At 41.7% G+C, this 207,398-nt stretch overlaps 7 protein-coding genes and 1 long non-coding RNA gene across 17 annotated transcripts; 4 read left to right on the top strand and 4 right to left on the bottom strand.

The window, feature by feature from the left end:
* Positions 1-558: 558 nt before the first annotated feature.
* LOC117962795 (C-type lectin domain family 4 member E-like) lies at positions 559-25,971 on the top strand. Of its 5 annotated transcripts, XM_034042021.3 has the most exons (6): positions 559-664; positions 21,698-21,799; positions 22,174-22,305; positions 23,850-24,001; positions 24,669-24,772; positions 25,107-25,971. In XM_034042021.3, the coding sequence occupies exons 1-6, from the start codon at positions 562-564 to the stop codon at positions 25,282-25,284; spliced, it is 771 nt and encodes a 256-aa protein (XP_033897912.2). In that variant the 5' UTR covers positions 559-561; the 3' UTR covers positions 25,285-25,971. The 5 variants fall into 5 exon arrangements, 1 of the variants encoding a protein (XP_033897912.2); XR_004660823.2 differs by lacking the exons at positions 559-664; positions 23,850-24,001; positions 24,669-24,772; positions 25,107-25,971 and adding exons at positions 13,265-20,224; positions 20,722-20,792; XR_009307946.1 differs by lacking the exons at positions 559-664; positions 23,850-24,001; positions 24,669-24,772; positions 25,107-25,971 and adding an exon at positions 13,265-20,224 and having other exon boundaries at positions 20,722-21,799.
* Positions 25,972-26,873: 902 nt separating this feature from the next.
* On the top strand, positions 26,874-37,942 carry LOC117425225 (C-type lectin domain family 4 member E-like). Of its 3 annotated transcripts, XM_058994021.1 has the most exons (9): positions 26,874-27,001; positions 28,027-28,128; positions 31,377-31,445; positions 31,527-31,589; positions 32,428-32,490; positions 35,178-35,261; positions 35,801-35,946; positions 36,174-36,322; positions 36,924-37,942. In XM_058994021.1, the coding sequence occupies exons 1-9, from the start codon at positions 26,899-26,901 to the stop codon at positions 37,111-37,113; spliced, it is 969 nt and encodes a 322-aa protein (XP_058850004.1). In that variant the 5' UTR covers positions 26,874-26,898; the 3' UTR covers positions 37,114-37,942. The 3 variants fall into 3 exon arrangements, with proteins under 3 accessions (XP_058850004.1, XP_058850006.1, XP_058850007.1); XM_058994023.1 differs by lacking the exon at positions 31,377-31,445; XM_058994024.1 differs by lacking the exons at positions 31,527-31,589; positions 32,428-32,490.
* Positions 37,943-47,529: 9,587 nt separating this feature from the next.
* LOC117425234 (C-type lectin domain family 4 member E-like) lies at positions 47,530-57,794 on the top strand. Its single transcript, XM_034042037.3, has 6 exons — positions 47,530-47,772; positions 51,208-51,318; positions 51,908-52,102; positions 52,606-52,757; positions 54,157-54,281; positions 54,448-57,794. The coding sequence occupies exons 1-6, from the start codon at positions 47,658-47,660 to the stop codon at positions 54,611-54,613; spliced, it is 864 nt and encodes a 287-aa protein (XP_033897928.1). The 5' UTR covers positions 47,530-47,657; the 3' UTR covers positions 54,614-57,794.
* Positions 57,795-70,648: 12,854 nt separating this feature from the next.
* On the bottom strand, positions 70,649-97,493 carry LOC131698938 (C-type lectin domain family 4 member D-like). 2 transcript variants are annotated; one of them, XM_058994019.1, is made up of 8 exons: positions 97,299-97,493; positions 95,798-95,900; positions 92,627-92,725; positions 91,005-91,124; positions 76,050-76,328; positions 72,215-72,366; positions 71,895-72,007; positions 70,649-71,807 (listed from the first exon to the last, which is right to left on the bottom strand). In XM_058994019.1, the coding sequence occupies exons 2-8, from the start codon at positions 95,886-95,888 to the stop codon at positions 71,636-71,638; spliced, it is 1,026 nt and encodes a 341-aa protein (XP_058850002.1). In that variant the 5' UTR covers positions 95,889-95,900; positions 97,299-97,493; the 3' UTR covers positions 70,649-71,635. The 2 variants fall into 2 exon arrangements, with proteins under 2 accessions (XP_058850002.1, XP_058850003.1); XM_058994020.1 differs by lacking the exon at positions 92,627-92,725.
* Positions 97,494-104,933: 7,440 nt separating this feature from the next.
* On the top strand, positions 104,934-112,241 carry LOC117425254 (C-type lectin domain family 4 member E-like). Its single transcript, XM_034042076.3, has 6 exons — positions 104,934-105,158; positions 108,280-108,390; positions 109,053-109,247; positions 109,721-109,872; positions 111,253-111,377; positions 111,543-112,241. Exons 1-6 carry the CDS (start codon positions 105,044-105,046, stop codon positions 111,706-111,708), a joined length of 864 nt encoding a protein of 287 aa, XP_033897967.2. The 5' UTR covers positions 104,934-105,043; the 3' UTR covers positions 111,709-112,241.
* LOC131698937 (uncharacterized) lies at positions 105,833-108,283 on the bottom strand. Its single transcript, XR_009307944.1, has 2 exons — positions 107,952-108,283; positions 105,833-105,986 (listed from the first exon to the last, which is right to left on the bottom strand). It is a non-coding gene; the product is annotated as an uncharacterized LOC131698937 (long non-coding RNA).
* An 8,725-nt stretch (positions 112,242-120,966) lies between the features above and the next one.
* LOC117425217 (CD209 antigen-like protein C) lies at positions 120,967-158,206 on the bottom strand. 3 transcript variants are annotated; one of them, XM_058994017.1, is made up of 7 exons: positions 158,077-158,206; positions 140,133-140,231; positions 138,077-138,196; positions 125,299-125,583; positions 121,666-121,817; positions 121,346-121,458; positions 120,967-121,227 (listed from the first exon to the last, which is right to left on the bottom strand). In XM_058994017.1, the coding sequence occupies exons 1-7, from the start codon at positions 158,165-158,167 to the stop codon at positions 121,056-121,058; spliced, it is 1,032 nt and encodes a 343-aa protein (XP_058850000.1). In that variant the 5' UTR covers positions 158,168-158,206; the 3' UTR covers positions 120,967-121,055. The 3 variants fall into 3 exon arrangements, with proteins under 3 accessions (XP_058850000.1, XP_058849999.1, XP_058850001.1); XM_058994016.1 differs by lacking the exon at positions 158,077-158,206 and adding an exon at positions 144,896-145,796; XM_058994018.1 differs by lacking the exons at positions 140,133-140,231; positions 158,077-158,206 and adding an exon at positions 144,896-145,797.
* An 8,271-nt stretch (positions 158,207-166,477) lies between these two features.
* On the bottom strand, positions 166,478-176,736 carry LOC117963656 (DBH-like monooxygenase protein 2 homolog). The gene is made up of 14 exons (XM_034904568.2): positions 176,645-176,736; positions 175,522-175,859; positions 175,143-175,289; positions 174,276-174,434; positions 173,212-173,295; positions 172,149-172,319; positions 171,124-171,226; positions 170,459-170,625; positions 169,136-169,227; positions 168,809-168,905; positions 168,390-168,449; positions 168,127-168,257; positions 167,616-167,724; positions 166,478-167,117 (listed from the first exon to the last, which is right to left on the bottom strand). The coding sequence occupies exons 2-14, from the start codon at positions 175,801-175,803 to the stop codon at positions 166,944-166,946; spliced, it is 1,776 nt and encodes a 591-aa protein (XP_034760459.2). The 5' UTR covers positions 175,804-175,859; positions 176,645-176,736; the 3' UTR covers positions 166,478-166,943.
* Between the last annotated feature and the right edge of the window lie 30,662 nt (positions 176,737-207,398).

The raw sequence follows: 207,398 nt of genomic DNA, 5'->3' as shown, positions 1-207,398 counted from the left end.
ACGGAAAAAAGGGGGAGTTGACTATCTGTGTATAGATCTTTGCTGAGACTGGCCATCTGTTGGGCGACTTTGTGACATATTCCCACTTTGAAAATTCCTCCTACAAATTTCACCAACATGCAGCCACTCCTTCCCTTCTATCAGCGATGCAAGGTGCAGGACGCATGCACTGTTAAATACTCATCGATTGTTCCCCCAATCAACAGCCTGTCCTGTGACCTATGTGATGTATTGTTGACAACGAGCTCACGTTCTAATTTTGTGAGTGTACTCATGACTTTGTGATTTGTACCTGTAGGTTTTCTTGAGTCATACTCGTATTTTTGATTTGTACTCATTTTCTGATTTGACTTGTTATTTTTTTGAGTTGTACTGGTATTTTTGATTTGTACTTGTAATTACAAGTACAAATTCTTTTTACAAATACGAATATTTTTGACAGTGATCTCCCTCCATAGTGAAACACCACTTCCTCTAGCCTCTGTCCAGCCCTGCAGAGTCTGCACTGTTAATATAGCAGCTAGAACTTCCTCTCTAGCTCACTTCTCTACAGCACTAGCAATGGAGATGGACGGCATTTACAATGGGCTGCAGAAGCCCTCGGAGGATGTCTACTCCACAGTAAACCAGCCCCAAAGCAGGAGAGCAAGAGCAGAACAGGGAGGTAAGTACCTAGGGGTCACATTTAAACATCTCCCCTTTCACTTAACTACTGCTAAAAGTCTAGACATTCACTGAAAGGGTGTTTTTTTTTGTAAACAAGTAACAGAAGTTAATGAGAACTGATGCTCAATCAAATTGATTCACATACTGATTTAAAAAAAAAAATGTCTTCACATTTGCTTTGTTTATTCCATTACTTATCTCAGCAATTTTATCTGGAGGGGAAAAAATATAGCATTTTAAAGTAGGAGGGATACATTATATAATGTACATTTGTATAATATTTTAATTCTTATGTATTTAAAACATGACCAACCAGGGTAAACTATGGTAAATGCATAGTATAAACATGGAAAAACTGCAAATGCACCATGGGAAACTTTTTTATAAGGGAATATCCTATTATGTGTGTTCGCCATCAATCTCTATTGTTTCTGTTTAGATCATTTAGAATATTAATGACTAAAGTTCTCTGTGAGGAACAGAAAAAAAAATCATTCTTTGCCTAGAACCCAAAATATTTTAAACAGGTAAACTAAATATATATATATATATATATATATATATATATATATATATATATATATATATAAAATGAAGTACAGTGTGCCTTTTTGAGTGTGAGGGAAAAAAATGAAGTTGTGTTTAAGGAAGTTAAATGTACCACAACACATGTGCAATTCTGTGGTGTTCCAGTTACAGGACAGAAGAAACTCTGAGAAAATGGAACTACTGCCACTGAAACCTCAACCCTGTGTTGTATACTTCTAAATTAAAACAGTAACCCTGATCAACATTGGCCAATGATTACATGTTTTGAAAAAGAGAAACACTAAAATGATTAGCATGAAAAGAATTCAAGCACACCTTACTATGAACTTAAACTTCTGAGTAGCAGAAATGAGCTCAGTACATTGAGACAGTTTGGACCCTTATACCTGGGCTTAGTGAGACTATCACCACATGGATCTTTTAGGCTGATCACAGACCCCATGTGAACAAGCCTAGGGGCAGCTGTAAAGGCGGTGAAGGGGGGTGGAGGGATGTGGATGCTAGCACAAGCACTGTTGGCTGACTAGAACACTGTGCAGTGATACGGCTCTGGGGCTGTCCCTGTGTGCCTGTGCATGTTGTGTGTGAATCAACGCTGTGCTGTTCTCTCTCTCTCGCGGATTGTGGGATTGTGGGCGGAGCTTGTGAGGAGTCGTAGGGTAGGAGTGGAAGTCGTGTGTTTGTATTTTGTGAGTGTGTCAGTGTTGGAATTTTGCCGGGTGAGCCCCCAGTGATGACTGCCCATTTCAGGCAGCTGCAGGGGCTGACTGACACTAAGTGGAGGGCTCATCTCTCTGTTGAGGGAGACATAAGGCCTGTCTGGAGAATGTTGTATAAATTACCACAGTCTAAGTGAGGTGGGGATCTCAGTGGAGACTTCTTCACTGTATAGTGAGTACAGGAAGGTTTCTTCACAGAGTTGACCCCAGTATTAGTAGCGAGTGCTGTTTCTGTGGGCAGGAGGAGACAATCTTTCACGCCTACAGTGATTGTGGAAGGTTGGAGCCACTATTCCATCTGCTGCAGGATCTCTTGCAGTCTCCAGAGGTGGGATTGAGCAAAGAGTTGTTTATTTTCGGCATCCCCTACAGTGTCAGAACAAGAGACAGGAGCCTTTTAGAAAGTTATTGTTGGACAGGCCAAACTGGCCATTTTGAAAACAAGGAAAAATCACTTGTTGGGGACGGGGCTGACTGACCTGGTGAGGTTGTTTTGGGTGCTGCTGGTCAGTATTTATTTTAAGATGGTCAGGAATCCGGTAGGTTTCCAAGAGCAGTGGTGTGTGGGAAACTCTGTGTGCTCAGTGACTCCAGGGGGGGGAGCTCAACATTTTATTTTATGGGATCCAGTGTGTGTTAACTAAAAAAAAAAAAAAGGAATAGTTTTTTTTTTATTGGTCTGTAACAGGTGGTTACACCGCTTCAAGGGGTAAAATTATTCAAATGGTGCTATGACCCAAAACCAACTACGCCACATTGTGTTTAAAGAGGGCAAGGTCCTCTGATGTACCTTTAACCCTTTGCGGTCCTATGTCCGACATTGCAATTATTCCTATCAGGTCCACTGTCGGACCCTGACCCTGTCCGACATCATTTTAGAAACGCAAAAAACGGGTTTCTAATTGTTTTCTCTCCGGAAAAAGCCGAAAAACCATTCAATGGCCGAGTGGAAGCGACAGGAGCCGAGACAAGTCAAAAAACAAAAAAAAAACAAAAAAAAAAAAAATCTGTATCTCATGATTAGTCATACATGGCCCTGGTATCCGATAACGGGGCGGTAATAAGTAAACAAGCTGGCTGACTGTGAGTCAGCGCACAGAGAACACAGACATTTGCAGAGCTTTTTTGAGATGTTATAGTAATAAAATAATGACTTGGATTGCATTATTGAGGAGTTTGGTGATAAAACGAGTGATCAGGAGATGATTGATCGGTATGTACGACTATTATTATTATTATTATTTATTTCTTACATAGGTGAAAGGTATAGCGAACGAAAGGGTGGGGCGGGGCTGGAGATGCCTAGTGAGTGCTTTGTTGATATGCAGGGCCTTTTTAACCCGTTTGACTGTGAAAAAAAATACTTTTAAACAGCGCGTCTAAAATTAACTGCGCTGGTGAAAATAAATTGGACGTGACACGCCTGACGCACATTTAATAAATGGACTGCGAAGGGTTAAATTTACCTTGGAGTTCCCACTACGAAGGATCTTTAATTGGGTAAGCAACAGTGTATAGTCACCATGCAAGGAGGTGGAGACAAAATGGAATTGTCAAAACAATGTATTTATTTTAAAAGAAACAATTAAATACTGCAATATAATTGTGCAAAATTCAGCAATAGCTAACAAATAGTTACTAAAGTTAAAATGAATGTACAGGTTTCAGACAACAATACTATCAAACACTCAAGAGGTAGCCAGTTAACAGAAAGTTCTTATTGGATTTCAAAATGTTCCATATAAAATTAATCTGTATCAGTATTGTATTACACTCAACTAAACAATTGAGAATTCTGAATACAACTAACAGAAATAAATCCACACAAACCATTAATAAATTTAAAAGTTTGAGAAAAAGGAAAACTGCTGTGCACCAAAATGATCACTAAGAAAAAAGAAAAAAGAGAAAAGGATATTTCAGGTACTTAAAAAGGTAGAATAATTGATTACAAATCAATTATCAGGATGTTTCGGACTACAAATCCTTCATCGGCTGAATACAAAAAAACAATTGATAATTAATCAATTATTCTACCTTTTTAAGTACCTGAAATATACTCTTCTCTTTTTTCTTATATATATATAGTTTAAAAATAGCATTTATCTTCAAAAACGTATCTTTACAATTGAATAGCTTTCATATTGCACAATATATATATATATATATATATATATATATATAACAGTTTAAAATACACAAAACAGTTGGCACGTAGTATCTATACCAAGAGGGGTGGTAGTTTTAAAACCATCCACCCTACAAACCAAAACAATTTCCAGCCAAACCATGCAATACAATGCAATGCAAAACGGACAGTTACTGATAAGCATTCCGCAGAGCGAAGAGTGAGCAATACCCTAAAAAAAAGAATACACAAACATGAAATACTCATCTCCCAAGACAGGGCTTACCACTACCGGTAACCAAACAGCAAAGTTAAATGCAGTGGGTCAAAGTTGATAGGCTGAGCTTCAATAGCTTCTTACAGTTGAACCAATAGCAGAGCAGTATTAGTAGTTGCCAAGGCAACAAGTATGCAGGTCAATCAAGCAGAGACACCCAAGCTGCAAGCAGATTGCAAGGCTGGACCAGCGAAAGAACAACATCGCAGAAATACATGATATCAGAGCCTAAATGACAAGAGGAAACACAAAACAAAAACACACAAACCCACCTGGCAAACTGGCTCTTTAGATTACACATTTAAAAACTGTGATTTGAATGCAAGTAAAAATACATAGCCCTACCTAAACACCCGCTACAGATCTTCTTAGTGTAATTTATTTTTATAGTTAAAATGGTGTGTTAGAAGGATCTTTAAGTGTTTTATTGTTTTGCTTTGTGGATTATTAGATTCATTTTTAATGATTCAAAGAAAGGATCTCAAAAGTCAAAGTCTCTCTCTCTCTCTCTTTCTCTCTCTCTCTCTCTCTCTCTCTCTCTCTCACTCAATTCAATTTTTTTTTTCAATTCAAAGTGCTTCATTGGCATGACTTATTTTCCACAGTGTTGCCAAAGCAATTACATACATATTACGAACAGATGCATATATAGAAGATAAATAATAATAATACAGAAATTAAGATAAATATTGAAATAATAATATTGAAACTATTAAATTGTGCCCTGCCACTGCGTGTACCTCAGGTTGTGGCAGGTGGCTACATATTTGGCAGCCAGTGGAGCTGTGTGTCCCTCTCCTAGGAGGACAGCAAGTTTCTCTGCGTCTGCCAGTTGTCTGAAAACAGGATATTTTTGTTGTATTTTATTGAAGAATGACTCTCTGATTTGGCTGTATTTTATACAGTGTAGGAGAAAGTGCATCTCAGTTTCCACCTCTCCTGTCTCGCAGTGACCACAGAGCCAATCTTCTTTGGGCAGCCAGGTCTGTCTGTCTCTATGGCCAGGCTGTGGTCACTGAGACTGTACTTGGTCAGGATCTGTCTCTGCTTCGTATCTCTGACAGTGGAGAGATACTCTGCTAGGCTGTAGTTTCTTTTTTGGGCCCGATAGCAATCAAGTTTATTTTGGGATTTTATTTGTGTCCCAGTGTTCCAGATAGGAATTTTTGGTTTGTTTTATTATTTGGTTTACTCTGATTGGGGCTGGTAAGCAGTGCTGACCTGAAGCTGGTTGGAATTAGTATTAAAGAGTGTCTTCAAAGCCAGCTGGCATAGGGGGTTCTTTTCAGGGCTGAGCTCTTGGGTCTGGAGGGCCTTGTACTGGAGTGAGTCAGGTTCACTTTTTTCAAGGTGCAATCAGAATTTGAGTGCTCTTTTCTTTATATTAATAAGAGCTGGATATTGGCCTAATTCTACCCTGCATGCGTGGTTTGGTGTATTTCTTTGCACCTGCAGTGTATTCTTGTATAGTTCAGCATGCAGGGTTTCGATTGGGTGTTTGTCCCATTTAGTGTAGTCTTGTTGACTGAGGACCCCATACCTCACTACCATACAGCGCAATGGGCTGGATAACACTGTCAATTAATTTTAGCCAGATTTTGACAGGTATATTGATTTTATAGAATCTTCTTTTGATGGCATAAAAAGCTCTTCTGGCTTTTTCTTTTAGTGCATTCACTGCCAGGTTAAAACTGCCTGACGCACTGATGGTCAGACCCAGGTAAGTGTAGCTGGTGGTGTGCTCTAGGGTGGTGTTGCCGAGTGTAAAGTGATATCTGTTTCCCTGAGATCTGGCCTTTTTTTGGAAAATCATTATATTGGTCTTTTTGAGGTTTACTGCCAGGGCCCAGGAATGACAGTACTGCTCCAGCAATGACAGGCTCTGCTGCAGCCCCTGTTCTGTGGGTGACAGCAGGAGCAGGTCATCTGCGTAGAGCAGGAACGTGACTTCAGTGTCATGTAATGTGAGGCCAGGGGCTGCAGACCGTTCCAACATCGTTGCTAACTCATTGATATAAATATTGAATAGTGTTGGACTCAGACTGCAGCCCTGCCTCACCCCCCGCCCCTGAGTGAAGAAATCTGTCCTTTTGTTGCCAATTTTCACTGCACATTTGTTTTCTGTGTACATTGACTTTATTATATCATAGACTTTACCCCCTATACCACTTTGAAGAATTCTATAATTCTATGAATCAAAGGCTTTTTTAAAGCCAATGAAGCAGGTGAAAATTTTGCCCTTACTTTTTTGGTGTACATGTTTATCTATTAGGGTGTGCAAGGTGTAGATATGGTCGGTTGTGCGATGGTTTGGTAGGAATCCAATCTGACTCTTACTCAGGACATTGTGTTCGGTAAGGAAGGCCAGTATCCGGGTGTTAATGATACTGCAGAATACCTTCCCCAGATTACTGCTCACACAGATGCCCCGGTAGTTGTTGGGGTCGAATTTGTCTCCACTCTTGTGAATTGGGGATATAAGCCCTTGGTTCCAGATGTCAGGGAAGTAACCAGTACTTAGTACTATGTTGAACAATTTAAGCATTGCTTCCTGTAATTTAGGGCTGCTGTGTTTTAGCATCTCAGTACAGATGCTGTCAGGGCCGCAGGCTTTTCCAGGTTTAAGTGCCTGGAGCTTCTTTGTTAATTCTTGTGGGGTGATTGGAGCATCAATTGGATTTTGGTTATCTTTAATTGATTTTTCTAGTAAATTAAGTTTTTCTCTAATTTCATTTTGTGTATCTGTTAGATTTTTTTGAGGGATATCTTTATGAAGGTTTTCAAAATAATTTTTCCAGGTTGTTCCATTTTGTATTGTCATTTCTTGTTTTTTTTGTCGAGTTTAAATTGTTCCACATTTCCCAGAACTGTTTTTTGTCGACAGCTTGTTCTATGTCAGTGAGGGTTTTGTTGATGTGTTTTTGTTTTTTCTGTGTCAGGGTGTGTTTGTATTATTTGAGGGTCTCACAGTACCTCCGGCGTAAATCTGGGTTTTGTGGTTGATGGTGTTTTTGATTGGATCATTTTCTTAGGTTTGTTCGAATAGATTTACACTCATCATCAAACCAGCTTTGTTTGTGTTTTTGTTTCTGCTGTATTTTCTTTTTGTTCTTTTTAAGATTTGCCATTGTGGCTGCATTTTCAAATATCTTATTGATGTCTTTTAACTGCCAGATTTAGTCCTGACACATTTGGTTGGTACTGTGTGTTGAGGAAAGTGTTCATGAGGTTAGTTATTTTAGTAGAACTGATGGCCTTGTTAAATTCCTCTGCACTATTTGAAGCCCATCTGTATGTTTGATTCACATTGTACAGCTTGGGCTGTGTGTGTATGTGTTGCTGGGCTGACCTCTTCTTTTCAGGAACACAGTGATTTGATTGTGGTCCGATAGAGGGGTTTGTTGCCTGACAGTGGATGCATTAAGAGAGGAGGGGTCCATGTCAGTGATGCAATAGTCGACTACGCTTGTCCCAAGAGCTGAGCAAAACGTGAACCTCCCTAGAGTCCCCTCTGATCCTGCCATTAACGATGTACAGACCCAGGGCTTGACAGAGATGCACTAATTCTCTCCCGTTCTTGTTCACGGCACGGTCAGGGTTGTTTCTCTGGATTGTGGTGGGTGTGAGGTACAGAGGGCTCTGTCCAAATACATGGCTGTTTCCCTGGGTGTTTATACAGTCAGGCTCTGAGCCTGTCCTGGCGTTGAAATCCCCACAGAGCAGCACATTCCCCTGGGCCTGGAAATGGCTGATCTCTGTGTGGAGGATGTTAAAATAGTCTTCATTATAATAGGGGGATTCAGAAGGAGGCGTGTATGCTGCACACAGGTAAATATCATTTTCACACTGCGCTAGTCCCTTGTTAATTTTGAGCCATGTGTGTGTTTGGCCCTGTTTGACTGGGCTGATGTAGTTGGCGAGCTCCCCTCTGTACCACACTATAATCCCCCCTGAGTCCCTGCTGCACCGGACAGTACTCCGTTTGATAGAGGGCACTATTACCTCCCTGTAGCCTGAGGGGCAGTGAGTGATCACGTCTGTGCGGCACTACGTCTAACAAAATGATAACGTCTAAGTTATCTACATTTGTTAAAAACTCAGGGTCTGTGCTCTTCAGCCCGAAAGCCGAGGAATACTAACCCTGTATATTTCAACAACTGACTGAAAAAGACCTCATGTTTATTTTCATTTATATATATATAAATTTTTTGTTTGTTTTATACTTATTAATTATAGTGAAATACAATGCAAACAGCAACACAAAAATAGATTTTGGTACTTAACTATATATATATAATATACAGTATATACACATATCAGGGTTCCCGCGGATCCTTAAAAAGTCTTAAATTAGTTTTTCAATTTTTAAGGCCTTGAAAGGTCTTAAATATGACCGATTTTCAGTTGAAGGTCTTAAAAAGGTCTTAAATTATTTTTTCTATAAAACTAAAAAACACGATACCAGAGATCAAGTTCTGAAAACTGCCATGCTTATCCGAGTATTAAATAAGAAAACGCCCTACACCCTAAACAATGATCGCTAGCAAACGTGATTATAAGTAAATGAAAACATACAACAAATAAACTCGAAAATATCAGCACGAACAATGCACAGCAAATGTTCAAGATTTAGATTTTGACTATAAACCGACTACACTTTTCATCACTGACTTTTATTAATTTACCGAACCAAAGAAGTATTATCAGTGCACACTCGTCACACAAAGGATTCAGTCAAATGAAGTGAAATGTAGTAAGCACATACACCAATGCAGATCATCAGAAAGTCTATGTACTACTAGAACTGGTCTAAAACTTTAGGCATTTGAATTTTTATTTGAAACGGTATTGTAAAGATGTTGCCGTCTCCTCGAGTTGATACTACTACTAGCGAGCTCAATTAGTGGGGGTTTTGGTTTTATGTATTAAAAAATGAATACAATATTATTCCCATTTTTAAGAAAAAAATGCCGCTTAACCTTTTTTCTTCCTCTTACACTTCAAAAAAAAAAACCTGCCGTTTTCACATCATTAACGTTCTTTCAATGGGTGGGCACTGCTTTTCAAAACACACTCGATTGGCTATTGCTAGGTAGCACTTTGTTTCTCTTAACCAATAGGAATCCCTGCCGTCCAAACTGATACACGTAGCCCGGTGATTGACACCTCCGAGGCAGAGCAGCCAGTAGCCAATAGGACGAGCTAGCAGGAATGGCGACGAAGAGAAATGTTGTGCCCCGCAAGGTGTGGAGCCTCGAACTTGAGGAAAGGATGGTGGAGATGTGGCAGGAACACCCGTGTGTCTTTGACATAAGTGACATTTCCTATCATGATCGCTCATTGAAGGAGCAAAGATGGAAGGGAATTCCTTTGGAACTTCAGGTACCTAAGTAAATAATTGTTATAACTTGTTAACGCCGAAGCAGATACTGTGTGTGGTAGTGTGTGCTCTCATTAGAATCAATTTCTACAGTCACTCGTATTCGATATCCCTTTCAAACCCCTTATATTGCTAATTTAATCAAATACGGGGAGGGATGCGCGTCTGTGTGTGTGTGAGAAATAGAGAATGTAGATTACGTTGTTTCATATTTCAACCTATAACAAACTTGTAGTAGCTATTAAAGTTGTATTCTAGTCTGTTCAAAAGCGCAGCACTTACTCGTAGTACAAAATATTTATGAAAGTCTTCAAATTATTCATCTGACGACCGACCGCTTGACGGCCAATCTTTTAATCTAATAAATATTTTGTACTAGGAGCGAGTGTTGCGCTTTTTGAACAGATTCGATTTTATTATTTTGGATGCACCTCGACTCGAGTTGGTTCAGAGCACAGACGTCAATGAAATAAATATTGACATTGCTATAGCCCAACTGTTAGAAACTTTTTTTTTTTTTTTTTGTTATCGCAATGTTGAACATTTGTGCAGTATATGTCCCTGAAGTATAAGTTCTCATGCTGGAATTTGCAGAGTATGACATTAGCAATATCCACGGTCCTATTAAAACACATAGTGCTTAAATATTCACAATGCATTACTGTATGCTTTCAATTATATCGATACGAATAATGATACTGTAATATGTATTTATAATTATTTTTGGTCAGTGGTAAAGTCCAAACACAAGCAGAAAGCTGCCGAATCCTCGTCACACACAGTGGGATTGGGGCAAAAGACCTCACTTCCAGGCAGAAGTTGATTTGAAAGAATCTTGAATTCTTAAAGCCATTTCTTGTGCACCGTCATAATGAAACCAGTTTGGAAGCAAGTTAAATATATTTTTTAATGAGAATATTTTTCTAGTATTTAATGTTTTTTTTTCATATCAGAGAAAAATATTAATAGCAAAATCTACATAAGCCAATTGCGCGTCCAAATGGATCTTCTCTGCGTTTTCTTCTTTTACCTGTGCAAAACAATGACAACAGCGATCGCCTCCTCGCTTGAGTCCATGGTTCTCCCGAATGATGTCTGCGATTCTGCAATGAAAATAGGCGCAGTCCGCGACAAGATATCTTGTATAGTGTGTGTAGCTTGCAATCCCCCGATCTACAGTGAGAAGTCGTAGCTCAGTCGGTACGTGTGCGTGGCGCTGCGTCTCCCGATTGAAAACACGTAACCTTGTGTAAGTCTGCCAAGCAAAAAAATAAATAAAATGAATCACTACTAGTTGTAGCCTATGTGTTGCTGAATAAACACAACGGATTAGTTCCACAAATACCACTCGTTCGAGCCTCTCTTTGTTGTTGTAAAAAACAATGAGTGATTCCAAATGTATAGAAAAAAAACAATGCAATGGACTTTTTTTTTTTTTTTTTAAGATTAAATTCGATTGATACTGATGGCTAAACAATGCTAATGGTCCAAACTGTTATGTTATCTCCAGGATATTCTCTCTCTCTCTCTCTCGCTCTCGCTCTCTCTCTCTATATATAATATATTGTCAAACTATATTTAATTGAATGTTTATAACGTGTCAGAACGTAGGTCAAGTGAGAGTGCTGTTTTTTTCAGCTTTGACAGCTCTTAATGTCATTTAAGATTTCATATATAATTGAGTTGGAATGAACTGCTGCTCTATTGATTAAAGAAAGATTGAACAATAACTCTTGTCATCAACTGTTATCATTGCATTGGTACTGTATGTATTGTACTAGCATCAAAATGTTCGATTATTTTACAATTCATACAGCTTGAATAAATAATTGTTAGATGGTATTAGACTAGTCACAATTTTAGTATTTACATTTGGTATACTTGATGTGAAAATGGGTCTTAAATTTTAAAGTGTCGGCTCGTGGTAGCAGTGTGGAGAGCACCACTCTGGAGTCGGGGAACTCCAGCGAGTCTCTCTCTGCCACTTTCTTCATGGCTGTGCCGGTGTGCTGGCGCAGGGAGCCCAGGTCGTTGGTGCCGGTGTGGATGACGATGCAGTGTGCCAGGGGGGCGCTGTGTGTGAGGGGGGGCGCTGTGTGTGAGGGGGGAGGTAGGGGGTGTGATGGCTGTGCTGTGTGTGGTGGCGCGGGGGGGTGGCTGTGTGTCTGTGGAGCTGCTCCCTCAGCCCCTGCAGCTCCTTGGTGTGGGTCCTCTCTCTGCGCTTCATGTCCTCCATGACACTAGCCAGCAGGGCTCTCAGGCCTTCGTTCTCCAGCTGCAGGTTTTTCACCTCGGTAATCAGTTCGCCGACGGCCACCCTGCTCTCTCTCTTCACCTGGCTCACCTCGTCTCGCAGCTGCTGGGTGAGGCTGGCCTCAGACAAGCTAGCCAGGGTGAGCTCCCTGAACTCAGCGAACTCCAGCTCGAGCTGGGCCAGGCTCTCCCGCAAGTGCTGGGTGCAGCTGGGCAGCTGGCTGGCGTTGGTGTGTCAGCTGTGATTGGTGCTGTGTTTTCAGGGCCGGGGTCGTCAGGGTCGGTGGTTGCTGGGTGTATTTTTTCTCTCTCTACCTCTTCTTTCAGGGGTTGAAAGGCTGGCCTCATTTCCCTGGATCACCACAGTCCCATTGTGGTATATGTTTATAGTTAGGACTGTGCTGTCTGGGTCTGAGTCATCTCCCACGGTAATTTGTCTTCCGTGCCAGATTCCTCTTTTTTTAATGTTTCCGTGCTTGCTACATATAGCAGCGTGCCAGGTTTGGGGGTATTCAGTGTGGAAGATGAGGTTGTTTTTTATCCTCTTGCCTCCTGTGTTCGTGTAGTCGGAGTACAGGCATTCAGAGTTGTCTCTCTGCACACTCAGCTTGTGCTGCCTCCTGGTCTGTGCATTGCTCAGCTCTGCAGGGTACTGCACCTCCCTGCTGCCTGCACTCTGCTTGGTCTCCATGGTAACCACAACAAATTGCTACACTTAAAGATCCAATTTCAAACTCACTTCCAACTGCCACTGGTTTTTTGAAATTCTGAAAACTAATTCCGATATCAAAAGTCATGTAAACACATTTGTCGGAAAATGTATCGGAATATTCCTTAGGTCAGTTTTCGGAAAACAGCACCTAGAAATTTCCAATTCAGTTCCGAAAACGAACCAAATGTATATCATGTAAACACACTTTTCGGAAAACTTATTCCGATAGCGTACTACTGCACATGTGCAAACTCCGACCTTCATTCCTGCACGTGGTTTTAGAAAACAGAAAATAATAATAATATGTAGTCTGTCTGCATGCATCCATTTGCTCCGTTATTGAATCGTATTTTGTCATATACTTGTACCTGCTAGAACCAAAGTCATTGTATTTTATCTTGCTCTTAATTGTATTAATACTTGTACTGTGATTCTTGAAATTTATTTTTGTTTACGACTGTAAGTCACCCTGGATAAGGGCATCTGCTAATAAATAAATAAATAAATAAATACTACTACTACTACTACTACTACTACTACTACTACTACTACTACTACTAATAATAATAATAATAATAATAATAATAATAATAATAATAAAAGTTCGGGATCAAGTAATATTTGTCCGTATGTATTTTTTTAATAGCCCATACTGAAGCAGCACATGTTTTCCAGCTTTAAAATTACGTGATCATTTAAAATAATGTCTGCAAAAGAAACTGGTAATATAGAACATAATTGTAGCCCAGTGGTAAAATACTACTAACGTATATACAGAAATTCTGTATAGACTATATTTGGAAGGCTTTATGACCTGTTTTCAGCAGAGCAGACTCAGAGGGAGGAGAGGTGTTCTCATGGCCAATGTGGCGTTGTGTGTTAAACTGATCTCCCGAGAGCCAATGGAAATCGTCCCTGCAAGAGTGGGAGGGAGTCTCAGGGAAAAGTTTTGAAAAAAAAAGAGAATCGAGGGGAGTCTGAAAAAAATAACAACGGGAGCTAGAATAGAGCAGTACAGAGTAAGTGATTCAGCAGAGTAAAAGTGAGGATTTCTTAAGTCAGGAAATTCCTATAAACTTTAGTAGACAGTACTTCAGTTTAAACAAGTTTCAGAAGAGTATTCTGTTACTTCTGCTTTTATTTCTTTTGAGTTCACGTACCAAGCTCGTGTTTTATTTTAAGCAGCATAGGTCTGTCAGTTTACGTAGTCACTCAGTGCGAGTTATTTTCTTTAGGCATTGTTATATACAGTCTTGTTAAAACAACATACTGTATTGCAAAGTTTAAGTTTATGCACCATTAATACGTGCTTGAAATGAAAGTAAAGAGACAGTGACTAGCTCGTAAAATAAACGAAGCAATTGAGAGGCAGCTGGACAGTGTTTCAGAAGGAAGGACCACGTTTCCAGATAGAGAGAGCGAGGTAGACTGCGGCGACAGAGAGGTTTGCCGTGATCCAGAGACCGCAAGCAACCGAGAGCTACAACTGGGAGAAGCCTTTCAGAATTGTGAGTTTTTCCACAAAGTGTTTTGTTTTAAAATAGCAAGCATAACTGTGTATTTTCAGTAAAGCTTGCGAAGGGGCCATTTTGTTTTATTTCTAGGCCACAACGTACCCAAGCCACGATTCAGGCCTGCAACAGTGTTTGTTTGTTCGTCTGTCTACATGTGTGTTACACGTGGGGCTGGAGTGCACTCGACTAGCGTTTATTTTGAATAGAATATATTGGAAGAGTACATTTGAGTTAAATACCACTGAAGCATAGAGCTTTTAGTTACTGTTTAGTGACTTAAAAAGTTACATTTTGGGGAAAGTATTTTGTGGTTGGAATTTTTTATATGGTATGTACAATTTACTTACCTGCAGTTCATTATATTAGTTTAACTTGAATCCCCATTTATAAAGATTATTTTTATATAAAATTCAGTACTGTGTGTGAGTGTGATTTTATTAGTTGTATATTGCTCTTGCTTAATTTGCATTTGTTATATGATTGAATATAAGTTCCTGTGGACGCGTGCCAATAATAGGGAAACCACGTGACCATCAGGTGGAGGCATCGCTAAAGAAGAAAAGTAAGTGTGATAGTTTATGTCTGGTTACAGTGTGCAAAAACAAAAGGACCATTGGTTCTGGGATAATAGATAAGAATCCAGGGCCCTTACTGTTAGGTGCAAGACCTATTTGTGTAGGGGTAAGTGAGACAAGTGTTACATCTTTTTTGGAGGCTCCGCTGGGATCTACCCCCTGTACACCGTTACCGTATCGCGTACTGCACGTATTGTTTACAGTTTTCAAAATGTTTCTGAATCGCCCAGACCAAGGTGCGCTGATTGCATGGCGCCGCGGAGAAAGTGTAAATGTGAACAAGGCCATTCTGTTTACTGGAGTGCCAAAGGGCACTGAGGTTAGTCAGGTGGAGGAGGTACTGGGCACCATTCGGGTGTTAGGTCGCGTGAGAGTGCGTGGGCAAATGTTTAATACAGTACTAGATAGTTTCGTTGTACTATGCGAGTGCCGCGAGACAATTGATGTAGGACGGGTCCCCACTGAAGTGCTACCAGTGGAGGGCGCTGCCCCTTGGAGTATAATTGTGGCAGGTAGAGCTACCCCTGCTCCCATAGAAGTCGCAGAGGGGACTGTTACTGAGCCGCTTATGTCTGAAAGTGTAAATTTGACTCAGCAGGATGCCAAGGCTGCCAATACTACTGAAGCCATACTCCAGGCTTTGGAGAAGGTGCTGCTGAAAGGGACAAAGCCGGATAACGGAAATAATTATTACCGCAGATTGCGGGTATTTTCAGGAACTGTACCCACTCCGGCAGGAGAGGAAGATTTTGATGGCTGGAGGGATCAAACACTGATGATGATTCGAGAATGTGACTGCACTGACCGTGAGAAGCGGAAGCGGATTGCAGAGAGTGTGAAGGGCCCTGCCTTGGACATTCTCCAAGCAGTGCAGGAGGCTAATCCAAATGCTGGCCCCTTGGACTATGTCAACGCCCTTGAAACCACATTTGGATGTCCTGATTCAGGTGAAGACCTGTTTTTCAAGTTTCGTGCCACTCAGCAACAGCCCACTGAGAAACTGTCTGAATTCCTGAGACGCTTGGAGCCCATGCTGAAGCTGACAGTAAGGAAGGGAGGTATTGCACTTGACCAAATCATTTGTGGTGCAGCTCGGTCAGAACTCATGCTTCTGCGCCTGAGGCTGCGGGAGCGCAAGAACGACCCCCCCTCATTTCTGACGCTGCTGAAGGAAATTCGTGAGGAGGAGGAGCAGGAAGCTACTCGAGAGACATTGAACGCTCGCAGTAACCTTGCGTATACCTCTGCAAACCCCAATGCAAGTCACCCTGAAATGAAACAACTGCAAACCCAGATGAAGGAGTTACAGACCAACATGGCAACCTTGCTGAAGCAAAAGCAAGAACAACCTATTGCTCCTGCGAAGGATGGAGAGAAAACCCTCGCTAAGTGTCTGGCAACGCCTCCTGAAGCCAAGAGCGAGACTGAAGAGCTTAAACGGGTCATTCTCCAGCTACAGAAGCAGGTTAGCTAGTTGGCTGTGAAACCTGAGGTCCCTGTAAGAAAGGAACCATGTCAAAGGACTCCAGAGTCAGTTCGCAAGAGTTTTTCCCCTGAGAAGAAATACTCCACAGACCGGGACACCTTCTTTTGTTATCGGTGTGGAGAGGACGGGCACATTGCTACGCATTGTGAGGCCCCGGAAGATCTTAACAGAGTGAACCAGAAGCTACTTCGTTCGATGCGGAAGCGCAGGGGAGACAGTGGAGGCTCCCGAACACCACCTCCTACAAATGCTGAAGCGAAGATCTCTGTGAAGAAGGCCACCTCACAGTTGGACAACATGCCTGGCATGCTGAGAGGACCGATTGGGCCAACTTCAGTTGTCTCTGTAAAGATCGAAGGTCACCCCTGTCGAGCACTTCTAGACAGCGGCTCACAGGTGACTTGTGTTTCAGGGATGGTACCGGAAGTTTCTATCACACTTGCCTGTCCATCCTGTTGCTGGCCTAGCCTTATGGGGGCTTAGTGAGAGCAGCTACCCCTATGAGGGCTATGTTGTAGCTGAAATAGAGCTCCCCAAAGAAGTGGTTGGAATCAAAGAGCCCATTTCTGTGCTGGCGTTGATTTGTCCTGAACCGCGAAATCACGACCAGATTCCAGTGATTATAGGAACGAATGCCAACCTTTTCCAGCGACTTGCGAGTATGTGTGCCGAAGCTGTGGGCCCTGACTTCGTGAAAACGTTGCACATTCACCCCTTGTGCTCACAAGCTTACCAACGAAGAGAGAAGGTGGACCTCAAGCCTGAAGAACCCCTAGGACATGTACACCTGGGACGGCAGGGCATTCTGACTGTCGAACCTAAAAGTGTCTCTGACATAGAGTGTGAGATTAGTGGCTCTATCCCGTAGAATTCGACATTCTTGTGCTTGAAACAACCCCTGACTTGAGTGTACCTGGAGGACTGCTTGTGCCCAGTGTGGTTCTGCCAGCTAAAGCGATAAGAGCGAACAAAGTTGTGATTCAGTTGTGCAATGAATCATCACGCCCGGTAGTACTACCCAGCCGGACTGTACTAGCTCACATATATAAAGTTGACAGTGTGACGGGAGTACAGAAGCCAATGAGGTCTGCTAAAGCCTTGGACACAAAGTTATTTGATTTCGGTAAATCGCCAGTTCCCTGTTATTGGAAGAAGAGGCTTTGTGATAAGTTGGCTAAGAGGCTTAATGTTTTCTCCACTGAAGAATGGGATGTTGGACTCGCCAATGGAGTGGAACACCGCATTCGTCTGAGTGACCCCAGACCATTCAGAGAACGGTCATGGAGGATAGCTCCAGCTGACGTTGAAGATGTGCGTCGCCATCTACAGCAGTTGCTAGCTGCTGGCATTATTACGGAGTCCCGTAGCCCTTACGCTTCTCCAATAGTGGTGGCCAGGAAAAAGCATGGAATGGTAAGGATGTGTATTGATTACCACACTCTGAATCGCCGTACCATCCCAGATCAATACACTACCCCCAGAATTGATGACGCCCTAGACTGCTTGTCAGGTAGTAAGTGGTTCTCGGTCTTAGATCTACGCAGTGGGTACTATCAGATTGGCATGGCTAGTGAAGACAAAGAGAAAACAGCTTTCATCTGTCCGCTCGGATTTTATCAGTTCGAGCGCATGCCACAGGGAATCACTGGAGCGCCTGCGACTTTCCAGAGGCTTATGGAGAGTGTGGTGGGAGACATGAACCTGCTACAAGTGCTAGTGCACTTGGATGACCTCATAGTCTTCGGGAGAACTCTGGAGGAGCATGAGGTGAGACTACTGAAGGTGTTGGATCGTTTGGAAGTGCTGGTCGTCACAGATCACTACACCCGCTATGCTCAGGCTTTCCCTACGCGAGATCAAAAAGCTCTGACAGTAGCAAAGATTTTGTGGGAGAAATTCTTTGTGTACTATGGATTGCCCGCCCGAATCCATTCGGATCAAGGGCGTGACTTTGAGAGTCGGCTCATCAAGGAAATGTTGGGTTTGTTAGGGATGGATGGTATCATCCTGAAGGAGATCCGCAGCCGGAACGTTTCAATAAAACGTTGATGGACATGTTTGGGACCTTGGACGTATCCAAGAAGAACCGGTGGAGCCAGCACATCAGTCAACTGGTCCACGCGTACAATTGTATAAGGAGTGATGCCACTGGGTATTCACCTTATTTCCTAATGTTTGGGAGAGAGGCACGTTTGCCAGTGGATCTGTGTTTCGGCATTTCATCTGACGATGACACTCAAGAAGAGTACCAGCAATATGTATCGAGGATGAAGACCGAACTGAAAGAAGCATACAGGCTTGCAATGCAAAATGCACAGCAGAGCCATGAACGGAACAAAGAACGGTACGATAGGTTAGTCCGTGAACAGCACTTGGAAGTGGGAGACCGGGTCCTACTAAGGAATTTAGGGGTCCTGGGGAAGCATAAGCTGGCTGATAGATGGAAGTCTATTCCACATTTGATAGTTTCTCAGCTCCCAGACCTGTTTACCGAGTTAAACCCGAAAGAGGCAGTGGTCCTTGGAAGACACTCCATCGGAACCACTTATTGCCCATTGGACATTTGGTGAGGATGCCTGGACCCTCAAAGGTGGCTCAGAAACCCACCGTGACTAATAAAGGACTTAAAGGAGCCAGGGCCAGCCTTGATCGTGAGCCAGAAAGTTCACCAATGGAACCAGAGATTCCAAAGAAAGTTGCATCTTACTCATCTGATTCAGAAGACGAAGAGATGCTAAGATACTGGAATGACCCACCAGTGTGGCCGGGGCCTACACAAAGAGAGGACCCCAGACGATCATCATCACAACCGACAGTTGATGCACAGGAGGCTGATGAAGACTGTCTTGGAGAACCTGAAGATGACGAAAACCAGGATCCAGTAATGGAAATGCTCGAGACGGAGAAGGTTCATGAGGTTGACGGACCTGAGGATGAAGAAGTGGTAAAATCTGATGAGGAATGGGAAGGTAGAAGATGTCTCCGAAGAGCCATTAAGCCAGTTGTTCGGGAGTTCCTACGGAGGAACCGCTATTGATTGTGCATCGTGGTACAGGTGTGAATGATTAGGCGTATCCTGTGTTGCGTGACACCTCCCCAAAATCTCCCATTATAAAGAGAGAATGTGAGTATTGTGTGAATGTGGTTGTACTTAAAAGTTAGTCTGTTGGGGACAACCAGACATTTTAAGTGGGGGAGGATGTAGCCCAGTGGTAAAATACTACTAACGTATATACAGAAATTCTGTATAGACTATATCTGGATGGCTTTAGGACCTGTTTTCAGCAGAGCAGACTCAGAGGGAGGAGAGGTGTTCTCATGGCCAATGAGGCGTCGTGTGTTAAACTGATCTCCCGAGAGCCAAATCGTCCCTGCCAGAGTGGGAGGGAGTCTCAGGGAAAAGTTTTGAAAAAAAAAAGAGAATAGAGGGGAGTCTGAAAAAAATAACAACGGGAGCTAGAATAGAGCAGTACAGAGTAAGTGATTCAGCAGAGTAAAAGTGAGGATTTCTTAAGTCAGGAAATTCCTATAAACTTTAGTAGACAGTACTTCAGTTTAAACAAGTTTCAGAAGAGTATTCTGTTACTTCTGCTTTTATTTCTTTTGAGTTCACGTACCAAGCTCGTGTTTTATTTTAAGCAGCGTAGGTCTGTCAGTTTACATAGTCACTCAGTGCGAGTTATTTTCTTTAGGCATTGTTATATACAGTCTTGTTAAAACAACATACTGTATTGCAAAGTTTAAGTTTATGCACCGTTAATACGTGCTTGAAATGAAAGTAAAGAGACAGTGACTAGATTGTAAAATAAACGAAGCAATTGAGAGGCAGCTGGACAGTGTTTCAGAAGGAAGGACCACGTTTTCAGATAGAGAGAGCGAGGTAGACTGCGGCGACAGAGAGGTTTGCCGTGATCCAGAGACCGCAAGCAACCGAGAGCTACAACTGGGAGAAGCCTTTCAGAATTGTGAGTTTTTCCACAAAGTGTTTTGTTTTAAAATAGCAAGCATAACTGTGTATCTCCAATAAAGCTTGCGAAGGGGCCATTTTGTTTTATTTCTAGGCCACAACGTACCCAAGCCACGATTCAGGCCTGCAACAGTGTTTGTTTGTTCGTCTGTCTACATGTGTGTTACACGTGGGGCTGGAGTGCACTCGACTAGCGTTTATTTTGAATAGAATATATTGGAAGAGTACATTTGAGTTAAATACCACTGAAGCATAGAGCTTTTAGTTACTGTTTAGTGACTTAAAAAGTTACATTTTGGGGAAAGTATTTTGTGGTTGGAATTTTTTATATTGTATGTACAGTTTACTTACCTGCAGTTCATTATATTAGTTTAACTTGAATCCCCATTTATAAAGATTATTTTTATATAAAATTCAGTACTGTGTGTGAGTGTGATTTTATTAGTTGTATATTGCTCTTGCTTAATTTGCATTTGTTATATGGTTGAATATAAGATCCTGTGGACGCGTGCCAATAATAGGGAAACCACGTGACCATCAGGTGGAGGCATCGCCAAAGAAGAAAAGTAAGTGTGATAGTTTATGTCTGGTAACAGTGTGCAAAAACAAAAGGACCATTGGTTCTGGGATAATAGATAAGAATCCAGGGCCCTTACTGTTAGGTGCAAGGCCTATTTGTGTAAGGGTAAGTGAGACAAGTGTTACAGAATGAACCGTTGGAAAGGCTGATTGCACATTGTGGGGAATCTGAAAAGATGTATAGGATAGTAATCTTTGAATTTAAGACCTGAAACGTCGATAAAGCACTTGGATTGGTCTCCGTTCTATCGCAGAGAAAATGTCTGGTCTGTTCAAATCGTACTTAGGGTACTACAGTACTTTGCATGCAAAAATATCCTAAATAACATTAGTTTTCGGAAAACGCTTTGTCATGTAAACGTACCGAGTTAGAATCACTATACCTTTTAGAGTAACTACACTTGAACTTTTAGTTTATATTATTTGTTTGTATTTTTTTTAAATTTATATTATTATTATTATTATTATTATTTTATTTATTTTTAACTGTAGGCTTACCTTTTACCTCTATTTTCTTCTTTCTTTGATTTCTTTCTTTCTTCCTTCCTTTTTCTTTCCTAATTCTCTCCTCTCTCTCCTCTTCTTCCCTCCTCTGTCTCTCTGTGTTTCTGTTTATTTCCTTTGCTCTGTGGATCCTGGGTGGGTTTGATTATTTTTCTTCTGTTTTCATGTGCTTGTTATTTTTGTTTAAATTATTTATTTTCTATTTTAATTCAATATTTGTTTACATATCTTTGTGTTATTAATTTAGCATTCAATTTCACTAAGAAATAGTATAAATACAAATTCTTCAGGAGCACATCTTTTTGGTGACTGCTCACACGGAATCTCTCTCTCTCTCTCTCTCTCTCTCTCTCTCTCTCTCTCTCTCTCTCTCTCTCTCTCTCCTCAGACCCCACTGCTGGTAAAGCTCCTCCATACAGACGGGCTGCATTGGTCCTGGCAGGGCTGTGCGCTCTCTCAGTGGCTGCCAATATATTCCTCACAGTCTACAGTGAGTATTGCACACAACACACTGTCTACACATTAACGAGAATACAGCAGTGTGCACACAGCACCGTGTACATAAAGTGGGTTCATTAGTCATGACCTGTATGTCTGTTTTTCAAAGTCAGTTCCGATGAATTAAAGTTTGTTCCAGACCTTTGTTTTTTTTAACAGTTTAAAAACAGTTCTCAGCAAAACTTTATCAAACCCATCAAAAGAGCCCCTAAAACCAGTAAATATGAAGTCTGTATCTAAGAATGGTGGGGCAATAGTTTATTAAACAGATACTTAAGCATTAACTAAATACTGTGTCAATTATTGCTCAGTGTCACAGTAAGCTTGTGTGTGCAGCTGTCTGAACAAAAGCGCTCTCCGTTGCAGTTTCTAACTTGACCGTGGAGAGAAAACAAATCCAATATCGGCATTCAGAACTGGAGAAGAACTACAGCAACATCTCGGAGAAATACTCGGCACTGGACCAGTACTGTCCCATCACAGACACCTCTTCCAAGGGTGAGTGGGTCCTTATTTCAAGGAGTGGGATTGGTGGGCTGGTCCATTCATGTCTTTGTAAGTAATGGCCTTCTTCAAGTCTATAGCTCGAGATGCTTCAGTCCATAATGAATCGGTCATTTAGATCAAACCTGAACTGCTTATTTTTCTCATTAACATTGTTCGTTTTGACAATAGAACCACACATCAGTATGTAATTCAAGTTCTCTTAAGCACGCTCTCTCTCAAGCTGTTTGTTTCACGGGTTTGTAACACAGGAGTTAGGTAAGGCCTGGAGTAAAGACATGCTTTGAAAAGTAAAGCCTTTCTTGCTGTAAAGTTATTAATAATGTGCATGTATGTTTTCAGTGCTTTCTCTCTTGATGCTCTCTCTTGTTTTTTTTTACTCAGCCGATGCTGGATTACCAAACATAGGAAGCTATTCACAAAATGGACTGCTTTAGGGACCATTAAGGACTAGCACATTCTCTTTGGTTAAACCAGGCTTTAGAAAATTAGAAACTAACAAATAAACAGTTTTAAAGGGTTTCATGAACTGTAACTTTTATTTAAGCAAAACTTGCTTTAGAAACAGTCCTGAACAAATTATAATTAGGGCCCCAGGTGACAAAGCTTAAACTTGTGAGTTAAATGAAACTCAAATGTTATTTTTATGAATAACTGTGACAAAGATAACAATTCTTGGTGGTAAATCTCCCTCCCGGCCTGTGAGGGCGCTAAGTAACTGGAACAGAGTACCCTGGACTGTTTGGCCTGACACTTCATTTCTACGGTTAAAAGGAAGTCGGTCATTCAGAAAGGGGGCAGAGCTTCGGTGCGTTAACTCATCGACCCGGAAGGGAAATGATGTGGCAGCCACGGATTGGAGGAGCGGCTGCAATTGTTTACCAAGGGGTCATGTGTGACAGTATAAGTAGGGTATAAAGCGACGTAATCTGTTCCTTCATTTTGGTTAGAGAAAAGAACCTGGATGTTTTGTGTGGAGAAAATCGCAAGTGTTTTGTTTGTTTTTTTGTCGTCTAAACACGACCCAGGAGCTGTCGCTAAAGGCCAGCACAAACCTGGACAACACTTCACTTTGTTTGCACTAAAATACTGTATTTTCACTAGGAGCACTAGAGCACGCACTGTGGACTGGTGTTTGTGTTTGTGTTAGGTGTGGGTGAATTAAAACAGGACTGTTATTATTTCGGGGCCAAACCGCGGATTACCGATAAGCAATACATGCCGCTCTATTGCTTCTCATTGACATTGCTATTATTTACTGTTGTTAGCCATCAGGCATTTGGATTACAAAATACAAACCTTAAACAACATTGCACCTGATTTATAATTGTCTGTTTGTTTATTGATCACCTGCACACTGTTAACCACTTTGCCACAATAACTTTGTACTCTATTCATGAAACTGTTCTAGACTTCTGCCGGCTTCTGTTTTATTCTTTAAATAAAGCTTTGCAATAGAGCCCTTTCTTGTAGATGGGAGCGCTATAGACAACTGCTTCTATTAATTATTATCACTGTTTTTTTCTCTCATTGTGCAGAGCGGGTTTGTAAAGCCTGTCAGGTGAACTGGGTGCTGTTCAATGGAAAGTGCTACTACTACTCCACTGATAGAATGAACTGGACCTCCAGCCGTTATAACTGCACTTCACTGGGGGGGCACCTGGTGATTATAGAGAGCGAGGCAGAGCAGGTACGATGAATAACTTTACTGTTACTTTCCAACCTGACACGTTAAATCTAGGGGTCTTACATTGATTAATGATGAATTGCATAAAAGCACAATACACTTAACCCATCCTCCGCACCATTGATTAAAAAGAAAACCCTCCATTTTTAGTTCCCCCTCCCTCCCCTAAAACATTACAATTAAAGAGAGCCATTGTGAGCCCTCCCAACCCATAAAACACCAAAAAATAACTTCATATTTGAAAGGACTCACTTTGGCTAACTTCCAATTACATGCAAGCAAATATTTTCAAACTATTATTTTACTAAAATAATACTAAATATTTTCAATCGAAGTACAGTTGGAAAAGTAAGTAAATATATGTGTATTAAATATATGCTTATTAAACATTAGCTGGCATTATGAAACATTTGCAGTAAATAGCATTATATTAATACTTTGTATTGCTTGTAATTGTCTGTCAATACAATTTCACATCACTAGCAAACAGGTGTGATTAATCGGTCACACTGACTTTGTTGTTTTGCTTCCAGATGTATTTAGTTTCAGGTTTGATGAATGTGACATGGACACCTTATTGGCTCTACCCTGGAATGTAATTAGTTTTATTTTTAGTTTAAAAACTAATGTCAGGGATGAGTCCAGCTGACGGTGGTTGTGGTTTGTTTAGGAGTTCATACACAGAGGAATCGGAGATTTCTTTTGGATTGGACTCTCTGATGAGGTCACAGAGGGAGAGTTTCTCTGGGTGGACAACACACCTCCAAGCACAACGTGAGAACATGACACTCTATACTGTAGTGCTAATGAATAACACCCTGATGCACAATATACCCTGTAGTTATGTATTTTTTAATTTATTCATTTAAATGTTTCAATGTGAATTCCTGTGCCACCTCGTTCTGAACTGAAGGCTCCAGTCCCAGTGTTCAGAAAGTGAAAAGACTGGAACCCAGGCCTCCTCCAGAGGAAGGTGAAAGGCATGAATGAGAGGCTGCTGAACTAGCCCGCTGTCTGTACATTTGAAAGAGTCAGAGGCACTGGTCCCAGTTCACTTGCTGTATGGTTTATCATGGCAAGGTATTTATTAAATACTTGTCTATTTCAGGTACTGGAAAGTCAATGAACCAGACAACACACTGATTTTTGAAGGTAACCAGTATCCTAATGCAGACTGTGTTGTCATCGATTACAAAGCAGCTTCCCTGCAGAGCTGGAGTGATACATGGTGCTCTGTGTCAGTCAGAAGGGTTTGTGAAACTATCTCAGTGATCCCCGCTGGTTAAATATTCTCTACATCTGGATACCCTTGTGCTGCAGACAGGCTGCCACTGAAATACAAACAGACTCACACATTCACAGCCCTGCTTGTAGCAGCTCAGCATCGCTAGACCCCAAACAGGACTGAAAACACCCTGATTCTGAATATCAAACCTACAGTGCAGCCCCCGCCACAGCTATCAATACACAATCAGAGCTACAGGATCAGAGTCATGAAAGAGAAAGAAAGCAGATCACCACGACCTTCATCCACCAAATATACAGGGACTAATGGAACTGAGGCATATGAAGAGAAACAGCAACTCCACACACCCAGATTGTGATCATCTCAATAACTTGTGCTAAAGAATGTCCTGACCAAGTTTCATTACTGTTAGAGGAGTTGTTCCCACAATCCTGTTCACATACAGTTTAATTCCCTGGTGTGTGTTTACTACACTGTTCCATACACACACACTTGGGTGAAATCGGGTCTCATACTCTGAGCTACATTTTAATACAGAGCTAACCAATGCTTTCCAATCCCTCTTCTTACTTTGTATTAGCTTTATTAAAAAATTACAAACATATATGTGCATATTTTCTGGCTTTAATGCTTGAGACCAGAGTGATCTGGTATAAGCTCTCTCTCTTTGTAACTGCCATCAACATTGCTGTGTTTTATATAATAATAAAGTGTGGATCTCTTTAAAGGTTTCCTGCTTGTTTTATTGCAGTCCTTCCTCAATGTGTGAGTGTGTGGGTTGTTTCTCATACCGGGTTCAAGCACTGTACAAGCAGCAAGACCAGAATGTTATATCAATGGGACCCCTTTTGATGTTTGTTTATCCTGTGGTAGGATGACTCGGGGGTGACGTCAGACCAGGAAGAAACACAGGCACCAGTAGTATGGGTTGACGCACTACGCACATATTTATTAAATGAAATAAAATAAAATATTTAAACAGAAACAAAACACTTTCCACAAAACAAAACGGCATGGTGGTTAAAATAAACAGACAGCCAGCAAACACTGAAGCAAATGAGTATCGCGCTGGTGTAAAGCCAGCACAAGTAGCAATTGTTACTATATTTTTAGTTCTTAATTTTAAGGTTCAGCTCTGAATAACCCGAGCTGTGCCTGAGCTTGATTGCTTGTCAATCATTCAATCGGGCTCAGGCACATTCCACACTTGTTATTGTTAGCAGGGAAGATACTTATCTGCTTCCCTGCCAACCCAAAACCCACATTAACAATAATAATAATAAACAGAGTTTTAACACAAAATACATTTAAATAATAATAATACAAATAAACACAGGGGCGGATGTACCTCGTCACAATCCAAACTGTACTGTGTCCTGTTAGAATCGCAGGATAAGAGGATTTGGATCCCCTATTGAAAGTGAATGGCAGAGAGATTCCACTTGCAATACCTTTTAAACCCCTATCTGAGTCCTCTGTAGCTCACTCCTCATACAGCCCAATAGCTACAGAGATGGGCAGCAGTAACACTGCATCACACAGACTGAAGTGTGAATCCCCACTTCCTCTAGCCTCTGTCCAGCCCTGCAGAGTCTGCACTGTTAATATAACAGTCAGAACTTCCTCTCTACCTCACTTCTCTACAACACTAGCAATGGAGATGGACAGCATTTACACTGGGCTGCAGAATCCCTCGGAGGATCTCTACTCAACAGTAAACCAGCCCCAGGGCAAGAGATCAGGAGCAGAAAAGGGTGGTAAGTACCAAGTACCCTCTTCACTTAACTACTGCTAAAAGTTTCTGCATTCACGGAATGTTTTTTTTTCTTCAAGTAACAGAAGCTAATGAAAACTAAAGCTCAATCAATTTGATTCACATACTGAGAAAAAAAATATTGTTTCTCGTGCTTGTGTATTCCATTACTTTTTTCCACAACTTAATCTGGGGGATAAATATAGCTTTTTAAAAGTAGAAGGGATACTTTATATCATCTACATTTGTATAATGCTTTATTTCTTATCAGTTTAAAACATGAAAAACCAGGGTAAACTATGGTAAACGCATAGTATCAACATGGGAAAACTGCAAAATGACCCTGCAAGTACACTATGGTAAACTTTTATAAGGGAATATCCTATCATGTGTGTTCTCCATCATTCTCTAATGTATCTAGATTATTATTTAGATATTTTAGAACTAACTATTGTTCTATAATTCAGTTTGTATGAGTAGAACCTATAATATTTTGATTTTAGAGGCAAGAAACAAAATATTAACAAATAAATAAAAATAAATCCATGCCTTTGAGTGTGTGAAAAAAAATGAAGAAGTTGTGTTTAAGGAAGGTAAATGTACCACAGCACATGTGCAATTCTGTGGTGTTCCAATTTGTGCAATACAGGACAGAAGAAACACCCTGTGTTGCATACTTCTAAATTAAAACAGCAACCCTGATCAACACTGGCCAATGATTACGTGTTTTGAAAAAGAGAAAGATACACTTTAAAAACTTATTCTGAAATATGCTGTGCTCGTTCTCTCTTATTTTACTAAAAGATATAAAGGATCCGTAACACACATTTGTTTTAATAAATCTAACATTAATAATTAATAATGAGGTCTCTCTCTCTCTCTCTCTCTCTCTCTCTCTCTCTCTCTCTCTCTCTCTCTCTCTCTCTCTCTCTCTCTCTCTCTCTCTCTCTCTCTCTCTCTCTCTCTCTCTCTCTCTCTCTCTCTCTCTCTCTCTCTCTCTCTCTCTCTCTCTCTCTCTCTCTCTCTCAGACCCCACTGCTGGTAAAGCTCCTCCATACAGATGGGCTGCATTGGTCCTGGCAGGGCTGTGCGCTCTCTCAGTGGCTGCCATTATATTCCTCTCAGTCTACAGTGAGTATTGCACACAACACAACGTGTACACATTATTCATAATACAGCAGAGTGCAGAATTCAAAGGCAGGGAGTTGTTTTGACAGATTCAGTAACAGGGTTAAAAACGTTAGGTTACTTACTGTAACCCTGGTTCCCTGAAAGAGAAGACGACCACCAAAACGTTACTTATGGGGTATGCCTCCTATTGGTAGGTATTCACTGAGCTCTTTATATCAGAGCTGCTGATAGGCCCCTTTCCTGGGGTGACGTTCTCAAACCTGCCTACCAAGGGATTAAACAGTCATCCCACAAAAGCCATGTTCTCTTTTTGCATCTAACCCGTGAGGGTGACCGATGTGACCTAGTTGGTTGATGGTCACCTTCTCTTTCAGGGAACCAGGGTTACAGTAAGTAACCTAATGTTCCCTTTCAATTCAAAGATGACCACCAAAACATTACTTATGGAAAAGTATACCAGAGCCGTCGCGAGGGAGAAGGAACGGCAGCATACGAAGGATGCATCAGAACCGCATAACCCAAGGTTAGAGGTGCGAGCGTGAAACCTCAAGGACCCTCATGCTTAATGAAGGCAAGGAAGGATCTATCACGTTAAGGTGATAGAACCTGGAGAAAGTATGAGGCATTAACCAGTCGTCGAGGTAGTTCAATACTTTGATCCCCTGCCACCGCAAGGGGGCCAGGATAGAGTCCACGCACGTACGAGGAGCTAATGAGAGGCTGAACAGCAACACTGAAAACTTGTAAACGCTTCCCTGAAAGGTGAAGCGGAGGTACTTCCTGTGCTTGGGATGAATGGGAACGTGGTAGTACGCATCCCATAAGTCCACGGCTCGACGGACTGGAGAATGTGACGTTGAGTCAGCATTTGGAACCTTCAAAAACTCGTTGAGGAGTCTCAATTCTAGGATGGAGCGAAAGCCGCCATCCTTCTTGAGAACCTGAAATTATCTCTAGTAGAACCCCTCTCCATAGGAGGTGGGGTCTACAATACGAATGGCTCGCTTGCACAGTAAGGCAGCCAATTCCTTGTGGAGTACGGAGACCTGAAGAGGGTTGGTCATGGATGTATTCATGACCACTCGAAATGGAGCAGGTCCCAAGTGGAACTGTAGCACGTAACCGTTGTGCACAGTGACGAGCACCCAGATGTCCAAGGTGCAAGCGGGCCAGTATTGCAGCTGGTGTATGGAAAATGGATGGGTCAGGACGCAAGCCTTAAGGGCCCCTGCTGGGGCTGCTGAAGTTGGGGCGGAGCACTCGGAGGCGGCTGCCTAGGGCAGCGGCCCTGGAACTGCCTCCTATAGCGCGGCCGCGTGGACACACCACGCCCTGCTTTCCCTTTACCTTGTAGGAGAGCCTTCCTGGTAATAGTACGTTCCTGGGGAGATTGCCATCAGCTCCACCTACCCCGCACCGGAGCCACGGGGAGGGAGTAGTGCGGCCACTTGCCAAGACTCCTCCTCACGTTCCCGGTGGGAGCGCTGCAGGATCTCCACTACCGCCGGCGCAAAAGCATGCCCTGGGAATATCGGCGCATCTAATAGCGCTGCTTTATCAACATCAGGGACCGTCGATTGCGACAGCCACAGCTGTCTCTGAGCTACTACTAGGCTTGCCAGGCTCAACTCGGTAGCCACCGGCACTGGGAGTGGGGCTTCCCTCAGTATGCTGTCCATATAGGCGGTCAGTTACCCGCCGTGTTTGCAAGGTGGGTCACCTGCACCTCAGCTGCATACGCCCTTTTGAGGTGTGTCTCCATAACCCTGCACTGCGGGTTCAGGCACACAGGGTCCTTAGGTAATTCCCCCACCGGTGGTACCTTGACCAAGGCCGATATGGTGGAATCCACTGGGGGAAACCCTGCCAGGCCCAGCTTATCCACGTCTTCCAAGGAAGCAAGCTGTGAGGCTTGCTTCAACACGCTTGACGTCGAGACTGGATGATCCCAAGAGGAGCACACCTACTTCATAAAGTCCAGGAAAGCTGGGAAAGGGTGCGGGCAGGGAGCTACACCCTGTGTCCAGAACATGGACCGGACTCCTCTCCTTCCTCCATCTCAGTGGGGAAGGAGCCCTCACCCCAGATATAGCAGCCTCCTCTGCCATCAGTGATGGCGCTTCCTGCTCACTCTGGGAGAGACAGGGGCTGGTACTGGGGGGGCTGCGGCTGGAGCCATAGGTGCCATCCTGCTTCAACAAAAGCTCTAGGACCAGGGCCATCTGTACCTTGAGGTCCCCGTAGCCCTAGCCAGCCTATTGTGAAACACCGGGGCTGAAAAGCCGCGTAGACGTTGCAAAAAGCCTCGTCCCTGAGGGCCAAAGTGGCGTGCTGGACTCCCAGGAACCACGCACATTCCTTGTGTCTGCGCATGTATGTGTGTTCATAGTAAATCCTTGATCTTTGTAACACATCAATTAAATATTATTACTAAGAGAGCTAATCAACCCAGATAAACATTAAATTATCAATTGTTTAATTGTTCCTACAAAAGACTCAATGTCAAAACATCTGATATGGTCAGGGATTAAAGCAATGCAGCAGTGAAAGGGGGCATTTTTAATGGACACCAAAGGTAATGGAATGCAAATAAGAGAATCAAAGAATGCAGCTGTGTACCAGACATTGACAGTAGCTCAAAGTGTCGTCCGTAGCTTTAACCTCAAGTCACATGACCTCAATATGGCACCAACACATTAAGCATGCAGAGGTTATGTAACCCTGAAAATATTAAATAACTTTGAGATATGAGGCTTTGAAAAAAAATTACACAAAAAAGTTCATTTTTCTTGAACGACATCCATGATCAATCACGGGAATCACAGAATACATACTGTATGTGTGCCAAGTATGAAGTCAGTATCTCAAAGTGTTAGGGCTTTGTCATCCAGAAACCAAAGTCACATGATACGGTGGCCATCTTTCCAAGTACTGTTCAGAGACTGTTTTGAAGAATTAAATACAGTTTGGTATTCATTCATCCTAATTTGATACATTATTAATAAAGAAGCCACGCCAGTCCAGAACAGTTTCATGAATGTCAAGTTGTATTTCATAATAAAAGCTGTGTGTGCAGGGCAGTGGATCCCTCTCAAATCTGGATACTGTACTGTATTACACAACAGTCAAAACCAGCCTACTGTATCATAACTATTCATAGTGATTATGGATCTGTGTCACAGTAAGCTTGTGTATAGAGACAGTAGGGTTTGTGTGCAGCTGTTTGACAAAATCACTCTCCATTGCAGTTTCTAACTTCCAGACCCTCGAACTCCAATCCCAGTATTCAGAACTGGAAAGGAACTACACGGACACAGGTGAGTGCTGTTTCACATTCTAGTGTATAGAGACGGCAGGGTTTGTGTGCAACTCTTTGACAAAAGCACTCTGCATTGCAGTTTTACACATGCAGACTAAGTATTCAGAACTGGAAAGGAACTACACCAACATCTCTGCCACAGGTGAGTGCTGTTTCACATTCTATTCAATCTATTTTTTCAGCGTTACATCTAAAGTAATTGATTTCGTGTCAGCATTATATTTTGTATTATTTCTTTGGTTCAGAGCTACTGGATTATTATAGGACAGTAGCCACTGAACACAATGAAAAGCAGCCGGTACATACAGTACATGGTAATACTAATAAGGTGGTGATAACATACAAGAGGCTTTATAATATTGAGATCTTCTAATAGAAACATGAATTTTCTTAAGAAAAAAATCTACATGCCTACCAGAAACACACAATATGAAATATTACAACTTTGTAGGATTTCAGTTAAGGATGCTACTTATGTTTCTGCTCATGCCTTGCGAAACGATACTATATAATTACATTTGGTAAAGTGAATGCATCACAATGTTTGAAAAATGATAGTTCATTTTACAAAAAATAATGATCTTCCAGTGGGTAAGGATTCACAGACATGCTGGGTGTGTTGAGTAAGTGAGCCTCTCAGAGCAGCTCTGTGAAAGAACCCAGTTAACAGCATGTTGAGAGCCGCTCCCCCTGAGCAGCTCAGAGCTGCAGAGCGGATTTCAACAGTGATCACAGTGAGGGGAACAATTCTCACTCTGAGCCGCTCAGTCACTTCATGTATCTGTAACACTGGGTTTATTTATCAATTGCCTATATCCTGCTGTACAGCTGAAGTTAATGTGCTAATGTGTACAAACAATGAAAAAAGACTGGCCATTCTAAAGCAGTCTGTATCACACCTATTCATCTGTGTCACAGTAAGTGTATAGAGACGGCAGGGTTTGTGTGCAACTCTTTGACAAAAGCACTCTGCATTGCAGTTTTACACATGCAGACTAAGTATTCAGAACTGGAAAGGAACTACACCAACATCTCTGCCACAGGTCAGTGCTGTTTCACATTCTATTCAATCTATTTTTTCAGCGTTAGATCTAATGTAATTGTTTTCATGTTAGCATTATATTTTGTACTATTTTTTTGTACTAATGGATTATTATAGGACAGTAGCCACTGAACACAATGAAAAGCAGCCGGTACATACAGTACATGGTAATACTAATAAGGTGGTGATAACATACAACAGGCTTTATAATATTGAAATCTTCAAACAATAATCATGGCAAAAGCTGACCTATATTATAACTTTCAGGATTTGGGGTATGGAGTAAAAAATAAAGGTCTTGACAAATTGTATGACTGCAGACTGCAGACTTAAAGATACATTTGGGGTGCCAGGAAGGGAAATACCCTTACCAATAAGAATAATCAAAATAAACAAAATAGAGAAGAAACAATAAGAATATATAAAAGAGTGAAATAAGCACCATTACCAGACTACAGATACCAGTGATACAGGGGCCACCTCACCTGCACCCTGAAGCAGAGTTACTATCAAATAGAAAAAAATAAAATAAATAATATATATATATATATATATATATATATATATATATATATATATATAGAAAGCAATTAATTACATTAACTATTTTACAGGCTTTTGTAGTAACAAAGTGCTCAGTGGTGCGCGTCAGTTATTACAACTCAATCTTCTTAAAGGGACAGGTGCTGTGATAACTGTGGCTCGTCACAAAATTCAGCAGGGTCTTTTCAGAAGCACTTTCCTGACAGCATGGCAAATAATGATCTATGCAGATACAACAATAGAGAGATGATACAGAACAAGTATAACTGGATATTAAACCTGGAAGATATTTTGTTAGGAAATACAGACAATATAAAGTGTCTCTTTAATTGAGTTGTTTGAAGAATGTTTTAAGAATGGATTAAAGGTTTGTTCTAGACTGTTGATTGGTTTCTTTAACTGTCTAAAAACAGTTCTGAGAAAAACTATCAAATCAAAAGAGACCCGAAAACCAGCAAATATGAAGTTTGTATCTAAGAAGGGTGGGGCAAATGGTTTATTAAACAAATACTTAAGCATTAATTTCCAAAGGGGGTCCCAGCAAAACACGTTTGAGAAGCCCTGATCTAAAGGGCTTGTCATATCAGACTGAATGGGTTGTAAACATAAAGTTATGGGAATGTGAAAGATCTGTCTCATTCATTGATTCAGTGCATCACGTCCAGAGGTTTAAAACAATGTGACAGAGATAATGGTCATTTCTACTGGACACCAGCTGTAATGGAACTTTATTGAGAGAATCATAGAATACAGCCTCGCTGTTACACAACAATAAAGACCCAATGTCAAAACATCTGATATGGTCAGGGATTAAAGCAATGCAGCAGTGAAAGGGGGCATTTTTAATGGACACCAAAGGTAATGGAATACAAATAAGAGAATCAAAGAATGCAGCTGTGTACCAGACATTAAGACAGTAGCTCAAAGTGCAGTCTCTACGTAATTGTAACCTCAAGTCACATGACCTCAATATGGCACCAAGACATTAAGCATGCAGAGTTTATGCAACCCTGAAATATGAAATCACTATCTCAAATGTTTTTTTGAGATATGAGGCTTTGCAAAGGGTTAATTTTTCTTGTACGAAACTGTGGCAAGGTGCCAGCACCATTTATTATTTAAGTATTATTATTATTATTATTATTATTATTATTATTATTATTATTATTATTATATTAAATTGTATTTGTGTGCGGATGGACGAAAGCCATCCGACATTATTATTTATTATTTGAGACCAGCGAAAAGCTGGTCTTGTAAAATGTGGATGGGGTTGAATCCCCATCGTGGTAAAGCTTGTGGGAATGTGCCTGGAGCCTTAATAAGGTAATCATTTAATAGGTAATTAAGGCTCCAGCCACGAATATAAAAGACCCACTCCAAGCTCATTACTGGGAGAGAGCTTAGAGGGCATAGGAAAAAGACAGCAGTACTGAGAAAAGAGAGAGTGAATGCTACCCGATAGAAAGGTACTCATTTTGTTAACATCCTTATTGTCTGTGTTTGTTTTACTTTGGCCAGTGTGCCCTTTTGTTTATTATTGTGTTTTGTTTAAAACTGTTTACTTTGTAATTTAATTAAAGACGAGCACAGCCACGCGGTTTTGCCTCGTACCACTTTGGTTTTGGTTTAATTTTCTGGTCTGATGGCACCACCCACACACACCACTCAAGCCAACCTTTCACAGACACCGATGATTAGCCAAGGGAATCACAGAATACATACTGTATGTGTACCAAGTATGAAGTCAGTATCTCAAAGCGTTAGGTCTTTGTCATCCAGAAACCAAAGTCACATGACCCTGATATGGTGGACATCTCTCAAATACCATTCGGAGACTGTTTCTGTAGATTTAAATACAGTTTGGTATTCATTCATCCTAATTTAATACATTGTTAATAAAGAAGCCACGCCAGTCCAGAACAGTTTCATGAATGTCAAGTTGTATTTTATAATAAAAGCTGTGTGTACAGGGCACTGGATCCCTCTCAAATCTGGATACTGTACTGTATTACACAACAGTTAAAACCAGCCTACTGTATCATAGCTATTCATAGTGATTATGGATCTGTGTCACAGTAAGCTTGTGTATAGAGACAGTAGGGTTTGTGTGCAGCTGTTTGACAAAAGCACTCTCCATTGCAGTTTCTAACTTCCAGACCAAGAACCTCGAACTCCAATCCCAGTATTCAGAACTGGAAAGGAACTACACAGACATCGCTGCCACAAGTGAGTGCTGTTTCAGATTCTACTCAATCACTTACCTGTATTGTTACAGATTTCTGGAGAAATACCAGTTTCAGAAACAGCGCTGTCAAATACCAAACCCTTACTAATGATCATATCACAAAACTCTGTAATACATGACTGTGCTCAAGCAGCCCTCTGAACAATCCCCTTCAGATGAGGCCCTGTCACCTGCATGACACAAAGGAATCAGGAATTGCAATTAAAACCCTTAAGATAGACAAAATCGTTAATGAACGAGAAAGAGACACTTCCTTTAAAAAACAAAGCCCTGCAGAGTGGGGCAGCAGTGACAGTGGAAACAGTGAGATTTTCAGTTTGTTTGTTAAATTGACAGTATGTTTCATAAATAATGGCTTGTATTGTCTATTATTCAGCTGGTTAAAGAGAGCTGGGGGTTTTGAATGATCTATGATGTCATCCAGTACCCTTCGCTATCTTTTACATTGTGCCTTTCTTCACATCTACAGCTCTTTCTGTTTAACAGATCAGCACTGCTTCTGTCTCTTGTTCTGCCTCAGTTTTTAAAGCCTGTCCACAGAACTGGGAGCTGTTCAATGGCAAGTGTTACTACTTCTCCACTGATAGAATGAACTGGACCTCCAGCCGTGATAACTGCACATCACTGGGGGGGCACCTGGTGATTATAGAGAGCGATGGAGAGCAGGTAGGGCTATCTTCTTTACAATGTTAGATTTTCAATACACATTTCTGTTGCTCACTTCACTGATAGCTAACACTGGAGTAGCATGTAGGATAGTAATGTGCAGAATAGTTCTTTCACCCAGAAGCAAACATTGTTAAAATAAAACTGTGCTTTCAAACACTTGCCACTAGATGGCAGACTACAGGCTCAGACACAGCTCAACTGATAGAAGTTTGTTTACTGTTCAGAGATCCCTAACGGATAAGGCTTTGATCATCACACAAGAAGCTTACAGGTATGAAGAGAAATCCTACTGGATCGGCCTGACTGACGCTGTTACTGAAGGAACCTGGCTCTGGGTGGACGGCACTCCTCTCATTGGCAATGTCAAAGCAAAGTAAGAGCTTCAACCTCATTCTGAAATCACCGCTGAGGATTAATAGGATAAACCGTGTTCTATAGAAAGTGACAGTGAAGCTACTGGAGAGACAACACAGTGTGCTTCCTTTAATACAACAAAGTGCCCTCCTCAGTGTCCCCTAACATGAGAGCGCTAAGATGTACCATAGCAAGTGTAATACAGCACAGTGAAAGCATGGTAAAGCATAGGTAGGCATTGTAAAGACCACAGAGGTATGGTAAAGCATATTAAAAATCATGGCAAGCCTTGGTAAAGTATAGTTAATGCACAGCATAACCAGGGGAAAACTGCAAAATGACAGTGCAGGTTTACTGTGGGGAACTTTTAAAAAGCAAACAGCATTGATTAAGTGCTGCAGTGAAACTGGGTCCTATTCACAAAGCTCTAAGCCTTCTGATTCAATTGTATTTTTATATTTGTTTAAGAAACTAGTAACAGTCTAGGGCTGTATCTTTAATGTCAAAACAAACAAAAAAAATCACTTTCACTAAGTGCTGATTAAGTGTTGCAGTGAAACAGTGAGCATGTCCAGTTTAGTGCTGTCATACTGACTGGCATTGCTCCTCATCTCTTTCAGATTCTGGGCCACAAGGTCGATTCTTCTTCTTAATTATGGTAAAGAGCCTGATGACTATAAGGGAGAGGACCCGTCTGGTGAAGACTGTGCACAGCTACAACCACAGAGGAATTCCTATGAGACCTGGTTCGATTCCTCATGCAAAAATCAATATAAAAGGATTTGTGAAACTAAGGCTGTAATACACTAATAAGAGGATAATCAGGAAAAAAGGAAGCTAAGGTTACTGAAGCACAAAGAGAGACTAGAAAGAATAGAAGAAACTCAGTTCAGATAGACAAGCATGCAGGTCATCCCCCAACATTACCATATTAACCGTTTGATTCCACATTATGAAAAAGCAGAGATAACAATGAGCTGCTGGTGGTTTGTACTGAATGAAGAAAGACCTAGTCAGTGCAGAAAGCTCCACATCTTGAATGAGGACCCTAACAACAAGATTGGGAATCAAAGGCTTAATAGTAATGATGGGAGATTCAACCTGATTCCGCACATGGAGGGGCCAGCCCTACCTAACTGATAGAAGCACACCCCCACAAACAAACAGTCTGAATCAACACACTGATGAAGGCACCAGACTTGTATCTGAGGGTTCTGCTCTGAGCTACAATGGAGCAACCCACTGAAACAACTACTTCAGCAGATTAGTATTATCATTTTATAACCCTGCACTGCACTGAACACAATTTTTGTTCCTGGGTAGTAAGTGTTATTTCCTAATTGCTTATGCCTCAAAAGTATAGAAAATGGCTATTATTCCCCACAAACTTTGCTTTTGTGACCAGGACAGTGATATTTTGAAATTTACCTATTTCCAATGAGAAAACGGGTGAATTTGTGTCTCTTCACATAAAGTCAGAAAAAAACAACATATAAATCCAAATTAACATGTATTTATACTAAAGTAATACAGAAATGACTACAAAAGATTTAGAAGTGAGTAGTTTTTCGAGATTTACGATTATACTGTAAATCACTTTCACGAATCAGCCCCCAAATGTAGTCTCCCATCATGTTCTCGTTATACTGTCCTTGGTAGCGGCGTTCAAAGTCCAGTATATCCTGGTGGAAGCGCTCGCCTTGCTCCTCCGAGTACGCTCCCATGTTCTCCTTGAATTTATCAAGATGAGCATCAAGGATATGGACTTTGAGGGACATCCTACAGCCCATTGTGCCGTAGTTCTTCACCAGAGTCTCAACCAGCTCCACATAGTTTTCGGCCTTGTGATTGCCCAGGAAGTCCCGAACCACTGCGACAAAGCTGTTCCAAGCCGCTTTCTCCTTACTAGTGAGCTTCTTGGGGAATTCATTGCCCTCCAGGATCTTCTTTATCTGTGGTCCGACGAAGACACCGGCTTTGACCTTTGCCTCAGACAGCTTAGGGAAGAAGTCTTGAAGGTACTTGAAGGCTGCCGACTCCTTATCTAGAGCTCTGACAAATTGTTTCATAAGGCCCAATTTGATGTGCAGTGGTGGCATCAGCATCTTCCGGGGGTCCATCAGTGGCTCCCACTTGACGTTGTTCCTCCCCACAGAGAACTCGGTCCGCTTGGAAGAGTCCACCATGCAGAAGTAGCAGTTGCTTGAGTGGTCAGTGGGTTTCGGCCAAATTCTTGGGATAGCGAACTTCATGGCTCTCTTTTCCCCTCTGTACCATCCTACAAAAATACATTTATTTCACCCATGACTAATGTGTATGAGATTCTCGCAACATTTTTCATATATGATATATTTTTTCAATAACATTGAAAATTGTAAAACATTTTAAAATTAAAAACTTTTACAATTTAAAAAATTAACAAATTTTATAACATAAATGTCCGAGCAACAATTGTCCATCTTACCTTCCAGAGTTTTTTTTGCAGTGCTCGCAGGTGAAATGAGGTGCCCAGGGTTTGTCTTGATCCCCGACAGGCATGCCGAAATATGCCTTGTAGGCCTCACACATCTTAGCAGATGCTTCCACGGAGTACTTTTTCGCTCTTGTCTTGATAAATTGGCCGCAGACATAGCAAAATGCGTCTGCCGGATGCTTGCAGCCTCTTGATGCCATCTCAGAAAAATGCAGATATGTATCCACTTAGGCAGCTGGAACTAAACTGAACTGGTGGGCTTAAGGCCCCTGTATTTATACTACTATTTATATTACTGGAAAGTTCTAGAAAGTTCTAGAAGTTACTCCAAGTTTACTCAGCACTGAATCTATCTGGAATGTTCTGGAAAATAGGTACATTTCAAAATATCACTGTCCTGGTGTGGCAATGTGCCCCGCCCCTGTGTGCATATTATGTGTTGTATGTTGCGTGCATGTGTTAATGTTGGTGTATAGTCATTGGTACACGGGATATAAACAGGTCTGTGTTTCACGTGTGAGTTAAAAGTGTAGATTTGTATTTAGGCACGAGGAGAGCACAAATCACTTCACGTGCTGGTTAAATGTAATATGTGAGCACGGGGTTGCACAGAATTAATTCATGTGCTGGGATTCAAGTGAATAATTAATTAGTAATTGAATCCCAGCACAACAGTATATATAGATGCACATTTCATTCACTCAGTGTTGGGTGTTCGGTGAGTGGAGAACGGGTGAGAGAGAAGGAGAACGTAAAAGTGAAGTAAAATAATAATCTAGAAGTGTTTGTACTCACCGTGTTTGTTTGTCTCTCCGTGCACCGTTTGTTAAGTGTTTAGTACGTTTTGTTTGTCTTTTTTATTTTGGCGTATAGTGCCGTGTCCTGTTTTGTGTTTCTGTTTCAAACCTTTTCTTTTCTGTGCTGTTTATTAAATGCTGAGCGAAACCATTCGCTTAGCTTCACCAAACCACACCTCTCTGTCTGTTTATTTCCTGCTTCTGGTCTGACGCCACCCACTCCGGCCGTCTTTGTGACACCTGGTCACAAAAGCAAAGTTTGTGGGGAATAATAGCCATTTTCTATACTTTTGAGGCATAAGCAATTAGGAAATAACACTTACTACCCAGGAACCAAAAAAATAAAAAATAAAATTGTTACACGGTGTACTCATTATAAAAGTTCACCCTGGTAAATGTACCGTCATTTTGCAGTTTCCTGTGCTTTAGCAGGCTTGTGCTGGTTAACCATTGTTTTTACAACACTTTACAATACATATCTGTGCTTCACCTGCTCGTCTTTGCTTTATTATTATTATTATTATTATTATTATTATTTATTTATTTCTTAGCAGACGCCCTTATCCAGGACCACTTACGGTCGTAAACAAAAATACATTTCAAGAATCACAGTACAATTATTAATACAATTAAGAGCAAGATAAAATACAATTACTTCAGTTCTAGCAAGTACAAGTATATGCCAAAATACGATTCAATAACGGAGCAGATAACTGTGTCAGTGATAGTTACATCAGGATATAATTAAATACAAAATACTAGAGATTAAATAACACTTGTGACAGATTACAGTACTCTAAAGTACAGGATTAAATGCAGTAAAATAGGAAGCAGATAAGAGCAAGTAAAGCGCATTAAGGAAGAGTGACATAGTGTCCAGAGGGAAAAGAGGAGTTCTACAGGTGCTGTCTGAAGAGGTGAGTCAGGGACTGGGCAATCCTGACATCTGTAGGAAGGTCATTCCACCACTGCGGGGTCAGGGTGGAGAAGGAGCGGGCTCTGGAGGCAGGGGAGCGCAGAGGAGGTACAGCCAGTCTTCTAGTGCAGGAGGAGCAGAGAGGTTGAGTGGGGGTGTAGGGAGTGATGAGGGTCTGGAGGTAGCTGGGTGAAGTCTGGTCAAGGCATTTGTAGGTGAGTACAAGAGTCTTGAACTGGATGCGAGCGGTGATCGGGAGCCAATGGAGTGAGCGGTGCAGTGGAGTTGTGTGGGAGAAGCGAGGCAGAGAGAACACCAGGCGAGCAGCGGAGTTCTGGATGAGCTGGAGCGGACGGGTGGCGGACGCAGGGAGGCCAGCCAGGAGGGAGTTGCAGTAGTCTAGGCGGGAGAGTACCAGGGCCTGGACCAGGAGCTGGGTAGCATAGTTGGTGAGGAAGGGTTGGATTCTTCGGATGTTGCTCAGGAAGAATCGGCAAGTGCGTGCCAGAGTGGAGATGTGCTGGGAATAAGAGAGGCAGGGGTCCAGGGTAACTCAGAGGTTCTTAGCTGAGAAGGAGGGAGAGAGTGTGATTGATTCCAGAGGAATGGAGATAGAGAGATCAGAGGAGGGGGAGGATGAAGAGGGAAAGAAAATGAGGTCAGATTTAGAGAGGTTGAGTTTGAGGTGATGCAAGTGCATCCAGGAGGAAATAGCAGACAGACAGGTAGAGATACGGGAGGAGATGGTGGTCATCAGCATAGAAATGGTATGAGAAACCATAGCATGCGATGAGGGGGCCCAGGGAGCGGGTGTAGAGAGAGATCAGGACCGAAGACTGACCCTTGTGGGACTCCTGTTGAGAGAGGTCGAGGTGTGGAGGTTGCTCCATGTCAGGTTAACTGGTAAGTGTGGTTGGAGAGGTAGGAGGAGAACCAGGCCAGAGCAGTGCCAGAGATTCCCAGGTCAGCGAGAGAGGATAGTAGAATAGAGTGATCGACAGAGTGTCAAAGGCAGCAGAGAGGTCGAGGAGAATTAGGACAGAGGAGAGAGAGGCAGCTCGGGCAGAGTTTAGTGAGTGAGTGACAGACAGGAGGGCGGTTTCAGTGGAGTGAGCAGAGCGGAAGCCAGATTGGTGAGGGTCGAGCAGAGAGTGATTGGACAGGAAAGCAGAGAGCTGGTGGTGTACAGCCTGCTTGAGGGTTTTGGAGAGGAAGGGTAGGAGGGAGACAGGACGGTAGCTCTGGAGGAAGGTGGGGTCAAGGGTAGATTTACCATGATTTTGCTGTGCTTTAAACATGCTTTTTATTTTGCTGTGCTTTTACCCTGGTATACCAAAAACCTTTACAAGGGAGACAATGATCATTTTTATAGACCTTCAATATTGTGGCTCACTCCATTCTGACTACAGCTCCCATCATCCCTCACTGGTACTGCTGGTGCAGAGCATGATGGGAGCTGTAGGCACTGTATTGAATATTAAGCCTTCTGTCTTTCCCTATATTTAAGGTTGTTACCTCACAATCCTGTATTGATAAAATGTGCATTATAGGTTTTCTTGTAAAATGTTATCCGTGTAAAAAACACCAAAGATGTAAACAAATGAGAAGGAGAGCTCCTGTTCCTCTTCCTTTGTTTCCATTTGTGTTTTTCTTCCCTGAGCTGAAGCAGAGCTCCCTGTATATACAGCGTTCCTATCATACCCCCCTGCTGCTGCAGGGAGCAGCAGGTGGATGGCTGGCTGTCTGTTTAGTTCACAGAAGCAAGAAAGCTTGCATTGTTACTGATAAAGCAGAGTGCACAAGGCCATACAAAACAAAAAAGAGCTTACCATAGACTTGGTTCTTGAATACTTCTGAATTTCAAGATATACCAATTTGTAATTAGGATATAAGCTACACAGGATCACTAATTATCATGCAATGGAGCTCACACTTCAATATACCACACACCCAGGACAAGGATAAGAACACATTTTTATATTTTATCCAGAAAACCCCTGCCCTCCATATTTGTTTTCAGTCACACTTAATACTATACACTAACACATGTTCAGCTTATACAGTAACAAACCTCTAAAATATGCTACTGCTTACCTTACCGTCTGGGAACCACCGGTATCCGAGTCACAATGCTTCCTGTTCCCACAATTTAGAAATTATTCTCAAATGCGAGAACAGAACATGACCAAATCGTACCCCCCAACCCCCCCCCCCCCCACCCCTCCAGGAGACGGGACTTGGAAGATCCCTGTGGACCTCAGCCCTTACCTACCCTACAGTCGCTCTACAGTAATACAATAAAAACAGACACGCTATACTAAAAGGTTACTCAAATATTCAGTTAAAATCTGTATAAATATCAATACAGGGTGTTGTAAGATGACAGAGCAGTAGAGATATTTAACAGCTTGGAATATAACACAACACAAGGATCCCAGTTGTAAAGATAGTCCACAACACAGTTCGGTCCCTCCAATAGAAGGCATGGAAGCATATCACTGGTCAGTGTCCAATGTTTTAGACAGCCCCTTCAATGTAGTACTGCTAACAAAACAGATATAGGGAAGATAAAAGAAAAAAGACACAGTCAGTCTTCCTTTAACAGTAACACGAGGCCACCTACTTCAGTCGCAGCAATTGCTGTCTTATGTACATAAGTCTTTCAACTAGCATGTTACTTGTGCTCATAAATGTATAATACACTGTAACAGGGGGTCTTAGTACCTGCTACTTTAATTGTGGGTGTCCGCTGAATGATGAGAGAGAGAGAGACAGAGGGATGCAGCTGACAATGCCACTCAGGCGTCACGATTTTATTAAAGTAAACAAAATGTTATGACAGGTGGCTGCCACTAGGGTACCAGCAATGATAGCCCTAGTGCAGGAGGACATACACAGACATAGCGTAATAAAAATAAGAGCTCCAAAAAAATGCAAAACAAAACACAGTGAGAAACAGCTAAAAACAAAAGTTTGCCACACACTGGCTTAGCGCTGCTCCCACTAAAAGGGAGGTCCCGCTCCGGAACCTGCTCTGACACACTAAAATAAACTGGGGTGGGATCAAAATCCCTTAAATTAATCCCTATACAACTCACTCACGCTGGCTGTCCACACAGTAGTGAGGCTGCATGCTTGCTGAAACAAAAACCAACCGAACTGGCTTTCCAGCTCCTTTTTTATACCATGTGGCTGGGCTTAATTGATCATCAATTAGTCAATTAAGCCCCAGCCACATTCTGCACATGGATTTGGCAGAGTTGGATTTAACCCCATCCCTGCCAAACTTAAATTCAAAACTTCACAACTTTATTTATAACTGCAAAAACCTGCCATATCTAGTGCACATTTATTCTATATATATTTTTAAACTATACATACACACAATACAATACAATACATTATTTACACGTGCAGGGCTTTTGCCCTGCCACATACACTATAAAGAAAATATATAAACTGCATCCTATGCCCCTCACAAAATAGTATACTTTAGAACTATGTAACAACAGCCAGTCACCATTGAAATTATTATATTGCACTACTTTATACAATACTTAAGCATAAAATCCCCCCAGGGCATTCCTCGCTAACCCCTCCCACACACAATCTTTGCTGGACTCTAAGAAATCAGAATTATGAACCACTACTTGTAAAACACATTGCTGCATTTACACTCTTATCGTACTTCTCTGTTATGAACCTTTGTGCAAATCACCTGGACATTGTGTGCCAAACACATATACTTAAAATGCACACAAACAAGATTTAACTAGACTATAAGGAGTTGTAAGCCCCTTTATGCCAAACATACAATTAACAAATGAACTCTTTGGCCCAGCCAAATGTGTACGTGTGCTCTCTTGTCCCGCTGAGAACTCCACTCAGCACTGCAAACCAATATTGCAATCCATTATCCACAACCTGTTATCTGTTATCCGCTATTCGCTATCTGTTTTCTGCTATCAACTATCCGTTATCCGTTATCCCTGTCCTTTCTTCCTCTATCTTGTTGTCCACTGCTGCTTCCTAAAAATACTAAAAATACTGTGCCCAACTGACCACGTTAGTCCAATCCCTGGTCATGTTCAATCTAATCCCTTTATTTTACAATGGGTTTCAGCTGAAAGGAATAATACAGTCCAGCAAGGTGTGCCAGTTACTAATACCCTTGTGTAACAACAAAACAAACAATCTAGTTTAATTAATCAAACCTTGCCATAATAATAATGATCACAAAAAATATAAATAAAGAAAAGAAAACCCCCACAAAAAAGGGAAAGTGCTACTCTCATAAGTATAATTCATAAAAACAATATATTTATTCTTGCAGTATATAAACAGAACCCATTTTCCTAAATAACTTGATCACCTTGTGACACACACACAAAAGGCCAAACGCTGGAAGAATGTGATAAATATTCAGCCAGATTGTAGTGTCAAATTGAGTAAGATTATGAGATGCAGGTTTCAGTGTAATGTCTTACTAGTACAATATTCTTCAGCAGTTTGAGTAAACTATTGCTTTGTATATTATTTGAGTTAACAATTACTATTATTTGTCATTCTAATTTTATTCTATTTGCATTTTTATTTAACTGTGTAGACCTATCTGCACTGTATTTGGTAGTGATTCTGGCAAGGAGTATTCAAGTTTGTATATTTGAGTTAATTAATAAACATATTATGAATTTGTTTTTATTCTGCTTGTATTTAACTCTGTTAACATAACTGATTTAGAGTTATAAAGCAAGAGAACTCCAGTCATCACTGCAGAGCTGTATAGAGGTCTATAGGAAGGAGAACTCCACTCAACACTGCAGAGCTGTATAGAGGTCTATAGGAAAGAGAACGCCACTCAACACTGCAGAGCTGTATAGAGGTCTATAGGAAAGAGAACGTCACTCAGCACTGCAGAGCTGTATAGAGGTCTATAGGAATGAGAACTCCACTCAACACTGCAGATCTGTATAGAGGTCTATAGGAAAGACAACTCCACTCAACACTGCAGAGCTGTATAGAGGTCTATAGGAAAGAGAACGTCACTCAGCACTGCAAACCAATATTGCAATTTAGGAAAAATATATCCATTCTATTTTTACACTGAAACCATTATCTTTCTGTAAAGTTACTTAGTGCTGGAATTGGTAAGGTTTCATTTAATAGTTCTATTTCATTGATTCCTTTTGATACTCTAGGTATTGTGAAAGAATTGCACCTCTCACGTTCGTTGCCCCTTTAAAAGCACTGACCCAACACACGCAAATGGATTTTTGAAAGCGCGGTTGCGCAATTTTTAATAAACACAAAACAAAAATAAACAAACAAACAAACAAACACCTAGCTCTCTTTGAGCACTAACTAAAACAAAACAGGAACCTAAACTAAACAGGACAGCTAAGCTGTTTACCTGCATCAAAAACACACAGAACAGCACACACAAAAAGGACTCTCTGCCTTTTTCTTTTAAATTACGGCTGTACCCACACACCAGCACAGTCGGGCTTCTGTCCTCTTCAGCAGCCACCCTGAGCAGACTGACTTCTCTCCTTAAATACCCTGCACCTGGCTCCAATTTTCAATAGTAGCCAGGTGCAGGTAATGATTAACAATAAAACAATTAAACAAAACAAACCAAAATGTGCCTTACGCACATGTTTTTCTGCAGGGAGGTTTTAACCCCCTCCCTGCTGTCTCACAGTATGTAATATTACATTAACTGCGATGGACTGGTGTCCCGTCCAGGGTGTAGTCTCGCCTTGTGCCCTGTGTATGCCGGGTTAGGCTCTGGCTCACCGCGACCCTGTAAAGGAGTAAGCAGTTAATGATAATGGATGGATGGATGAATATTACATTAACACGATTCACTGAGTCTAATTATGTGTGTGATCCCTGTGCTAACCCTAACCCTAACCTTAACACAAACTGTGATTCCCATCTCTGTGCTAACCCTAACCCTAAAACTGCTTTGCTGTCCTGCATCTTAGAGATCCATTTTCAATGTGTATTGGGGTAACAATGAATTTCTTAGAAAAACTAGTGACTTATATAGTAACCAGTGTGCAGACAGACAGCCGGGCGCCGTGAGCTGTCAAGGAGCTGCAGTGTGGAGTAGTGGTTAGGGCTCTGGACTCTTGACCGGAGGGTTGTGGGTTCAATCCCCAGTGGGGGACACTGCTGTTGTACCCTTGAGCAAGGTACTTTACCTGGATTGCTCCAGTAATAACCCAACTGTATAAATGGGTAATTGTATGTAAAAATAATGTGATATCTGTAAAAAAAAAAGTGAAATAATGTGATATGTTGTAACAATTGTAAGTCGCCCTGGATAAGGGCGTCTGCTAAGAAATAAATAATAAAAAAATAAAAAAAATAATCAAGGCTGATTGATGGTCTGTCAGGAGGCTCATTGAAACAATAGAAATGTCAACAGACTGCTCACTTGAGGATAGTAAGCAAACTTGTTAAATTTGCAGACCACCCAAAAATAGGAGGAGTGGCAAACAAATGATCTAGACAGCATTCAGAACTGGGCAGACACATGGCAAATTACATTTAATAGAGAAAAGTGTAAGGTACTGCATGCAGGCAATAAAAATGTGCATTATAAATGGGAGATACTGAAATTGAAGAAGGAATCTATGAAAAAGACATAGGAATTTATGTTGACTCAGAAATGTCTTTATCTAGACAGTGTGGGGAAGCTATAAAAAATGAATGGCCTCCTCTCGTTTGTAAACTTTCTTATGTTCTTATGTTCTTATGACACGCCACGTGACCACATCCCTTTCCATGCATTGCAGACAAGTTGTTTCTCATTTTACTAAACACTGTACTGTCTCTCCCCACCACCCTTTTGTTTTTTTTTTGTTTTTTTAAATCTGGGAAATTCGCCATTCACTGTTCTAACAGCTGCAGAGAAATTTTGCAATACTATTACACAACAGAGAGGAACAGGGTTTACTGTGGGGGGGGAGGCCAGAGGGACAGGAGGGGTGGTGGAGTTCGTTGGCACTGTTTTGGGATCTTGCTCAATCCTGTTGTATTTTAGTGGCTGTGTACAGGTCCAGACAGTCAGTGCCTTTGTGTTGTTGTATCAGCTCAAAGCCCACACATCTCTCACATACTGCGTTTGAATTCTCGGACAGGAGCTGCTTTCTCTCCAATCATGGTGCTGGATAAGGGGGAAAACTACACCAACCTGCAGGATTTCACTGAGGAGGCCAAGGCCAGGGGGCAGCAGGAGTCTGCAATGGGGAGCTCTGAAGCACTCAGCGAGCCAGGTGAGGGGAGAGATACTGTGTGTGTGTGTATACCTGTCTTTCTGTGTGTGTGTCTGTCTGACTGTGTGTCTATCTTTCTGACTTTAACATGTGCCTGGCAGTCTATCTGTCTTTTTATTTGTATTTATATGTCTATCAATATATCTATCAATCTATCGAGACAGCTATATAGTGTCTGTCTATCTGCTATTCAGTATATCTGTTTACATTACTTGTGTCTATCTATCTATCTATCTATCTAAATGTGAAATGTAGAGACTGTCAGTGTACATTTTAAATAAATCTACAGTGTCTATCTACATGAATATATCCATTTGTCTATGTGTCAATGTGGCAAAGTGCCCCGCCCCTGTGTGCATTTGTGTGTTCTGTGTATGTATGTATGCGTGCGTATGTTAATGTTGGTGTATAGATTGGTACACAGGAAATAAACGGGTCTGTGTTTCACGTGTATTTAAAAAGTGTAGATTTGTATTTGTGCCCTCCTCGTGCCTAAATACAAATCTACACTTTTTAAATACACGTGAAACACAGACCCGTTTATATCCCGTGTACCAATCTATACACCAACATTAACATACGCACGCATACATACATACACAGAACACACAAATGCACACAGGGGCGGGGCACTTTGCCACAGTCAATTAATCTGTCTATGTAGAAACTTACATAAGTTTTACCTTTCAGTTCTGATTGTTTTTGAAGTGCTTTCATCAGTGTACTGCTTTGGAAAGCCTCTCGGTAATTCAATACAATTCAGTTCTGCACAGACACTCCACACAGCAGCTTGCTAACATGTCAGCCTATCCAATCTCGTGATTTTAATTCCCAAAGAGATGTTCAAACTACTTCCATTTTCCTAACATTCAGTTACTTCCCTGTTTAATTCCCTGTCTTGTGTGTCCTGTGCTTCTAAGAGGTAAGAGAATGGATTTTAAAGATGGTTAGCACTCTGTGATATGATGGGGAGTGTAAACAACAAATACAGCCCAGGCAGTATTAAATGTGAAAAAAACAAAGAAGGTTTATTTAAAAGTAAAAGGAAGCTGTGAGGGGATTACATACATACAAAAAGTGGAGCGCTGGTTTGTTCTTTAGCTGACAGTGCTGAAAACAGGCAGGAGAAGGAGGCAGCACTCGTAGCTTCATTACTCTGCAAGCAGGTCAGGTTGTAAAACAAGAACAAAAACAAAGTCAGCACTTACAAACAATAATTCCCCTCCCTCTCCTTCTCCCTTCTCCTTCCTCCTCCTCCTCCCCCCCTCCTCCATCACAGACTCCTCCTGTGCTTCAAGGACTAACCCTGAGCATAACAGTTTGTCCTCTTTTGTATGCCAAGCCCCGCCCCTGTAGCCAGTGGAACACCAATCCCTTCAAAGGACATGATATGACACATGAGGTTGATGCGCTACCATCTGCTGTCAGGAGGCTGAATTGCAAACCGAGACCCCTTTGACTCATCACACACTCATTTAAAGGGAGGCAGTGATAAATGTTAATAAAGCTAATTAGATGTAAGAGAATGTGTTTTAAAGAAGCTGTGGTTAGCACTCCCGTCACGTGTGTCCTGTATGATTCTCTGTTGCAGTTCCGGCTCAGATCGTTGTTTATCTGGCGCATTGACTATTGCAGCAAAAACCTGCCTCTGAATAACCTCCTCAAGGCTGATCATTCTGAGGTGGGGAAGCATATTAGCGTTGCGCTGTGTGCTGAAACCCACAGGTGAAGCATTGCATGCTAAGGCATGTGCAACCTTGATATGCTTCCCCTCATTAGGAAAAATGAAATCTGCCTTAATGAGTCTTTTCAGAAGCTGGCATAGTTTGTAAGCCTGGTGAATAATGAACCAAACAGAAACAGCAACACAGAACAAGAGTGTGCTATAGGATATTAATGTACGTTTCCAAGTGTTCGGTGGCTACCTCGAACCATGTTGTAAAGATTATTTCATTCACATGCGCTCTTTGCTGTGTCGGGGCTGTTGTGTTTTAACCGTTTTGAATGCTTTGTCATTGACACTGAGTATGAGATCTACAGTCTCAGTGACATTATAAGTGAAATTGAGATCTACACTCAGTGACATTATAAGTGTAGCTGCTGCTCATACATTCTAAAGGGGACGTCACTAAGCTGATGTATTGTACAATATGTCCACTGTTGTGTCCCCATGTGTTGTTGTATTTCTGCCAGTGCTGTGTCTCACTCACAGAACAAACATTGCTCAACAGATTAGGAAATAGCGGGACATCCAGTTAGTCACTGAACTGAATGAATAAACAAATACTAACTTTCAGTAAGAACCCAGATTAGAGCGCTGAATCATCATCTCACATTTCACAACATTCCTGTAGAGATTCAGTGTGGTAAGGTATGGTGCTGTGTTGTGAAATAACAAGTTCATTAAAATAACTAGATTCAAAACTGGACTTCCTTTCTTTCTTTCTCTCTTTGATGTAGTTTCTGTTAAATGTTTCCTTTGAATTATGATTGAACCTTTCTAAGTTCTGAATGAATATTACTTCTGCTCAGGATCTTTCAGCCAACCAGACTGCATGTTTTGCCTTCACTAGACTAGACTGCACTGGAATTACATTGTAACTGTAGTTTGAGATCACTAGATTAGACTGTACTGGAATTACACTGGTTGTATCAGATGAAAGAGAAAACAGTAAAATGAGCTACAGTATACCCTTATAAAAGTGTAATAAAGCACAGTGACAGCATGGTAAAGCATTGACAAGCACTGTAAAGAATAACCATGTGTGGTAATGCATATTTAAAAAAAAAAAACACATGGTACACTAACATTCCCCCAGTAAAAGCACAGCAATGTGTAATAAAGCACAGTGAAAGCATGGTAAAGCATTTTATAGACCAATGCACAGCATAACTATGGGAAAATCATGGTAAAACTGCAAAAATACCAGGGTACATTGTTATAAGGGTACTGTTTCATTATTCTCATGTAACTTTCTATAATAATCTAGTCCAGGGTACAGTGAAGATTTTCCCCCAGTCAGCAGGGTAGCCACTCTCTCCTCAGATTGTATCCTACAGCACCCTGGCAGTGGTGTAGCGGTAAGTAAAGAAGTGGGTAAACTAACCTTGGTGGTGCTCCAGGCCGGGCAGTGGCATGCTCAGCACTAATGGGGCACAGACACCTTTAGTAGATTACACGCGTGCCAGTCTTGGTGGTCATGCAGAATTGTGGGTAAAAGATTAATCAGAAGAGATCTGCCCTTCATTAAATGCACGAGTCTCTTTATAACATAATAACCTGGAACATGCTTGGTATAGCCAGGATGTGCTTATCACAGGTGAGCAGGAGTGAGTAAACGCTTTACTCCTGAAATGAGCTGTTCTATTTTAGATGTATGGATATAGTGCTTGTGTTGCTCTGATACTGAAGTGTCTGGCTTCCTGTCGTTGCAGTTCTGCCCTATCTGAAGTCTTCCCGGGCAGGCTGTTCCAGATACACTATCCTGCTGCTCACAATCCTGGGCTGCCTGTCGCTGGCCATCAACATCGCACTGGGAGTGATCTGTAAGCACGCATGTTTAAAATCAATTCTCTTACCCCTTATTATCTTATCTAACAGTATCACTGAGAGTGTCACAGATCTTATCATTAAGGAAGTGGGACAGTATTTTTTTGGGTTGTAAAAAAAAAAAAAAACTTTTCTTACTCATAAATGTCGCATCCTAAAATATATTGTTACAAAACACTTTGGTCATGCAATTCCTGGAACAGGAAAGCATTTTTTATTATTATTTTTTTTATTGTACATGTTATGTATATAGTGTTCTTTTTTGTACAGTTTGTCATTTGGAAACTGTATAATTCTCCTGCGTCACAGACTAACCCCTAGTCTTACCTGTCCTGCTGAGTGTGTTCTGAAGGATTTTTTCTTGACTAGTCAATAAGCCTGGCAAACAAAAGATCCCAGTGGAAACATCTCTCTCCATCTCCCCTCCCCCTCTCTCTCCCACTCCTGCTCTCACCCCTCCCCTCTCTCTCCCTTTTCCTCTCCCAACCTCCCCCTCTCTCCCAACCTCCCCCTCCCCCTCCCCCTCCCCCTCCCCCTCCCCCTCTCTCCCAACCTCCCCCTCCCAACCTCCCCCTCCCCCTCCAGTGTACAGGAACGCTGGTCAGAGCTGTAAGTCTGTGCGGCTGGGTAATGCCAACACTGAGCTGACAAAATTCTCGGATTGCACCAGCGAAAAGAGTCAGCCGCAGCAGAATTACTCCGACCTCCTGGGGCACTACAGCAAACTGTGCACACTCTACACATCTTTGAACTCACAGTGTCCGGGGTTAGAGGAAGCAGGTAAGAAATGGGGAGAGAAGGGGACAGAAAGGGGGAAGACGAGAGAAGATGGGAGAGGGGAAGATACAGATTTTGTTTTTATTTTTTGTTTACGACTCATTAAATAAAAATAGGTCATTTAAAAGGAACTTTAAATACCACCCCCTCTCTGTCTGTCTGCGTGTTTGTCTGTTCTATGCTTTTATTTTGCATTATTGTTTGAACTCTGTCCTGTTTGAATGATGTGTTGATTCAGGACCACCTTGAATTGAGATGTATATCTCAAGGGTTCTACCCTGGTTAAATAAAGTATATTTGAAACTTGAATTTGAGTCTCAAACTGGATCACTTATTAGGCTGATGGGTCAAAAGTTAATATATTATTATTATCAGTATTATTATTATTATTATTATTATTATTTTACTAAAAGATATAAAGGATCAGTGACATACATTTGTTTTAATAAATCTAACATTAATAATGACGTCTCTCTCTCTCTCTCTCTCTCTCTCTCTCTGTGCAGGTAAGGTGTGCCTCCCCTGCCCTGAGAAGTGGATCCAGCACCAGAAGACATGCTTCTTTTTCTCATCGGACCGTCTGGACTGGGAGGAGAGCAGGGAGAACTGCACAGCGCTGGGGGGTCAGCTGGCTGTGCTGCACACACAGGAGGAGCATGTGAGACACACAGCCGCAGAGTCACAACCTGTAGTGTTTACAGTAGAACCTCACAGTTACCAAATGACCGCTCAGCCCAACACCACACTTTCAGCATGCAATCACTCGTACTAGACAGGCACTGCTATAAGCGGCATGCTGGCCATGAGGCAAAATTACTGTATCAACAGATGAATCCAGACAGAGGTGAGGCAGATTGCAAAGCAATTTTAGTTTTAAACAAGCAAAGGAGGCTGAATGAACGAGCAAGCTGCGCGAATTCATTTTGTTTAAAATAAAATAAAAGCAAGCACTAGGTTAACCCAGTTTTTCCTGTGTTTTAGCTAGTTACAATTTCAATGGTAACTTAAATGTAGCCTCTTTTCTATCAATAAGACAGTTTTAAAGACTCCAGAACCGTAACAATACGAGTATTGTATTGTTGTGCTGTATCCTTGTATTATTCACTAGATTGAGGGTGTAGATAGCAGGTGGACACATTTATTAAACTCATTTTCTGATTTACGAAGGACCTCCATTCCCAAGGTGTCCGTAACTCTGAGGTTCTACTTTAAATAAATTCAAACGGGTACCGACATCCTGGGACACCTTCACTTATTTTAAAAGCTCACTCAACACTAAAACCCCATCAGAAGTGAGAAGTCTCTTACATACAGCAGGGGTCGCTATTGCAGCACCCCCATCTTCAGAGACTACGAAGACAGTTGTTTGAATCTGACTATATAACGTATCAAACACAGACCCTTTGGAAAGGCTCTATTGCAGTAACAGGACCAATCAGAAATCAGCCAATCACAGTGCAGTATTTGCCAGAATTCCCGCACCTCTTACCCTGTATACAGATGTCATCCCATGCACAGAACACCACACCTAATTCCAATGTTCAGAAATGAAAGCGAAACAAAAACACACGCATACTCGGTACCTTTTGTAAAATGGATCGTCTTATTAACTTCACTCTTTCTTTACATTTTCATAAACTTGACACTAGTTTCTCCAAATAAAATATTACCGAAAACGCTACAAACTATCAAAACCATACTTTTCTTCGACTGAGTTTTTGATTTAATTAATGGTCTCACCCACGATGCAGCACCTGTAAGCCTACAGGCATTACTCAAGGCAGTTGATTCTGGACTGAACCATGTCACTACCGTGGGGGGGATAAGTTATGTTTTACAAAAATATTTGTTTTCTTTTTAAAGCTATTCCTGACTGCTATCTTCCTTCGTGTGATTTATAGTAAGTTAATACGCTTCGGTCATCTTAGAATATACAATTCTGATGTTTTGTCTTTCTTTCTTTGTATGTGTGTGTCCCTGTGTATCCCGTGTGTCTCTGCGTGTGCGTGTGTCCCTGCCTGCCCCTGTACGTCCCTGCGTGTGCGTGTGTGCCTCAGGATTTCCTGGAGAAGGCAGCGAAAGAGATCACAGGGACCTGGGACTTTCACTACTGGATTGGACTGAGTGACAAGGAAGAGGAGGGAGACTGGAGATGGGTCGATGGAACTGCAATCAACAAAACGTGAGGGGGAGAGGGGGAGGGAAAGAGTGGTAGGGAGGAGAGAAAGAGAGAAAAGAAGTGCTTGGTGGGGTGAATTTCAACTTTTTGGCTGACAATGTATTTCTCTCCCTCTTTCTCCATGTCTCTCTCCCTGTCCCCCCCCGTCTCCCTGTTCCCTCTGTCTCAGGTATTGGAACACTGACCTGAACGAGCCCAATAACCATGCTGAGGGCTCTCTGGAGGGGGAGGACTGTGCGGTGCTCAACTCCAACTCGCGCTCCTGGTTCGACGTGCCGTGTGGATACCGGTACAAGTGGATCTGCCAATCCCGCGCTGTCACCATCCACCTGTGACCTACAGCACCGACACAAACTAACTGACAGGGACCCTGCAAACCATCTGCACTGTCCTGGAGTTCAGCATCTCACCTGGAGAGAGAACCAGGGCATCTTTAAAATCCACTTTCTTACCTCTCATTAGCACCAGCAATATGAGCACTGCTCCCTCTTTCAAGGAGCACTAACCAAAGTATTTCTTAGCTGTTACTGGCTATATTCCCAAAGACCCATGAGGTTTTTTTTTAAAGAATGTATTTTTAAAATCTTTTATTATGTAAAACAAAATTCATATTTTTTATTTGTTTTTATTTCTGAAATTGTTCTGGGCTACTGATGGCTTTGTTATCAACAGCAAATAACCGTTTCCTAACCTTGATTTTATTCACCACAGTTTTCATTGTCTTTTCTCGTGCATCATGCCTGCATGGCCATCCTATTTTGGTGTATTTTCTGTCTCTTTGTAAAAGCTGTTCTCTCAGTACAGTACGAAGGTCACTCTTGAAATCAGGACTTAAAGGATGTGTTGCAGTAAGAATACCTCTGTTAAGAAAGGGGAACACGGCTAAAAGGCTAAAATATGCACAAGAACACAGAAATTGGACTATGGAGCAATGGTCAAAAGTGCTTTGGACTGTTGATGGATGGACAACAACACCTGTGCCTTCTACCAGTTCTGTTGTCAATTCAACGCTTGTCTTCTTTCTATTCCTTAAGGATATTATCTTCAAGTATTGCTCATCCTTGTTAGACAGCTTTTCAGGTCTTCCAGTCCTGGCTTTGTCAATTACAGATGATGTTTCTCTGTACTTGTTGATTATGCTTCAGATATTCAATATTCTCCATTGAGGATTTGACACAAACAGAAGCAATCTTCTTTTTCAAGTCTGAATTTTCATCTTGGACCCTGCTGTAGTTTCTCTGCAGTTGTGAATGAGATTCAGAGAGCCTGCTGTAGTTTCTCTGCAGTTCAGAGAGCGTGTCATTGAGCCTGCTATAGCCACCAAGCAGCCCTGAATGACTTTCACTGAGCCTGCTACTCTCACCTAGCAGCCCTGAATGACTTTCACTGAGCCTGAAATCTGAGGGGAAAGAAGTAAAGAGATTGATGAGAAACAGATCTGATTCATCAGTGAAGACTCTAATAATAGCATCACAGGAAACCAGTATTCAATTTCATCTTCTGCCAGTTTTCAAAGCTACAGGGCTATATAATAGTTTTTAAACAAAGCTTATCGAAATATATTCAGTAGTAAACATTATTATGTTTACATGGAATTGATCTAAAATAAATAACACACGTTTTACTGTACTCCGCTTTCTTTATTGGGGAAATCAACAGATTAAAAAACGCTGCTGCTTCCTGGTACCTGATCACTTCCTGTTGTGCTGTTGTTCAGAATCAATCCAATGGCTGAGCTGCAATCAGACCATGTGACCTACAGCACAGGTACCAGGATGCAGCAGTTTATATACGAATTCTATCTGCAATTTATAAGTAGAACCTTGGTGTATTTTGGGGGGCTGGAGCCAGGACTCCTCCCCTGTGTCACCCCGCTAAAATATCTGTCAGTCAACCTTTAATTACCTGCCAGTCACCCTATTTAAACCGTAGCCTGCTTCCCGATTCTCGTCTTGCTTTTCAGTTTGCTGTTAACACGCAGACTTGCAAACCCAATCTTAAAACACACCTTTCATTTTCATCTGACTCAGATGAAGAATTTCTCTCTCCTTCTGGCTATCTTCCTTCAACAATCCACCAGAAAAACTTTCAAAGAAATCCTCCCGTCCCGCTTCTCCTCCATCTGACAATGCTGCTGCTTCAACCTCTGCTTATACAGCTGTGCCCGCTGCCATTCCTCTTCGTCGCTCTAAACGCTTTAGACCTCAGGGTGATTCTCCAGCGCAATTTTTTTACAAAGACTGGCCCATCGCTGGCCCACCGACAAACTTGTGAAAGCTCTTTTCAAAAAAGCATTGCCCCTTGACGCATGGAGCGATTGGTCTGAGTCTCAGCAGAGATCCAAACTAATCAGTTCACGCGCTGCCCCTGCTGCATTGTAAGCTTCACTCACCTCCGATTCAGCGACCTTCAGTTTTCAATTTCATCTGATCTTTTCTTTGATTTGCATCATCAGATTTTTAACGATATCAAGCAACTCATTCATCCTCTTTCCATCACAATTTCTACAGTATCTGATCGCCTGGATGCACTAGATAGCAGGATCACTCGCTTGGAACCAGAAGCCATTACTTCCTCATCATCACAATGGCAACAGCAACAGTTTTCTCTCTGCCACTGCTTCAGTCACGCCCACACCTACTCCCGAGTTGCCAATTTTCACTCTAGCGACCGCTTCTGGTTTAGGAACCTCCTCTGCTTCAGTTGTGCATCGGCATTCTCTCTCTCCTCAACTGAGATGCAATATTAATGAAGTTAAAGACGTTAATTTGGTCTCTATTCTTATTGCTAAGGGTCTACTTAAATCGCGATAAATTTACGTATTTTTCACGGGTATGTTGCGGAATAAAATGAGGATTTCGCGGACCTGTTTAATTATATATATATATATATATATATATATATATATATATATATAGTGAAAGACTTCACCTTCTCGGGTTCGTTGCCCCTTTAAAAATTGACCCAGACACAGAAATAGGCGGTTCAGCGCTTCCGCGCACTTTTAATAAAACAAACAAAAACACAAAACAAACACCTAGCTCTTATCGAGCACTAACTACACACGCAGGAACCTAACTAACGCAGGACGGCTAAGCCGTTTCCCTGCCCCACAAAACAGTTTAGTAACACACTTACTTTTCAACTTTCTCGCTCTCTCTGACTGCTGGGAAGCAGAGCACCTCGTCTGCCTCCTTCTCCTCAGCAGCCCTGAGCAGACTGACTGCTCTCCTTTTAAACTGCCCCATAACGCTCAGGTGCGGATAATCATTACTAATAAAACAATTACACAACAAGTGCATTCTCACATGTTTTCTCTCTTGCAGGGAGGTTTTAACCCCCTCCCTGCTGTCTCACTCCACCTGCTTCCTCACAATATATATATATATATATATATATATATATATATATATATATATATATATATATATATATATATATATAAACTCTCTCCCATTGTAACTGCCATCAACATTGCTGTGTTTTATATTATAATAAAGTGTGGATCTCTTTAAAGGTCTCGTGCTTGTTTTATTGCAGTCCTTCCTCAATGTGTGAGTGTGTGGATTGTTTCTCAATTATATTAATGTTAAATTATGTGTGTTTATCTAAACTGTAGTGTGTCCTGTTAGAATTACAGGATAGCAAGTCAAATTGGATTTATATAGCGCCTTTCATACAAGAATCTCAAAGCGCTGTACAAAACAAAAAAGTCAAAATAAAACACATTTGTATAGAAAGCAAGATCAAATATAAAAACAGTTTGGTATAATATGATGTGATCAGATTTTAAAACATGGTTTAAAAGTTAACTTTAAAAAAGCTAAACTATAAAAGTATATTTTTAATTTTGACTTAAAACCATTAACTCTCTCTCCCTTCCTTTGTGTGTACACTTGTGGAAGGCACACATCAGCTGATCATAAATCACATGGAGGTATATATGTGAATAAAAGCTCCTTTATATAATCTGGTGTGATATCATTAAGTGCTTTATAGGTCAGAAATTCAATTTTTAAACCAAATTTAAACTTCCCAGGGAGCCAGTATAGTGAGGCCAGCACAGGAGTTCTATGGTCTCTATCTTTTGTTCTGTATCAGCTGCAAATGAATTGTGGTGTCATCTGGGAGCTTAGTAAATACAGCACTATAGTAGTCAAGTTAGGAATACACAAAAGCATGAATTAGTTTCTCAGCATCAGACAATGAGGAATGTTTTTCAGATTGTAAAAACAGACTTTGGTGACTGCTAATATGATAAAGATAAATCAGATTTAAATAAGATCCCTAGATTTTTGACATTTTTTTTATGTTCGTGGTTGAATTGTCCTGATCTGTATTTAAAGATTGTGTGGCTTCTAGTTGCGGCTGAGAACCTAATAACAGAACTTCTGTCTTATCAGGGTTTAACTGTAAAAACATTTGGGACACTGTGACAGCAATCGAATGAATCTTGATGTTAGATCTCCCTCCCGACCTGTGACGGTGCTGTGTAAAGGGAACAGAGTGCCCTGGACTAAATGGCACGAGAGTTTATTCCCAGAGTTAGGTGGAAGTCGGCCATCTAGTTCTTGTTGTAGGTGTGCATAAAGTTCAAAATAAATCGTGAGAAACAGAAAATGCAAGCACAAATTCTCCAAGAGTGAGTTTTCTACACAGCTGAGGATCACAAGATTTTAGAGTAAGAGACAGATCTCCACAGTCAACTACCATGTGATCCAGAAATTCTGAGTAGCAACAAGTAGAGGTCTACCTAAATCGCGATTTCGGGGATTTTGCGGAAATCGTGAAATTGAGGGGTCACCGCGAAATTCACCTCTTAGGGGTCAATGCATATAAACAAGTACGGAGAGGGAAAACAATCATTTAAATGAACAAGCGACACAAACTACGTATCTTCCTTCTGTAGATAGCCATTTTTGATGGATATCTTCCTTCTGTAGATAGCCATTTTTGATTTCCGTCCTGTGGATTGCACTTAAGCAAAAAACAAACAAAAAACGTCCACAAATAACATTTACAAAATAGATTCTCAGAAGCAGTTAACGTTCTTGTTTACTATTCAAATTACAAAGTTTTAATCAGCCTATCAGTGCGTCTTTACTGCTTCTATGTGACCTGTACTGTGCAGTAGGGGTTGGGACAAAGTTGGTGCTGTATTGTTTTGATTTAGGTTGCTAAATCTAGTTTTCAGCATTGGAAGTAAAATAGTAGAAATGGACGACAAAAAAAGCAAAGCATATTTGGCTGATGATCGTTTCAAGATATTTCCCAAAGAAAATACAATCGTTAGCTTCAGAATCACACATTAAACAAAAGGCTACTGTTGGAAAACATGGATCGAGAATTGATTAGCAGTTTGCTACGCATGTGGACTGGCAGAGCTATACTGGTGTTCTTTTCTGAAAAGAAACTAATATTGCAGATAGCAGACTGTTTGGTTCAAATTGCATGTACTGCTAACAATTGATGAGACCTTGTGTCTACAAGCTTCTTGTCCAACATTGACTGCAAGCTAACAAGATATAGGGCAGCAGTGTGGAGTAGTGGTTAGGGCTCTGGACTCTTGACCGGAGGGTTGTGGGTTCAATCCCCAGTGGGGGACACTGCTGTTGTACCCTTGAGCAAGGTACTTTACCTAGATTGCTCCAGTAAAAACCCAACTGTATAAATGGGTAATTGTATGTAAAATAATGTTATATCTGTATAATGTGAAATAATGTATAATGTGATATCTTGTAACAATTGTAAGTCGCCCTGGGTAAGGGCGTCTGCTAAGAAATAAATAATAATAATAATAACAGTGCTATGGACCAGAAGGGGCCAGGCTCTAAGACTTTTGGGAATACAAAGCATAAATGAGCTAAAAGGATCCCAGGGACTGCTGTTGGACCCAAAGGTTCACAGGGAGAGTAAGAGATAATGCCACTGGACTCAAAGGGTCTAAGGCAAAACTGAGAGATAGGAACAAGGAAGATGACAAAAACCAGATGTATGGACCTTTTTGGGGCACCAGGGGTCTGAAGAATGCACTGAGTTCAGAGGTCGTCACACTAGACTACACACACAGACACACACACATCACACACACACACTCACACTAAATGAAATATATGGTAACAGGATCATGAGTTGTACCTTTTCTATTGGTTAAGTGTCAGAGAAAGAGGAGGAGAGAGACACCTATGCAGAAGGGTATTTAATGTCATGCAACAATTGTAAGAACGAGTATTCTGTTTGTCCTGTACCTGGGACCAGACTCCCTGCATATTTCAATAAACCTAACAACTGAGTGAAGAAAAGGACTCTGTGCATTTTCTTGAATCTACTTACTCACCATCCTTTTTTTAAGTTACATCAGCTACTACAGAGGCTGCTGAACAGAAAGTAAAATAAAACAGCTTTCAGAAACCAAACTGGAAAGTCAGGCCAGACCAAAAGTATTCCTGTCTGCAAGTTAAATCAGTACTAAAACGATCCCGCACAGCCACCTCGCTTCAACCTGCTGCTTGCTTTAAACGCAGTTGGAATTTTAGACCTGAATAGCCAAGTTCTCTATGTTTTGACTCGGTACTAATAAAATAAATTGTTGGATGGGACAAATGATATGACAACGAACGTGCTGCATACATTGCCTTTATTAAAGTATTTCCGATACCCTTGTGTAACCGTGGTTTGGAGTTGTTTCTAATCAATTTCCACATCTGTATAACTTGACAAAGCTTTGCCTTAACTTCCAACCAATTCAGTGGATGCAAACGTGCAGTCTCAATGTATGGGCAAGTCAACTGCAGGGGGATGCTGCATGCCTGCCTTTAACAAATGCCAGCACTCTGTTTTAGTAAGGAAGCAAGTACCATTATTTTTAGGTGATGTAACTTAAAAAAGAGGATGGTGAGTAAGTAGATTCAAGAAACTGCACAGAGTCCTTTTCTTCAGTCAGTTGTTAGGTTTATTGAAATATGCAGGGAGTCTGGTCCCAGGTACAGGACACAGAATACTCGTTCTTACAATTGTTGCATGACATTAAATACCCTTCTGCATAGGTGTCTCTCTCCTCCTCTTTCTCTGACACTTAACCAATAGAAAAGGTACAACTCATTATCATTATGTGTGTGTGTGTGTGTGTGTGTGTGTGTGTGTGTGTGTGTGTGTTCTAGTGTGAAGATCTCTGAACTCAGTGCTTTCTTCAGACCCTGGTGTCACAAAGGTCCATACATCTGGTTTTTGTCATCTTCCTTGTTCCTATCTCTCCGATTTGCCTAAGACACTTTGATCCCAGTTTCATTATCTCTTTTTGGCTCTTCGGTCCCCCTTGAAAACTAGCTTTATGACCCCGTCATAAACCAGCTGTATTTTCTAAGCAAAAACCTGTTAACTAGTTTTATAACCCAGTGGACTCCCGAAAGGCAAACTTCTTTCATGTCAGGGCTGGAGATCAAAGGACTTGTTTGTACAGCCGTGTGCTGCTGGCCAGCCATTTGCTTTGACACAAATGAATCTTAACTTCTCTACCATATTGCAGCTTTCATCTATCACAGCAGTGCTTGCATTTTTGGAACTAACAGTTTTTTCTATCCAATGTTAAATCACTTTTCAGAAAAATAACATGAATACAGCCGTCATTCCTCATGCATAGCAAACTGCTATTCAATACTTGTTCCATGTTTTCCAACATACCCCACTTTTAAAATATAAGATGGAGGGGGGTGACCCGCTACAACCAAGTTGCTTACGTGATCCCGAGCCCTCAGATGTCCTCTTCGCTGGTTCTGAGTAGTCACATCAAGTACCATGTTTGTATAATATATTATAGTGAAGTATGTTCCTCTCATTCTAAGTCTCTCCATTATGTGTAGGTATCTACCTTGCCTTTGCTGTTTCTCCATGTAAGTATGTCATGAGCAAAAAACAAACAAAAAAACAAACAAACATACGTAAACATAATACAAAAAATGAAAAATAAACATACAGTAAACATACAGAAAAATACAGTAAATACAGTTTATCACTGTACACAGGTGTTATTTCTTATTCATGGTGGCTCCCAGTAAGTTTACAGTTTCCCATCTGCCAATGGTCCTTTCTAACTGTCGATGTTGTTTTTTCCACCAAAAACACTGAATGCTATTCCATAAAATCAATACTATTACTATTAACAGTATTATTAAAACAACATAATCCCCAAAAGTGTGCCCTAAGGCCTGTCCTGACCATCCATATCGTTTCAATACGGTGGCTTTTAATTGTGCCAAATCAACTTCGACCTTAGCTTTGAGCAGCTTCTGTTCCGCTCTTTGTAGGGCTATTTTAACCAATTTGTGCATTTGAGAAAAAGTGACCGAATATGAATCTAGATATGTGTCATCCCACCAAGCGGTAATTTGGAACTCCTCTGCTTCAGGTTCAGGTATATATATATCTCCAATCTGAACTGCATGTGTTGGAGAAAAACAAAATCCTGGAGATGTCTGACAAGTTAAATCACCATACTTAAAATTGGTATGGTTACTCAACACACACCATTGATATTTCCCAACCTGCACTGCTTTTTTCCACCCCTCTAGTGGAAGTACCTCTAATTCAGTGCTTATATTTCTATTAATTCCGGTGATTGCAGGACACCGGCAAACTACATGACTATTTGTTTCATAACAACATGCTTCATGCACCACACCACTCCAGTTTCCTCGCTGAACTTTCCATGTAGCCTTTTCCCAAACTATCACTGTCTCATTATGTAGTACTCCTATCGGTCTAATCTTCAAACTGTCTTTATACTGGTTATTAGGATCCAGGTATGGTATTGAGAGATAGAACCCTATGTGACTAGGTGGTTCCTTGCCATTCTCCTTTGGCCACACTAAACTAGCTCCCAGGAGGTCAGTCTGATCAGGGTGGATCATTGCCAACCTCAACCTGAGTTCCTCCTGTGCATGTCTAGGTACCACTCTTAGCCTAATGTCCATTATTTCTTCCTTCATTGTTTTTAAAAGGTCACCCGCAAATATTCTACAATCTATTGCTTTGGTCAAATTGCGCAGGGCTCCCTCTGTTCCATCCATTAGCTCGTATATAGCTGTACCCTGGAGCCTAATCCCTTGATTTACATACATCTGTCCATTCCCCAATCTTTCTATTTCTTCTTCCACAGCACTTGACATTTGATAAATATCCCAGCTGTTTGCAACAGAATTTCCTGCACCAAACCATCCTGCTATTTCATCAAAAAGTCCCCTCTTCCTACGTTTCTCATTACCTTCATACATTCGTTCGCCTATTCGCTCTTTGTAATCTCTTATTGTACTACCTATTTCCCTTTGAAGCCAATTCTGGATATTGGTGTATTGCTTGCAATGCTGTTCAAACATAACAGTTAGATTTGTGAAATTATACATTACATACGATAATACTATATTCACACTATTCAAAACAGTTCTGAGAATGATACCTTCCCGAGGTAGGAGGTGCAAAGGGGACATACTTTCGTAGTGATTTTACCTCGATAGTACGGTTTACTGCCCTGTTTCAAGAAATTAGATCACCCTGCATGGAACAAGTGTAAATTACCGACGTACTCAATTCCTTACAGCAATCTATGCCTCCCAATTTCACCCACCCGTCCTGCTCTTTAGCTACGCGGTGCAGTGTTGGTTTAACTCTGTAAGCTCATAATCACATCTTCTATCCGAAACTACAGTACTCTCAGAATAAACTCTATGTTCCAGCTGTGGATCCCCATCCTCTTGATCAGAACCACACTCATGTTGCTCTAACACATTTAGGTGCATCATTATTTTTAACCCGTATGTTAAATTACATCTTTCTAGAATCCAATATTCTAGACCATCTCAATCTTATGATACACTTAAAACTGATTAAAACCTAAAACTATAACTTCAAAAATGATCACTATGCATTGAACAAGTACTAAAATAGTGCCTCATTTTAGACATATTCAACACTACAGCATATCATTCAAAGTTCACATGATTTCCACAATTAATGTCTAATATAGGTAACCATATTTTTCAGTAGAACAGCTGTTTTCAATTGGTATTTCCATTCAACATAGGATGTCCCATTACCTTACAAGTACATATTAATATAGTCTTATGTTCCTAACAACACTCCAAATAATCCATTGCAAGACACCAACCATTTTACCTCCCTATCATGGATGGCAGATACAATGTCTTAACAATACCACTCTTAAGTGTCATGACACAAACTCCATACTCCCAGTGCCTCTAGAGGTCAATGGTACAACCTTTGCAGTTTTTGTTATTTTACTGAATGTGATCAGTAATAAATTACATGAGACCTTCCCATCTCTGCACTCCAGGATCGCTGACATATTACCTTTAGTATCTTTAAACTAAGACAAATCTTTTCACCAATCATACATCTATACCCCAAGTTTATAATACGTAGTTTCATTATCAGGTATGTTAACTGAAATTAACAGTCCCCATTACATCCCCAAAAATGTCACTTTAACGTCATCATAATTTCTTCTTTTGATATGCAGACTGGAATGGTTCCCCATATGTAAGAATGTCTCTGTGGTTTCAGATACCTCCTCATGACCGTTTCTCAGCAACTTACACTCTTGTTCCAGATATATGGTAAAGCTTAATTACTACATATCATGGACAAGCATTGTAAAGTTCTGCAGGTTAATATGTACAGTTCCTGTTTGCATATCCAAATTGTCCCACAAGTGTACTGGAACTTTCTGCACAAACTCTTCTGAAATGGTCCTCTCAGTTCCGATGAACAGCATTGTGCTTCCATTCCACATAAACGCCATCAGTATTATCTCGGAACCTGTGGAGAACAAGTGCAGTATTTATTCTTTTGATTAATATCTGATTTAATTTCAAAAAGGTTAATTCTTGAATAGTCTCTTTTTCATCTGCATTGATAATGTTATTGGAATTCTAAGAATCGCCAATGTCTGTTAATTCTATCTTGTATTTTTCTCAGAGCCTATGTCCACCCCATATTGTGAACATAATATAAAATATCATATCGTGAACATAATATAAAATATCAGTTCCAGCATGAACCTGTAGGAGAAGAGAAAAGCCTTAGACCTGTGTCTGTTCTCTGAAAGTAACTACAAATCTCTATCTGCTTCATTGCTCACAATTACTACTCTAAACTAACTGCATCAGTACCCTTAGGAATTTCCGTTCTCCAGCAGGCTTGCTTATCAGTGAAACTAGTTTTCAAGCCAGTTTTCACCCCCTCATTTTTGTATTGCCAATTTCAAATTGGTTTCTCCCAGTTTGTCCATTATCTCATATGAACCTCCCCAATCAGCCTTCCAACCCCCCGCTTTTTTTTTTTTTTTTTTAATTTGAATGGAGACCCTGAGTGGGGTTGGAATCAGTGCCTGTTTTAATGCCTCAATTCAGGTGTTCATAGAGGGTGACAGCTAGTTCGCTGTATCCTTCCATGAAGTCCTGACAGAATCCAAATATGCCCAAAAAGATCTAAGGGGCAGATTTTTAATCAACTTTTTATTTCCTGGGTCAGGTGTGTGTCCTCCAGTTTCCACCTGTACTCCTAAGAAACAAACAGATGATTTCATTAATGCAGCTTTCTTTAGATTTAATTTGAGAGCAGCGTGCTCCTCCAGCAACAGATAGTGCTTCTCCGCAGTTCCCGTTGCAACAGTATGTCGTCCACATACTGTATGATATTACCTAGTTGAGAACAGTCCTGTAAGATGTTAGTCATACATTGATCTCTCCCTTCTTGGCAAGACATCCAGAGCACACATCACAATAACAGTTGAAAAGAAAGTTTACAAAGAAATGTATTCAAACGTTAATGTTTCTCAATAACGCATACAGAAATAAAAGTACTGCCTATTCTTGCTGCAATTAATAACAGCATCCTTTTTAGCAGATCAAAATAAATCAGGATCTATTATAGAAATAGTCCAGTGAGAAAAAGAAAATGTGTGTGCACATAAACCTGACCTTCATGAGCACCTGTTTATGATGCTTCCTTTTTAGAATGTGATCCACAAGCTCTACCAACCCAGAGCTCTTTGGGTGGCAGAGGACATGGAATCACTGTACTTCGCCAACCAGGGCGCAGGTTGCTTCATGCTTAAGCCAGCGAATATATTCTTTATTTGATTAATTTACACGGGCGTTTCCCCATGGTCAATCTTACCAAGTGCATTTGTATTACTGTGAGTGCATAATTACTTTTGCTACTGCGACTGTCTGTTCTGTATTAGACAGTGAGAAGTTGACTTTATTTTGCATCACAATATTGCCATTAGCTCAGCCTCCTGTGCTGAACTTCCACAAAAGAGTATTCATACCCTATATTCACAGACAAACACACAAACATTAACCAACAGACTGTCTATCATACCAGTATCACAATCCATCAAGCCAGCAGTCCTATACTGCACCATCAATAATCTCATGTCACTCGCGATTTATTCATGTTTCAGTTATCACATTAATCTAATTATCATCACCTCTCCTGCAAGAAGCTCAGTAAAATACTAATTGTAACTAACATAAACAAAACACATCGTACACATGTGTGCAAACATCCCATTTCACATCACTCGCGTAGCTCTGAGTGACACTGCTTTTGTCTCCTGCATCACTGCATTCTGATGCCTTAGCAGAAGTTGAAATCCCTGTAGATCACTCTGATATCGATTGTGACCTCTTTTTCCCCATTTGAATTGTATTTTATGCTCTAACAATTCAACTTTTTTTTTCCTTCTACTCGTGTATGGTAGTGTGCTTTAGCAACATCAGAATAAACCCAGTTAATACTGATAACATCAGTGCTTTATTAAACTACGCGTTTTCCATTCAAAGAGAATGCAATCTCCCTGTTTAATTCAACATGAACTAAACAATCATTAATAAACAGACCCCTTAAATAAAACATCGTTTTAACTCTGCACTTTTTTTAGCTACACCAATAATACAAACTCTACCACTCGTGATCTTGGTTTCAAATATGTATTCATAGGTGATTCATAAAATTCACCCGTGTCTTAAACATAAAATTCACTCTCAAACAAACACTTAACATTCATTCATGAAAATATTTAATAAAATATTTCCAGGTCGATAATTTAATTTGTTTAAGATTTATTGATCTCCAAAAACATTTGTTCTCTTCCTAAAAGTCTTTTTATTTTTTTAGTCTGTCTAACAGCGATCTATTCTCATTCTCTACAGTCTTTTCTCTCTCTGCCCAAATATGGTCACGCAAGTTTTTTTCCCTATTCCTCCCTGAATCTGTGACCAGGGAGACACAGACCCTGCGTACCAAAATAATACCACCACTTTCTTTTCAAGTGAATCCTCTATCAGAAAGACAAACTGTTCCTCTTGTTTACCAATATAATCCTGAACAAACTCTTAATTGTTGCTTTGTATATTTGTGTTATTGTTTTAGTTCAAAGGTTGGCCATTCCTTTGCATTCAAACACTAACACAATACAAATAACTCATCAGTTAACATGGGTCTCTTTCCCTTATCAAACTCTCTTATGATCAAGGCAAGACAATAAGTATTCATGCTGGTTCTTAGTACATAGTTTTTCTAAGATGTTACTTTATCTCCACGCTTAAGCAAAATCAGAATTACTCAAACAATCATTAATAAGCAACTTCTTAATTACATTTTAATGTGACCTTTTAATTTTACAGTTTTTTTTGTTTTGTTTTTTTGTGGGCTACGAGTTTTGAATTTCCTTTGTCTTTTTCTTCTTACGAGACACACACTCCTGACCTGTCACATGAACATGTACATTACTGTTCTGTACATAGCTTCCCTTTTTGCCATGTTTTAACACATAGTCTATGTTCCATATTCTCCAGCCATCCATTTGATGACATTGAGGGTCAGCTTCTAACATATTTGGAGTTGATCAGACTCCCAACAAAACACAAAACTAACAAAACAACTTGTTTTTAGTTTTGTCTTGTTTTTACCAATATTCTGTGTTTAAAGCTATGCTTAACGAAGCATAAACTTTTATTTTGGTTTATTGCACATTTAATTTACACTTTTGTATGTGCTATTTGGGCTTAACTGGAACTTATTGTCTGATTGTTCCTTATCTGTACCACCTAATGTGAACAGTTAAATAAGAGGCTTATCCTGTGGCCCCCTTATCGTGATTTATAAACCAAACAGTAAAAACAAAGACAAAACAGGTGTACAAAACCCTCTCAAAAACAAACATAAAACATAAATCCGAGTATGCCCGTACCTGTTGAGCTATACAAGTCCGCGTAACTAGTCCAATAGACTCTACTGGCACGTCATAACACTACACGATTTACTCCGACTTTTTTAGGAATCCAGAGGTCCTCTTTCATACCTAAAGTCCTAATAGTCAATACACTTTTAGTTCAGCGGTCAATCTCTCTTGACTTAACTAATTGTGTCCTCAATGTACATGAATTATCAAGAAGTCCTCTTTCATATTCTACCCTTGATTCTCACTACATTCTAAACACTGCATATAAAACAATAAACCAGTAACTACTCACCAATGTACGTGGTTATATGTTCGAGCTGAAGTCCTGATTCAAAGATTCTCCACACCGTCTGGTCAGAAGTTAGAAGCAGTCTCTGTCCATTCGCTTTGTCCTGGTCCTGTGCACAGGATTCAGGCTGGGCAAATGGGTTTCTCTGCAGTCAGGTATCAAACCCTCCCCGGTTTTTTGAAAAAAAAAAAAGTTTCAGGAAACAGTCCACGGCTGGCTCGCCAAATGATGTAACTTAAAAAAGAGGATGGTGAGTAAGTAGATTCAAGAAACTGCACAGAGTCCTTTTCTTCAGTCAGTTGTTAGGTTTATTGAAATATGCAGGGAGTCTGGTCCCAGGTACAGGACACAGAATACTCGTTCTTACAATTGTTGCATGACATTAAATACCCTTCTGCATAGGTGTCTCTCTCCTCCTCTTTCTCTGACACTTAACCAATAGAAAAGGTACAACTCATTATCATTATGTGTGTGTGTGTGTGTGTGTGTGTGTGTGTGTGTGTGTGTGTGTGTTCTAGTGTGAAGATCTCTGAACTCAGTGCTTTCTTCAGACCCTGGTGTCACAAAGGTCCATACATCTGGTTTTTGTCATCTTCCTTGTTCCTATCTCTCCGATTTGCCTAAGACACTTTGATCCCAGTTTCATTATCTCTTTTTGGCTCTTCGGTCCCCCTTGAAAACTAGCTTTATGACCCCGTCATAAACCAGCTGTATTTTCTAAGCAAAAACCTGTTAACTAGTTTTATAACCCAGTGGACTCCCGAAAGGCAAACTTCTTTCATGTCAGGGCTGGAGATCAAAGGACTTGTTTGTACAGCCGTGTGCTGCTGGCCAGCCATTTGCTTTGACACAAATGAATCTTAACTTCTCTACCATATTGCAGCTTTCATCTATCACAGCAGTGCTTGCATTTTTGGAACTAACAGTTTTTTCTATCCAATGTTAAATCACTTTTCAGAAAAATAACATGAATACAGCCGTCATTCCTCATGCATAGCAAACTGCTATTCAATACTTGTTCCATGTTTTCCAACATTAGGCTTTATACCATGATATTTATAGTTTTCTGAAACACCGTCTACTTAGGTTTATTTAATGTGTATATATATATATATATATATATATATATATATATATATATATATATATATATATATATATATATATATATATATATATATATATATATATATATATATATATTCTTATTTCAGACTGACACAGATATTTTTCCCCTTCGAATACATGAAAAAAGTGATACTGTACTGTGTTTAAACTGCCACCTCGGCCCTAAGGTCTGACTCATCGCAGAGATTCTTATACTTTTTAACGTAGCATTTACAATGCGGTTGTGCTCTGTGCCGGCTTAGGTCCGAATGCGCACACATACCATCTAAATTACAATACGTGCTCGGTGACGTCATAACGACCACTGAAGGCATGACGAGTTTTACCATCCCTGCTGTTTCATTTTTGTGTGCGATGTGGCTTCCCTCTGGCACGTTATAATTCTGATCATTTACCTACGTTTAGTGAAAGAGGCCCTTACTGTCTGGTGCCTCTGTTACTATAGCCGTGCCACTACCAGCCACAAGAGGGAGCCAGTCACCACTAGCTCATTCCCAGTCCAGTCAGTGGCTGGAGTCCCTCTTGAATATCAGATTAAACATGCTGTAGCAGTTATCTAATCAGGGATAGCAATATATTTAATGAGAAAGCAATGAGTGTAGCACCCGGGAGGGGCACTGTTTTTATTCGATCGAGGTGGGATCAGTCAAACAGAACACCAGGAGGAAAGAAACAAAGACCACAACAATATGCAAGGCAATGAACATCTTATTAAATACAGGTGGTTAACTATATTTAACAAATAGGACAGGTCTAGAATACACAGTCACGGCATGGGGTTTGCACTGTTCATTTAAAACAATACATGGTCAATTATAATTAAAAACAAAGTGCAGTGCTGCTCAATACAATCACAGAGTAGGGGCTTACTAAAAACAATAATGTATCCCTGTCTCCCGCACTCCTCTAAAACCCCAATGCCTTTAAAATACTAATTTCTAAAACCATTAAACACACACACACACACGGCGGGAGACAGGAAGCACAGCAGGAGCCTCGCTCTGAATGTCGGCGGCTGGTTCTTTAAATTTTCTCCCCAACCCACCGCCGAACACAAACGAGTCTACTTCCTTCTCTTCTCTTACTGGCTGTGCATCCAACCTACACTGCAGCAAACCCGGGTTCACGTCACACTGGACCAAAAACAATCTCTCGAAGGAATGAAATCAGAATCTTTTATACCAGGCGCTCAGCTTCTTCAAATTATTCAATTAGCACCTTTGGGGGCTGGGAACATCAACGTGCCAGTGAGATCTGTGCAAATCTACAACAAAGTAACGTGCCAAAATAAACATGCTTTATAAATGTGTTAAAATAAAACAAATGAACATTAAATCAAATGTGAATAAATCAAAACATGAATATATTGCAAAAACAAAATCAAACTTAAATGAAGTGACGTGGTCACCCCGTTACACAAGCAAGGTGTCTTAGTGGATAAATGTAAAAAAAATCTATCAAAATGGCATTTGAATTTACAGATTCTTTATGAAAGCTCTGGTTTTATTTTTTAATATATATATATATATATATATATATATATATATATATATATATATATATTTCCTAAAAATACTTATTGTTCAATAAACTTTAAATGTAAGAAACTTGTGGTTCATTTTTTCGCTTGTTTGCTTTCTAAATAGAGAGAGAAAGTGAAACAGACCCACATTGGTTTTATATATTGATTATCACTGCCATGGTTTCACAAATCCTATTATATTGTCCCAGTCTGCACGTTCCATCAAACCAGTCCTTAAGGGGATCTTCCAAGAGCTTCAGATGTGCACAATCCTCTCCGGATGAGTCCACTTCCTTCCAGTCATCAGGCTCATTACCGTACCAGAATCTGAAAGAGATGAGGAGCAATGCCAGTCAGTATCACACAATGTCAGTAGAAAAGGTTGTGATTTCAGAATGAGATTGAAGCTCTTACTTTGCCTTGTCATTGAGAGGAGTGCCGTCCACCCAGAGCCAGACTCCTTCAGTAACAGCGTCTGTCAGGCCAATCAAGTAGTAATTCTTTTTAGCATTCTCATATAAGAATTTCTGCACAGAAAACAACAGTTTACTATTAGTTACAATGGAGCTGTAAGATCTTGAGGCAAAGAGGGGTGTCTTTTTAAAGAAAGAGAGACCCTTACTGTACTTCAAGGAAAGGAAATTAAGAAATACATGAACAGCGATTTATATTTTTTATTTATTTATTTTTTTCTGCAAAAGTATTCTTAAACTTGAATGTTTTCAATAATGTACCTGCTCTGCCTCGTTCTCTATAATCACCAGGTCTGCTCCCATTGACACACAGCTAGCCCGGCTGGAGTTCCAGTCCATTTTTTCAGGTGAGAAGTAGTAGCACTTTCCATTGGACTCCACCCAGTTCACTGGACAGGCTTTACAAACCCGCTCTGCACAATGAGAGAAAGAAGCAGTGCATGTTAAACAGAAACGCCTGAAGATCTGAAGAAGGGGGCTGCACCTACAACACAGGGCTAGATTCTCAGCATTACCACGATTTTCTGAGAAGGAAACGAATGTCATTTTTAAGCCATGCAGGGTTGCTTTTAAAAAGATTTGCAGTTTGAAAAATGACCACTAGGTGGGGGTGTAACTTAAATTTCTGCCTGTTCAGGAATTACTAAGTCTGGTTAATAAGGATCTGAACTAGTGGCCTGCATGCACCCCCAGCAAGGGTCACCACGTTGTCACGGACTGACCCTAAAACCTGTCTTCCCTTGTACAAGGTCCAAGCATCTTTTTTGAGTGAAAGGTGGATGCGGCAGAGATGTCTGGCTCTTTGATAGAAACAGCTTAATTTATTTGAGGTTTTCCCAGTGATGATGGGAATGAGAATTATATTGGAGAAAAAACGACTAGAGACCTGTTTTTTATGTCTTTTTAATGATGTTGGACAGGGTCCGCCATCGGCCCAGACAAAACATCAACAAAAAGTTGATGTTATATATAAAACAGCATCTCTTTTAATACACATACAGACGTGCTCACATTTGTTGGTACCCCTCCACAAAAAACGAAGAATGCACAATTTTCTCTGAAATAACTTGAAACTGACAAAAGTAATTGGCATCCACCATTGTTTATTCCATATTCAATAGAAATCAGACTTTGCTTTTGATTTTTTATGCGACATAATATTGTAAATAATAAAACAAATGAAAATGGCATGGACAAAAATGATGGGACCGCTAACCTAATATTTTGTTGCACAACCTTTAGAGGCAATCACTGCAATCAAACGTTTTCTGTAGCTCTCAATGAGACTTCTGCACCTGTTAACAGGTAGTTTGGCCCACTCTTCCTGAGCAAACTGCTCCAGCTGTCTCAGGTTTGATGGGTGCCTTCTCCAGACTGCAAGTTTCAGCTCTTTCCATAGATGTTTGATAGGATTCAGATCAAGACTCATAGAAGGCCACTTCAGAATAGTCCAATGTTTTGTTCTTATCCATTCTTGGGTGCTTTTAGCTGTGTGTTTTGGGTCATTATCCTGTTGGAAGACCCATGACCTGCGACTGAGACAGAGCTTTCTGACACTGGGCAGTACGTTTCGCTCCAGAATGCCTTGATAGTCTTGAAATTTCATTGTGCCCTGCACAGATTCAAGGCACCCTGTGCCAGGCACAGCAAAGCAGCCCCAAGACATAACCGAGCCTCCTCCATGTTTCACTGTAGGTATGGTGTTCTTTTCTTTGAAAGCTTCATTTTTTCATCTGTGAACATAGAGCTGGTGTGACTTGCCAAAAAGCTCCAGTTTTGACTCATCTGTCCAAAGGACATTCTCCCAGAAGGATTGTGGCTTGTCAATATGCATTTTAGCAAATTCCAGTCTGGCTTTTTTATGTTTTTCTTTCAAAAGTGGAGTCCTCCTGGGTCTTCTTCCATGGAGCCCACTTTTGCTCAAAAAGCGACGGATGGTGCGATCAGAAACTGACGTACCTTCACCTTGGAGTTCAGCTTGTATCTCTTTGGCAGTTATCCTTGGTTCTTTTTCTACCATTCGCAATATCCTTCTGTTCAATCTGGGGTCGATTTTCCTCTTGCGGCCGCGCCCAGGGAGGTTGGCTACAGTTCCATGGACCTTAAACTTCTTAATAATATTTGCAACTGTTGTCACAGGAACATCAAGCTGCTTGGAGATGGTCTTGTAGCCATTACCTTTACCATGCTTGTCTCCTCAGACAACTCTCTCCTTTGCTTTCTCTGGTCCATGTTCAGTGTGGTGCACACAATGATACCAAACAGCACAGTGACTACTTTTCTCCATTTAAATAGGCTGAATGACTGATTACAAGTCATTGGAGACATGTGTGATACTAATTAAAGAAACGAATTAGTTTGAAATATCACTATAATCCAATTATTTATTATCTTTTCTAAGGGGTACCAACAAATGTGTCCAGGCCATTTTAGAATATCTTTGTAGAATAAGCAATAATTCATCTCTTTTCACAGCTTCTTTGCTTTATTCTATGACATACCAAAGGCATGCAAGTATACATGATAAAATAGCTTTTAATTTCATCACTTTTCAAGAGGAATGAAGCATTATTTCAATGAGATGTAAGGGTACCAACAAATTTGAGCACGTCTGTATAAATTTGTATCGTATTGTATTGTATTATAGCAAGGATCCTGTGAACTTTGGTTCACCTGACTTTTTAGAGAAAGGAGAGTTGAAAATAAGAACTATGAGATCATGTTCCAGTATTTTGGAAATTAGTTATATCCAATTAATTTTGAATGTTTTTTATAACTCCTTGACCGGATCCTTCTAGAATATATCATTAACTCAAAGATAAGAACTGTCAAGGCAGATTGATGATCAGATTTAATTGGGACTCCTGATGTATTCAATGGTGGGAAAATCCTATATAAGCCCAGAGCAAGACCCCATTTGATACCATTGAACTTGATCTTGCAAGCTGACGTGGTCCATCGGAAAAACTGATTGCTGTTTGGTCGTATTCAGTCTCTGCCTTTTGAAGACGGTTCTTATTTGTCAATATATCCTGCACCATATACTGGAAAGTAAGCATATCTCATTTATATTGGATGCATTGCTATAAGGTATAGAAATTATGTTTTAGTCTTAAGAGATTGGTATATTGAATGTTCGAGAACATAGCTCTGGGTGCTTTGGCTTTTTGTATTTTATAGGCTAAATATATAATAACCATATTTGTATTACTGTATTGAAGTACTAATGCTGTTAAACCTGTAAAGCACTGGATCGCCCAGATTGCTTATTACTTAAATGGTGGTCTGCACTAGCAACCAATCCATTTTTTAAAGCATCTAATAAACTGAAAAGTGTACTACTACTGCTCTGATTCATTAAATGTTCAAATTAAATGAGTCTGTGTGATTTTCTTGATTATTATGAAGTTGTCTGGACATATGGGGCAGCAGTGTGGAGTAGTGGTTAGGGCTCTGGACTCTTGACCGGAGGGTCGTGGGTTCAAATCCCGGTGGGGGCACTGCTGCTGTACCCTTGAGCAAGGTACTTTACCTAGATTGCTCCAGTAAAAAAAAAAAAAAAAAACAACTGTATAAATGGGTAATTGTATGTAAAAATAATGTGATATCTTGTAACAATTGTAAGTCGCCCTGGATAAGGGCGTCAGCTAAGAAATAAATAATAATAATAATAATAATATGGCATGCCCAGTGCATGAACAAAACTACTTACAGGAGTTTAAAACATCTCTGTCCTCCCTGAACATCTCCCCAGAGTTTAAGAGTGTGCTCAGAGCATATATATAAATAAAAATAATTTTGACAATGTGGCTCCTATTTATAAGTCCACTCTACAGGGGTGTTTTATTAGGCAGTGCAAGGAGCTGTATTTATTATAAATAATGAAGCCACTCACTCAAAATACCAGATTTCAGAACATTCATGTGAATCTTACTCATCTCGTGCACGGTAGACTATCAACTGACAAAAATACTAAAACAGCATTTCCTATACATTCTGCTCTTAATTAAACATGTTGTATATAATTTGCATTTAAGAAAGCCCAGCGCTAGCTCAGGATGCATTGATAATGCCAATGGGACTGTACAGGACTCACCCTTTGAAGAGGATTCTTTGAGAGGACATTGTAAATCCAAGGTTGAGGATTTGACACAAACAGCAGCATTCTTCTTTTTCATGTCTGAATTTTCATCTTGGACCCTGCCGTAGTTTCTCTGCAGTTGTGAATGAGATTCAGAGAGCCTGCTGTAGTTTCTCTGCAGTTCAGAGAGCGTGTCATTGAGCCTGCTATAGCCACCCAGCAGCCCTGAATGACTTTCACTGAGCCTGCTACTCTCACCCAGCAGCCCTGAATGACTTTCACTGAGCTTGAAATCTGAGGAGAAAGAAGTAAAGAGATTGATGAGAAACAGATCTCTTACTGTAAAACTTATTATAAAATCACACGAAATCAGTATTCAATATCATCTTCACCCAGTTTTCAAAGCTAAAGGACTTAGTGCTGGGACAATATCAGAATATTCAAACAAAAGCTGCTTGAAATGTATTAGTGTTGGTCGTGCTCTGGCTCCGGACCACTGGAGCTGGAGTCGTGTTTGGAGCCCGGAGCTGAGGTTCCAGAGCACCTCCACTATATTTCACATTTAAAAAAAATCCTTCCTGAATTAATCATTTCAAACATTTGAATGAACAAAATAAATAAGTATATAAAATAACTAAATGTAAACAAAATTGTCCCAAATTATCACCTAGAATAATGTATTCCGGTATCTGCAGCCATTACCTTTCATGATACCCTGTGCAGGCTTATAGAGAGACTCCTCATAATCATTGGCTGTACGCATGTTATGCACTGTGTGTACCTCTGATTTGCAAAATTTCATCTTCATAAGCGTGGACTCGCATGCATGTTGTGCAATTGCTTGAAACGAAACATTTTTAAGCCTATAGAATCATGCTGTTTATTTAGTGGTAGTAATTAGCAAATGGAAGCAGATACGTTTGGTTGAAGCTTCAAAAAGAGCAAAAATCAGTAAATGCACCAAGCCGTCTGTTTCTGGCAAATACGCTGGCGTCATCGAATTTTAGTACAGTACTACTGCATGATCTGAATTCTGCTGCTCTTCCAGGATCGAGCACAGGAAGTGCACATTTACAGATTCATTTGTATTTTAATTTTATCAGTGTCTTATAATAAAATTAATAATAATCATTAACACATCATTGCCAAGTTGTGTTATTATTATTATTATTATTATTATTATTATTATTATTATTATTATTATTATTATTATTATTATCATCAGTAGCAGGGGCATAGCAAGGATTTTGTTTATGAAAATATTTCTCAGTAAAAATTAACTACACTCCAAGCTTGCAATGTACTCGCAATCACCCTCTTAAGAACTGTGATGTTTCACCTCACAATCACATTTAGAACCACTCATATGCTGTTATCAAACACACACATTAAATAACAGAAAGACTAACCTACCTTACCTGATGTTTAGATCCCCAAGTCCATCCTCATGTTTTTCATTGCAAACTTGTTAAGTACTTATAGGTCTCGGTTTTGCAACAGCCATTTAAAGCATGATTCACAGAGGACTAAAAACCAGGTGTCCTCAGGTTGGTCAAAATTAGAGGGTTAGTCTAGTAACCTCCCAGACATGGATTAGTTTTTATCAACGAAAGTCTGTAAAACGAAATGCGATGTTGTGGACAGAAAAGACGCATTTGTGCATGATTTGAAATCAATGAACCGCTGTAGTGTTATAAAGTGGTACATCATCACAATGTGGTATCAAAACTTGACCCGTAATGTTAGAAAGTGGTACGCTGTCAGATTTTGGTACAGGTGCAATCAATTGTGATGTGATGTGTTTTCCTATTGTCATACAGAGGTACATTTACCATTAATGATACATTATTTTTTGCAAACCATTAATTATACTTTTTTTTTTTTGCAAACTTAAACTGGAAACAGACAATCAATTTTTCTAAAAAGAAAAAAAATTCTTCATGACAAACAAGACAAAATGAGAAGTCCACTGCAAAGTTTTAAAAGTAAAACAATGTACCAGACCCAATGTATAGCATATGATAAATATGTGCATGCTATTTTCTTAAAATTGGAACATTACGAAAAATTCTATTAAAAAAGATGAAAAAGACAGCATAACATACCAGATTTGAATGGGCACTTCCGTGCTTTCTAAGAGGAAGTTGTTTAAGAACATAAGAACATAAGAAAGTTTACAAACGAGAGGAGGCATTCAGCCCATCTTGCTTGTTTGGTTGTTAGTAGCTTATTGATCCCAGAATCTCATCAAGCAGCTTCTTGAAGGATCCCAGGGCATCAGCTTCAACAACAGTACTGGAAAGTTGGTTCCAGACCCTCACAATTCTCTGTGTAAAAAAGTGCCTCCTATTTTCTGTTCTGAATGCCCCTTTATCTGATCTCCATTTGTGACCCCTGGTACTTGTTTCTTTTTTCAGGTCAAAAAAGTCCCCTGGGTGGACATTGCCTATACCTTTTAGGATTTTGAATGTTTGAATCAGATAGCCGCGTAGTCTTCTTTGTTCAAGACTGAATAGATTCAATTCTTTTAGCTTGTCTGCATACAACATGCCTTTTAAACCCGGGATAATTCTGGTTGCTTTTCTTTGCACTCTTTCTAGAGCAGCAATATCCTTTTTGTAACGAGGTGATGTGACAAAGATCGAATGAGTCTTAGTGTTAGATCTCCCTCTCGACCTGTGAGAGCACGGTATACGAGGAACAGAGTACCCTTAATGAAATGGCACGACAATTTATTCCGTAGGGTAGATGGAAGTCGGTCAGTTCGGAAGGGGGCGGAGCCATGGCACCCGAGCTCAGTGACCCAGACGGTAAGCGGCGTGGCATCCGAGGACTGGAGGAGCGGATGCGCTCGTTAACCTCGGGGTCATGGGCGAGGGTATAAATAGGGGGCATGGCTTGAGTGATCTGTTCCTTTGCATATGGTTAAGTTAACTAACCGAGAAGGAGCCCGTACCGTGAATAAACCGTGAGTGTTCTGTGTCTGTGTATTAACACTGTGTGTCTTGTGTGTTATTTGTCACAGCAGATTACTGAGCACGATCCGGAGCTGCAGCCGCAGGCCACCGAAAAACCTGGACTTCACCACTCACCTTTCACTACCAACTGTCTTTGTGTTTGCACCTTTTAGCACTTGAATCACGCACTGTCTTTTGTGTTCGTGTTTAGTGTGGGTGTCGGAACGGGACTTTGGGGTTGCGGGTCAAACCCGCGGGATTATAAATTAGAAGTGATACACGCCGCTGTATCACTTCCAGCACTAGTATTATTTACAGGTTTTGCCTTGAGGCTCTGGACATTTACTAAAATAAATAAACACCCTTGCACCTGTACCAACGTCTGTCTGTGTAATTATTCTGCACTGCACTCACCTGCACGTCATTACCACTTTGCCACATGTGGTCGTCAGAAGTAGGAGATGGACTACGCAACACTGTCGGCGCTGCTGGAGCAGCTGGACAGCAGACGGGAGGGGGAGGAAAGACGGAGAGAGGAGAGGTACACTGCGCTGATCGAGAGGGTCGGGCTGGCAATACCTCCCACAGCATCAGCGGAACGCGGCTACATAGCGCCCAAAGCCAGGACGCATAAAATGACGGCGGATGATGATCCAGAGGCATACCTGGTGGCATTTGAGCGGCTGGCTACCACCGCGTCATGGCCCCGACAGTTCTGGGCAAGCCAGCTGGGACCCTGCCTGATTGGGGAAGCGCAGGCAGCATACCAGGCAATGGGGGATGACGACGCCGCTCAATATGACCTGGTAAAGCTGGCTATTCTCCGCCGTCTGAATATTACGGAGGAAACGCACAGAGTGAGGTTCAGGGAGTACAGGAGGTCCCCGAACGTACGCCCCAGGGTGGTCGCGCAGAAGCTCTGTGACCACATGATACACTGGCTCACCCCGGCGCTAAAAACAACTGCCCACATGGGGGAGGCCATCGTTATTGAGCAGTTTTGTCATGTGGTCGGCGCCGAGACCCAAGGATGGATACGGCGCCACAACCCCGACACCCTGGAACAGGCAGTCAAGCTCGCTGAGGACTTCGAGGACTCCCTGGTATCCGCCCAGACCGGGCTACTCACCCCGCTACCTCAACGGAGCAGCCGAGCCCCACCTCCTCTCTCTGCTCCATCAGCCCCACCACCAGGACCGGGTCAACGACCTCCGAGAGCACCAACACCAATGGGCGACCTTGCCTCCTCTTCATGGAGACCAAGGTTGGCCCCCAGCTGGGGTAGAGGTGCTGCCCCTGCCCCGTTGCCATACCAGCAGCGGGACAGACCATTTAATACTGTGCCCTCCTTTTCCCCTACCTGTTTTAGGTGCCGCCAGCCGGGACATCAGGCTAGGTCATGCCCATCTGCGATGGAGTGTGACGTGGCCGTCTGTAATCTGGCATCTGAAGCGGGTAAGCGAGGGAAAAATGGTCGGGAGGGGCCTTGTATTGTTAAGGTGATTTTTGGAAATGTGAAGACCCATGCATTAGTGGACACAGGGTGTGGTCAGACCTTAATTAGAGCATCTCTCTTGGGCGGTATGGTGTGGCAGCCACAAGGTCAGGTGGCAATCTCCTGTATCCATGGAGACACGGCAACATACCCCACAGTAAAAGCATATTTATCGGTCGGTCCGATGAAACGTTCCCTGGTAGTTGGGGTAGCGGAAAAGTTACCACATCCCATTATTCTGGGTCGGGACTGGCCCAACTATAAAGATTTATTGAAATTAAGGGAAGTCCCGGCCATACACGCAAATGTGGCAGAAAAAGTAGAAGGGGAAATAATTGGTAATGTTTTTCCCTTTCAAGCGGAAATGTTCTCTTCCCTGTTCCGGCCGAAAAAAACAAACAAAGAGAGAAGGCTGCGGAAATGGGAGGGAGCGTTAATGAGACAAGGCTGGGGGCTGGTGGGAGCCTGTTATAACGGTGAAAAACGTCAGTCGAAGGGGGTCGGAACGCAGTGTGACCGAGAGGGCGAGGTTACTGGGCCATCAAGGGCAGATGTTACTCCCGCCCCGCTCAATATACCGGACATGTGGCACTCGAATGTGAACCTAGTGTGGGAGCAGGACAATGACCCATCACTGGTGCACATTCGGGGACAGGTCCGGTCCATTGAAGGTAAGGATGTTGAAGGCGCTGGGGCACTAGTATTTCCACACTTCATTATCAAGGGGCAATTACTATATAGGGTAAACCTGGCCGCGGGCACAGGACATCCTGTAACACAATTATTGGTCCCCCCGTCTTGTCGGCTGGAGGTCATGAGGCTGGCGCATGATATCCCTTTTGTGGGGCACCTCGGAGTTGACAAGACAAGGGAACGGATATTGGCTCGATTCTTTTGGCCAGGTGTTTATAAAGAAGTGTCGAAATATGTAGCCACATGCCCAGACTGCCAGAGAGTAGCGCCGGGTCGAGTGCGCCCCGCCCCTTTGGTCCCACTGCCGATTATTTCTACCCCCTTTGAACGCATCGCAGTGGACATAGTCGGCCCTTTGCTACCTTCTGACTCCGGGTATACGCATATATTAGTGGTGGTAGATTACGCAACGCGATACCCAGAGGCAGTTCCATTGAGGTCCACTAGTGCTGCTGCGATAGCCAAAGAACTAGTGCAGATTATGGCAAGAGTAGGGATCCCCAACGAGATATTGACTGATCATGGAACTAATTTCTTGTCAAATACGCTACAGCAGGTATATAAATTACTAAAAATACGTCCCATCAGAACGTCGGTTTACCATCCACAGACGGACGGTTTGGTGGAACGTTTTAATCAGACTCTAAAGGCGATGCTGAGACGATTTGTGAATCAGGAGCAAAAACATTGGACATCGCTTCTTCCCTACCTCCTTTTTGCAGTGAGAAAGGTGCCGCAGAGTTCGACAGGGTTCTCCCCCTTCGAGCTCTTGTACGGCCGACAGCCTCGCGGCATTCTCGATCTGTTGAGAGAGGGGTGGGAGGAGCACAAAGGCTCGTCCAAAAATGTAGTGCAGCATGTGCTCCTACTGAGAGATCGCCTAGATTTGGTCGGTCGTTTGGCCCAAGACAATCTCAGATCGGCTCAGCATCGACAACAGCAGCATTACAATCAAAATGCATTAATCCGAACTTTTCGACCTGGAGACAAGGTAATGCTGCTACTTCCCTCAGCGGAATCCAAACTATGTGCTAAATGGCAAGGGCCATATGAGGTGATTCGGGCTATAGGAAAGGTGAATTACGAAATTAAACAGCCCGATCGCCGTAACAAAAAAGAAATTTATCACATAAATTTATTAAAGCCCTGGCAGGCAAGAGAGGTGTTATTTATAGCCCCAGGCAATATAGAGGATGATTTAGGGCCCGAGCTAGAACCCTCTAGCACAAAGAACATTTCGATGGGGGAACAGTTACTTCCTGATCAGCAACGTGAACTACGTAGGTTAATTGAGGAATTTAGCGATGTTTTTTCTAACACGCCCGGTAGAACTAACCTCGCTGAATATGACATTATCTCTCCCCCAGGTGTCACAGTGCGAGAGAGACCTTACCGGATCCCGGAAAGTCGACGGAGTGGCGTTCGCAAAGAGGTATGGGACATGCTCGAACTTGGGGTGATTGAGCCTTCCAGGAGCGAGTGGTGCAGTCCAATTGTGATAGTGGCCAAAAAGGACGGCACCAACCGCTTCTGCGTTGATTTCCGCAAGGTAAACGCTATTGCCAAGTTTGATGCGTATCCCATGCCTCGGGTCGACGAACTCCTAGATAGACTGGGGACGGCGAGGTTCATCTCCACTCTGGATCTGACGAAAGGATATTGGCAGATCCCGTTAACTCGTAGTTCTAGAGAGAAAACCGCATTTTCAACACCAGAGGGGCTGTTTCATTTTACAACCATGCCGTTTGGGTTACATGGTGCGCCTGCTGCCTTCCAGAGACTGATGGACCAGGTTTTACACCCACATCGTGAATATGCGGCAGCGTATATTGATGATGTGGTCATTTACAGCTCCACCTGGCGAGAGCATTTGGCTAGGATCACAGCCGTCCTTCAGTCTCTAAGGGCAGCCCGACTGACAGCTAACTTGCGAAAATGTGCGTTTGCCAAAAGAGAAACACAATATTTGGGATTTGTAATGGGGAATGGCAGGGTGAAACCCGTTGTCTCCAAGGTCCAGGCCTTGGTAGACGCGGCAATCCCCAAAACCAAGGCTCAAGTGCGGTCGCTACTGGGGTTAGCCGGTTATTACCGCCGCTTTATCCCCGAGTATGCCACAGTGGTTAATCCCTTAGTTGACCTCACCAAAAAGAGCGCACCAAATTTAATTAAATGGTCAGAAGAATGTCAGGGGGCGTTTAATACTGTTAAGCAGAGACTTTGCCAGGCCCCTGCTCTCATCACTCCAGACTTCACTAAGAGATTCATCCTCCACACCGATGCTTCGGATGTCGGTTTGGGTGCAGTCCTGTCTCAAATGGTAGGCGGAGTAGAACACCCTGTTCTGTATATAAGTAAAAAAAATGCTCCCTCGGGAGCGCAACTACTCCGTCGTCGAAAAAGAGTGTTTGGCCATTAAATGGGCTACTCACTCTTTAAGATGCTACCTGCTGGGACACTCATTTGATCTTGTCACTGACCACGCCCCACTCAAGTGGTTAAGCACAATGAAGGACAGCAATGCCCGGATAACTCGGTGGTATCTGGCATTGCAGCCCTTCATGTACCATATGGTACACCGTGCAGGGAAAGACCACCAAAATGCGGATTATTTTTCCCGGGAGGGGGGAGTAATGGGAAAGGTAGGTTTAGCCGAGTGTTCCTTCGGCTCCACTCTGAGCGGTGGGATATGTGACAAAGATCGAATGAGTCTTAGTGTGAGATCTCCCTCTCGACCTGTGAGAGCACGGTATACGAGGAACAGAGTACCCTTAATGAAATGGCACGACAATTTATTCCGTAGGGTAGATGGAAGTCGGTCAGTTCGGAAGGGGGCGGAGCCATGGCACCCGAGCTCAGTGACCCAGACGGTAAGGGGCGTGGCATCCGAGGACTGGAGGAGCGGATGCGCTCGTTAACCTCGGGGTCATGGGCGAGGGTATAAATAGGGGGCATGGCTTGAGTGATCTGTTCCTTTGCATATGGTTAAGTTAACTAACCGAGAAGGAGCCCGTACCGTGAATAAACCGTGAGTGTTCTGTGTCTGTGTATTAACACTGTGTGTCTTGTGTGTTATTTGTCACAGAAGATTACTGAGCACGATCCGGAGCTGCAGCCGCAGGCCAGCGAAAAACCCGGACTTCACCACTCACCTTTCACTACCAACTGTCTTTGTGTTTGCATCTTTTAGCACTTGTTTAGTGTGGGTGTCGGAACGGGACTTTGGGGTTGCGGGTCAAACCCGCGGGATTATAAATTAGAAGTGATACACGCCGCTGTATCACTTCCAGCACTAGTATTATTTACAGGTTTTGCCTTGAGGCTCTGGACATTTACTAAAATAAATAAACACCCTTGCACCTGTACCAACGTCTGTCTGTGTAATTATTCTGCACTGCACTCACCTGCACGTCATTACCACTTTGCCACAGGTGACCAGAGGTCTTACTAATGCATTGTAAAGTTTTAACATTACTTCCCTTGATTTAAATTCAACACTTCTCACAATGTATCAGAGCATCTTGTTGGCCTTTTTTATAGCTTCCCCACATTGTCTAGATGAAGACATTCCTGAGTCAACATAAACTCCTAGGTCTTTTTCATAGTTACCTTCTTCAATTTCAGTATCTCCCATATGATATTTATAATGCACATTTTTATTTCCTGCATGCAATACTTTACACTTTTCTCTGCTAAATTTAATTTGCCATGTGTCTGCCCAGTTCTGAATGCTGTCTAGATCATTTTGAATGACCTCTGCTGCTGCAACAGTGTTTGTCACTCCTCCTATTTTTGTGTCGTCTGCAAATTTAAAGAGTTTGCTTACTAAATCATGAATGTAGATTAGGAATAGCAGAGGACCTAATACTGATCCCTGTGGTACACCACCAAACTTGAGGTTTCTCCTTTAATCAGTACTTTCTGTTTTCTACCTGTTAACCACTCCCTAATCCATGTGCATGCATTTCCTTGAATCCCTACTGCGTTCAGTTTGAGAATTAATCTTTTATGCGGGACTTTGTTAAAAGCTTTCTGGAAATCTAAATAAACCATGTTGTATGCTTTGCAATTATCCATCTTCAATGTTGCATCCTCAAAAAAGTCAGGTAGGTTAGTTAGATAGGTAATTTTCTATTTTGGATCTTATTATAGTTTCCATAAGTTTACATATAATAGAAGTCAGGCTTATTGGTCTGTAGTTACCTGGTTCGGTTTTGTCTCCCTTTTTGTGGATCGGTATTACGTTTGCTATTTTCCAGTCTGTCGGTACAACCCCTGTGTCAAGAGACTGTTGCATGATCTTGGTTAGCGGTTTGTAAATAACTTCTTTCATTTCTTTGAGTACTATTGGGAGGATCTCATCCGGCCCAGGGGATTTGTTTATTTTAAGAGCTCCTAGTCCCTTTAACACTTCTGCCTCTGTTATGCTAAAGTTATTTAAAATTGGATAGGAACAGGTCGACATGTCGGGCATGTTGTCTGTGTCCTTTGTAAAAACCTGTGAAAAGTAATCATTTAATATATTTGCTACTTTTTTTTCTTCATCTATGATTTTGCCATTTGTGTCTCTTAGACATTTAACCTCCTCTTTGAATGTTCTCTTGCTGTTATAATATTGGAAAAACATTTTGGAATTGGTTTTAGCCCCCTTAGCAATATTGAGTTCTATCTCTCTCTTGGCCTTTCTGACTTCCTTTTTGACTTGTGTTTGCAGTTCCAAGTACTCTTTCTGTGTACTTTGTTTTTGGTCCCTTTTAAACGCTCTGTAAAGTGCCTTTTTTCACCGAATATTTTTTTAATTCATCTATTAAACCATTTTGGCCATTTTGTTTTAGATTTAGATTTGTCTACTTTTGGGATGTAATTGTTTTGCACCTCTAGTACTACATTTTTAAAAAAACAGCCATCCTTTTTCTGTGGATGTTTTCGCTATTTTACTCTATTTTACTCCAATTTACTTCTGTTAGTGTCTGTTTCATACCTTCATAGTTTGCTTTTCTAAAATTGTAAACCTTAGCTTTAGTCATTACTTTTGGGGTTTTAAAAAATACTTCAAATGAGACCATGTTGTGGTCTGAGTTTGCCGATGGCTCTTTGACCTCTGTTTTAGTTATTCTGTCTTCGTTATTTGAAAAGACTAAATCAAGGCATGCCTCCCCTCGGTGCTTTGACAAATTGCGTTAGGAAGCAGTCATTTGTCATTTCCACCATTTCAATTTCGTCCGTCGTGCCCCCCATTGGGTTTTCCCATTTTATATGGGGGAAGTTGAAATCCCCCATTAGTATGGCGTCTCCTTTTCTACACACATTTTGAATGTCATTGTATAACAGATTATTTTGCTCAGTGTCTGAATTTGGCGGTGTGACGGGGTACTGCCCCGTCTTTATGATCAATGTTGGGACTGGCAGGGAGGGGGTTAAAATTCCTCCCTGCCAGGAAAACATGTGAGAATGTGGCTGGAGCCCTAATTGACTAATTAGCAATTATTGATTAAGTGGGCTCCAGCCACAGGGGATAAAAGCCAGGGGAGAGGCCCTGGCTAGGAGAGAGAGTTGGAGAAAGAGAGTTCCAGAAGAGGAGTGTTTTGTTTGTGCTGTGTCTTTGTAAGTTTTTGGTTCCAGTGAAGGCAACGCCCAGCCTGGAAACTTTATTTTGTAAGTTTTTGTTTTGTGTTTGTATTTTGTGTTTAAAACCGTTTTGTTTGGCCCTTGTGCCTATTTATTTTGTATTTTTTGTTTATTAAAAACTTTATTTTTGAATTTAAAACTGTCTCTGAGTCTCAAACCTCGGTCCATCCTGTCACAGGCGGTCTATAGCATGCTCCTGTTATTATGCCCTTTGAATTTGTGTCCATTATTCTGACCCATATTGATTCTGCATTGTTTTCTTTGTCCTGATTTAACACCTGGGCTTCAAGACTATTTCTTATGTATAGCGCTACGGTACCCCTCTGCCTCTTCTGTCCAGCCTGTCTTTCCTATACAGTGTGTATCCACTAATATTATATTTGTCTCCATCACTCTCAGACAACCAAGTTTCTGTAACACCTATCACATCATAGTTACTTGTTAGTGCAGTAGCTTCAAGTTCTAATATTTTGTTTCTGAGACTTCTAGCATTAAGATAAATACATTTAATAGTTGTCTTACCTGAGTTGTTGCCCTTGTTTTGATGAGGTCTCCTTTCTGTTTTTTTTTGTTTTCTCCCCCCTTCCTTTCTAGTTTAAATGCTTCTGGACCTCCTCTAGGATCCTTTCTCCGAGTAGATTGGTTCCCTTTCTGTTTAAGTGCAGTCCGTCCCACCTATATAGATGGTCCTTGTTGTAGAATGTGCTCCAGTGTTAAAGAAAGGTGAAGCCTTCCTGTGTGCACCATGATTTCAGCCATGCATTTTGATTTTGTATTTCCAGCTGTCCATATGGTCCTTTGCAAGGTGCCGGCAGTATCCCAGAAAATACCACAGTTTTGGTCTTGTCTTTTAATTTCCTTTCTAGCTCTCTGAATTTGTTTTGCAGGGATCTTGGTCTGTCTCTTCCAATGTTGTTTGTACCGATGTGGATGACTACTACCGGGTCGTCTCCTGTTCGTTCTAGGAGCCTGTCCACATTCTCAGTGATGTGCTTGACAGAGGCTCCTGGAAGGCAGCACACGGTTGTAGTAAGGGGGTCCAAACTGCGAACTGAACTTGCTGTGTTTCTCAATATGGAGTCCCCAACAATCATGACCTCCCTTCTTTTTGCTGCCTGGCCAGCACTGTATATAGGGTCCTGGATGTTGTTTCTTTCATTCTCTTGATGTTGGTTTTGGTCATCTAAATGTTGAAGTGACTCAAATTTGTTGGCTGTTTGGATTTCTGGTGGTTGTGTTTGATGAAGTTTCTTTTTTTTCCTGCTTCTGCCTATCTGAACCCAGCTGTTTCGACTCTCTTCCATCTCCCTGGTGGCTTTCAGTCTGCTAGGGGTGCAGACTTCCATGAATTGTGGGTGTGTCAGCTCCTCAAGCTCCTGTTGCTGTCACATTTCCTCCAGCTCCTTTTCTAGCAAACTTACTCATTGAAGCAAGTCCTGGATCGTGCGGCACTTTACACAAACTTGGTTGAGCTCTGTTGGGTTTTCTCGGATTTCCCACATCATGCAGTTGTCACAGATTGCTGGCTTGAAGACCATTTTTTTTTGGAAGTTTAGTTTAGCTTCTGCAGCTGTCAACCTGCTTTCAGACTGCTTCTAACTGCGTTGTACTTGTCCACTCGTACTTCTCCCACGATGTCGCTTCCACATGCTGTCGCTGGGAAGGCTGCCTGCCTTTTGTTTGTTTCTACTGCGGGAAGATGTTTAGGAATGTGCGGGCAAGCGCAGTGTGCTGTGTACCACTTTTTACCCGCGTACCTGAAAAAAACACTACACCGGGTTTAAATAATTAATTTCGTTGTACTTTCTTTTCCAAAGGCTAGAATAACCGTTTTGTCCTTTTGAGTGATATGTATTTCCTCACATATCTTCAAATGCACTGTTAAAAGCATTTAATTTTTAAGAGTCTCCAATTATGTTTTGTAATTTCGCCCGTCCCCAAGGCCATCATTTCTATATTAATCTTTGACGTGGACGTTTCATCGCACATCGGTTTCAACAGTACGTGCACATGTGTTGTCCAATCAAAGGAGTCGAAGTTTTTTAAAAAGTTTATTGCTTTATTACAATGAAGAAACTTCATTGCACTTAAATAGATACATCAAAATACAGGTGTTTTCTTTTATTTGAAGGTTAATATTAAAACACTTTTTTGAGAAGGAACATGGTATTCCAAAAAAATGACATCTCATTTGCTTATGTAATGTCCATTAATATATAGTCATGTGGAGGGGTTTATCAGACCTCAACATGAATTGAATGGTGGAATGCAACGCTATTTTATTCACCTATCACATGCAAAAAATTTAAATACAATAAAGGTCTGAATCCACCCTCGCCCCGCAGTGGTGGAATGACCTTCCTACAGATGTCAGTACTGCCCAGTCCCTGACCACCTTCCGGCGCCTCCTCAAGACTCACCTCTTCAGACAGAACCTGTAGAACTCTTTCTTTCCCTCTGGACACTTATCACTCTTCCTTAAATGCGCTTTACTTGCTCTTATCTGGCCCCTATCTTACTGCATTTAATCCTGTACTTTAGAGTACTGTAATCTGTCAAGTGCTATTTAATCTGTAGTATTTTGTATTGAATTATATCCTGATGTAACTATCACTGACACTTATCTGCTCCGTTATTGAATCTTATTTTGGCATACTTGTACTTGCTTGAACCAAAGTCATTGTATTTATCTTGCTCTTAATTGTATTATTACTTGTACTGTGATTCTTGAAATATATTTTTGTTTACGACTGTAAGTCGCCCTGGATAAGGGCATCTGTTAATAAATAATAATAATAATAATAATAATAATAATAATAATAATAAATCAGCTCTTTCACATATGGGTTTTAACATGAATATTATTGTATTGTATTGGTCAAATTGTCCTTATCTATTCCTGATAGTTTAAACTGTAGGCTATACATAATGTAACAGATGGACTATGTAGGTGCAGCATGACCTCTGTAACCACAAAACTGTCAGAAAACTGTGTTATCTTGACTGGGAGCTGGTTGCATGGCATTTACTGTGCTTGGAGAAGGATTCTGAGTGAGGTGTAGCTCAGATACAGACTTGACTAATTTGTCCAATACAGCTTGTTGTTGTTGGACACAAGCTGTGAGCCCTGCAAGTTGAGGGGCCTTTGCAAGCTGTGGACCTGGTATGCTATTTGTCTGGTACATGGGGTTCACATAATTTTTTTCTATCTAGCTCCACCTCCTCCTCTGTCGGTTCGAACAATTGAGATTCCGAGCTTGCTGTGCTCTGGTCTTCTGATTGAACCTGCGGTGTGCTGACTGCATCCATAGTTCAGTTGCAGGCTTGGGTTCAAATGTTTCAGTGGTCATCTTACACATATGAATGTGCATCAGGGCAGAAAGGCGTGAGGCTGATAGGCAGGATCTATATTTGTTTTTTAAAATGTTGACATGTGCAAAACCTTGCTCACAAGCAGCACTGCTTAATGGCAGTGTAAGAGACAACAACAATAGCTGATGAATGTTTAAGTAAGAATCTGGATCACAATCTTTACCTAATCATGCACTGAAGAAACTGCCAGACTTTTTCCTGTTTGCTTTAAACACAACCAGTCCCTCAAAACACAGTCTGTATCAACTGACACAGTGGCTTCATATTTCTGAATCATGTCACTGAGCAATGTTTGCCAAATATGTGGATGCCTTGCTTGTCCTTTGGCCAGGTTGAAGGATCAAACACTAGAAACTGATTGCATGAGGTTCTAGAGGTTCAAATCTTGCTTCAGATAAAGCTCTTAAAACATGTACTTTGTCCCTGTCAGCATCTGCATGTGCAGCTGTTTCTTTCCTATACTTGCCATCACTGTCAAGTAAAAGTGTAAATTGTCCAACAGCTCCCATGAGCTCATCTTTACATGCTCCTATGGTCTGTTTTTCATGCTCTAATGTGTAAAAAAAACCACTGAAAACGCACTGAACAAAATTATATATATATATATATATATATATATATATATATATATATATATATATTCATTTTGAAATAATATTCAATAATTAAAAACCCATGTTGGTCCCTACACTAACAGTACTGGGATCCTTGCAGAATGACTGCAAACATCACAGAAAGGCAAGCGAGCGGAAAGCAATACTATAAATGGCAATTAGCTCCGCTCCATGTCCTGTAAGTAATGGGTGATTGGTTCAGCGTACTCACAGAGCACCCCCAGGGCTACACCGGCTGCCAGCAGCAGGCAGCTCAGAGCTATAAGCAGCCACACAGCCCATCCACAGGAAGCTGCTTGTCTATCAGAAGAATCCACAGGTGCTGCCAATTCTGAAAACAAGAGAAATAAAGGCGTGAGCTGCAGTCAGACCATGTGACCTACAGCACAGGTAGGATGCAGCAGTTTATCTACCATTTCTATATGCAATGTATAAGTGCATTTAAAAGAAGCCTTGATTAGCACTTCTTTGAGAGGGGGCGGGGTATTAACATTTTAAAATGTAATTTCCGATATCTGGGCTTCAGAAACACAGTGTGAACATGCAAATTTGTCACAGATGAGGTCACACGGTGTTTTCTAGCTGAAGCAGAGACCAGGCTGAAGTGTGAATTGCAGTTTCTGTTGTTGGAACTCACTTTTCAAAGTTGTTTTTTGAGAGCCCTTGTATTCAACGTTAAAGTTCCCTTCCTGTCGATATTGGTAGAAACGACCAAATGACCAATTGCTACTTTTCGTTTTTAATTGGTAAAGCTCGTTAAACGTTGAATTCCCAAAAAATATGAGTTTGACTGAAATAAATTTATATAGGATAAATGTCGGTAAAACCACTCACTATTTTTTTTTTTTTTTTTTTTTTACCAAAAATAATCATTTAGAAATCATCTCTAGTCTGGGCAGTTTTTATACTTGCTGTCTGTCCCGTCTCCGTTCAGCTCTGAATGGCTAGGGGGCGCTGTCAGTCAACTCAGTGGTCCCTTAGTAGGCTAGTGTAGTTTTTTCACCATCAGTCATTTCATCCTGTTCTGACAGATCTCATTGGCTCTCAGTAAGACCGACTGCACTTTCATTTGCCAGCTACAACGCCTGTCATTCCAAGTGCCAACTTTGAAATTAGCGGGTTAAGGTGTACATAAGCTTTTGCTATTATATGTATATGGTGACATTTATTCGTTTGATTTGAAAATGGGTCACAAGAGGAAAACACTTAATGAGTATTGTGCACAATACCCTGATCGACGGCTGAAGTCTCCGCGGCAGGACGAAGCGGGCCTGTCTGTCTTACCACCAGTGACTTTGAGCGATACAAGTCTGTACAAGGTATAGCTTCGCTGTGACCAAACATTATTTCAGTTAGAATGTTGGTAACCATGATTTTGTTGCATGTCGAATATGATAAAAGGGTTTTTTCTAAATGAGACGTTTCTCAATTGCATAAAAAGTCTGGGGTTTTTTTTAAGCATAAAAGTCGATTTCTGAAAAATAAAGATTAAAAAAAAGTCTTTCAAAAATAAAAATCCAATAGCAAGCCTACTAAAAAGAAAATTGCCATCTTGTATGCAAGATTCATATTCAGGGATGTGAATAAGACTCCTATTGCATAGCCGTTTCACTCATTCCAGGTTTTGCTATGAGTTTGATTAGCCACGGTGTGTATAGGTAACAAGCTTAGATGTGTCTTATTAAACTCAGTAAAACCAGGAATGGATAAAATTGCTATGCAATGGGAAAATTATTTTCATCCCTGATATTAGGTATTGAGCATATGTAGAAACATGTCTATTATAAATCAACAATTGAACATGACACAGTCTCTGCTGAAGATGCTACTTACTCCACTGTTGCTCTCCTGGTCTTATGCATGGGGGCTGCTTGCTGTCTGTGTTTGCATAGATAGAATCTGATGCATAGTCGTTCATCTCCAGAGCTAGTGCTGAGAAGAGACATAATTGAGGTTTTACTGCATGGAAATACCAATACATACCATAACCCTTAGTTATCCTTCAGTCTACAGAACAGCCTTGACTCTCGTATTCACAGTGCAGGCTCAGGGGGCTGCAGGAAATGTGGTTTCACACTTGCCGTGCTTGAGCTGAACACTGCTAAATACAGTACACTGCAAAGTTTAGCTGTGAAATCTGTCACCTCTGAAAACTGAAGTGTAAATACAAGCAAAGACCCAAAAGATCTTCAACACAAGACATGGGAGTTGGGGGGGGGGGGGGGGGGATAATATTGCAATCCTAATGAGCCATTGTTATATTACCTCCAATAAGACCAACATGCTGTGAACTACCAATCCCACTGAGAACTTGGATGCAATGCTGTGTAACTCATTTGCATATTTGAAAAACAAGTATGTCCAACATTATATTTTAACATATTAATGCAATATAATTAAAATGTTTTGACAAATGTTTTGACTATTTCGCCTCAATAGAGAGGATTCACTTCATTATATATATATATAATCTTTTGTTATTTGCTCAGATGTGAGTATGTTGGTGGCTTCAAATGCAATATTGGACAGCTGTTAGGATGCTGACATCTCACTGAAAGATCGCAAACTGGAGCAGTTTTTCAAAAGCTGTTCATGACAAAAATGTACTACCTTGCAACAAACTGTCAACAAGCTTTGAAACTGTATTGAGGCTACAAACCAGAAACTTTCATTGTGTATATATCCACAGTGTAATGTAGTCCAAAATTTAATTTAATTTATTGTTCGCTTATTAAAAATAAATTTTACATGTCTGTTTATTGTGAATTTCAGCATCGAAAGTGGCATCTCACTAGAAACTAGATGACTGAACACACGCTGATGATGGGCAGAGTTTCAAATGACACTAAGGAAGTAAGGGGAAAAGCTGCTGAAGCTGCATCTTCAAGTCCATTTTCACCCTTTCAGATCTCAAAAGATGTTTGCTGCTGATATTTTCATTTTTCTTGAAAGAGGAAGCGATTATTCTTTAAATGGTAGCAATATATTAATTGCGCAAGATGTGTAAGTGAGTTAAAACACACAGAAAAAAAAACACGCCGCTTTGTCATCTATACCACGAATAAGAAACCAGGAATAAGTAACTAGCTTCCTGGTGGTGGTTTACCAGATGTGAAAATGGGCTTCTGACAGGTTGCTGGCTTCCCCAATGTGATGGGTGCGATTGATTGTACTCAAATAGCACTGTCACCATAGGCACCGGAGACGGGTGGTACACACTTTTAACAGCAAGGAAAAACTTATATATATGTGCCTATAGTAAGTATTCACCCCCCTTGGACGTTTTCACATTTTGTTGTGTTACAACCTGAAATCTTGATGCATTTAAATGTGATTTGTTTTTCCTTTGATTTATACAACCTACTCAACACTTTCAATGTGTGAAAAGAGGGGGGGGGGGGGACAAATCAATTAAAAATAAAAACCTGAAAAGTCTTCATTAGATAATTATTCACCCCCTTTTAACAAATCATATGGCAAAGAATGAGTTCAGAGAAGCCGACTTTAGGTGTGACAGCGAATGTTTCTACATTCGTCATCTTGTAACACTATAGAAGACTGTTGAAACATGTTGAAACTTTTGTTACCATTTCATGTAATTTGTGTCCAAAGCAGTAAATAAAGAAGATAGCTTTTAGATAGGCTATAAAGCTAAACAAATACTTTGTAGACAGCTGTTTAATATTCATTATCAATATATTCTTTATCAATGTAAATGTTATATGTGGTCATTTTCTTTTTTGTTTGTTTTACAAAAAAAAACATTGAATTTCTTTTGAAGTAAATGAAACGATGTTTGTGGGATACGACTCACTACCCAACATTCAGATAACAAGCTCATTATTAATTATTATTATTATTATTCGTCGTATTCATCGTAGTTAGTAGTGTAGTAGTATTGTTGTTGCTTTAAGTAAACTATAAATATATAACCTGCATTTATTGCATTTACTTATCTGTAGAAATACTGCTTACATGTTTTTTTTAAATGAAATTGTTAGTTTTTACATGATTGTAATGCTATCTATTGTAAAGCAACCACTGAATGTTATGCAAGTACAAGCTCAGTCTCTTGCATTTTGTAGTACACTATTACATCTTACGTTGATATAGGCTACAGTGATTTGCTCAGAGAAGGAGGCTGTGATGGGGTGTATAGACAACGCACACTCCATGGCCCTGTTTCACTCTAAATATGGCACACCGTCACGGAGTGCTTTTGTTTGTTTTTATCCCCTGGTGGAGATGCATAATGATAGCAGACTTCTCAATCACTAGATCCCTGTCTCCAGCAATATGTATCCCTAGCTTTGGTTCCTTTGCACATACATTAAATACCCTACATTCATATTTCCAAGCAGTAGTCTTTTGGGAGCCTATTGAGTCTCTGCAGAAATGATCAAACCCCTGTGCACTGCATATATCCTAAAGTGAAGGTAATTGTGCAGAATGACTAGATTAGTGGGTCCTGTACATAGCAGGTGTTTCCAGTTTGCAGTCCTACCCACTGCACTGTGTTATCAAGTCCAAACTGTATGAGCACAGCACTCATAAAACAGCTCTGCGTTTGATACAGGGCTGTGAAGTGGGTTTGAACATGGCAGCAGTGCCCAGTATAGACAATGAAGAGGGGCTGCAAATTTTATATTTACTTTTGTTGTTGTTGTTGTTGTCAAATTTAACCCTTGCAGAACTGCAGAGTGCTCCAGTAGTAACTAAACCAACATACTAATATTTCCTACATACTGATCTAGATCTGTCTATCTGTTTATTTTTAGTATAAGACATTTAATGTTCTTGTCAATCTGCTGCCGTCGGCCCGCCGCCCTTTTTACAAAATGTTAAGGACTCTTTTTTGGAGCTGGTTTATTAGCTTATTATTCTGTTTCAAAGCTCTGTTTTATATATATGAGAATACTTATGGTAAAACAGTAGACAAGAGAAAGAGAAATGGGGGTACCCATGCTAACTTGAAGATTGGTGTCTGTGTGTCTCTCTACTTACCCCCATGTTGCTTTCCTGCTCTCCTGCTTGGCGGCTTCTTGATGTCCACGTTTTCATAAACCTGATCTGATTCATAGCTGTCCATCTCCATAGCAAGTGCTGTCTGAGAAGAGCCAGATACACGTCTGAACTGAAGAGGAAGTTCTGACTGCTATATTAACAGTGCAGACTCTCAAGGCTGGGCAGGGGCTAGAGGAAGTGGGGACTGAACTTGGAGAACCGAACTTGATTATTATCAGAGGAGGTTTCTCAGGGGAGGCTATCAGTGAGAACAGTTTGAGAACAGTGAGAGAGAGAGTGCGAGAGAGTGCGGAATAGTGACAGAGCGTGAGAGAGAGCGAGAGATACAGACAGAGTGAGCTACATGCAATTGGAATTTTGAACTTGACAATTTTAATTATCGCAGTTACACCAATTTGGAAATATTAATATATTTGGAGGAAGCCTTAGTAATTAGAGAGGTAGGAAAGGAGCTCCTTTTTTTTTTTTCAACAACTTAACTATTATAAATTTAAAATTGTCATTTTTACTATTAAATTCTTAATAAAGTTAGTTTGTGTAAGTCAGTTAGTTTTCAATGTTGTCATAACATTTGTGCTTAATTGTTATGTTTATTATTGTTATTATTTATTATGAAATTATTACAGTTCTACTGAGATGATCAATTAAACAGTTGTATGCTTATTTCTGGACATTTGTATGTGATCTACATTATAGTTAAAATACATTTATTGCTGGGGGATTCTCTTTTTTTCCTTCTAATTACATTAGTGCTTCCTTGTTCTGCATTTAACCACCAGCTATGGTGTAGCTCATATAATATTAATATATCATTTCATTATATTTAATTAACTATAATTCTCTAAAAAAAACTATTTAATACAAAAAAGCAAACATGGAATTTGGTTATTAATACAGTAGATTATATTACATTATTATTTTGTTTATTACAGTAGATTACCAGCAGTGAAACAGTAAAGACAGGGAGACAGACCAGAGAGAGAGAGAGAGAGAGAGAGACATCATTATTAATGTTAGATTTATTAAAACAAATGTATGTCACTGATCCTTTATATCTTTTAGTAAAATAATAATAATAATAATAATAATAATAATAATAATAATAATAATAATAATAATAATATATTAACTTTTGACCCATCAGCCTAATGAGTGATCCAGTTTGAGACTCAAATTCAAGTTTCAAATATACTTTATTTAACCAGGGTAGAACCCTTGAGATATACATCTCAATTCAAGGTGGTCCTGAATCAACACATCATTCAAACAGGACAGAGTTCAAACAATAATGCAAAATAAAAGCATAGAACAGACAAACACGCAGACAGACAGAGAGGGGGTGGTATTTAAAGTTCCTTTTAAATGACCTATTTTTATTTAATGAGTCGTAAACAAAAAATAAAAACAAAATCTGTATCTTCCCCTCTCCCATCTTCTCTCGTCTTCCCCCTTTCTGTCCCCTTCTCTCCCCATTTCTTACCTGCTTCCTCTAACCCCGGACACTGTGAGTTCAAAGATGTGTAGAGTGTGCACAGTTTGCTGTAGTGCCCCAGGAGGTCGGAGTAATTCTGCTGCGGCTGACTCTTTTCGCTGGTGCAATCCGAGAATTTTGTCAGCTCAGTGTTGGCATTACCCAGCCGCACAGACTTACAGCTCTGACCAGCGTTCCTGTACACTGGAGGGGGAGGGGGAGAGAGGGAGAGGGAGAGAGGGGGAGAGGGGGAGAGGGGGAGAGGGGGAGGGGGGGAGAGGGAGGGAGAAGGGGGGGAGGGGAGGTTGGGAGAGGAAAAGGGAGAGAGAGGGGAGGGGTGAGAGCAGGAGAGGGAGAGAGAGGGGGGAGGGGAGATGGAGAGAGATGTTTCCACTGGGATCTTTTGTTTGCCAGGCTTATTGACTAGTCAAGAAAAAATCCTTCAGAACACACTCAGCAGGACAGGTAAGACTAGGGGTTAGTCTGTGACGCAGGAGAATTATACAGTTTCCAAATGACAAACTGTACAAAAAAGAACACTATATACATAACATGTACAATAAAAAAAAATAATAAAAAATGCGATGGATGAAGGAAGGTCTGGATACGTGATAGCAGATGCATTCTTGCCAGTCCGACGTTTGGAAGGGTCCACCATGCAGAAGTAGCAGTTGCTTGAGTGGTCAGTGGGTTCCCGCCAAATTCTTGGGATAGCGAACTTCGTGGCTCTCTTTTCCCCTCTGTACCATCCTACAAAAATACATTTATTTCACCCATGACTAATGTGTAAGAGATTCTCGCAACATTTTTCATATATGATATATTTTTTCAATAACATTGAAAATTGTAAAACATTTTAAAATTAAAAACTTTTACAATTTTAAAAATTTTAACAAATTTTATAACATAAAATTCCGAGCAACAATTGTCCATCTTACCTTCCAGAGTTTTTTTTGCAGTGCTCGCAGGTGAAATGAGGTGCCCAGGGTTTGTCTTGATCCCCGACAGGCATGCCGAAATATGCCTTGTAGGCCTCACACATCTTAGCAGATGCTTCCACGGAGTACTTTTTCGCTCTTGTCTTGATAAATTGGCCACAGACATAGCAAAATGCGTCTGCCGGATGCTTGCAGCCTCTTGACGCCATCTCAGAAAAATGCAGATATGTTTCCACTTAGGCAGCTGGAACTAAACTGAACTGGTGGGCTTAAGGCCCCTGTATTTATACTACTATTTATATTACTGGAAAGTTCTAGAACGTTCTAGAAGTTACTCCAAGTTTACTCAGCACTGAATCTATCTGGAATGTTCTGGAAAATAGGTATATTTCAAAATATCACTGTCCTGGTCACAAAAGCAAAGTTTGTGGGGAATAATAGCCATTTTCTCTACTTTTGAGGCATAAGCAATTAGGAAATAACACTTACTACCCAGGAACCAAAAAAAAAAAAGTTACACGGTGTAGTCATTATAAAAGTTCACCCTGGTAAATGTACCGTCATTTTGCAGTTTCCTGTGCTTTAGCAGGCTTGTGCTGGTTAGCCATTGTTTTTACAACACTTTACAATACATATCTGTGCTTCATCTGCTCGTCTTTGCTTTATTATTATTATTAGTATTATTATTATTATTTATTTATTTCTTAACAGATGCCCTTATCCAGGACGACTTACGGTTGTAAACAAAAATACATTTCAAGAATCACAGTACAATTATTAATACAATTAAGAGCAAGATAAAATACAATGACTTCAGTTCTAGCAAGTACAAGTATATGCCAAAATACGATTCAATAACGGAGCAGATAACAGTGTCAGTGATAGTTACATCAGGATATAATTAAATACAAAATACTAGAGATTAAATAACACTTGTGACAGATTACAGTACTCTAAAGTACAGGATTAAATGCAGTAAAATAGGAAGCAGATAAGAGCAAGTAAAGCGCATTAAGGAAGAGTGACATAGTGTCCAGAGGGAAAAGAGGAGTTCTACAGGTGCTGTCTGAAGAGGTGAGTCAGGGACTGGGCAATCCTGACATCTGTAGGAAGGTCATTCCACCACTGCGGGGTCAGGGTGGAGAAGGAGCGGGCTCTGGAGGCAGGGGAGAGCAGAGGAGGTACAGCCAGTCTTCTAGTGCAGGAGGAGCAGAGAGGTCGAGTAGGGGTGTAGGGAGAGATGAGGGTCTGGATGTAGCTGGGTGAAGTCTGGTCAAGGCATTTGTAGGTGAGTACAAGAGTCTTGAACTGGATGCGAGCGGTGATCGGGAGCCAGTGGATTGAGCGGAGCAGTGGAGTTGTGTGGGAGAAGCGAGGCAGAGAGAACACCAGGCGAGCAGCGGAATTCTGGATGAGCTGGAGCGGACGGGTGGCGGACGCAGGGAGGCCAGCCAGGAGGGAGTTGCAGTGGTCTAGGCGGGAGAATACCAGGGCCTGGACCAGGAGCTGTGTGGCGTAGTTGGTGAGGAAGGGTCGGATTCTTCGGATGTTGCTCAGGAAGAATCGGCAAGTGCGTGCCAGAGTGGAGATGTGCTGGGAATAAGAGAGGCAGGAGTCCAGGGTAACTCAGAGGTTCTTAGCTGAGAAGGAGGGAGAGAGTGTGATTGATTCCAGAGGAATGGAGATAGAGAGATCAGAGGAGGGGGAGGATGAAGAGGGAAAGAAAAGGAGGCCAGATTTAGAGAGGTTGAGTTTGAGGTGATGCAAGTGCATCCAGGAGGTGATAGCAGACAGACAGAGATACGGGAGGAGATGGTGGAGTCATCAGCATAGAAATGGTATAAGAAACCATAGGATGCGATGAGGGGGCCCAGGGAGCGGGTGTAGAGAGAGAACAGGACAGGACCCAAGACTGACCCTTGTGGGACTCCTGTTGAGAGAGGTCGAGGTGTGGAGGTTGCTCCATGTCAGGTTAACTGGTAAGTGTGGTTGGAGAGGTAGGAGGAGAACCAGGCCAGAGCAGTGCCAGAGATTCCCAGGTCAGCGAGAGAGGATAGTAGAATAGAGTGATCGACAGTGTCAAAGGCAGCAGAGAGGTCGAGGAGAATTAGGACAGAGGAGAGAGAGGCAGCTCGGGCAGAATTTAGTGAGTAAGTGACAGACAGGAGGGTGGTTTCAGTGGAGTGAGCAAAGCGGAAGCCAGATTGGAGAGGGTCGAGCAGAGAGTGATTAGACAGGAAAGCAGAGAGCTGGTGGTGTACAGCCTGCTTGAGGGTTTTGGAGAGGAAGGGTAGGAGGGAGACAGGACGGTAGCTCTGGAGGAAGGTGGGGTCAAGGGTAGGTTTACCATGATTTTGCTGTGCTTTAAACATGCTTTTTATTTTGCTGTGCTTTTACCCTGGTATACCAAAAACCTTTACAAGGGAGACAATGATCATTTTTATAGACCTTCAATATTGTGGCTCACTCCATTCTGACTGCAGCTCCCATCATCCCTCACTGGTACTGCTGGTGCAGAGCATGATGGGAGCTGTAGGCACTGTATTGAATATTAAGCCTTCTGTCTTTCCCCATATTTAAGGTTGTTACCTCACAATCCTGTATTGATAAAATGTGCATTATAGGTTTTCTTGTAAAATGTTATCAGTGTAAAAAACACCAAAGATGTCAACAAATGAGAAGGAGAGCTCCTGTTCCTCTTTCCTTTGATTCCATTTGTGTTTTTCTTCCCTGAGCTGAAGCAGAGCTCCCTGTATATACAGCGTTCCTATCATACCCCCCTGCTGCTGCAGGGAGCAGCAGGTGGATGGCTGGCTGTCTGTTTAGTTCACAGAAGCAAGAAAGCTTGCATTGTTACTGATAAAGCAGAGTGCACAAGGCCATACAAAACAAAAAAGAGCTTACCATAGACTTGGTTCTTGAATACTTCTGAATTTCAAGGTATACCAATTTGTAATCAGGATATAAGCTACACAGGATCACTAATTATCATGCAATGGAGCTCACACTTCAATACACCACACACCCAGGACAAGGATAAGAACACATTTTTATATTTTATCCAGAAAACCCCTGCCCTCCACATTTGTTTTCAGTCACACTTAACACTATACACTAACATATGTTCAGCTTATACAGTAACGCACCTCTAAAATATGCTACTGCTTACTTTACCGTCTGGGAACCACCAGTATCCGAGTCACAGTGCTTCCTGTTCCCACAATTTAGAAATTATTCTCAAACGCGAGAACAGAACATGACCAAATCGTACCCTCCCCCCCCCCTCCAGGAGACGCAACTTGGAAGAACCCTGGTGGACCTCAGCCCTTACCTACCCTACAGTCGCTCTACAGTAATACAATAAAAACAGACCCGCTATACTAAAAGCATACTCAAATATTCAGTTAAAATCTGTATAAATATCAATACAGGGTGTTGTAAGATGACAGAGCAGTAGAGATATTTAACAGCTTGGAATATAACACAACACAAGGATCCCAGTTGTAAAGATAGTCCACAACACAGTTCGGTCCCTCCAATAGAAGGCATGGAAGCATATCACTGGTCAGTGTCCAGTGTTTTAGACAGCCCCTTCAATGTAGTGCTGCTAACAAAACAGATATAGGGAAGATAAAAGAAAAAAGACACAGTCAGTCTTCCTTTAACAGTAACACGAGGCCACCTACTTCAGTCGCAGCAATTGCTGTCTTATGTACATAAGTCTTTCAACTAGCATGTTACTTGTGCTCATAAATGTATAATACACTATAAAGAAAATATATAAACTGCATCCTATGCCCCTCACAAAATAGTATACTTTAGAACTATGTAACAACAGCCAGTCACCATTGAAATTATTATATTGCACTACTTTATACAATACTTAAGCATAAAATCCCCCCAGGGCATTCCTCGCTAACCCCTCCCACACACAATCTTTGCTGGACTCTAAGAAATCAGAATTATGAACCACTACTTGTAAAACACATTGCTGCATTTACACTCTTATCGTACTTCTCTGTTATGAACCTTTGTGCAAATCACCTGGACATTGTGTGCCAAACACATATACTTAAAATGCACACAAACAAGATTTAACTAGACTATAAGGAGTTGTAAGCCCCTTTATGCCAAACATACAATTAACAAATGAACTCTTTGGCCCAGCCAAATGTGTACGTGTGCTCTCTTGTCCCGCTGAGAACTCCACTCAGCACTGCAAACCAATATTGCAATCCATTATCCACAACCTGTTATCTGTTATCCGCTATTCGCTATCTGTTTTCTGCTATCAACTATCCGTTATCCGTTATCCCTGTCCTTTCTTCCTCTATCTTGTTGTCCACTGCTGCTTCCTAAAAATACTTAAAATACTGTGCCCAACTGACCACGTTAGTCCAATCCCTGGTCATGTTCAATCTAATCCCTTTATTTTACAATGGGTTTCAGCTGAAAGGAATAATACAGTCCAGCAAGGTGTGCCAGTTACTAATACCCTTGTGTAACAACAAAACAAACAATCTAGTTTAATTAATCAAACCTTGCCATAATAATAATGATCACAAAAAATATAAATAAAGAAAATAAAACCCACACAAAAAAGGGAAAGTGCTACTCTCATAAGTATAATTCATAAAAACAATATATTTATTCTTGCAGTATATAAACAGAACCCATTTTCCTAAATAACTTGATCACCTTGTGACACACACACAAAAGGCCAAACGCTGGAAGAATGTGATAAATATTCAGCCAGATTGTAGTGTCAAATTGAGTAAGATTATGAGATGTTCAGCAGTTTGAGTAAACTATTGCTTTGTATATTATTTGAGTTAACAATTACTATTATTTGTCATTCTAATTTTATTCTATTTGCATTTTTATTGAACTCTGTAGACCCATCTGCACTGTATTTGGTAGTGATTCTGGCAAGGAGTATTCAAGTTTGTATATTTGAGTTAATTAATAAACATATTATGAATTTGTTTTTATTCTGCTTGTATTTAACTCTGTTAATATAACTAGAGTTATAAAGCAAGAGAACTCCACTCAACACTGCACAGCTGTATAGAGGTCTATAGGAAGGAGAACTCCACTCAACACTGCAGAGCTGTATAGAGGTCTATAGGAAAGAGAACGCCACTCAACACTGCAGAGCTGTATAGAGGTCTACAGGAATGAGAACTCCACTCAACACTGCAGAGCTGTATAGAGGTCTATAGGAAAGAGAACGCCACTCAACACTGCAGAGCTGTATAGAGGTCTGTAGGAAAGAGAACGTCACTCAGCACTGCAAACCAATATTGCAATTTAGGAAAAATATATCCATTCTATTTTTACACTGAAACCATTATCTTTCTGTAAAATTACTTAGTGCTGGAATTGGTACAGTTTCATTCAATAGTTCTATTTCATTGATTCCTTTTGAACTCTAGGTATTGTGAAAGAATCGCACCTCTCACGTTTGTTGCCCCTTTAAAAGCACTGACCCAACACACGCAAATGGATTTTTGAAAGCGCGGTTGCACAATTTTTAATAAACACAAAACAAAAATAAACAAACAAACAAACACCTAGCTCTCTTTGAGCACTAACTAAAACAAAACAGGAACCTAAACTAAACAGGACAGCTAAGCTGTTTACCTGCATCAAAAACACACACAACAGCACACACAAAAAGTACTCACTCTGCCTTTTTCTTTTAAATTACGGCTGTACCCACACACCACAGTCTGGTTTCTGCCCTCTTCAGCAGCCGCCCTGAGCAGACTGACTGCTCTCCTTAAATACCCTGCACCTGGCTCCAATTTTCAATAGTAGCAGGTGCAGGTAATGATTAACAATAAAACAATTAAACAAAACAAACCAAAATGTGCATTACGCACATGTTTTTTTGCAGGGAGGTTTTAACCCCCTCCCTACTGTCTCACACATCCCCCCCCCCCATATCTTTTCAAGACACTGGCCATACAACGGCCACCTCCCTCCACCCTTAAAAGACCACCCACCCTCAAGTCCACAAATGTCAATTTTCGCCTTCTTCCACGGACGGGCTTGAGGGTGGGTTGGTCCCTCCGGCGTTTCCAGGGAGGGACCCAGGACCGACGAGGAGGGACCCAGACGGCTTGTCCAGGGCGACCATAGCGCGGACTGTGACCGGGAGCCAGGACTGACAGGCAGAGACGTGCACCTATGGACTTGCACAGTGACCTATGGAATCCCAGGTGGAGTGTAGCACTAGGCAAGGGGAGCGGAGCAATAAGCAGGGGGAACGCTAGTGACCTCTCCCCCTTGCGTAGCGACATCTGGGATTCCAGGGGGAGTGGAGTAAGGGACCAGGCAAGCAACTGTGCCTGGCAGTGCTGCGACCTGGGAGCAAGGTCCAGCGCAGGGAGGTCTGGGCATTCCGGCCAGGTGTCCACGATGACGGGACCGGGAACCTCCCTCGGCAACGCCGGACTCACTTGCATGGTTGGTTGTTCTGGAAGCGGCACCTCCACCCCCTCTGGCTCTCGGGACGGCAGCTCCACCCCCTCTGGCTCTCGGGACGGCAGCTCCACCCCCTCTGGCTCTCGGGATGGCAGCTCCACCCCCCCTCTGGCTCTCGGGACGGCAGCTCCACCCCCTCTGGCTCTCGGGACGGGTGGTGGAGTTCGTTGGCACTGTTTTGGGATCTTGCTCAATCCTGTTGTATTTTAGTGGCTGTGTACAGGTCCAGACGGTCAGTGCCTTTGTGTTGTTGTCTCAGCTCAAAGCCCACACATCTCTCACATACTGCGTTTGAATCCTCGGACAGGAGCTGCTTTCTCTCCAATCATGGTGCTGGATAAGGGGGAAAACTACACCAACCTGCAGGATTTCACTGAGGAGGCCAAGGCCAGGGGGCAGCAGGAGTCTGCAATGGGGAGCTCTGAAGCACTCAGCGAGCCAGGTGAGGGGAGAGATACTGTGTGTGTGTATACCTGTCTTTCTGTGTGTGTGTCTGTCTGACTGTGTGTCTATCTTTTTGACTTTAACATGTGTCTGGCAGTCTATCTGTCTCTTTATTTGTATTTATATGTCTATCAATATATCTATCAATCTATCGAGACAGCTATATAGTGTCTGTCTATCTGCTATTCAGTATATCTGTTTACATTACTTGTGTCTATCTATCTATCTAAATGTGAAATGTAGAGACTGTCAGTGTACATTTTAAATAAATCTACAGTGTCTATCTACATGAATATATCCATTTGTCTATGTGTCAATTAATCTGTCTATGTAGAAACTTACATAAGTTTTGCCTTTCAGTTCTGATTGTTTTTGAAGTGCTTTCATCAGTGTACTGCTTTGGAAAGCCTCTCGATAATTCAATACAATTCAGTTCTGCACAGACACTCCACACAGCAGCTTGCTAACATGTCAGCCTATCCAATCTCGTGATTTTAATTCCTAAATAGATGTTCAAACTACTTCCATTTTCCTAACATTCAGTTACTTCCCTGTTTAATTCCCTGGCTTGTGTGTCCTGTGCTTCTAAGAGGTAAGAGAATGGATTTTAAAGATGGTTAGCACTCTGTGATATGATGGGGAGTGTAAATAACAAATACAGCCCAGGCAGTATTAAATGTGAAAAAAACAAAGAAGGTTTATTTAAAAGTAAAAGGAAGCTGTGAGGGGATTACATACATACAAAAAGTGGAGCGCTGGTTTGTTCTTTAGCTGACGGTGCTGAAAACAGGCAGGAGAAGGAGGCAGCATTCGTAGCTTCATTACTCTGCAAGCAGGTCAGGTTGTACAGAGTAAAACAAGAACAAAAACAAAGTCAGCACTTACAAACAATAATTCCCCTCCCTCTCCCTTCTCCCCTCTCCTTCTCCCTCCTCCTCCTCCCCCCCCTCCCTCCTCCATCACAGACTCCTCCTGTGCTTCAAGGACTAACCCTGAGCATAACAGTTTGTCCTCTTTTGTATGCCAAGCCCCGCCCCTGTAGCCAGTGGAACACCAATCCCTTCAAAGGACATGACATGACACATGAGGTTGATGCGCTACCATCTGCTGTCAGGAGGCTGAATTGCAAACCGAGACCCCTTTGACTCATCACACACTCATTTAAAGGGAGGCAGTGATAAATGTTAATAAAGCTGATTAGATGTAAGAGAATGTGTTTTAAAGAAGCTGTGGTTAGCACTCCCGTCACGTGTGTCCTGTATGATTCTCTGTTGCAGTTCCTGCTCAGATCGTTGTTTATCTGGCGCATTGACTATTGCAGCAAAAACCTGCCTCTGAATAACCTCCTCAAGGCTGATCATTCTGAGGTGGGGAAGCATATTAGTGTTGCGCTGTGTGCTGAAACCCACAGGTGAAGCATTGCATGCTAAGGCATGTGCAACCTTGATATGCTTCCCCTCATTAGGAAAAATGAAATCTGCCTTAATGAGTCTTTTCAGAAGCTGGCATAGTTTGTAAGCCTGGTGAATAATGAACCAAGCAGAAACAGCAACACAGAACAAGAGTGTGCTATAGGATATTAATGTACATTTCCAAGTGTTCGGTGGCTACCTCGAACCATGTTGGAAAGATCATTTCATTCACACGCGCTCTTTGCTGTGTCGGGGCTGTTGTGTTTTAACCGTTTTGAATGCTTTGTCATTGACACTGAGTGTGAGATCTACAGTCTCAGTGACATTATAAGTGAAATTGAGATCTACACTCAGTGACATTATAAGTGTAGCTGCTGCTCATACATTCTAATGGGGACGTCACTAAGCTGATGTATTGTACAATATGTCCACAGTTGTGTCCCCATGTGTTGTTGTATTTCTGCCAGTGCTGTGTCTCACTCACAGAACAAACACTGCTCAACAGATTAGGAAATAGGGGGACATCCAGTTAGTCACTGAACTGAATGAATAAACAAATACTAACTTTCAGTAAGAACCCAGATTAGAGCACTGAATCATCATCTCACATTTCACAACATTCCTGTAGAGATTCAGTGTGGTAAGGTATGGTGCTGTGTTGTGAAATAACAAGTTCATTAAAATAACTAGATTCAAAACTGGACTTCCTTTCTTTCTTTCTCTCTTTGATGTAGTTTCTGTTAAATGTTTCCTTTGAATTATGATTGAACCTTTCTAAGTTCTGAATGAATATTACTTCTGCTCAGGATCTTTCAGCCAACCAGACTGCATGTTTTGCCTTCACTAGACTAGACTGCACTGGAATTACATTGTAACTGTAGTTTGAGATCACTAGATTAGACTGTACTGGAATTACACTGGTTGTATCAGATGAAAGAGAAAACAGTAAAATGAGCTACAGTATACCCTTATAAAAGTGTAATAAAGCACAGTGACAGCATGGTAAAGCATTGACAAGCACTGTAAAGAATAACCATGTGTGGTAATGCATATTTAAAAAAAAAACACATGGTACACTAACATTCCCCCAGTAAAAGCACAGCAATGTGTAATAAAGCACAGTGAAAGCATGGTAAAGCATTTTATAGACCAATGCACAGCATAACTATGGGAAAATCATGGTAAAACTGCAAAAATACCAGGGTACATTGTTATAAGGGTACTGTTTCATTATTCTCATGTAACTTTCTATAATAATCTAGTCCAGGGTACAGTGAAGATTTTCCCCCAGTCAGCAGGGTAGCCACTCTCTCCTCAGATTGTATCCTACAGCACCCTGGCAGTGGTGTAGCGGTAAGTAAAGAAGTGGGTAAACTAACCTTGGTGGTGCTCCAGGCCGGGCAGTGGCATGCTCAGCACTAATGGGGCACAGACACCTTTAGTAGATTACACGCGTGCCAGTCTTGGTGGTCATGCAGAATTGTGGGTATAAGATTAATCAGAAGAGATCTGCCCTTCATTAAATGCACGAGTCTCTTTATAATATAATAACCTGGAACATGCTTGGTATAGCCAGGATGTGCTTATCACAGGTGAGCAGGAGTGAGTAAACGCTTTACTCCTGAAATGAGCTGTTCTATTATAGATGTATGGATATAGTGCTTGTGTTGCTCTGATACTGAAGTGTCTGGCTTCCTGTCGTTGCAGTTCTGCCCTATCTGAAGTCTTCCCGGGCAGGCTGTTCCAGATACACTATCCTGCTGCTCACAATCCTGGGCTGCCTGTCGCTGGCCATCAACATCGCACTGGGAGTGATCTGTAAGCACGCATGTTTAAAATCAATTCTCTTACCCCTTATTATCTTTACTAACAGTATCACTGAGAGTGTCATGGTTTAGTGTCTTAGCTAAGGCTTCATTTGTAAACAGAAAGGTATCAGATCTTATCATTAAGGAAGTGGGACCGTATTTTTTTGGGTTGTAAAAAAAAAAAAAAACTTTTCTTACTCATAAATGTCGCATCCTAAAATATATTGTTACAAAACACTTTGGTCATGCAATTCCTGGAACAGGAAAGCATTTTTTATTATTTTTTTTTTTATTGTACATGTTATGCATATAGTGTTCTTTTTTGTACAGTTTGTCATTTGGAAACTGTATAATTCTCCTGCGTCACAGACTAACCCCTAGTCTTACCTGTCCTGCTGAGTGTGTTCTGAAGGATTTTTTCTTGACTAGTCAATAAGCCTGGCAAACAAAAGATCCCAGTGGAAACATCTCTCTCCATCTCCCCTCCCCCTCTCTCTCCCTTTTCCTCTCCCAACCTCCCCTCCCCCCTCCTCCACCTCCTCCCACTCCTCTCCCCCCTCCCCCCCCCTCCCCCCTCCTCCACCTCCTCCAACTCCTCTCCCCCCTCCCCTCCCCTCCCCTCCCCTCTCCCCTCCCCTCCCCTCCCCTCTCCCCCTCCCCCTCCCCCTCCAGTGTACAGGAACGCTGGTCAGAGCTGTAAGTCTGTGCGGCTGGGTAATGCCAACACTGAGCTGAGAAAATTCTCGGATTGCACCAGCGAAAAGAGTCAGCCGCAGCAGAATTACTCCGACCTCCTGGGGCACTACAGCAAACTGTGCACACTCTACACATCTTTGAACTCACAGTGTCCGGGGTTAGAGGAAGCAGGTAAGAAATGGGGAGAGAAGGGGACAGAAAGGGGGAAGACGAGAGAAGATGGGAGAGGGGAAGATACAGATTTTGTTTTTATTTTTTGTTTACGACTCATTAAATAAAAATAGGTCATTTAAAAGGAACTTTAAATACCACCCCCTCTCTGTCTGTCTGCGTGTTTGTCTGTTCTATGCTTTTATTTTGCATTATTGTTTGAACTCTGTCCTGTTTGAATGATGTGTTGATTCAGGACCACCTTGAATTGAGATGTATATCTCAAGGGTTCTACCCTGGTTAAATAAAGTATATTTGAAACTTGAATTTGAGTCTCAAACTGGATCAAACTGGATCACTTATTAGGCTGATGGGTCAAAAGTTTACTAAAAGATATAAATGATCAGTGACATACATTTGTTTTAATAAATCTAACATTAATAATGACGTCTCTCTCTCTCTCTCTCTCTCTCTCTCTCTCTCTCTCTGTGCAGGTAAGGTGTGCCTCCCCTGCCCTGAGAAGTGGATCCAGCACCAGAAGACATGCTTCTTTTTCTCATCGGACCGTCTGGACTGGGAGGAGAGCAGGGAGAACTGCACAGCGCTGGGGGGTCAGCTGGCTGTGCTGCACACACAGGAGGAGCATGTGAGACACACAGCCGCAGAGTCACAACCTGTAGTGTTTACAGTAGAACCTCACAGTTACCAACTGACCGCTCAGCCCAACACCACACTTTCAGCATGCAATCACTCGTACTAGACAGGCACTGCTATAAGCGGCATGCTGGCCATGAGGCAAAATTACTGTATCAACAGATGAATCCAGACAGAGGTGAGGCAGATTGCAAAGCAATTTTAGTTTTAAACAAGCAAAGGAGGCTGAATGAACGAGCAAGCTGCGCAAATTCATTTTGTTTAAAATAAAATAAAAGCAAGCACTAGGTTAACCCAGTTTTTCCTGTGTTTTAGCTAGTTACAATTTCAATGGTAACTTAAATGTAGCCTCTTTTCTATTAATAAGACAGTTTTAAAGACTCCAGAACCGTAACAATACGAGTATTGTATTGTTGTGCTGTATCCTTGTATTATTCACTAGATTGAGGGTGTAGATAGCAGGTGGACACATTTATTAAACTCATTTTCTGATTTACGAAGGACCTCCATTCCCAAGGTGTCCGTAACTCTGAGGTTCTACTTTAAATAAATTCAAACGGGTACCGACATCCTAGGACACTTTCACTTATTTTAAAAGCTCACTCAACACTAAAACCCCATCAGAAGTGAGAAGTCTCTTACATACAGCAGGGGTCGCTATTGCAGCATCCCCATCTTCAGAGACTACGAAGACAGTTGTTTGAATCTGACTATATAACGTATCAAACACAGACCCTTTGGAAAGGCTCTATTGCAGTAACAGGACCAATCAGAAATCAGCCAATCACAGTGCAGTATTTGCCAGAATTCCTGCACCTCTTACCCTGTATACAGATGTCATCCCATGCACAGAACACCACACCTAATTCCAATGTTCAGAAATGAAAGCGAAACAAAAACACACGCATACTCGGTACCTTTTGTAAAATGGATCGTCTTATTAACTTCACTCTTTCTTTACATTTTCATAAACTTGACACTAGTTTCTCCAAATAAAATATTACCGAAAACGCTACAAACTATCAAAACCATACTTTTCTTCGACTGAGTTTTTGATTTAATTAATGGTCTCACCCACGATGCAGCACCTGTAAGCCTACAGGCATTACTCAAGGCAGTTGATTCTGGACTGAACCATGTCACTACCGTAGGGGGGTATATTTGTTTTCTTTTTAAAGCTATTCCTGACTGCTATCTTCCTTCGTGTGATTTATAGTAAGTTAATACGCTTCGGTCATCTTAGAATATACAATTCTGATGTTTTGTCTTTCTTTCTTTGTATGTGTGTGTCCCTGTGTATCCCGTGTGTCTCTGCGTGTGCGTGTGTCCCTGCCTGCCCCTGTACGTCCCTGCGTGTGCGTGTCTGCCTCAGGATTTCCTGGAGAAGGCAGCGAAAGAGATCACAGGGACCTGGGACTTTCACTACTGGATTGGACTGAGTGACAAGGAAGAGGAGGGAGACTGGAGATGGGTCGATGGAACTGCAATCAACAAAACGTGAGGGGGAGAGGGGGAGGGAAAGAGTGGTAGGGAGGAGAGAAAGAGAGAAAAGAAGTGCTTGGTGGGGTGAATTTCAACTTTTTGGCTGACAATGTATTTCTCTCCCTCTTTCTCCATGTCTCTCTCCCTGTCCCCCCCGTCTCCCTGTTCCCTCTGTCTCAGGTATTGGAACACTGACCTGAACGAGCCCAATAACCATGCTGAGGGCTCTCTGGAGGGGGAGGACTGTGCGGTGCTCAACTCCAACTCGCGCTCTTGGTTCGACGTGCCGTGTGGATACCGGTACAAGTGGATCTGCCAATCCCGCGCTGTCACCATCCACCTGTGACCTACAGCACCGACACAAACTAACTGACAGGGACCCTGCAAACCATCTGCACTGTCCTCGAGTTCAGCATCTCACCTGGAGAGAGAACCAGGGCATCTTTAAAATCCACTTTCTTACCTCTCAGTAGCACCAGCAATATGAGCACTGCTCCCTCTTTCAAGGAGCACTAACCAAAGTATTTCTTAGCTGTTACTGGCTCTATTCCCAAAGACCCATGAGGTTTTTTTTTTAAGAATGTATTTTTAAAATCTTTTATTATGTAAAACAAAAATCATATTTTTAATTTGTTTTTATTTCTGAAATTGTTCTGGGCTACTGATGGTTTTGTTATCAACAGCAAATAACCGTTTCCTAACCTTGATTTTATTCACCACAGTTTTCATTGTCTTTTCTCGTGCATCATGCCTGCATGGCGATCCTGTTTTGGTGTATTTTCTGTCTCTTTGTAAAAGCTGTTCTCTCTGTGTGTTGGGTGTAAAATGGTTATCCTGTCTTGTTGTCCTGCTGAAAGTTGAATAAAACATTCAACTGAAGTCTGAACTGTTTTATTGCTAACTTGTTTGTTTTATTGTATTTGCCTCTGATATCTCCATATGTCTGGAAAACTGCTTCTCCAATTCTTATGAAACTTGATACAGTTGAAGCTGTCATATCTGATCCTGTAAGATCCCATACCCTCTATTAACTGATGGACCTCTGGCTTGTGACCAGCTGAACGGTACAGATGGAAACTGATCGATGCACGTTTCATTGTGGGTCTAAAACAGTACATTCAGCTCTTAGCAGGACACAATGGATTCAAATGGAGATAAAGAAAAGATGGTGTGTTTGGAATTCATTTTCACTTTTACATCACTGTCACGTCACATGAAACAAACCCACTTTATATATAACTGCTGTGCAAAAGTCTTAGACATGTTGCATGTGTAACAATCCTGGTTCCCACAGGCAGGCGCATCTCACAGGATGAGGCAAACCACACACAGGCGGAGGACGGGCGCGAACCCGGGACATCTCACACTAAAGCATAGCGCCGATACCGTTGTACAAAAGAGCCGGCTCCCTTGCAAGGAGCGTATATCGGGCTTATGTCTCTGTGTGTGATTACGTCACCTACCAGCCCTATTGCTGCCCTACCCCATGCACATTACACATGTTTCTACTTAACAATTAACAATTTACTCAAAGCCTCCACTAAAGAAAAAACATTGAGTGAAATAGCTTGCATCTCTCGATTTTCAAGGTGTGGTAGCCGAAGCATAATCAACAAGTAGAGAGAAATATCATCTGTAATTGACAAACCCAGGACTGGAAGACCCAAAAAGCTTTCTAACAGGGATGAGCCATACTTGAAGATAATATCCTTGAGGAATAGAAAGAAGACAAGCATTGAATTGACAACAGAACTGGCAGAAGGCACAGGTGTCGTTGTCCATCAAATCAACAGTACGAAGGTCACTCTTGAAATCAGGACTTAAAGGATGTGTTGCAGTAAGAATACCTCTGTTAGGAAAGGGGAAGAAGACTAAAAGGCTAAAATATGCACAAGAACACAGAAATTGGACTATGGAACAATGGTCAAAAGTGCTTTGGACTGTTGATGGATGGACAACGACACCTGTGCCTTCTACCAGTTCTGTTGTCAATTCAACGCTTGTCTTCTTTCTATTCCTTAAGGATATTATCTTCAAGTATTGCTCATCCTTGTTAGACAGCTTTTCAGGTCTTCCAGTCCTGGCTTTGTCAATTACAGATGATGTTTCTCTGTACTTGTTGATTATGCTTCAGATATTCAATATTCTCCATTGAGGATTTGACACAAACAGAAGCAATCTTCTTTTTCAAGTCTGAATTTTCATCTTGGACCCTGCTGTAGTTTCTCTGCAGTTCAGAGAGCGTGTCATTGAGCCTGCTATAGCCACCAAGCAGCCCTGAATGACTTTCACTGAGCCTGCTACTCTCACCCAGCAGCCCTGAATGACTTTCACTGAGCCTGAAATCTGAGGGGAAAGAAGTAAAGAGATTGATGAGAAACAGATCTGATTCATCAGTGAAGACTCTAATAATAGCATCACAGGAAACCAGTATTCAATTTCATCTTCTGCCAGTTTTCAAAGCTACAGGGCTATATAATAGTTTTTAAACAAAGCTTATCGAAATATATTCAGTAGTAAACATTATTATGTTTACATGGAATTGATCTAAAATAAATAACACACGTTTTACTGTACTCCGCTTTCTTTATTGGGGAAATCAACAGATTAAAAAACGTTGCTGCTTCCTGGTACCTGATCACTTCCTGTTGTGCTGTTGTTCAGAATCAATCCAATGGCTGAGCTGCAATCAGACCATGTGACCTACAGCACAGGTACCAGGATGCAGCAGTTTATATACGAATTCTATCTGCAATTTATAAGTAGAACCTTTGTGTATTTTGGGGGGCTGGAGCCAGGACTCCTCCCCTGTGTCACCCCGCTAAAATATCTGTCAGTCAACCTTTAATTACCTGCCAGTCACCCTATTTAAACCGTAGCCTGCTTCCCGATTCTCGTCTTGCTTTTCAGTTTGCTGTTAACACGCAGACTTGCAAACCCAATCTTAAAACACACCTTTCATTTTCATCTGACTCAGATGAAGAATTTCTCTCTCCTTCTGGCTATCTTCCTTCAACAATCCACCAGAAAAACTTTCAAAGAAATCCTCCCGTCCCGCTTCTCCTCCATCTGACAATGCTGCTGCTTCAACCTCTGCTTATACAGCTGTGCCCGCTGCCATTCCTCTTCGTCGCTCTAAACGCTTTAGACCTCAGGGTGATTCTCCAGCGCAATTTTTTTACAAAGACTGGCCCATCGCTGGCCCACCGACAAACTTGTGAAAGCTCTTTTCAAAAAAGCATTGCCCCTTGACGCATGGAGCGATTGGTCTGAGTCTCAGCAGAGATCCAAACTAATCAGTTCACGCGCTGCCCCTGCTGCATTGTAAGCTTCACTCACCTCCGATTCAGCGACCTTCAGTTTTCAATTTCATCTGATCTTTTCTTTGATTTGCATCATCAGATTTTTAACGATATCAAGCAACTCATTCATCCTCTTTCCATCACAATTTCTACAGTATCTGATCGCCTGGATGCACTAGATAGCAGGATCACTCGCTTGGAACCAGAAGCCATTACTTCCTCATCATCACAATGGCAACAGCAACAGTGTTCTCTCTGCCACTGCTTCAGTCACGCCCACACCTACTCCCGAGTTGCCAATTTTCACTCTAGCGACCGCTTCTGGTTTAGGAACCTCCTCTGCTTCAGTTGTGCATCGGCATTCTCTCTCTCCTCAACTGAGATGCAATATTAATGAAGTTAAAGACGTTAATTTGGTCTCTATTCTTATTGCTAGGGGTCTACTTAAATCGCGATAAATTTACGTATTTTTCACGGGTATGTTGCGGAATAAAATGAGGATTTCGCGGACCTGTTTAATTATATATATATATATATATATATATATATATATATATATATATATATATAGTGAAAGACTTCACCTTCTCGGGTTCGTTGCCCCTTTAAAAATTGACCCAGACACAGAAATAGGCGGTTCAGCGCTTCCGCGCACTTTTAATAAAACAAACAAAAACACAAAACAAACACCTAGCTCTTATCGAGCACTAACTACACACGCAGGAACCTAACTAACGCAGGACGGCTAAGCCGTTTCCCTGCCCCACAAAACAGTTTAGTAACACACTTACTTTTCAACTTTCTCGCTCTCTCTGACTGCTGGGAAGCAGAGCACCTCGTCTGCCTCCTTCTCCTCAGCAGCCCTGAGCAGACTGACTGCTCTCCTTTTAAACTGCCCCATAACGCTCAGGTGCGGATAATCATTACTAATAAAACAATTACACAACAAGTGCATTCTCACATGTTTTCTCTCTTGCAGGGAGGTTTTAACCCCCTCCCTGCTGTCTCACTCCACCTGCTTCCTCACAATATATATATATATATATATATATATATATATATATATATATACATATATATATATATATATATATATATATAAACTCTCTCCCATTGTAACTGCCATCAACATTGCTGTGTTTTATATTATAATAAAGTGTGGATCTCTTTAAAGGTCTCGTGCTTGTTTTATTGCAGTCCTTCCTCAATGTGTGAGTGTGTGGATTGTTTCTCAATTATATTAATGTTAAATTATGTGTGTTTATCTAAACTGTAGTGTGTCCTGTTAGAATTACAGGATAGCAAGTCAAATTGGATTTATATAGCGCCTTTCATACAAGAATCTCAAAGCGCTGAACAAAACAAAAAAGTCAAAATAAAACACATTTGTATAGAAAGCAAGATCAAATATAAAAACAGTTTGGTATAATATGATGTGATCAGATTTTAAAACATGGTTTAAAAGTTAACTTTAAAAAAGCTAAACTATAAAAGTATATTTTTAATTTTGACTTAAAACCATCAACTCTCTCTCCCTTCCTTTGTGTGTACACTTGTGGAAGGCACACATCAGCTGATCATAAATCACATGGAGGTATATATGTGAATAAAAGCTCCTTTATATAATCTGGTGTGATATCATTAAGTGCTTTATAGGTCAGAAATTCAATTTTTAAACCAAATTTAAACTTCCCAGGGAGCCAGTATAGTGAGGCCAGCACAGGAGTTCTATGGTCTCTATCTTTTGTTCTGTATCAGCTGCAAATGAATTGTGGTGTCATCTGGGAGCTTAGTAAATACAGCACTATAGTAGTCAAGTTAGGAATACACAAAAGCATGAATTAGTTTCTCAGCATCAGACAATGAGGAATGTTTTTCAGATTGTAAAAACAGACTTTGGTGACTGCTAATATGATAAAGATAAATCAGATTTAAATAAGATCCCTAGATTTTTGACATTTTTTTTATGTTCGTGGTTGAATTGTCCTGATCTGTATTTAAAGATTGTGTGGCTTCTAGTTGCGGCTGAGAACCTAATAACAGAACTTCTGTCTTATCAGGGTTTAACTGTAAAAACATTTGGGACACTGTGACAGCAATCGAATGAATCTTGATGTTAAATCTCCCTCCCGACCTGTGACGGTGCTGTGTAAAGGGAACAGAGTGCCCTGGACTAAATGGCACGAGAGTTTATTCCCAGAGTTAGGTGGAAGTCGGCCATCTAGTTCTTGTTGTAGGTGTGCATAAAGTTCAAAATAAATCGTGAGAAACAGAAAATGCAAGCACAAATTCTCCAAGAGTGAGTTTTCTACACAGCTGAGGATCACAAGATTTTAGAGTAAGAGACAGATCTCCACAGTCAACTACCATGTGATCCAGAAATTCTGAGTAGCAACAAGTAGAGGTCTACCTAAATCGCGATTTCGGGGATTTTGCGGAAATCGTGAAATTGAGGGGTCACCGCGAAATTCACCTCTTAGGGGTCAATGCATATAAACAAGTACGGAGAGGGAAAACAATCATTTAAATGAACAAGCGACACAAACTACGTATCTTCCTTCTGTAGATAGCCATTTTTGATGGATATCTTCCTTCTGTAGATAGCCATTTTTGATTTCCGTCCTGTGGATTGCACTTAAGCAAAAAACAAACAAAAAACATCCACAAATAACATTTACAAAATAGATTCTCAGAAGCAGTTAACGTTCTTGTTTACTATTCAAATTACAAAGTTTTAATCAGCCTATCAGTGCGTCTTTACTGCTTCTATGTGACCTGTACTGTGCAGTAGGGGTTGGGACAAAGTTGGTGCTGTATTGTTTTGATTTAGGTTGCTAAATCTAGTTTTCAGCATTGGAAGTAAAATAGTAGAAATGGACGACAAAAAAAGCAAAGCATATTTGGCTGATGATCGTTTCAAGATATTTCCCAAAGAAAATACAATCGTTAGCTTCAGAATCACACATTAAACAAAAGGCTACTGTTGGAAAACATGGATCGAGAATTGATTAGCAGTTTGCTACGCATGTGGACTGGCAGAGCTATACTGGTGTTCTTTTCTGAAAAGAAACTAATATTGCAGATAGCAGACTGTTTGGTTCAAATTGCATGTACTGCTAACAATTGATAAGAGACCTTGTGTCTACAAGCTTCTTGTCCAACATTGACTGCAAGCTAACAAGATATAGGGCAGCAGTGTGGAGTAGTGGTTAGGGCTCTGGACTCTTGACCGGAGGGTTGTGGGTTCAATCCCCAGTGGGGGACACTGCTGTTGTACCCTTGAGCAAGGTACTTTACCTAGATTGCTCCAGTAAAAACCCAACTGTATAAATGGGTAATTGTATGTAAAATAATGTTATATCTGTATAATGTGAAATAATGTATAATGTGATATCTTGTAACAATTGTAAGTCGCCCTGGATAAGGGCGTCTGCTAAGAAATAAATAATAATAATAATAATAATAACAGTGCTATGGACCAAAAGGGGCCAGGCTCTAAGACTTTTGGGAATACAAAGCATAAAGGAGCTAAAAGGATCCCAGGGACTGCTGTTGGACCCAAAGGTTCACAGGGAGAGTAAGAGATAATGCCACTGGACTCAAAGGGTCTAAGGCAAAACTGAGAGATAGGAACAAGGAAGATGACAAAAACCAGATGTATGGACCTTTTTGGGGCACCAGGGGTCTGAAGAATGCACTGAGTTCAGAGGTCGTCACACTAGACTACACACACAGACACACACACATCACACACACACACTCACACTAAATGAAATATATGGTAACAGGATCATGAGTTGTACCTTTTCTATTGGTTAAGTGTCAGAGAAAGAGGAGGAGAGAGACACCTATGCAGAAGGGTATTTAATGTCATGCAACAATTGTAAGAACGAGTATTCTGTTTGTCCTGTACCTGGGACCAGACTCCCTGCATATTTCAATAAACCTAACAACTGAGTGAAGAAAAGGACTCTGTGCATTTTCTTGAATCTACTTACTCACCATCCTTTTTTTAAGTTACATCAGCTACTACAGAGGCTGCTGAACAGAAAGTAAAATAAAACAGCTTTCAGAAACCAAACTGGAAAGTCAGGCCAGACCAAAAGTATTCCTGTCTGCAAGTTAAATCAGTACTAAAACGATCCCGCACAGCCACCTCGCTTCAACCTGCTGCTTGCTTTAAACGCAGTTGGAATTTTAGACCTGAATAGCCAAGTTCTCTATGTTTTGACTCGGTACTAATAAAATAAATTGTTGGATGGGACAAATGATATGACAACGAACGTGCTGCATACATTGCCTTTATTAAAGTATTTCCGATACCCTTGTGTAACCGTGGTTTGGAGTTGTTTCTAATCAATTTCCACATCTGTATAACTTGACAAAGCTTTGCCTTAACTTCCAACCAATTCAGTGGATGCAGACGTGCAGTCTCAATGTATGGGCAAGTCAACTGCAGGGGGATGCTGCATGCCTGCCTTTAACAAATGCCAGCACTCTGTTTTAGTAAGGAAGCAAGTACCATTATTTTTAGGCTTTATACCATGATATTTATAGTTTTCTGAAACACCGTCTACTTAGGTTTATTTAATGTGTATATATATATATATATATATATATATATATATATATATATATATATATATATATATATATATATATATATATTCTTATTTCAGACTGACACAGATATTTTTCCCCTTCGAATACATGAAAAAAGTGATACTGTACTGTGTTTAAACTGCCACCTCGGCCCTAAGGTCTGACTCATCGCAGAGATTCTTATACTTTTTAACGTAGCATTTACAATGCGGTTGTGCTCTGAGCCGGCTTAGGTCCGAATGCGCACACATACCATCTAAAATTACAATATGTGCTCGGTGACGTCATAACGACCACTGAAGGCATGACGAGTTTTACCATCCCTGCTGTTTCATTTTTGTGTGCGATGTGGCTTCCCTCTGGCACGTTATAATTCTGATCATTTACCTCCGTTTAGTGAAAGAGGCCCTTACTGTCTGGTGCCTCTGTTACTATAGCCGTGACACTACCAGCCACAAGAGGGAGCCAGTCACCACTAGATCATTCCCAGTCCAGTCAGTGGCTGGAGTCCCTCTTGAATATCAGATTAAACATGCTGTAGCAGTTATCTAATCAGGGATAGCAATATATTTAATGAGAAAGCAATGAGTGTAGCACCCGGGAGGGGCACTGTTTTTATTCGATCGAGGTGGGATCAGTCAAGCAGAACACCAGGAGGAAATAAACTAAGACCACAACAATATGCAAGGCAATGAACATCTTATTAAATACAGGTGGTTAACTATATTTAACAAATAGGACAGGTCTAGAATACACAGTCACGGCATGGGGTTTGCACTGTTCATTTAAAACAATACATGGTCAATTATAATTAAAAACAAAGTGCAGTGCTGCTCAATACAATCACAGAGACGGGGCTTACTAAAAACAACAATGTATCCCTGTCTCCCGCACTCCTCTAAAACCCCAATGCCTTTAAAATACTAATTTCAAAAACCATTAAAAACACACACACACACGGAGGGAGACAGGAAGCACAGCAGGAGCCTCGCTCTAAATGTCGGCGGCTGTTTCTTTCATTTTTCTCCCCAACCCACCGCCGAACACAAACGAGTCTAATTCCTTCTCTGCTCCTACTGGCTGTGCATCCAACCTACACTGCAGCAAACCCGGGTTCACGTCACACTGGACCAAAAACAATCTCTCGAAGGAATGAAATCAGAATCTTTTATACCAGGCGCTCAACTTCTTCAAATTATTCAATTAGCACCTATGGGGGCTGAGAACATCAACGTGCCAGTGAGATCTGTGCAAATCTACAACAAAGTAACGTGCCAAAATAAACATGCTTTATAAATGTGTTAAAATAAAACAAATGAACATTAAATCAAATGTGAATAAATCAAAACATGAATATATTGCAAAAACAAAATCAAACGTGCCTAAATAAAGTGACATGGTCACCCCGTTACACAAGCAAGGGGTCTTAGTGGATAAATGTAAAAAAAATCTATCAAAATGGCATTTGAATTTACAGATTCTTTATGAAAGCTCTGGTTTTATTTTTTAATATATATATATATATATATATATATATATATATATATATATATATATATATATATATATATATATATATATTATATTATATTTATATATATATATATATATATAATATATAATATATATATATATATATATATATATATATATATATATATATATATATATATATATATATAAAATACTTATTGTTCAATAAACTTAAAATGTAAGTAACTTGTGGTTCATTTTTTCGCTTGTTTGCTTTCTAAATAGAGAGAGAAAGTGAAACAGACCCACATTGGTTTTATATATTGATTATCACTGCCATGGTTTCACAAATCCTATTATATTGTCCCAGTCTGCACGTTCCATCAAACCAGTCCTTAAGGGGATCTTCCAAGAACTTCAGATGTGCACAATCCTCTCCGGATGAGTCCACTTCCTTCCAGTCATCAGGCTCATTACCGTACCAGAATCTGAAGGAGATGAGGTGCAATGCCAGTCAGTATCACACAATGTCAGTAGAAAAGGTTGTTTGCTGCTGTATCCTTTTAATCCTCAGCAGTGATTTCAGAATGAGATTGAAGCTCTTACTTTGCCTTGTCATTGAGAGGAGTGCCGTCCACCCAGAGCCAGACTCCTTCAGTAACAGCGTCTGTCAGGCCAATCCAGTGGTAATTCTTTTTAGCATTCTCATGTAAGAATTTCTGCACAGAAAACAACAGTTTACTATTAGTTACAATGGAGCTGTAAGATCTTGAGGCAAAGAGGGGTGTCTTTTTAAAGAAAGAGAGACCCTTACTGTACTTCAAGGAAAGGAAATTAAGAAATACATGAACAGCGATTTATATTTTTTATTTAATTATTTTTTTCTGCAAAAGTATTCTTAAACTTGAATGTTTGCAATACTGTACCTGCTCTGCCTCGCTCTCTATAATCACCAGGTCTGCTCCCATTGACACACAGCTAGACCGGCTGGAGTGCCAGTCCATTTTATCAGGTGAGAAGTAGTAGCACTTTCCATTGGACTCCACCCAGTTCACTGGACAGGCTTTACAAACCCGCTCTGCACAATGAGAGAAAGAAGCAGTGCATGTTAAATAGAAACGCCTGGAGATCTGAAGAAGGGGGCTGCACCTACAACACAGGGTTAGATTCTGAGAATTACCACGATTTTCTGAGAAGGAAACTAATGTCATTTTTAAGCCATGCACGGTTGCTTTTAAAAAGACTTGCAGTTTGAAAATGACCACTAGGTGGGGGTGTAACTTAAATTTCTGCCTGTTCAGGAATTACTAAGTCTGGTTAATAAGGATCTGAACTAGTGGCCTGCATACACCCCCAGCAAGGGTCACCACGTTGTCACGGACTGACCCTAAAACCTGTCTTCCCTTGTACAAGGTCCAAGCATCTTTTTTGAGTGAAAGGTGGATGCGACAGAGATGTCTGGCTCTTTGATAGAAACAGCTTCATTTATTTGAGGCTTTCCCAGTGATGATGGGAATGAGAATTATATTGGAGAAAAAACGACTAGAGACCTGTCTTTTTAATGATGTTGGACAGGGTCCGACATCGGCCCAGAAAGGGAAAATTGTAATGTCGGACCTGGTCCGACATTAACATAATCACACAAAAAGTTGATGTTATATATAAAACAGCATGTCTTTTAATACACATACAGACATGCTCAAATGTGTTGGTACCCCTCCACAAAAAATGAAGAATGCACAATTTTCTCTGAAATAACTTGAAACTCACAAAAGTAATTGGCATCCACCATTGTTTACTCCATATTTAATAGAAATCAGACTTTGCTTTTGATTTTTTATGCAACATAATATTGTAAATAATAAAATAAATGAAAATGGCATGGACAAAAATGATGGGACCGCTAACCTAATATTTTGTTGCACAACCTTTAGAGGCAATCACTGCAATCAAACGTTTTCTGTAGCTCTCAATGAGACTTCTGCACCTGTTAACAGGTAGTTTGGCCCACTCTTCCTGAGCAAACTGCTCCAGCTGTCTCAGGTTTGATGGGTGCCTTCTCCAGACTGCAAGTTTCAGCTCTTTCCATAAATGTTTGATAGGATTCAGATCTGGACTCATAGAAGGCCACTTCAGAATAGTCCAATGTTTTGTTCTTATCCATTCTTGTGTGCTTTTAGCTGTGTGTTTTGGGTCATTATCCTGTTGGAGGACCCATGACCTGCGACTGAGACAGAGCTTTCTGACACTGGGCAGTACGTTTCGCTCCAGAATGCCTTGATAGTCTTGAGATTTCATTGTGCCCTGCACAGATTCAAGGCACCCTGTGCCAGGCGCAGCAAAGCAGCCCCAAGACATAACTGAGCCTCCTCCATGTTTCACTGTAGGTATGGTGTTTTTTTCTTTGAAAGCTTCATTTTTTGTCTGTGAACATAGAGCTGATGTGACTTGCCAAAAAGCTCCAGTTTTGACTCATCTGTCCAAAGGACAGTCTCCCAGAAGGATTGTGGCTTGTCAATATGCATTTTAGCAAATTCCAGTCTGGCTTTTTTATGTTTTTCTTTCAAAAGTGGAGCCCTCCTGGGTCTTCTTCCATGGAGCCCACTTTTGCTCAAAAAGCGACGGATGGTGCGATCACAAACTGACGTACCTTCACCTTGGAGTTCAGCTTGTATCTCTTTAGCAGTTATCCTTGGTTCTTTTTCTACCATTCGCACTATCCTTCTGTTCACTCTGGTGTCGATTTTCCTCTTGCGGCCGCGCCCAGGGAGGTTGGCTACAGTTCCATGGACCTTAAACTTCTTAATAATATTTGCAACTGTTGTCACAGGAACATCAAGCTGCTTGGAGATGGTCTTGTAGCCTTTACCTTTACCATGCTTGTCTATTATTTTCTTTCTGATCTCCTCAGACAACTCTCTCCTTTGCTTTCTCTGGTCCATGTTCAGTGTGGTGCACACAATGATACCAAACAGCACAGTGACTACTTTTCTCCATTTAAATAGGCTGAATGACTGATTACAAGATTGGAGACATGTGTGACACTAATTAAAGAAACTAATTATTTTGAAATATCACTATAATCCAATTATTTATTATCTTTTCTAAGGGGTACCAACAAATGTGTCCAGGCCATTTTAGAATATCTTTGTAGAATAAGCAATACTTCATCTCTTTTCACAGCTTCTTTGCTTTATTCTATGACATACCAAAGGCATGCAAGTATACATGATAAAATAGCTTTTAATTTCATTACTTTTCAGGAGGAATGAAGCATTATTTCAATGAGCTGTAAGGGTACCAACAAATTTGAGCACGTCTGTATAAATTTGTATCGTATTGTATTGTATTATAGCAAGGATCCTGTGAACTTTGGTTCACCTGACTTTTTAGAGAAAGGAGAGTTGAAAATAAGAACTATGAGATAATGTTCCAGTATTTTGGAAATTAGTTTTATCCAATTAATTTTGAATGTTTTTTTATAACTCCTTGACCGGATCCTTCTAGAATATATCATTAACTCAAAGATAAGAACTGTCAAGGCAGATTGATGATCACATTTAATTGGGACTCCTGATGTATTCAATGGTGGGAAAATCCTATATAAGCCCAGAGCAAGACCCCATTTGATACCATTGAACTTGATCTTGCAAGCTGACGTGGTCCATCGGAAAAACTGATTGTTGTTTGGTCGTATTCAGTCTCTGCCTTTTGAAGACGGTTCTTATTTGTCAATATATCCTGCACCATATACTGGAAAGCATGTATTTGAATTTATATCTCATTTATATTGGATGCATTGCTATAAGGTATAGAAATTATGTTTTAGTCTTAAGAGATTGGTATATTGAATGTTCTAGAACATAGCTCTGGGTGCTTTAGCTTTTTGCATTTTATAGGCTAAATATATAATAACCATATTTGTATTACTGTATTGAAGTACTAATGCTGTTAAACCTGTAAAGGCACTGGATCGCCCAGATTGCTTATTACTTATATGGTGGTCTGCACAAGCAACCAATCCATTTTTTAAAGCATCTAATAAACTGAAAAGCGCACTACTACTGCTCTGATTCATTAAATGTTTAAATTAAATGAGTCTTTGTGATTTTCTTGATTATTATGAAGTTGTCTGGACATATAGCAAGCCCAGTGCACGAACAAAACCACTTACAGGAGTTTAAAACATCTTTGTCCTCCCTGAACATCTCCCAAGAGTTTAAGAGTGTGTTCAGAGCATATATATAAATAAAAATAATTTTGACAATGTGGCTCCTATTTATAAGTCCACTCTACAGGGATGTTTTATTAGGCAGTGCAAGGAGCTGTATTTATTATAAATAATGAAGCCACTCACTCAAAATACCAGATTTCAGAACATTCATGTGAATCTTACTCATCTCTTTCCACGGTAGACTATCAACTGACAAAAATACTAAAACAGCATTTCCTATACATTCTGCTCTTAATTAAACATGTTGTATATAATTTGCATTTAAGAAAGCCCAGCGCTAGCTCAAGATGCATTGATAATGCCAACGGGACTGTACAGGACTCACCCTTTGAAGAGGATTTGACACAAACAGCAGCAATCTTCTTTTTCATGTCTGAATTTTCATCTTGGACCCTGCCGTAGTTTCTCTGCAGTTGTGAATGAGATTCAGAGAGCCTGCTGTAGTTACTCTGCAGTTGTGAATGATATTCAGAGAGCCTGCTGTAGTTTCTCTGCAGTTCAGAGAGCGTGTCATTGAGCCTGCTATAGCCACCAAGCAGCCCTGAATGACTTTCACTGAGCCTGCTACTCTCACCCAGCAGCCCTGAATGACTTTCACTGAGCTTGAAATCTGAGGAGAAAGAAGTAAAGAGATTGATGAGAAACAGAACTCTTACTGTAAAACTTATTATAAAATCACAGGAAATCAGTATTCAATATCATCTTCACCCAGTTTTCAAAGCTAAAGGACCTAGTGCTGGGACAATATCCGAATATTCAAACAAAAGCTGCTTGAAATGTATTAGTGTTGGCCGTGCTCTGGCTCCGGACCACTGGAGCTGGAGTCGTGTTTGGAGCCCAGAGCTGAGGTTCCAGAGCACCTCCACTATATTTCACATTTAAAAAAATTCCTTCCTGAATTAATCATTTCAAACATTTGAATGAACAAAATAAATAAGTATATAAAATAACTAAATGTAAACAAAATTGTCCAAAATTAATCACCTAGAATAATGTATTCCTGTATCTGCAGCCATTACCTTTCATGATACCCTGTGCAGGCTTATAGAGAGGTTCCTCATAATCATTGGCTGTACGCATGTGTCACAAAGACGGCTGTAGTGAGTGACGTCAGACCAGAAACCGGGAGAAACACAGAACTGACTGAGACAGTGAGGTTGGTGAAGCTGAGCACTTGGTTGTGCTCAGCATTTAATAAACAAAATAAACAGAAAATTAAAGGTTTGAACACAAAACAGGACACGGCAGTGTGGTCAGGTGTAGTGGTGCAGTGAATGAATCAGGTCCACACAATCTTTCTCCCAAAACAGTCTGCGTGTTTTAATAATAACCCAAAATAATAATAATAACACCAATAAGTCCACCCCTTTACCAGCGATGGTAATGGGGGGTACACGGCAGCTCTCAACAAAAAGTAAACAAAAACGGGACTTTGTCCGTCCCCACGTTCTCCGTGCATGCAGTGCTCTCGGTCCTGAGACGCGTGGTGCCGTGAGTGGTGTGGTGCGGTGCTGTGCTGTGCAGTGCAGGGACGTACTCTATATATATATATTGCCGGTCCGCGGCTCACTCCTCCTCTGCAACACAAAACACACGTAATCCAAAACAATACAATAATACAGTCTCCGGCCGTCTGTTTACATTCTCAGCGCAAGCGGAGGTTTTGACATAGCTGCTTCCCCTTTGTACCCAGCAAACTCCTCCCTGCAGCCAACGCGTCGCCATGATTTCTCCAATAGAGGGCTGCCCCGCAGCTGACAGCAATGGAATCATCCTGAGTACTTGCAGCTATGGGCCCCTCCTAATATGGTCACCTTCCGGTTTCCACCTACCACCGAGGTGGTAGATCTAGGAGGCAGCTTACCTTCCCCCTTACACGGCGCCCTTTCTAATCGGGAGGGAGATTTGCAGCATCGATCCTTTCTCTCTCTATCACAGGCACTTACGCCAAAATAAATTTATAAACAAAATGGACTAAACAGTAAACAGACAGTGTACAAACAGACACGGTGAGTGAAAACATATATTTACTTTTCCCTTGGTTTACTTTTTATTCTCCTTCTCCACACCCGTTCTCCACTCACGGAACACCCAACCCTGAGTGAGTGAAAAAATGCTGTTTTTATTCAGTTGTACCGAGACTCGATTGCTAGTCAATCATTCAATTGGAATCTCGGTACAACTGCACGTGAATTAATTAAGTGCAATCCTGTGACACACATTATACACATTTTATCTGCACGTGAAGTGATTTGTGCCATCCTCGTACCTAAATACAAATCTACATTTTTAAATCACTTGTGTTACACAGACCCATTTATATCCCGTGTACCAATGACTATACACCAACATTTACACACAACACGCAACATATAAACAAACTACGCACAAGGGCGTGACCACATTGCCACATATACCCTCCCTTGTGCGCAGCACACATGGCTTCAACAGCCACCTCCCCCCTTAAAAACCCAGCAGTCCAGGACAAAGTCTCGGGCTGGGATGGGAGGCTTCAGTGGGCCCATGGCTGGCAATGCTGTCAGCACCCCTGCCAGTAGTGACACGGCTGACAGCATGCTGGTCCACTCCTGCAGCGAAATTGCTGCGGGGGATGCTGGTCTCCTGACCTCTTTCTTTGTAGCCGGTAGCTCCCCTTGGTGGGGCTCTGGCCACAGAACTTCCTGCAGCGCAAGTGCTGCACTGGGAGCAGGTCTCCTGACCTCCACCACGATCTCCGGCAGCGAAACTGCTGCTGGGGTTGGTGGTCTCCGGACCTCCTCCCCCTTCTTCAAAGCCAACAGCTCCCCTTGCTGGGGTTCCGGCCACAGTACTTCCAGCAGCGATGCGGAGCAACAAACAGCCCCAGGCGATGTGGAGCACCAGGCAGCCCCAGATGATGCGGAGCACCAGGCAGCCCCAGGAGATGCAAGGCTGGCATCCTTGGGCAAAGCGAGGCTGGCATCCTTGGGCAGAACGAGGCTGGCATCCTTGGGCAAAGCGAGGCTGGTATCCTTGGGCAAAGCGAGGCTGGCATCCTTGAGCAAAGCGAGGCTAGCATCCTTGGGCAAAGCGAAACTCAGCTGCAGCTCCTCTTGTGGTGGAGCCGGAACCAGCAGGTTTTCACCCTCTGCTGGTGGAGGTGGGAGGGGCAAGCAGTCCTCCCACGACAATGAAGGCGGAACCAGCAGGTATTCACCCTCTGCTGGTGGAGGTGGGAGGGGCAAGCAGTCCTCCCACAACAATGAAGGCAGAACCAGCAGGTATTCACCCTCTGCTGGTGGAGGTGGCGGCGGCACAGGCAGTTCCTGCTGCTCTGCTCCTTGCGGTGGAGGCAGAGGCAGCTCCTGCTGCTCTACTCCTGGAGGTGGCGGAGGCAGAGGCAGCTCCTGCTGCTCTGCTCCGGGCGGTGGCGGAGGCAGAGGCAGCTCCTGCTGCTCCGCTCCTGGCAGTGGAGGTGGGAGCAGCGTGTAGTCTCCTGACGACGGAGGTGGGAGCAGCGTGTAGTCTCCTGATGTTGCAGGGGACTGGTGCGGCTCTCCCTCTCTTGCAGGGGACTGGTGCGGTTCTCCCTCTCTTGCAGGGGACTGGTGCGGCTCTGCCTCACTTGCAGGGGACTGGTGCGGCACTGCCTCACTTGCAGGGGACTGGTGTGGCTCTGCCTCACTTGCAGGGGTAGGTGATGGAGGCAGAGGCAGCTCCTGCTCCTTTCCTCTGGGTGGTGACAGTGGGGGAAGTGATACCAGCAGACATTCACACTCTGCTGGTGGACACGGGGACAGCAGGTATTCTTCCTCTGCTGGTGGACACGGGGACAGCAGACATTCTTCCTCTGCTGGTGGACATGGGGACAGCAGGCATTGTTCCTCTGCTGGTGGAGGAGGAACCAGCAGGCATTCTCCCTCTGCTGGCAGCTTGGGTCCTAGGGCTGTGGAAGCACCGACTTCCCCCTCTTTGGGCTGTGGACGCACCGACTCCTCCCTTTTGGGCTGTGGACACACCGACTCCTCCCTTTTGGGCTGTGGACGCACGGGCGTAGGATGTTCGGGATCCTCCCACTCAGGCGTAGGACGTTCGGGCTCCTCCCACTCAGGCATAGGACGTTCGGGCTCCTCCCACTTGGGATGTGGACGCTCAGGCTCCTCCCGCTTGGGCTGTGGACACTCAGGCTCATCCCGCTTGGGCTGTGGACACTCAGGCTCCTTCCGCTTGGGCTGTAGACACTCAGGCTCCTCCCATTCAGGCATAGGATGTGGCAGCAAGGGCTCCTCTTCTTCATCCTACATGGGGCATAGGGCCAACGTGTTCCCATATGCCCCACAGCCAGGACACCACTCCCCCCATCCCAGTCTTTGGGCCATTGCCTGAAGGGTCCTGTGGACGGAGCAGGGTATGGTGGTGTGGCTAGTTTGTAGTTTGGCCACAGTCGAAACACCACAGAGCCCTGCTTCAGCCTTTCTCCCTTTGCCCTCCTGTGCTCCTCTCCAGCCTCTTCTCCACATTTCTTTTCCTTTTGTTTTTTCAAAAAAAAACTGTGGTTCCCGCTCTAGCCTGAGTCCTGGAGGTGCTGTAGATCCCACGCAGGACACTACGTGTCACAAAGACGGCTGTAGTGGGTGACGTCAGACCAGAAACCGGAAGAAACACAGAACTGACAGAGACTGTGAGGTTGGTGAAGCTGAGCACTTGGTTGTGCTAAGCATTTAATAAACAAAATAGAACAGAAAATAAAAGGTTTGAACACAAAACAGGACACGCCACTTACGCCAAAATAAATATATAAACAAAACGGACTAAACAGTAAACAGACAGTGTACGAACAGACACGGTGAGTGAAAACATATATTTACTTTTCCCTTGGTTTACTTTTTATTCTCCTTCTCCACACCCGTTCTCCACTCCCCGAACACCCAACCCTGAGTGAGTGAAAAAATGCTGTTTTATGCAGTTGTACCGAGACTCGATTGCTAGTCAATCATTCAATTGGAATCTCGGTACAACTGCACATGAATTAATTAAGTGCAATCCTGTGACACACATTATACACATTTTATCTGCACGTGAAGTGATTTGTGCCATCCTCGTGCCTAAATACAAATCTACATTTTTAAATCACTCGTGTTACAGAGACCCATTTATATCCCGTGTACCAATGACTATACACCAACATTTACACACAACACGTAACATATAAACAAACTATGCACAAGGGCGTGGCCACATTGCCACAGCATGTTATGCACTGTGTGTACCTCTGATTTGCAAAATTTCGTCTTCATAAGCGTGGACTCGCATGCATGTTGTGCAATTGCTTGAAACGAAACATTTTTAAGCCTATAGAATCATGCTGTTTATTTAGTGGTAGTAATGAACAAATGGAAGCAGATATGTTTGGTTGAAGCTTCAAAAAGAGCAAAAATCTCTCTTCTGATGATCCAGAATGTCAAAGGGAACAAATCAGTAAAAACAACCGTCTGTTTCTGGCAAATACGCTGGTGTCATCGAATGTTAGTACAGTACTACTGCATGATCTGAATTCTGCTCTTCCAGGATCAAGCACAGGAAGTGCATATTTACAGATTAATTTGTATTTTAATTTTATCAGTGTCTTATAATATAATTAATAATAAATTATAATCATAATCATTAACACATCATTGCCAAGTTGGTTATTATTATTATTATTATTATTATTATTATTATTATTATTATTATTATTATTATTATTATTATTATCATCAGTAGCAGGGGCATAGCCAGGATTTTGTTTATGAAAATATTTCTCAGTAAAAATTAACTACACTCCAAGCTTGCAATGTACTCGCAATCACCCTCTTAAGAACTGTGATGTTTCTCCTCACAATCACATTTAGAACCACTCATATGCTGTTATCAAACACACACATTAAATAACAGAAAGACTAACCTACCTTACCTGATGTTTAGATCCCCAAGTCCATCCTCATGTTTTTCATTGCAAACTTGTTAAGTACTTATAGGTCTCGGTTTTGCAAAAGCCATTTAAAGCATGATTCACAGAGGACTAAAAACCAGGTGTCCTCAGGTTGGTCAAAATTAGAGGGTTAGTCTAGTAACCTCCCAGACGTGGATTAGTTTTTATCAACGAAAGTCTGTAAAATGAAATGCGATGTTGTGGACAGAGAAGACGCATTTGTGCATGATTTGAAATCAATGAACCGCTGTAGTGTTATAAAGTGGTACATCATCACAATGTGGTATCAAAACTTGACCCGTGTAATGTTAGAAAGTGGTACACTGTCAGATTTTGGTACAGGTGCAATCAATTGTGATGTGATGTGTTTTCCTATTGTCATACAGAGGTACATTTACCATTAATGATACGTTATTTTTTGCAAATCATTAATTATACTTTTTTTTTTTTGCAAACTTAAACTGGAAACAGACAATCAATTTTTCTAAAAAGAAAAAAAATTCTTCATGACAAACAAGACAAAATGAGAAGTCCACTGCAAAGTTTTAAAAGTAAAATAATGTACCAGACCCAATGTATAGCATATGATAAATATTTGCATGCTATTTTCTTAAAATTGGAACATTACGAAAAATTCTATTAAAAAAGATGAAAAAGACACCAAAACATACCAGATTTGAACAGGCACTTCCGTGCTTTCTAAAAGGAAGTTGTTTAAGAACATAAGAACATAAGAAAGTTTACAAACGAGAGGAGGCATTCAGCCCATCTTGCTTGTTTGGTTGTTAGTAGCTTATTGATCCCAGAATCTCATCAAGCAGCTTCTTGAAGGATCCCAGGGTGTCAGCTTCAACAACATTACTGGAAAGTTGGTTCCAGACCCTCACAATTCTCTGTGTAAAAAAGTGCCTCCTATTTTCTGTTCTGAATGCCCCTTTATCTGATCTCCATTTGTGACCCCTGGTACTTGTTTCTTTTTTCAGGTCAAAAAAGTCCCCTGGGTGGACATTGCCTATACCTTTTAGAATTTTGAATGTTTGAATCAGATAGCCGCGTAGTCTTCTTTGTTCAAGACTGGATAGATTCAATTTTTTTAGCCTGTCTGCTTACGACATGCCTTTTAAATCCGGGATAATTCTTTGCACTCTTTCTAGAGCAGCAATATCCTTTTTGTAATGAGGTGACCAGAGGTCTTACTAATGCATTGTAAAGTTTTAACTTTACTTCCCTTGATTTAAATTCAACACTTCTCACAATGTATCCGAGCATCTTGTTGGCCTTTTTTATAGCTTCCCCACATTGTCTAGATGAAGACATTTCTGAGTCAACATAAACTCCTAGGTCTTTTTCATCAATTTCAGTATCTCCCATATGATATTTATAATGCACATTTTTATTTCCTGCATGCAATACTTTTTCTCTGCTAAATTTCATTTGCCATGTGTCTGCCCAGTTCTGAATGCTTTCTAGATCATTTTGAATGACCTTTGCTGCTGCAACAGTGTTTGTCACTCCTCCTATTTTTGTGTCATCTGCAAATTTAAGCAATTTGCTTACTAAATCATAAATGTAGATTAGGAATAGCAGAGGACCTAATACTGATCCCTGTGGTACACCACTGGTTACCTCGCTCCATTTTGAGGTTTCTCCTTTAATCAGTACTTTCTGTTTTCTACCTGTTAACCACTCCCTAATCCATGTGGGCATTTCCTTGAATCCCTACTGCGTTCAGTTTGAGAATTAATCTTTTATGTGGGACTTTATCAAAAGCTTTCTGGAAATCTAAATAAACCATGTTGTATGCTTTGCAATTATCCATCTTCAATGTTGCATCCTCAAAAAAGTCAAGTAGGTTAGTTAGACAGGTAATTTTCCATTTTGGATCTTATTATAGTTTCCATAAGTTTACATATAATAGAAGTCAGGCTTATTGTTCTGTAGTTACCTGGTTCGGTTTAGTCTCCCTTTTTGTGGATCGGTATTACGTTTGCTATTTGCCAGTCTGTCGGTACAACCCCTGGTGTCAAGACACTGTTGCATGATCTTGGTTAGCGGTTTGTAAATAACTTCTTTCATTTCTTTGAGTACTATTGGGAGGATCTCATCCGGCCCAGGGGATTTGTTTATTTTAAGAGCTCCTAGTCCCTTTAACACTTCTGCCTCTGTTATGCTACAGTTATTTAAAATTGGATAGGAACAGGTCGACATGTCGGGCATGTTGTCCGTGTCCTCCTTTGTAAAAACCTCTGAAAAATTTGCTACTTTTTTTCTTCATCTATGATTTTGCCATTTGTGTCTCTTAGTCATTTAACCTCCTCTTTGAATGTTCTCTTGCTGTTATAATATTGGAAAAACATTTTGGAATTGGTTTTAGCCCCCTTAGCAATATTGATTTCTATCTCTGTCTTGGCCTTTCTAACTTCCTTTTTGACCTGTGTTTGCAGTTCCAAGTACTCTTTCTGTGTACTTTGTTTTTGGTCCCTTTTAAACACTCTGTAAAGTGCCTTTTTTCACTGAATATTTTTTTAATTGATCTATTAAACCATTTTGGCCATTTTGTTTTAGATTTAGATTTGTCTACTTTTGGGATGTAATTGTTTTGCACCTCTAGTACTACATTTTTTAAAAAACAGCCATCCTTTTTCTGTGGATGTTTTCTCTATTTTACTCCAATCTACTTCTGTTAGTCTCTGTTTCATACCTTCATAGTTTGCTTTTCTAAAATTGTAAACCTTAGCTTTAGTCATTACTTTTGGGGTTTTAAAAAATACTTCAAATGAGACCATGTTGTGGTCTGAGTTTGCCAATGGCTCTCTGACCTCTGTTTTAGTTATTCTGTCTTCGTTATTTGAAAAGACTAAATCAAGGCATGCCTCCCCTCTAGTCGGTGCCTTGACAAATTGCGTTAGGAAGCAGTCATTTGTCATTTCCACCATTTCAATTTCGTCCATCGTGCCCCCCATTGGGTTTTCCCATTTTATATGGGGGAAGTTGAAATCCCCCATTAGTATGGCATCTCCTTTTCTACACACATTTTGAATGCCATTGTATAACAGATTATTTTGCTCAGTGTCTGAATTTGGTGGTCTATAGCATGCTCCTATTATTATGCCCTTTGAATTTGTGTCCATTATTCTGACCCATATTGATTCTGCATTGTTTTCTTTGTCCTGATTTAACACCTGGGCTTCAAGACTATTTCTTATGTATAGCGCTACGGTACCCCTCTGCCTCTTCAGTCCAGCCTGTCTTTCCTATACAGTGTGTACCCACTAATATTATATTCGTCTCCATCACTCTCAGACAACCAAGTTTCTGTAACACCTATCACATCATAGTTACTTGTTAGTGCAGTAGCTTCAAGTTCTAATATTTTGTTTCTGAGACTTCTAGCATTAAGATAAATACATTTAATAGTTGTCTTACCAGAGTTGTTGCCCTTGTTTTGATGAGGTCTCCTTTCTGTTTTTTTTTTGTTTTCTCCCCCCTTCCTTTCTAGTTTAAATGCTTCTGGACCTCCTCTAGGATCCTTTCTCTGAGTAGATTGGTTCTCTTTCTGTTTAAGTGCAGTCCGTCCCACCTATATAGATGGTCCTTGTTGTAGAATGTGCTCCAGTGTTAAAGAAAGGTGAAGCCTTCCTGTGTGCACCATGATTTCAGCCATGCATTTTGATTTTGTATTTCCAGCTGTCCATATGGTCCTTTGCAAGGTGCCGGCAGTATCCCACAAAATACCACAGTTTTGGTCTTGTCTTTTAATTTCCTTCCTAGCTCTCTGAATTTGTTTTGCAGGGATCTTGGTCTGTCTCTTCCAATGTTGTTTGTACCGATGTGGATGACTAGTTACCGGGTCGTCTCCTGTTCGTTCTAGGAGCCTGTCTACGTTCTCAGTGATGTGCTTGACAGAGGCTCCTGGAAAGCAGCACACGGTTGTAGTAAGGGGGTCCAAACTGCGAACTGAACTTGCTGTGTTTCTCAATATGGAGTCCCCAACAATCATGACCTCCGTTCTTTTTGCTGCCTGGCCAGCACTGTATATAGGGTCCTGGATGTTGTTTCTTTCATTCTCTTGATGTTGGTTTTGGTCATCTAAATGTTGAAGTGGCTCAAATTTGTTGGCTGTTTGGATTTCTGGTGGTTGTGTTTGACAAAGTTTCTTTTTTTTCCTGCTTCTGCCTATCTGAACCCAGCTGTTTCGACTCTCTTCCATCTCCCTGATGGCTTTCAGTCTGCTAGGGGTGCAGACTTCTATGAATTGTGGGTGTGTCAGCTCCTCAAGCTCCTGTTGCTGTCACATTTCCTCCAGCTCCTTTTCTAGCAAACTTACTCATTGAAGCAAGTCCTGGATCGTGCGGCACTTTACACAAACTTGGTTGAGCTCTGTTGGGTTTTCTCGGATTTCCCACATCATGCAGTTGTCACAGATTGCTGGCTTGAAGACCATTTTTTTTGGAAGTTTAGTTTAGCTTCTGCAGCTGTCAGCCTGCTTTCAGACTGCTTCTAACTGCGTTGTACTTGTCCACTCCTACTTCTCCCACAATGTCGCTTCCACATGCTGTCGCTGGGAAGGCTGCCTGCCTTTTGTTTGTTTCTGCTGCGGGAAGATGTTTAGGAATGTGCGAGCAAGCGCAGTGTGCTGTGTACCACTTTCTACCCGCGTACCTGAAAAAAACACTACACCGGGTTTATATAATTAATTTCGTTGTACTTTCTTTTCCAAAGGCTAGAATAATCGTTTTGTCCTTTTGAGTGATATGTATTTCCTTACATATCTTCAAATGCACCGTTAAAAGCATTTAATTTTTAAGAGTCTCCAATTATGTTTTGTAATTTCGCCCGTCCCCAAGGCCATCATTTCTATATTAATCTTTGACGTGGACGTTTCATCACACATCGGTTTCAACAGTACATGCACATGTGTTGTCCAATCAAAGGAGTCGAAGTTTTTAAAAAAGTTTATTTCTTTATTACAATGAAGAAACTTCATTGCACTTAAATAGATACATCAAAATACAGATGTTTTCTTTTATTTGAAGGTTAATATTAAAACACATTTTTGAGAAGGAACATGGTATTCCAAAAAAATGACATCTCATTTGCTTATGTAATGTCCATTAATATATAGTCATGTGTAGGAGTTTATCAGACCTCAACATGAATAGAATGGTGGAATTCAACACTATTTTATTGACCTATCACATGCAAAAAATTAAAATACAATAAAGGTCTGTATCCACCCTTGCCCCGCAGTGGTGGAATGACCTCCCTACAGATGTCAGTACTGCCCAGTCCCTGACCACCTTCCGGCGCCTCCTCAAGACTCACCTCTTCAGACAGCACCTGTAGAACTCTTTCTTTCCCTCTGGACACTTATCACTCTTCCTTAAATGTGCTTTACTTGCTCTTATCTGGCCCCTATCTTACTGCATTTAATCCTGTACTTTAGAGTACTGTAATCTGTCAAGTGCTATTTAATCTGTAGTATTTTGTATTTAATCATATCCTGATGTAACTATCACTGACACTTATCTGCTCCGTTATTGAATCTTATTTTGACATACTTGTACTTGCTTGAACCAAAGTCATTGTATTTATCTTGCTCTTAATTGTATTATTACTTGTACTGTGATTCTTGAAATATATTTTTGTTTACGACTGTAAGTCGCCCTGGATAAGGGCATCTGTTAATAAATAATAATAATAATAATAATAATAATAATAATATATCAGCTCTTTCACATATGGGTTTTAACATGAATATTATTGTATTGTATTGGTCAAATTGTCCTTATCTATTCCTGATAGTTTAAACTGTAGGCTATACATAATGTAACAGATGGACTATGTAGGTGCAGCATGACCTCTGTAACCACAAAACTGTCAGAAAACTGTGTTATCTTGACTGGGAGCTGGTTGCATGGCATTTACTGTGCTTGGAGAAGGATTCTGAGTGAGGTGTAGCTCAGATACAGACTTGACTAATTTGTCCAATACAGCTTGTTGTTGTTGGACACAAGCTGTGAGCCCTGCAAGTTGAGAGGCCTTTGCAAGCTGTGGACCTGGTATGCTATTTGTCTGGTACATGGGGTTCACATAATTTTTTTCTATCTAGCTCTACCTCCTCCTCTGTCGGTTCGAACAATTGAGATTCCGAGCTTGCTGTGCTCTGGTCTTCTGATTGAACCTGCGGTGTGCTGACTGCATCCATAGTTCAGTTGCAGGCTTGGGTTCAAATGTTTCAGTGGTCATCTTACACATATGAATGTGCATCAGGGCAGAAAGGCGTGAGGCTGATAGGCAGGATTTATATTTGTTTTTTAAAATGTTGACATGTGCAAAACCTTGCTCACAAGCAGCACTGCTTAATGGCAGTGTAAGAGACAACAACAATAGCTGATGAATGTTTAAGTAAGAATCTGGATCACAATCTTTACCTAATCATACACTGAAGAAACTGCCAGACTTTTTCCTGTTTGCTTTCAAACACAACCAGTCCCTCAAAACACAGTCTGTATCAACTGACACGATGGCTTCATATTTCTGAATCATGTCACTGAGCAACGTTTGCCAAATATGTGGATGCCTTGCTTGTCCTTTGGCCAAGTTGAAGGATCAAACATCAGAAACTGATTGCATGAGGTTCTAGAGGTTCAAATCTTGCTTCAGATAAAGCTCTTAAAACATGTACTTTGTCCCTGTCAGCATCTGCATGTGCAGCTGTTTCTTTCCTATACTTGCCATCACTGTCAAGTAAAACTGTAAATTGTCCAACAGCTCCCATGAGCTCATCTTTACATGCTCCTATGGTCTGTTTTTCATGCTCTAATGTGAGAGGTGTATTGTAAAATGCTACCAATGTCAATCATAAAAAAACCCCACTGAAAACGCACTGAACAAAATTATATATATATATATATATATATATATATATATATATATATATATATATATATATATATATATATATATTCATTTTGAAATAATATTCAATAATTAAAAACCCATGTTGGTCCCTACACTAACAGTACTGGGATCCTTGCAGAATGACTGCAAACATCACAGAAAGGCAAGTGAGCGGTAAGCAATACTATAAATGGCAATTAGCTCCGCTCCATGTCCTGTAAGTTATGGGTGATTGGTTCAGCATACTCACAGAGCACCCCCAGGGCTACACCGGCTGCCAACAGCAGGCAGCTCAGAGCTATAAGCAACCACACAGCCCCTCCACAGGAAGCTGCTTGTCTATCAGAAGAATCCACAGGTGCTGCCGATTCTGAAAACAAGAGAAATAAAGGCGTGAGCTGCAGTCAGACCATGTGACCTACAGCACAGGTACCAGGATGCAGCAGTTTATCTACCATTTCTATATGCAATGTATAAGTGCATTTAAAAGAAGCCTTGATTAGCACTTCTTTGAGAGGGGGCGGGGTATTAACATTTTAAAATGTAATTTCCGATATCTGGGCTTCAGAAACACAGTGTGAACATGCAAATTTGTCACAGATGAGGTCACACAGTGTTTTCTAGCTGAAGCAGAGACCAGGCTGAAGTGTGAATTGCAGTTTCTGTTGTTGGAACTCACTTTTTAAAGTTATTTTTTGAGAGCCCTTGTATTCAACGTTAAAGTTCCCTTCCTGTCGCTATTGGTAGAAATGACCAAATGACCAATTGCTACTTTTCGTTTTTAATTGGTAAAGCTCGTTAAACGTTGAATTCCCAAAAAATATGAGTTTGACTGAAATAAATTTATATAGGATAAACGTCGGTAAAACCACTCGCTATTTTTTTTTTTTTTACCAAAAATAATCATTTAGAAATCATCTCTAGTCTGGGCAGTTTTTATACTTGCTGTCTGTCCCGTCTCCGTTCAGCTCTGAATGGCTAGGGGGCGCTGTCAGTCAACTCAGTGGTCCCTTAGTAGGCTAGTGTAGTTTTTTCACCATCAGTCATTTCATCCTGTTCTGACAGATCTCATTGGCTGAAGCAGCGCTAGAATGCTCTCATTGGTTAATAAATGACTGTCAGTCAGTAAGACCGACTGCACTTTCATTTGCCAGCTACAACGCTTGTCATTCAAAGTGCCAACTTTGAAATTAGCGGGTTAAGGTGTACATAAGCTTTTGCTATTATATGTATATGGTGACATTTATTAGTTTGATTTGAAAATGGGTCACAAGAGGAAAACACTTAATGAAATTTATAATTAAAGTTCGGGAGGAGGGTCAGACACCAATCTCCGCATCACCAAATTGAATCATTCAATTTACACATTAGCTAATTTAAATTGTTAGCACTATAAGTACCCGCTTCACTTATCTCTCAGTTGTGTTTTGATTTCATCGTAACCCACCACCTCCCCATCTCCACCTTTCTTAATAACAGTTTTTATGTTTTATCAAATGGGGGTCTCAGCCTCGTCCAGTCGGCCAGGCAGCGAACCCTCAAACCAAGTTAGGTTTGATGCCAAATGAATGTGTATATACAGCATACTTTCTGTTAAATCGCATACTCCGCATTCTCTACAATAAATATTTGTACTAAAACATTTTGTGATTGGTGTTTGTCCCGAACTACTGAAATGAGTATTGTGCACAATACCCTGATCGACGGCTGAAGTCTCCGTGGCAGGACGAAGCGGGACTGTCTGTCTTACCACCAGTGACTTTGAGCGATAAAAGTCTGTACAAGGTATAACTTTGCTGTGACCAAACGTTATTTCAATTAGAATGTTGGTAACCATGATTTTGTTGCATGTCGAATATGATAAAAGGGTTTTTTCTAAATGAGACGTTTCTCAATGGCATAAAAAGTCTGGGGTTTTTTTTAAGCATAAAAGTCAATTTCTGAAAAATAAAGATTAAAATAAAAATGTTAGTCTTTCAAAAATAAAAACTGAATAGCAAGCCTACTAAAAAGAAAATTGCCATCTTGTATGCAAGATTCATATTCAGGGATGGGAATAAGAATCCTATTGCATAGCCGTTTCACTCATTCCAGGTTTTGCTATGAGTTTGATTAGCCACAGTGTGTATAGGTAACAAGCTTAGATGTGTCTTATTAAACTCAGTAAAACCAGGAATGGATGAAATTGCTATGCAATGGGAAAATTATTTTCATCCCTGATATTAGGTATTGAGCATATATAGAAACATGTCTATTATAAATCAACAATTGAACATGACACAGTCTCTGCTGAAGATGCTACTTACTCCACTGTTGCTCTCCTGGTCTTATGCATGGGGGCTGCTTGCTGTCTGTGTTTGCATAGATATAATCTGATGCATAGTCGTTCATCTCCAGAGCTAGTGCTGAGAAGAGACATAATAGAGGTTTTACTGCATGGAAATACCAATACATACCATAACCCTTAGTTATCCTTCGGTCTACAGAACAGCCCTGACTCTCGTATTCACAGTGCAGGCTCAGGGGGCTGCAGGAAATGTGTTTTCACACTTGCCGTGGTTGAGCTGAACACTGCTAAATACAGTACACTGCAAAGTTTAGCTGTGAAATCTGTCACCTCTGAAAACTGAAGTGTAAAATACAAGCAAAGACCCAAAAGATTTTCAACACAAGGCATGGGAGTTGGGAGTTGGGGGGGGGGGGGCAAGGGGTGTGATAATATTGCAATCCTAATGAGCCATTGTTATATTACCTCCAATAAGACCAACATGCTGTGAACTACCAATCCCACTGAGAACTTGGATGCAATGTTGTGTAACTCATTTGCATATTTGAAATGTTTTGACAAATGTTTTGACTCAGTCGCCTCAATAGAGAGGATTCACTTCATAATATATATATATATATATATATATATATATATATATATATATATATATATATATATATATATATATATATATAATATGTTGTTATTTGCTCAGATGTGAGTATGTTGGTGGCTTCAAATGCAATATTGGAAAGCTGTTAGGATGCTGACATCTCACTGAAAGATCGCAAACTGGAGCAGTTTTTCAAAAGCTGTTCATGACAAAAATGTACTACCTTGCAACAAATTGTCAACAAGCTTTGAAACTGTATTGAGGCTACAAACCAGAAACTTTCATTGTGTATATATCCACAGTGTAATGTAGTCCAAAAGTTAATTTAATTTATTGTTCGCTTATTAAAAATAAATTTTAGATGTCCGTTTATTGTGAATTTCAGCATCAAAAGTGGCATCTCACTAGAAACTAGATGACTGAACACACGCTGATGATGGGCAGAGTTTCAAATGACACTAAGGAAGTAAGGGGAAAAGCTGCTGAAGCTGCATCTTCAAGCTGCTGAAGCTGCATCTTCAAGTCCATTTTCACCCTTTCAGATCTCAAAAGATGTTTGCTGCTGATATTTTCGTTTTTCTTGAAAGAGGAAGCGATTATTCTTTAAATGGTAGCAATATATTAATTGCGCAAGATGTGTAAGTGAGTTAAAACACACAGAAAAAAAAACACGCTGCTTTGTCAGCTATACCACGAATAAGAAACCAGGAATAAGTAACCAGCTTCCTGGTGGTGGTTTACCAGATGTGAAAATGGGCTTCTGACAGGTTGCTGGCTTCCCCAATGTGATGGGTGCGATTGATTGTACTCAAATAGCACTGTCACCATAGGCACCGGAGACGGGTGGTACACACTTTTAACAGCAAGGACAAGAAAAAAAACTTATATATATGTACCTATAGTAAGTATTCACCCCCCTTGGATGTTTTCACAGTTTGTTGTGTTACAACCTGAAATCTTGATGCATTTAAATGTGATTTGTTTTTCCTTTGATTTACACAACCTACTCAACACGTTCAATGTGTGAAAAAGGGGGGGGGGGGGGGATCAATTAAAAATAAAAACCTGAAAAGTCTTCATTAGATAAGTATTCACCCCCTTTGCTGTGACACCCCTAAATAAGCTCAGGTGCAACCAATTGCCTTCAGAATTCACACAATAAGTTAAATGGAGTCCATCTGTGTGCAATAAAAGTGGTTCACATGATTTCAGATTAAATACACCTATTTCTGTAAGGTCCCAGAGCTGGGTAGTGCAAAGCAAAGATACTACCATGAAGACCAAGGAGCTTTGAAAACAACTCTGGGATAAAGTTGTGGAAAGGCATAGATCAGGGGAGGGGTATAAAAAGATTTCAAGAGCATTGAATATCCCTTGGAGCACAGTCAAGTCAATCATTAAGAAGTGGAAGGTATATGGCACCACCCAGAATCTGCTTAGAGCAGGCCATCCTTCCAAACTGAGCAGTCGGATAAGAAGGGCATTGGTCAGAGAAGCCAGCAAGAGGCCACTGACGACTCTGAAAGACCTACAGCGTTCCATGGCTGAAATGGAAGAAACTGTCCATGTGTCAACAATAGCTCAGGTACTCCACAAATCTGGCCTGTATGGAAGAGTGGCAAGAAGGAAGCAGTTTCTGAAAAAAGCCCATGTAAAATCCTGCTTGGAATTTGTAAAAAGGCATGTGGGAGACTCTGAAAAGATGTGGCAAAAGATTCTGTGGTCCGATGAAACAAAAATTGAACTATTTGGCCTAAATGCAAAGCGTTATGTCTGGCGCAAACCCAACACAGCACATCACCCAGGTAACACCATCCCTACTGTGAAGCATGGTGCTGGCAGCATCATACTATGGGGATGCTTTTCATTGGCAGGGACTGTGAAGCTTGTCAGGGTAGAGGGCAAAATGGATGGAGCTAAATACAGGCAAATCCTTGAGGAAAACCTGCTTCAGTCTGCAAAAGACCTAAGACTGAGATGGAGATTCACCTTTCAGTAGGACAATGACCCCAAGCACACATCCAAAGTGGCACTGGAGTGGCTTAAAAACAAGAAAGTAAATGTCTTAGAGTGGCCCAGTCAAAGCCTCGACTTGAATCCGATTGAAAATCTGTGACAAGACGTGAAGATTGCTGTCCACCAATGATCCCCATCCAACTCGACAGAGCTTGAACAATTTTGCCAAGAAGAATGGGCGAATATTGCATGATCCAGATGTGCAAACCTGGTAGAGACTTACCCCAAAAGACTCACAGCTGTAATTGCTGCCAAAGGTGGTTCTACCAAGTATTGATTCAGGGGGGTGAATACTTATCTAACCAAGAGATTTCAGGGTTTTTTTTATTTTACATGAAATGTTGTTTCACAATAAAAATTCTCTTGCCTCTTCAAAGTGTTGAGTAGGTTGTGTAAATCAAAGGGAAAAAAATCCAATTTAAATGCATCAAGATTTCAGGTTGTAACACAACAAACTGTGGAAACTTTCAAGGGTGGGGGGGGGGGGGGGGGGTGAATACTTACTATAGGCACTGTATATTGTGACACAGATACGTGAAATAAATTCACAAATTAAGACAACCGGAACCGTGTTGATAGAAAATAATCCTAACGTTTCACTAGCTGTGTGGCCAGTTTCTACAGATTGAAGCTTTTAACAAATCATATGGCAAAGAATGAGTTCAGAGAAGCCGACTTTAGGTGTGACAGCGAATGTTTCTACATTTGTCATCTTGTAACACTATAGAAGACTGTTGAAAAATGTTGAAACTTTTGTTACCATTTCATGTAATTTGTGTCCAAAGCAGTAAATAAAGAAGATAGCTTTTAGATAGGCTATAAAGCTAAACAAATACTTTGTAGACAGCTGTTTAATATTCGTTATCAATATATTCTTTATTAATGTAAATGTTATATGTGGTCATTTTCTTTTTTGTTTGATTTACAAAAAAAACATTGAATTTTTTTTGAAGTAAATGAAACGATGTTTGTGGGATACGACTCACTACCCAACATTCAGATAACAAGCTCATTATTATTATTATTATTATTCGTCGTATTCATCGTAGTTAGTAGTGTAGTAGTATTGTTGTTGCTTTAAGTAAACTATAAATATATAACCTGCATTTACTTATCTGTAGAAATACTGCTTACATGTTTTTTTTAAATGAAATTGTTAGTTTTTACATGATTGTAATGCTATCTATTGTAAAGCAACCACTGAACGTTATGCAAGTACAAGCTCAGTCTCTTGCATTTTGTAGTACACTATTACATCTTACGTTGATATAGGCTACAGTGATTTGCTCAGAGAAGGAGGCTGTGATGGGGTGTATAGACAACGCACACTCCATGGCCCTGTTTCACTGTAAATATTGCACACCGTCACTGAGTGCTTTTGTTTGTTTTTATCCCCTAGTGGAGATGCATAGTGATAGCAGACTTCTCAATCACTAGATCCCTGTCTCCAGCAATATGTATCCCTAGCTTTGGTTCCTTTGCACACACATTAAATACCCTCATTCATATTTTCAATCAGTAGTCTTTTGGGAGCCTTTGACTCTCTGCAGAAATGATCAAACCCCTGTGCACTGCATATGTCCTAAAGTGAAGGTAATTGTGCAGAATCACTAGATTAGTGGGTCCTGTACATAGCAGGTGTTTCCAGTTTGCAGTCCTACCCACTGCACTGTGTTATCAAGTCCAAACTATATGAGCACAGCACTCATAAAACAGCTCTGTGTTTGATACAGGGCTGTGAAGTGGGTTTGAACATGGCAGCAGTGCCCAATATAGACAATGAAGAGGGGCTGCAAATTTTATATTTACTTTTTGTTGTTGTTGTTGTTGTCAAATTTAACCCGTGCAGAACTGCAGAGTGCTCCAGTAGTAACTAAACCAACATACTAATATTTCCTACATACTGATCTAGATCTGTCTATCTGTTTATTTTTAGTATAAGACACTGACGCTGTTTAATGTTCTTGTCAATCTGCTGCCGTCGGCCCGCCGCCCTTTTTACAAAATGTTAAGGACTCTTTTTTGGAGCTGGTTTATTAGCTTATTATTCTGTTTCAAAGCTCTGTTTAATATATACGAGAATACTTAGGGTAAAACAGAAGACAAGAGAAAGAGAAATGGGGGTACCCATGCTAACTTTAAGATTGGTGTCTGTGTGTCTCTCTACTTACCCCCATGTTGCGCTCCTGCTCTCCTGCTTGGCGGCTGCTTGATGTCCACGTTTTCATAAACCTGATCTGATTCATAGCTGTCCATCTCCATAGCAAGTGCTGTCTGAGAAGAGCCAGATACATGTCTGAACTGAAGAGGAAGTTCTGACTGCTATATTAACAGTGCAGACTCTCAAGGCTGGGCAGGGGCTAGAGGAAGTGGGGACTGAACTTGGAGAACCGAACTTGATTATTATCAGAGGAGGTTTCTCAGGGGAGGCTATCAGTGAGAACAGTTTGAGAACAGTGAGAGAGAGAGTGCGAGAGAGTGCGGAATAGTGACAGAGCGTGAGAGAGAGCGAGAGATACAGACAGAGTGAGCTACATGCAATTGGAATTTTGAACTTGACAATTTTAATTATCGCCGTTACACCAATTAGGAAATATTAATATATTTGGAGGAAGCCTTAGTAATTAGAGAGGTAGGAAAGGAGCTCCTTTTTTTTTCAACAACTTAACTATTATAAATTTAAAATTGTCATTTTTACTATTAAATTCTTAATAAAGTTAGTTTGTGTAAGTCAATTAGTTTTCAATATTGTCATAACATTTGTGCTTAATTGTTATGTTTATTATTGTTATTATTTATTATGAAATTATTACAGTTCTACTGAGATGATCAATTAAACAGTTGTATGCTTATTTCTGGACATTTGTATGTGATCTACATTATAGTTAAAATACATTTATAGCTGGGGGATTCTCTTTTTTTTTTTCTAATTACATTGGTGGTTAAATGCAGAACAAGGAAGCACTAGCTATGGTGTAGCTCATATAATATTAATATATCATTTCATTATATTTAATTAACTATAATTCTCTAAAAAAAACTATTTAATACAAAAAAGCAAACATGGAATTTAGTTATTAATACAGTAGATTATATTACATTATTATTTTGTTTATTACAGTAGATTATCAGCAGTGAAACAGTAAAGACAGGGAGACAGACCAGAGAGAGAGAGAGCAAGAGAGAGAGAGAGAGCGAGAGAGAGAGATTGAAAAAGACAGAGTAGACCTCAAACAGCCATCCACCCAGTCTGCATATAAGTACAGTTGGGTTCAGCCACGACTCAAACTCACTAATTCTCCACTCGCTCTCCCACCTCCCCTACCAAAGACCTCACCAGCCGCCACTGATTATTATTTAAATAGTGTTATTTGTGACCTGTTATCGCTTTTATTCATTTAAATTTGGGTAAGACCTGTGTTGGGTGTGACCACTTGCGGGCGCCTTTAGGGGGGCATTGACAAAGCTAAATTGGAGGAAGGTGCCGAACGCTTGCTACGCAAGCCAGGTGTGGTCTGCAACGCAGGGTACTGGGCATAGACGGTATGGGGTTTGTGTTGTTTTTATATGCCTCAGAGTGTATGCTCTGTTTATTTGTCTGTTTTGCACAACTAAAGTGCTGTATCTTTGCGCAATCTGTGCAACATTAATAAACTCTAGTTGCATTTTATTCGTGGTGTGGTCTCTGTGTATGTTGTTAGCCCTAGTGTTGCTGCTCCCCATCCAAGTTACCTTTACTAATGAGTCCCTATACTCATTAAAATTAGGATGGCGTAGCACAACTACAGCAGGGTCTCCTAACTGGTTAAGATTGTACCATCCCTGTTCTTCTATCTATTTGGTAAGAAATCCCCTGCCTAGTTACACTTGTGCTAGCATCCACATCCCTCCACCCACCTTCACAGCTGCCCCTAGACTTGTTCAATTGGGCTCTCTGATCAGCCAAAAAGATCCATGTGGTGATAGTCTCACTAAGCCTAGGTATAAGGATCCACACTGTCTCAATATACTGAGCTCATTTCTATATATTTAAAAATCTGCTTATAAAATAATTTCCCACTAAATATTATGTGCTTTTGTCTTTACCCCCTAAACTCTTTTTATAGGTTTGGATGTTTGTTTGTTTCTATGAAAGCTATACTAGATAGTGGATAGGCACAGTCTGTTTGAAACTGCGGGGAAGTAAAGGTTTCACTTCCCCATTCAGCATTGCTCAGCTATATTAAAATGGGTGTGAAAAACCTAAACTAACACAGCTCTGACCAAATCGCTGTTTCTCTGAAATGCCAATGCTCTGTGAATTGAGGAAGTTCAAAAACTCAGGGGTGCTAAATAAAAACTTCCTGTTCTGCAAAACTTAACACAGCCAGCCAGCTTTTGCAAAAAGCAAAGTTCAGCATCACACAGTTCAGCATCACACAGGGGTGCAAAAAAGGGTGTAACTACACTGCTGGTTTGTGCTGCATGAGGCAGAAGAACACCTGACACCTATTTAACCTCACTGCTGAGACCTGCTTGCTTCTTTACTCTTTAAAGCATCTAGCCAACTATTTACAATACATTTTCTTACCTCCTATTAGCACAATCAGCATTATCATTGCATCTGCCCTATAATTGTGCTACCATTGTCCCCTATTATATTACAGAATGATTGTATTGCCGCTGTAGTGCCACTGTTTGTCTGTGTGTCTGTATTGCTACTGAAGATCATATGGGAAGGGTATAGTTAGCAAACTGTGATCCCATTCTACCAATAACAGCCTCATCCCATTGTAGCTGCCCTATACTTGTTAGCATTACTCCTCAGTATAATACAGAGCCACTGTTGTGGTGCCACTGCCTGTATTGCTGTTAAAGATTGTTATTGACAGTTACGGCTAGAAACTGTTTGTGTAGGGTATGTTTATTTAGTTTTTTCTATTAATTCCACATGGTTTAAAGAACACTTTGAATGCAGAAGTATGAGCTTCATCCTCAGTGTTCATGATTGTGCTGATCCATTCCCCTCTGGAGTTTAGAATAGAACATGTGTGTGTGTCTGGCTGTGTACCTTGTAAGGATAAATGACCACAAGGGGGTGTGCAGCTGTAATTGCTGTCCCCTCTGAAACTAGGGTTTGTGTTTCTAGATGTTCTGCTTACAAATTCACCGTTGCAGAATTAACAGATGCACATCCTCTAGTGGTCACCACCCACTCCCTCGTTGTGAAATGAATTCAGCTTGTATTAGGAGTCTTTTCAGAAGCAGTGGTTAAAAAAGAAAAGGGCTTTAGTTTAGTAACCCTTGTAAATAATGATCAAAGTGGAAACAGCAATACAGAACCATTGAGGACACACATTCTAGGATATTAAACAGGGAAGTGTGATGGGGTGCCCTCCCCTTGGGGATATTTATGTATGTGTTCATTTATATTATTTGTATTGTAATATTATTATTATTATTATTAGTAGTAGTAGTATTGTATGTATTGGTTTTGTCCGTCATTGTTTGAGACCGGCAAAAAGCCGGTCTCGTAAAATGTGGTTTGCATGGATGAGGTTGAATCCCCATCCTGAGTAGCTCATGGGAATGTGGCTGGAGCCTTAATAAGGTAATTGTTTAATAGGTAATTATGGCTCCAGCCACAGTATAAAAGGCCCACTTCAGGCTCAGAGTGGAGGAGAGAGAGAGGAGTAAGAGCGAGAGTGAATGCTACCAATAAGCAAACAAAGGTGCTCGTTTTATAGGAAGAATTATTGTTTGTGTTATTTTTACTTTAGCCAATGTGCCCATTTCTTTGTGTTTGGTTTACAGTGTTTGTTTGTTTAATTAATAAATTTAGCCCCGTAGTTAATTTTGTTTTAGTTTTCATTTCCTGGTCTGACGTCACCACTACAGCCCTCACTGTCACAGGAAGTAATTCAATATGTTGAAGTTAGGAGATAGAAGGCTTTTTAAAGTAACAGATTTGTTAAAAAGAGTGTTCCATGCCTCGCGCAGTCCTGGAGCTGACAGTGGGAAGTGCAGACAGTGTCGTTCACCAGCGCTGACCTCACTTCCTGTGCCAGCAGAAAGTCTGTCTGAGATGCGGTTTGTGATGACAGTGGAGCTGCACAGACCCAAACACACAGAGCAGGTCTCCAGGGAGCTGTGGAGGAGTATCTGGAGCAAAGACCAAGACATCACCACCCCAGTTTACCCCAGTAGCTCTGATGCAGACACGAGCCCAAACGTTTCCCAGGTTGGAGAGAAGGTGGGACTTTCCGCAGATCAGTTGCAGAGGCTTGTAGGATTGGCTGGTTCATAGGAAGTGAAAAAGAAGCTGAAACAGGTGACCCAGGAAGCACTGAGCCACAGGGTTCCTAGTTCCACTTAAAACTAGCGGAATTGTGTTTGCTCCTGCAGGCAGTCGCTTACACCTTAACTCGAAAACTATGTGTATGTACTTACTCTCCTGAGCTTTTCACTAGTCAGAGTACAGTAACATTGCACTGATGAGTCATTTAAACCTTTTGTGTAACCAGGGAGAGAGGCAGATAGATAAGTTCCTGCTTTTTGTAATTGTAACTACTACATTTGGTGACATTGTAAGGTGGTGTTTGAATTGGCTGAGTTTGTGTGTGATTAGTACCAGGTGAGTGGCTAAATTGATTAGCAGTTGATTTTGCTATTTGATTGGTTTCCACACAGTTTAGTTGGTTCTTTTGCCAAGCAGGTGTAACAACATTTATTCAAGCAGCTTATTTTAGCGCCAGCAAGAAGCGCCAGCAAACCGAAGAGCCTCAACAAAAGAGCCGGGAGTCTAGCTGTGGGAGTCCAGCAAGGGGAGGCCTGCGCTAAGACACTGGTCGAATAGATCCACACCTAACAGCGCTCTGGAAGAAGCCATCTACTAGTCAGGTCTGTATCCTCCACCCCACTGCTCCTACTGTGCCTTTTGTCTTGCTTGACCTGCTATGACTGTCTCTCACATCCCTGTTCTGTCCTCCCGTCCTCGTCCTCTGCCCTCCCTCCGCTGTTGCTCCTCCAACCCCTCTAACCTAATTTCTCTGCCTCTCCCCCCCTCCCGCACACTCTCTGGTGCACTCTGGAACTGTCACTCTTCTGCTAACAAAGCTGATTTCATATCTGCCTTTGCCTCCCACCTCTCGCTCGATTTCCTTGCTCTCACTGAAACCTGGCTGTCCCCTGGTAACACTGTTACTCCTGCTGCCCTGTCCTCTCTCTACGTCCTGTCCCATACCCCGCGTCTCACCGGACGGGGAGGTGGGACGGGTCTTCTCCTCTCTCCCTCCTTACTCTTTTCTGTCCCCTCCGATCTCACCTCCCTCTCTGTCACTACCTTTGAATTTCATGCAGTCCAACTAACCTCTCCATGTCAACTCCTGCTCATTGTTCTGTACCGCCCCCCTGGGCCTCTCACTCACTTTCTGGATGAACTCGACTATCTACTCTCCTCCCTCCCCTCTCTGTCTACCCCGACTGTCCTGTTGGGTGACTTCAACATCCATCTCTCCAACCCCAGCCACTCTGCTGGATTCCTCCCTCTCCTTCACTCCTTCGACTTCTGTCTCTCTCCGTCCCCTCCTACCCACAAAGTTGGCCGTGAACTGGACCTCACCTTCTCCAGGGCCTGCTGCCCCTCCAACCTCTCTGTCACCCCCCTGGACCTCTCTGATCACTATTTCATCTCTTTTTCTCTGTCTCTCCCCCCTCTCCCTGCTCCTCCTACCCCCACTGTCACCTCTCGCCGTAACCTCCGCTCTCTCTCCCCCTCTGTCCTTGCCTCCACTGCTCTCTCTCACCTCCCTCCTATCGACTCCTTTTCACAACTCTCCGTAGACTCTGCTACCTCCACCCTCTTCTCCTCGCTCACCTCCTCCCTCGACTCCCTCTGTCCCCTCACCTCCCGACCTGCTCGCCCCTCCCCTCCCCATCCCTGGCTCTCCTCTGTGCTCCGCTCGGCAAGAATCACACTGCGATCTGCTGAAAAGAAATGGAAGAGAACCAAACTCCCTGCTGCCCTAGACCTTTACCGCACTCTCCTCTCCTCCTTCTCCTCTACTCTCTCCTCTGCTAAATGTGCTTATTTCCAATCTGTAATCCAAGCCTCCACTAACAACCCACGTAAACTATTCTCTACCTTCTCCTCCCTCCTAAACCCTCCCCCCTCCTCCTCCCTCCTCTATCTCCCCTGACGACTTTGCCTCCTTCTTCTCTTCTAAAATCTCAGATATCCGCAAACTCTTTAACACCTCTCCCTCCCCCGCACCCCCTCCTGCTCCAACCCCTACACCCACTACATCCCCTACTAACTCGCCCTCCCTCTCCACCTTCTTGCCCCTCTCAGACTCTGACCTCTCCTCCCTGCTCCAGGGTCACAAACCCACCACGTGTGCCTTGGACCCCCTCCCCACTCACCTCTTTCAAGCTGCTGCTCCTGCTCTACTCCCCTTCATCTCCTCCCTCCTCAACACCTGTCTACTTTCTGGCATCTTCCCCTCTGCCTTCAAAAAAGCCTCTATCACTCCCCTCCTCAAAAAACCTACCCTCGACCCCACCTCCCTCCAGAGCTACCGTCCTGTCTCCCTCCTACCCTTCCTCTCCAAAACCCTCGAGCGGACTGTACACCGCCAGCTCTCTGCTTTCCTGTCCAACCACTCTCTGCTTGACCCTCTCCAATCTGGCTTCCGCTCTGCTCACTCCACTGAAACCGCCCTCCTGTCTGTCACCAACTCCCTTAAGTGTGCCCGAGCTGCCTCTCTCTCCTCTGTCCTAATTCTCCTCGACCTCTCTGCTGCCTTTGACACTGTTGATCACTCTATTCTACTATCATCTCTTGCTGACCTGGGGATCTCTGGCACTGCTCTGGCCTGGTTCTCCTCCTACCTCTCCAACCGCACTTACCAGGTAACCTGGCGTGGAGCAACCTCCACACCTCACCCTCTCTTAACTGGAGTCCCCCAAGGGTCAGTCTTGGGTCCTCTCCTGTTCTCTCTCTACACCCGCTCCCTGGGCCCCCTCATCGCATCCTATGGTTTCTCATACCATTTCTATGCTGATGATGCTCAGATTTTCCTCTCCTTCCCCACCTCTGACTCCACCATCTCCTCCCGTATCTCTACCTGTCTGTCTGCTATTTCCTCCTGGATGCACTCGCATCACCTCAAACTCAACCTCTCTAAATCTGACCTCCTTTTCTTTCCCTCCTCCTCCCCCTCCTCTGATCTCTCTATCTCTGTTCCTCTGGAATCTACCACACTCTCTCCCTCTTCCTCAGCTAAGAACCTTGGAGTCACCCTGGACCCCTGCCTCTCTTATTCCCAGCACATCTCCACTCTGGCACGCACTTGCAGATTCTTCCTGAGCAACATCCGAAGAATCCGACCCTTCCTCACCAACTATGCTACCCAGCTCCTGGTCCAGGCCCTGGTACTCTCCCGCCTAGACTACTGCAACTCCCTCCTGGCTGGCCTCCCTGCGTCCGCCACCCGTCCGCTCCAGCTCATCCAGAACTCTGCCGCTCGCCTGGTGTTCTCTCTACCTCGCTTCGCCCACGCTACTCCACTACTCCGCTCGCTCCACTGGCTCCCGATCACCGCTCGCATCCAGTTCAAGACTCTTGTACTAGCCTACAGATGCCTTGATCAGACTGCACCCAGCTACCTCCAGACCCTCATCTCTCCCTACACCCCCACTCGACCTCTCCGCTCCGCCTGCACTAGAAGACTGGCTCCACCTCCGCTACGCTCCCCTGCCTCCCGAGCCCGCTCCTTCTCCACCCTTGCTCCGCAGTGGTGGAACGACCTTCCTACAGATGTCAGGACTGCCCAGTCCCTGACCACATTCCGGCGCCTCCTTAAGACTCACCTCTTCAAACAGCACCTGTAGAACTCCTCTGTTGTATCCTGGGACACTATCACCCTTCATTTAAATATGCTTTATTTTGCTCTTATCTGCCCCCTATTTTACTGCATTTAATCCTGTACCTCAGATTATTGTAATCTGCCAAGTGTTTAATCTGTAGTATTTTGTACTTAATCATATCCTGATGTAACTATCACTATTTAATCATATCCTGATGTAACTTTCACTATTATCTGCTGTATTATTGAATTGTGGTTTGTCACACTTGAGAATTATTGTATTTCTTGTTTTTATTGTATGACTTATATTGTAACACTTGAATGTATTTGTATTTGCTTGCGATTGTAAGTCGCCCTGGATAAGGGCGTCTGCTAAGAAATAAATAATAATAATAATAACATCCAAAAACACCTGTTCATTTTTGTACCCTGCAGTTATACCTCCTTCAAACCTATATATACCTCCTTCAAATACTGTACGTCAGGTTGTTTTATATGGGGCTTGTGTAGCTTAGTTTTGCTGTAGTTTTTGTTTTAGATTAGAAACACTTATTATTTGTGTGATTGCACATTTCTAATTGATACTTCTTTATTGTGATTGCTGTGTTTATTTAATTATTGTTGGGTTTTATCTTAATTGATTTTCAGAGTGTTTTGCCTTGTTTTGGTTTTCATTATTTTGTTCTATTGTATTATCAGTTGAAACTGACCTGCCTCTGCCCCCTCTCTGGGTTGTCTGGAATTGTGAAAGGGTTAAATTGTCTGTCTTTTGAATTTGTTAATATTATTTGCTGAATTTCTCCTCTTGTCTATAGTTATTCTCTTCTGTAATAAAATATTTGTTGATTTTTAACTTGCCTCTCTGGTATTTGTGACAAGGGAAGGACTCATATTGAAAATACAAAATTAAAAGAACCTGTGTGCTAAGCATAATATTTGTCTTCAATTATTTTATATATAAATGTTGGGATTTAATCCCAAATGGCTTAGCCGGCTACAACAAGTATTTTAAATTAATTACGATTACTGTTATCCAGGGTTCAATTGTATGTAAAAATGTGATATCTTGTAACAATTGTAGGTCGCCCTGGATAAGGGCGTCTGCTAAAAAATTAATAATTAATAATAATATATAGTCCCCCAGAATTACTACCAAATACAGTGCAGATAGGTCTACAGAGTTAAATAAAAACAAATAAAATACAAAATAATAGTAATTAACTCAAATAATATACAAGGCAATACTTTAAATAAAACTGCTGAAGAATATTGTACTTGTAAGACATTACACTGAAACCTGCATCTCATAATCTTGTTCAATTTGACACTACAATCTGGTTGAATATTTATCACATTCTTCCAGAGTTTTGCCCTTTGTGTGTGCACTCTGCTTTATCAGTAACAATGCAAGCTTTCTGGCTTGTGAACTAAACAGACAGCCAGCTATTCACCTGCTGCTCCCTGCAGCAGCAGGGGGGTATGATAGGAACGCTGTATATACAGGGAGCTCTGCTTCAGCTCAGGGAAGAAAAACACAAATGGAAACAAAGGGAAGAGGAACAGGAGCTCTCCTTTTTCTCATGTGTTTACATTGATAAAAACCCTATAATGCACATTTTATCAATATAGGCTTGTGAGGTAACAATCTTAAATATGGGGAAAGACAGAAGGCTGCATATTCAATACAGTGCCTACAGCTCCCATCATCCTCTGCCCCAGCAGTACCAGTGAGGGATGTAGTCAGAATGGAGTGAGCCACAATATTGAAGGACTATAAAAATGATAATTGTCTCCCTTGTAAAAGTTTGTGGTATACCAGGGTAAAAGCACAGCAAAATATATTAAAAGCATATTTAAAGCACAGCACAATCATGGTAAAGCAAAGGCGAGCAGGTGAAGCACAGATATGTATTGTAAAGTGTTGTAAAAGCAATGGCTAACAGGCAAAAGCCTGCTAAAGCACAGGAAACTGCAAAATGACTGTACATTTACCAGGGTGAACTTTTATAATGGGTAGCTGTGCAGTGCTGGGATATAAAATGATAATATTAATCTGCTGAAATAGTTGTTTTAGTGGGTTGCTCCATTGTAGCTCAGAGCAGAGCCCTCAGATACAGTTTAGACAGGATCAGCTGGACAGCAGGAATACTGTCTGGATCCTGTGTGACTATTAGTTATCCCTCTGAGAGCCACTAGAGGGAGACAAACTCAAAAGAAACAGACAAACCTTTTCTGTTTGAAGTGAGCACTAACACACACAGGTTGTTTCTGAAGATGGTTTTTATTTCAGAGGTTTTCAACCCTGATTTCAATAGGCAATCACGAAGACCTAAATGATGTGCAATCAGCATGCATTGAATCCACATGGCTGCCATTCACAATCTTGTTTTCAACATGTGATGATCGTGTGTTATTTAGACGGTGGGAGTAGTCAATTAGACCATCGTTTCAGCTGGTGCCTTCATCAGTGTGCTGATCCAGACTGCTGATTTTATCTCTGCTTTTTCATAATGTTTGAATCAAATGGCTAATATGTTCTGTTCTTTCTAGTCTCTCTTTGTGCTTCAGTAACCTTAGCTTCCCTTTGTCCTGATTATCCTCTTATTAGGCTATCACTGTCTTAGTTTAACAAATCCTTTTATATTGTTGTTTGCACGAGTCATCAAACCAGGTCTCTTTGGAATTCCTCTTTGGTTGTAGTTGTGCAGTCTTCACCAGATGGGTCCTCTCTGTTATAATCATCAGGCTGTTTGGTCCAGTGGTATGGAGGCTGTGTGGTCCAGTGGTTAAAGAAAAGGGCTTGTAACCAGGAGGTCCCCAGTTCAAATCCCACCTCAACCACTGACTCATTGTGTGACCCTGAGCAAGTCACTTAACCTCCTTGTGCTCCGTCTTTCGGTTAAGACATAGTTGTAAGTGACTCTGCAGCTGATGCATAGTTCACACACCCTGTCTCTGTAAGTTGCCTTGGATAAAGGCGTCTGCTAAATAAACAAATAATAATCATGTGTCCTTGTGGCCCAGAATCTGAAAGAGATGAGGATCAGTGCCAGTGAGTCTCACAGCACTAAACTGGACATGCTCAGTGTTTTTACTGCATGTAAATACCAATATATATCAGAACCCCTAGGTATCCTGAACAGTGCTGGAGCTGGCTGGTTTGTCAGCTGTCCTGTGGCACAGACTCTGCTGAAGATGCTACTTACTCCAATGTTGCTCTCCTGGTCTTATGCATCAGAGCTGCTTGCTGTCTGTGTTTGCATAGATAGAATCTGATGTATAGTTGTTCATCTCCAGAGCTAGTGCTGAGAAGAGACAGAACTGTCTTCGGTCTACAGAGCAGATCTGACTCTTGTATTAACAGCTGTAATACAGCCTTCGGCCAATGTTTGTTTGCACCTGTACAGGTGGGATTTAGTGTTGGTATAATTTGTATGTGGAAATAGGTTTATTGTGTGTCTTTTTGGAGTTGATTTGTGTGATTAATTGATTGTTTATAGATGGGCGCTCATTTGCTGCCTGCGGTGTTTGGTTGAGAGGAGGGGCAGTGGATGATTGGCTGTACCGGTCCTCAATCAGCAGGTGGGCAGGTCTTGACCCAGTGTCCATCAGTTTAAAAGCATCCTGTGGAGATGGCTGGGGGCGACTGCAACGCCATGCTACAGAGGGGAGCTGCGTCTATTCGGGAGGAGAGGGTCTGCTCTGCAGGAACGACCGCCACGCAACCCTGAAACTGCAAGCGGTGCTTATGAAGGCAATTCCCAGCCAAGGCCGTATGAAGCAGCAGGAGTCGTTGTATGAATACCGGCTCATAAGTAGGTTAGTTTAGGGGATAGTGATCCTAAGTAATGTATAGCGAGGGTTATGTAGTGTAGCCAGGTCCTGGAGCGGGACGCCTCTTTCAGTAAGGCTAGTGCTCGCCCTGTGTGGCACCTTTTATTTGTAGTTTTTGTATTTTTATTTGTTTTATTTTGCCTTTTGTACAGTCTGCTGTATGCGTCCTTTGTGCGTTACCATCGCTGGTAACGTCACATGACCCCTTTATTTACTTTGTTTTGTATTAATAAATCCTGCGTGCCTGTGCTGGAGTTTCAACTCCACCTCCCATGTCTCTCTGTATTGCCTAAGCAGTGGTTGCCCACACACGTGACACGAGCACCCTGTCACAGCACCCTTAAAAAGTAACCGACCAAGACACAGAGCTGAAAGTTTAGCACTTTTATTAAACACAAAAAACAAATAAACAAACAAAAACCCAACTCCACTTTGGAGCACTGTCTAAACCTTTCTTTGGTCTAACTACACTTGGACGGCTAAGCCGCTTACCATCCCAAAACACACAGGCTCACACAGTGCTCTCCTCGACCACACAGGTCTCTTCTGCAGCTGGCTTTTTCTCTGTCAGCCTGGCTGCACATAGCTGTTCCTCCATCAGCCTTGACTGCAGGGTTTCCCTTGCCTTTATCCACAGCTTCATCAGGTGCTTCACATTAGAAAGGAGCCAGGTGACTTCCCTCTAGCTCCTGGTAACCCTGTGGCCCTCTGGGAAATGTATTCCTGCAGCTCCCTTGTGGACTACACATTTTCTACTCTAACAGACATCTTCCGTCATCTCTGCCACAAAGTGCAGGCTCAGGGGGCTGCAGGAACTGTATTTTCACACTTGGGGTGGGTGGAGCTGAACACTGCTAAATATAGTACACTGCAAAGTTTAGCTGTGAGTTCTGTCACCTCTGAAAACTGAAGTGTAAAATACAAGCAAAGACCGAAGATTATTTCCATTACACGAGAGTAGATGTTAAAACTTCATGCTGAATTGAACTCGGCTCTCGCCAAGATAAGCACCAACTAAGACGTAGCTTTACAGTAAACTAATGTGATCCATATGTGTCTCCATCCATTTGCGTTTCCTTCCAAATGATGATGTAGATATCCTTCTGCCTGGTGTTGATGGCTGAAGTGTAATGCTGGCTCCAGGGATCAGCTTATTGCCTCCCTAGCACATCAGCACACTCAACGGCTGCGATGCTGGCTCCGGGGATCAACCACAGTGCGGTCTCCCCAGCGCATCAGCATGACAACCGTCTGGATTGAGCTAAGTAGGGTACATCTCTGGGGTCTTCAAGTGGGCACCTTCCATCCTCGGTGTTTCGTCGACTAGCCCAAGACACCTCAAGAGGGCTTGACGGTGAATCTGGCGTCCCAGCATCACCGCCCTCCGTCCCCCACTCAACTCAGCCCAGCTTACTTACCTGTACATCAGCGTTTCTTTCTTCAAAAGATCTTCAACACAAGAACTTTACAAAACGTTAAGGACTCTTTTATAAAGCCCATTTTGAATAAATAAATCAACTTTGCAGTTCATGAAGCCTTTTCCTACTGTTTTAGAGATAGTTTACTAGCATATTATCACGTTTCAAAGTTCTGTTTAATATAAAAGAGAATACATATGGTAAAACAGAAGATGATAAACTTTAAGATTGGTATCTGTGTGTCTATCTACTTACCCCCATGTTGCTTTCCTGCTCTCCTGCTTGGCGGCTGCTTGATGTCCACGTTTTCATAAACCTGATCTGATTCATAGCTGTCCATCTCCATAGCAAGTGCTATCTGAGAAGAGCCAGATACACGTCTGAACTGAAGAGGAAGTTCTCACTCCTATATTAACAGTGCAGACTCTGCAGGGCTGGACAGGGGCTAGAGGAAGTGGGGTTTCACACTTCAGTCTGTGTAGCAGTGGAAATTCTGCCCATCTCTATAGATAGTGCTGTGAGCTAGAGAGGAAGTTCTGACAGTTATATTAATTGAGGCTAGGGGGCTGTTTTCACACTTTAAAGAGTTCTGAGAAGGCTTTCAAATTACTTGCATATGTCTAAAGGACCTCATGTCTAGTTGTGACAAAACTAGCTAAGCATCTTCATCTGAGGGTACATGGAGACTGTCTGTCCGTCACATTTGATCTACCTTTTTGTGTTATCTTCTGAATTTGAAGGATATATGTTCAGGTTTTACTATAACTTGAGGTAACTGGGTTTAGTTTTTTATTTAATAGTTTGAAACACATGGCTTGACAATTTCCCTTTTTCTTAATATACCTTTATTTAACCAGGATTGCATTCAAACATATATATTCAAGTATAAGAACATGTAAAATATAAATGATTTTGCATTTGCATGCTTTAAAACAGAGTGTAGAGAACCTGGCCTTGCTGTGGATTTACATCAGGGCTGAACAAAGAGAAATGCTTCTACTATATTCTATCTTTGAGATTGGAGAAAAGGGTACTTTGTTTTCTAAAACTATATATATATATTGTGAGGAAGCAGGTGGAGTGAGACAGCAGGGAGGGGGTTAAAACCTCCCTGCGAGAGAAAAAAACGTGTGAGAATGCACCTTTTTGTTAATTGTTTTATTAATGATTATCCGCACCTGGGCGTGATTGGGCAGTTTGAAAGGAGACCAGGCAGTGTGCTCGAGGCTGCTGTATAGAAGGAGACAGGTAGTGTGTTCTGTGTCCAAGCAGTCAAGGGAAAAAGTAAGGGTTTTGTGAAAACTGTGTGGTTTGTTTTGTGTATGGCAGGGAAACGGCTTAGCCGTCCTGCGTTAGTTAGGTTCCTGCGTGTGTAGTTAGCGCTCGATAAGAGCTAGGTGTTTGTTTTGTGTTTTGATTTTGTGTTTATTAAAAGTAGCGCAACCGCGCTTGAAAAACGCCATTTCTGTGTCCTGGGTCAATTCTTAAAGGGGCAACGAACCGAGAAAGGTGAAATCATTTACATTTAGTACCAGAAGTGTGGGTGCCCCTACGACCCAGTAAAAGAAAAAATGGATTTTAAGGAATTGATCGAGGAGATCAAAAGAAACACCGCTGCTCAAGTGGAGCAGAACGAGAGGTGGAGACAGGAGTTGGGGCTACCTGATCCGGAGCCCACAGAGATAGACCTGCTGCTCCAGAAGTGGGAGCAGGTATGGGTAACTCCGCAAGCTCCCAAGCCAGAGGGGGAAGAGCTGCCGCTGTCGGAGCCCAGAGGGGAAGAGCCGCCGTTGTCGGAGCCCAGAGGGGAAGAGCCGCCGTTGTCGGAGCCCAGAGGGGAGGAGCCGCCGCTGTCGGAGTCCAGAGGGGAGGAGCCGCCGCTGTCAGAGCCCAGAGGGGAGGAGCCGCTGCTTCCGGAGCCCAGGGAGGAGGTGGAAAACATACCTCCACCACAGCCCCGACCACCACCCCTACAGTCCAGTTCGGCGCCGCTGCGTCCAGTCCCTCACCCCTTGCTCCGGGACACCCTGCCGGTCTTCCTGGACCTCCCTGTGCTGGACCTGGAGCCCAGGGGTCTGCAGCACTGGCCACAGCTCTGCCCCTGGTTACCTGCTCCGCTCTCCCCGAGCACCCAGACGTCGCTGGGCTGCTGCCAGACGTCGCTGTCGCTCCCCCTGTTCGCTGCTTCGCTCCCCCTGGGTGATCGGACATCACTGCGCCAGTTCCCAGGGGAAGACCTGTGTCCACTGCGGCATCCTCCAGTGCCCCGGCCTACGCTTCGGTCGGCCCTGTTAGCCCGGTGGGGTCCCGTGTCGCCGGTTCGCGGTCCCTCCCTGGCAGCGCCGGAAGGACCGACCCATCCTCAAGCCCGCCCGTGGAAGAGGGCGGCAATGGACATTGCTGGACTTGAGGCTGGGTGGTTGTGTTTTAGGGGAGGAGGTGGCCGTCTCGTGGCCTGTGTCTTGAAAAGACAAGAGGGGGGGATGTGTGAGGAAGCAGGTGGAGTGAGACAGCAGGGAGCGGGTTAAAACCTCCCTGCGAGAGAAAAAAACGTGTGAGAATGCACCTTTTTGTTAATTGTTTTATTAATGATTATCCGCACCTGGGCGTGATTGGGCAGTTTAAAAGGAGACCAGACAGTCTGCTCGAGGCTGCTGTATAGAAGGAGACAGGTAGTGTGTTCTGTGTCCAAGCAGTCAAGGGAAAAAGTAAGGGTTTTGTGAAAACTGTGTGGTTTGTTTTGTGTATGGCAGGGAAACGGCTTAGCCGTCCTGCGTTAGTTAGGTTCCTGCGTGTGTAGTTAGCGCTCGATAAGAGCTAGGTGTTTGTTTTGTGTTTTGATTTTGTGTTTATTAAAAGTAGCGCAACCGCGCTTGAAAAACGCCATTTCTGTGTCCTGGGTCAATTCTTAAAGGGGCAACGAACCGAGAAAGGTGAAATCTTTTACAATATATATATATATATATATATATATATATATATACAGTACATATATATATAATCGGTAGTAATACTCTGTATAGATTTATAACTATGCAGGCCTATATTCATGCAATGTTCAAAGTTGTTTCTGCCAATTGGTGCACAGAATGCCTGACAATTCTGCAATAGCTGTGTAGAATAAGAATATAAATCACAACTTTATACTGCTAGATTTGTAATATTTCCAGGTTACATTAATTAAAGTTATGGCTGCACATTTGCAGAGCCTTTAAGCACAAAGTACAAATAAACTGAGCCCTGGATGAAGTACAGTGACTGTATTTGTTTGTTTTGTGTAAAAAGGGCACCTCTTTAAGTGTCTTATTTTTATGTTCCTGTCACAAAGACGGCCAGAGTGGGTTGCGTCAGACCAGAAAGGAATTCAAACACAGACACAGACAGTGGTTGTGATGAGCTGAGTGCAATGGCTGCACTCAGTGTTTATTAACAAATAAAAGGTTTGAAAACAGCAAAAAACAGGACACGGCCCTTGCGCCAAAATAAACAGACATACAAAACGACTAACACTAAACAAACGGTGCACGGACAGACAAACAGACACGGTGAGAACAAACACTTATATTTACGATTTTTACTTCTAATTACTCCTTTCTCTCTCACCCGTTCTCTTCCGAACACCCAACCACGAGTGACTAAAAATGTGCCTATTTATACTGTTGTGCTGGGATTCAATTACTAATTAATTATTCACTTGAATCCCAGCACGTGAATTAATTCTGTGCAACCCCGTGCTCACATATTACATTTAACCAACACGTGAAGTGATTTGTGCCCTCCTCGTGCCTAAATACAAATCTACACTTTTTAAATACACGTGAAACACAGACCCGTTTATATCCCGTGTACCAATCTATACACCAACATTAACATACGCACCATACATACAACACATAATATGCACACAGGGGCGGGGCACATTGCCACATATACCCCCCCCTGTGCAAAGCACACATGGCCTCAACGGCCACCTCCCCCCTTAAATACCCAGCAGTCCAGGCCAAAGTCTCGGGCTGGGAAGGGAGGCTTCAGTGGGCCCATGGCTGGAAATGCTGTCAGCTCCCCTGCCGGTAGTGGCACGGCTGACAGCATGCTGGTCCCGTCCTGCAGCGAAAAAGCTGCGGGGGCAGGTGGTCCCCCGACCTCCCCCTTCTTCGTAGCCGGCAGCTCCCTCCTGTGGGGCTCCGGCCACAAGAACTCCTGCAGCGAAACTGCTGCTGGGGAAAGTGGTCTCCAGACCTCGTCCCCCTTCTTCGTGGCCGGCAGCTCCCCTTTCTGGGGCTCCGGCCACCGTACTCCCTGTGGAGGTACGGGCAGCAGAGGCAGCTCCTGCTCCTCTGCTCCGGGCGGTGGCGGAAGCAGAGGCAGCTCCAGCTCCTCTGCTCCTGGTGGTGGTGGAGGCAGAGGCAGCTCCAGCTCCTCTGCTCCTGGCGGTGGTGGAGGCAGAGGCAGCTCCAGCTCCTCTGCTCCTGGCGGTGGTGGAGGCAGAGGCAGCTCCAGCTCCTCTGCTCCTGGCGGTGGTGGAGGCAGAGGCAGCTCCAGCTCCTCTGCTCCTGGCGGTTGGGCTGGTGCGCGCTGCGCTGCCCTCAGCAGCATGAATAGAGGCTGCTGGGGGACACCAGCCTCCTGCCCCTCTCCCCCCCAAAAATTTTCAGGGGGTTGAGCCGGTAACTCCTCCCCTTCCGGCTCTTGGGGCTGAACCAGCAGGCATTTTCCCTCTGCTGGTGGCCCAGGGCTGTGGAAGCCCCGACTTGCCTCCCTTTGGGCTGTGGACGCACCGACTCCTCCCTTTTGGGCTGTGGACGCACCGACTCCTCCCTTTTGGGCTGTGGACGCACCGACTCCCCCCTCTTGGGCTGTGGACGTTCGGGCTCCCCCCGCTCAGGCGTAGGACGTTCGGGCTCCTCCCGCTCAGGCGTAGGACGTTCGGGCTCCTCCCGCTCAGGCGTAGGACGTTCGGGCTCCTCCCGCTCGGGCTGTGGACACTCAGGCTCCTCCCGCTCGGGCTGTGGACGCTCAGGCTCCTCCCGCTCGGGCTGTGGACGCTCAGGCTCCTCCCGCTTGGGCTGTGGACGCTCAGGCTCCTCCCACTTGGGCTGTGGACGCTCAGGCTCCACCCGCTTGGGCTGTGGAGGCAAAACCAGCAGACATTCACCCTCTGCTGGTGGAGATGGGGACAGCAGGTACTCACCCTCTGCTGGTGGAGATGGGGCCAGCAGGTACTCCTCTGCTGGTGGTCCTGCTACCTGGGCTGCTTTTCCGTTTATGGTTGCCTCCAGGTAGCTGAGGGCAAACTCCACACCTTCCTCCAAGGTGTTTGGGGTGTGTTCCTCCCTATATGCCTCCCATCTCTCACTGTCCATCATCCACAGGGCCCGGACGACTATGGGCAGAGACTGGGCCTCCAGCCCAGCATTCTCCAGGAACCAGCCCCGCAGTTTGATGGCGTCTTCTGCCATTGACTTTTTTTTTTTTTTTTTTTTCCCCCAAAACAATATTTGTAATCCTTTATTTTTTTTTTTTTCTTTTTTTTTTTTTTTAATCCAGACCCCTCCTGGTCTGACGCTTGGATAGTGGGTTGCGTCAGACCAGAAAGGAATTCAAACACAGACACAGACAGTGGTTGTGATGAGCTGAGTGCAATGGCTGCACTCAGCGTTTATTAACAAATAAAAGGTTTGAAAACAGCAAAAAACAGGACACGGCACTTGCGCCAAAATAAACAGACATACAAAACGACTAACACTAAACAAACGGTGCACGGACAGACAAACAGACACGGTGAGAACAAACACTTATATTTACGATCTTTACTTCTAATTACTCCTTTCTCTCTCACCCGTTCTCCTCTTCCGAACACCCAACCACAAGTGACTAAAAATGTGCCTATTTATACTGTTGTGCTGGGATTCAATTACTAATTAATTATTCACTTGAATCCCAGCACGTGAATTAATTCTGTGCAACCCCGTGCTCACATATTACATTTAACCAGCACGTGAAGTGATTTGTGCCCTCCTCGTGCCTAAATACAAATCTACACTTTTTAAATACACGTGAAACACAGACCCGTTTATATCCCGTGTACCAATCTATACACCAACATTAACATACGCACCATACATACAACACATAATATGCACACAGGGGCGGGGCACATTGCCACAGTTCCCTATCCAGCTCACTCATGCAAGAGATTACAAATGAAGAGAATCAGACCCCTTTTAACAGCTGCACCCTGACACTTACTGGGGAGCCCTTATGAATACTGTGTCAAATCGATTGCTTTATCAGTCACTAGTTAGTTCAACTTTGAGATTTACAATTTATTTGACATCATGCTGGGTAGAATTCATTTTCTGGTATTCAATTCTTATTTGCCCATTTTTATTATAACTTAATAAAAAAAAAATCCAAAACAGTGAGAATTTGTATGAGGAATTAAGTTATTTTTTTTTATATATATAAATAAAATTAAAATGTATAAGGGGAGTTCTATATCTGAATATCCTTAAACTACATTATATACACAGGCATCACAGAATACTGTAATACAGGAAATAGCAAATTATCAAGGAATAAATGATAAGTATTGTAAAAGAAAGTGTTTTTTTAAAGAGAGACCCTTCTTAAAGGAAAGGTAATTAAGAAAAACGTGAACAGCGATTTAAAAAAAAAAAAAAAAAAAAAAGTTTTCTGCAAAAGTATTTTTAAACTTGAATTTTTCCTATACTGTGCCTGACTGAAATGCAGTGTTATTCGCTGTCCTTGCTTCATGAAATCCTTGCCAGTCTCACAGCAGAAATCCATGTTTGTTTTTGTATGAAAAAGATTGTTTCAGATTGAGGTGCCCATACAATTGTCACTAAAGAAGTGAGATGACATGGGCAGCATTGCTATTTTAATAACATCGTCCCACCCACTGTGCTGTTAGAGGCTGGGAGCTGCTGCTGGGAGCTCAGAGCTTCTGCAAAAGCAATGTCAAACTTGAGGAGCTCTTTAAAACAGTCCAGCACTGCGAGCCCTGTTCACAAAGCTGCAGCTCAGGAGCTAGTTAACAGGTTTTTCAGCAGGGTGTGTGGATAAATACAGCAAGGCTGTTCTGCTGTTGGCTTCAGTTTTTCTCTCATTCCAGCAAACTGTTTAACTTTCTTGAGCAGAAAACCATTGAAGAAATTGAGAAAAACTTCTAGTCAAAACGTGTGTCATTGAATTTATGAAGTTTCTTTATTTCTAAATGTAGCATTATTGAGTGTTTAATAGTTATGGATGAGCAGAAATCTCCTTCCCACCTCCCCAACATTAGAAACCTGAGTCTGGTTACAGCAAAGCAGCTCTTTACCACTGCAAACTGGCAAAGAGAGTTACACAGCGGAGTCTGAGACCCAGTCAAGTGTGTCAGGAAAGCACAGAAAAATGTACGCAACAATTTTAAAGGGAGCCCGTTCTTCATGTAATAAAGCACCAAGTTTACAGAGACAATGCTCACCTGCACACAGTTTAGCAGCTGCTTGGTCGCCTGGTTTCCGAGTGAACGTGACACTGGAGTAGAGACCTTCACCAGACATCTTGTTATATTGTCATAAGATTGTAGCAGAATGGAGGGTGACCAGCATGAAGCTAACACAGGAAGAACCTACAAGATCTAGAGCGACTATTTGAAACTCAGTGGCTATGTAGTCTTCCTGTATACTGAACAACTCAAAATCAACAACACATCTTTTATTTTTTAAATCTTTGAGAAAGCTACAAACTAGCAAAAATGCAAATTCAGCACTTCTTAAATTTTCAATTTTATGAGCTGTACCCCTCTGTGATTTAGTATCTTTTGAAGCATCCCTGTAAGGGGAGCCTGTATTATAGTATGAGTTAGTCAACCCGTCATCGCTGCACCTACTACAGCTAATATCTCATAAACAATTGCAGCTGCAACTTCATATTTCCAGGCCCTTTGACCAAGATGGCTACCACATTGGGGTCATGTGACTTTTTGGTTTCCAGATGATAAAAAACGCTTTGAGATACTGCCTTCATACTGTGTTCTGGGAGTCTCCAGGTCAGGTTTGAGTGTGGGTGTCACACAAGAAGCAATAACCCTGTCCTTGTCCTGACATACCCCTGAGAGTAAGCTGTTCACTCCCATTTCTATTTTTGTTTTTAGTCATTGTAAGTAGTGTTACAAGGCTAGTGCCGTCATCAGTGTTGTTGAGGTGAAACTAGAAGAGACTGAGTCAAGCAGACAAGCGTTTGGGCTAGTGCCTTCATCAGGGTTATTGAAACTAAAACTGAGTCAAACACAGATGTTTGGGCTCTAGTGCCCTCATCAGACAGTTTAATGAGTTCCACAGTAAGTATCCTTCCTGTCTTTGTTGACTGGCAGTGCTAACAATGCTATACGGGTAGTTCATGTCTAAACATTCGATCATAAACTTTTCTGAGGAAATCTGTAAGTCAAATGTTTCCTCTAATGTTCTGTGTGCAGAGTTTCAGGTCAAGTGTTTTGAAGTTGCAGATGAACTGCCAGCACGGGATTGCAAGATCCATGCAACAAACACGAGAAGAAACAGAACAGATGAGGGTGAAAATCCTAAACTTCTATTGAGCTGAGAAGTAATACATGGATCTTAGTGAGTGACAGAAGAGCCCCCCCAAAAAATAGAGAAGACTTAATTATTTTTTATTAATATTAGATTTAAAAAAATGTATATCACTGATGCCTTATGTGTCAGTAAAATAATAACAACAATAATAAACATACTAATTATCATAATAGTAATCCAGTTTGAGCCAAACGCCCATGCCTTTATAAAAGTTTTGCTACAGTATTTTTGCAGTCTTTCCTCTGTTTTTCCTGTGATTATATTGTGTATATACCACAGGTTACCCTGCATGTTTATTCATATGCTTTACCATACCTCGCTATTCTTTACAATGCTCACCTGTGCTTTACCATACTTTCACTGTGCTTTATTACAATTCTGTGCTTTGACTGTGGGAAGCTTTTATAAGGGTGGAAACGATTAATAGTCTCAAGAGGCACTCATGTCAGCATGCCCCTGAGAAAGGCAGCACTGGGCAGGGGAGAGGCGTCTCTCGATCCCCCCCCAGTGTCCCCTCCCAGTTCAAAGGGCCCCGGTGAGACTGATAAGACTGGTGAGCAGAGCGATGTAGAGCCCCAGCCCTGCAGTGACCAGTGCACAGCTCTCACCCCCACCACTGAGGGGAAGGGTAGTGCAGGCAGTCGCCGGGCTGGATTTGAACTCCCGGATGAAACTGAGGTCAACTATACGTGTACCCTGGAAAACAAAAAGAAAAAACATGAGACGTTGATAATCACACAACCGTTCTAACATTTTAAAATAGTACATGTGCAGTTTTCCCCTCTGCTTTTCCCCATGGTTATACTATGCATTTACCCTGACTTGCTATGTTTTTTTTTTACCATGTTTATCTTTGCAGAGTTGCTCAGGGTGTAGAGCCACACAAGCTGGGGCTTATCTAACTGATGTAGAGTGCTGAATACGGGCCCTGGCACAGAACAGGCCATGGGTGCAATAATAAAACCTAAGCAATGCCCATAGAGGGCACTGCCTGTTGAAGCCCTCATGTTAATATCTGGTTTATGAACTGTGAGCAGTTCTGAAGCTGTGTGAAGGAGTCTTCAGGTCATTCACTCAGCATTGCATCACTCGGTGATGTCACTCAGAGTTCATTAACCAGGTGATGTGTGAGCTTCAGCACGGGGAGAGTCGATGGAGTCCCTCCCCCAGTCCTGTTCCTGTGTTTGTTCTCACATTGGACACGGACACTGCCATGAGCTGAGGCAGATCGCGCACTGTTCTCTCGAAGCGACCGACAGCAGTATCATTCCAGACGGAGGAGTTCATCAGCGCGACCAGCTCGCTGAAACAGAACAACAATCAAACAATAAATCAATGAGCCTGTTAGTGACGATCACCCCATCAACGTGGCAGTCAATACAAAAGCAGAGCCGCCAGTAATACAAAGATCCTTCCCTTCAGCACCGTATTTTTGCACAGTATTTCTGTAGTTTTCCCCCATGCTTTTCCCAGGGCGTTTACCATAGTTTGCCATGTTTATTAATATGCGTTACCATAACTCGCTATTCTTTACAATGCTTACCTATACTTCACCATGCATTCACTGTGCTTTACTACACATTGCAATGCTTTTACTTTGGGGAAACTTTTCTAAGGGTTAATTTCCTAATATTGTTTTATGTAAAATTAATGTTTGCGTGGAGTTTGGCTGAATTCTATTTTTTTTTTTTTTTTTAAGGCTCACCTTGTGCCTTTCACCCCAAGAGCAGCGCTCATAGCTGTGGGCTCAGGAAGACTCCAGCAACTTGCCAGCTTCGTCCGAGGGTAATACAACAGGAACGCCAGACACATCTCATTCGTAGTGCCCAGACCACCCTGCGAACAACACACACTACCTGACACTCACACTCACCATGAGAGACAAAAAGTCACAAAGAGGCTTGACTGGACAGAGTCACTTCTGTTAGTTTATATTAGTGAGAAGAGAGACAGTAGTCTTGTTCTTACCTGAGTGGCTGTCTTGCGACTTTCTGTATTGTAAGTACATTCCACCAATATTTCATCACCCTGTAACAAATATGCGAGAACATTAGAATCATGCACATTACAAATGTATTTGTGTTTTTGTATATGCTTTAGCATACCTCTCTGGTCTTTACAATGCATGCCTATACTTTACCATGCTTTCGCTTTACTTTATTACACTTTGCTATGCTTTTACTATGGCTAACATTATACGGGTTAGTTTACCATACCCCTGCGTGATTTACCATGCTTTCACTGGGCTGTATTATATTACTTTGTGCTTTTAAAGTGGGAGACTTTTAGAAGGGTAGCACAATACAAAAGGAAACACTTAAATAATAGCTGGAGTGGAGTGATTGTGACTCTTGCTCTGCTGGGCCGTGTCCTCTGCAGTCACTCACCGCTTTCACCTGGACCAGGCTCCCCAGGAACATAGTCTCTTGCAGGTTGAAGTCATAATGTTCATTTTTCCCCAAGAAGCCGATCTGCTCTCCATTTCTGTGGAAATCAATAGAATGATGCAGGGAAGAGGGCGCTGTCCGATACAAGCCAAGATACAACCCTGCACTACATTTAATAATACTTTATTAAATAAGAACAATTAAACAGTGATACAAGTTACCATCTGATACACACCAGCTGGCATAAAGACATTTAAGATCACATCAGTCTCTATGTAAAGATATATGTAGAGAGAGAGAGAGAGATATGCTCAAGTGGTTCCTCACCTGTAGTGTCCGACTCGCACCCCTCTCCCAGCCAGGTGAGTGTGCAGTAAAGAAGCAAACACGTTCAATACAGGAGGTTCTCCTGAGAGGACCTGCACGGACACAGCCAGAGACACTGAGACAGACACAGCAACACACACACACTGATTCTGAGATACAGAAACACACACACTGAGACAGAGACACAGCAACACACACACACTAACATTGAAATACAGCAACACACTCTGAGACAGAGACACACATACACTGTGTGGCAAAGTGATTAAAAATCATTGTGAGCCAGAGAATAGAGAGCTGTATTTCCTGGGTTTATGTAATCTCCGGTTTTCCCCACTAGAGGCCACTGTTGTCCATCGATCTGCATGTGTTTAAGGGTACTTGTGTAACTGATATGGGTGGCTAAGGTGCTAATGGGTCTGATCATGTGTTGATGGAACCTAGTTGTCTTTAAAGTGCTGTTAACCTAATTGACGCCTTATAAGAGGAATCTTGTCTGTGTGCTTCATTGAGGGTTGTAAGGAGAAGTGGAAGCTTGTTTATAGATTGCTGAAGCCAAATGTGCGTGAGTTATAAAATACAATAAACTAGCAACCATCACTGTTCTGAAGGCCAGTGTTTACACTACATAGTTCCATCTGTCATGGACACTGTGTGTGCACTTAAACTATTACAGTGTAGTTTTTTCATTATCAGGGAAACAGCTTAGCTGCCTGTCACTGTAGAAAGGACCAGAAATGATTGTGAAGTGGCGCTCAAGTACGATCTAGGTTTGTTTTGTTTATTTTGTTTGTGTGAAACTGTGTGGGAAATTAATAAAACAAAGACCTGAAGTACAACTGCATATCCTGTCTCCAGCCTGTTTATAAGGTGTACCTCAGTCACACTATTACAACTGACACTGAGACACAGATACGGCAACACACACACACACACTGAGACAGACACCGAAACACACACACACTGAGACAGACACCGAAACACACACACACTGAGACAGACACCGAAACACACACACACTGAGACAGACACCGAAACACACACACACTGAGACAGACACCGAAACACACACACACTGAGACAGACACCAAAACACACACACACTGAGACAGACACAGAAACACACACACACTGAGACAGATACAGAAACACACACACACTGAGACAGATACAGAAACACACACACACTGAGACAGACACTGAAACACACACACACTGAGACAGACACAGAAACACACACACACTGAGACAGATACAGAAACACACACACACTGAGACAGATACAGAAGCACACAGAAGAATGAGGAAGGCAGCTGCACTCACCTGAGAGAAGGTGGACGTGTTGCACAGCCCGTAGGCTTTGAAATCCTTGGCGTTCGGGGGGATCACATACGAGGTATCCACGATCAGACCCACCTCCAATATCCCCACATCGTTAGCACGCAGCTCTGAGGTGTAGTGAAAAACCAGCCCTGAGCTGTCCACCCGACCTGGAAGAATGAATACAGGAACGTGAACACAGAACCATTCAAACAGAATTCCAAAAATATATCAAGAAAAATTAGAAAAAAATACACACAATAATAATACAGTTTAATAAAGAAAAAAATAACGATATCTGAAAATATATAAAGAAATGTATTATAATAATAGTACAAAAAATATACAGTAAAGAACAATAGTACAATTAATAATGAGAACAAATAAATTCTGAAAATATGTAAAAAAAACAAACAAAAAAAAACAACATATTTTTACACTGGGCTGTGCTTTCACTGTGCTTGATCACACTGTGTGCTGTGCTTTCACTGTGCTTTATCACACTGTGTGCTGTGCTTTCACTGTGCTTGATCACACTGTGTGCTGTGCTTTCACTGTGCTTTATCACACTGTGTGCTGTGCTTTCACTGTGCTTTACCACACTGCGAGCTGTGCTTTTACTATGGGACGTGTTTAGCAGGGTCCTCTGTGTCACTGTGGATTCTCACCCTTGCTCAGTTTGCTGTTGCTGTAATGCATTTCCAGTCTGTAGAAGACGGGATCGTCACTTGTCCCAATCGAAATCCCTGCATTTGGAGGCATCCAAATGTCCTGTAATAACACGGAGAAACCAGTTATAACAACAATCCCCCATTGCCACAGGCTGGGAATTCAAAATCATAGCGATCAGTGTGAGGAAAAACTGGGTGACCTTGACTTATATCAACAGTATGTACAGAATACTATAGAGGGATAGAAATAAGACTCTTACTGCATAGCAGTTTAATCCATTCCAGGTTTAATACATGCTTGATTAGCCACAGTGTATCTGTGACAAGCTGAAGTCTATTAAACTGATAGAAAAACCAGGAGTGGCTCAAACTGATATGCAGTGGGAGTCTTATTTGCATCCCTGTTACAGAATAAGAATTAGCAATGCAATGTTTAATCACTATTTGATAAGCAATTCTCCAGATATATGCAAAAATGTGTGACAGGCACACTTAAGCAGTCAGATACCTCTAAATATCCCCAAAATCTGCTACTTTCAATAACTGAAGCTGAATATTGTTAATACCAAGTTTAATGACAACTGGACAAGCTGTTCTCATGTGACACATAGATGGACGGATGTACAGACAGACAGACACCTCCATATCTGAGATTCTCAATGACTTATGCTGAATAATATTAATACCAAGTTTAATGACAACTGGATAAGTGGTTCTCCAGATGTATGGGAAATGTAAATGTGACGTTTGCGTCATGGCAGTTGAATAGGTGTAGGTACGACCGCCTCCACTGTACCCCTTCACAGGGGGGTTCATCTCCAGAGTGGACAATAGGAAGGTGTGTAGGGAGTGCTGAACGGGCAGAGTGAGTCTACAGTGTGGGGGTGTCAGGATGTGGGGTCATCATACCTGCTGCACGGGGAGAGTGAGTCTACAGTGTGGGGGTGTCAGGATGTGGGGTCCTCATACCTGCTGCACAGGGAGAGTGAATCTACCATGTGACAGACGAGATGAATACTCACTTGCCCTCCTACTGCCCAGCCTATCACCACCTGCTGACAGCTGGAAAACACATACATGCTTTGACCTGAGTAGCACTCCCCCTCAAGCTCCACGCTCACTGACGCAGGGCAGGCGTACACCAGAATGTGATGAACCAGGTCCACATTTCCAGACTGGATCTTGGGCTCCATCTAAGAAGAAATAAAAATAAAATAATCAGTCCCTCAAACAATCAATGTATTAACGAATAACACACCACAAACAAAATGTTATAGTCTGTAAGATTTTAAGTATTGCATTAACCATTTTGCAATTCTCTTGTTACAGTAAGAAGGAATAAATCCTTAATTATCTCACTCCCTGTAATCTCACACACTGTCGAAGGCCCTGTCTGTCTGGGGAAACAGGATAAGATCTGGTTACTTTGAAGTTCAGAGTACCCTTTGAACTCGGGTGGAAGGGTCTGGTTTTCAAGGTGCTGTTTCCCCTATATAGAGCGGATTTGGGCATAGGTGTTAAAAACACGATCACGCCCGTCAGAGACAGGTTCCCATAGACAAGGTGTCGGCCTTCAGCTGGGGGAAGGAGGGGGTCTGATTTTGCTGGCTACTTAACCTCTGTATTTTAAGTACTCTTTACCTCTTTCATCAAGCTCACCTTACTGTGCTGAAGGGTACTGTACGGTTAAACCTACAGTATTTATTTTAATATACTACTATACCTCTCTGGACTTTACAGTGCTCACCTGTGCCCTGTTCTTTACCATCATGCTTTATTACACTTTGCTTTGCTTTTACTGTGGGGAACTTCTAGAAGAGGAAGTCCTAGTGCTGGACCAGCACTTCTAGGGCAAGTTTATCTCTAGTGCAGTCCGGTATGGCACACTCCCTGCCAGCCCCGGGGCAAGACTGACAGCTCTGTGCCAGCAGGATTCAAACCAGTGAGCTCTAGATTGCACTCTGTGCCTCTACTGGGGGAGACACTGCCTGGGGAGTCCTGACAGAGTAACTGGAAAGGGAGGGCTCCTTCACCCCCTCCACACTCAGGACAGGTCAGTCCCTGGGGGTGAGCCAGATCTCTTACCCGATAAACATGCCGCTTCCCAGGGAAGTTGGGAGATTTAATAATTCTGCAGTGGTAGTACGTATCTCTCTCTGGAACTGCAAACTGGGAGAAAACAGAATGAAATACCTGGTGAGCATCCATTCACAACAAGGAGGAAAAAGGACAGGGTCAGGGAGAGAGAGGCAGAGGGGTGAGAGGGAGGGGGAGTGTGGACAAGGTGAGGGAGAAAGGGAGGGGAGGTAGAGAGGCAGAGGAGTGATAGGGGAATGAGGACAGGGTCAGGGAGAGAGAGGCATAAGGGTGAGAGAAGGAATGAGGACAGGGGGAGGGAGAGGGAGGGGTAGGTAAGAGAGGCAGAGGGAGGGGAGGTAGAGAAAGGCAGAGGGTGAGAGGGAGGAGGTAAGGGGAGCTAGAGATACACAGGGGTGAAAGAGGGGTAATAAGGATGGGAGGGGGTAGAGAGGCAGAGGGGTGAGAGGGAGGGGGAATGTGGACAAGGTGAGGGAGAAGGGGAGGTAGAGAGGCAGAAGGGTGAGAGGGAGGGGGAATGTGGACAAGGTGAGGGAGAAGAGGAGGTAGAGAGGCAGAAGGGTGAGAGGGAGGGGAATGAGGACAGGGTGAGGAAGAGAGTGGGGGTGAGAGAAGGGGAATAAGAATAGAGCGAGGGAGAAAGTAAGGGGAATGTAGAGAGAGGAGGAAGGTGAAGGGGGAGAAGGAAAGAAAGTTGGAGAGAGAAGGGGAGGGAATGAAAGAAGTTGAGAGAGAGGGGGAGAAACAGTACATCCCTAACTTAAAACATTAGTCACAAATTCTCCTACAAAGTCAAGTAGGAGACACATGTTTTGGCTAGTGTCTTCATCAGTGTCATTGAAACTAGAAGAAACAGAGTCATGTAGACAAGTGTTGGGGTGTAGTGCCTTCATCGGTGTTATTGTAACAGTAAGTATCTGTTTCTTCTCGTGTTTGCCGAGCGGATCTCACAATGGCATAATGAAGGCACTGAAGTGCTGAAATGTTTGTCTGCTTCACTGTGTCTCTTCTGATTTTGTTATATATGAATGAGGTCTCTCTCCAGGCCTTACTGAATTGACCGTCATCTCAAGCTGCCCCACAGAGTCCTGGGAGGGCGTGGATCTCTGTGTGCTCTGTAGCAGGTTCACGCTCTTCGTTCCTCTGGCATTGTTATGGTAGGCAATGCTGTCATCCGCTCCGTACGCGTAAATCAGCTTCATTGCACTTGTCTGAAAAAATGACATGTCACATGTCGGAAAGCAACCAATCACAGTGAAGTATTTGCCAAAATTCCAGCACATCTCATCCTGTGTACAGATGACATTTCTTATACAATAAGATACACCCTACACACGACTTATTAACTTAGAAATGAGATATTGTAATGAATCTCCTCCTAGCGTCTGTAATGGATCGCACTCCTTGCGGCTGATGAGTTACTGACATCAGCATAAGACACTTACCTCTAGACTACAGGACTTGCTCTTACCCTAACCCTAACCCTTTCCATTCAATTCAATGCCTGAGATGCACAACCATTGCAATACTTTATATATATATCTGCAGTTTCCAAACTGATGTATCAATTATAAATATCTTCAACACAAGAAATGATTGTGTGTGTGTGTGGGGGGGGGGGGGGCAGTGATAACGTTGCTTGTACTAATAAGGGTAAGAAAATTGATTTTAAAGAACGTTAGCACTCATTTAAAGGGGGGCTGTGATATTGTTACTTGTGCTAATAGTGGGTGCTGACTCTTCCCAGGCTGACTCTTACTACAATAAACGGATCTGTAGCTGACAGAGAGAAATAAAGAGTAGCTCTTGAACTTGAAAGCAACACAGACTCGTCAGAATATTACAAAAAACACAGCGCTTGAGTAACTGCTATAAAAACCATTAGAACTGACTCTTTGAGTTGTGATGATTTGACTCACTGAAATCTCCATGTCGTCTTTGTCGCAGGTCTGGACTTTGCGCGAGAATTTCATTGTGGTTCCGGTAGCGTCTTCTTTCAGGGAGAGGAGGGTGTAATCCTGGCTGCCATCCACCAGGGGGAGCTGGTCACCAACTGCGTGTCTGTCCTGTAAAGAAGGCAACCAATCACATGCGGAGTTGGAGAGAAACATGGGGAGAGCAAACCTCTTAAAGAGCACGACTAATAAATTCTTCTGTCTGTTGCTTAGATTCACGTTATATGATTTTCTGGTTCAGCACCCCTGTGGCTCCAGAATGTTTTTTATTAATATATACAGTATAATATTCAAACTCGGTCCCTTGACAATAGCCAGTTCACAGACGAACAACATTGTGTACCGTGAAGTAGGTGGTGCCGTTGGGATTCACCCCCCCGATGACGATATCCGAGCCGTCCATTTCCCCGCTGGGGCTGAGGCCGAACCCCACCCAGCCGCTGGTCTTGCAGGCTAGCTGGAAGGTGATGGTCTCCTGCTTGCTATCGAAGCCCCAGCGCAGGGACACATTGCCTGCCGAGTCCAAGGTCTCATTGAAGGGCATGTCTCCCGAGTCCTGACCCAAGACACTGGCCAGGCCAGTGCAGAGGAGCAGGGCGCTGCACAAACCAGCCACAAACATCATCTACTGAGCGTGTGTGGAGTCCTTAACTGCTACCTTATCCAAATGGGCCAATTCTCCTGAGAACACAAGAGTGCATCATGTAGAATAACCTGCTGTATAAATAGGCCTGTCAGTATCATCCACCCCCATCGACACGGCTGTACAGTGTGATGATGAAGCGACGCATAGCAACAGTATGTACAGAATAGTACATGGTATTGTAGACTTAGCGGTAAGCAAAGGAGGTATAATTGTGTCAAACAAAAGTCAAGTCTACAAATACCAGTCTGAGATCGCTGCAGTGGTTTTGAAAAACATTGTGTTCCTGCATATTCACCTTCAAAGGAACTCAAGGACAGACACCGAGTCTAACTGGTTTTATGACGGTTTAGTAGGATTTTATAACAGCAAGGGTTCAGACAGTCATCTTGAGTTTCTATGCAGTTTGGCAAATACCCCTCAAATTTTAGTTTAATTCACTCCTATTTTAAAGTTCATAAAATAAAATTGTTAAATAAATTGTTAAAAAGAAACATTTTGTTTATTCTGTTTTCCGATGTTATTCGCAACATTCCTTCAATTGTTCAAAATAAACACTACTCTTTAACAATTTCTGTCTGTCATGTCACAATGTATTATAAAAAAAAAAATCTGTGCATATAAGGCTTCAATTCAATCCAATGCTTCTGCCTACATATAAACCACGAGAGAACTAGCTTGAATCATTTATCAATGTCACCAGAAACCCTTGATAGAATTACAGCCTCATTATACACAGCTGGGTGTACATTATTCATAATAATAATAATAATAATAATAATAATAATAATAATAATAATAATAATAATACAAGTTAACTTACCTGTGCTGTCTCACCTGTGTGTGTCTCTGTGTTTTCTTCAGCGTGTAGTGCAACAGGAAGACAGACACCTTTAAATCCATCAACAAAGAGGGACCCACCTACTTCACACAGCCACACCCACTTCTCACGATATAGTTGCTACTTCCAGCAAATGAGGTATCTACATAATTTCTTAACATTGCATCTAATGAGTGCCATTCATTATCACTGGACCACCCTTTAGAGGAGTGCTAACAATCTTTAAAATTCATTCTCTTACTTCTTATTAACTATTAGCATTATCACTGGTCCCCTTTTAAATTCAGGCTAACCATCTTTAAAACACACTATCTTACCTCTTATTAACATTATCACTGCCACCCTTTAAAGGAGTGCTGACCAAGGCTTCTCTCAAGTTCATTTCCTTACCTCTTATTAACACAAGCAACATTATCATTAGTTTCACTTTAAGGGAGAGCTAACCAAGATTTATTTTCTTTTTTTTTCTTTTAGCTCTTCTTAGACAAGCAACATTACCACTGGGCCCCTTTTCCTCTGTTGAAGATCTTTTGTTTGTTTGTATTTTATACTTCTTTAGATATTTGTCTATAGTGCAGCATCTGATATATTTGCAACTCAGGGGAGCTGTCTGAATCATTGTTGGTGCCACTGCTGTATAACAAATAAAACTATATGTTGAGATTGCTAAGAGCAGAACGAGATGCAGACTTTGACCTACATCTCAATGCAGTTGTTGAAACAATACCATTCTTCTTTGCAGGAGGAAGAAACAACTATGCAAAATATACAACCGTGTATGTAGCAGAGATGAAACAACTAGAGGCTAAACAGCCAAATGTCTACAAGCAGATGAAATCAGGTGGTTTTGTTGTTTGCCGATCTGAAAAGCAAAACTTCAGCTGTGTTGCTACTGACCAAGCACTGGAGCAAACAATTAATCGTGAGGCTAAAAGTCAGGGAGGAGTGATTGACTTCACCTTAAGAAAAGGAGCACTTACACGATGGATGCTTACAAGACACATAACAGGAGAATATGCAGAGGCAATTAAATCAATGTGTAGCACCTCCACAGAAGTAAAATGGGGCCATGATAGCTCTAGGAAGGCAAGAGATCAGTGTGATGTTGCAAAAATTATTACCACCATACAGAGCCAGTATCAAAACCCATTTGACCTGGATACAGTGTCCATTGAGCTAATCAACATTGTAACAGGACTGGTTGCAACAAAGGAAGTTTAAAAAAGTCTGCTAGCTTCACTGGCAGAAGGAAAGCGTCAAATGGAGACCTTCATTAAAAAAAGATTAACAAAAGACAGCAAAACGGCAAGCTTCTGGGATATTCTGCCCCGATTAAAGATGAAAACTTTCAGTGACATGAGGAAAACATTACCTGCAGACAAACAGAAAAAGCTTCTGATAAACTCTGAAGTGCTTTTTCGTAGTCTGTTTGCAGTGTCCAAACAAAGGAATATTAATTTGAATTCAGTGCTGTCATATGAGCTTGCTGCAGTACCTCCATCACTGTTCAATGATGATGGTTCAATGAGAAAGACAACTAAATTGGATATGGCCAAAGAGCTTGAATCAGTCTGGGAGGAGTTGCATCAGCTACCTTCAATGTCAACGGATAAGACCAGCTCTAGTGCATATATCATTGATGGAATGGCAGTATTGCAGTCCATGAATGAGGCTTACATCAAAACATTGATGACATTGGAAAGAAAGTCCTCAATAGGCTACTACAGATCCTTGACACAGCAAATTGCTGCTATGATGTTGTCACTGTTGTGTTTGATAGGTATGACCAGGAGAATTCAATAAAAAGAATGGAACGCAAGCGTTGGGGAGCTGATGAGACAACAACTAGCCACCAAATCTTCGGGGCAAGAATTGTGCCTAACTACAAGTTGTTCCTGAAGGGCTCTGCCAACAAAACTGCACTTGCTGAGTTTGTAATTAAGTATCTTCCCAGGCTCCTGCACATCTTCCACAAGGTAAATCCGTTGTGATTGCTGGTGGATTTGCTGATGGAAAACGTGTGATGCACCTGACATATTCCGGTGGAGCTGCTCTGGAGAATATGTTTTCTATGCAAGAGGAGGCCGACACCAGAATGGTGCTACATGCCATTAGCCTGAGCAAAGACCACTACAGGGTTATTGTGCAGTGTGATGACACAGATGTTTTGGTCATCCTGATCTCTTATTCCTGTCAAGGTCTGCTCGCACAAGAGGTATATATGCATGCTGGACATTCTGGAAAAATGGCTTGTCATATATAGAGTTGTCTGCTTGCAAGGCCTGTTTCAATCCCTACAATGACACCAAAGTAATTGATAGTGAAAGTGACAAAGATTAGTAATGTGCAGGCAGCTTGAACAAGGAGTTAATGAACCAAAGTTTTTTTTTTATTATGAAATTGATGTTAACACTCTTTGAAGAGTAGTTTATGCAGGAATAAATTGATGTGCGAGATGCTTTAGTTAATATTTAATTTGTTTAAAATGTAAATGAAATGTTTAAAAAAATAAGCATAAAATGAGGACAATATATTTTTTATATATATAATTTTAACACTGAATTTAATTTTAAAAAGAGGCATAATTTCTTACGGTTTATTAGCGGGACTAAAATGTAAAATGTAAAAAAAAAAAACGCATACAAATGGGTCCTGTACACAAGATTACACATGATTGGAATGTGGTCTCTGAGCGTTCTTTTTCAAAAGGGGAGTCATCCTGAAAATGTGTGAAAAAACTGCTCTGCCACCATTTCCACTCACCACAAACATCCATTTCAAACTTCTTACATATAAATCTTCAATAAAAAATAGGTTGTGGCTTGTTCTACCGTGGGGAGGGTTACCCGACCACTTTATGGTAATGGCCGCAGTACTATATGGAGATTGAAACTCAGGGGAGCTGTCTGAATCATTGTTGGTGCAGCTGCTGTATAAACTATGGGGATAGAAAGCCAGGTTTCCATTCAGCTTAGAAAGTCGTCACTCTGTCTCTGCCGTCATGATTTATGTGATGTAGCAGCACATACCACGCATATTCCACATGCTATAGGAAGTGTGTGTCTAAAACATTGTACCACTTTAAAGGGGGGGAAATCTGGTTTTCGTGTTAAAAAGAAACATAGAAACATGTCCGGAAGCCGTACATTATGCTAACGAGACAATCGTAATTAGATACTGCTGACGTACAGAAACCTCGCGCCTGTTTCTACTATAACTATAAAGGCCGTACCAAGCAATCCTTTATTATGTGAGATCTGCTGAAAGTAGCCTTACCAAGCTTCTTTGACCAAAGAGGAAAAAATAAGCAAACAGTACGAGGGGTTTAGAGACCTCTTCATTGTGTGACACCATGTATTGAACGTTTCAAATTGTTGCTCATAAAAAGTGCTGTATAGTTATTTTATAAGCAAGGTTATAAAAAATACTGAAACTACTACAAACAAAAAAGACCCTTTGCTATAAATGAATAAAATAAAATAAATAAATAACTAAATAAATAAATAATGACGCTGATTGGTCATCAGAAAGCTGATTTGTTTTTTTTTTTTACAATTTTTATTTAATAAACACTTTGCAGCAGCATTTCATCCCCCAGTACTGGTGTTTCTTCTGGATCTGAAGTCACCCACAAGCCATCCTGTTCACAGTCCCTTAGCAATATGATGCCGTTCATTGTACACTAGTCTTAAGTAGCATCTATCATGGGTACCTACCAAAGGAAAAAAAAGTAACATCTGTACCAAAATATGTATTATTTAACACAAAGCTGTATTATTGCTGCAGGCTGCCGACACCACCAGGCTTGCGCGACTACCTATAGAGTTGAAGTAAAATCACTAAAACCTAATTCATAGAGCAAGATTTGATTTAAAAGTACAAATACAGTGCAAGGCTCTCGCCAGTAGAATGTTAACTTTACAAGCTTAGCCCACCAAATTGAAGCAGGATTTAATAAGGTATATTTAGACTGAAGCTGGGGAAGCTGTGATCAAAGTAATACGCCCCACCACCAACTTGCGCAGCTATCTAGAAGACAATATAGACCTGACTGCCAAAACTGAGCCAGATTTTGCGTTCGTAATACCAAGAAAAGGAAGCTACGGATCTTTATCAACGTGACTCAAGAGCCAAAAGAGACATGAGTTTCTAGCGCAAACCATGGATCTAAGACAGAGGGTGTTGTTTGCATCACAGGAGGACAGTTCCTGCTTGAAATATGAACCTCCACTCCATCTCTACAGGACTGCAGAATGACAAAAAGACACTACAACTACCGAAAAAGTATTGTTTGAAAAAGTCATCATTGCCATGAGTAGAGAAATAGAAAAGGAAAAAGCAAAGCATCCGGAAGATTTAACAGGAAATGGGAAGGGGCCACTTTGAGGGGACCAAAAGTGACCAGCAACACCCCAAGGTCCCAGCCTGAAGCCATCGACCCCCAGAGACATTACACTCCTATGGTCAAGGTAAAGACTGATTGCTCACTGGTGTTCCAGGACTGCACAAGAATGTCTGCTGCGAGTAATGCTGAAACAGCTGTAAATAATATAAATGGGACAAAGTCTAACTGTCTTTTGACTCCAAAACAAAATGCTGAATTGATTCATTTAATGGGTGGAAAATGTATGGTTTGGTGCTGTATCAGTGGGGTGGAAGTAAAAGTTCTATGGGATACAGGGTCACAAGTATGCATAGAATCAGTTAAGTGGCTGGAAGAAAACCTCCTAGGTCTCACCATTAGAAGATTAGCACAGCTATTAGACTCTGACCAAATGTTAACACTGACAGCTGCTAATGGCAAAAATATTGCATTCAAAGGGTGGGTAAAAATCCAGTTTAAGTTATTAACCAGTGACAAAGTGATAGATGTTCCCATTCTAGCCAATGCATAATAGGCCCTACATTAAATACAGGGCGTAGTACATTAAATACAACAGTAAAAAAATGCAAATACATTAAATACAGTGAAATACAGGGCATAATACATTAAATACAAACAGTAAAAAACAATGCAAATACATTAATGTCACACGGCTGACTGAGTGGTGATGTCAGAACCAGGAAATGAATACACAGAGACAGGACAGGTGAAATGAAGAAGACGCTTGCTTGCGTTGTTTTATTGTAAAATAAAAGGTTTGAACAAAACAAAACAGGACACGGCACTTTACACCAAAATAAATAGACAAACAAAACGGACTAACACGCAACAAACGGTGCACGGACAGACACACAAACAAACACGGTGAGTCTATATAAACAAGTATCGTGCTGGTCCTACCAGCACGCAATAGCAATTGTTGTCTTTCAGTTTTTACCTCCTCTCCACACCCTTTCTCCACTCACGAACACACAACCCCGAGTGAGTGAAACGTGCACCTATATATACTGTTGTGCCGGGATTCAATTACCAATGAATTATTCACTTGAATTCCAGCACGTGACTTAATTATGTGCAACCTCGTGCTCACATATTAAATACTTTAAATGCACGTGAAGTGATGTGCCATCCTCGTGCCTAAATACAATTATACATTTTAAATCACACGTGCAACACAGGCCCGTTTATATCCCGTGTACCAATGCCTATACACCAACATTAACACACCACACGCAACATACAACATAGAAACGCACACATGGGCGGAACACATTGCCACAATTAAATACAGGCATATTACATTAAATGCAAGGCTAGGATGTGAATTCTAAACATTGTGTGTGTCATACAGAATCATACGAATAAGATGGAGTGAAAAAACTGAAATAGCAATTTAGACAACAGGTAATAACAGATATCAGACTTAAAGAGCATTGAAAGCAAGAAAGAACAAGTGGGTCTTGAGAGTTGATTTGAAGGGCGCGACTGTGGGAGCTACACGCACTAGAGCTGGGAGAGAGATGGTTTGTAGTGCGCAGGTGTAGTTGGTGCAGTGCTCAGGAATAACACACACAAGACAGTGAAAGTTCAATAAAACAGCTCCTTTATTTAGCTGGGTTGTGTGTCAAATAATAAACACAGGCGCTACACAGCCATGTGTATTGCTCTGTGCAAAACAAGGGTTTCAGTCCCGAAACAATAATTAACACACAACACAGACATGGTAGTGAGCACTCTTGTGCAGGTGTGGTGGAAGACAAACAGTTTGTGAAACAGTTGTGCAGTGTAGTTCGGGTTTAGTGCTGGCTTGTAGCGACAGCTCCCGGCTAGTGCTTAGCCATCTAACAAAGACAAATGACAAACAAACAAAACACGAAACACTCATGATAATGAATTACATCAGTTTCCTTAACGGGTCCTTTCAGTAACCACATCAAAAGCAACAGATTATGGCGTCGCGTCCCCTAGAATACCCTTAATCACGCCCCCTCCGATAGCTAGTTCAATCACGTCCCCACCAATCCATGACTGACACATTGTTTATCGTACTAGGTCGATGACTTCTGGTACAGTGACTCCGCCCCCTTCCTGGATGGCCAGCTTCCGACTGACCCTGGAATGAATTGCCCAACCATCCAGTACGAGGCACACTGTTCCTCTTACGCAGCGCCCTCACAGGTCGGGAGGGAGATTGTTGACTTGGATTCATTCGCTCTCTGTCACAGTAGAGCTATCAGTACGATGAAACAGTTGATGACAGCAATGAATAGTTTCATGAAAACTGGAGAAGAGGCATTTGAAGAGGAAGTAGATTCTGAAAAATATAGCATTACACGTCTCCACATGTTGCTACAACTGATTTTTCTTTTGATTGTTAACATTCTGACAACTTTTTACTCTTCCAATTTGAAAGTTTGTTTCAAAGCTCTTATCAAAATGGTCGCTCTAGTGCACTGGGGGTTGAGATCTGTCCTCTAAATCACTGCAGGAAGAGCGATAAAAACAAAACAAAACAAAACCGTAACAAGTAGTGCTCTGGCTTTTCTGTTCCGTACCACATCATGGATCGTTATTGCTGTATTACCTGTTTGACAATGTGGACAATGATCCTTACACTATCATGTGCACTAGAGCAGATTGTGTTTGATACTGTGGCAAAGTAGTTAGCAGTGTGCAGGTGCAGGTGATCAATAAACAGACAGAACAATTTGAATCCAGGTGCAATGTTGTTTTAATGTTTTTTAAATCTAATGGCCGGTGGCAAAACAACAGTAAATTATAACAATGGTAATGAAGCAATACAGCGACATGTATTGCTTATTTGTAATTTGCGGGTTGGTCCCTAAATAATAAAAGTCCCATTTTTAGTTCATCCATATGTAACACAAACACAAACACCAGTCCACAGTGCGTGCTCTAGTGTTCGTGGTGAATACAGTTCTTTAGTGACAACAAAAGTGCAATGTTGTTGATCTGGGTTTAGTGCATAGCTTTCCCTTTGTTATAGTATATCATGGCTCACCTCTCCTTTTAGGTAACCTTTAATAAGTATTAATCTTCTGTATGACTTGTGTGAAGTTAGCATCAATTAAAAACAGGAAAGACTTCTTCAGTGACAGTGTTAAGGCTTATCCTGCTAAGTGTTGCTTCAGGCTGGTTCCTGAATAAATGACCTTGATCAAGGAAACCATTGTTCAGATTATTGTATTGTTATGAAGGCAAAATGAGCTGAAGATTCTAACCAAGGCCTCTTTAAAATACATTTTCTTACCTCGTATTAGCAGTGGAAATCATCATGATGTCAATAACACTGAAATGGAAGATGTCCCTACACCCTATTGACAGTGCTATTGCAAGAGAATCAGTCTCATGGTGTACACCCTATTGACAGTGCTATGGCAGGTGAATCAGTCCAATGGTGTACACCCTATTGACAGTGCTATTGCAAGAGAATCAGTCCCATGGTGTACACCCTATTGACAGTGCTATGGCAAGAGAATCAGTCCCATGGTGTACACCCTATTGACAGTGCTATTGCAAGAGAATCAGTCCCATGGTGTACACCCTATTGACAGTGCTATGGCAGGAGAATCAGTCCCATGGTGTACACCCTATTGACAGTGCTATGGCAAGAGAATCAGTCCCATGGTGTACACCCCATTGACAGTGCTATGGCAGGTGAGCCAGTCTCATGGTGTACACCCTATTGACAGTGCTATGGCAGGTGAATCAGTCCAATGGTGTACACCCTATTGACAGTGCTATGGCAGGAGAATCAGTCCCATGGTGTACACCCTATTGACAGTGCTATGGCAGGTGAATCAGTCTCATGGTGTACACCCTATTGACAGTGCTATGGCAGGTGAATCAGTCCCATGGTGTACGCCCTATTGACAGTGCTATGGCAGGTGAATCAGTCTCATGGTGTACACCCTATTGACAGTGCTATGACAGGTGAATCAGTCCCATTGTGACAGACAGACAGACAGGCAGTGCACTCCAACTGTGCAAACTATCAATAATCATGAATTAAACTTTGAATACTATTTTTAATTAATGTAGTACAGTGTATTAAAATGTATCACATAACAAAGCTATATATGCATTTTATATGATACAGTTGCACATCTGGATAAAATCTGATAGACAGTAAGAAATGGTTAATATATAATTTGCCTCACAAACAGAGAAGTAGAAATTGTTTGTAACACATTTATACAGAGTCTCTCTATCTCTCTCTCAATCTCTCTCTCTCCCTTCTCTCTGTCTCTTTCTCTCAAGTTAAGGAAAAGGAGCTTTGAAGATTGAAGAGTAATTATTATTAAAACAGTTCATTAAAGTCTGGACAGGACAACAGGACTCCAAATGTGACAGGTAAAAGCTGTCAGTAGAGGACCTGCTTGTTAATGTTGTTAATAATGAATTCCTGGCTGCAGTGTCGGAAGTCCCGGCCTCCTGGGATTCAGGCTCGGTAGAACGCTTTTGGTTGGGGACTGAAAACAAAAACAAAAACAAACTGTGAAATTCAATCATGTTCTGTGCTCCTTTATTCTACTGGATATACTTGGTCTATCACTGACCTCAGTATTATAGAGAACTATAGTAGTGCCACTGTCTGTGTGAGTGCATCGCCATGGAAGACCATTTGGGAAGGGTGTAGTTAGCATACTGTGATACAGCATCCCATTGTAGCTGCCCTATGCTTGTGCTACCATTGCCCCTCAGTATAATACAGAACCATTATTGCCGTTGTAGTACCACTGTACTGTCTCCCTGTAGGTTTCTACCAGCTATTGCAGTGGTTTATATGCTCTGTAATTAAGAAATAAACAATCAAAGAAGTAACAGCGACTTACTGCTTGCATTTACAATACTTTGTTCGGCCTCTTCTTGGTCTTCTATGCATGGGGTTCTGAAACACAGAGAAGATCGGATCTCAAATGGAGAGACAAAGCAAGTAGAACTGATTGATCAATAGTGCTAGAATATTGTTTTTAGGAGGCCCAGATTGTGGTTGGTGAAATGCTGTGTGGTGTGCTGACAGACAGACATACAGGCAGGCAGACAGACAGACTCCATATGCCCACAGATTCTGATACTGTCAATAGCCTGTGCCAAAGAATGCCCTCAGCAAGATTCATCCTGACTAGATCTTTAGATAAATGGGAGGGACAGGCAGGCATGCAGGCTTACAGACAGGCATGCAGGCATGCAGGCTCACAGACAGGCATGCAGGCTTACAGACAGGCATGCATGCAGGCAGGCTGACACAGGCAGTCTCTTCACCTTACCCCGATGTTATCTGAAAACACAGTGCCCAGTTTAAACAGTGTAACACTATCTCCTGAGCATCGCCCCTCCTCAGTTCTTTTCAGAGCAGTAATACCAAGAGCAGCTATTTTACACAATGATTCCTTACTGCACTGGAGTGTCTCCGGTCTCTTTACAGACCAGCAGATTGACTGTGAGCTGACAATGGTGGAGTTTCCATGTGTGTGTTTTTTAGCTTGAGAAAAATGTCTCGTGTAAAATGCATTTTTGGGTTTCCATTCGCTCAGTTTATTTTACTTGAGTAAACCGGGCTTTTCACCCGACGTCATGCAAATGAAGGGGGAAAGGTGGGGGTTGATATGTAAATTAGCTTGTGCTGTTTTTGAAGATTGCTAGTGAAATTTTGTGAAAATGTGGTTTCCATGCGCAGAGAAATGAGTGAATCTAACCTGCTGTAAGAAAGCAAAATACCTAATGCCTGGTTGGTTAATAATATGTTTACTGCTCTTGCCCAAATTGTTTTTAAATGTCATTGGCATGGTGGCATGTCGTTAGTATTGAATCTGGTTTCAACTCATTTAATTTATCGACTCATTCTTTAAAAATCAACTGGGAAGTATAAAATGAAACTGACCAACACAGGTATTGCACAGAGCTTTAGGATTGTAAAGCTCTGTGCCACACATCTTCCACACATGCTCCCAGGCTGTCTGGATTGGGAACAGTGGATGTTTTCCCTTTGTTTCGGGAGCTTGAACCTCCAAACATCCTCTACTAGTAACTCCTTATGCCTTGTTATCTAATGCCGATGGCTAGCGAAAGGACGGTTTGGACACATACAGTATTATATTTTGCTATTTTTATTTTTACTTGTTCAAAGTAGTTGTGCTTGTGTTGTGCAAGGTCAACAACTGGTCTACAACAAAAATACCAAGGGAAAAAAAAGTAACATCTCTACCAAAATATGTATTATTTAACACAAAGCTGTATTATTGCTGCAGGCTGCCGACAACACCAGGCTTGCGCGACTACCTATAGAGTTGAAGTAAAATCACTAAAACCTAATTCATAGAGCAAGATTTGATTTAAAAGTACAAATACAGTGCAAGGCTCTCGCCAGTAGAATGTTAACTTTACAAGCTTAGCCCACCAAATTGAAGCAGGATTTAATAAGGTATATTTAGACTGAAGCTGGGGAAGCTGTGATCAAAGTAATACGCCCCACCACCAACTTGTGCAGCTATCTAGAAGACAATATAGACCTGACTGCCAAAACTGAGCCAAATTTTGCGTTCGTACTACCAAGAAAAGGAAGCTACGGATCTTTATCAACGTGACTCAAGAGCCAAAAGAGACATGAGTTTCTAGCGCAAACCATGGATCTAAGACAGAGGGTGTTGTTTGCATCACAGGAGGACAGTTCCTGCTTGAAATATGAACCTCCACTCCATCTCTACAGGACTGCAGAATGACAAAAAGACACTACAACTACCGAAAAAGTATTGTTTGAAAAAGTCAACATTGCCATGAGTAGAGAAATAGAAAAGGAAAAAGCAAAGCATCCGGAAGATTTAACAGGAAATGGGAAGGGGCCACTTTGAGGGGACCAAAAGTGACCAGCAACACCCCAAGGTCCCAGCCTGAAGCCATCGACCCCCAGAGACATTACACTCCTATGGTCAAGGTAAAGACTGATTGCTCACTGGTGTTCCAGGACTGCACAAGAATGTCTGCTGCGAGTAATGCTGAAACAGCTGTAAATAATATAAATGGGACAAAGTCTAACTGTCTTTTGACTCCAAAACAAAATGCTGAATTGATTCATTTAATGGGTGGAAAATGTATGGTTTGGTGCTGTATCAGTGGGGTGGAAGTAAAAGTTCTATGGGATACAGGGTCACAAGTATGCATAGAATCAGTTAAGTGGCTGGAAGAAAACCTCCTAGGTCTCACCATTAGAAGATTAGCACAGCTATTAGACTCTGACCAAATGTTAACACTGACAGCTGCTAATGGCAAAAATATTGCATTCAAAGGGTGGGTAAAAATCCAGTTTAAGTTATTAACCAGTGACAAAGTGATAGATGTTCCCATTCTAGCCAATGCATAATAGGCCCTACATTAAATACAGGGCATAGTACATTAAATACAACAGTAAAAAATGCAAATACATTAAATACAGTGAAATACAGGGCATAATACATTAAATACAAACAGTAAAAAACAATGCAAATACATTAATGTCACACGGCTGGCTGAGTGGTGATGTCAGAACCAGGAAATGAATACACAGAGACAGGACAGGTGAAATGAAGAAGACGCTTGCTTGCGTTGTTTTATTGTAAAATAAAAGGTTTGAACAAAACAAAACAGGACACGGCACTTTACACCAAAATAAATAGACAAACAAAACGGACTAACACGCAACAAACGGTGCACGGACAGACACACAAACAAACACGGTGAGTCTATATAAACAAGTATCGTGCTGGTCCTACCAGCACGCAATAGCAGTTGTTATCTTTCAGTTTTTACCTCCTCTCCACACCCTTTCTCCACTCACGAACACACAACCCCGAGTGAGTGAAACGTGCACCTATATATACTGTTGTGCCGGGATTCAATTACCAATGAATTATTCACTTGAATCCCAGCACGTGACTTAATTATGTGCAACCTCGTGCTCACATATTAAATACTTTAAATGCACGTGAAGTGATGTGCCATCCTCGTGCCTAAATACAATTATACATTTTAAATCACACGTGCAACACAGGCCCGTTTATATCCCGTGTACCAATGCCTATACACCAACATTAACACACCACACGCAACATACAACATAGAAACGCACACATGGGCGGAACACATTGCCACAATTAAATACAGGCATATTACATTAAATGCAAGGCTAGGATGTGAATTCTAAACATTGTGTGTGTCATACAGAAACATACGAATAAGATGGAGTGAAAAACCTGAAATAGCAATTTAGACAACAGGTAATAACAGATATCAGACTTAAAGAGCATTGAAAGCAAGAAAGAACAAGTGGGTCTTGAGAGTTGATTTGAAGGGCGCGACTGTGGGAGCTACACGCACTAGAGCTGGGAGAGAGATGGTTTGTAGTGCGCAGGTGTAGTTGGTGCAGTGCTCAGGAATAACACACACAAGACAGTGAAAGTTCAATAAAACAGCTCCTTTATTTAGCTGGGTTGTGTGTCAAATAATAAACACAGCCGCTACACAGCCATGTGTATTGCTCTGTGCAAAACAAGGGTTTCAGTCCCGAAACAATAATTAACACACAACACAGACACGGTCACTTCTCCCGATAGTGAGCACTCTTGTGCAGGTGTGGTGGAAGACAAACAGTTTGTGAAACAGTTGTGCAGTGTAGTTCGGGTTTAGTGCTGGCTTGTAGCGACTGCTCCCGGCTAGTGCTTAGCCATCTAACAAAGACAAATGACAAACAAACAAAACACGAAACACTCATGATAATGAATTACATCAGTTTCCTTAACGGGTCCTTTCAGTAACCACATCAAAAGCAACAGATTATGGCGTCGCGTCCCCTAGAATACCCTTAATCACGCCCCCTCCGATAGCTAGTTCAATCACGTCCCCACCAATCCATGACTGACACATTGCTTATCGTACTAGGTCGATGACTTCTGGTACCATGACTCCGCCCCCTTCCTGGATGGCCGGCTTCCGACTGACCCTGGAATGAATTGCCCAACCATCCAGTACGAGGCACACTGTTCCTCTTACGCAGCGCCCTCACAGGTCGGGAGGGAGATTGTTGACTTGGATTCATTCGCTCTCTGTCACAGTAGAGCTATCAGTACGATGAAACAGTTGATGACAGCAATGAATAGTTTCATGAAAACTGGAGAAGAGGCATTTGAAGAGGAAGTAGATTCTGAAAAATATAGCATTACACGTCTCCACATGTTGCTACAACTGATTTTTCTTTTGATTGTTAACATTCTGACAACTTTTTACTCTTCCAATTTGAAAGTTTGTTTCAAAGCTCTTATCAAAATGGTCGCTCTAGTGCACTGGGGGTTGAGATCTGTCATCTAAATCACTGCAGGAAGAGCGATAAAAACAAAACAAAACAAAACCGTAACAAGTAGTGCTCTGGCTTTTCTGTTCCGTACCACATCATGGATCGTTATTGCTGTATTACCTGTTTGACAATGTGGACAATGATCCTTACACTATCATGTGCACTAGAGAAGATTGTGTTTGATACTGTGGCAAAGTAGTTAGCAGTGTGCAGGTGCAGGTGATCAATAAACAGACAGAACAATTTGAATCCAGGTGCAATGTTGTTTTAATGTTTTTTAAATCTAATGGCCGGTGGCAAAACAACAGTAAATTATAACAATGGTAATGAAGCAATACAGCGACATGTATTGCTTATTTGTAATTTGCGGGTTGGTCCCTAAATAATAAAAGTCCCATTTTTAGTTCATCCATATGTAACACAAACACAAACACCAGTCCACAGTGCGTGCTCTAGTGTTCGTGGTGAATACAGTTCTTTAGTGACAACAAAAGTGCAATGTTGTTGATCTGGGTTTAGTGCATAGCTTTCCCTTTGTTATAGTATATCATGGCTCACCTCTCCTTTTAGGTAACCTTTAATAAGTATTAATCTTCTGTATGACTTGTGTGAAGTTAGCATCAGGTAAAAACAGGAAAGACTTCTTCAGTGACAGTGTTAAGGCTTATCCTGCTAAGTGTTGCTTCAGGCTGGTTCCTGAATAAATGACCTTGATCAAGGAAACCATTGCTCAGATTATTGTATTGTTATGAAGGCAAAATGAGCTGAAGATTCTAACCAAGGCCTCTTTAAAATACATTTTCTTACCTCGTATTAGCAGTGGAAATCATCATGATGTCAATAACACTGAAATGGAAGATGTCCCTACACCCTATTGACAGTGCTATTGCAAGAGAATCAGTCTCATGGTGTACACCCTATTGACAGTGCTATGGCAGGTGAATCAGTCCAATGGTGTACACCCTATTGACAGTGCTATTGCAAGAGAATCAGTCCCATGGTGTACACCCTATTGACAGTGCTATGGCAAGAGAATCAGTCCCATGGTGTACACCCTATTGACAGTGCTATTGCAAGAGAATCAGTCCCATGGTGTACACCCTATTGACAGTGCTATGGCAGGAGAATCAGTCCCATGGTGTACACCCTATTGACAGTGCTATGGCAAGAGAATCAGTCCCATGGTGTACACCCCATTGACAGTGCTATGGCAGGTGAGCCAGTCTCATGGTGTACACCCTATTGACAGTGCTATGGCAGGTGAATCAGTCCAATGGTGTACACCCTATTGACAGTGCTATGGCAGGAGAATCAGTCCCATGGTGTACACCCTATTGACAGTGCTATGGCAGGTGAATCAGTCTCATGGTGTACACCCTATTGACAGTGCTATGGCAGGTGAATCAGTCCCATGGTGTACGCCCTATTGACAGTGCTATGGCAGGTGAATCAGTCTCATGGTGTACACCCTATTGACAGTGCTATGACAGGTGAATCAGTCCCATTGTGACAGACAGACAGACAGGCAGTGCACTCCAACTGTGCAAACTATCAATAATCATGAATTAAACTTTGAATACTATTTTTAATTAATGTAGTACAGTGTATTAAAATGTATCACATAACAAAGCTATATATGCATTTTATATGATACAGTTGCACATCTGGATAAAATCTGATAGACAGTAAGAAATGGTTAATATATAATTTGCCTCACAAACAGAGAAGTAGAAATTGTTTGTAACACATTTATACAGAGTCTCTCTATCTCTCTCTCAATCTCTCTCTCTCCCTTCTCTCTGTCTCTTTCTCTCAAGTTAAGGAAAAGGAGCTTTGAAGATTGAAGAGTAATTATTATTAAAACAGTTCATTAAAGTCTGGACAGGACAACAGGACTCCAAATGTGACAGGTAAAAGCTGTCAGTAGAGGACCTGCTTGTTAATGTTGTTAATAATGAATTCCTGGCTGCAGTGTCGGAAGTCCCGGCCTCCTGGGATTCAGGCTCGGTAGAACGCTTTTGGTTGGGGACTGAAAACAAAAACAAAAACAAACTGTGAAATTCAATCATGTTCTGTGCTCCTTTATTCTACTGGATATACTTGGTCTATCACTGACCTCAGTATTATAGAGAACTATAGTAGTGCCACTGTCTGTGTGAGTGCATCGCCATGGAAGACCATTTGGGAAGGGTGTAGTTAGCATACTGTGATACAGCATCCCATTGTAGCTGCCCTATGCTTGTGCTACCATTGCCCCTCAGTATAATACAGAACCATTATTGCCGTTGTAGTACCACTGTACTGTCTCCCTGTAGGTTTCTACCAGCTATTGCAGTGGTTTATATGCTCTGTAATTAAGAAATAAACAATCAAAGAAGTAACAGCGACTTACTGCTTGCATTTACAATACTTTGTTCGGCCTCTTCTTGGTCTTCTATGCATGGGGTTCTGAAACACAGAGAAGATCGGATCTCAAATGGAGAGACAAAGCAAGTAGAACTGATTGATCAATAGTGCTAGAATATTGTTTTTAGGAGGCCCAGATTGTGGTTGGTGAAATGCTGTGTGGTGTGCTGACAGACAGACATACAGGCAGGCAGACAGACAGACTCCATATGCCCACAGATTCTGATACTGTCAATAGCCTGTGCCAAAGAATGCCCTCAGCAAGATTCATCCTGACTAGATCTTTAGATAAATGGGAGGGACAGGCAGGCATGCAGGCTTACAGACAGGCATGCAGGCATGCAGGCTCACAGACAGGCATGCAGGCTTACAGACAGGCATGCATGCAGGCAGGCTGACACAGGCAGTCTCTTCACCTTACCCCGATGTTATCTGAAAACACAGTGCCCAGTTTAAACAGTGTAACACTATCTCCTGAGCATCGCCCCTCCTCAGTTCTTTTCAGAGCAGTAATACCAAGAGCAGCTATTTTACACAATGATTCCTTACTGCACTGGAGTGTCTCCGGTCTCTTTACAGACCAGCAGATTGACTGTGAGCTGACAATGGTGGAGTTTCCATGTGTGTGTTTTTTAGCTTGAGAAAAATGTCTCGTGTAAAATGCATTTTTGGGTTTCCATTCGCTCAGTTTATTTTACTTGAGTAAACCGGGCTTTTCACCCGACGTCATGCAAATGAAGGGGGAAAGGTGGGGGTTGATATGTAAATTAGCTTGTGCTGTTTTTGAAGATTGCTAGTGAAATTTTGTGAAAATGTGGTTTCCATGCGCAGAGAAATGAGTGAATCTAACCTGCTGTAAGAAAGCAAAATACCTAATGCCTGGTTGGTTAATAATATGTTTACTGCTCTTGCCCAAATTGTTTTTAAATGTCATTGGCATGGTGGCATGTCGTTAGTATTGAATCTGGTTTCAACTCATTTAATTTATCGACTCATTCTTTAAAAATCAACTGGGAAGTATAAAATGAAACTGACCAACACAGGTATTGCACAGAGCTTTAGGATTGTAAAGCTCTGTGCCACACATCTTCCACACATGCTCCCAGGCTGTCTGGATTGGGAACAGTGGATGTTTTCCCTTTGTTTCGGGAGCTTGAACCTCCAAACATCCTCTACTAGTAACTCCTTATGCCTTGTTATCTAATGCCGATGGCTAGCGAAAGGACGGTTTGGACACATACAGTATTATATTTTGCTATTTTTATTTTTACTTGTTCAAAGTAGTTGTGCTTGTGTTGTGCAAGGTCAACAACTGGTCTACAACAAAAATACCAAGGGAAAAAAAAGTAACATCTCTACCAAAATATGTATTATTTAACACAAAGCTGTATTATTGCTGCAGGCTGCCTACACCACCAGGCTTGCGCGACTACCTATAGAGTTGAAGTAAAATCACTAAAACCTAATTCATAGAGCAAGATTTGATTTAAAAGTACAAATACAGTGCAAGGCTCTCGCCAGTAGAATGTTAACTTTACAAGCTTAGCCCACCAAATTGAAGCAGGATTTAATAAGGTATATTTAGACTGAAGCTGGGGAAGCTGTGATCAAAGTAATACGCCCCACCACCAACTTGTGCAGCTATCTAGAAGACAATATAGACCTGACTGCCAAAACTGAGCCAAATTTTGCGTTCGTACTACCAAGAAAAGGAAGCTACGGATCTTTATCAACGTGACTCAAGAGCCAAAAGAGACATGAGTTTCTAGCGCAAACCATGGATCTAAGACAGAGGGTGTTGTTTGCATCACAGGAGGACAGTTCCTGCTTGAAATATGAACCTCCACTCCATCTCTACAGGACTGCAGAATGACAAAAAGACACTACAACTACCGAAAAAGTATTGTTTGAAAAAGTCAACATTGCCATGAGTAGAGAAATAGAAAAGGAAAAAGCAAAGCATCCGGAAGATTTAACAGGAAATGGGAAGGGGCCACTTTGAGGGGACCAAAAGTGACCAGCAACACCCCAAGGTCCCAGCCTGAAGCCATCGACCCCCAGAGACATTACACTCCTATGGTCAAGGTAAAGACTGATTGCTCACTGGTGTTCCAGGACTGCACAAGAATGTCTGCTGCGAGTAATGCTGAAACAGCTGTAAATAATATAAATGGGACAAAGTCTAACTGTCTTTTGACTCCAAAACAAAATGCTGAATTGATTCATTTAATGGGTGGAAAATGTATGGTTTGGTGCTGTATCAGTGGGGTGGAAGTAAAAGTTCTATGGGATACAGGGTCACAAGTATGCATAGAATCAGTTAAGTGGCTGGAAGAAAACCTCCTAGGTCTCACCATTAGAAGATTAGCACAGCTATTAGACTCTGACCAAATGTTAACACTGACAGCTGCTAATGGCAAAAATATTGCATTCAAAGGGTGGGTACAAATCCAGTTTAAGTTATTAACCAGTGACAAAGTGATAGATGTTCCCATTCTAGCCAATGCATAATAGGCCCTACATTAAATACAGGGCATAGTACATTAAATACAACAGTAAAAAAATGCAAATACATTAAATACAGTGAAATACAGGGCATAATACATTAAATACAAACAGTAAAAAACAATGCAAATACATTAATGTCACACGGCTGGCTGAGTGGTGATGTCAGAACCAGGAAATTAATACACAGAGACAGGACAGGTGAAATGAAGAAGACGCTTGCTTGCGTTGTTTTATTGTAAAATAAAAGGTTTGAACAAAACAAAACAGGACACGGCACTTTACACCAAAATAAATAGACAAACAAAACGGACTAACACGCAACAAACGGTGCACGGACAGACACACAAACAAACACGGTGAGTCTATATAAACAAGTATCGTGCTGGTCCTACCAGCACACAATAGCAGTTGTTATCTTTCAGTTTTTACCTCCTCTCCACACCCTTTCTCCACTCACGAACACACAACCCCGAGTGAGTGAAACGTGCACCTATATATACTGTTGTGCCGGGATTCAATTACCAATGAATTATTCACTTGAATCCCAGCACGTGACTTAATTATGTGCAACCTCGTGCTCACATATTAAATACTTTAAATGCACGTGAAGTGATGTGCCATCCTCGTGCCTAAATACAATTATACATTTTAAATCACACGTGCAACACAGGCCCGTTTATATCCCGTGTACCAATGCCTATACACCAACATTAACACACCACACGCAACATACAACATAGAAACGCACACAGGGGCGGAACACATTGCCACAATTAAATACAGGCATATTACATTAAATGCAAGGCTAGGATGTGAATTCTAAACATTGTGTGTGTCATACAGAATCATACGAATAAGATGGAGTGAAAAAACTGAAATAGCAATTTAGACAACAGGTAATAACAGATATCAGACTTAAAGAGCATTGAAAGCAAGAAAGAACAAGTGGGTCTTGAGAGTTGATTTGAAGGGCGCGACTGTGGGAGCTACACGCACTAGAGCTGGGAGAGAGATGGTTTGTAGTGCGCAGGTGTAGTTGGTGCAGTGCTCAGGAATAACACACACAAGACAGTGAAAGTTCAATAAAACAGCTCCTTTATTTAGCTGGGTTGTGTGTCAAATAATAAACACAGGCGCTACACAGCCATGTGTATTGCTCTGTGCAAAACAAGGGTTTCAGTCCCGAAACAATAATTAACACACAACACAGACACGGTCACTTCTCCCGATAGTGAGCACTCTTGTGCAGGTGTGGTGGAAGACAAACAGTTTGTGAAACAGTTGTGCAGTGTAGTTCGGGTTTAGTGCTGGCTTGTAGCGACAGCTCCCGGCTAGTGCTTAGCCATCTGTCACAAAGACGGCCGGAGTGGGTGGTGTCAGACCAGAGCCAGGAAATAAATAAACAGAGAGATGTGGTTTGGTGAAGCTGAGCGAATGCTTTCGCTCAGCATTTAATAAACAGAACAGAAAATAAAAGGTTTTAAACACAAAACACGGGACACGGCACTTGCGCCAAAATAAATAGACAAACAAAACGTACTAAACACTTAACAAACGGTGCACGGAGAGACAAACAAACACGGTGAGTACAAACACTTATAGATTATTATTTTACGTTCTCCTTCTCTCTCACCTGTTCTCCACTCTCGAACACCCAACCCTGAGTGAAAGAAATGTGCATCTATATATACTGTTGTGCTGGGATTCAATTACTTATTTAATTAATTATTCACTTGAATCCCAGCACGTGAATTAATTCTGTGCAACCCCGTGCTCACATACTATACTTTAAATGCACGTGAAGTGATTTGTGCCCTCCTCGTGCCTAAATACAAATCTACATTTTTAAATACACCTGAAACACAGACCCGTTTATATCCCGTGTACCAAGGACTATACACCAACATTAACACACGCACGCACCATACAACACATAACACACAATTGCACACAGGGGCGGGGCAAATTGCCACATATACCCCCCCTTGTGCGCAGCACACATGGCCTCAACGGCCACCTCCCCCCTTAAAAATCCAGCAGTCCAGGACAAAGTCTCGGGCTGGGAAGGGAGGCTTCAGTGGCAATGTTGCCAGTAGCCAGGCTGCTACTGGCCATGCTGTCAGCAGACATGCTGACAGCTCCCAGACTGACTCCTTCAGCCGGGGCAGTCCTGGCAGCGGAAAGGCTGCTTGGGGGATGGTCTCCTGACCTCCCCTCTTCTTCGTAGCCGGCAGCTCCCTCTTCCGGGGCTCCGGCCACAGTATCTTCTGCAGCACAAGTGCTGCAGTGGGAGCAGGTCTCCAGACCTCCCCCACGTTCTCCGGCAGCGAAACTGCTGCAGTGGGAGCAGGTCTCCTGACCTCCCCCACGATCTCCGGCAGCGAAACTGCTGCTGGGGTTGGTGGTCTCCAGACCTCCTCCCCCATCTTCGTGGCCGACAGCTCCCCTTTCTGGGGCTCCGGCCACCGTACTCCCTGTGGTGGAGGTACGGAAAGCAGAGACAGCTCCTGCTGTTCTGCTTCTGGCAGTGGCGGAGGCAGAGGCAGCTCCTGCTCCTCTGCTCCTGGAAGTGGCAGAGGCAGCTCCTGCTCCTCTGCTCCTTCCGGTGGAGGTGGCGGAGGCAGAGGCAGCTCCTGCTGCTCTGCTCCTGCCGGTGGAGGTGGCGGAGGCAGAGGCAGCTCCGGCTGCTCTGCTCCTGCCGGTGTAGGTGGGAGCAGCGTGTAGTCTCCTGCCGATGGAGGTGGGAGCAGCGTGTAGTCTCCCCCTTTTCCAGGGGACTGGTGCTGCTCTGCCTCTCTTGCAGGGAACTGGTGCTGCTCCGCCTTTGACGGGGAAACCAGCAGGCATTCTCCTTCTGCTGGTGGAGGTGGAACCAGCAGGCATTCTCCCTCTGCTGGCAGCTTGGGTCCTAGGGCTGTGGAAGCCCCGACTTCCCTCTCTTCGGGCTGTGGACGCACCGACTCCTCCCTTTTGGGCTGTGGACGCACCGACTCCTCCCTTTTGGGCTGTGGACGCACCGACTCCTCCCTTTTGGGCTGTGGACGCACGACTCCTCCCTTTTGGGCTGTGGACGCACCGACTCCCCCCTCTTGGGCTGTGGACGTTCGGGCTCCCCCCACTCAGGCGTAGGACGTTCGGGCTCCTCCCACTCAGGCGTAGGACGTTCGGGCTCCTCCCACTCAGGCGTAGGACGTTCGGGCTCCTCCCACTCAGGCGTAGGACGTCCGGGCTCCTCCCACTCATGCGTAGGACGTTCGGACTCCTCCCACTTGGGCTGTGGACGCTCGGGCTCCTCCTGCTTGGGCTGTGGACGCTCGGGCTCCTCCCGCTTGGGCTGTGGACGCTCAGGCTCCTCCCGCTCGGGCTGTGGACGCTCAGGCTCCTCCCGCTCGGGCTGTGGACGCTCAGGCTCCTCCCGCTCGGGCTGTGGACGCTCAGGCTCCTCCCGCTCGGGCTGTGGAGGCAAAACCAGCAGGCATTCTTCCTCTGCTGGTGGAGACGGGGACAGCAGGCATTCTTCCTCTGCTGGTGGAGACGGGGACAGCAGGCATTCTTCCTCTGCTGGTGGTGACGGGGACAGCAGGCATTCTTCCTCTGCTGGTGGACCTGCTACCTGGGCTGCTGTTCCACTTATAATTGCCTCCAGGTAGCTGAGGACCAACCCCACACCTTCCTCCCAGGTGCTTGCGGTCTGTTCCCTCGCATACGCCTCCCATCTCTCCCTGATGATGCATTAGCAGTACAAAACTCTGCTTCAGGTTGTTCAGAAATCCCACTTATTAGAAATACAATGAGCACGATTCAAAAAAGTTGCTGTGTTGTTCTCAGCATCAGCTATGAGGAAGAGAATACTGAAGGAACAGTGTGTTAATACACAGGGTCAGACTTCAAGTGATCAGCTGTTGGACCAGTTCTGTAAGGAGGCAGAACAGGTACACATTAAAAGTTCCTGTCAAGCAGCTATCCCTCTCATGTCATACTAGGTGGGGGTCAAGAGTGAAGACATTGGGAGCATTTTTGGCAAATTCAGCGTGCAGTGCATTCAGGGTTGTATTCAATAGAAACAGAAGCTTCTGCAAATCACTGCAGCAAGATTAAGGAGTTCAATAGAATGCTTTGATGTAACAGTTACAGCCGTAATGACTTAATTGGGATATACAGTCTCCTAGCATTGAAATTCTACGTGCATATAAAGAAGCAAACAATGTAAAGGATGTAATTGCCATGCAACGCAGTAAAAATGGCTTTGCTCTAAAGCTGTTGAGATTGCAGCCTCTGTAGATGTGGAGCCAGCAAAGAAGGGCATTACCTCAAGACAACAACACAGACAGAATGTCCCTTCAAGCAGTGGCAGTAGAACAGCCCTGCCTTCAACAGTGGAGGAAACCATAAACCAGTCCAACAGGATATTCTTCCCAAACATACATTGCATGTGAAGCATGTTTCGAACTTTACCAGCGACAGCCTGCTCCTGTGAGCGCTTCTTTACCAGCTACAGCCTGCTCCTGTGAGCGCTCCTTTTCTGCTCTTTGAAGGCTTAAGACATGGCTTAGAGCAAGCACGGCTGATGAGTGACTGTCTGCACTTGCTTTGCTGCAAGTGCAGAGAAATGTGCACATAGGCAAAGAGAAAGTTCTTGCAAAATGGGATGCATCTGGACACAGAAGTATTGCTCTTGCATTTAGTGCAAAGGTAACTTGTAGATTTAAACTAATTAGATTGGTGTAAATATAACTGGAAATCATGTTTATGAAAAGGCATAATTCTGCAGCATATGTTATATGTTCTTCTGCTATCTTATTTTTGGTGTTATAAACCTACAAATAGTACATAAAAAATAACTACAATTGTGTACATATTTAAATATAATACTGCGGTATGCATTATATTGAGGTTAAATTAATCTTGATTGTTTGAAAGATTAATGTTTTACAAATAGAACTGATTTTTGATATAAGTTAGAAGAAACAATATGGGCAACCTTGGCCCCAACCGCAGTTGTGCCTGTTTGCTTTGTGCTGGGCAAGGTTGCCCCAATGGTTTCTTCAAACTTGGCTTGTGTTTTTGATATCTCTACTTTAAATAAGAACATAAGAACATAAAGTTTACAAACGAGAGGAGGCCATTCGGCCCATCTTGCTCGTTTGGTTGTTATTAGCTTATTGATCCCAGAATCTCATGAAGCAGCTACTTGAAGGATCCCAGGGCGTCAGCTTCAACAGCATTACTGGGGAGTTGGTTCCAGACCCTCACAATTCTCTGTGTAAAAAAGTGCCTCCTATTTTCTGTTCTGAATGCCCCTTTATCTAATCTCCATTTGTGACCCCTGGTCCTTGTTTCTTTTTTCAGGTCGAAAAAGTCCCCTGGGTCGACACTGTCAATCCCTTTTAGGATTTTGAATGCTTCAATCAGATCACCGCGTAGTCTTATTTGTTCAAGACTGAATAGATTCAATTCTTTTAGCCTGTCTGCATACGACATGCCTTTTAAACCCGGGATAATTCTGGTTGCTCTTCTTTGCACTCTTTCTGGAGCAGCAATATCCTTTTTGTAACGAGGTGACCAGAACTGAACACAATATTCTAGGCGAGGTCTTACTAATGCATTGTAAAGTTTTAACATTACTTCTCTTGATTTAAATTCAACACTTTTTACAATATATCCGAGAATCATGTTGGCCTTTTTTTATAGCTTCCCCACATTGTCTAGATGAAGACGTTTCTGAGTCAACATAAACTCCTAGGTCTTTTTCATAGATTCCTTTTTCAATTTCAGTATCTCCCATATGATATTTATAATGCACATTTTTTATTGCCTGCAGTACCTTAGACTTCTCTATTAAATGTCATTTGCCATGTGTCTGCCCAGTTCTGAATGCTGTCTAGATCATTTTGAATGACCTTTGCTGCTGCAACAGTGTTTGCCACTCCTATTTTTGTGTCATCTACAAATTTAACAAGTTTGCTTACTATACCAGAATCTAAATAATTAATGTAGATTAGGAATAGCAGAGGACCTAATACTGATCCCTGTGGTACACCACTGATTACCTTGCTCCATTTTGAGTTTTCTCCTCTAATCAGTACTTTCTGTTTTCTACATGTTAACCACTCCCTAATCCATGTGCATGCATTTCCTTGAATCCCTACTGCGTTGAGTTTGAGAATTAATCTGTTATGCGGGACTTTGTCAAAAGCTTTCTGAAATCTAAATAAACCATGTCGTATGCTTTGCAATTATCCATTGTTGATGTTGCATCCTCAAATGTCTGGGCACTTTTGTTAACTTGGCGTTTTTTCACATTTCCACTGTGTTTTTGCTACAGAGATATATTATATCCCGTGCCAAAAATAAACCACTCATCTCTGCTCTTAACTAATAGCCTGTATTGGTAAATATATTTGTATTTTAAGCAATACAACCGATCATTCTCTAATTATGTTTACCACCTGCTGAAGAAAGTACTTTAGTTATTTTACACGATACAATTTTTCTAACAAACTGCTGCACCATGTTGTTTTGAGCAAATTATAGATCTTAATAATAGAATAATTCATACTGTGTTATATATTGTGCAACTTTAGGGTTCTTTTAAAGTTTTTAAAAGTCTTAAAAAAATACATAAAATTGCTCTGCCTTTTTTTCAACTTTTTAAAATATGAAAAAGTTCAAATCATTGTGTGAAAGGAAGTGTTTGACAGCGCCTGGATACACAAACATTACACCACAGAAGCACATCGGCTCGGTGTGCAGTACGGGAGTTTTTCTTTTTAATATGGTGGTGGGAACACAAAGGGTCTTGTGCAGGGCGAGTTGTTTTAAAACATTTTATATAAAATGTCCCCGTCCTCCCCGCCCTCTCAGTGGACCTGGTCAAGTCTGTTTAAAGAAGGAAAAACCTGTGACCAGAAGGCAATCCACCACATTGTGGTACCAGAAGTGGGGTTATCTGTCTGAACGCCAATTCAGACTCACCCTGTGAAAACCTGGGAATAAAGCACCAAGATGGAGGCAGCAGTACAGGCACTGTTGCAGGTGAGTGCAGCCCAACAGGAAGCCAATCATGTATAACAACAGCTGACTCTAGTCCCAGAGCAACTCAATAAAGTAATGAAAGAACGGGTTGTACCAGTGACTCTGGTATTACCGAAACTGACTGAACTGAATGATAATGAGTGTTATCATGTTTCCACTAGTAACAACTTGTTTACCTCACGAATGGTAGCAGGCAACTATTTGTGTAATGTGCACGTAGCAGCTCAGGAGACTTTAGGACAGAATCCGAGAGTACTATGAAAGTATACCGAAAAGCAGCGACCCGCCTAGACCACAAAGCGTACCATCAGAAAATTGAAACAACGAGGCAGGAAAGGCTTAGAAAAGCAGAAGCTGTTATCGCAGAAAGAGAAGTGTCAGTAAAAATGTGGAATGAATTACATGTCTCCCAAATGGATTTTAGGAAAGAGCAACTCGCAGACCCAAATTTACGCGCTGCTTTTGAACAGATCTATGAAGTCGATGTCAATTACAAAAAGAACTAGAGACATCTTACCGGTTCCACATTATGTTAATAGACATGACTTACTATACCGCGTGACCAAAACTGAAAAAGGGGATTGGTTGGAACAGTTAGTGGTTCCCTATAAGTTTAGAGAATTTTTATTTTTTATTTATCTCATAGTCCTGTGTTGGGTGGTCATCTGGGTGCAAACAAGAGAGAGAATTTTGAATCGATTATTTTGGCGAATCCAACGTAAACTACCGACTGTTTAGACCAGACAATTGAAAACCATATCAATTGTTTCATATTAATCTGTTGAAACCATGGAAAGAAGGTCAAATAGCAAATGTAGCACATTCAAATGCAGTAAATCTGAATTCAGAGAATATCATAATTGGTGAGCATTTGTCAAAAGGGTGAAATAATGATAATCAGGATGTGTTTTCAGATTTGCCAGGGAGAACTAGTCTGATAAAACACAAAATTGTTACACCACCAGGGGTAGTGGTCATGACAGAAGAGATCCAACATATGTTAAAAATGCACGTAATTGAAGAGTCAGACAGCGATTGGTCAAGTCCAGTTGTGATGGTACCATCCGATTTTGTATTGATTTTAGAGCTGTAAACAAAGTGTCAAAATATGATGCTTATCCCATGCCAAGGATAGATGAAATGATTGAAAAATTGGGACAAGCTAAATTTACAACGACACTAGACCTAACAAAAGGTTATTGGCAAGTTCCCTTAGAGGAAAGTTCTAAAGAGAAAATAGCATTTTCTACTCCTGAAGGTCTTTTTCAGTTTACACTTCTCCCATTTGGTCTTCATGGGGCACCAGCTACTTTTCAGAACCTCATGAATAAGGTTCTTGGACCCCACCAGCAGTATGCAGCTGCATACCTGGATGATGTGGTTATCTTTAGTGAAGATTGGGAGTTCCATTTACGCCAGGTGAGGGCAGTGCTGTATTCGTTGCGGGTCAGTAACTTGACAACCCATAAAAATAAATGTGCGTTTGCAGTACAGGAAACTAAGTAGGGGAGACCGGGGTTGGTTGTCACACTTTTTACTCTTTATTATTTTCCTCAATCTGGTGACATTCTGCGAGGTTCTGTTCCTCGTTATATTGAAGAATAACTCTTCATGTACAAATGGATGTTTTTAATTTCAGCGTAACTTTATTTCATATGTGATATTTAGACGGAATGAAAATGTGCTGGTCACCTGAGACAACCTGCCCAATACTGGGGTTGGTAGTGTTATAGCAACACCATTAAAATGTAGTTTATTTGATGTTAAGTAAGCTTCCAATTAATTACTATTACACGTGGAGCTTTTACAAAATTATATATATATATATATATATATATATATATATATATATATATATATACACAGACGTGCTCAAATTTGTTGGTACCCCTCCACAAAAAACGAAGAATGTACAATTTTCTCTGAAATAACTTGAAACTGACAAAAGTAATTGGCATCCACCATTGTTTATTCCATATTTAATAGAAATCAGACTTTGCTTTTGATTTTTTATTCAACATAATATTGTAAATAATAAAACAAATGAAAATGGCATGGACAAAAATGATGGGACCCCTAACCTAATATTCTGTTGCACAACCTTTAGAGGCAATCACTGCAATCAAACATTTTCTGTAGCTCTCAATGAGACTTCTGCACCTGTTAACAGGTAGTTTGGCCCACTCTTCCTGAGCAAACTGCTCCAGCTGTCTCAGGTTTGATGGGTGCCTTCTCCAGACTGCAAGTTCCAGCTCTTTCCATAGATGTTCGATAGGATTCAGATCAGGACTCATAGAAGGCCACTTCAGAATAGTCCAATGTTTTGTTCTTATCCATTCTTGGGTGCTTTTAGCTGTGTGTTTTGGGTCATTATCCTGTTGGAGAACCCATGACCTGTGACTGAGACAGAGCTTTCTGACACTGGGCAGTACGTTTCGCTCCAGAATGCCTTGATAATCTTGAGATTTCATTGTGCCCTGCACAGATTCAAGGCACCCTGTGCCAGGCGCAGCAAAGCAGCCCCAAAACATAACCGAGCCTCCTCCATGTTTCACTGTAGGTATGGTGTTCTTTTCTTTGAAAGCTTCATTTTTTCGTCTGTGAAAATAGAGCTGATGTGACTTGCCAAAAAGCTCCAGTTTTGACTCATCTGGCCAAAGGACATTCTCCCAGAAGGATTGTGGCTTGTCAATATGCATTTTAGCAAATTCCAGTCTGGCTTTTTTATGTTTTTCTGTCAAAAGTGGAGTCCTCCTGGGTCTTCTTCCATGGAGCCCACTTTCGCTCAAAAAGCGACAGATGGTGCGATCAGAAACTGACGTACCTTCACCTTGGAGTTCAGCTTGTATCTCTTTGGCAGTTATCCTTGGTTCTTTTTCTACCATTCGCACTATCCTTCTGTTCAATCTGGGGTCGATTTTCCTCTTGCGGCCACGCCCAGGGAGGTTGGCTACAGTTCCATGGACCTTAAACTTCTTAATAATATTTGCAACTGTTGTCACAGGAACATCAAGCTGTTTGGAGATGGTCTTGTAGCCTTTACCTTTACCATGCTTGTCTATTATTTTCTTTCTGATCTCCTCAGACAACTCTCTCCTTTGCTTTCTCTGGTCCATGTTCAGTGTGGTGCACACAATGATACCAAACAGCACAGTGACTACTTTTCTCCATTTAAATAGGCTGAATGACTGATTACAAGTCATTGTAGACATGTGTGATACTAATTAAAGAAACTAATTAGTTTGAAATATCACTATAATCCAATTATTTATTATCTTTTCTAAGGGGTACCAACAAATGTGTCCAGGCCATTTTAGAATATCTTTGTAGAATAAGCAATAATTCATCTCTTTTCACAGCTTCTTTGCTTTATTCTATGACATACCAAAGGCATGCAAGTATACATGATAAAATAGCTTTTAATTTCATCACTTTTCAGGAGGAATGAAGCATTATTTCAATGAGCTGTAAGGGTACCAACAAATTTGAGCACGTCTGTGTGTATATATATATATATATATATATATATATATATATATATATATTCACTTGGCTAAGAAAATGTTTGAATACTTTAAATAACTTAAACACAAGTACTTTGAGAAAAAGAAAACTATCCTGTTGCAGATTTTAACTGAGATGTTGAAACGTCTACAAGTCGTTGACAGTTTCTTTCAAACCTATTATCAAAACACTGTATCAGTTGAAATGATTTTCCTCAGACACTGCTAAGATTGTAAGTATCATTGCTTGGTTTAGACTATACTACAAAGTCGGATGAATGTAGTATCATGTTTGGGGTGGGGTGGGGTGGGGTGGAGAGGCATACCAATCCTTCCCCGGGGCCCATGACGGCTCTCGGCAGCCCTCGCCTTGACATCCAGAATGTGGTGAAACGCCATAGCGTGTGTTTATCATTTACAATTTAAAAAAAAGAAACAGAAATAAAACAAAAGCCTACCCGTTCTCAGGTCCTACCTAAACAGGTATCTAAATACGAGGCAGGCTAAGCATGTTCCCTCATCATCAAAACCAAATCAAAATCCAGAGTCGTAATCCAAATACCTATTTCAACGTGTTTGTTTACCAGTAAATCAAGAACAAATCAACTCACTCACTCACTCACTCACTCACTCACTCACCAAACTCCCTACGTTCCCCCTCAACCAAACATTCACAAACACAGAGCTTTTAAATAGTAATCAATTACACCGTTAAAACAATTTACAAGACATTAAATTGATTAATTAATTTGAACTGGAGCCGTCCCTGACTCCAGTAGTTTCCCCATGATCCTAATGCCCCCATGTATTGTCTTTGTACCATAATAACCATTTATTTTAAACCGTACTTACTTACTTTTTAGTTTCCCTTATTTAACAAAGTTATCATTTACAAAGTGCATTTTTTACCCCACTTTAGTTTTGATCCCCAAAACACTTTACTATTTGTTTACCATCCAGTTTGTTTACACTGTCTTTTCCACCTTTTATGAGTTTTTTAAATTTTTATATATACACATACAGGGCCGGATTAAAGGACATGGGGGCCCTACGCTAGTTCTAGTGTTAAGCAATTTCTCTTATGCTTGTTGCAAGGCCAGCTTAACCGGTTTAAGTACCTGTGAGAAAATGACAGAGTACGATTCCAAATGCGTGTCATCCCACCAAGCTGACATTTCAAATTCTTCTGCTTCAGCCTCAAGTATATATACACATCATCTATCTGGTACGGTGGCCCTGAAGTGCAAAACACAACAACATTAAAGAAAACGCTGCAACATTAAGAAAAACACAACAACATTAATGAAAACATTGCAACATTAACTTCATACCAGAATGGGTAGGTACATAGGAAAAGGGGTTCCACATCACTGATAGGAGGAACAACTTGTCAATCACGGTGCCACAGAACTGTATTTAATTTCCCAGCACTTTGTCCTTGCTCTCATGTAGGGTGTGTGTGTGTGTATATATATATATATATATATATATATATATATATATACAGTACTGTGCAAAAGTTTTAGGCAGGTGTGAAAAAATGCTGTAAAGTAA

This window comes from Acipenser ruthenus, chromosome 20, assembly GCF_902713425.1.
Source record: "Acipenser ruthenus chromosome 20, fAciRut3.2 maternal haplotype, whole genome shotgun sequence".
Taxonomy (NCBI): domain Eukaryota; kingdom Metazoa; phylum Chordata; class Actinopteri; order Acipenseriformes; family Acipenseridae; genus Acipenser; species Acipenser ruthenus.
This window is presented reverse-complemented; position numbering and strand designations above follow the sequence as displayed.

Excerpts from the sequence above, each read along its gene's own strand:
- LOC117962795 (XM_034042021.3), top strand. The coding sequence starts at position 562 with ATGGAGATGGACGGCATTTACAATGGGCTGCAGAAGCCCTCGGAGGAT. Across the intron at positions 22,306-23,849 it reads CACAGACACCTCTTCCAAGG|AGCGGGTTTGTAAAGCCTGT; the intron begins GTGAGTGGGTCC and ends CTCATTGTGCAG. Across the intron at positions 24,773-25,106 it reads AACACACCTCCAAGCACAAC|GTACTGGAAAGTCAATGAAC; the intron begins GTGAGAACATGA and ends TGTCTATTTCAG.
- LOC117425225 (XM_058994021.1), top strand. The coding sequence starts at position 26,899 with ATGGAGATGGACAGCATTTACACTGGGCTGCAGAATCCCTCGGAGGAT. Across the intron at positions 28,129-31,376 it reads TATATTCCTCTCAGTCTACA|TTTCTAACTTCCAGACCCTC; the intron begins GTGAGTATTGCA and ends TCTCCATTGCAG. Across the intron at positions 35,947-36,173 it reads TAGAGAGCGATGGAGAGCAG|AGATCCCTAACGGATAAGGC; the intron begins GTAGGGCTATCT and ends TTTACTGTTCAG.
- LOC117425234 (XM_034042037.3), top strand. The coding sequence starts at position 47,658 with ATGGTGCTGGATAAGGGGGAAAACTACACCAACCTGCAGGATTTCACT. Across the intron at positions 47,773-51,207 it reads TGAAGCACTCAGCGAGCCAG|TTCTGCCCTATCTGAAGTCT; the intron begins GTGAGGGGAGAG and ends CTGTCGTTGCAG. Across the intron at positions 52,103-52,605 it reads TCCGGGGTTAGAGGAAGCAG|GTAAGGTGTGCCTCCCCTGC; the intron begins GTAAGAAATGGG and ends CTCTCTGTGCAG.
- LOC131698938 (XM_058994019.1), bottom strand. The coding sequence starts at position 95,888 with ATGGAGATGGACAGCTATGAATCAGATCAGGTTTATGAAAACGTGGAC. Across the intron at positions 92,726-95,797 it reads AGCAGGAAAGCAACATGGGG|CACTAGCTCTGGAGATGAAC; the intron begins GTAAGTAGAGAG and ends GTCTCTTCTCAG. Across the intron at positions 76,329-91,004 it reads TGTAGCCCTGGGGGTGCTCT|ATTTCAAGCTCAGTGAAAGT; the intron begins GTGAGTACGCTG and ends CTTTCTCCTCAG.
- LOC117425254 (XM_034042076.3), top strand. The coding sequence starts at position 105,044 with ATGGTGCTGGATAAGGGGGAAAACTACACCAACCTGCAGGATTTCACT. Across the intron at positions 109,248-109,720 it reads TCCGGGGTTAGAGGAAGCAG|GTAAGGTGTGCCTCCCCTGC; the intron begins GTAAGAAATGGG and ends CTCTCTGTGCAG. Across the intron at positions 109,873-111,252 it reads TGCACACACAGGAGGAGCAT|GATTTCCTGGAGAAGGCAGC; the intron begins GTGAGACACACA and ends TGTCTGCCTCAG.
- LOC117425217 (XM_058994017.1), bottom strand. The coding sequence starts at position 158,167 with ATGGAGATGGACAGCTATGAATCAGATCAGGTTTATGAAAACGTGGAC. Across the intron at positions 140,232-158,076 it reads AGCAGGAAAGCAACATGGGG|CACTAGCTCTGGAGATGAAC; the intron begins GTAAGTAGATAG and ends GTCTCTTCTCAG. Across the intron at positions 138,197-140,132 it reads ACCAGGAGAGCAACAGTGGA|AATCGGCAGCACCTGTGGAT; the intron begins GTAAGTAGCATC and ends TCTTGTTTTCAG.
- LOC117963656 (XM_034904568.2), bottom strand. The coding sequence starts at position 175,803 with ATGATGTTTGTGGCTGGTTTGTGCAGCGCCCTGCTCCTCTGCACTGGC. Across the intron at positions 170,626-171,123 it reads CAACAGCAAACTGAGCAAGG|GTCGGGTGGACAGCTCAGGG; the intron begins GTGAGAATCCAC and ends TCATTCTTCCAG. Across the intron at positions 168,258-168,389 it reads GTCGCAAGACAGCCACTCAG|GGTGGTCTGGGCACTACGAA; the intron begins GTAAGAACAAGA and ends TGTTGTTCGCAG.